Genomic DNA, 288358 nt, shown 5'->3' with positions numbered 1-288358 from the left:
TTCTATTTTTCAGGGTGGGTGGTATGCACAGATGTTGGTTTCATTGATATTTTTATGGTGAGATAACATATATTTAGAATTAACCAATTGGGCTGTGTTTAGATTATCACAGTTTGGTTGGCAACATCAAAGCATCATAATCAGGAATGAGTTGACCAAATGCCTTCTTCTCCCAATCAGGCCTACTCAGAGTGTTGATCTTGGCCATATCAATGTCACAGAGCTTCTTTATTCACTCTTGGTACCATATTGGTCAAAGGGACTGTTTTATCAATATTTTATAATACATGTATATATTAGTCATAGAGATGATCTTTCTGCTCTAGACACAGAAAATCATTGTAAAAGAATACTTCTTATCAATGTTCTTACCATTTTTCCCTTCTCTTCAATTTTTGTCTGTATTAATTTAAAACAAAAAACCCCCCAAAACTTCTCATTACAGATCTGAAGCTTATTTGCTTATTTGAAATCTCCTTAAAAGAACTGATTATTTTAATGCTTTACTTATTTGTTCCTTTGTAGATATCTTCTTCCTTTCTGTATACTAAACAGCTTTTCTGTAGTAATGGTTAAGATGTAAACACAATAAATAGTAGTGATTGGGACCTGAGTACAAATTTTAGACTGTATTTTTAAAGTTTTTATTTTCCCTTTTTGATACAGAGCCATCTGCTGGCAGGAGAGTTAACCTTGAAAATATTTAACAATGTCATAGGGTTGAAATGCACAAGGAAGTAACAATGATGGGGCTGTACCTCAAAAATGGTTTACACTTTTTACTCAGAGTGAGACTGCTAATAAAACCAAAAATGTTAATGTTAAAATGAACCAAGCAGTCAAGGGAAGGATTTTTTTTTAAGTAGAACTTTCTCAAAGACCAATGTTGATCAGAAACTGTCATTAAGAACTAAGAAGTAGGGGCTGGGGATATAGCTCAGTTGGTAGAGTGCTTGCCTTACAAGCACAAGGCCCCCAGTTCAATCCCCAGCACCGCAAAAAAAAAAAAAAAAAAAAAAAAAAAAAACATACACACACACACAAAGAAAAACTAAGAGGTAAAGGATGTAGTAGGGAAGACAGTAAGTCAATTCTGTAGGGTTCTTAAAAGGCAAGACTAAAAGGATTTCTGAGCATAGGTAGGTAGAAGACTGATCAAGACGAGAATAAGGAACTTTCCTCAGATGCCCCAGGCAAGAATGAGGAAAGGTTAACGGGAGATGGGGAGGTACTGGAGAGTTGATTGTTTTGATTTTATCTGGCTGAAAGGGAAAATGAGATAGCAGTCTAAGGCATGAAGTATACCAGAGATGATGTGAACCAGTCGAGCAAATAAGAAAGCAAGTTGCCGAAGGAAGTACACCAGGATTTAGGACCATAGTGAAAGCCCAGTTGAAGGTGGTGATCTTAACTTTCTGATGGAATTTATAGGCTCTGATTCGTGATTTTTCTCCAAAATTACTGTTTTCAGATACAGATATGGAAAAGTTAAAGAGTTGGGGTCAGCTACTTTAATAAATTAGTTTTCACGAGACAGAAGAGATAAGGCAGAGACAGTTCATGGTAATGACAAAATTATTCTTAGGATTATGGACCATGCAATATGTACAATGAACAGTATTAAAGGTAGGGTGAAGATACAGAAAGGGAGACTAAATTCTTACTGAAGGGTTCACTAAAGTCAGAGGCGTGTGAAGTAAGAGAAGTTGAAGAAGCAAGCCAGGAAGAGGAGAGATGGTGGTGAGAGTGATCGATGTCTAAGCCATTGATTTGGAATATCAATAATTCTGTGGATTTTGTTGATTGAAACATCCGTGGTGTGGCTGTGGAAGAGCTGAAAGTAGGAAAGGCCAAGAGAAAAAGAGTAAAGAATTGAAAGGCCAGACTACTGAAAGGAAACTGTAGATATAGAAAACATCTATGAGGAGAGCAATTGGGCAGGGAGAAGACAGTCAGGTGTGGGAAGTCATCCTTATTTAGCAAAATCAGACTAGGTTGAGCCATGGGATGCAGAGGCCAGGCTTCTAGGAACTAATAGCCACAGAGGTCTGTCCCAGATTGTCAGGAAGCATATGGCACTGTATGGGAGTGGTTCCCTGTCTCCTTCTGGAATATTCCCCCTAAGAGAATGGCTCCCCTAACTCCACCCTATCCTGTCCATCACAGAAGAAGCTCCTCCCGGTCTTGCCCCCTTTACCTGAATGTTATAAATAAAAGAGTGTTGGGTTACTCCATGTTGTTGTTAGAGGCCAGAGCTGGTATGGCCAGACCCATCGTGCCCCCTCTCATTTCAAAAGAGTGTTGGCTCTTGTGTATTTATTGAGTGGATAAGTTTATGAGTAATTGACTGATTTATTGCCAACATAATCCTCCAGCAGTTAACCCATTTCTCATCCACATGGGATGTGACTGAGAGACCCCCGCAGTCAGGTACCAAAGTTTTGATGAACAAAAGAGAATGTTCAAGTGATAGAGTGAGCTAATAAAGAGAAGTAACTCATAGAGGTCAAATGCACAAGCCTCTAAGAACCAGGATTCTTTTCTGTAAGAGACTGGGTGGATAATGATCTGGGAGATGTAAGAAGGAGAAGAAAGGATTCCAGTCTTGCCTCTAGATGGAAAAGGCTACACAATCTGAAAGAATCACAGCCAATACACCCTGGGCTGTTAGAGAATACCAGAGTTACAGTAAAGTAGGAGAAGGGAACACCTGGAGAAGAGCAGATTATGCTAATTATGGAGCAGTAGTTCTAGAGATCCACAACTGGAGAGGTGGGAGGTAGAGATGGAAAGGAGGGCAAGGATTTACCACCAACAGTCTGCTCAGTGTCCTCTTATTTCCTGAAGAACTTTTTTTTCAAACTGAAGAACTAAGCTGAGGCTGTTCTTTTATTAACTATTTGTTGTTACTGAAATAAGTTGATTTCTAAAATAAGAATGCATTGCTTTCTAAAAACTAGTGCATAATGACATGATAATTATTTTACAGATTTGTAATAATGAAAAGCAATTTAATTATGTGTACATATCCATGTAAGATACCATTAAAAATAATTGACAGTGGTAAAAGTGCACATTGTGGAATATGAAACAAATAGAAATAAAATCATGACAAGAAATGTAGTATAGTGGAATGAAGGCAAAGATGAAGCTGATTTACTGGCAATCATAAGTTCTTACATAAATACTGGACTTAAGTCCCAAATTCCTTGCTTTCTAGAAGGAAATATGATTGATGTATTTAAAACTCAGTGTCCATAAAGTTTAATTTTCCTAGTTGTTTAGGAAAAGTACAACTAGCACTGGAAATGAAAATATCTCTTTTGGGAATTCATTAAATGAAATTCTCATATCCCATCATTGGGGTTTTGTTAATATCACAAAAAATCCTCAACAATAAATGCATAGCCATAATATGAGAATTTATGAATATAAATCAAGTTGCTGGCAGCTTGTTTTTGAAATTTAAACTTTTAGATTGGTGTTTTCCAATTGTGAGCAAATAGGTTTGAGCTTTTCTCAAAGTAACTCTTTTGAAAGAAAATAAATAGTAAAGGAAAATTTAAAAACAAGGAAAATCCATTATTTTATACAATTAGTATGTGCTAATAATTACAATTTTAAAATGAATGTAGAGGGAAAGAGAAACCCACAACACAATAAGTTAGGCGATTTCTTATTTGGAATTTGAATTTTTAAAAATTTACTGTGACTTAAAACTAAGAAGTGTCTTCTTCAGATTGACTTGCAGTTTCATCAAAATCTTAGCAGGATTTTTTTGTATACACTTACAAGTAAATTCTAAAATTTTATATGAAAATGCAAAGTGTATTGATTAGCCAAATGGTTTTGAAAGAGAAGAAAGTGATCAGTTAACTCTAACAAAGAAGTCAAGGCATTTCAATAAGAAAGTTAACTGAGAGATAGGGGTTCAATTTCATTCGGCTACATATGGATTTCCAGTTTCCCCAGTACTATTTGTTGAAGAGGCTATCTTTTCTCCATCATATGTTTAAGGCACCTTTGTCTAGTATGAGATAACTGTATTTATGTGGGTTTGTCTCTGTGTCTTCTATTCTGTTCCATTGGTCTTCCTGTCTGTTTTGGTAGAAATACCATACTGTTTTTGTTACTATAGCTCTGTAGTATAATTTAAGGTCTGGAATTGTGATGCCACCTGCTTCACTTTTCTCACTAAGAATTGATTTGGGTATTCTGGGTCTTTTATTTTTTCCAAATGAATTTCATTACTGCTTTTCTATTTCTATGAAATAGGAATTTTAATAGGACTTGCATAAAATCTATATAGCACTTTTGGTAGTATGGCTATTTTGACAAAATAGTAATTCTGCCTATCCAAGAACATGGGAGATCTTTCCATCTTCTAAAGTCTTCTTCAATTTCTTTAATATTTTGTAGTTTTCATTGTAGAGGTCTTTCACCTCTTTTGTTAGATTGATTTCCAAGTTTTTATTTTATTTAAGGTTATTGTGAATGGGATAGTTTTCCTAATTTCTCTGTCAGCTGATTCATCATTGGTGTATAGGAAAGCAATTGATTTATGGGCATTAATTTTATATCCTGCTACTTTGTTGAATTTATTTATGAGTTCTATAAGTTTTCTGGTGGAGGTTTTTGTGTCTTCTAACTATAGGATCATGTCATTTGCAAATAGAGCTAGTTTGTGTTCTTATTTTCCTATTCATATTCCTTTAATTTATTTCTTTGCCTAATTTCTCTGGCTAGAATTTCATAGACTATTTTGAATAGAAGTGGTGAAAGAGGGCATCCCTGTCTTATTCAGTTTTTAGAGGGAATGCTTCCAATTTTTCTCCACTTACAATGATGTTGGCTTTGGGTTTAGCAAAGATAGCTTTTACAATGTTGAGGTATGTTCCTACCAACCCTAGTTTTTCTAGTGTTTTTAACATTTTTGTATGCTGTATTTTGTCAAATGCATTTTCTGCATCTATTTTAAAGTGTTTAAATTTTCTATGTCCTCCTGATTCAATTTGAACCTTGTATCCCTGGGATTAACCCCACTTGATCATAGTGCACTATCTTTTTAATATGTTTTTGTGTGCAATTTTTTTTGCGGTGCTGGGGCTTGAACCCAGGACCTTGTACATGCAAGGCAAGCACTCTACCAACTGAGCTCTATCTCCAGCCACTTTTGTATGTGATTTGCCAATATTTTATTAAGAACTTTTGCATCTATATTCATTAGGTATATTGGTCTGAAGTTTTCTTTATGTGTCTCTATCTGATTTTGTTATAAGGGTGATATTAGCTTTGTAGAATGAGTTTAGAAAGGTTTCCTCCTTTTCTATTTCATGGAATAATTTGAGGAGAATTGGTGTTAGTTCTTCTTTGAAGGGCTTATAAAACTCAGCTGAGAATCCATCTGGTCCTAGACTTTTCTTTGTTGGTAGCTTTCAATGACATCTTCAATTTCATTGCTTAAAATTGATGTGTTTAAATTTTCTATGTCCTCCTGATTCAATTTGGGTAGGTCATATGTCTTTAGAAATTTGCTGATGTCTTCAAGATTTTCTATTTTATTGGAGTATTGATTTTCAAAATAGTTTCTGATTATCACCTGTATTTTAGTAGTGTCATTTGTGATATTTCCTTTTTCATCATGAGTTTTAGTACTTTGAGTTCTCTCCCTCCCTCTCTCTCCCCCCTGCCCTTTGTTCACTTGGCTAAGGGTTTATCAACTTTATTTATTTTTTCAAAGAACCAACTTTTTATTTCCTTGATTTTTTTTTTAATTCAAATTTTGGCTCTGATTTTTATTATTTCCTGTCTTCTACAGCTTTTGGTGTTTGTTTGTTCTTTTTCTAGGGCCTTGAGATGTAATGTTAGGTTATTTATTTGGTGATTTTCTATTCTTATAATGAATGAGCTGAATGCACTGCCTTCATGGTATCTCAGAGATAATGATATGTCCTGTTGCTATTCTTATTTTATTTCACCCCTGATTTCTTCTGCTACTCATTGATCATTCAGTAGTTTATTATTTAGTCTCAAGGTGTTAGAGTATCTTCTATTTTTAACTTTATCATTGATTTCTAATTTTATTCCATTATGAGCTGATAGAATGCAAAGTATTATTTCTCTCTCTCTTTTTTTGTATTTGCTAAGAGTTTTTTTGTGACCTAACATATGGCCTATTTTAGAATATGATCCATGTGCTCCTGAGAAGAAAGTGTATTTAGTCATTGATGGATGAAATATTCTATATATGTCTATTAAATCTAAATTATTAATTATATATTTTGGTTCTCTAGTTTTTTATTTAGTTTTTGTTTGAAAGATCTATCCAGTGATGAGAGGTATGTTAAAGTCACCTAGTATTATTTTGTTATAGTCTATTTAGTTCTTGAAATTGAGAAGAATTTTTTTAATGTACATAGATACCCCCTGGTTTGAGACATAAATATTTACAATGGTTGTATCTTGTTGGTGTATAATTCCCTTAGGCATATGAAATGACCTTCTTTGTCCCTCTGATCAACTTTGGCTTGAAGTCTACTTTATCTGATATGAAGATAGAAACCACTGCTTATTTGCAAGATCCGTGTGAATGATATGTTTTTCCCCATCTTTTTACCTTCAGCCTATGGATGTCTTTGCCTAGGAGATGAGTCTCTTGGAGAGAACATATTATTGAGTCTGGTTTTTTTTTTTTTTTTGGTGGAGGAGGGCATGGGTACCAGGGATTGAACTCAGGGACACTTAACCGCTGAGCCACATCCCCAGTCCTATTTTGTATTTTATTTAGAGACAAGGTCTCACTGAGTTGCTTAGCACCTCACTTTTGCTGAGGCTGGCTTTGAACTCATGATCCTCCTGCCTCAGCCTCCTGAGCTGCTGGGATTATAGGCATGCACCCCAGCACCCAGCTTGCATCTTGTTTTTGAATCCAATCTGCCAATCTATGTTTTTTTTATTGATGAGTTTAGACCATTTACATTCAATATTATTATTGAGAAATGATCTTTATTCTCTGTCATGTTGATTTATTTCTAGTTTTTAATTTGAATTAGTTTTTCCTTTGATTGACTATTATTCTAGTGTAGTCTCTCCCTTTGCTGATTTTCAATTTTGTTTTTCATGAAACATTTTATTGAGTATGTTTGTAGAGCGGGATTTCTAGTTGTGAATTCTTCTAATTTTGTTTATTTATTTTCTTTTTTATTATTTTATTGTAAACAAATGGGATACATGTTGTTTCTCTGTTTGTACATGGTGTAAAGGCATACCATTTGTGTAATCATAAATTTACATAGAGTAATGCTGTTTGATTCATTTTGTTATTTTTTCCCTTCCCCCCCACCCCTCCCACCCCTCTTTTCCCTCTATACAGTCCTTCCTTCCTCCATTCTTGCCCCCCTCCCTAACCCTAACTCTAACCCTAACACTAACCCCTCCCACCCCCCATTATGTGTCATCATCCACTTATTAGTGATATCATTCGTCCTTTGTTTTTTTGAGATTGGCTTATCTCACTTAGCATGATATTCTCCAATTTCATCCATTTGCCTGCAAATGCCATAATTTTATCATTCTTTATGGCTGAGTAATATTCCATTGTATATATATACCACAGTATCTTTATCCATTCATCAATTGAAGGACTTCTAGGTTGGTTCCACAATCTGGCTTTGGTGAATTGAGCAGCTACGAACATTGATGTGGCTGTATCTCTGTAATATGCTGTTTTTAAGTCCTTTGGGTATAGACCAAGGAGTTGGATAGCTGGGTCAAATGGTGGTTCCATTCCAAGTTTTCTAAGGAATCTCCACACTGCTTTCCAGAGTGGCTGCACTAATTTGCAGCCCCACCAGCAATGTATGAGTGTACCTTTTTCCCCACATCCTCGCCAACACCTGTTGTTGCTTGTATTCTTGATAATCGCCATTCTAATTGGGGTGAGATGGAATCTTAGGGTGGTTTTGATTTGCATTTCTCTTATTACTAGAGATGTTGAACATTTTTCCATATGTTTGTTGATTGCTTGTAGATCTTCTTCTGTGAAGTGTCTATTCATTTCCTTAGCCCATTTGTCAATTGGATTATTTGCATTCTTGGTGTAGAGTTTTTTGAGTTCTTTATAGATTCTGGAGATTAGTGTTCTATCTGAAGTATGATTGGCAAAGATTTTCTCCCACTCTGTAGGCTCTTTCTTCGCATTGCTGATAGTTTCCTTTGCTGAGAGAAAGGTTTTTAGTTTGAATCTATCCCAGTTATTGATTCTTGCTTTTATTTCTTGTGCTATGGGAGTCCTGTTGAGGAAGTCTGGTCCTAAGCCAACAAGTTGAAGCTCTGGACCTACTTTTTCTTCTATAAGATGCACGGTCTCTGGTCTGATTCCAAGGTCCTTAATCCATTTTGAGTTTAGTTTAGTGCATGGTGGGAGATATGGGTTTAGTTTCATTGTGTTGCATATGGATTTCCAATTCTCCCAGCACCATTTGTTGAAGAGGCTATCTTTTCTCCATTGCATATTTTTGGCCCCTTTGTCTAGTATGAGAAAATTGTATTTATTTGGGTTTGTGTCCGTGTCCTCTATTCTGTACCATTTATCCACTTTTTTTTCTCCATTGCATATTTTTGGCCCCTTTGTCTAATTTTGTTTATTATGGAAGGTTTTTATTTCATTATCAATTCTGAAGCTTAATTTTGCTGGGTATAGTATTCTTGGTTGGCATACATTTTCTTTCAGAGCCTGGTACAGCCAAGATTCAGGTCGCTTTCCCTCTAAATGTGATAGGTAATTTTTCTATACCAGCCTTTAAAACTCAACTCTATTCTTATTCTGTATATTAGGCATTTTCATAATAATGTGCCCTAGGGTGGGTCTATTGTAATTTTGTATATGTGGGTCCTATAAACCTCCTGTGTTTGATTTTCCATTTCATTCTTAAGGTTTGGAAATTTTCTGAAATTATTTAAAGATAATGTATTTCTTTGGTTTGTCTCTCCAAGCCTTCATCTATCCTGATAAATCTTAAATTTGGTCTTTTCTTGTTATCTGATATTTCTTGGATGTTCTGTTCATGGTTTCTTAATATCTTTTCTCCATGGTCAACTTTATTTTCAAGATTATATATTTTGTCTTTGTTGCCTGAAACTCTATCTTCCAAGTGGTCTAGTCTGTTAGTGATATTTTCCATTGCATTTTTAATTTGGTTTATTGATTCCTTTATTTCAAGAATTTCCACTTGATTTTTTTTTCTGAATATCTATCTTTTTATTGAAGTGATCTTTTACATTCTATATTTTCTGTCTGATTTTACTCTTTACATCATCCTTTACCTCACAGATCAATTTAACTATGAACTTTCTAAACTCCTGCTCTGACATTTCTTCCACTGTGATGTCAGTGGATTCTGTTACTGAAGTATTTTGGTGTCTTTGGGGCAGTTTGTTTCCTTGATGTGCAAATATCAATGCGGAGACACAAGAGGTATGAAAAAATAGGTAATAGGACATCTCCAGAGGAAAAGAAAAACTTTCTAGCAAAAGACATTGGAGAAATGAAATTGACTGACTGCCTGGAAAATAATTTGAAAGAATGATTGTAGGGAAACTTAATGAGATATAAGAGATTACAAAGATAATTTTTTATAATTATATAAATGACTCATTATATGAATGAAAAATTTAGCAAAGAGATGGAGATCATGAAAAACAACCAAACAGAAATCTTGGAATTGAAGAACTCAATAAGAAAAATATAAATATATATGTATAGTGGACAGTCCAAACAACAGAGGTATCTGAGCAACTATTTCCAAACTTTGGTTGAGCCACATATTTTCTTTTTGTTTCTTTGTTTAACTATTCTCGTCAAGTTAGACATAAAGGTAATTGCTATGAACACCAAAATTTTCCAGTGTAATCATTGAACTTACAGACTTAATGAAACCTGGACCACATACATCATAATTATCAGCACCATTATAGGACACTAAGTACTTCTCTGTCCTTAGATCCTCACAGTCAAAACCTTTACTTTACCAAAGAAAAAAATGCTTTGGAAAATGAGTTGACTTGCACAGATGATACAAGGCAAAACTTCATTATGTTGATGGTTAAAATTCTAAGGTTTCACTCAAATACTACTACTATAAAATTGAACTTAAATCATCTGTTTGTATCAATAGAATATTTTTTCAGTAGGATTGTTGTTAAAATCAAAGAGCCAAAAATAATTTGAAAACTCTAACAGAAGATAAAAATGAGGCATTTAAAAGAATAGCAGTAGAAATAAGCCTTTTTAAACATATTTGTGTTTGGGGCATTAAAACCAGTTTCACTAGTAGAAAAAGTTGAAACATTAATTCATTGTAACTAACTCAAAAATATAAAAAAGAATTCAAGCCAGAAAAATATATAAACACTTAAAATACTACAAATTATTTCATTCACCTCTCTTTCCTCATATATTCATACATACTTAGAACTTTCATTTATGCAACAAATACTTATGGAATAGCTACTATTTGAAAATTCCAATCATTTAAGTTTGGCTGCCATACCCACTTACAGAGGATAAATATTTTATGGTTAAAGACATGCTGTAACTCTGCATCTGCATGAGATCTAAAGCTTAATCTGCATTAAACCTTCGTTTAGTGAATTTTCATTAGTTATTCCATCATATATATTTGTGGTTGGTAGAAAAATAAATGTAAATCATTATTAAACACATTCACTCACAGTTCTTTGGATGTTATGATGCTTATAGTTAGCATTTCTTTAGCTTTAGTTAGCTTTTCTTCTTATAGTTAGAATTTCTTTAGTGTTACTAGATTCAAGTTATACTTCATTATGAGCTATTAACAACTTCCACTTTAAAACTTGAGTTGAAAAAAATTCTTTAAGATGTCTAAATATTCAAATATTACCTGCATGTTAACTAAGATTTAGTTTAGAAAATATATTAGTGATGTTTTGAATAATAATGGACAAATAAATTTATTCTAAAATATTACTTGGGCTCATGCTTTGAATAAAGATTTTTTTTATATTAAAACAGTAAAGATTTTGGCCTTATAATACTATTTAACATCATTTTAAACCTCCACTTTTCCTTTCTATTTTAGGCTACAGTTGGAGAGAAGAAATTATAAAAACAGAAAGCTATTAAAGTTTAATTTTCTCATATTACTGGGAAAACATGAGGCTTAAAATTGCAATTTTGCATGTGTTATAGTCTATTTTCAGAATCTTGGAACTGTTTTTATTGGTTGTAGAGCCAAAAGATCTGTCATATTTACCTATGTGTTCATATAGATGTATATGCACATACACATACATATAAATTGTAGTGTTTTAACTAAATGACATTCACATTTTCCTATTTCACAATAACTCCAAATAGCTGGATAACTGACAAAATTTGTCATACTCCAATAGAATATAAAAATGAATATAAAATTTAATTTGTTTCTCTGCCATTTGAAATAAAATCAGTCATAAAATTATTTAAGCAGCTATGTTTTCTATGACTGTAAAAAGGAAGCAGACATCTCCTGAACCCTTGCCTGACGTACCCAATATTACATGTAATATTTTGAACAGAAGTTACAGAAATAAAATTCCTCATATTCTAGGTGTTAACCTTTCTTTTAGTGAAAGATCTTCTTGTTCCTAAAGGTCAGGCTTTATTGGATTAGTCTGTCTCTAGTGTGTACCCTTGCCATTTGTTCTGAAGTTTGGTGACTCATTCTAGTCATCTAACGTGGTGTTGGCAAATGGACACAATAACCCTTTTGAATTCATCAGACTTCTGTAGAGACTATTCTTTGTCTAATCTGTCATATTCTTGGAACCAAAGAAGATGCAGGTGTTTTCTGGGAACTGTGCCTTTAAGAGATTTATTTTTCCTAGAAACTGAACTTTCTTTCCAGTGAGTTTTCTCACATAATAAGAATCACAAGTCCTCTTTATATTTTTGGAACAAAAATTACATTTTCATGAGATAGCACTAATTAAAAATGTTTCATCTAAATTGAAGTAATAGCATATTTTTCTCATTCCTGACTACATATCTCATCAAATATCACAGCCTGGTTTCTCTTTCAAAATTTAAAACTTTTGTAGAAAGCCTATTTCAAGAAAATTAGCAGTGAAATTTTGGGGAGGATTTAGCAAAATAGCAGAAAGTTGATACCACGCTGCTTGGTGAGTTCCTGGTAAAACAAGATGAGCACGAATTAGAGATAAGAAACTAGAAAGCCTGTACATTTGCTCCATTTAATTATGCTAAATGAATCGTTAATTTATGTTTCTTCCATATATTCAGATAGTGTATTTAGATAGCGTATACTCATTCCTCACATACTCTTGGGTGGCTTCATCCAAGCTTAGGGTTTTAATCACAGTTTATAGACTGATGACTTTGAATATGTATCTGGAATATGAATTTCTCTCCTCGTTCCATATTCACCTATCAGTATCACCACCATGTAACAACTGTCCTAAGAAGAACTGTGTCATCCTTTTTCTCTCTTCCCCCTCGCACTTCATCTTCCTTTCTTCCTTCCCTCCTACAGTCTACTTTCTAAACCTCTCAAGTCTGTCAGCTTCTCTCTATTCCTTGATTTAAATCTCTGGCATTCCTGCTGGGATTGTTGCAACAGCTTCTTAACTGTATTCTTCACAGTCCTCTGACCCATTTCCAAAGGTAGACAGAGTGATTTTTATATTGTCTGCCTCCTGCTTCAAACTCTACCATGGCTCCTCATGACTCAATGCAAGGCTCCAGATTCCAACAAGGAAGAGCATTGCCTTCAACACTTGACATTCCAACTTCTTTTTTTCTCACACCATCCCATCTCTAGATTTTTTTCTGGCTATCTCCAACTCATGGGGTCTTGTTCATGCTTGAATCTCTCACTGAAATACTTTTCCACCTTTTCCTTAACCTCTTTCCTCCTCCATTTCTGACCTTGGACTCCTAACTCCTATTTTTCTTTCAGTTCTTAGCTCAGATATTATTTTCTCTAGAAAATGTCCTGGTTCCAAAGATTAAGGTGTATGGCTGACCTATATCCTTTGACACCACTTCATACTTAATCTCATCATAGAACATTATGTTCCTTTATAGGACTGTATTATAATTTTCTATACACTTGTTTGTGTTATACATTAGATAAAAAATGCATAGGAGTAAGGCTTGAGTCTTATTGTTACTTCTTTGGTAAATTCCTGGCATGTGACACATAATAAGTTTTAGTTACATAAATGAATGAAAGGCACAATTCAGAGATCAACATGATCTTTTAAAAATTTATAATCAATTAACAAGAATAGAACCCAAATTGTTTCATTTAAAGGATGGCATTCTAAACCTAGTAAAATAGGAATGCATTTAGTCAAGATAACAGACTGACTCTTTCTTCTTATGTAATCATAAAATATCAAAATTTAACAATTACTAATTGAGACTGTGGGGCAGGCGTTCCCTGAGTTAACTACAAGGGTAAAACTAGACCTTATTTATTTAGAGATTTGCAAGAATTGAGATGCTCTCATTTAGTGAATAAGAGAAGATAATTTGCCTTTGCCAGTTCTAAGTAGATAAGTGGGTGACAAATAGAAAGTGATTAGCATTAGAGGAGTTTAAGGAAAGAGCCCACTCCTCACTCTTTAAGTTTACACACATACCTAGATCTTAAGACTTTCACTTAAACCCTAACTAACATAAGCTCCATCTGTCATGTCTGGTTGCCTCTGATCTATAAATAGGAGGAAACCAGGATATACCTCATTACTTCCAACCAGTGACAGACGATGGACTGCTAAGGGCAGGAGCTGGGATGGTTAAATATATGGAGCCTGGCCTTGATGGGAAAAGGGCAAACCATATTTTAAAATTTCAAGCATTACAGTCTAATTCTTTCTCTGGTACTGGGGGAAATATTGGACAAATATCAGAATTTTTTTTTTTTTTTTTTAGCATTTCCAAAGAAACATTTTGCCCTCTCTACCCCAGTACAAGTTACAGGGTAAATATTTCTTAGATTGAAATGGAAATTTTCTTTCTTTCTTTAAGAGAGCTTTAAAGTTTGTCAACTTAATCCGTTTTTTTTTTTTTAATTAGAGTAAATACTTTGGACTTGTCTATGTTAAGAGTTCTCATGCAAGTGTGTTCTGATTGATTATGTTAACTGATGTTGAGTAACGGCTTTAACAACTCTTTTAAAGCCGTTTGTCTTTCTTTGCTCTTAGCATACTGCACAGATAGAGAAGGAAGAGAAAGGTTTTTATCTTATCTGCAGCCCTATTTTCCATCAGCAATTGAATACATAGCATACTCTTAAAGACAGTTCTTTTTAACCAGAATTTTCTTTCTTTGACCTTTATTTCACCAATAATGTTATCATTGTTTGTCATCAGGCTCCATATTGATGTCTGTATTTATGCAAATATGTCAATTGCAGTAAAGCTTGCCATTTTTATCTTTAATGCAATGCTTATGTCTAAGAATATTTAGGGGAAAATTCACTATTTTTAACTGAATTCAGTCTCTATCATATGCACAAAATTAGTTCACCTTTTTTTTTTTAGCTATACTTCTTATCAAAATCAATACTTTGAAAAAGATAGTAAATCCATGCATAAAATAGCTAACAATTATTCACCCTTTAACAGAATTTGGAACTAAGCATTTGGAGTTTAATTTCACACTATTTTCCTTGTTTGAGTTGTGTATGTTAATGAAATAAGGTTTTTAACAGTCTGTAACTAAAGAGTAAAGTTTCTATTTAAAAAATTCCCTGAGAAGTAAACATCTCAAATTAGTCTGTAGCATTCCAGAGGTTTTCCAGAATGGTGGTTTTCCTTTTTGTACACAAACACAATAGTAAAGAAGTCAGGGAATGTGACAAAAATTTTAACTGGGGTCACAGAGATAAATTCCTGAGGATTCCATAGCTAAGTCTGTAGAGATAAGCACTCTGAACATTTAGGAGGTCACTGAATGGTTCAAGTTTAAATTCTGGGCCTCCAACCCAAATAACTAAATTGCAGCAGTCACTATCCTCCTTTATGACTAATTGGTTGCAAAGTAAATGGCTCTCCCCGTGCAGTGAGACATCCTCTTAGAGTGGAATATAGGTCAGCACTACACTATTTTTAGGACTCCTTTTGGAAATCATGTGTCCTTAAAATCTACTTGTAAATTTTGCATATGTTAGAGAATCTGATAAGCCTGGAGAGTTCCAAGTTCATTTCTGGTCACTCAGACTACAGAACTATTGTGTTTGTGTACAAACACACTAACTCACTAACCCTCCACCATGGACTAAAGAATAAATTCCTTTGCATAATGGATGATGACGGTGGAGTTGATGAAGGAACTGGCAGCTTATTCTTGGTGTCCAGTAGACCTTTCACTTTGAATAATAGTGATCTAGTGACCTAAATCTTTTATAAATGGATTGTATAAATTACTTGGTGATTAGTGGCTCTTACTGCTTTTTTTCTTACTTTTCATTTTGAACAAAAGTTCTGAACATACTGAAAAGTTACAATAGGACAATGATCTTTTTAATTTTCGCCTAAGATTCCTTAGATTCTTAGCTTTTAATATATCTGTTCACTTCTTAGTTGTATTTCATACTAATATTTTTGCCAAATTGTTACTTTATATAACCAGGGTATAATTATAAAATTCAGAAATGTTTATATTAATGAATGACTTAGCTAATATATAGTACACATTCAGATCTTGGTAATTATCAGAAATTTATTGTTCTTTATGGCACTTTTTAAAGAAATGTAGGATATACATATTATGAATTTTTATATTTTCAAAGAAAAAATATTTATCCTACTTAAAATTTTAAAATGCAGATTATGTCATTGTGTTTAAAGATAGGTAATCTCACCTTCATGGTACCAATGAAATAAAATTAAAATTATTAGAGGAAAAAATGAATCAAATTGTCTGTGCAGTGTCAGGTACCTAGAACTATCTGAAATTCTAAAGATTTTAGAAATTTGTCACGGTTGAAGCAGATCAAGACCTAGGTTAACATTTGGCTAATAAATGTTACATCAGTTAGCAAGTCCTATAATACACGCCACCCTTAAACTTAATGACTTAAGACAATTATTTCTTTAGCTAGCAATTCTGTGAGTTAGCAATGTCAGTGGACCTGTTTTCCTGCTGATTTTCCCGGAGTCAGACATGCAGTTGCAACCTGCTGGTCAGGGTGGCCAGGGCTTAGTGGATCTAGGACAGTCACATTCAAATATCTGGTAATTGGTGCTGACTGTTGATTAGTGCCGGCCCTTAACTGGGAGAGAGATGAATGGGCCACATGATTCCATCAGAGCAGCCTAAACTTTTCACATGAGTATCTCAGGGTTCCCACAAGCTGTGAGAGAGGGAAAGCTCTGTGCTTTTTCAAGTCTTTTTCTGCATCACATTTGCTTATTGTCTCTTTGCCCAAGCTATATCAAACGTCCAAGTCCAAAGTCATTGTGGAATGTCTATTCAAGGGCATGAACAAGCACACAAGGAGGCATGAACAAATGGATATCGTTACTGCAACAGTCTACCCCAACAGTGCCAAATTTGACTAGAATGAAATAAATAAAAAGTCATGAAATAAGTATTATTTTATAATTCAATTTTATTTAAAATATCAAGCACTAAAGGATGCTATGGTCAAAATAGGCTGTAAGAACTATTAAAAGCTTATGGCTAAAATACATTTAAGAAAAATCTCAATGAAAGAACAGTATGTAATTTCTGACAGAGAATGGACAGAAACTGGATGCATGGGATAAATCTGTGGACAGAGGGCTAGGAGTGGGTAAATGAGAGATGTAACTAAAAAACTGCATAGACTGACAAAAAGCATGGCTTATTTGTGGGAGAGCAAAGGAACAAACTTAAGTAGAATCAATGGTTCATTGGGAATAAGATTAAATCGGTAATATCAGCATAAATTATGAATTAGGGTCTTTAAAGATCAGGCATAGTTTAGAGTTGTTGTAGTTCTAAGCCATCTACAGTATTTTAGGAAGAATCATTTAGTAACAAAAATAGATGAGGGCAGGGGCAAACTGTAAAAACCAGATATATACTTATCATAGTAATCCAGATGAACTAATTAGTAATGGAATTGCTAAATTGCATGTTAAGTGTATGTTTACCTTTTAAACAACCTTCCAAACTTTTCCAAATTGTACCATTTTGCATTCTCGCCAGCACCACATAAAGACTGAGAGAAATGCAGGAAATTAAATTAAATGAGAATAAGAAAAAGTAACAAATTTGAGACACTTTCTGTAGCAAATAATGGAGTTTTGAAACTACAGTTTTATATTCAACCTGTTTCCCCCACCAGCTCCCTTCCTCAAGTACATCATCGTCTGTCATATATTTGAAAAGAGTGAAAGTATTTCTGTATCTTTAGTACTTTAGAAGCAATTGCCTTGTCAGTTAGGTATTCTTTCTAAACATTCCACATTTCTTGCCTCTGAATACTCTGAGTCTTGTCAATATGAGTAAATCTGATGCCCAGAGTGGAGCAGTATTCTTCCCTGTGCCTGACCAGGGCACAGTACAGCCGTGATCTTGATATCATATGTATGTCAATGAGGTCGGTTTATATTTATCTTATAAAAACCATTAAATTATTGGTAACTTTACAATGATATTCAAAGTCAGGTTATCTTCCAAATCAATTTATCTTCAAATATGTGTATTTGCTCTAAATAAAATTTAAATTTAAAAAATGTATACTTATAAAAAGCTAAGATGCTCATTCTAGACAAGGGCAAAATTTTAAAACTCTTTAGGGATATTTTTAAATCTGTAAGAGAGACTTATTTTGATATCATCTATCATGCAGTCCTGTAATGTGTGTGTATGATCAAATATAATATTCAGTATGAATTATGTTCTTAAACTTGCATGATAAAAATGTACTGAATGTGATAATAGAAACAATTCTAAAACCTATATTTATGTTCTTAATCTTGAGGTTTAGAAAGCAAGGAATTTGGAGTCATGAGATATAAATGCCCTGGAAACCCAGGCATTTTCTGAACACTCATGCATATGACAATGTACTTACCAATAAACGGCAGCACAATTAGTCCTGTAATGGTAAACCGCAGCACAATTAATCCTGTAATGGCCATTTAACGACCTAGAAAACAGAGTGATGGCTTTCCAGCTCTTCATAAAAGACAAAGAACACAGGGCAGTTGAAGAGCAGGTGTAACTGAGGGACACCCCTCAGACAGGGAGACCACCTCCAGTCTCCCCCATCACACATCTATACAAGTTATAGTTAACATTGTAACTCCTCTAGCATTATAATTATCTTTTGAAATATTTGCTAAATACTGAACATAATCTCATGTCAATGGCCACGTAAGATCAAAGAATTATTGCTCTAGTAAATAAAATATACTCATTCTATGACCTTTATAGCAAAAAAATTTAACATAAACTTCATGTTTGTTTATATCATCACCAATATTAAAGTCTTGTTTAGAAGAACTATCTCACTATCTTTTCTATTTTGTTAAGTGTGAAAATCTGTAACAGCAAACTGAACCCAGAAGCCAGACTGTCCCTGACTTTCAATAGTTGGGCCCATTGCCTTTTGCCTTTATGATGGTGTGAAAATAATGTGTATTCAGTGTAAACTGTACTTCAAATTTTAAATTTCTTTTCTCCAGGCTAGTGATAGCAATACCCACTCACAATGCTGGGCAGCTGTAGTGAGCTGTGACTCCCAGTCAGCCACACAATTGCAAAGATCAACAATTGATACTCTACAGTGTGCTGTGTTGATGAGTTCCAGTGTTCAGTAGGTTCATGAGTTCAGTGTTCATTTTTGGCTTAGAATGTTTTCAACTTACAACAGGTTTATTGAGACAAACCCCACTTAAATTCAAGGTACTTCTGCACATAAAAATACAGCAAAAGTATGTACCTTTTACTAAGGAAGATGAAAACCTTTTATGACATGAAAATGAAACTGGCAATAGGTGACAAACTTTTTTTAAGTGGTACTCTAAATAAATAAGAGAAAACGTCTCAGGGCAATGTCTAAAGCACCTGAGATGAGAGGGAGAGAGGGCACCACTAGAGGGCGGTAGCCGCCTCACTTGCCATAATTAATTTCACTTAAGCATAACTTCCTTTACCTCAAGCTGTTTAATATTTCTTCCAGCAAATACTTGATCATTTTCTCCTCCTACAGTAAATATCTGTTCTGTGGTTTCAAGCTTTGAAATACCAGTAATTTAGAGGTATAATTATGAAGAGTGTGAGTTTGACATTTAGAATATGTTTTTATTATTTTGGTCAAATAACAGAAATAAGGTGAAATAAGGGATTTAGGAGTGATATCATTTCTCATACCAAGTACTATGCTGACAAGTAAAATTAAGTCTGTGGTCTGGCAAATGTTAGTTAAGTTTGCTTCTTCTCAAGGCACACTTTGCCCTTTATCCTCACAAACAGGCAGCTGCAGTGAGAGCCCCTTGACCCAAAATAGCTCTCCACCAGCCTGTCACTCCAATGAAATGCGTTAAGGCAGTGGTTCCCAGCCTTTTTCAGAGTGACGGTCCTTTACAAGCAAAATTTCACAGACTCCTGTGGGATAATTCTTGAACTCTTAAGAGCGAGAGATTAAAATGTGCATGTAACTTCGGTAACACCTTTTAATGAGTTAGTAATATATTAACCATACCAGTATATACTGAAAAAATAGCAGTACAAATATACAAAATAAATTAGTCAATAAGAAGGAGCTCAGCTCATTAGCTCCTACAGTAAACCCATGGTCTAACTCTTACTACAGCACAAGTGCTGTGTTCTACAAGGAAGAAATCACTGAATTTATGTATTATGCCAGCAAACCTCCACTTTTAAGATGGAAACATCTTATTTTCTTGTTAGAGCTTTTAAAATCTCATTGACTCTCAGATATGGAAATATACATGGATATATATGCATACATACACACATAATACATAACTTTATTTCTACATACAATTAAGAAAGGTCACAGTTCCTGGCATTCCTCAACTAGCACACCTGATATAAATTTATATATAGCTGCTTACACATGATCTTCCTATGCAGATTTTCCATGGTTAAAGTCTTTGAAATATCAACCTAAGTTTGATCTCCCAAAGACGTCAATTTCAAATACAATTTGTCTGTATGACCTGAACATCTTTCTTTGGTGTCCTACTAAGTATGTAATGTGCATTCTTAGCTCAAATTTCCTGCAAGTTTTGACATCATAGATGAAATATCTCCTGGCACTATTAAGAGAGTATCTGGCATCATGTAGCTCTGAAGAGAGCCAAGATTCCACAGCTCATGTGAGCTGACAGCAAAACTCTACCATGTAATTCTGAAAAAAGCCAAATCGCATCTTTCACAAAAGTAACTTACTGTACACTTGCTCCTTTTTTCTCACTGGCATTTATGAACCAAAGAACACAATTTTAAGTAAAATAATAACATGCTCATTCTATTATCAAGATAAGATTCAAACTATGGTAAAGAGCATATACAGTAGCAACCTGAAGAAAACTTCTCAAAAGACAGCATTCAATTCCTATTGGATTATAAAACAATCATATAATATGGGGGAGATCAACTGACTACACTTTTCTGTGCCTCAAAGTTATTTTACTATAAAATGGAAGTGATTATTCTTTTTCTTGCCAAAATTCTTACCCTTGATAAATATGCAAGAAAGATCTGTGGGCCACAGGATAATACAGAGAGATAGAGGTAAATTCTGTCAGCATTACCCACCTTTTTTTTAAGTACTAGGTCCTTGAACATCATAGCTCCACAACTTTTCACATGTGGTAGTAATAGACAATTCTGGGTCGATTTGCATTTGTGAACCCTTAGCATTAGAATTCTCTGGAATTTGGGATTTGTAGACTGAGAAATGCTAATCTGGGCCAATTTTCTGAGATCCAGAGAGAATAAGTGGTTTATGCAAAATTATCAGTTAAGTTAGGTCAGCTAAAGTACAAAACTAAAAATCTCAACTACATGTCTCTTCAAGGTTTGTCTAATACAATTTACACTATACAAAATTATAGATAAAAGTACCTTAAATCATTGAGAGAATATTGATCTGCTTATTCAGAGAACTACATTATTAGGTAAATTTATCAGCAAACTGCTGAGAACACTACAGTTTCTATCTGGAAACTCAGAAGGGTGCTCAGAAAACTTATAAATAGAATGGTTACAAATGACTTGATGTCAGTCTTAAGGCATAAATAATGTTTAACAGGTGTCAAACCAAGGCCTGATTCTGTTTGATGTTTTCACCGGTGACCTAGATAAGACACTGGCAACCTATAGAGCCAAAATCTCTTAAAAGAATTTTACTTTGTAGGAAGCCTTCTAATGTCGCCTGCCCATAACTCGCTGCTCTTCCCTTTTCCCATCATCAAGTTTCATTTCATTCCCATAGCTCAACTGGTGAACTATGGGAATGAGGAGTTGTGTTATTTAATTGCCACTATGCTGTCAGTCACTAATACACAGATCTTCTAAATATCTTAGAGACTATCAATTTTTAAAAATTAGTGTATTCAAAAGAATACTTTTTAGTAGGTGGAGATAAGCATTTCCGTGTTGCTTGCCAACTAGACTATTTCCTCCAATTGAGCAATAATTCCTTTATATTCATTAGCATTTTTTTATATTCTGGAAAGCTTGAAATCACAGCATTTCTTACTGCACCTGAACTAAACCTCTGAAACATTTTCTATATGATTCATCAAGCTTCCATTGGCAATTGATCAATAAGAATTGAACCACACAAGCAATGAAGCATGTCATTTCTGATTTATATGTTGTGAATATAAATGTATTTGGAGGTCTAATATTTGATAGTCTTTCAAAAACACTTCAGTGTACACACACACACACACACACACACACATATGGTTTGAATGTGAGGTAGCCTCCAAAACTCATGTGTGAGATATGCAAGAATGTTCAGAGATAAAATGATTAGATTATGATAGGCATAATTTAATGGCTTAATCTACTGATATGGATTAACTGGGTGATAACTGTAGGCAGTTGGGGTGTGGTTGGAGGAGACAGGTTACTAAAGGCATGCCTTTGGAGTACCTATTTTGTCCCTGGTGATCAGTCAAAGTAGATGTCCTGAGCTACTTTCTTCTGTCATGCTTTTCTTCCACGTTGTTCTTCCTCACCTCAGACCCAGAGCTATGGACTGAATCTCTGAAACTGTGAGCCAAAATAAACTTTCCTTCTCTAATTGTTCTTGTCAGATCTTTTGGTCACAGCAACAAAAAAAAGCTGACTAAAACATATATATATATATAAAATTCTTTTTCTGTTTTCTCCTTTCTGATGAAGCTTGAAAAAGAATATGTCAGCAGTTTCAGTTTTCTCAGAGATGGCTGGTCCTTCCATCAGGAATACTTAGATCTAAAAACTATTTTTGGAAATAACCAAAATGTGTGCAGTGATGTAGAAGTTTGAAAAGTCAAGTTTTAGCCATATGTAGTCTGTTCTTAATGAATAGGACACTCCTTTCATTTTTTTTAAATAAAAATGATGGCAATTGGAAAGAAAATTCCACAAGGGTTTACAAATGAGGTTACTTAGAAGCAGCCACAAGTATCTGACGGGTCAAGAAAGTAGACTGTCTCAGGCAGATTTGCTGTTAAAAATACTCAGTGATGTATTTTTATAGACAGGGGAGGGAAAATGTCCATAAATAGCTCTAGGAAGTTTGGCCAAGAACTTACATTGCCAGTAAAAATACTAAATAAACTATCATTAGAAATATTTCAAACTTAGTTAATACTTTTTAAAAGACAAAAATAAGAAGAAACTGTTTTATAGCAATATATAAGCTTATAGAATATTTTTCTATTTGCTATCTTCTACAATTTTCTCATTGCTTTTTTCATATCATATGACTTTTTATTTCATTTTCATTCATCATCAGTTTAAATGTGTTATTTCTTTTTGCTGCTGAGTGTGGATTTTTTGACCTCATACCAGAAACTATCCCTTCTAAATTTCAAATCATCACTAATAGTCAATTTCTTTTTAAGGAAAAACAATCTAAATGGCTATGCAGGGTTGGAAGGGGAAACCCCTTTCTGACAATACAAATTCATGTCAATACAGTGTCCTTCATCCTGTTATAAACTTCCTTGGGTGTTAAATGTAGGCATTCAACCGTGAATTATGACTTGGCTGCTGTGGACTCTAATCCTAACTCAGGTTTGTGAAGTTTCACAAAATTTTCCCTTGAGAACAGCCAATGCTGAGCTGGCACAATACCACAGAGCTCAGATCTCTGAAGAGCACTCTGCTCGAGTCCATATAAGGAGTATGGTACTTATTCATGGCAGCTGGAAAAGAATGCCCCGCTCTTCTGAAGGTGACAGCCACCATGGTGGAGAGATCGAGACTGCGTGGCCCCTCTCTGACAGCCTTCCCTCACACCAGTTTGAGAAGGAGAGCTGAAAAACTGTGAGGCTAGTCAGCAACATTTCAGAATGACGGTTTGATTCATGGTGTCTTCTAACTTATTAAGAATGACAAATATTTACTTGTAAAGCCAATTAATTGGACAATTACTTAGCTGATTATAAATTTAAAAATGAAAACTCTTCTTAAATCAGACTTATATATTTTAACTCCTTCCGCGGATGAAGTGAGAATTGATTTGCTTTTAACCTGTGCCAGGGTTAGGGGACAAGGCAGGGAGCAGGAAGGGACTAGGACTGGAGTGCAGAAGCAGAATCAGGGCTGCACTTGAATCATCTTTTCAGTCTTTTGGATTTGGTGAGGGCTATCTCTATATTTTCTTTAGGCACAGGCACTATTCTCCCCTGTCTTAAATACATACTTATCCCCTCAATGTAATTTTTATTATTTTTTTAAATATCATTTTTTAGCAGATTTTTTTTTTTTTTGTACTGGGAATTGACCCCAGGGGCACTTAACTACTGAGCCACATTCCCAGCTATTTTTATTTTTTATTTTGAGAGAAGATCTCACCAAGTTGCTGAGGCTGGCCTTGAATTTATAATCCTCCTGCCTCAGCCTCCTGAGCTGCTGAGATTATGGGTGTGTATCACTGCACCTGGCTTTTAATATCATTTTTTAATATGGTAAACTTGTGGGCTGGGGAGATAGCTCAGGGCTGGGGAGATAGCTTAGTTGGTAGAGTGCTTGCCTCGCAAGCACAAGGCCCTGGGTTCAATCCCCAGCACCGCAAAAAAAAAAAAAAAAAAAAAAAAAAAAAAAATGGTAAACTTGTGAGTTCTCTCTTACATTCCAATTTTTTTCTTTATGCCTGTACTCTGACAGGTCTTTACTAGTTACTACAGGAGGGATAATCTTAGCAATTTTAGAGAATACATTAAAACCATTTTCAGAATTCTTTCAACAGATGGGAGTTATTTCTTCTGATACTCTACCACTGAAATTCACAAAAGCTCAGTGAAAGCTCCCTTTTCCTGTTTTCCCGTCACTGCAGTACTAAATTCTCACTGAGAATCTCACTGTAAACAAGAGTTTGCAAAGATTTTCATACCATGTTTCCTGAAACCTCTGAGCCCCATAAACATCTCTAGGATTATGTAGAGGTATGTAGAATGACCACAAATGAATTTAATTTGTTTTCCCCATTTCTTCTGTAGCTTATCTTAGTAAGATTGAGGTTCAGGGACTTGGAAAATTAGCCTCAGTTTCAGATGGCTGCTTTATGACTCACTGACAATTATTTCAGGACACATTTGATAACTTAAAGTAGCTATGTTAGTCTTCAAAACAGAATAAGGAAAGGTTACTGCGGAGCTTTTGACAAAGCATATTCATCTTTTACAGATGAAAAGAGGAAAAAGAGTGAGACTTTTCAGTGTTGTTCATGGGCTTTGTGTTTGCCTTCAGCCAGTATATCAAAGGGTAATAAAGCCCTTCAGAATTTTAATTTCCAAAACATTGTCACACATAAACTCAAATGCACTACCAGTTGATTATAAAATGGTTCTATGGGGTGTGAATGTGGATGATTGCCTCACATGTAGATTGTGTCCAGCAAACAATACTGGGAACAGAACCAAGAAATGTCATTTCCCTCACGTGATACTTCCATAAAAAGTCTCCATCCCCAACCACTTTCCTCCATTCTGCCTTCTGAGTAATCCACCCACTCAAAATCTTTCCTGTTTACACTGCAAAAGAATGTTATTTTAAAAATCTTTAGCCCTTAGCAAACGTACCCAACATAGAGTCTTGCACATACGGGCATGCAATAAATGTCATTTTGAAAATCTTTTAAATGGATGTTCCTTTATGAATTTCACAAATCGTGAAATATAAACGATTCTCCACTATAGAAGTGCTACTATCCCGCTGAAGCCCAAGAGAAAGATTCAAATTCTTAAGGATTTTACCTTAATACACAGCCACAGAATCATTATCAATGCTTCAGAAAAGTTGGTCCTGATTTGGCAGAACTTTTGGTTTTTTGTAGCTTGTGAAATCCATCCTCCCTTTGACCTAGATTACTGAACTTTGTAAAAGACATCATTAGGCCTAAGCAGAAGTTTGCTTCTGGAACCTGAATAAAAAATAAACATTCAGTAACACAGTAGGTGATGACCCATGGTCATTTCCCTTATACAAACAAGCTGTGCTCAACTAAGAAGACCAGAAGGATCTTTAAATGATACAACCTACAAAAACCCATCTAGTTAGTTTGTTTTGCTTTGTTCCCTTTGTGGGAATTTTAGAAACCATCATTATTTTTTTATTTTATTTTTTGGCACTGGGGATTGAACCCAGGGATACTCTCCCACTCAAAAACATCCCTGGCCATTTTAAAAATTTTATTTTGAGACAGGGTCTTGTTGAATTGCTGAAGTTGGCCTCCAATTTGCAATCCTCCTACCTCCATCTCCTGAGTCACTGGGATTACAGGGGTGCAGGGTTGCACCACCATCTGGCCTATCTTTTTTTTTTAAGATTTCCTGTAGGTCTCCATAAATCAGAATTATTTTGGATGTCTCTTTAGATGCATTGCTTCGATGCATTTGATGCAATTGATGCATTACTTTGATTTAATCTTATCTTGACTGAGAAAACACTAGAAAGATATTCAAATAAATCTGCTGGTCTTTTTTTTTTTTTTTTTATCAGACATATTCCTAATTCTGCAAGATATCACTGGAATGGAGTCAGAGTGACTATGGAAAGTGCAAACTTTGCTTTTTCAGTTTTAGTCTTCACCATACTTACCACTCTGCCATCCCATTTGACAGTTATGCCATTGTCCTGCCATTACCTGTTAAAAAATTTCAGTCACTGTCAACTAGTCCTTTTAATCAACTAGTTATATTTTGCCTTTTTTTTTACCTTTGTGGCTACTGGGTCTTTCTGTTCTCTTCTTTATAGGCATTTCTCTTGACACTCACCAGCTCTCATTCAGAACAGTTCCTTTTTAAAAACAAATTTTTTTTTTCATTGTTGATGGACCTTTATTTTTATCTAGTATGCAGTGCTGAGAATCAAACTCAGTGTGTCACACATGCTATACAAGTGCTCTTCCACTGAGTCACAACCCCAGCAGAGCAGTTCCTTTTATCCATGTGCTTTATCATTCACCTTTTAAAATCTTTTGTCCTACAACTTCTCTCCCCTGGAATCATCCTAAATGTTTTTTGTCAAATTGCAATATATAAGAAAACAACCGTAACCGTAAGGGATAGTTAACAAAAAAATGTAAGTTATCATTACTGTACAATTGTTATAGTAATTAACATCAACTCAACTTTGTTCTTATTCTCTGACACACAGCATATCCAAGCCAGGGGGTGGAAGGTAAGGCCTGGGTACTCAGTTCCCAGCCCAGGCTACTGGCCTAAGAGGGGTCACTTGAGGAAAATCATCTCCAGTATCATACCAGAGAAGGTTCACTTAGTAACACAGATGAGCAGCTATGCAGAGCCAGGAGGGATTCAGCTGAAAGTCAGCTCAAAGAAATGGGGGGTGGGGGGGACAAATGCAAAGTAGAGCAGGACATGAAAACATGAGCCCAGGCTTCAACAGAATCAAAGTGAGGCTGATGAAGCAGGAAATGATGGCATAACTGTAAAGGACAGGCCAGCTTCCTCGGTTAACACCCCTCCACTCACAGTTCCCATGGAAGTATCTCACCACCACTCACTGGCTCTGGACCCTCCTCAGCTCAAAAAATTTTGTTTTTCCCCTACTTCTTTCTTTCTTTCCTTGCTTTTTATGTTGACCTGCCAAGTTATCTATCGCTTTTTCCTTCTTTCTTTCTTTTTCTTTTTTTGACTGGGTTGGTTGGTTGATTTTGTTTTGTTTCATTAACTTTCTAATTGCTTTACCCATTCTCCCAACTCTGCATGAGCAAAACTCCAAATCCAGTTTTGCAAATACATAGCTCTTCTTAGATGGAGAGGAGGGGGAAAGGCTAAGATGCCTGGTTTCCATATAGCACATGGAGATTCTGCTCACACTGTACTATAATACACCTATTCTCTAATAATTGTATTTCAAATTCTATATATTCATTTGTTTGGGCTGAAAATTCTTTGAGCAAGTAAGATACTCATTTTATTCTTCTTATTTTTTCTCTGTACTCTTTTCACGAGAGACATAATAATCATACAAAAATGCTTATTTGTAAGATTTATAAATATTTATATTATGAATGTGTCTTTCCAAATGTTTCGAAGAATTTTATTATATGTGCTGTTGAATATTTGGCAGGAAAAACTGTTGAAGACAGTGAAAAATTATGAGCTTCTTATGAAACTTAAAAAGTCAAGTGTTAAAGAATACATGAAGATGCTGGGATTGTGGCTCAGTGGTAGAGTGCTTGCCTAGCATGTGTGAGGCACTGGGTTCGCTTTTCAGCACCACATACAAATAAATAAATAAAGGTTCATCAATAACTAATAAAAATATTTTTTTAAAAGAATATATGAAGTGATGATTTAAAAAAAAAAAGAATTTTATTCCAACGCGCTTTGTGTAATATAATGTATTATTGGGCAGTCTATGCCATGTACTATAGTGCTCTTTACATGTAATGTCTCATTTCTTCACAATATGAACAGTAGTATGTATGAGGTAGGAATTGTTATTATTCATAACTTACTACTCAAGAATTGGTGGAGGCGCCTCTTACTCGGTGAGTTTTATCTGTTGGTCATCTGCAGTTCTATGCTCTCTGTCTGATCCATTGCCTCTTGGCATCATGACTACCTTCAGACCTCTTTTGAAGTCAAAGATCATCAACAAGAAGACCAAGAAGTTTATCTAGCACCATGCCAAAGGTAAGTACAACTGGTGGGAACCCAGAGGTATTGACAACAAAGTGGAGGAAGACAGAGAGCAGATCTTGATGCCATCATTGGTTATGGAAGCAAGAAAGCAAAGCACATGGCTGCGCGGTGACTTCTGGAAGTTCCTGGTTCACAATAGCAAGGAGCGGGAAGTGCTGCGTGCTGTGAATCGTACTTATACTGAGATTGCTCACAATGTTTCCTTCAAGAACCACAGAACCATGGTGGAAAGAGCAACCTAGCTGACCATTGATGTTACCAATCCCAAAGGAAGGCCTCACGGTGAGGAAAATGAATAGCAGCTCTTGTGAATGTTTTATTTATGCTTAAATAAAACCATAAAAACCAAAGAAAAAAAGAAGAAATCAGAAAGCACATAGTAATCACCTGCCCAAGGTCCCTCCAGGGAACAAGATATGGAAACAGCTTTCCAATATACACAGTTAAACACCTTAACCCATGTTGAAATGTCCCTACTCTGCTGCTGTTTCAATACAGAGGACACCTGAGTGGAGAAAGTATAATTCGAAGGCATTGATGCTAGGTATCATACTTTTAATAATTAGTTTTGTGTATCAACCTAACTGAGCCATAGATTTGGTCAAACATTATTTTTGGAATTTCTGTGAGGGTGTTTTGGATGAGATTAATACTTAAATTACTGAATTGAGTAGAGCAAATGGCCGTCCTTAATATGGATGGGCCCCACCCAATCAGTTGAAGGCCAGGACAGACCAAAAAGGCTGACCTTTCCCCTAGTAAGAGAATTCCTTTTCCTTCAGAGTGAAATATCAGCTCTGCCTGGATTACCAGCCTGCCAGCTTCTGGACTGGAATTACACCATCAGCTTTCCAGGTCCCAAGGCTTCAGAGGCAACCTGGAAGTGTACTATCACCTCCTTGCGTCTCCAGCTTTCCATCTTGCTCTGCAGCTCTTGAGACTTGCCAGCCTCCATAATCTTATAAGTCAACTCCTTATAAGAAATCTCTTTCTGTGTACATATATATCCCAGTGGTTCTGTTTCTCTGGAGAACCCTAATACCTCCTCTATGTATGCCATGGAGAACGGAAGTTCTTTCTTGACATCCTTCAGTTTTCTCATGAGGAGATTGAGGAGACTGCTACATTATCCCCTTAAAATGTACAGGCGTTATTTCCATTACTTTCTGCTATAACTTACTTTTCTGAGGCAAAGTCTTAGATGTTCATGTAAAAAATAATGAATTTTACTTTTCTAGTGATCAACTTAAATACTTAGTAGCTCAGCAATTAGCATTCATATCTCAGTTTTGTCATGTGATAAACACTCTAGAAACACAATTTTAATACTGATCTGCTGTAACCTATATAAGTCTACTAAAATGTGGAAATAATTTAGGATTTTTAGCTATCAGTTTAATAGTAGTCCATCTTAAATGACAAAGTTCTTATTTTCACTGTTGTCTGTATTCTTCCTCTGTAATACTTAATCTTTTTGTCTGTAGCTTGATTTTGTTTTCAGTCTCAAATGGAGATATTGCATTGTTTTTGCTCCTTAAGCAAGTCTCAACTATTCCCACATACTTGAAGTTTTCACTTGTGGGTTTGATTGCCACATGAGTTTTTGTACTTGATTTTCAACTTGGTAATCTTATACTTGGGAGGTATTCATTCATGTAGTTAATTGATCAAATATATAATCTCACATTGAAATAGCATCTCCAATTTCAGCAACTTGTGATTTAGTTCCTTAAAAAGTTAGGTGAAGATAATTATTTCCTCCTATTGGTAGGCAAGTTTTGACATGGAACTTGTTCTTTCATGATTAATGTTGTGAAGTCTAAATTAGATAAAAGTCTAGTTATTTCGTTTACTTTATGGCCTCTTAAAAATTGGCATTTGGTGCATGAATTCTAAATAAATGTCAATTACAAAATAGTACTTCTTAGGAATATAAAATAATGTTTATGGTTTCCTGAAGTTTTTATTCCTCTAATACAGTAATACTTATAAACTGGAGCCTCATTACCTCTGATTACTTTCAGCTTTGTCTTTTCTAAAATTAAACAATAGTCTTCAATTTTTAAACATTTAGATTTCCTCCTCTCTAAAACAAAAAAAGTTTGAAGCAAAAAGATTGCTTTAAAGTTAAAGAGGTTAAAACAGTTGAAGTTAGTCAATAGAATTGTTTTGGCATGGTAATGTCTGAAAAGATAAAACAAAAAAGTCCTTTTTATATGCTATGAAATAATAACTTTCTCTAAAGTTGGTTGGATCCACCATGGATTTGTGAGTTAAATCTTGTATTCATTGTCTGAACTTTCTAATAAAATTATAAACACATATGATTAAATAGTAATTAAATATATCTAGTCTTCTAAAGTGTAACTATTACAATTTAAAATATTCTGTTTACTGGCTATTTGTATTATTTCCTCAATTATTTGGTGTATCTCAATAAATTATAGTGGACTCTTATCCAGCCTTGCTAATTATTGTGTCCCACAAGCGAATCCAAATTTCATGATTTTCTGTTGATATTAGTCAATTACTTTAGTATTTCAGTCTATATGGGAGTTATTCAGAATTTGTTTTCAATATCAAGAATGTACTCTTGGGGCTGGGGAGATAGCTCAGTCGGTTAAGTGCTTGCGTTGCAAGCACAGGGCACTGGGTTCAATCCCCAGCACCACAAAAAAAAAAAAAAAAAAAAAGAATGTACTCTTTAGCATGCTCTTATTTCCTTTGTCACAGATTTTCAAAGATGTGATTTCTTTATTATTCACTCATATTCTTTCTCCCTTACTTCTCCCCCTGCCTCTGTCCCCTTAAAAAAAAAGAAAAGCCACATCCAAAACTTACCCTCTTCTTCAGAGCGTATGTTTTTCAAATGAGCATTTTCTTTATGGTGCAATTTGTTTACTTCAATTTGTGTAACTAAGTTGTTTTTCATTTGCAAGTCCGAAGTAATAACTGGAGGGAGACTGTATGGCAACATTTTAAAGCATATATGCATGTATGTGTGTGTTTGAAAGCATATATGCATGTATGCATGTATGTATGTATGTAGCCAAATAGGGAAGTAATTTAAATAAGTACCCTGCTTTATTAACCTAAAATTAGATCTCTTTTCAGGTCACAGAGTAAGAAATCAGGTATTAAAGGGAAACTAGCGCTTTGTGTTTATTAGGAACAGAATTTTGTGCTTGATATTTCTACATTCTTTTAAAAAATGTAGAACTAGAGGCCTCAACCCAGCCATGTTTACAGCTCAATTGGAGAAGTAGTTTGAAAAAATATTAGCATAGCTTGACTATAACCTGGGGTTTTCAAACAGTCCTCATGCCTTTAATCTTAAAACCTAGCCATTTTGACAGACAATTTGTAAGATAATAACCATCAGCAGCATGATAGTTTAAAGGGAAAGGGACAGAAAATTTTCCTCACTCTGGTTGTCTATTCTCTGACAAGATTAGGTGGGCCACTGGGAACCTTAGTAATCCTCTGCATTGAACCACAAGTCAGATTGCAAACCATAAGACTACTGACACATCTGAACTTTCCTCTTTAGGGAAAGAAGGATTTTATTTCCTTATTGTTAGTGATTCATGTGAAATTAGCCACTGTAATCTGGGTAGTAAATATTCTCATAATAGCTTTAGGAAAAAAGGATTAATAAAAAACTTAAAACTACAATTATTCTTCAGGGATGAAACATCTGAGGTGCAATAGAACACTTCTTAAACTGTCAAGTAGATTACATCGACAAAACATACAGGAGATGAAATATTATTTGCTGCTATTCCTTCTTACCATGTCAGGCACCAAGCAAAGTACTCCATATGGTGTCTTATATAAGCCTTGAAGGTAAGAATTAGTATTCTGATTTTAAAGACAGGAAAACTATCTTGGTGCAGTTAGTATGTGGTTGATCAGGGACTCACACCACGGTTTGATGGACTCTCAAGCCCATGTCTGTAACACTGCCTAGCACTGCCATATTACGGTAAATGTCCTCAATATCAGTTGCATAATGAAATGTAAATAACAGATACAAACCCTTTCAATTTTGAAATATATCTCATTTGCACGCATGTCTGGGAAAGTACTAGGAGTTGCAGGTGGGAAGAACTGAGTATTGAGACAGTATTAACTCAAGTACCAGACAAATTCCACTGACGTATCAGACATTTTAACAGTGGTTTGTTTTTCTTTTCTTGAGCAGCAATTTCTGTTAACTGGGAAGCCTCAATGCAAGTGGTAATTCAGTTCTTTCTATCTCATGACTTTGCCATCTTTAACATGTGTCTTTTATGGTTGTGCAAATAAATGGAAAAGCATAGTGATTTGTGAACAGGAGGTTTTTATGCACTAGGCCTAGTGGTGATACTTATATTTTCTGTTTATTTTTGACATGAAAATTGAGTCACATCATTTACCTAACTCCAATGGAGTCTGGAAAATTGTCTAGCCATGTACCATGGTCTGAATGTCTCATTGAAATTCGTATGTTGAAATTTAATTGCCAGTATGAGAGTATTAAGATATAGGGCCCTTGGGAAGTGATTAGATTTTGAGGGCAGAACTCTCATGAATGGAGTTAATGACCTTATTAAAACAGATGTGAGGGTAAGGGGATATTTATCTCTTTTGCCTCTTCTTCCATGCAAGAAGACCCAAGACCTCACCAGATACAGATCCTCTGGCTCCTTCTCTTGGACTTTTCCCACCTACAGCATTGTAAGAAACAGATTTTTTGTTGTTTAGAAATTATCTAGTCTAAGGAATTTTGTTACAGCAGCAGGAATGGACTAAGACACTACATGACCTAAAAAGGGGATGAAGTTTGGTGCTATGACTGATATTCAGGAAATACGAATTATAAACTGCAATTTGTCTGTGATAAAGAAAAATTGTTGGCTCGCCGTGCCACTAGACGGCCACCATGAAGTTCAACACCTTCGTGACCTCCGACGGAAGCAAGAACCGCAAACGCCACTTAAACTCGCCCTCGCAGATTTGCAGGAAGATCATGTGTTCCCCGCTTTCCAAGGAACTGCGGCAGAAGTACAATGTCTGCTCCATGCCCATTTGCAAGGACAACAAGGTCCAGGTGGTTTGAGGACCTTACAAAGGTCAGCAAATCGGCAAGTAATCCAGGTGCACAGGAAGAAATAACGTCATCTACATTGAGCGGTGCAGTGTGAGAAGGCCAACGGCCCAACCGTCCATGTGGGCATCCACCCAAGCAAGGTAGTTATCACCATGCTAAAATTCTTGAACGCAAAGCCAAGTCCCGGCAAGTTGGAAAACAGAAAGGCAAATACAAGGAAGAGCTCATTGAGAAGATGCAGGAGTGAGGGTAACCCTCGTGCAACCACAGTTCAACTGGAAATGTCTGGTGTGTGCTTCTCTGGAACTTTTCAAGGTCTCTGGAATGTTCCATTGCCCTCCTGTTTTGTTACGCTTCTGTGACTCTGTAAACTGCTTTTGTAATTTTGATTAATAATTTTTTGAATACAAATTGGAACTGTTTCCTAACTCAAGGATATTTGCATCACGTGATAAAGTAGATCCTTCTTAAAAAAAAAAAAAGAAAGAAAAAGAAAAGAAAAATCGTTGACAGCTTACATGGTTAAGCAACTTTAATCTTTAATTTCCTTATCTTATTTTTTTTTTCTAATATTCTCCTTTTCAGTCTTTACTTTCTGTATTCAAGCTACTGAGGGAACCCCACAAAAGTTGTTTCAAAATAACAAAATGTACAAGGACCATGTGTATGTGTGCATGTTTGTTTTTGAGTTTTTCAGAGTTTTCTGAATAGTATAAAGACTTGTTTTGTATTTTGATTACTGTGGGGTGTTTTTCTTTTTCACATGACTTGTAAATACACCAACTGCAAATATATCAAATTATTATTTTATATCAATGGAAAGATTCATGGGCCATTACTTCTGCTATGATAGAGTAAGAGGGATGAAATTTGTGTTCCATGTTAAATAACTAAAAACTGGGCACTGTATATGAAGTGATGCTTTGGCAGACATTGGGTAACTGGCAATGTAGCACTTTTTTCCCATGCTATAGTTTGGATCCAAAATGCACCTAGAAGACTTATGTACTCAAGGCTTGTTCTTCCCTTTGGAGTTATTATTAGAAGACAGTGAAATCTTTAAGAAGCGGGTCCTAGTGGAAAATCTTAGGTCCCAGTGGGACATACCCTCAAGGGGATTATGGGATGCCAGTTTTTCCCCACCACCACCTCTCTGCTTCCTGACTACCATGAGGTAAGCAGCTGGTTCCACCAAAGTGCTCCCACCATCAGGTACTGCCCCACCATTGGCCCAAAAGCAACTGGACCTACTGACCTTGGACTGAAACCTTTGAAACTGTGAGTCAAAATACACCTTTCTTCTTTTTAAGTTGTCTCAGGTATGTTGTTACAGAAATGGAAAGTTGACTAACACATTCCTGATAGAAGAAAAACAAGATGAGATCTATAATGATCCCAACTTAATACCTGAAGGCATTTCCCAAACTATAGCATAGGAAGATGAAATCAAAACCCAGAGATCTTAATGTGTTGAATAGACAGAGATCAGAGTTGTGGGAGGCCAAGGTGTTAACTTTGTAAAATAGCAGTCAACAACACAGAGGGACAGAGTACTCTAGAGATCTACCAGGCATTCTGAACTTTTTGGCTGAGTACTGATGTATGTATGTATGAGAGGAGACTACTGAATCATAACTTAGGAAAGAACCATCAGAAAACAGTAAGCTAAACAATTCCTGGGGTTTACACAAAGTTAAGAATAAATATGTTCCCACCAGTTAAAGTAGAAAAACTTTTTATTATATAGGCATTTGGCATAATCCTTAGAAAGATATCCCCTAATAGTGGAGATAAGTTAGACCTAGACTAAAGGCTTCTCTGATCAAATCCTAACAAAGTTAAAAGCAAGTCTGAAAGGATCAAACTAATTCCAAGTAATTTAACTGTTTCAAAAAAAATCTGTACTATTTAAAGGAATATAACAAATATAGCACCCACTTGAATAAAATTCAGAACGTTTGGCAATCAAACAAAAACTACTGTGGTATGCAAAGAAACAGGAAAATATGACCCATAACCAGGAGAACATTTAATCAATAGAAACAGGACTATAAATGATAAAGATGATGGAATTAGGAGAGAACATTATAAGATCCACTATAAATATGTTCTAAATACATACTCAGGAAGGTAAAGGAAAACATGATTATGATGCAAAGAGAAATGGAAAGAAAAAAACATCCAGACAGGATTTCAAGAGATGAGAAATACAATATCTGAAATAAAAGATACATTGGATATGAATAACAGCATATTAGATGCTGCAGAAAAGATAACTTGAAGGCACAGCTATAGAAATTACCCAAGATGAAAAAAATATTTTAAAAAACGAACAAAGCATCACATGAAAGATGGTATCATGGTTCTGACATAAATACAAGTAGAGTCCAAGAATGGGAGAAGCACAAAAAAACTATTTGTAGATTTTTTTTTTTTTTTTTTTTTTGTACCAGCTATTTGAACCCAGAGGCACTTAACCACTGAGCAACATCCCCAACCCCTTTTATTGTTTATTTTGAGACAGGGTTCCACTAAGTTGATTAGGGTCTCGGCAATTTGCTGAGGCTGGCTTTGAACTTGCATCCCTCCTGCCTCAGCTTCTTAAGTCACTGGGATTACAGGTGTGCACCACCTGTTCAGCTACAAATTCCAAATTTTAACAAAATATAAATTCATGGATCACAGGACATCAACAAACTCCAGGCAAAATAAGTATAATCCCATCCAAAGTACATCATATATGCATTCCTAAAAACTCGTGATAAAGACGAAAATCTTAAAGGCAGCCTGAGAAGGGGGATAAATACAGGGATACAAAGGTAAAGATAACCACAGACTTCTTATCAGCAAGAATGCAAGCCAGAGGATGTAGAACAGTCTTCAAAGTACTGAAGGGGAAAAATAAAACATGACAACCCAGCATTGATACTTGCTGAAATTTTCTTTAAAAAACTACAGTGAGATAAAGACATTTTCTGAAATAAAAGTCAAGAAAATCTTCATCAGTATATCTACCCTACAAAAAATAGTAAAGTTCATTGGGTAAAGGGAAAATGATAAAGAATAGCCCTCTCTACAGAAATGTTCAAAAATGGAAAATTATAAGACATTTTTTTTCCTACCATTTTAAAATTCATTGAAAGATAATGGAGGGCTGGGATTTAGCTCAGTGGTAGAGCACTCACCTAGCATTTTTGAAGGCCCATTCAATTCCCAGAACCACACACACAAAGACAGTTGATTGTTTAGAGATAAATAATGATGATGTATTAGAGGGTTTATAATATATGTAGAAGTAATTCATAGGACAAAAATAGCCCCAAGGAAGAGTAAGAATGGAAGAGTACAGTTGTTAGTTTCTTATATTATATGTGAAGTACTATTATGTTACTTGAATTAACACTGATACATTTTTAAAATGTATATTGAAGGTCCTTTCAGAAACAGTAACAAATAAAGAACTAAAGCTAATAAGCCAATAGGGGAGATAAAATAGAATACAAAAAGTAATGAATTCAGAAGAATAAAGGGAAAAAAAGAGTAGGACACAAATGCGACAAATAGAAGGCAAATAAGATGGTAGATGTAAACCCAATCCAGTAGTCTTAATTCTTGGTATTAAATGAAATGAAACATGAGACAATCAAAAAAACTGTAAGCCAGTTTACATAATCTCTAAACAACTCAAATGTGAATAGATATATATCTATCTATAGGTCATAATTTGTTATTGGTGTATATATACATGTATACATATATATAATGAAATACCTCAAGCTATAAAAAGAAACAAACTATTTTTTTGGGGGGGGGGTGCTGGGGATCAAACCCAGGGCCTTGGGCTTACAAGGCAAGCACTCTACCGACTGAGCTATCTCCCCAGCCCCAACAAACTATTTTTATATGCAAAAATATGAATGAATTTCAAAAATATAATGCTAAGGGATAGAGCTGGCCATACTGTGTGAAACACTATATACTCTAGGATTCCATTTATATGTATTTTTAGAAAAGGGAAAACTGTACCAACAGAAGGATCAGTAGTTGGGAGAAGGAAGTTTAGGGATAATGGAATTGCTCTAGGTCTTCACTGTGATGTTGGTTACACAGCTGTATACATTTGTCAAGACATTTAACTGTATATCTAAAATTACCCCTCAATAAGATTGACATTAAAATGAATTAATGGTTTGATAATCACATCTTTAAAAATAGCAAGTTGACATTATAAGTGAGCTAGTAAACACCCTTGAAATAAGACCCCAGTGTGGGGAGAAGAATAACTCATTGGAAGAATGTGAGGGGAAAAGATTAGTAGATGTGCTACAATGAAACCCATTGTTCTGTATAATTAGGTGCACTAATAAAACACACACACACACACACACACACACACACACACACACACAAAACAAAACAAAAAAACAATCCATAGACTAGCTCTGTGTTCCAGGAATTCCAGGACTGTGTATTAATAGGGACCTTAATCCCTCTGTATAGGAATTTGTTAAAATGACCCTGAGAGCTTTGGCTACTCTCTTATCTAAACAGAAAGAGTGACTTCATTACAGCTCGTGGCTAACTGATTTCATGTTGAAGGCACCAGGCAATATATGGCAAGCAAATACCCTCGTACTTGCTACCAGGCTCCACAGTGCAAACAAACAGGCTTCATTTAGCTAATTGAGGCCAAATGGTTTCGGTCTTAAGCAGGCACTGGATTAGGGACAGATGACAAATGCTTTTGAGATAGATGTGTGTAAACCATTTTAGAGCCTGAGGCAGAGCATATCATGCTACAAGTGGTGCCGTGTAAGGTGTAGCTGGGGAAAGAGCAAACTTTAAACTGAGGGACAAGTCAGAATCACTGCCAAACATAAAGTTAGAAGGAGCTGAAGATGAACCTTCTGTTCGTAAGGTTCCTTAAAGGGTTTGGAGGTTGGCTAGTTTTAAAATCCTTTTAAACAGGTAAATGCAGTTGACTTTTCATTTTATGGGCTTATTTACAATCACTTGCTTAATTATTGAATTCTTATTACCTTGTTATTGCTATGTTTTGAAATTTTAAATGAGAATAATCCATGAACAATATTAAAAGAAAAAAAATTAAAAGCCTGGACTGGGGCTGTAGCTCAGTGGTAGAGTGCTTGCTCAGCATGCATAAGGCCCTGGTTAGATCCCCAGTTCCGGAAAAATAAAAAAAGAAAAGAAAAAAGAAATCCTGATTGAGTACGGAAATGTATTAAAGAGAACTGAAGCATCTCTTCCTGATGCTCATGCCTACTCCCCACCAGAATCATGAGTAATATTAAAATCTCCAGATTTTGTATGTGTGTGGTCTTTATATTGTATCAGCTAAGATTTTTGAGGTTTCTTATATCAAGTTCTTATACATATTTATAACGTTAAGTATCACTAATTTTCCCTTAAAAACTTTTCCTCTTGCTTTTGTTTTGACTGCTGTATGCATCTTAGTAAATGGCACCCCATTAATTCATATGCTTATGGCAAAAATGTCGATAGCATTCCTGATCCCTCTTTTAAGAAAAGTATAAACAAAATTATACTCTATATTTGAGTCACTAGAAAATACTTTCAGATCAACTCCCAAAATGCCTGTCATTGCTCTATTTTTTACTTTATTTACTATTATTAAATCAGGAACATGTCTCTTTTAATTGGTCTACCTGGTTCCACTTCCACCCTTTAAAGTCTGTATATGTGAAGTGAGGTCCTGCCCCTGCTAAAAACCGTCCAGTGATTTTTTTGTACTGCAGTGAAAATCAAAGACTTTTTCATGGTCCCTGACATCAGCTTGTTTTGTCTACTTTTCTGGTCTCACATCCAAATTCTCCCACTAGTTTGTTTTACATCTTGTGTCTCCTTGCTATATAAAAATAAGTGCAATGTATTTACTTCTTTCGTGAAATTTTTTGTTTGAATTATGTACTGCTTTTTTTCAGGTTTTTAAAATAGGTTTTTTTGTTATTGTTGTTGTTAAAGTTAATATGTGCATTACAGGAAACAAAACACAAGCAAGTAACAGATCATCTAGTCACAAGCAGCTTAGTTGGATGTGTCCCTCCAGGTCGAGTGTATGCATACACAACATCCCATTTTGTGTGGCTGATATCATAGTGACCATCATGCTTTTGCACACATCATGAATATTCACCAATTAAAAAGGTACACAAGTTTTTTTTTTTTTTTTTTTTTTTGGTACCAGGGATTGAACTCAAGGGCAGTTAACCACTGAGCAACATCCCAAACCCTTTTTTTTTTTTTTTTAAACTTTGAGACAGGATTTCACTAGGTTGCTTACAGCCTTGCTAAATTGCTGAGGCTGGCTTTGAACCTGTGATCCTCCCCTTAAACTTCTGCGCTGCCTGGATTACAGGCATGCGCCACCATGCCCAGTGACACCAGCATTCTTGATAAACAAGAATACACTACACCAACTCAATCTATTAGAAAAAACTGTAATCCTTTCCTAGGAACAAAAATTTCGCTGAGGACAAAATCAGGCCTCTAGATAAACATATTGGCAGTGTTACAACAAAAATAATGCATTCCCTTAATACTCAATTTATGAGACAAAGTAACAGAATACACCAAACATGTTTCCAAGAGGGTTCATTAATAGATGTCTATGACCAAATATTAGTACCGCTTTTTATTCTATCTGGAATGCTTTTCTTCGGATATCTGTGTGGCTCATTCTTTTATAACACTCAGTAGTCAGCTTAAATATCACTTTCTCAGAAGTCTTATGTCTTGTAATATCACCCATCCTGTTACACCATTATTCTCTATCCCCTTACCCTCACTATCAGTCTTTATAGCATTTATCACCACTTGAAAATAATGTATGCTCATGTTTTATTGCCTGTGAGTCACACCAAAACATTAGTTCCCTTAGGGCATGGACTTCATTTGTCACCATGGTTGCATCCCTAAAGCAATGCCTGTCATACAGCAGGTTCTCAATAAATATTTTTTGAATGAATGAATGAACCTTCAGCATCTTTCACTATCTACTTTAATGAAGTGCTTCCTGCGTTTAGTTCCCTGTGTTCCTCCCAGGCCTATTCTGTTTACTAAACTCCAATAAACTGAAGATGTTCATTGTTTTGCTTTCTAAGAGGAGCAAAGAGAGTGCTAACCAAAAAGAACTGAATGAACTCCAGTACTGGTTTTAAAAATATTGCCAACAATCTAACACACTAGAATGAGTGATTAATTATGTGTTGAAAACTTTGTCTCATATTAGGTAATAAAAAAGCTAAAGAAACAATGTTAATATTTGTATACTTCAGAGAATATTTATCTCATCTATTCTTTCTGAATGAACAATATCATTACTGATCATCTCCCGAAGGAAGGTTAGGTCCATCTGTGTTAACCACACATTAGTTTGCTGCAGACAATTCCTGGCTTTCCCAAGTCTTCAGGGCTGCAGTGTTCTATATTAAGCTGGACCACTCCAATCCAGCTGGTTCTGGCACACTGACAAAACTGTGGACATCTTCAAAGGCCTTTTTAAAATTGCAGGGCTGAACTGTGTTCTCTCAGAGTTTATTTGTGTTCTTCATGATGCAGATGATGACCTTTTCTTAACTTCAGACAGCAGTGCTAAAAGATGGTTTCAATCTACTTACCTCTACAAGAACACACCATGGAACTAAGAAAGGTAAACTTGAATCACTTTTTACTTTCCTCAATTTAAGCCAAAGAGATACGAGTTTTAAAACACCCCCAAGGTATCCTGGCCCTCTCCCAGCGCATGTAATGATTTAATCCAGTACTTCATTTGATAAGGTGATACTTAGTAATCAAGTAAGACAGCCAGTTAAGGGAATATTTTTTTTTTCTGTGTTCATGGTTTCCAAGGAAATATGGACAATTTTAAAAGAATTTAGGAATTCAGTCTAAAATATCTATAAGACCGCATTAATAATAAATGTCTTGATTTGGATGTTACTTGTAAGTTTTATACAGTCAGGAGGTCCTCACTGAACAAGGGGGAAAAAACTCTCAAATATGCTGACTATTGAATCTACTAATTACATCTTGACCTACAATACATAATATTTTGAAATTCATGCATATGAAGGGGCTAGGACAACAAAAACGAACAGACCAAATGTGAGTTGCAAACTTCTGACTTGAGTTTAAAATATTATGAAATCTGTCTGAATTGGTATTGGCAATGGTACTAGAGGGGAAGCAAAGGTGACACTGTGAGAATCCATGGGGATTTCTCATAATAGGCTTAAAAGCCAACAAGAAAATACCAAACCATTTCTGGATATTATTGTTATATTTGGAGACTTGACAGTTGATCCATGTCAAATTTCATGTAATAATAAGACTTAGCAAGTTCTGTTGTACTTATTCAGACCTCTTATTTGGTGTGAGGCCAGCTTGGATGTCTGCCTCCATCCTCTCTCCTGATTGTGGCCTATGTAGACTTCTTAAACAGGAAAACGTCCTGGGATCTCCCTGAAATTGTAACAAAACCAGGGGCTTCCCCCTGAGCTAGGCATCCAACAGGCACTCCATGAATCCTATTCGCTTTCATTTTATGTGTTAAGTTGTCTTATTTTTGAAATGATGCTTCAATTTAAGTTTGGATGCTCTATCATGTGGTCTCATACTTGCTAGAAAGGGCTATGAAATAATAAAGTATAGAAAAACTTTTAACCCTGGCTATCTATTATCACACGATGGTTCACTTTGTAATTTTTCCACTTAAGGATGGTATGAAAGCAGTATCAATTCACTAGATACCGTACTTTGAATTTTGAATGTTGATCCTTTCACTCGCTGGCAACATTGTAGGATACGCTCCTACGATGCTGGGTAGCAGGAGTGAGTACAGTCAGCTATGCCACCACCAGTTGACCACCTGGGACCCTACTGCGCTGCTCAGCTATCACGTTCAATAGGTTAGGTACATTAAATGCATTTTCAACTTAAGATATTTTCAACTTACGATGAGTTTCTTGGGACCTAACCCAAGAACATCTACATATAACTTTCATCAAGAACTTAGGTATAACTTTCAAAGGAAATAGCATAAATAGTGAAGTGATAAAGTTATGGTGGAAAGATTCTTGGCAAAGTTATTTTGAATAATAGTAATAATTCCATCCTCACCCCTCCTCACGTTTGGCCAAATAAATAGCTACTTTCCACTAGATAACACTTTACCTCCTTTTCAGTAAAGTTCATTGTTCTAATCTCAAGGGATCTCACAGTTTCTAGAGTTCAAGCAGCGGGTGTCCCTTGGAATTCTTGAACAGGCCCCTAAAGGAGAAATCTGTCTGAAGAAAAAAAGAAAATCTATAATTCTTTATTTTTTTCTCATTTATCTAAGGATATATGGGAAAATTTGAAAATGGCTTCTCTATGTGAGTAAATATAGTTTCACTATATAATAATTGTATTGAATAATCATGATTGGACTCTTTTAAACAATTAAGGGAGGAGTAAATGGGCCTTTTTAAAATTGGTATAAAGTTTTAGTTACTCAAGATAAAGAAGTGGCAAAGATACAGAACACACTACACAGCATATCACATAGTGCTTATAGTCAACTATACAGTGTGGTATGCATTTTAAAAAGTTTAGAAGGGTAAATCTCAGATGTTAAGTGTTCTTATCATAACAACAAAAACCCAAAGGTCCTCAAGGAAACTTTTGGAAGTGACAGATATGTCTGTTACCCTGATTGTGGTTTTATAGGTGTATTCCTGAGTAAAGCAAAAAATTTATCAGTTTAAATGATGACTCAATATAAAGATTTTTTTCACTAAATCAATTTATATTTATTGAATGTAATGTGGCAGATACCCTTAAGATTTAGGAATACAAGAATAAGTCCTTGTCCTTGTGGAGAATACATTCTTGTGAGAGAATGATTTATCTTGACTCTCACTCAGAAAGGCTTAGTGACTCAACTACCTAAAGAATTTCCATGAATCTAATCAACCAAACTTGCTTTCTAGCAATCTATGATAAGTAGGAGTGAGATACCCATTAGTGTGCAGATATAGCACAAGTTAAGTGACTTGGTGACATGATACACGACCTATTAGTCTTAGCCTCTTAAAACAGAGTCCAGAAACAAAAGTGCCAAATGCCATGAAAACTGCAAATCTTTGTCACAAGAGAGAGAATTAAGGACCAAGAATATGAGATAGGTCTGTCTACAAAATGGATTATTACCAGGAAAGAAATTTTATTGTTATAACATATGGGCCTCTTTATAAAATATTTATGAAAGACCACTGGATTCTTAACTAATTTCAAAGTAAAAAGAAAAATATAAAATTTTGATGTAAACTATGTTAAAAATGATATTTGGGTCTGGGAGTTTAGCTATGCCATATAGCATATGCTTAGCATACATGAGGCCCTGGGTTCAATCTCCAATCCTCAATCCCTCCTCCCCCAAAAAGATATGTGAATCTGCTTCATGACAGAGAATATTGATATTCAGAGTATAAGCAGAAATTACAGATATTTGTGTGTTTTGGTGTATTACTATTAAAATTACACAGTGTTCCATCCTGATAATGCATGTCTGTAATCCAACTACTAAGGAGATTGAGGCAGGAGGATCACAAGTTGAAGACCAGCCTGGGCAACTTAGAGACTCTAACTCAAAATAGAATTTAAAAAGTGTTGGGGGTGCAGTTCAGTGTTAGACCACTTGGCTAGCATGCATGAGCCCCTGGGTGGAATCCACAGTAACACTAACACACACACACACACACACACACACACACACACACACACAAATAAAAAACAAATAAAATATGTAATGCTTTCCTTCAGTCCTGACTGACTTCTGGACTCTCCCTAACACTTCGTTCCATGTTACTACTTCCTTTTCTGGTTTTCTCTGTTCTTAGGAAGAACAGCAGAAATATCATCTATCTTCTTAAATCCAGTATAAAGTTAGATACCATTTTATTTTAAATGGTAGGTAACTGATAGATAGAAATTGCTTTGCTTTAACCCATAGACATAAAATCCAACATACTACAGTTAGAATCAGCTTGGAAGAATCTGATACTGAACAATTATTAAGAGAAGTGATGGTTCCCCCTTCCTTAGTATAAAAAGACAAAAGATTACTCTGTGAAAATATAAATGGTATAATATTTTCCTTGCATCTTGAAAATTTCTAAATTAGGTAAACTCTAACCACTAGCCAGGTAACCTTGGACAAATTACTTAATCTTTCTAAACTTCAGTATTCTTATCTGTGAATAAAAATTGTGGCTACTTCATAGGGTTCTTATGAGAATATGTATGCAAAACACTTGTGCACTGAACATGGTAGGTATACAATGAAAAGGTCATTATTATTATTCTTAAACCAGATATGCAGAAATATATGTAGTTAACACTGAAAAACACATTTGCTTATTAAATATTTAATGAATACCTACTATGTGCTTATCACTTGCTAAGTGCTAAGGATATATTAACTAACAAGCCTCATGGTGTTTATAGTCTAGAAGGCAAGAGTGACAGTAGATATTAATTACTCAAATTACTATATATTTAGTATCATAACTGGGCATATGAAGGAAAGGTACAGGTGCTATAAAAGGATAAACACAGTGTGTGGAGGCGAGTAATTTTCTCTGAAGAGTCAGAGAAGTCTGCCACAGAAAATTTACCTTTAAACTAATATCTAAAGTCAAGAAGACAGATTTATAGGGGTGGTACTGATGGAATATAGTGAAATCATTCAAATGTATAATAAAATCACACAAAATATCTCATTTCAACCGAAAATGGTTTTATTATTTAAAAATGATAGGCAAAAACTTTCTAAGTGCCCTTAGAGTTTGAAACTATTATTGTAGGATATTACCAGGTTGTTAGGATCAATATAAAAATTAAGAAAATTTTATTTAGTGGAATACATTAAAATGGATTAAACTATTACAAATTCAGATATCATGCTTAAAGAGTCAGAATTCTAAAAAATTATCCTTACCAAATTTCAGGCTTCTATGGCATACTTACATGAAAATGGATAAGGTTTTATTTGCTTTGGAGAGTTTTTTATTTGTTTGTATTTTTAGGCATCGTTGTGAAATGGAAAGAACACTGAACCTGACGTCAGAAGATCTGGGTTCTATTTCTGACGGCTGATCATTTGCTGGGGATCCATACCAAGGCATTTTGTAAAAGGGGTAGTGCTTACTTGAATAGCAGAAGCTTAGCTGAGGACCGCAGTTAGCTCAAGAGATGACGTCATGGATTGGGGTCAGAAGGATCCTCAAACATGACTTCTTTCACCTGAACATCTCTTTGCTCTTCTTTTATGGGCTTAATGACATTTTTTTTTTTTTTCATCTTATGACGATTGAAAGGAAAGAAAGAGAAAGAAAAGACAAGTTTTGGGTGATCATAATGGAACAAATAATTAATAAGAGCAAAAGTTAACTTTAGAGAAAGAGGCTATGATGGGAATTGAATATTTGCCACTCAAGTTACACTAGAGTCTTTTATCTTCTGAGCGATGCTTGCGGTTCTGCTGGCAGAAATAATCATACCCTGTAAGAGTCAACCAAACGTTCTCATTTTCTTAAAATTTAATTTCCTCTATCTTGCTCTTCTTCCTAAGCCACTGTCTTTTCTTATCCTGATCTTCCTTTTAGCTCCTGGTCCCTTCTTTGTTTTCCTTGTCTTCTTTTTTTGCTACTCCTTCCCTGTCATTCTACTTTCCTGTCTTGATTTCTTCATCCCACAAGAACACAACTGTTAATTGAAACCTTTCCTAAACAACCAAAGCACAAATGTGTCATAATAAGAAACCTCAAATATTATAATCAGTTGTTATAACAATGTAGTGGAATGGCAAATTTGCCAACAAATAACATTCAAAAGTCATTCGTCATGTCATTTAGTACTACTTACAAGATTTCTAGTTGTAAGAAAGCAGTATCCAACAACTGACATGTTGGTATTCACAATTTTCTTAAGGGAAAAGTTATATTTATTGAACATAAATATAAGCATTATATTTATGTTCAGTATATAGACCACTCTGAGGTAAATATATTCTGTTAATTTAGATTATATTGTCACTTTGTAAGTGGGCATTTCAAAGAAATTACTTGTCAGTCCATAATGATTGCAATTATAAAGAAAAGAAAACACATATAGGTAAACAAGTCTGAAGGATAAAGAAGATTGCTGAAGATTTTGTAGAATTAGCAAGGGAATTTTTTAAACTCGAAAACTAAAAAGTGAATTAATTTTGGAAAAACTACATATATGTAACATTACATTTGCATATAAGATAAACAAATGTCATTATTTCGGTGATGTTACTAGTACATAAACACTGCAGCAAGGAAGTGTCTCAGCATCCCCACCATTTTGCCACTACCTGGCCCAGTGGCCTTGGAGTGAACTGTCAGAGGAGGAAATGAATCAAAATGTGTTGGCAACTAATGGGATGTAGTGTGCTGTTTTCCATTATTATTCTTTGTGTTGGAATTGATTTTTTAAGAATTTGTGTTCATAGATAGTAACAGAATTTAGGACTAGCTGTCCCAAAATATGGACTTTGGCCTTTGAGGAAACTGCAGAAGCAGGAAGATCTCTCTGGCCATCTCCCACCCTTCCCCCACTGAAGTAGGTCATAAAAGAATTCCCTGGCCTTCCTACCAAGCAGGTCATAAGGCCATCCTGTGAGAGATGCCTTCTGTAACAGTAGAGGAAAGGAGGAAATGTGCTTATCTCTGAAGGCACTGGGACAACCTCCCTCACCCAAAAAAAAAAAAAAAAAAAACCTTGCTAAATTCCTCCCAACTTATTATCATTAGCTTATATTCCTTTTGTGCAGTCATAACCTCTCTGCACCTATCCACTTCACTGTTAAACTTTGCATAAAAATACACAGGTTTCCCTGGTTCTTGGTTCTTCATTTCTAAAGACTATGTCATATAAAACTCAGATAAGTTTGTATGTTTCCTTCTTGGTAAGCTGTCTTTTGTTGTGGGTCCCTCAGTCCTGACCCTAGCAATGGAGATATTACTAGTACATAAACACTATAGCAAGAAAGTGTCTCAGCATCCTCGCCATTTTGTCACTGTGTGGTCCACCTTGGAATAGACTTGAGGAGGAAACAAATCAAGATGTGTTGGCAATTAATGGAGTGTAGACAAGAAATCTTGTCTTTTCTATGACAGGATGGTTGATCAAGTCAAATTTTTATGGATTGGCTAGGGTTAGGTTGGAAAGGAAGTCACTTAGAACAAATGAAGTCTTGAAAAGTTTCACTGTTGACTAAAGTTTTTCATTTACTGCTCTGTTAAGGTAGCATGAGAGAGCTAATGAAACAAATTATCACAATCTGAGAACACTTCAAATTATTTTGATTTTTAATTTTTTGATAAACAAAAGCTAACATAGTAACAATAAATTGATAGCACATGCATACATAAAGAGAAAAAGAATCTGTTTTAATAATTGTATAGAGAAACAAATATTAATAGATTTATTAAACTTGCAAAAAAAAAAAAAATTGAAGACTTTTTTCACTGGTGTTCTATGGAAAAGTCCAAACAAGGTCTTTGATTCTTTGGGAACCTATCTCATAGGGATTGGGTTACAGGCCAGGCTTTCTTAAACTCTCTCTGAGGAAAGCTAGAGCCAGTTCTTTCTATGAAATCTGGAAAAATAGGGAAAAAAAATCTGTATTTGTGTTTTGCCAGTATTCAAATCTAAATGACCTGAGGGTGATAGGTGTAATACAAAGCTGCTTCCCCCTGCCCTTTTCATTGCATCACAACCCAGCTTGTCAGTCTGAAAGCTGCTCTCCCCGCCCTTTCCGGTGCAACCATTTTCCCCGCCTCCCAACTACTGCCAATCTGTGAACTTCTTAGCTAGCTGTTGGTTTCTCAGTCAGCTTGCAAGTATCCTTCTCCATTATTGGTCCCCTGTTAGCCCAGCGGGATTCTTAAAGATAGATTTGCCGCCATCTTTTCTCTTGCTTTTCTCTCCCCCTGACTTGCTTTCTTTCTCCTCCTCACTTTCCACTCTCTAGCGAGAGCCCTTTCTCTTTCCTTTCTCTTTTCCTCTCATTTTCTCTCTTACCCTGCAGGGAGACACTCTGTTGGCTTAATAAACTCCCTTATGTGATTTCCCGTGTCCAGCGTGGTTTTCGTGGGATCTCTTACAGTAGGTAGCATACCCATGAATCCATTTTTGCTTACTAGGTTGTGTCCTAAAGTTCAGCAAGGAACCTGGAAGTTTCCTCAAAATTCTCATGTAGATAAGCTACAAATAAAAAGTGAGTCTTCATTATAGAGTGTATTATTAATAGAAAGAAAGGGAAACTGGGAAGGTGGATAAGGGAGGGTTTCAAAAAGCTCTTGGTAGTGCTTTCCAACCCTGGCCTGGAGCATCCTAAGTCACTTTCATGGCGCACTCTACGAGGGAATGGTCTATCTCATTACCCCAAAAGAATGAGTCTTCTCCTGAACTTCTTTTTACTGTTTCTATTTTTACCAAGTAAACGTCTTACCTAAATTTTATTTTCCAGTTAAACTTTCCTGGAAGCAAAATGCCTTCTTTCACAAATATTCTTTAAATGTAAATTAACAGATTAACTTCTGGGATTTTCCTTAGATACATCTAACAACATTTTTTTTTTCTTTTTCTTTTTCTTTTTGGTACTGGGGATTGAACCCAGAGGTGCTTAACCCCAGAGCCACAACCCCATCCCTTTTAAAAAAATTTTATTAGAGACATGGTCTTGCTGAGTTGCTCAGTGCCTTGCCAAGTTGCTGAGACTGACTTTGAACTTGAGATCTTCCTGCCTCAGCCTCCCAAGCCACTGGGATTACAGGCGTGCACCACCAAACTTTCTAGTTAGTATGAATGAGTCCTGGAAAGTCTTCCTGTTTCACAGTTAATCTAATAAAAGTGAATCTCTGAATATACCCAGTTTTAACTGATGGAGCACTCACACAAAATTCTATTTTTCCTGAGAATTTCAATCTGAAAAAGCATTCTCTTTATGAACTCTTTAGCTACAACATAAATTAACTAAAACTCATATTCCTTGATTTAGCTTGAAAAGTAGTTTGTGACACCTTGTTATGTGTAATGGTCAGACATAATACATACTCTGCTTAAAACTCTGCATAAAAACTTATTTTAGCTTTTATCGATCATGGATAGATTTATCATTTTATCAATGATGAACTGACTTATTGAGGCTGGGTAATGGACACATCAGGAGTTTATTATAGTATTCTTTCTATCTTGTGTGAATCTGACAATTCCATAACAAAAATTAAAACCAAAAAAAAAAAAAAAACAAACAAAAATACATAACAGGAGATTTAAAATGCATCTTCAAAGTTCCCTAAAATTGAGGTAAGGTGATTTGTATTCTGCCTGGATTTTCAGTTGTATTTGTTTCCACAACAAGCAAAATTTTTATCTCGGGTTGCTTGGGCAATGCTATCAGGTGTCCACCAACCCTGCCTCCTGCTCCCTGTTGTTTCTTAGCCAGAGGCACTATATTTGGATCCTGTGTGTAACAGTTGATACTTTGGCTCAAGTTGTAATGAACCAACTCATTTCTTTTAAAGGAAGGATTGATAACTTGTTTACTTTTTCTGATCATATTGAAATATCTGTGAAAGAGGATTTGGATTTTTCTAGGGGGTGTTTCTGCCCTCTTAATAAAATAATTAGAAGTTCTCCAGCATGCCAAGTCTTTATCTCCACAAATGCCAAGGCAATCGTGTTCAAAACTTACGCATGTTCCTATCTTTGGGTCAGAAACACTTTAGGGTTACAGAGTCCAAATTCTGAAATGATAACACACTGATCTAATTGTCATTATATATATATTTATTTATATGTACATAAAATATAGATTTCATATATATAAAATATAGTTTATACATTGAGTTTATAATGCTAAATAACACAAATTTAAGAAATAATATCATTTATAAATAACATAAAATTATACTAAATATAGCAAGACTGTAAGGATTTGTGGAGGAATCTGACCAGATAGATATAAAGAAAACTAGAGATGTCATTAGTTCTTTTTCCCTAAAGGTTAAATCCTACTCAGATAGATCAGTTTCATACATTTCATTAACAAAGATATTCAAGCTGGGCATGATGATGCACACCTGAAATTCCAATATTCAGAAGGCTGAAGCAAGAGGATCAGAAGTTCAAGGCCGGCCTTGGCAACTTAGTGAGACTATCTCAAAAATAAAATTTAAAAAAGAGGTGGTGTGTAGCTCAATGTTAAAGTGTTTACAAAAATAAAAGGAGATGCGCAATTGATATTAATTTGGAAAATGTGGTATTTTAGCTGTTTTTCACAGTACAGCCAGAGCTCTATATCTTCAGGTTCCATATTCAAGGATACAACTAATCACATACTGAAAATATTATTAAAAATGGGCCTCTACAGTGAACACATACAGACTTTCTCCTTGTTGTTATTCCCTAGGTAATACAGTATAACAGCCACTTACATAGCATTTAAGTCATATTAGGTAATCTAGTATTCTGGAGATGACTTAAAGTACATGGGAGGAGGTATGTAGGTTATATGTGAGAGTTACATTTTATAAGAGGAATTTGAGCATCTACAGAGGTATCCATGAAAGGTACTAGAAGAAATCTTCAGATACTGAAATAATTGTATCATTTTTTTTTTTACTTTAACTGGGTTATTCAAAGCATTTGTTTTAAAAATTATCAAAATTATTTTTAATATTTAATAACTAACACTGCTCTATTTAGATTGATATAGCCATGACTGTATCAAGTGAATGGGTTAAATTTTTAAAATAACACAAATTACATATATTAAAATATCTAATAATTGGCTTTAACTAGACTGAATTTATGAATATATTATTTTTCAGGTTTAATTTAGATGTTTAATTTGTGTTGATAGAACAACTATATACTGTATATGTTGGGCTGAATATGATTTACATTAAAAGAAAATTCCAGAGATACAAATTTCCATAATATATGTTCTGTACAAACAGCCACATATTTTAGTTAAGTTCATGTCATATAGTAAAATTTGCTGTGTATAAAACTTGGCTCTGCCTATATGACCATCTGTATATCTAGGAGCAAGTTACATTAACTCTGTGCCTGCATTTCCTTACCTAAGAACAATAGTATCTCGCTGGTGGGGTTGTTGCAAGGATAAAATAAAACAGCAAGATTCAGGAGAGAATTTACCTATTCAGTATTTAAGTAATGACTATTCAGAATATCAGTTTGTTCCAAAGGTTCCTGTTGTTTGTATGTACCCATTTATATAAAAATGTATGTGTATATAACAATGTTATACATATTATATGTGCTGATAATGTGCTAATTTTCAGTATTATAAAAGTCAGATATTTTCATAGAAAATTAGAAACGAACAAAAAACAATTCAAAGAATAAAATTATACCAAGTTTCACTACTCAGAGACCACCGTAAATAACACTTTTATTCAGATTTTTTTCTGAGTTTTAAAATGTAAACTTTAATATATAATAAATATATAACCAAAAAGTGATAAAATTTGTTATTTATACAAAGCAAAAGTGCAGTTATTTGTTAATGCTTTTGAATTCTGAGAAGTGGTCATCTAACTTTGGGTAAAGTGTAGTTTAGAAAATATTGTGTCGTGGAATAATCAGATCATGAAAATATTTGAAGATTCCAGTTTCACATTGCATAGATTTTTTTTAAAAATAGTGCTTACTTTCTTCAGCAGTTAACCTTTCACAGTGGAAAGAAAGTGACTTTGAAGAATGTCACAGAATTAATTTTATGAAATTAAATATCAGTAGGTATGTGTATATTACACAGCTTACAGAATTTGATGTGATGTGTAAATTAGACATTATCAGTGGAATTAATTCTGGTTTTGGTATATGTTATTGATCCATATCCATTCCTTCATATTATTCCATATCTTAAAAACAAATATGTGCTTTAGTCAGATTTTTAACGAATTGATTCATCAGTCTTACCCTTGCATCCCTTACATTTTGGCTAGGAATGGCATGCCTTAATGTATTCCACTGTGACTACAATGTGAATACCTTCCAATCAAAATATTAATTTTCTTGCTTTTCCCAGAGTATGCAAACGGAATCTAAAAACATTCAGTAGAGGTATTATCTTTTGGATGGAGAAATTTTACTGTAAATAAATCATGTTAAGATTAGATTTCCCCAAGGATCTTTCCAATCCAACATGTTGCTTGTTAAGACCTTATTTGTACATTAGCCTTGTTGATAATTATGTCCTCATAACTACACCCTTGATGGAGAGATGCATGGAAAAGCATGAGATATTCTAAAGCCAGATTATCTATCTTAGAAAGACGATGTAATGGGTTAATAAGATTAAGTAAGGGGTTTGGAACAAAAATCATACTTAAAGAAATTAAGATTTTAAAAAACCAGTTAATTTAAAATTAGTTTTGAACTAATAAAATTTTATATTATGACTTCAGTGAATTCATGAAGTTAAAAATCTGTTGTTTTATTGTCATTATACATAATATATTCTCTAAAATATAAATATAGAAAATTAACAACCTCAAAATCTCATGTCCTAAAGATAATTACTATATGTACATACACTTAAAAATATATATATACACATAGATAAGTAAGATCTAGGATAAGAAATGTTTTATTTGTGGTTGAAAATAATCACATTTGTTACTAGCTCTTTTATTGTTTAGAAAGCTGATCATTTGGAAAAAAGATTTATTTCCAGATTTTAAGTGATGGTGAGTTATACCAAAATAATTTAACTAACTTAAAAACTCTTTAATTTTAAAAGTCCAAAAAGCAAAAATTCTAGTACTTAAAAAAAAATTTTACTTTTAACATCATTTACCAACAGAGTTTGGGGCCTAGCAGATTCTCACTAAATAAGAACGCACAGTATTTTGTGATGGATGCCAAGGTGTTGATGGTAGAGAGAGTCACTCATGAGGGTCAGCCAGTCCTGGGACAAAACAGTACACTCCAAGGGTTTAACTGAAAATCGCTTAGTATGGCTCAGTGCATGGTGGTGTGGGCAGGGCGTCCTCTCCAAAAATGACTACGCTGTATAAAATCTTAAGTGAGCACTGGTCCTGTGAACCAGCAGGCTAAATCTTCTTTTTCCCATTTTCTTTAACTCATTAGTAGAAACATGCAAAACATGATGGTGAGCATGTGAAAGCTGAGAGTCATGATCATTATCTCTTTTTGGTTTCCTATCCTGGTGCTTTGCAACACTTCATATCAGAGTAAATTTGGAAATGGGGAAAATGAATAAAAATTTCTATCCCAGCCTGCCTTTCACTCCAAGACTGAGAAGATTAATTCCTTGACTCAACCAACTAATTGAGAAGTTCTGCTCCAGGCCTGTTTCTTACTTTCTTGACTTTCTTCAAATAGTATCTTCAATACATCAAGCCTTTTCAGTTATTGATCCATGTGTTATTGCCAAAATCATTCACAAGTTCTCTGTCTCAACCACCCACCAGACTCTTCAAGGAATTTTACTTTCCCAGAGGAAATATCAGACTGGTGAAACCCTGATCTCATCATGAGGTATATTCTTTCCCTTCTGAAAGCTATCTAATACTTTTCTCAGCATCTTTCCTTTCTGCCTTTCTTATTCCACATTTGTCAATTGGATCTCTCTCTCTCTCTCTCTCTCTCTCTCTCTCTCTCTCTCTCTCTCTCTCTCTCTCTCTCTCTCTCTTTCTCTCTCTCTCTCTCTCTCTCTCTCCCTCTCTCTCTCTCTCTCTCTTTCTCTCGGCCAGGCATGGTGGCACATGCCTATAATCCCAACTGCTGGGGAAGCAGAGGCAGGAGGATCACAGGTTTAAAGCCAGTCCCAGCAATTTAGCAAGACCCTGTCTCAAAAGATAAGAAAAGGGTTGAGGTGTGGCTCAGTGGTTAGGCACAACCTTGGTACCAGAATTCAATGCAAGAAACAACAATAACAACAACAAAAACCAAACAGAAAACTTCCTCCTTTTAAAAATAAAGCTGAAGGAGTATCTAATGAAAATTGAAGGAACTTCAGTAGAGTAGAAGATAGAGACCAATAGGAGGGAGAAAAGGAGAAAAATGGGATATACGGGGGATAATATTGGTCAAATTGTATTGTTATATTGAATGCAAGTATGAATATGCAATAATTAATCCCACCATTTTGTACAATTATAATGCACCCTTAAACAATATGGAAGAAAAAACTTGCTCCTCTTTCTTCAATAGCAGTTATTAAAACCACCCCCAAAGTTGATACTTGATTCTCAAAGCAATTTAAACTTTGCCTTCATCCTTAATCACACATTCATTTAGTACATAGACTTCCTAGATCTGTCTTACCTAGTTCCCATCCTTTCCTTCCTTTCCATTCTGTCTGTTAAGCTTTAGAATGACACTGTGCATTCTGTGTCTCTCTAGATTGCTAAATGTCTCATTAAGTATTAGAATAGTTAATGCTTCCTTTAAATTCTAGATTTTGAACATTACATATTCATACCTATGAGTGCTTTATTTCTTTTGAGGATTAGGACTGAAAGATAAATTCACTTAATGTAGGAACTTTTTAAAGACTGGCAGTTTATTATATACAACTGCAAAAAGTCTTCATTGCCATGCCATCTCGTAATTAAAAGTTTCTGTTATTTTTGAAGTACTGCAAGAAGTTCTGAGTCATATATTGGATAATAAAATGGTAAAGCAATCATTTATACATTTAAGTAAATGCGATGTGGAATATTCTAAAAACTCTTCCTGCCAAATCAGTTCATCTTTTGATCTCTTTCTTTTCTTTTTTTGGGGATGGGGGCGGTAACCAGGGATTGAACTCAGGGGCACTTGACCACTGAGCCACAGCCCTAATTTGTATTTATTTAGAGTCAGGGTCTCACTGAGTTTCTTAGCTCCTTGGGAGCTCGTGATCCTCCTGCCTCAGCCTCCTGAGCTGCTGGGATTACAGGCGTGTGCCACCGTACCCAGCATTCTTTCTTTCTTTCTTTTTTTTTTTTCTACTCTAACTTTTCATGCATTGGTTCAAATTTTGAATTTTGACCTTTTCCCAGACTAGTGACATGAAGATGCTGGGGTGAAATGAAACTTTTAATATGGTTTCGCTTGTGGCCAGTGCATCATTGTTTAGCTCTAAAGTGTTAAAAAGGCCAAGGACAGTGGTTTGATTTCCCAATAGCTCAGCTCTTTTCTTGCTGATTTGTCCTTCAAACCGCAGCCAAATGTTTCATAAATGAGGGAGACAGAGAAAGGGAGTCAGAATGGCTCAGTGGCAAATCACTATAAAACAAGTTAAGACTCATGCTCTACTGTAAGGGGTTAAGGAATTTCATCCTTCTTCTTGTAAAAACAATTCAGTATTTATTTTATTTTCATCATTTGCTGCAAACTGTACCCTTATGATCCTCAACGGTCCCACTGTCCCCCTTCTTCAGACTTGCTGTTCTTCTAATTTGCTTTGGTTCCTGGACTTACCAGATGGTTAGGACTCAGTAATCCTTTTGTAAGTTCAAAAGATTACAAAGGAAAAATACATTTAATACACTTAATGTACCAAATAGAACAGCTTAGCAACCTAGTATACTATAGAGGATTGGTTGTGGACCCTTGTGATTGCTTGCTGACAGGGAGCTATCTGTCCACTGGTAAGCATCCAGCATCTTCACGTCACTAGTCTGGGAAAAGGTCAAAATTCAAAATTTGAATTATGTTTTTTACTGACTACGAATCACTTTGGCGCTACAGTAGAGCTGAACTCCCCAGAAGTCAGTGTAAAATCTTTGCTCAGTTCTCCTGACCCCAGTGGTCTTCCTGTAGTCTGGTTTTATACTCATCATTAAAAGGCAATCACACTTTAATTCAGTTATTACCTATTTACCATCAATTCTGAATCAGGGTGACATGACATTTTATGGTTGTTAGACAAAGGTCTCCTATATACCAGATTTGTATAATCTCTAGATTGATCAAGATTTTACATTTTGTCACCTGTGTTTTGAAGTACATACATTCAGTACATGTAGTAAACATACCACCTATAGTATACATATCACATATAGCATAATGTCTGTTTTCCACAGATTTCTAGATTCCATTCAATATTCTTTCACTTGCAAATCAGAAAACCAACTCAAACAATTACAAAAACGAAAAAGAAGGGATCAATTGACTCATTTATCAGAGAATGATATTTGTGCACCTGCTAGGGGTTCAGATCATTGTTGCCAAGTTTCTTGTCCCTTGCAGGTGCAACTCCTGGAGGGAGAAAATACCTGTCTTTTCGGTTTCATACACTGAAAGGACTGAAATGAGTGAACCCAAAGAAGGACTTAATAAGAGCAGCTCAGGTTACATGCCCACCCTTTAATTCAGTTGTAAAAGGGCGATACTGTGATGGTCAGTCTAGGCAGAAAGATGTCACTTCATAGAAAGGACCATGTTTGTTTGGTTTTTTTTGTATTTTTTTTTTTTTTGAGAATAGAAAAAATATTAAAGCATTAAATTGTACAAATTATAAATCTGTTCCAAAATATACTTACATTAAATAAAATACACATTTCAGTAAGATCTACAGTGAATGACTGTGTTCTGGGAAGCTTCACATCTGGGCAGCACCAGCATTTGCAGGAGAAGCTAAGACAATGTGCAGTGGTTTCTTACTGCCAACCTGCGAGTTACACTGGACACCCATTTGCTGGGGAAGGGGAAGCAAGCACTAGCCTCAACGCTGAGCCGGTAACAACTTCCCAGGAGTTTCACTGACAGCTTAGACAGCACAGTTTCAGAAAAGTGAACATGTTAAGGGAAGCAGACAACTCTTTAGAGGCCCAAATACGTTTCCTGCTGTATTTATGCTGCATTCCCCGCCTACAGTGGGCGATCAGGGGGATGGTCTTCTTCAGGACAAGGTCACAGGACTGGGACAATCCTGTGGGACTGAGGGAGTGTGAGGATAGGGAGGAGGACTACCTAGTGCTGCTTCACATTAGAGACAAACTGTGACATACAGTTCATGGGCCTGCAATCTTCTCCTCTTATCATCTGGCATAACGCTTGATGTAGTCGTCCACTTATTTCAAAAGTCCTCCTTGTCCCGCAAATGATATTCTGCAGCTTCAATAGTCAGTGGATCATCAAAATTCAAAAGGTCAGTAAATAAAGAATTTAATCCTCAAACAACATCCTTTAAGGTTCTTGTAGGAGCCCAGCCAGTGCCATCAATTGAATTTCTCTCAGTAGACTTAGACTTGTTTCCCCTGTCTCTGTGATGTTGGGGTGCCAGATCCTCTCAAGCATTTCACTTTGGGAGGTACCATGTTGTATGCGTCAGGAACTTCAGTTTCAAACTGAAATTTTCCACCCTGGTAGTAACCCTCATCTGGGATTACAGTTAGCTGAAAGCAATGAAGCTTGTTTGAATCAGGAAAATGCACTTTACAAGTACAAGGTAAATTAGCTTCAAGTTCCGCAACCTCTTTGACAAGCAACTTGTTTCCCACAGAGACCTTCCGAGTGGAGTCAGATGTGGTGGGTGACGTCCAGGACCCTTTGTGACCATCATCCTGCCTCAGCTTGCTTGCCGGCGATAGCATTAAGGCCACCTTTACCCTGGACACCCCAAGACAGGCGAGGCGGCCCAGCGCCCAACACCATGCCCGACTGGGTGGTGGCGGGCAGGACCATGTTTTTATAAGAGGGAACAGTGGGAAAGGAAGTTGTGGCCATGAACATCGCACACATCCTTTATAATATACAGCTCTTGTTCTTAATTTACACTTTTACTTAGACAACAATGCACATTGTAATCTTATCTGGATATAAAAGAGGTGATTTAAAAGGCCTGAGCAAGTATTTCATTATGATTACATTATTGCTTTGTAGTAGTTTCAGTCGTTTGTTTTTGTGTACTTCTAGGGGGTTCATAGTTCAACAGTGGGTGTAGGATTTATTCCCCAGTCCCTGTTGGCTTACAGTAGTGCTTCTCAAACTTGTTTGCTAATGTCTTCTGAAAGCCATGAAAAGTGAATTATACAACCAGGGGCTTAGGGAGACAAAAAAGCATTATATTTATTTGGAAGATTGTCATGTTTTATCTAAACATTCATTCATATTCCTTCTCTAGTCTTTAAGCTGGATGCTTACTAAGTTTACCAAGAGGCAGTGTGCACAAAGAGAACATGGTTTATGAATGGAGACTATTTGCTCTATTCTATCACTAGCTATGATTAATTTTAAATTGGTAAATTTCAGACTGGGGTTGTGGCTTAGTGATGGAGCACTTTCCTAGCACGTGTGAGACACTGGGTTTGATTCCTCAGCACTGTATATAAATAATAAATAAACAAAATAAAGGTATTGGGTCTATCTGCAACTAAAAATATTAAAAAATAAATTGGTAAATTTATTTTATTTATTTATTTGTTCTTTTTAGATATGAATGACAGTAGAGAGTAGAGTGTATTTTAATATATTATAAAGTATACATGAAGTATGCTTTATTATAATTAGGATCCCATTCTTGTGGTTGTACATGATGTGGAGTTTCACTGGTGGTGTATTCATATATGAACATAGGAAAGTTATGTCTGATTCATTCTACCGTCTTTTCTATTCCCATCTTCACCCCCTTTCCTTCATTTCCCTTTGTCTAATCCAATAAACTTCTATTCCCCCTCACCACCTTATTGTGTGCTAGCATCTGCATATCAGAGAGAACATTTGGTCTTTGGAATTTTGGGATTGGCTTATTTCAATTAGCATGATAGTGTACAAATTCATCCATTAACCAGCAAAAGTCATAGGGTCATTCTTTTTTATGACTGAGTAATATTCCATTGTGTATATATACCACATTTTCTTTATCCATTCAGCTCTTGAAGGGCACCTAGGTTGGTTCCATAGCTTAGCTATTGTGAATTGAGCTGCTAAAAACACTGATGTGACTGCATCTAAATGGATAAATTTCTTTCTTTCTTTTTTTTTTTTTTGGTACTTGGGATTGAACTCAGGGGTACTCAACCACTGAGCCACATCCCCAGCCCTATTTCATATTTAATTTAGAGACAGGGTCTCACTAAGTTGCTTATCACCTCACTTTTGCTGAGGCTGGCTTTGAACTTGAGATCCTCCTGCCACAGCCTCTGGAGCTGCTGGGATTACAGGCATGCACCAATGTGCCTGGCTAAACTGATACATTTTCTTAATCTCCAAATTTCTGTTTCTTATGAGAAAAATATGTACTTGATATTTTTCTAAGAATAAAATAAGATGATGTACATAAAGTACCCAGAACATCCATAATGAATATTTAAAGTTCTCTAGTTTTCTTCTTTGATTCATAATCAACTGATTTGTAAAGTTCTGTTATATGTGTGTTTGTGTGTGTGTGTGTGTGTGTGTGTGTGTATACATATATATGTATATCTGTCCATATCTGGGGTTTGCATCAGAGTATTTAAGCAAGCATAAATGGAAAATATTAGGGTAAAAATTTGCAGTTATACTGAACATGAACAGACTTTTTTCTTAACATTTCTCCTACAACACATTATAAGGACTACTTACATAGCATTTACACTATATTAGGTAAGTAATGTATAAATGATTTAAAGTACATGGGAGGATTGTGTGGGTTATATGCAAATACAGTGACATTTTATATGAGGGACTTGAACATCCAAGGATATTGGTATCCGAGTGGAGTCCTGGAATCAATCCCTTTGGATACTGAGAGACAACTGTGTATTATCTCTCCTCATCTTGATAATCTTACAAGGTTATTTATAACTATAATGTCCTTTAAGAGGAAGAAACTGAGATAAGTTTCTACTATCTGGGATGCATGATTATCATGTAATCACCATATTCAATAAATTAGGGATACAGGAATATTTTTAGAGAAATAGATTTAAGTGTTACAGTTTAATAATTACTTGGAGCTGGGAGAGGGAGTGAGTTAAAAAGACTCATTCTGGGGTCCATATACAAATCTGGATGGCACTCAGGAAATCGCAACTTTCACAAGCTGACCATGTCATGTTAATGCAGCTGGTCCTTTACAGGACACTTGTGTCAGTTTATGCCAGATCCCTTAATTTGGTTCATTGACTACCCTAGGCTTTAGAAAAGGGGAGAAGGAGGCGGTTCAGCGACAGGCTTGTAATAAGGACTGAACTTTAATTTGCATAGGTAACACTCTGCTCACTCTCAGCTCTTCTTCATCATCTCGAGACGATTATTTTTTTATGATAGTGCCATAGATTTCTCTGCAATTCTTGATGCCTTTAATGAATTTTCCTTGACCTAGGCTCAATTTAACTATATCAGCAGCACACAGATGAGGAGATGCAGAGATGGAACTCTTACAAGGTAACGCTAGCCATGGCCCTGTGGAACTGTCATGAATTGTAATCACTTGCAACCTTGATTTTCTTATCTAGAAATAGTAATGACATTCCTCTTATAAAATCATTATAAGACTTACCACACTGCCTAGCACATGGTATTTGTAAATGGCAGCTTTTATTTTTAAATTTATTTTTGCATGAAATGTCAGACATGATAACGTATTAAAACAGTGAAGTCATTCTCATACTAGCAAAAATTTCCCCACAAAATAGTCTTTTGGAGAATGTAATGAATGCTATGGAACAATGTTCAATGAAAATATGATGTGAGTCATGTATATAATATTAAATATTATGGTATTCACATTTTAAAAAGGCAAACTTGATTTTAATAATATGTTTTACTTAATTAAATATAAAATATAATTTTAGCATGTAATCAACATGAAAATTATTAGGATTTTTTTCATACTGTTTTTGAAACCCAGCATATCTTAAACTTCCAACATATTAAGATATGGGCACTATTATGGTTTGGATCTGGAATGTCCCCCAAAGTCTCATGTGTTGAAGGTTTGGTCACCAGTGCAGCAGTGTTCACAGAAGGGGATTTTGGGAAGTGATTGGATGGTGAGGGCGCTGACTTCATCAATACTGATAGTTGAACTGACGACTGGGTGGTGGTGGAAATGGTAGGTAGGTAGAACCTGATTGGAAGAAGTGGTGACTGGGGCATTGCTTTTCTGGACTATATCTTGTTCCTGTTCCCCTAATTCCCCTTTCCCAGCAGCCAGGAGCTGAGCAGTTTTCCTATCTCACTCCCTTTGGTCATGATGTTTTGCCTCACACACCTCAGGTTCAAAGCAATGGAGTCAGTTGACCATGAATGGAAACGTCTGAAGCTGTGAGCCAAAATAAGTCCTCCACGGAGTTGTTTTTCTTAGGTATTTCTTAGGTATTTATCATAGTGACAAAAGTGACAAACACAGGGTACAAATTTCCAAAATTGTGTTTAATAGAAATGTATTCTGCCTGTTTTAAATTTCAAATTAATTAAAATTACATACAACAAAAAATTTCAGAGCCTCAGTCCCAGTATCTCACATTTCAACTGTTCAGTACACACATGAGGACTAGTAGCTACTGTTTTGGAGTGAATAGATTTGGACTTTTCTCTAAAATTCTGTTTGTACTTGTAGGGGTTCAAGGACTTCATGAAGTTTATTTTTGTTTTATATGCCCCTTGACTAAGAATTGTTCTTTCACACTTTAAAAACCGATTCACCGTGTAAAATAGTCTACAGATTGCTTTTCATGTGTTCACTGAACAATATTCACGTTTTCTTATGAATAAATTCCTGGGGCTAAATCAAGCAACATTATAGAAGCAGGAGTGGGCTATTAATTTGACTTCGAACAATAAGCTACATCACTCTTTGGCCACTGCTATAACTGTGATGTGATGACGGATTCAACCTCTACATATTAAGGCTATTTTCAATTCCTGACAAGTAAACTTAAGTGTCTGCAGTTCTCAGAGTATATAAGGTCAAAAAAACAGGCAATAGTCGCTGAACTTGCATAGACAGGGATTTATCCAAAACCCCTTTCTATTTTTAGCCAGAGTAACTGCTGGCCATTTCGTTTCTGGAGATAGAAATGTACCCGACTACAAAACAGACACGCGGAAGGCTAAACCTTTGCCAGGTACTACGTGGAATCCCCCTAGTTACTCCCACCCAAACTCCAGAGAAATTCTTCTGTTGCAGCTTCAGCCGGCCCCAGCAAGCCCGTGCGCACTGCTCTGCCACAGCCCTCTCCGCCCGCTGCACCAAGACTCAGGCGCGCCTCGGGGGCGTGGTCCGGCGCGGAGGGGCGGGGCCGGACCAGGGGCGGGGTCGGGGAGGGCAAGGGCGGAAGTTCCCCGCAGGCCTTGGGTTGGAAGCGCGCACCCCGAGTCACTTGTCAGCGCTCTTCTGAGGCGGAGGCATCGCCGTGCCGGTCCCGGGGTGAGTGGCCTGGGTGGTGCGTGAGCGTATCCGATTCCTCACAAGGAGGAAGGAAAAAGCTGCTGCCGCGCGCCACACGCAAGGAGGGAAGCCTGTTTGAGAGGAGGAAGGGGCGCGCTTCGCACGCGGGTGGCTCCTCAGGTGCTTTCTGGGCGCGGAGCGGCAGAGGTGGGAGAGCCTCAGGGAGAGAGGAGGGCGGGTGAAAGGGCAGTGGGTTAGGAGGCGTAAAGCTGGAGGGCGAGCCCTGGAAGTCCTCGCAGCTTGGCTAGCCGGGGCAAGAGCACCGGAGACAGGGGCGCGGGAGCGGGCGCCCGGGGGCTCCAGGGTCGGACTCCCTGCGTCGCTGGGCACCGCCTTGACATCCACCGGCTTCACTCACGTCCTGAGCGGACCTCTCAGGAGTGTCGGGAGGCAGCGAGACCAAACGGGAAAGGGTCTTTTATTTTTTGTTTGTTTGCTCTCAGGCTACTGAGAAGCATTTATTTCCCCCTTACGTATTCACAATAGCCTAACCTGTTTGGGGGAAACTTCCGTGCGTCCAGAAATAAAACTGGCTTAAAAAACAAATTTGTCATGAACACCACATTTATTAATACTTGGCATATTTTGTGGGGGCTTTTGTAAGACTGTGCCTTCGGTGCGTTTGACAATAAGTGGAAAAAGGAAGGGCGTATAGAACCGGTAAGAACTTGGAAAGAAAATTCGTGGCTGCGCAGGGCTGGGCAGGTTTAGGGTGTGATCGCCAGATCCTATCCCAAGTCCGCCTTCCTGACCGAGAGGACGTCTGAACCCGCCTGCCACGGAAACAGCCTGCTTGGGAGCCTTATTTGGCAAACAGGGCTAGGCGTGAACCTCAGCTGGAAAACTGTCCTGTGGACTGCTTTCATCCTGTGCCCGTAGCGTTAGTTCTTCAGCTCTACCTCTATTATCAATAGTGGAAAAAAAGAACCTCAACATGTTTCTCTTTAATTTCAGGTTCCTCTTTTCACTCAGTAGTCAATCACGAGTTCTCCTCTGTCCCCCAACCCCAATTCACCAAAGAAGTTGGGACACAAAGTGTGGAAGTACCAAACTTCTCTCCTTAGTACCAAGCAAAGACATTGTTTAGAAAGAAAATCCAAAACTATACAGAAATTCCAACATTTTCTACGTGCTTGAAAGCAGAATAGGCTATTTCCTGTCTGCTTGGCATTCTAGGAAGGGTTTGGGCACTAATAACCGCATGGAGGAGACAGGGAAAAGGCCAATAAAAATATTGCCAATGCTTAGGGATCAGAATATTTTAAGCAAATGAATTCCAAGTGAAGCTAGCAGGAGAATTTAGAAAGGAAATGACACTGGTTTTGTTGTATGGCTATGACCTTGCCAGTGCTAGAAATTTTAGTAACAAATGGGAGAAGTCAGGAAGGCAGTCCCCAAGTAAGAGAGAAAGTACTTATACATGGGTTGATATATGCATGAAATACATTGTCTTGTAGAGAAGACTCAGACTGAGGAAGTTGAGCCTAACTTTCACATTTTCCTCTGTCACAAGTTAAAGATTAAAAAAAGGAGGACAGAGTGCCTGTAAAATAACAGTTGGATTTATGTATATCTGATTTGTATTGTGTGCCAACATCAAGATTTTATCACTATTTTAGGAGAATCTCTGAGTGGGAAAGGAATTAAATTATGCGTAATTTCTTATTAACTCCTACCTATTCCTTTTTCACCTATGTGTAAAAGCTTGACTTCTGCTGTGGCCTTTTGAGTCTTTTTTAGTGGTCTGCGCATATACTTCAGTACTGAAACAGCATGTTTTTGCCTGGTGGTTTAGTGCACTACCATGCCAGTGGAAATTCTCATTTATTTTCTAGGTAGATGCAGGGCACATTATCTCTGAATTAATTTTTCTTTAGGAATCAGGCCTATTTTAAAGTATTGCCTCATTTCCCTTTTGGAGAAGAAGAAATCTGTTTACATATACAGTGGTTTAAATATCTACATCTGACTATACTATGAATTTGGTGTGATGGGATAGAAATTTTGAAAGGATTAAAAAATGGAAGAATTATTTTAAGAAAGATCATAGAAGGTGATGATTTGACTTAACAGCTCAGAGTTTCTAAAGAAGTGTGTATCTTAGTTTAAAAATGTCTAAATTAAAAAAAATTATACCTCTGTTATATTTTTTAAAAAGGGACTTTTAAAAATTTTTTATTAGTTGTTGGTGAATCTTTAATTTATTTATTTGTATGCAGTGCTGAGAATTGAACCCAGTGCCTTACATATACTAGGCAAGTGCTCTACCACTGAGCCACAATCCCAGCCCTAAGAGTGGGACTTATGCTTCTTTGTATTACATTAAAAATAATCTTCATTCCCCCTGGTGTCTACCACTACTGTAACAACCAATAGGAAACTCCAAATCAGACTTTTTGAACACATTAAAGTATTGCCATAAAGTCATTATGAACACACTTAAAGCAAATCAGAAGGCACTGTTCTCTAAAACTCAGATCCAATATCATGCATTAGAGTTAACCTTGTACTTCTATGTTTAATCAGAATCTTACTGGGTAGTAAATGCTTACTTTCTGCTTTGCCTGAGGAGGTATGTGTATTAAAAAAAAAGGTTCTGACTAAAATATCAGCTGTCCTATCATTGCCTATCTGAAGGAAAAGTAAATATTACTTTAAGTATGGAAAGTATCATGCCTCTATAAGAGGAAATATAAGTTGTAGTTCATAATTGGAGAGAATAGTTTTGTGCTGTGAAAAGACAACTTCTTATTTTAAATTATTCTCTATTTAAAATACATGATTTGCAGTCTCCTGGTTGAAGTTCTTTCATATGTTAGGATAACTTAGATTTTTAGGTCAGTGAAATTGAAGGACTCTTGCCAAACACAGGCAAAAGAATGTACAAGGTGGAGGGAATGGGTAAAATTAATTCTGAAGTAAAATCTTGTTCTGGGCTGGAGGTGTAGCTTAGTGGTAGTGTGCTTGCTTACCATGCCTAAGGCCCTGGATTGGATGTGCACGCATGTGCAGCACACACAAGTGCACACACACACACACACACACACAACAGAACTCTTGTTTTTATATACATTAATAAAGTGTTGTAAAATACATTGAATTAAAGTTTGTGTACAAGAAGTCAGAAAACTGGATTGTAGCAAGTTATAAAACTGATCAAGTGTCTAGAAATATATTCTGGTATGGAATTTTTAGACTATAGAAATCAACATGAATGTAAATGTACATTAACTAACTAATAGATTGCTTTTTTTTTTTTTGGTACTGGGATTGAACCCAGGGGCACTTAACCACTGAGCCACATCCCCACCCCTTTTTAATATTTTATTTAGAGTCATAGTCTTGCTAAATTTTTAAGGCTCTGAACTCATGATCCCTCTGCTTTGGCCTCCTGAACCACTGGGATTATAGGCATGCACCATGATGCCTGGGAAGAATCTTTTTTTTAAAGACTGAAATTAATAAAGAACTTAATAGATTTATCCTATATATTTCTTCACCTCCTCTCAACAATATTGAACATAATTTAGTTGACTTTTTATTAAAATACATTTAGATATGTAATAGCACTTTGAATAAATACTTTTGTTAACCATCTAATTTTCTTTCACAGTTTCTTTCATTTTCTGGCCTTGGACTTTGAGTCATTAGAACCATGAGCAACTACAGTGTGTCCTTGGTTGGCCCAGCTCCTTGGGGTTTCCGGCTGCAAGGTGGCAAGGATTTCAACATGCCCCTGACAATCTCTAGTGTAAGCAAACTTTACAGATTTTATTACAGTTGTTCATTCAGTGCTTAGTCCTGGAAACCTCAGGGCTGAGTTGTTGAATTCTCCATTGACCTATACTGTACTTATTATAATTGTTTGTGGGATTTGTTCTCTGAAGATTTAGTTATCTAATAAAGGCTGCTGGTGGGAAGGAGACTTAGCAAGGATAATTGATTTGGATTTAGCTTATTTTCAGCTTTCCCCATATTAGCAAAATAAAATGGAAAAACATTTTACTATGGAGCAGACTCTAAATTTTTGAACTGCATTAATTTGGGGAATTCCCTGGGCCTTAGTTTCCTCCTGTGTAACTTTATAAAGTTACCCTATGGCATTTAGTGGTCCTTTCCCATCTCCAAAAATTTTTAATAAAAACTATTGATCAAGATTGAATAAAATGACTATTTTTGATATTATTTTCTTAGCTCATTTTCTGGTGGAAGTGATAATCGGCAATAAAATGGCCCCAAACTACTTACCTTTGAAAAGAAAAGACTTGAATCTCCAACTAGTCAGCCTATGGATAATTGAGATTTGACTTTTGACCTCATTATAAATTTAGTTGAATATATGCTGTGCTTTTATTTTAAGAATACATTTTCATGATGATTATGATACCGATGAAGGGAATAATTACAGCTTCCATTTATTGAGGCTTGACTGTGTAAGGCACTGTTTCACTCATCATCAGTAATTATTATTATTAAGGAAACTTGTAAAACTTTCTTGAGGCTATTTTTTGTGTATTCAGATAAAATGAATTTCATTTTTTAAATTTATTTTTAACTGATACATATAAATATTAAAATGTCCATATTAATAGGGTACTGTGTAATGTTTTGATACATGTATATATTATATAATATTTAAATTAGGTGAAACATATTTATCTCCTCAAACATCATTTCTTGATGAAAACTTTCAAAATCCTCTCTTCTGATACATGTGAATTTCTGCTTTTCTTTTACTCAAATAGTAGCTATGCACAGTTTCATATGTTACATTTTTCTTAATAATTTACCATGGAGAACTTTCCTTATTAATATGTAAGGAGGCTCTTTTGGAAGTAAGATTTACTTAATCATAATGCTTGAATGAAGGGCATTCATATTTCCAATATTGATATTAGAGTAGACAGTGCTGTAGTGAATACCATGTAATATGTACATATATATGTATTTATAGATCATTTTGATAAGTTATGTCAGTTTGCACCCTTGTACCATGCATGAAAATACTGTTCAGTGTTCCTTCTGTTCCAGCTCTAATTTTCCCAAGAAACTTTGAGGTTCTTGTAAAGTTCTATAAATATATCATGTTTGTAACACCTGTATATCCCTGTTAAAATACTGCAAATCCCCTTTTGTGATAAAATTTCCATTGTTTATTGGCTGTGGCTGTTCAGATAGTTATCTTTAATTTGTCATTACTTTCTTTCTTGAATCTACCTGGATTTTATAAGAAAATATAAATCCAGTCTGCAGTTTTTTCATTTTTTTTTTAACTGCAGTGCTAGGGGTGGAAGCCAGGGCCTCACACAGTGGGCAAGTGCCCTCTACCACTGAGCTAAGTCCCCAGCTACAACCTGCAAGTTTTAAGACTTGTGGATGAGTGAAATTTTCAATTTAAAGTATCCATGTGAAAATGTGAGTTGTGATTTATTCCTGTCTGAGTGAGGCATTGTTTTTCTTCTATTGAAGATCTGTTATGAGGACAGAATATTGTCTGGTTTTGTTTTGTTAACATTATTTTGTATTACTAGTTTTCCATTTTAGTTTATTGAAGTGTTATTGTTATTGTCAGTTTAAAATACTTTACTTTTTCCTGGAAAAAAAATGTCCAGAAACAAATTGACACTTGAATGAAACAAGATTCATCATTACTTTGTTGTTTGGTAATAGGTATATAAATGGTATATGTAAATTATGTGGTAACCATGCCTTTAAAAGTTTTTGTGCTTCAGTTCCCTGGCAGACACTTTGAGTTGTTCGCTCCATGTTGTGATGCTGATACAACGGAACATTGTGTACATACACATACGTGCCCTCCCCTGGCACAGAGAAATGCCTTCCTTGGGTAGACAGAGTGCTAATTAAAGGATTTTGAACATACTGATTAAAAGAGACTATGGTAACAAAGCTGCTGAGTTATTTCTGTTCTCTTACAAAAGTCTTTGCCATCCACTGTGACCTTTTTGGGCCTTGTGCAGTGGGGCATGCAATTCATTCTGGATTGGAGAGGATCGGAAAGGGAGGGGGAGGAGAGAAGGGAATGTTGGCTCAACCCTGCTGCTGGGCTGTTGGCCTTTCATTATAGTTATTTTTAACCCCTTGTGTGGTTTAGTTTAAACATGCCTAGTAACATGCCTAGTAACATTGCCTGATGAAGATTTGTGCCTAGTAACTAATTTATATTGTGGTAAGATTATTAATGTTATAAATTTTTTACTTACTCTCATCATAATTAGTGTTCTGATTATACTTATTCAGCTTTATTATGTAAAAGTACTGGGATGTTTTTCAGTGATCATCGGGTCTCTAATTAATGGTATCAAGAAGCAGTTAAAACTGAAAGCATGCCTTAAAACATGTAATTTAATGATTCTCTTATTTTAATGATGCATATGAAATTCTTAGGGTTTGGCACACTGTATTCTCTCAATTGTTACCTTTCATAATAATATAAAATTAAAAGGAAAATTATTTAGCAACTTATAACTTTAAATCCCCCATAGTTATATATTTTTAAATTTACAGTCCACTGAGATTAAGAAAGGAAAACATAAAAAGTCAGAGTTTGTGCTTAGTTAGGAATATGTATCCTTTATTTTTAGGGTTCAAAAGTATGTAATTTTTTCTTTGTTTAGATAATATTATGTTGAACTCTGCAGGGCCATTTACATTCTTTTTAACATTGGAGTATCAAGTTGTGTTTTGAGATAAATAAGCCACTGGCAGTGACTTAAACTGTCTGTTTTCTTGAGATTTTGTTGTACCAGCATGTGAATTTGTTGAATATGACTTGTTTCATGAAGAATACAAACTATTAAATTTGAACACTTTAGTCAAATTTGTTTATCCATCTGTTTTGTATGAATTTTGTATGCTATTTTGTGGTTAGATTTTCAAGATTAGATTGGCAGTTCCTGCTAACTTTTTAAAAAGATCCTCAGATTGCTATAACTGTATGATCACATGTCATTGTCTTCAGTTTTCCATCCTTAAAATGGAGTGCTGGCTACAGGAGTTTGCAGGCTGTCTTTTTATGACCCTGTATTTATGGGAATTGCCCTGAAGCCATGGAATGTGGGGATGGGTTTCATTGTAGCAGTGTGGGTTTGTTGGTCTTTGCCAGTATATTTTATAAGAAGAAATAGGAGATTTGTTGCACAATTCAAGCCTATATTTGGTAAGTTGATGTTCCTCATGATGGAGGAACAAGAATAATAATATATTTTTGAGTAACATCTTTCATGTTCAACATCCTAAAGTTGAATACTCCGATGTTTTCTTTTCTTTCTTTCTTTCTTTCTTTTCTTTTTTTTTGCGGTGCTAGGGATTGAACTGGGCCCTTGTACTTGCAAGGCAAGCACTCTACCAGCTGAGCTATATCCCCAGCCCCCGTTTTATTTTCTGATGTCTAACTTTAGAACTTTTTTCTTCACCATCAGTATTTGAATTTCCTGAAGATGGTCTCCCAATTCTCCCTAAATTCATTTTAGACATTTCTTTGTCAGATAAGAATGAAGTCACACTTTCTAATACTCAAATAATAATGACTTTAATTCCAAGGAGTTAAGGGATAAGCTTAGACAAAATTTTTGTTGGATTTGAAAAACAAAAGGAATTTACCATTTCTTGATGTATTGAGCCTAGAACAGAGAAAGACAGATTGGTGAAACATTTTGCTGTGATTATTTTATTCAATAGTTATAGGAATACTTCCTAGAAGTCATTCAAGAAGATACAAAGGCCTGAGGAATGCAAAGTTTGGATAGTAAAGAAATAAGCACAATATAGTACTAGAGAGTGTCCTAAGACCTATCACAATACAATATATAATGAAATGACAAAGATACTGATAAGTGTTTTTCAGTTTTAGTGGTTATAACTCTTGTAGTTGTAGGGATTGACTTCCTTCGGCAGAAATTAATTGAACTGATCCTCTAAGGATGGAACTTGAACACCTCAAGTCAGCATTTCCCCTTTAGTTTTTAGTGCATAGTGAATATGAGAACTTTTCTTGCCATTGCCTGATTCCTAGTGAAGCTGTGAATGTAGTTGAGTGATTCCCCAGACTTGCCAGCTGCAGAGTTTCCCTCCTGAAGGAGGATAGAAAGACTTTGAGTCTTTCCAAGCTGAAATGGGAGAACTATCCTACCTTGAATAAATGGGCCCATTGTTAATTTAAACTGTTGAGTATTTTCTTTTACATTCCCTCCCAACTACCCTGTCACTATGCCAAGTTAGAAAGTTAATTTAGTTTATGTAACAACATAATGTATATTTCACATGTATATTCACTCTCTGCTTTTAAAATATTAATTGCCTTTTATGTGGGGCTCAGATACCTGTTTTTTCCCTTACGGAAGTTTTGTATCTTTTGTAGTCACAAATGTCAAAAATCTCTAGATAATTCTGAATATATTTTCCTGATCTATTATTAGTCTGTAATCAGTATATTTTATTCCAAATCAGAGGTTTTAGGGAAGAAGTGACTTGCTTGTTTGACTTTATACAAATTAGGCATTCGGGGAAGTTAATTTTTGAGAGGACTTTTACTAGGCAGGACTTTTTTATCTGATGGAGGAAACAATATTGTGGAGTTTGGGTAAAATAATAATGGCACTTTAGACCTAAATAAAGAAGGTTTTCATATAACCTGTTTACCTATGCATAAGTATAGTTTCACCTGTTTAAATTGAGACTATTGATTGAAGTCTGTGGACTGATTTTCAGTTATTTTTGAGAGCTTTTGAGGCAAAGAGCTTGTCTTTATGATGGTGGTTATTCAGGGTGCACGTGAATATACACTTACCTGGTTTTTATTGTCCACAACCTCCTGTTTACAGTAGTTCTTACACAGATTCCCATATCTTCAGGACCAGTCATGTTCTTTTCCTCCAATCACAACTTCATGGAGGAGAAATCTGATATGACTTAGTTAATCTAGAAGCAAATATTGCTTTGTCCCAAAAGAGATTTTTTTTGTGTGTGTTTTAAGGGATTGTTATGTTTCAGTTTAGGCAGGTGGGACTCTAGGCCTTCATTTCAGTTACTGAGTTGCAAAAATAATGACTACGTATATAAAAATTGAAAAAATGAGACACTGTCAATGTTTATGCATTTGTAAATAAATGACATAATGGAGATGAAAGAGTTGAGTTACTAAAGAGCAGTGACTGTGGTATCCACTGATTCTTTAGGTATTCTAGGTGCTGAACAACTGCTTAACCCTATGGCGAGGGCGGTTTGGTTATGTAGTATTTAAACTGAATTTCTCCAATCTTACATTCTCTTGCTTACATCTTCCCTCACTTTTCTTTCCTGTTGAAAAATGTGTAGTCAACTACCTTATTATTAAATCTTAGATTTCTTTCATAGCTGATGTTTTGTCACTCATTTTGTGTGATAATTACTGGAGCAAAGTTCATCAGCTTTGTTGACATTTAGTAGTCTGGAAGGGCAAAGCATACTTGTAGCCAATGTCCCTGATAGGCTTAAATGAAAGAGAGTCACATGAACTTTTAAAGTTAACAGGAGAGATGAAAATGTTAGATGTCAGGAGAAAAGCAAGAGGCAATTTTTGAAAGGTTACAATGAAAACAGTCAAATTTGGTACTTAAAAACCTTGCTTAATTCTTCATCCCATTCTGCTTACAAGGTTAATTTATGTGTTTCTTTAGGTAAGACTTTTATATAGTTCAAAACTCAGGAGATATAGTAGGGCATAGAGAGAAGAGCTTCTTGTTGCTCTGTCATCCATTTCTTTCAGTTTTAGCAGTTTCTTGTGTGTACTTCCAGAGATAATCTATGTAAATATATTAATAGGTATATATCCTCATTCCATTCTCAATACAAATACTAATATCCTTTAAAAATATTTATTTTTTTGGCATTTTTCTTTTTTTCTCTTAACCCAAAGCAGTAAATATATCTTCATTATTTTTTAACAGATATATTGTGTTGGATTTGTCATAATTTGCCTAATCAATTCCTACTGATGAACAACTAGGTTCTTTCTAGACTTTTGTCTTCATGGATACTGCAGTATAATACTTGTGCATATGTGCACACAAGTCTGTGAATAAATTCCTTGAAATGGAATCGCTGAGTCAGTGTTGGGTACCTTTGTAGTTTTGATTGATATTGTCAAATATCTCTATAGAAATACTCCTTTCCACAATAGCACAACCTGTGCTGGCATGAGTTTCAGCAGACTTTGATCTTCTCTAATCAGATGGGCCAATTTCCACCCATCTTCCTTTTACGGTGTTTAATTACAAGTATTATACCAAGGAGCCTTCGCGTTTCAAAGTGGTTCATTGTTTTCCATTTTTCAAAAGAATTATGAAATAAAAACATACCCTTCTTTAAATGATGCCACTAATTTCCTAGGGGTGCTAATTTTTCTAATCCCTTCATCTAGAGTTTTATTAATGGCTATCTTTTTCATTTGTTTCCTATTCTAAACAGATTTTCTCTTTGAGTTAGCATATTACTCCCAATGATATGACAAAGATTTTTTTTGTGTGTAGGAATAGTTTTTGGCATATAACTGTCATAGACTGTTTGAAAAATTAAGCAAAACACATTTAATAGATTCGGCCTTGTTTCCTTTGGAGTTTATCCAGTAGCCTAATAAACTATATCATTTTTAATCCCATTCTTCCCCAACTCCCTTTATATGATATGACTAGGAGTCTGACCATTATGGGGTGTTCGAGACAGTTGTGGGACACAGTAAATTCACTCTTATGAGACCATGTTTTTATTATCACCATTTATTAGCTAGTAGAGCTCGACTGAAGTCACCTAGGTTTATAGAGTGTTCCATAGCCCAGTGAGTCAGGCAGTGTGTACTAATGTGCAGCACAATATTACTTCATTTTAGCCAAGTCTAAGCAGCAGAGTGTATGTGCTGGTAACCATGGTGACAAAAAGAGTAAAGATACAAGGGATGTTTGTATTTTATGTGGTAATGATGGGGGAAGAAGGAATTTCCCTTTTGTAAGTTTTTAAAAGTGATGAGAGGAGTTTGGAACTAGATGGAATTTGTACCATTTCTCTGAATTGTTAAGTGTTTTACCCCCAAGGTACAAAGTTTGATTTAATAAGAGCCACCATGCTTCTTGATAATTATCCTAGGTAAATTTTGTTTTTATCAAAAGAGGAAGTAGTTATTTTAATGACATTAACAGTTGAAAACCATTCACCATTGACTGGATACAGGATGTTAAGTGTTGTGGTTGATTTCCATTGGGGATATGTGCTAGTCAGCTTTCTGTCACTGTAATATATACCTGAGACGTTACTTTTGGAGAAATGGTTTATTTTGGCTTGTAGTTTCCAGAGGTTTCAACCCATGATCAGACAGAAGTGTTGGTTTTAGGCCTGTAGTTGGGGGCTGGTACATCATGGTGAGAGCACACAGAATTGCAGAACCATTTTCCTCATGACCTGGGTGCAATAGAGAGGAGAAAAGGCAGAGTCAGGGTCCTGATACCCCTTCAAGGGCATACCCCTAGAGACTAAAGATATCCCACTAGGCCCAATCTCTTAATGTTTCTTCCTCCTTCAGTAGTGCCAAGCTGGGGAAAAAGTTTTTAACACATGGGCCTTTGGGGGACATAAAAGATCCAAACTATAGCAGGATCCAATTAAAAACCCACTATTTTTTAAATACATGTTTTAGTTATTGATGGACCTTTATTTTATTTATTTATATGTAGTGCTGAGAATTGAACCCACTGCCTCACACATGCTAGGCAAGTGCTCTACCACTGAGCCACAACCCCAAAGCCCACTATTTTTAAAACTATTTCTGAGATATTAATTTCTAGATGTGATACAATTTAAAAAAAAAAATTAGCAGGTGGAGATTACAGATATGTTCCACAAGTATTTTCTTCTTGGAAAAAGCTAGTGAAGCTAAATATCCTTAGAGATATTCTGGAGAATGAAGTCTCTAAAAATGCCAGCAGTGTTACATAGTAATTTTCATGATTTGGGCCATTAACTTGAAGTATCTCTATACTACTGTCTTTCAGATATCCTACAAACTGTTCTTTTGATCTTTTTATGCTAGGCATTTCTATTTTGTTTACATATAACTCTATCCATTTTAGAAGATTATAGTTATTTAATGCCCAATTTCTCAGAGTGATACTTTGATATTTTATCAGGTATGTTTCCAAAATCATGAATGGACTTATTTCCTCTTAGAGTGGTTCCTTACTCAGACTGGCATCTTGCCCAGGCAAGAATTTTAGAATCTTATGTTTAATACATTACTGCCCTATTTAAAAACTATGAGGATTTCTCATTATCTGTTAAGTTGTTGCTTAACTCCTCTGCCTGGTATCCAGACTGCATACAAATGGACCCATTTAATGCAAACAACTTTATGATCCATATGCTACCTTAGAATACTCAAATCCTTGGTCTCGTTTGCATACTAGTTTTGTTTCTTCTTGTCATCCCTAAAGCCCTACCTATTTTTCAAGATACATTCATATGCCAGGTGCGTTTTCAAATGTTTGACCATTCCAGCTCACTTTAGTCTTCTTTCTTTATGATAGTAATAATAATAATAACTAATATAATAGTAGAAATAATAGTAGTAATAGTAAAAAATCTGATAGCATTTATTGAACCCTTGTTGTCTAGGTTCTGTTCCAGATGTTTTATATAAGCCTGATTATTTAATCCTTATAACAGCCCCATGGGGAAGTATGGTTCTGGATCTGTGATTTATAGATGAAGAAACTGAGGTGCAGAGGGTTAAATAATAACTGGTTAACCTCAGGATTTGAAACCCTTCAAACTGTGTGTTTTGAATGGTTTTAACCATTGTACTCTATTTCCTTGAATAGATGGCAGCCTTTACTTGGGACAGCCAAAGGTAAATGTGTGTGTGTGTGTGTGTGTGTGTGTGTGTCCCACACATTGTTTCTTAAAGAATAGATGCTATAGAATCAAAGACTTCAATGTTTTGGGAATAACTGAGATCCAGAAGAAAAATTTATGACTGGTTTCTAGACTAATTATCCAAATTGTAAATGAGATGTTTAATATCTTGATTCTAGGACTTTTCCCTCGACTTTGAATTTAGAATCTTCAGGGATTCAGAATTATATATTTAAATATGGTTTCTAATTATTTCTTGTATACCTGTTAGGTTCCATTTTGTATATGACGTTTGGGAATCATAATTAGCTTTTCTTTTTAGTTTTTATTATGGAGCTGGTGATACTTAAATCATTTCAGCAAAAGGTTAGAGCTAAATTACTTGGAATCTGAACTGCCATTGACTATTGTGACAGATCTTGTTTTCTCTAATCAGTGGTCTCAATTTTCCAGAGTTTAGCTGCCATGGATCAAGTCTTTTTGGAAGTAAATGGCATTATTAATAATACAAAACATTAGACTTTAGTTATGTTTATGATATCCTAAACACCCTGTGACAAAAGATATGGAAGACTTTGGAATTGGCATGCTACTTAAAATATTTGACTACTTTAAAATGTGACATTGAATGCTAAATTTACCAAAGAATTCTGGAAGAATCCTTGGCATACCAGGTTTTGTTATATACCTCATGATTAAACTAAAGTGGGTACATTAACTATAAAAAATAGTCTAAGCCCAGAGAGATCAATTCAAAGTTTTAGTCTATTAGGTTTTGAAGTAGTATACTTAAGCACATCTAAATAAGATATATACTTTGTTAAATCATGAGCCTTTCTCACCAGTTAGAAAACCTACTCTGGGTCTTTATTTTATTCAGATTACATTAGAATTCCAGCACAATTTCAATAATTACTGACTAATAATCATAATAATAGACAAATGGGAAGCTAGGTTTTAATTATAATCATTCCTCTTAGATTTGTTCATATATATGATGATAGAATTAACTGATGAAATATTTTGGTTTTCCTTGGTTTTAATCTTGGTCAGGGTTTTTCTAGGAAATGCCCCAGAGGTTACATTATATAATTGCTACCTGTCCTCCAAGATATAGTCAGAATTTGTTTTCTGTGTATTTGGCCCGGCGGTTCTTCTTCTCTTCTTTAGTGTCATGCACAGCAAACATGCAAGTTTGCACATTACAATCCTTCAAAAAACTGAACAAGTTCTATTTCCCTTTGCTTCTTGTGGTGATCTATAGGCAGCCATTTCTTCAAATACTTGTCTTATGATGATTTCCTCATTGCATCCTTAGCATTTATTTGCCTTTAAATATAGTTCAATTTTTAAATATCTCTGCATGTTAGGTCCCAGAACTGAACCCAACACATAAGACCAATGCAGAAATATTGTTATATAAGTTATATAAATTATATATAACATGTTATATATACATGTTATATTTACATGTATATATATATACATGTATATAAGAAAACTGCAGCTGTATAGTGAGGAGTTTAGAAGCTGCTCTGAGCAGTATCCTTGACAGAACTTTCACTGTTTTTTTAATACTATTCGAAAATTTTATGGTATATTTGTCTTTTGTTAAAAAAGAGAGAGAAAACTAAACCTAACCTATCCTTTGTGTGTGCTCAGACACCGACTTGTTCAGACATACATGGAGCCTAAGAGTGGTGGGTGTGTTTGTGTGTGCATTTTCACAAAGGATCAAGGAGACTCAGGGTAAGAAATTAAAGAAAAAGATACTGAGGTATATTCAAGTATTGTTGCATATTATATTTTAGGAGAGGTGGGAAAATTGGTACAGCGGATTATGTCCCCTTGGTATGACTTTCTGATACTGTCCTTCTCTTAAATGGCTCATGTCAGAGCTCTGAGGAGAAGGTATTAACATATACTGGCTGATCTTTTGTTATGTATTAGGTCATGTATATAGCAAATAGTATTTCTTTCCTTATTTTTTGCTTTGTTTCCTCTTTCTATTGAACCTAGGGCCTGCACATGCTGGGAAAATGCTCTATCACTGACTGAGCTACATCCCTAGCTAGAGGGTGGTTTTTTATTTGCTGACATAAGAGCACATGGGACACAACATAGAAATGTGAAGGAACTTGGAAGTAGATGTACAGTTGGTCTTCCATAGCTGTGGGTTCTGCATTTGTGGATTTAACCATTTGAAAAAATTGCATTTGTACTGAACATGTACAGACTTTTTTCCTATGTCATTATACCCCAAACAATATGTCAACTATTTACATTGCATTTATTAGATACTAGAAGTGCTCTAGAAATGACTTAAAATATAGAGGAGGATAGGTGTAGACCAGCCACTAGGCTACTATATTATATGAAGGACTTTGAGCCTTTGCTAATTTTGTTGTCTATGAAGAGTCCTAGAACCAATCCCCCATGGATACCCAGGGACGATGGTATTTGTAATCAGATCTAGAAAAGGAAATGACATTCTTGTTGATCCTATAGCCTGTATCAAGGTAGCAGGGAACATGTAGACAAACATAGAATTCATCAAGAAGACACAAAAGTAACAGTGCTATACAGAATTCCTTTATCTTTGCCTAGGGATGGAGCCATTTATTCAATCAATATCTTTATTGCGTGTTGACCATGTGACTGGTGCTGTTCTAGGCACTGAAAATACAGAGAAAAGCAAAAGAAGGTTATGAACCTTATATTCTTGTAAGGGGGGGGACTGATAATTCTCAAGTGAATAGGTAAAGCAGTATAATTAAAAGGTGATTTGCTGGAGTGTAATTGGGGGAAGGGAATGGGTGTCTGGGTGTACAAGTTTTACTTCAGATTGGGCAGTCCAGACAGGCCATTCTGACTAAGGAGGCAGCATTAGCTGAAGAATAAGAACCAATGATGGGAAAGGACAGGGGAACCACATTGCAGTCAAAGAGAACAGCAAGTGCAAAGGCCTTTACATAGAAGAAGCTTAACATGCTCAAGAACTAGAAAGGAGACTAGAGTGGTGGGAATGTAGTGAGAAAGCGGGAAAGTGAAGTGAGAGGGGGAAAGGGAGGCATGTCCAGTGCCACAGTGAGAGAGATGGAGGTTCCTGGTAATGAACAGGATAACCTTGGGGTGAGAGTAGGACAACTCCAGAGGATTTGAGATGGATTCTGATTCCTCTGGATTGGAGCTAAACCAGAGATAGTAGGTTGCTATTACTTTGATCTTACATGTCTATAGGCTGGTGTGTTTTAGATTTATTATTATTATTATTATTATTATTATTATTATTATTATTATTTGTATGGGGGATTGAACCCAGGGTTTTGCGCTTGCTAGGCAAGCACTGTAACATAGAGCTACATCTCAGCCTAGGCCAGTGTGTTTTATAAATTGCTTTTAATAAAAATTCCATGGAAAAAATATAAAATTTTTTTTTAGCAAAGGAGTAATAGTATAGCTTTCCAAAATAACTATTATTTATGTTATTTATAGGTATAACACATCCATGATAATTTTTTCATTGTTATTTGCACACTGATTACATGTTTTTTTTTTTGTTTTTTGCGGTGCTGGGGATTGAACCCAGGGCCTTGTGCTTGCAAGGCAAGCACTCTACCAGCTGAGCTATCTCCCCAGCCCTGATTACATGTTTTCTATTTTGTATTCTTTTAAATTTTTATTTTAAGAAGCCGCTTGTTTCCCAGATGGCTTCTGTTTTCATTTCCTTGTGATGTTATGACCTTTTCTACTTTAATAAAGAAATGTTGCATACACATTCAAGAGTTGTTTACAGATTACGCTGGTAGCACATTTGTTAGAGTCTGTTTCAGAGACAAAGTGTGTGTTAGGATGCTTATCCTAGGTCAGATCTGTTGAGCTGAAAAATATTTTAAAATCTGTCTGTTTTTAAAAAGAATGTTTGACTTTACTGGTTAATACACCTAATGCCAAGAGTTTTTGTGTTTATTTCTAGTGGAGGGTGGTAATAAGATTTAGTAGATTTTTCTTTTCTGAACTTTCCGGGAGATCATTTTATTGGGGTTAATATCTAATAGAAGAAGGCTGATTGATAGTTGATAATGTCAGTAAATTCAGATTGTTATTTCTTAAACACATTGTAATGGACAAAAGTATCATCAATATCATATAGCTAATATAGTTCCAGAGTAGTAAATTATTATGTCTATGTTAAGGAGTACTAAATGATGTAACATCATCTATTATATTTAAAATCAGCTTTTTATAAATTCAGGAAAATGATAAGTTTGTATATTTACAAAACAGTTCTTTACAAACCTACTTATCTGTATTACATTAAGTATAAAATAAGACAGTATATATGAAAACATTACTTTTGTTACAGATATCTTAATGATTTCGTCTGAATCTTTAAAGTAATATAATAGTAACTAATTTCTTGCCTTAAACAAAAAACTTCAGGTACCTGTGATTTTATTTTATATATTTTATTTTTTTTTGGTACTGGGAATTGAACTAGGGGCACTCTACCACTGTGTTACATCCCCAGTCTTTTTCAATTTTTAATTTTGAGACAGGCTGTTGCTAAGTTGCCCCAGCTGGCCTTGAACCTGTGATCCTCTTATCTCTGCCTCCCTAGTTACTGGGAGTGAGCACCAGCATGCCTGTCCCCTGTGATTTTATAATGACTTGTGGAGGTTTGGCCACGTCCAGCATGGATGAGGGAAGGGATAACTGTTGGAGGACGTCACTAGCTATACATCGATTACTAATAAACTTATCTCATCAATAAACAGAAGAGCCAATATCATTTCAAATGGAAAGGAGGTGTGGCGAATCGGGCCATACCAGCTCTGGCCTCCAACAAGATGGAGGACCCCACCTTCACCTTTCTTTATAGTCACATAAGTAAAGGGGCTCAGGCTGGGAGGGGCTTCTTTGAGGAACAGGATGGGGTAGAGTTAGGGAAGCCATTTGCTTAGGAAATTAGCACATCCTGAGAAGGTGAGTCACTCTGAACAGGGCCTCTTACTCCCCGGCCTATAACAGTCTCCCATGACTGTCAGTCAGTTCCTGGGAGTCGGACCTCAGTATCCCATGGCTCAGCCAAACCTGATTCTGCTAGACATGGATGTCTCCCCACAATGACTAATGGTCAAAGGTCTATAAATATTTTATTATAAAGCTAACATATGAGTATTACAATTTTTACTGATTTTTTTCATGATCTTTAAGGATTTTAATTTTTTCCCAACATTACACTTCAGGATTATATTTTTCTTGTACTGTATTCTATATGCTGTTGAGTGTAGTTATTTAGGTGCCAGCTCTGGAGCAGAATATGTGTGTGTGTGACACCTGACTCTGTGCAGCTATAAATTATTTAGCTGTACCCCAGATTCTTTACCTATCACATAGGGATACAAATAGTATTTATATTATTAGATTTTTGAGAGAAATAAATAAATTAACATATGTAAAGTTCTTAGGACAGTACCTGACATGAGGTAAGTACTCAATTAAGGAAAGTTGCATCATATAATATTTACTAGTTATTTTGATATTTTTAAATCCTTCACTTTTTAAATTATAACATCTTTAAAATTCAATTCTGGTTTTCTCTTTTTTAAGGATATATTAGAAGTGCCCTTCTCAAAACACATACACACGCGTACACACATGTATGCACACGCGCACAGGTGTGCGTGCCTCCCCTGCAGTTTCAAGTGAACTACTTCGTGTAGTATTGTTTTTATAGTACATGCATAATAAATATTTGTTGAATGAGTGGTCCATTTCCTTCTTCCAGCTGTCATGGTCTTGGCAGAAACAAAGAGCTTTGAAAGAAGAGTTGGTACCATTACTACCTCAGATTAGACATTCTTTCCACAGTGATTGCTATTCACTATAGTTTTGGTTTTTTATTCTTTTAAAGTAGCATGATACACTGTATTGCTGGTGAGAGGCAGTTGCTCCGGGAATTGGTTTTCTCCTCTAGAGAAGGATAAATTTGATAAGAGAATATATATATGTGAACTGTAGACTGAACAAGCTAAGCAACATGTCTGCTATTTGTACTGTTGCTTTCCAGGAGTGTTTGCAGTATCAGTAGCCTTTATATATAAGTCTTCATGCTCCTCAGCCCCACTAAACTGGACAGGGGATGTATGCCTGACCCAAAGTAGCCATTTATAGACAGATCCGTATTTGATTCCACCAGTTTAAAAACTCTATGAATTTTGTGAAGTATGAAGTTTAATAAGTCTGAACTTCAGTTATACATGTGAATATAAATCCTTTTTGCTCATTGATTTATTTACTCATTCTACAAATATTTATTGAACATTTGTGATATGCTAGATATTGTCCTGAACTGGAGATACAGCATGAATAAAAGTCTGTGCCCTCTCAGTTCATATTTTTCAAGTGTTTGGAACATTACCTTGTAAAGAGTCTGTGCAATATAAATGTAAGTTATTTTTATTGTTATGGATGGTATGCTTACTAATGTTTTAAGTTAAAAGTATAGTTCAGATGATTTTAGGTGTTTAGTCCAAGCCTCCACACATTCTTTCCCTACTTGTCCATCTCTTCAAAAGTTTGTGCATGTTATTGTTTTGTGTCTGTTGGATGGCAATGGGGTGAGAAGGGGAGGATGGTAGAAAGGAGGTTTTGGATTTCAGAGACCTATGTAAGATTACTATTAGTAGTTATCCAAGCTTTTCTGGCCATTATTGCCTTTGGCACGTTTTGGGTGGCCTTTGACTATAGCTGCTCTGAGTAGAGCCAGCTCTGCTCCATCCTGGAATCCAGGGAATAGTTTTAAAGGTTTTCAACACATGGCCAGTAAAAGGTAATTTAAGTTAATGTAAATTAGTGAATTTTGGCATGAAATCTAGTTTAGAGATATAACTCTGTAACCTTACTGGATATTTTTGATTTGTGTGTTTAAGTATTTTTAAAGCATTAAAAGTGGCCTATAACCTTTCATTTTTTGGAAATGGCCTCTCTGTCTTTTCCTTGATTTTTTAAAAAATTGAAATTTGGAGGAAAAGAACTAGGCTGTGGCTTTAGATTTTCATTTTAAAGTGGTTTCAAAGCATAGTCAGAAATTGGTGAAATATAATTAAACTTTTTAAAAATTAAAAAAAATTAACTTGAGATTATATATTTATAAAATTTTATATTAATACAGTCTTTCAGGAATGTTAGGGTTTGGATAAGTTTCCCCAAATATCCATATGTTAAGGACTTGTTCCTGACCCCATTTCACTATTTGGAGATATTGGAACCTTTAAGAGGGGAGCCTAATTGGAGGTCTTTAGGTCATTGAGAGTGCCCCTAAAGAGAATAATGGGACCTCTACCTCTTCCTTTCTTGGCTCCCTGGCCATAGGCAAGTGGTTTTGCTGTGGTACACATTTACCCCATGGTATGCTGCCATTCCACAGGCCCAAAAACAATGGGCCAATTGACTATGGGCTAAAACCTCTAAAAACACTATAAATTGATTATTTCAAGTATTCATTATAGTAACAGAAAGTGAATACAATATTTATAAAATTTTGTTTTAGTATAGTCTTTCATGAAACTCTAAAAATCAATGAAAAGTGATGAATCAAGGAAATCTATTTCTACTTATGACCTCATTTCATTTATAGTATATGTAACAAAATATTTAATTTTGTGATTACTAATTTTTATGTATATTTATATCATTTTTGATAGGAAGTCAGGCACATAAGTTAAGGAAGCTACTGTGATCAGTAGAATGTGGTTTAATGTTTTATTACAAATATACAGGTCATGGTGAAAGTCAGGCTTGATTGAAGTGTTAGGCTTTGAGCAGGAACATTAGACCACTTACTGAAATGTATAGGATTAGTGATTTGTAAAGAGAATATTGTCTTTTATTTTGGAAAACTCAGAAATACTCCTTTCCATTTCACAGAAATACACTTTCATTTAACATTTTCCTTACTCAATTTCTTTCCTCTTTTTGGTTAGTCAAAATGATCTGTTATGGGAATTTTATAAGTAGTTCTTTGTTGAATTGTTTTCAAGACAAACCATGTTGAGAAACTAGCCATCTTTATATATTGTTGTCCTATTAAGATATAATTAATATGCAAATATTGATAAAATATTCTAATATTTTGTGATATTTTTCACATTACAACCTATTTATCTCCTTTCATCCTACTGTCATCATTTTATGGATTTGTTTTTGCTTTGATTCTGAGTTTTTAATCTTAGCTGAAATCTACTGGCAAAAGTTGATGTAAGTCTAATTTTCAAACTCCTGCATTCCCTCCTCCCCCACCCCCGCTGTGCTGGGGATTGAAACCAGGGCCTCATGCATGCTATAGACAAGTGCTCTACCATTGAGCTGTATTTTTAGCCCCTTTCACTACATTTTGATTTATTTTGCTCCTGGAAAAATATCAGTAGATTAAGTGGGAAAAGGAAAAGTTAAGGGTTTAGAGGAGGCTAGGATCGATGCTCACTGAATAGAGGTTCACTAAATCAGCAACTGTCTTTTTATTTAATTCCTTCTTAAAAATGTGTTAAATTCCATTTCTTGTATTTCCCATGATCATTTTTTAAGTAATTGTGGGCTACAGAGGAGGAATGGAGATAGATAGATAGATAGATAGATAGATAATTTACTTATTTATTTTTTATTGTAACATTGTGATTCCTGATCATGAATAATTTATACATCTCTGTTTTCTGTGTTTTCATGTTATTGTCTCTCCCCTTCACCCCACAGTAAGATACAGGAAACATTACTTTGAATTATCCACCTCTTCTCTTGAAACCTATCATTAAGATCTTGCTTTGGGAACTAAGTGAGTTAGGAAAATGGAAAAACTCTAGATGTTATAAACAGGAAATTTGGAGAAAATGGATTGGTGAAATAGGTTTTGATAGAGGAAAAATGCCAAAAACTGTATTGATAGAGCAGTCCAGAGATAAGCAGTAGCAGGGAACCACTGCCATTCTTAGAACCAAGAGAAATAATAAGATGTGATATTACCAGAGTCTGGATGCTGGGACTCCTGGAAGGAGTGAAAATTGCAGGGAGGGCACCAGTCCATAGCTGGGACCATGGAGCCAGAGCCATTGGAGAGCACACCCATACGGAACATGCAGAACGGGAAAGAAATACTGAGGTTATTCTTCTACCCTTCAGGCCTCTGCCCTTGTGTCTAATAAATCCAAAATCAGGAAAGCAAAGGATCCTGGGGAGTGTTACTCCCTGCTACACAGAGAGGACAAAGGCAGGGAATAGATCTGAGAGCAAAGGGGCATATGAGCAGCACAGGGATTATGAAAAATGCTGACTTTTCCTCTGTGGAAAGTGCATTTGTATTTTAAGACACTCCTCTTCCTCCTTAACTCAGGAATAATTATTATATATATGGTTGCAGTTTTCCTGACCCTTTGTATTTAAAAGTAGTATTAAACTTAATTGTGTTTGCTGTATTTATTTCTACTAGTCTCTTTGCATTTTTATTGTTTTTATATTTCTGACTATGCAAATTTTCACTTGTTGATATCTTTTCATTTAAAAAAAAATATTTTTAGGGAGCTGAGGTTGTGGCTCAGTGGTAGAGCGCTTGCCTAGCTTGTGTAGGCACTGGGTTCGATCCTCAGCTCCACGTGTAAATAAATGAATAGAATAAAGGTCTATTAATATCTAAAAAAAGATTTCCTTTGAAATATTCAAATATTCAGTCCTTTTTCTAGGTTTTCAACATTTTTAAATCAGATTCATCCAAAATTAGTTTCGGTGTGTGGTTGATACATTATTTTATTGCTGGTTAAAACAGTCAATATCTTCACTTTGTCTCTTTAAATTGCCTGGTCTATACTGGATTTATTTAAATTTGGCATTGACCTGTTATAGTATTCCAAATAATATTTGAGGTGTCCTTTCTAATTTCAAAGGTATTATACCTTCTGTTTTAAAAATAAAAAGTCTAGGGTATCATGTTGTAATTTGGGTTAACATTAAGATCTTTTGATATTAACTAGCAAATAGCTATGCATTCAATGTTGTGTGTGTCTCTATTAGTTACTTTTTATGTGCCGGTCTTCAAAGACATGTTGGAATTTTCATTTTTTATTTACTTAGTCTTGGGAGAGTATAAAGTGACTATGTTGTGTAGTGAATGTTTAATAATGAGTTTTGGACTTGGTCTTTTAAAATCAGTTGCCATAATCATACTGTTCTGTTAATGTATGGTATGGAGTATTATCTAAATTTAGCAGACCAAGAAGTAAAAGCCAAAGTGTCAAGAGATAGGAGGGATAGATTATTTAAATTATTAACTCCTTATTTTTGGCTTGATGAATTTATTGACTTGTTTGGAACATTTTTGGGAATTCTCAAATTATCTAAATACAGAAAGCATCACATTTTATTAATTTCTAACACATAGTGTTTTATTATGACAATTTCAGTGTAGTGGCAGAATGGTTAACTTAGCATTTTTTAAAACTTGGGTTGTGTGAGGAGCAAATGGAGACGGTATGAATTTTTAAATGCATTATTTATGAGAAAAGCTAGTCCCTTGTATTTAGTTTCATATTAAGAGACCTGTTATCAATTCCTTTGTGTTCACAATTTTAAATTTTGGTATTAAAACAAATTTGAAAACTTTAATGTGGAAACTTTCAACACATATAAAAATAGAATAATATGAAGAACCCACTGTAAATTGCTGATATTTGACAATTTTATTTTTTCTCTACTCATTGATTCCTTCCCTTTGAGATTATTATGAGAGCAAATTCTAGCTGTCAAGTGAACATAATCTCAGTACCATTAGCACACCTGAAAAGTTAACAATATTTTCCTACCATCACAGACAGTATTCTCATTTCCCTGATTTGTCATACATAACTATAAGCCTGTATGTGTTTATACAGTTCTTTTTTTAAACTGTTTGAATCAGGATTCAGATAAGGTTAGTATTCTGGGATTGGCTTATAAATTTCTTAAATGCATGCTAATCTATAAATTCCTGTTCCATAACTCTTTTTTTTTGACGCTGATAAATATTTTTTTAAAAACAATTCTTTTCATCCGTGTATATAGAGGGTAATAATGTCTGTCTCAATCTACTGTCATTTCACCTCCCCCACACCCCCACTCTCCTCTGTACGATCCAAAGTTCCTTCATTCTTCCCCACTCATCCTCCACTATGGATCAGCATCTGCTTATCAGAGAAAACATTTGGCCTTTGATTTCATAGCTCTTTCTTTCTTATAATTTTTATGTTTAAAAAACTGGGTCATATTTTATATAAAATATTTTTGATGGGGTATCTTTATTAGAGAAAAGTAGAGATGATATAACATTAGTGTTTCACAGATTTGTTATTTGTTTCCCGTGTTCATGACTTACCATGTTTCTAAAACCAAAATTTATGCTTTTTAATCATTCACATTTACAGAATCAGGGATTTGATGTTTATCTTAAGTATATAACTATGAAGATAAAACTCTCATCCGTGTACTAAAATAATCTTAAATACCACACATTAGGAAATATTGCTTTAATAGTCTTGCCTCTTCCTTTCACTCACCTCTTTGTGTTGAAATCTGATCAGTTACCCCAGGAGGGACCAATTTGAAACCTTAGATACATTTCCTGCATGTCTTCAGAAAGAAGGTACATTCTGTGCAAAGTATGGCCTTACCAGCACACTGTTGGGAGATGTGTTTCCAATCTAAGATCATGGTCCAGCCAGGTCAGCATTTTTATTTATCAGGTTCAAATTCCATTACATGTGACATGTCATTTTACAACAGGAATAACAGTAGGAACCTGCTTCTGGATTATCATTGAACTCTGAAATTTATTAATGATAAATGGAGTTAAGTGATGACTGAAAACATTTTTCATTCTGTGGATTTAGTTTTTAGGGAAAGTTAAAATTGAAGATAATAAAATTGAAAGAAAGTAATGATTTAAAAAATTCCCCTAAAATATGTGAAGAAGGCATTTCAATGAAATAATTTTTTTTGATATGGGAAATTTGGAGGGAAATTGAATTTCTTAATTTACTTTGTATAGGTTGTTATTTTTAACTATACGTATTGGATTATCCTTTTTTAACCTTGTAAATAACTTTAAAAAGCCATCATGTTATTCTACAAGGAATTAACATCCTCATTTTACAAACTAGGAAGCTGAGGAATGCTGGAAAAATCTTGTGACTTGTCCATGGATGTAAAACAGCCAGTCAGAGGATACACTGGGAATCATGTAGAGATTTGCCATAGTAATAGGGCACTGGATTTGAAGTCCCATGTTGTAAACCTAATGCTGTTTCCTTGCTAAACTTTGTAAGTTTGGACAGTTATTTGAAATCTCTAACCTTTACTTATTCTTGTTGTGTATTGGATTTATTTGCTACAGACCTTTCTTGAAACTTAAATTAGATAATGGATTAATGAAAGCTATAAAAACTTTCTAAAAGTTTACTAAGTAAATTCTTTGAGTCATATTAATGCTGTTTTGTCCATCTTAGTAATCTTTTACTAAATGCTTGAAATAAGAATAAATTACCTTTTAAAAAAGTCTTCATGAAAGTCTGTCATAAAACAATAAGTGGAAGGCATTCCTCTGTGTTTTTGAACACAATGTAGTTTTTATGTAGTTCCTTTTTTTGAGAAATAAGTGTGCATTTTGTTCGTCTGTGAACTTTGATAGACTCCGGGGATACAAAAATCTTTAAGATATATTTCATTTCCTTAAAGAGATCACACTTATGTTGGGGAGTCAAACTTTTAAAAGTTCTAAAGCAGAGCATGGAAATGCTAAAATAAAGGATAAAAGAGGGCCGTGAGATTTGGGTAAAAAGTTGTAATTGTTTGATGTTAGCTGTAAAACAAGGTCTGTATTCCTAATAGTTATCTAGACATGGGGAATCCTCATATAGGGTATCTGGATTATAAATTGTCATGGTGGCTTTGTTGAAACCTTTCGTGATTAGTCATATGACTAGATAAAAGGGAGTTTAGTTACAAGCTAAATGGATATCCCTCCACTCTGTGTGTGTGTGTGTGTGTGTGTGTGTGTGTGTGTGTGTTTGCATATGCTATTAAGAGGGGGAGTATAATGCAGAAGGAAAGGGAAGGAGAAAGAGATGCTAATGTTTTGAGAACAGAGTCAGGGGTCAAAGGCATGCCTAATTGTTACTTGATGGGTACTACTGGGAATAATCTTTATAAAGATGGAAGAAAGTACAGATCTCTACTTTTATCCATTTGACTGTAGCCAAATTCTTTCCAGTTTGTCCTTTCCTGCTATTGTCCAAACTTTCACCATTTCTTCATGTTAGCACTCTAGGATTCTGATGGTAACATATATTCCCTTATTATATTGTTATGCTAGAGCTATGTCATTAAGCAATATGATATTACTGTCCATAAATAAAAGCTTGTTTATATACTACATGGCCTATGTAATTAGGAAATTATGTGGTTGAAGTAAGCGAACCGCAGAGTTCTATGTAGTTTATAAATAAGCCTTATACTTATGGAACATCACTCCCAGTGGCTCTTCTAATTTCTAAAAACATAAAATCCTGTGACATCAGTGTGGAAAAGGACAGTAGACCAAGAATTAGGGCTAAAGAAGGATAAGTGGTCCTAAGACCCTTCTCAGAGACAGGTGTGCAGAACTGGGGGATCTGTATGTTTCTTTGAGATCCCTTAAATTCATCTGTTAGAGCAATCTTGTATGTCTAAATTCTGCCACCAGGAAAACTTGTTATAGTTCTTAGCCTCCAACCACTTCATTCATATTTGTAGGTTATTGCTTATTATTATCTAGCTTAGCACTAGCATTCCTTTCCTGAAAACAGTTCTTCCTTTTTTTTTTTTTTTAATTTGGAAACTTAACCAAATAATAAAATATTATAAGATAAGATTATTTTAACTTTCGATCAGTTGGGCAAGGTTTTATTTGTACCTCCAGATAAAAACAGCTTACCTATTTATGGAGTTAAGGCTCCAGGAGATGAACCTTTGTATGTAGGATATATTGATGTATTGGACCATGAGTAGTAAACTCTGTGTACTGAAATGTTGAAATGGCATATTTATCCTTCAAGTGCATTTCATGTCCTTCTCTCCTTACTAGAAGTACTCTAATTTTGGGGGGTTGGGAGTAACAGTGTGTTAGCTTAGGAGATTTTCCTTTGCAGACTCTGCAATGTGATCTAATTGGTATTCAGTGGGGAGTATTATGGTGATCCCTATTCCCTTTTGGTTTCTTTCTTCCTATCTGGAAATTGTACATGATGCTTGGAATTTCTTGCTACTATATATGACCATAAAAATGTAGGTAAAATCTTAAGTACATGGATGGCTGAGGAGAAAGAACGGAGGAACCTGGGACTTGTAATGCCATTGTGGTGATGCCCCAGACTGCCCACCTTTGCATGCCTCTTTCTGTGAAGAAACTCTTTTAAAAAGACGATATAAGAATTTGTTTTGTGCAAATTACTATAACCCTATTTTGTTGCAAAAGAAAGATTTTTTTAATTTTATCTCATACCCAAACCTTTGTTACTAAAAGTTGTTAGCAACTCCCTCCCCAAACTAGACAGGTATAGATTTTGTCAGTGAACCTCATTAGCCCAGTGAAGAACTAACCAGCTGGAATGAAGAAGTTTTGATAAAAAAGAAGAAAATTTCATTGTAATTTGAGCATACTATATCATTAAGAGCGAACTGACTCAAAACTACCATCCTCCTAAAGAAATAGTAAGTTGGAGAAAACTTTGGATACAGATATGTTCTTGCAGTTTAGCTTCTGTGTATTGTTTAAAACCTTTGTGCCTCTTGCTGCCTGGGCATTCTGTAAAAGATAAAAGGCATATTGCATTGTATTAACACAATTGCTGTTTCTCCTTTCTGATGTTGACTTGCCTTTTCTCCCTTTAAAATATTCATTGTGTTTTTTGATCATATGCAACAAATGTTCAGAAATTGCTTTATTGACTTTTTATGACATGGAGTCATTCCTACAGTGGTGATGGGAATGTTGACGCTTTTTGGAGAGTACTTGTGCATGGACCATCTGTGTTTTTTAAGAAACTTGAGAAGTTGTAGTGGAGTCCCTGGACCTTGGCTCACCTCTTTCAGAATTACCTTGAGCTCTTAATGAAAATACAAAAATAACTGTGCCTCATTGAATTAGTATATCTGGGGTAGAAAGTGGGAATCTATATACTTAACAAGCAGCGATTTAAAGTTAAAATATTTGAAAAATATCATTTTAGAGCCTCCCCAAATTCTTCAACCTTTGAGAACAAGGCCCTTGAGGTGTGTGTGTGTGTGTGTGTGTGTGCGTGTGTGTGTGTGTGTGTGTTGTGGTGCTGGCTGAGTTACCAGGTTCCTTTTGGTGAGTACATCCTTCTTGGTGTTACTGACAGTGTTGTATTCTAGCTCGCTGAATGGTGCTTCTGTATGTGAAATCATCTGTTAGATTGATTGTACATGAGTGTTTGGTGTTTGAGGAAAGTACTTGGAGTAATTGATACTACTCCTGAAAGGAAGCAATTTGGTTTTCTCCAAATGGCCAGGGAATTGTTTTTCATTTAGTGATGCTTTTCTGACTTGTAGAATTCATATTCAGGTTTTCCAGAAATTCTTATTACTTCATTTTATTGGGAAAAGTCTTTTTTTTTTCTTTTATAGGTGTTAACATTTTAGTCATTCTATCCCAAAACTCCTATAAATGGAAATATAATTTTTATATTAAAAAATGTATGCCATACTTAAAGTAACTTGTTTCTACTTTGATTAGTTTTTAAAAGTATAGTGGTACTTCTTTTCCTTGTCTTTGCCTTTAAATGCACACCAAAGTAGCTATGAAACAAACATTGTTATGTTGGATGTAAGATTTTACTTCCAAATAAAATTCATAAACACACACCATTATACGAACCTGAATCTATACATATTTAAAACAGAACACCCGCACATTTTGAAGTGTCCTAACTTTTGAGTCAGTTCTTCAACAGTGCCAGTTGCAATTTTGCTTGTAGGTGTTTTTGAGGGCTTCTAGTTGAGCATATGGTTGCATTCCTTCTCACCACCTCTTTGTTTATTGGGCTGTTTTTTCATCATAAAATGCTTTACTCTTTACTAAAGCAAATGCTATAAAGGATCTGCCTTAAGGGCAATTACTTTCCCATGAGTAAGGTGAAGTAAGAGAATTAAGGAAGTGAAGTAAACAGAGTACAGTTCATTTCCTTTTTTGGAAAGTAATTTTGCATCCTTTTATGGAAAGCAGTTTTGCAGGAAGAGTCAATTTGTCACCACCCATTAAGAGTCAGGCATTTCAGAATATGACCTTTTTGGAATGGTCATAAAGGTGTGTTTTGAAATGTGAGTTGCCCTGGAAGATTTGACAATCCTTCACTATTAGGCATATGTGCTCTCTTTAGTCATGTGGTAATATATAATGGTTGGTTGAGACAAGTAGTTATCCTCACAACTGTAAACCAGGCCTTTGTCAGTCCAGGACACTTTGTCCCTGGTTTTGGAACTTTACAGGCCCTGAGCATGTCTAACTGAACCTCATAGGTTACATAACTTGCAGTTCCTGTGAATGCACATGCATATCTGTAATGAACTCTTGGAATAGACACTTGTGTATGGAAGCAAAGTTGCATATATATCATGCAGTCATTCTAGAGTTTATCAGGTAGTTAAAATTTGTCCTAATTAGGTACAGAATATTCAGAATAATAAATAGTATCTTGTAATATCTCATTTTAAAACATGCATATACACACATACATAAAATATTAAAAATTAGAGCTTAATCATTTATAAAATATATAAAGGATAAGGTAAATTTTCTCAGCCTCTTTGTTTCCCTCCTTCCTAGATGTATTTCCAGGGTTTTACTTTTCATTTCTATTTCCTTATGTGTACCACCCTCCCTGATAAATATACATTGTTCTGTGACTTTTCTTTTTTTTGTTAATATATACTGTGGGTATATTTACAGGTCAGTATATATAGGCATTTATCATATTGATATAACATAGTTTGTGATATCATGTTTTTTAGTATCCCAATTTTTTTTAATAATTACTAACTTTATTTTGGCCCAATGCATATTTCTTCCCACATTTCCAACACATCTTTATGTGACTATAAAGAAAAAAAATCAGATGAAAAGTATGGATAATTCTATTGAGTGTTATAACTCTCATGCAAATTTCAGTTAAAATTAACAATTAGAAAAAGACCTAAACATTTATGTCAATAAAAGCCAAAATATTACAAACTGAGTATTTTTCTGTATACTTGATTCTGAATAAAATAGTATTCAATGATCTTAGATTGCATTTAAAATATTTTAACCTTTGACATATGTAAATATACTTTCCATTAATTTTTTCTCAAAATGAAAATAAAAACAATGTTTCATAAGTAAACTAACTAGAATTACATTCTCACATATTATATATTATTCATAACTAGTGAAAAATTCTGACCATATTCTTCCATATAACAATAGATTCAGAATTGGTTGGGTGACCCAAAAGAATTGATGATCAAAAGTAATTTATTTTGGATATTGTATATACTATATTTTAAAAACTCTTTTTAGTTTGATATTTATAATCTTATTTTAGGTGAGTTGATTTAAAAATAAGTCAGCATTTCTGATAATTGTGCAAATGCTAAATGGCAGCAGAAGGATTAAACAAAAATTTTGGCTGGTTTGCCAATCACATAATCCATATGTGAAAAATTGCAAGATGTTCCCAGGAGTGATGAGTCAGGGGGTTAAATGATACTTTATACTACCATTTTTATAAATAGCAATGTTGCTGTGTTAAGTAATCCAATACACTAATTTGGGTTCACTCAGAATGTCGGAGTGGATTCTTAATATACCCCATGACTGGTTCTTTTTATGTATGTGAGTGTGAATTTTATACTCTAATATAAGTGATTGTATACCATTGTTTTTTGTATAACTTTGTCAGAAAAATTCTTTATGCTTTGTTGTAAAGCAACACATCTGTTCCAAGTGGGAATTTTTACGTGCTAGTATAAACTTTGCTTGTAACCTTTGACATATTGATTTAGGGATGTGGTCACTTTTCCACTGTGGAAACGGTGCAGTGTACATCAACTTATTCAGAACAATCCAGAAACCAATTCTGACTGCTGAGGGGATTGATTTAACTGGCATGCTAGTATTTGCACTTGAGAAAGAAATTCAACCCTCTTCCAATTTCTTGAGGTATTCAGGTGTTGGATTAAATCATTTGCTTGTAGACCATCTTAACTCTGACTTCATCCTTATCTGATATTTTAGAGTTAACATCATATTACAGAACCTTTTACTATTTCCTGTTCATATTTAAATTCTGGAGCAGTTTCCCTTTTTTTTGGAATGAGAACAAGTTGGACGTTGAATAATCTTTGGAATGTGTCTTCACTGCCTGGTTAACTTGCTGAATACATTGCTGGCATATTATATAGCTGCTCTTTCATGACTTGGAAGTTTTTAATAACAAGTAAGATTTACAAGCCTCAGAACTGTGTCAACTGTGCTTTGTTTTTTTATAGCATTGATAAAGATGAATGTCCATTTTATTATCTTGTTTTCTTGAAATTAGAGATATTTTGTGCCACAATTAGAGGGGAACAAAAAAAGAATACTACTTTTATAAAACTGAAATCTTTAACCTACTTTTAAAACATCTTTTTAATTTGTTTTTTAATATTTGAATTAGTAATTCATAGTTGTATACACTTTGGGGAACCGTGTGATATGTTGATATATGTAAACAACATGGCATGAGGAATTCAATCTAACATACTCATTTCCTTTTTTTTTAAGTGAGAAATAGGAAATTTGCTCAGTTATTGTTCAATAGTCAATTCCTTAAAAAACAAAACAAAACTATTCACTCTGCTGTGTAATGAATCTGAAAACTTCTGATATTTGGCAGTTACTCTTTTCCCCTATTTCACATTGGTAAAGAATGATAGAAAAGACTAACGAATTTTTGAAGCAGTATCTTCTTTCTGTGTTTTCTAACTTGAAAGATGCTCCACATCTTTATTACAACACAATGTGTTGGAATTAACAGATTTTATGTTGAATTATGCTGATTTTTAAAAATGAACTAATTTATTGAAATGAATTTATTAGGGTCTTCAACATGTAATGCACTTTTAGAAATTGAGGTGTAATTCACATGATTAATGAAATTAATCATTTTAAAGTTGTATTTCAGTAATTTAGTGTTGCACAACCATCTCTATCTAGTTCCAAAACATTCTTATCACCCCAGGAGGAAATCCTGTACCCATTAAGCAGTTGCTCCTCATTTCCCCCTCCCTTGGGGCCCTGGCAACCACCCATCCGTTTTCTCTTTCTGTGAGTTTATCTATTGTTTATCTATTGTTTATATATGGAATCATATAGTGTCTAACTTTTTTTTTTAAATTGTAGTTGTAGATGGACAGAATATCTTTATTTTATTTGTTTATTGTTATGTGGTGCTGAGGATTGAACCCAGTGCCTCACACATGCTAGGCAAGCACTCCACTGCTGAGCTACAGCCCCAGCCCAGTGTATAACTTTTTAGATCTAGTTTCCTTCACTGACTATAATGATTTTGAGGTATTATTACCTCATTCTTTATGTGGAATAATAGTCATTGTGTGGATGTAACACATTTATCCCTTCCTCAACTGGGTGTTTCCAGTTTTTGGTTATTGAGAATGTGGCTACTGTGGACATTTGAGTACAAGATTTTGTGTGGACATATGGTTTCATTGCTGTTGTGTATATACCTAGGAAAGGAATTACTGGGTCATAAGGTAATTCTGTGTTTAACTGTTTGAGGAGCTGGGACACTATTTTCTAAAGTAGCTGTACCATTTTATTTTCCACCAACCGTGAATGAGTAGGCTCCACTCTGTCTACACACTTGGCTACTGTTGTGGTTTTATTTGCATTTCCCTGCTAGCTAATGCTGTGGAGCATCTTTTTATGTGCTTATTGGACGTTTGCATATCTTCTTTGGAGAAATGTCTATTTAGACTTTTTGTCCTTTTTAAAATTGCTTATTTGCTACCTGTGGATTTTTATTTGTAGTGTGTCTTCTCCCCTTTTCACTTAATATTACATGAACTAAATATATAGATCATATACTTAGTGATATGGAAAAAGATCTAATTCCATGATGTTTTAATCACTGAATAATATTTAATTTGTAGATTGTTGTGTAATTTCCTCCCTTCCTTCTTTATTCTTCCTCTCTCTTTTTCTTCCTCTCTCCCTTTCTCTTTCTTCTTCTCAGGACTACTTTACTACTGAACTATATACCCCAACCTTTAATTTTCTATTTTGAGGTGGTTACTCAGGCTGGCCTCCCATGTGTCATCCTCCTACCTTTAGCCCCCTCAGTAGCTGGCATTCAGACTGTGCTCTGTAATTTTTAAAACTTCATACCGTAAAGATGATCAGTTACTATTATAAAAGTTGTTCTAAATATCCTCTACTTTTATTTGTTAATTTCCTTAAGACAATATCTAGATAAATGATTTCTAGGTTCAAAAATTTATGTATTTTTAAGTGTTTGGATAAGTTTTGCCATATTGCCCTTGAAGAATAGGTACTCCAAGGCTGGGACATATGAGAAAGTCAGAAAAACTTTCAAAAGCATACATTTATCATAGAATATTGTGATCTGCCTTTTCATTGTACACATTAGATATTGGTTATATGCTATTCTTTACTCTTGACTGTTTTCTGTGTACTTTTATTTCTTGAGGTTGAAAATAATTTTTCTCCCCCTCTAATACATGTTCTATATGTATTGTTATGTCTCATGGCTGCATTTCTTTGTGCTTTTTCTGCATGTATACTGTAAAATTCCTACACATTTATAAGGCTTAAATTAATGTGGCCCTTCTTAATGAAATATTCTGAATTTCAGCCTCTAAGTTCAAGTTTACCTTGGTAGCTTGTGCAACATTTTATATATTCATAATTGAATTTCTGCTGTGCCTAGCATGTAATAGTGCTTCTCTGTAATAGTTTAATTTTACCTGTATTAAACCAGGTTTCCTGTTAATATATATTCAACTGTATGTCTTTCATATTAATACTGTGTTCAACTTGAAAGTTTATTAATATGATTATACCTCTAACTACTGGGATTATTTAAAGGTCCTACTTGTTTTTATGAACATAGGTGAAATCAGTGCACATATTAGAATATTTTTTGTTTTGGCATTTTATAATGTCAGCACAACTATATAAGTGTAGTCTTGTTTTATTTTTTAAAATTACCCAGTAAAGGATTTTGTTAAATGTTAGCTTTAATTTTTTCATAATATTTCCCAGTAATTTCAGTAACCTGTAAATGTGTTGCAATTAAGGTTATTTCATAAGTTGATCTTAGCATTTCCTTGTTAGAGCATGATAAAAATTAAAATGGAACTTAGTTGATAAAAATATCATAGTGATTTGTCGATCTATCCTAGGCTTGCAGATTTTTTTAATCAAACAGTGAAAACAATTTCCATATAAGTGACTTGTCCAGGAAGTCTTAAAATATTGGAGTCTTTTGAATGCTAAATTGAAATTAAGTGAATATATTATTGACTTTGCAGGTAAAAATAAAAATGATTATTCTCTTGCCAGTACTTAAATTCTTTTGGAAGTCCTATTAAATTGATGAATCTATGAGAGGATTATTATAAGCTTTACTTCAATGAAATCCAGAGAAATGCTATTCTTGCAGTTTGAACAGCACCTGGATACAGCAAGTTAGATTGTTTTGGGATTGCTTTGACCAGTCGACTGATATCTAGAAAATATCTGGGCTGATGACTTACTAGGTGCACATTGAACCTAAAAAAGGAGAAGCCAACTGACAGTTCACTGCCAATGTCAGTTTCCATTTGACTTAATCCTGAAAACTAGAGCATAAAAAGATAGCAGGCTTTATTTTTTTTATTTTTATTTTTTGTATTAAGAAGCTTTAGAGTCTTCTGTTTATTTATTTATTTTAAATTTATTTTTATTGTACACAAATGGGATACATACTGTTTCTCTGTACATGAAGTAGAGACATACCATTTGTGTAGTCATACTTTTACATAGGATAATAGTGTTTAATTCATTCTGTTATTTTTTTCTCCCCCCCACCCCTCCCACCCCTCTTTTCCCTCTATACAGTTCCTCTGTCCTCCATTCTTACCTCCTTCCCACTCACCACTATGTGTCATCATCCACTGATCAGGGAGATCATTCGTCCTTTGGATTTTTGAGATTGGCTTATCTCACTTAACATGATATTCTCCAGTTTCATCCATTTGCCTGCAAATGCCATAATTTTATTATTCTTTATGGCTGAGTAATATTCCATTGTGATTATATATATATATATCAATCACAGTTTCTTTATCCATTCATCAATTGAGGGGCATCTAGGTTGGTTCCACAACCTGGCTATTTTGAATTGAGCAGCTATGAACATTGATGTGACTGCATCTCTGTAGTACGCTGATTTTAAGTCCTTCGGGTATAAGCCAAGGAGTGAGATAGCTGGGTCAAATGGTGGTTCCATTCCAAGTTTTCTAAGGAATCTCCACACTGCTTTCCAGAGTGGTTGTACTAATTTGCAGCTCCACCGGCAATGTATGAGTGTACCTTTTTCCCCACATCCTCTCCAACACCTATTGTTACTTGTATTCTTGATAATCACCATTCTAATTGGGGTGATGGAATCTTAGGGTGGTTTTGATTTGCATTTCTCTTACTACTAGAGATGTTGAACATTTTTTCATATATCTTTTGATTGCTTATAGATCTTCTGTGACGTGTCTGTTCATTTCCTTAGCTCATTTGTTGATTGGGTTATTTGTATTCTTGGTGTAGAGTTTTTTGAGTTCTTTATAGATTCTGGAAATTAGTGCTCTATTTGAAGTATGACATAAGTGATGAATCTTTGGAAAGAGAAATTAGGAAAACTACCCCACTCACAATAGCCTCGAAAAAAATGAAATACTTGGGAATCAATCTAACAAAAGAGGTGAAAGACCTCTACAATGAGAACTACAGAACACTAAAGAAAGAAATTAAAGAAAACCTTAGAAGATGGAAAGATCTCCCACGTTCTTGAATAGGCAGAATTAATATTGTCAAAATGGCCATACTACCAAAAGTGCTATACAGATTCAATGCAATTCCAATTAAAATCCCAATGATGTACCTTACAGAAATAGAGCAAGCAATCATGAAATTCATATGGAAGAATAAGAAATCTAGAATAACTAAAGCAATCCTTTGCAGGAAAAGTGAAGCAGGGGGTATCACAATATCAGAACTTCAACTATGCTACAAAGCAATAGTAACAAAAACGGCATGGTATTGGTACCCAAATAGACAGGTAGATCAGTGGTACAGAATAGAGGATACGGACACAAACCCAAATAAATACAATTTTCTCATACTAGACAAAGGTGCCAAAAATATGCAATGGAGAAAAGATAGCCTCTTCAACAAATGGTGCTGGGGAAATTGGAAATTCATATGCAGCAGAATGAAACTAAACCCCTATCTCTCACCATGCACAAAACTCAACTCAGAATGGATCAAGGACCTTGGAATCAGACCAGAGACCCTGCATATTGTAGAAGAAAAAGTAGGTCCAAATCTTCAACATGTCGGCTTAGGATAAGACTTCCTCAAGAGGACTCTATAGCACAAGAAATAAAAGCAAGAATCAATAACTGGGATAGAGTCAAACTAAAAAGCTTTCTCTCAGCAAAGGAAACTATCAGCAATGTGAAGAAAGAACCTGCAGAATGGGAGAAAATCTTTGCCACTCATACTTCAGATAGCAGGCTTTTAATGTAGTTCCAGGAAATCAGTTTTCAAAAGTAATTTCTCTTGTTATATTCAGTTCCTCTGTAAATTTTCATTGATTGTAGCAAATAAAAAGGACTTAATTGAATTCTCCTGATTTCAGAAGATTTATGCCAAGGAGGTGCGACATTATCAAGCTCATACCAGATGAGTCAATTGTTATTATAGAATTACTTAAAACTATATTTGGGTGCAGATTTCTTTATCTGAAGGCTGCTTCATGTAGGAATCTTTGTAATATGTATTATTTAACTTAAGAAAGGCATTATAAATGGATTAAATTAAATTAACACTTTTCCTTGGATGTTTTTGTGTTTTTAATGATGTTGCTTAGCATTATGAGGCCATTGCCTTAACCAGAATATTTTATTGTTGATAAAATTTTCTTGGTACTTTAAAGTTGGAAAGATAATTGATTTTTAAAGATTTGAAAATAATAAGATACTTCTTACCGGTATCGTAATAGAGGTAAAGTGTTAGAGGAAGGACTTATACCTGTTGGCTTCTATAAAATTATATACATAAAAGATGGTCATGACAGAAATATGGTTATCAATTTTAATAAAGAGGTAAATGGACTGTGCACATTTGTTAAGATTTCTTTTTAAGGCTACCTTGATATTGCTGTTGGATAAATGGGGAAAACATCTTAGGGAATTTTTCTGAAGTTCAGGCTTAAAGCCTGTTTGTAGTGTGGTTTGTCTTATCTGCATATCATCAAAACTGATTTATTATAGAGATCATGAAACAGCTTCACTTAATAAAATAGAAATCTGTTTTGTGTTAGCTATGTGTGTTATTGCGACGCACAATAACAGTGATGTCTAGTGGGCCATCCTGCTGTTCAGTCAAAGATGATTGTGGAGCGGTGTTAACTACCAGCATTTCTCTTAAACTGCCAGGTTGAGTGTGGAGCTACATGCTGTACAGCATGTGACTGAGGAGACTTCGGACTCAGAGAGAGGAGCTGTAGAACCTGCTTCTGAGGAAAGGTTTGCCACTTTCTCTGTGGCCTGAGAGGAAAAACTGTATTGTTATATCTGTTATTGGAAAAGCTTTTCTGGGGAACTGAAAGAGCTACTTTCTACTACTCAGCTAGATCTAGTTGTTTGGCCAACAATCCAAATGAGGAAATGCATGCGGTTTAGAAAACAGACTGGATCGGATTATATCTGCGGAGAAACACTAGTATGACATTTATTCCTAACTCAGATTTATGATTAAATTTAAAATTTTGGCACCTCCTAGAGTGAATTAAAAAAAAAATTTAACCCATAGCTAAAAAATGAAAAAGTGACTATTTTTAACAGAAATGTTTTTGTGTTTCCTTTTATTTCATTGATTTAAAATATATTTTGCTATTGTAATGACATATTTCCACTCATGACCTTCACATATGTGGATCTTCTTTTTGCTATTCTTTATACCTAATACTTGAATGTTCCTCTTAACTCTCAGACTGTGTAACTTATTCTCAAAATTTGTTATATTTTTTAAAAAAGCACATTCATGAGAATTGTTTAAGTACTGCAGTTTTATTAAGTATTGGATTAGTTTTTTTTTCTGTACTACACAGAGGATGCATTTTTCAGTTCACTACCATCTTGCCCATTTCCCATTGCCTCCTGTGTTTAATGAATATTACGAAATGAATGGATGTATCCATCCATTTTAAGAAAAGGAAGGAGAAACTAAAGTGGAAGGAAGGTCTCTGAATACTACATAAAGTTCTGAAATTTCTTTACCTGTTAACATCTTTTTGGAAGTAGGTTCACAAATTCACCATGTATAACAAAGCTATTAATTTTTTTTTTTTGGGGTCCCCTCTGAGGGGCCGGGGATCCAAACCAGGGTCCTTGCACATGCTAGGCGAGCGCTCTCTAACATGAGCTATTTCTTCAGCTATGCTATTAAATTTTTGATCAAAGCTGTTCCACTGAATTATTTAACTTCATAATAACCATTGTCTGAAATTTTAATCTCATTTAGCAGACAGCTAAAACAAGTTTGTAGAAAAACTATTACTACTATAAATTTAGCAACTTTAGATTATATCATGAAATTTTTTAGGATTGGGCATTGTGGTCTACTTTAGTATGTAAAAGGAGTTCTCATATGAATAAGTTTAATTCTTTAAAAATAATTTGAGGTAAGAAGAGTTAGACCATGTGGCCACCAGATATGTTGATGCTTTTCTGGAAAAAGTTAAGTCTTCTCTAAAAATAAAGACTTTTTGTGTGTGTGTTATGCTGGGGATTGAACCCAGGGCCTTATGCATGTAAGGCAAGTACTTAGCCGCTGAACTATACCCTGGGCTCAAGACATTTCTAATGGTTAAAAAGATTATATATATATATAAATATATATTATATATATAATATATATATTATAAATATATACACACACAGTATATGTGTATATATATAAATGTATATATGCATGTATATGTAATTGTAGTGACCATAGGTCTTTATTCATTTATAAGAAATAGAAAAACAAAATGGAGGGAAAAAGTAATTATTCATATCTTCACTGTTCCTTTCTTGGGAGTAAGCTTAAAGTTTTATTTATTGAGTAAGTAATATGTTTATTAAACAAAACCTGTGTAACAAACATATATATTAAATAATCTGTCTGCTACTTTTGTCCTCATCTTCCCAGTTCCAAATGAGTAACCTCTGATTTCTGTGTCCTATGTCCCATTCTCTAGTAGCTGTGGCTAGTAACCTTTGAGTATCCTTTTTGAAATGTTAACATAAGGAGGCACATGTAAACTTATGTTTATTTCCCACCTTTCTAAAATGAATGACAGTATATTTTACACACTATTCTACCTATACCTTGCTTTTTTGAAAAATTTACAATTTGTGCTATACATAGATCTCTTAAAAGCTTCCTTATTTTTTGTACAAGCAAATAATTTCATTGTTTAGATGTTGTGTAATGTTATTATCAACTATTATAGATAGTGTGACATACTGTCAAGTTCTATTCTAATGCTTGTTTTGAAAGCTTGAAATATTTTCCAGCATGATTTATATAATAGGGAACAATTTGAGCATAATATGAATTTTGCATTTGGCTGTGTGTGGTTTAGTCAGAAACAAACTCTAGATGAATGTAGAAAACCATCCAACTGAACTGAGGCACAGAGGAATACACAAAACACTCACCTCAAATATATAATCAATTCATGGAATGTGCTGTGTCCCTCCATTCACATGGTATTACAACTTTCCATCTGGTTGCCCTTGTTTTTTAAAATGTCTGAATTCTTTTTAGCTCTTCCAAATTTCTTGATAGGGCACAGAAAGTGGTCTTTGATATTCTAACATGAATGCTGTTTTTGGATTTATTGATAGCATAAATTCATAAATCGAGTGAGAATTTTGATTTTTTTCATTTTAGAAAATTTATAACAGTTTGCCAGCAACTTTATGTCTGTTGACTCTAATAATAAAAGCTTAGGATTTGCATTTTACTGTTTCCACCTGATTTTAAACATCTCCTCTTCCATCACATCACAGCTCCCAAACTATGACCCACTCCCACAAGCAGACTCCTGGTCTTTTTTCAAGGTGAAGTTGCAGAATGTTGTGCCTCTTATCCTGTGGTTTTTATTGTCTAATTTTACATGGTGCAGTGATTTTCAGGAATGCATATTTTGCATCAATAGCAGAACTGATTGTACATGATTTCACCCATATGTGGAGATGTTTGCAGAATAAATTCCCAGAGGTAGAATTGCTATATCAGAGTATATATTCAAATTTGTTATTTTAATATATATTCCCAATAATGTATCAGAATGCTTATTTCCCCAAATCTTGGCAACTGCATGTTATCACATTTATATTTGAGCTCTCTGAATAGGTGAAAAGTGATATCTTAGTATTTAGATATTTTTCATATGTGCTAACAATCATATATATTCTCCTTGTAGGAAAAACTCTTAATACAAAAACTTCATATGTGGTAAAGAACCTAGAAGTAATATTACTTTGGCACTGGTGACTATTTGTACCCTTATAACTCAGAGTATAATTTTTTTCTGGATAAATACTTTGCCTGTTGGCACAAGCATCCTCTTTTATAGCATCAAACTTATAAAAGTATTTGGAAAGGTGTGAACTTTATTAACATCTGTGAATTCTTCCATTAATTTTCAGCCAAAGGGACATGGGTATGTGCTATTAACATTTTAATAGGTCTTCCAAAAGTAGGGGATCAGTATTCATAATATCCCATCTCAGGAAATTTTGCCTAATATTCTTTTTTACACTGGGTAATTGAAGGCTGAGTAAAGAGGGAAAGAAGAACACCGAAGCAGCTCAAAAAAGGACAGAACAGATGTTTGGAAAAATAAAATATAGCAACTAAAATGGTTTAAAATTTTTTTTTAAAAAAATTACTTTTAGCTTTTTTATTTACTTCTACTAATTCTTAAGATACAAAGTATAACAAAGACACTTTAGAAGTTGCCCTTGTTTTTTAAAATGTCCGAATTCTTTTTAACTCTTCCAAATTTCTTGATAGGGCACAGAAAGTGGTCTTTGATATTCTAACATGAATGCTGTTTTTGGATTTTTTGATAGCATAAATTCATAAATCGAGTGAGAATTTTGATTTTTTTCATTTTAGAAAATTTATAACAGTTTGCCAGCAACTTTATGTCTGTTGACTCTAATAATAAAAGCTTAGGATTTGCATTTTACTGTTTTAAAAGTTAATTTTTCTGATAATTCATTTTTTATTGTATTTACCTAAAATATTGGTCTGAGATAATTTAAATATCCTATGTAGAAATAATTTACAGCTGGGCACGTTGGCACATGCCTGTAATTCCAGCAGCTCAGGAGGCTGAGGCAGGAGGATCTCAAGTTCAAAACCAGCCTCAGCAAATTAGTGAGGCCCTAAGCAACTCAGTGAGACCCTGTCTCTAAAATAAAATGCAAAAAAGAACTAGGACTGTGGCTCAGTGTTTAAGTGTCCCTGGGTTCAGTCCCCAGTACCAAAAAGAAAAAGAAAGAATTGACAAAATCCAAGTTGTCAGAATTTGTCTTACCAGATCTTTTCTCCTGTTTCTTCCATTTATTGTGTCATCAGTCTAATACATATTTTAATCTTTTGAAGCTATATTTATTATTTATTTTAATAATATAAATTCAGTTGTTTTAAACTCTAACTAGGTTGAAACTCACATTTTATTTCATAACACTTGCTACAAAAAGGCAAAAATGTTTTCAATCTGGCTGAAGTGCCTGTGATGTATAATGAGAATCAGAACTTCATGGCTGTACTACTTTCATGGAGTAAGACCATTTACAATATGTAACTAAAATTATTTAATGGTGTTCTCATGTCTAGTTGTTTATTCAACAATAATTTATTGAGTATATACTCTGTTTCTCATTTTTAGATTCATATGTCTCCTGTTCAATACCCATGACTTGTGGTTGTCTAACTTCTATTTAGACATATCCTAGAATAGGAATCTCATTACTTTGCAGAGGTCCATTTTATTTCTGGAATGTTCTGAATGTTCCAGACTCTTAACTATTCTGTCCACACTCTTAACTCTGTTGAGAATTGAAATCTTTCTTTTTGAAATTTGCATTCATAAACCCTGTTTCTTGCTAGTGGATTATTAGATTCTGGGATCCTCCATCACCTTTCTAAACCTCTTATGAAGAGTCTGTGATCTGTATTTTACAAAAGTGCCCTAAGACATTTTAAAGAGATAGGGAGAAAAACGAGAATTAAAGTGTTTTTCCTACTCTCATACCACTCAGTGCAACACTTCTGACACTAGTTATGTGGAATTATTTCTCCACACACCAGACAGTTTTCCAAGGAGTGTAGCTGGTTGTCCTCCAGTTCAATTCAGTTCTGTTATTGTATACTTGGAGATAGCATAAGATGCTGCAGCAGATTTAGGGCTCAGTTCTACAAGACTGACCCTACATCAGATGCCAGTTGCAGGTAGTGGGTTGTCATCTGTTTCTGACTGACTGGCTGTAAATCCAGGGTTCTCCAGATCCCCTCTTCAGGTTGGATTGGTTACTAGAGTGACTCACAGAATTCAGGGAAACACTACTAATACTTATTCCTTTATTTTAAAGGACATTACAAAGGAAACAGATGAATAGTCAGATGGAAAAAATGTGTAGGGCAAGGCACATGAGAAGGAACACAGTTTCTCTGACCTCTCTGGGTGTGTCACCCTCTAGGTACCTCCATGTCTTCAGTTCTCTGGAATCTCTTCACTCAGTCCTTTGGGTTTTTATGGAGGCGTCATTATACAGGAATGACTGATTATGTGTTTGGCCATTGGTGGTCAACTGAAGCTTCAGCCCCTCTCCCTTCCTCCAGAGCTTGAGGATTTGTGCTGAAAGTCCTAACCCTTTAATCATGCCTTGGTGTGTACAGTGATCATCTCCTACCCAGAAACTGTTTAGGGGCTACTGAGCTTTCAGCCATCTCTAGCATACAAAAGATACTCTTATCTCTTCAGATATTTCAAGGATTTTAGGAGCTATATGCCAGAAAAGAGGAATGAAGAACAAATATATATTGCATAATAGCACAGAGTTTGATCAGCCCCGTGTGGCCCAGTGTGGAAATCACTACTTTGTAAAACACTGTAAAACACAGTAATTCTAGTTCATCATTATCTTGTACGCTCAGTCTTTCCCACACCATCTGTTTTTGAAGTAATTCCTAGTATGATATAATTTCTGGAATTTTTTTTTCACTGTTCTCATTGTGGTTACTTCTCTGGCAGCAAATTGAACATAATTTTCTTGATGTCTCAGCCGAATAACTGACAAAGTACCTAGACTGGATAATTATAGATAACAAAATTTTCCTCACAGTTCTGGAGGCTGGGAAGTCTGAGATCAAGACCCTTGCAGATTCTGTCTGGTGAGGACTTACTTTCTGCTTCAAAGATGGCACCTTCTAGCTAAACCCACACATAGTGGAAAGGCAGAGGGGCTAACAGACTCCCTCAGGCTTCTTATAAAGAAAGGAACTAACCCCCATTCATGAGGTTTGGAGCCTTTATGATCTAATCACCCCTAAAGACCCATCTCCTAATACTACTTTGGGAGGTTAAGTTTCAACATAGGAATGGGGGAAGAGAAGGAACAGAAGCTTTCACCTCATAGCATGCCACACTAACCCTCAAAATCTTTGTCCTTACATGTAGAATACATTCATTATATCTCAGTAGCCTCCAATGTCTTAACTTGTTCCAAATTAAAAGTCCAAAATCTCATCTAAATGAAATATGATTGAGACTCAAGATATAATTCATCTGAGGCAAATTGCTTTCTAATTGTGGACCGTCGAAGTCAAACAAGTCATGTGCTTCCAAAATGGGATAGACATACACAGGATAGACATTCACATTCTGAAAGGGAAAAATAGGAACAAAGGAATAACTAGTCTCGAACAAGTCTAAAGTACAAAAGGGCAAACACCACTAAATCTTAAGGCATAAGAATCAGTCATCTTTTGTCCTCAGATGCTGCTTTTTGGACATACTGGGTATATTGGGTTTGGTACTTGTAACTTGCCCAGGAGGGATTTACGTGCTTGTGGTTCCACCAGAATGTAGCCCCAATCCTCTTGGCTCCACCAGACATTGCTCTAGTGGGAACTCTTGGAACAGATCCCCTATAGATAGGGAAGGACTTTTATACAGTCCCTCTTTCTACCAGCATTCTGTTCATGGTCACTTAGATGATCTCCAGTAAGACTGAACCTGTCTCTACAGCAGTGGTCTTCTGAGTCTTTACCACAACCACCCTTAATGCTTTCATTCACAGCAGGGCAAGGGTCTTCAAATATGTACCTCCAAATTCTTCCAGCCTCTGGCTATTACCCAGTTCCAAAACTGCTTCTACATTTTAGGTATTTATTAAGACAGCACCCCACTTCTTAGTACTGTCTTTGTGTTAGTCTGTTCTGACTGCTGTAACAAAATACTTTAGCCTGGGTAATTTTCAAACAACAGACATTTATTGCTCATGGTCTGAAGGTTGGGAAGCCTTAGATCAGGGCACTAGCATATTCAGTGTCTAGTGAGAGCCCATTCCTCATAGGTGGTGCTTTGTTGCTGTGTCCGCCCAGGGTAAAAGGACAAAGTAGCCTTCTGGAACCTCTTTAAAAGGCCACTAGTCTCATTGGTGAGGGTGGAGCCCTCGTGACGTAATCACCTACTGAAGAGCCCAATCCTAAATCGCACTTTGGAGGTTAGGCTTCCACATATGAATTTGCAGAAGAGCATGAACACTTAGACCATAGTTGTTGATATGTTGCTGACACACACAGTACAGTGAAACTAACACTTTCCCTAACATGAATAGTGCTGCTGTTATTTTTTTTTTTAAGTGCAGCTTAAGGTTCTATTACTAATTTTAAAAATCACTGTCACACTATGACTAATAAGAATAACATAACCTTCTCAAGCTTCCCTGATTTTATTTTTGTGAACTCCTTGTCAAACCTTTCAAATTATACTGAATTTGATTTTTTTCTTTGATTTTGTTTTGAACCTACTGTGTTACAAATTTATCTCTGTGAATTTTGTATTATCTTCAAGTTAATGAAGAACTTCTGGGTCTTTTCCACTGTTCAGCATATTCTCTTTTCTGCCCTGTTTTTTGATAGCTACAAGCTGATAGGCACACCTCCTAAGTCTACAAAACATTGCTGAAAACAAATATTAAATCAGCTCCAGGAAATGGAACTTGTATTATTGATTTCTTACTGTGGTGTTTTTAATGTGAGAATTAGAAGTGGAAATTTCATATATTTCAAATCCATAAATATAGTTTTAGATTTTTGAATGAAGAAAATATACTAAAAACTCCCTTTGAATTAGGTTTGGGTTATATTCGCTAGTTTTTTTTGTTTTTGTTTTTTGTTGCTCTAAAGAGGAAAGATTTTGTTTGCAATTGACTTTGGTGTAATATAATGTGTAGTATATCTTTTTTCTCTTTCGATTCTTTCAATCAAAATAAAACAACACAAGAACAATGTTTGTTTATTTTTTAAAAATTTTACTCTCGAAACTTCTGTAATGTCTCAGAGACAACATAGTGAAAATTTATGTTATTATTTCATGGTTTTGTGCCAGAACCAGTTTTAGTCCATGAAATGTCCCACTGTTTTAAAAAAACATTTTACAAGGACATGTTGATCTCTAATTTAGTATTGAACAGTGTAGAGAACTCATGGATTAGATAAGAGGCTTTTACTCCTGGAATAAGAGTTTTCCAACTCACATAATATTTTGATATTACATTCTTTTTTCCACTGTACTTGGAAGTTGAGAAAATGACTTGTAAAAACTGCCATCAAAGAATTATAACTAAGCTAACCAGGAAGTTGCTACATAGATTTTTTTGGATATGTTTGCTTCACATTTATCTTTTTTGATTGATGTTTTCTTATATTGAAGACATATTAAGGCTTGGTGTTAAACTGTGAGAGAGAAGGGCATAACTTTCTAGAAACATAAATTTCCACTTTCTATTTATTTAATTCTTGCATCTTGCATATGGAAATATAAAGTATAAATAGAGAAAGTAGAAGAGTGTCTACCATAGTGCCTGGTATGAAGTGATTACTCAGTCAGAGGTAGATAGACACTTATACATTTCATCTGTTAATTATGCATACTTTTAACAGTTAAAAAAGCACAACTCTATGTTACCCACACCCTGTCCTACCACAAATGTACACTTATACATACAAATACCTTGTGTGGTGGTATGTGAAATATATACATTTACTGTTTGCTAAAAGAATGGAGCTCCACATCAGACTATTCTAACTCAGGCTTTTAAGATTACAGCAAATATTGGTCTCCCAACATTTAATAAAGATCAACAGGGAGTAGTAGTGATATTTTAGATGTATAAAAGGAAAGCTTGATATAGATCCTAGATTTACCTGCAATCTGTTAGTAAATTTTTTTTGTCTAACAGTAATGACTTTAATCATATCCTTATATTTGAGTGACTGTTGGCTGTTACTCAGGACAGAGGTGATTTGATTCATCAAAGAGCTATTGTAGTGATTGAGAAACAGGATGAAATAGCACACAGTGCTTTACAGGCCTGCTGTACCAGGACAACCAAAATCTTAGCCTCCACCACTGTCTCCCTCCCCATGCCTATGTAGACTTTGCACAATCAGGAGCAGTGACACAGCTGAATAGCCTTTCCCTGACTGCTATCAGCACCCTACCCCCTGCCAAGTCCACTGTTACCCAGACCTCAAGAACACAGGGTATACCACTGTATCCAAACAAGACTCATTCAGCATTACTCCAAATTATTTCACTCTTAGTTTTAAGAAAAGCAAAAGAAATAAGAGAGTGGGATTCACCTAAGAACTCTTCCTTTCCATTTCTATTGGAAATTTTCTATTGCTATTTGTGTGTGTGTGTTTTTTCTTTGATTTCTATAGAAGGAATAAAACATATAGAATAAATCAGTGCTTTGTGACCAAAGTGCTAGAAGCAGCCTAATATTTGATAAAAAGCAACTATGCCGACTGGTTAATTGGTAGGTGAGGAGGAGCTGGGATTGTAAGGAAAGTTTTAGGAGATCCATAAGGTGTAGTGATGATAGTTTTTACTTAAAGAAAGCTTCAAGGAAAAGAAGTTCAACAGAGTAAAAAACTTGCCTGCTTAGCAACTTGGGAGGCTGAGGCAGGAGGATTTCACATTTGAGGCCAGCCTGAGTAACTTGGTGAGATTCTGTCTCAAAACAAAATAAATAGAGCTGGGAGACATATAACTTAGAGGTTGAGTACCTCTGGGTTCAATCCTCAGTATGCCAAACAAAACAAAACAAAACAAAAAAAAGAAAACAAAACAAACTGACTGCTGCTTGGATCAAATTTTGATGAACTATGGCCTTTAAAGATATATGAGGAAATCTGAGGCCATGCTTTGGGGGCAGAAATATCTGAAGTCTTCCCCATTTTCTCTAAGAAATAGGAGATCAGGTGTGGGGGTCATCTCTGCCATATCCTGTGTGGAAAAGAAAAGGGTTAACTGCCAGAGGAGGATATTGGTGATTTTTCTGTCTGTTACCCCAAAAAACTATCTACTCAATAAACATACAGGAGCCAATACTCTTTTCAAATGAGAATGGGCATGATGGATCTGGCCATACCAGCTCTATGCTCTTACAATAACTCACCCAACTGTCTTTTATTTATAACATTCAGGTAAAGGGGGCCAGGACCGGGAGGAGCTTCTTCTGTGATGAACAGGATAGGGTAGAGTTAGGGAAGCCGTTCTCTTAGGGGGAATATTCCAGAAGGAGACTGGGAACCACTCCCACGCAGCACCACATGCTTCCTGTCAGTTCCTAGAAGGCAGGCCTCTGCATCCCATGGCTCAACCTAGTCTGATTCTGCTAAATAAGGATGGCTTCCCACAATCAGGCTTCCAAAAGAAGCCACATATGATCAGCTAGACACTGACCCATCCTGGCAAGTGGCACTATTGGTAGAGGAAAGCTAAAGGAGCCAGGAGGCTTTGCACCTGCCTCCAAGAATGATCTATAAGGAATCTCAACTGACTCTTTAAGAGTAGATAGGAACAAGGTCAGTTTTGATCAACTTGGTCTTAAAACACCTGGCAGGAGAGTATAACCTAAAAGCACAGTCCAACATGAACTTTAAAAGGAAAACCAATTTTTTTTTTAATGTAACTTAAGATGTACACTTGTGTCAGCCCTACCAAAAGTAAGTAAAGCTGGAGGCTATAAAGGAAAGGTTCTTGTGTGAGAGTGCTTAATAATCATGATTACAAGTTGCAAATTTTTCCTGAGTTAATTTGAGTCTTATTTCATAGACCTACAAATCTTCCTAATTTCCTACATTGATGAACTTGATCGGTTTTTCACTGATAAGATATGAGTTACTGTCCTCATGGTTTTCAGAGACTGACTGAAATATTGTTTTTGTGCTAATTATTTTAAAAAAGTAAGGCTTTGCTGTCTTTATTGTTATCTTCGCATGATCCCTGCCCTGTGTATGCCTCGTCTAGTCACCTGCCTCTGTGACCTCTGGATCACTCTGATGCTGAATGCCCTTAACTGTCCACGCCCCACCTGATAGAGAACAAAAACTTTGGGTTACATCCCCCAACTTCATCCCCTTTCTGCAGGAAGCAGTTTGGAGATGTCAGTTTCCCGTTTTTCCATAGAAATGGAATGTAGAAATTGACAGTGGGGAAATGTAACAGTGGTCCACTTTATGCTTTGAATGTAACCCTTGCAGCTCTACCACTACAACTTATTTTTAAAATAAACATGTTTCTTTTTCTTCCTGTCAGGGGAAACAGGATTACCTTTCTTCCCCATCCTAGGTAGAGGTATCTGTCCCTCAGTATACACCCACCATAGGAACAAAGTAATCCATACTTTGGGGAAGGTCCCAGAAGATCTCAGAAATGACTATCTCCCAAGTTAAAAAATAAATTACAACTCTAGATGAGAGAATACATGGAATGTAGCCTTTGAGTCACCTCTTGAAAAGCCCCCTGTTCTTTCTGATGGAACACAGAATCACAGCCTTTGGGACAGAAGTCCCCTATGTTTCCTGTGTTTCTCCTTTGGTAGCAAAGCAACAAACCTCTTTTTTCCTTTTTCTCAAAAAGAGAGAGAGAGATCAGGTATTAATAGATAGAGCACTAAAGGGAACAGAAGTTGGCATGGATTTCTCAAAAACAGTATGGCACCTGGGAGTGATAGCTACCTAATATAAGCATCAGTTGTAAGGAATGTCTTGTACACTTAGATTTTTTGCAAGTTTATTGCCATATACCTTGCCCTTTATTGTATGACTTGATAGCTTCATTATCCTTGGCTTCTAGTTTCCTTGTCACTTTCTCCCTGTGTGTAGACAACTTCAACTGCATTCTGTTCTATGGAAAAGGTATTATTTTTATATCATCCTGTTTTTCATATATTTTTTAAAATTCTAGAGTACATGTTTCTCTCCTACTTTTGTTTTTGCAAATTCCAATCCATGTTTCAGTACTCATAGCAGTTGTCATAATCTCTGAGATAACTTCATGCCACCAAGGTATATTACTTGTTCCAGTCTTAGTGTTTTTGGTAACTTTTATGTGTTTTATCATTATTCCATAGTAGCCCAGAGTATCATTTCTTTTTGCTTGTTCCTCTGTCCAGAACACTGTAGTTATCGTGTGGTTCTGCTCTTTACTTTGTTCTGGTTTCTATTCAGACTCCAAAGGAAGTCATCCCTGGCCTACCCAGTTTAAAAATACAATCTCTTGGCCCTTTCTGTACCCTTTCTCTACCTTGTTTTTTGGTAACATTTCTTATTTCCTGATATTTTTTCCTGATATCTTTATACTTACTTGTTTTTGTTTTCCTTTTCTCCTGGTTGAATTTAAGTTCCTTGAGAGCCAGGACTTAATTTTGTTATCACACTGCCTACAGCAGCCTAACACATATTAGTCACTTAGCAAGTATTTGTTAATGCTAGAAGGAATGAATATTTGCTTCCCCCACTAGTCATCAGATTCTGATAAATGTCTGTTGAAGAATGAATCCATCATTTAATATTAATGCCAGTGGGCTTATCTTCGACCAGTGAAAAGAAGATTCTTGTCCTTGAAATGAATTCATCCTAAAGAAAAAATGAAGTCTGAAAAAGTAGAAAAGAGATTTTCTCCTCCCCTAGTAAGCTTTGAAACTCCAACTTTTTGGGGTTCTAATATTGATGTGGGTTTAGGATCCTGCTGAAAGAGACAACGGGAAACAATGTGTAAGATCTATGTAAATATATGCACAGTGTGTATTTTTTTAAATGTTTGTTTAATAATATTCTAGACTTTTTTTGGTCTGTCTTCCACATATTTGGATTAGTTCCCCAGTCTCTGCATTCTTAGCGATTTCTGAAGCTTCGTTTAGCTTTACTGTGCTATTTATATTTTTCCTGGATTTTTTTTTTATTGATGTATCAAACCTCAGATCTTTTAGTAACCTTCATTTTGACTTCTGGGTGTTCAAATTTATCTGATTCTTACTCATCTGTAATTTTAATTCTTTTGTTGTTTTAATCGGTTTCACAATGGTCTTATCTTGCCCACCTTAGACCCAGAACTGGTTTCAACCATTTCATACTAGTTCCAGGAATTCTCTCAAATAGTTCAATATTTTTAAATAGGAAATATTGTAACATATATGAAGCAATTAGAGAATAATAAAAATTTTAGTGCCCAAGTGGAAAATGGATACTAGTGGTAGTGACTGTTTAGATACATGAAAAATTGTAAAGTCTGTGGAAATATTTATTGTATCTTAAGACTGAAAGGAACCCTAGAAACATTGGATCCAACCATCTTGCACAGTTGAGCAGATGAGGCCAGAGATATAAATGACTTGCCAAGGTCAAAGGATTTATTTGTGCTTAAGTGTGTGGGCTGTCAGGCACTTTCATACACAATTTGTGGAATTTTGAATGGCCACAAATATTCTGACTGGCACTCTAGTGCTATAGAGCAAAAATTCAAATGTATATACCTGTTTAGAAACAATTCCTAAAGAAACCAGATAAGTGTGCCAAAATAAAAGTATAATATTTATCACTTTATATGTAATATAGGAGGAAAACTGAAATAGAAAATGACTCTTATTACTAAATAATAGCTCATCATTAAATAACTGATTTTCAAAGTGGTAGTTTCTCAAACATTTATTATGTATTGTTTTTAAATCAATTCTTAATAGATCTAAAGAGAAATAGAAAAGTTATTTTGTAGAAGGAGCATGCTCAAAGTGTGGTTTGCAGGCCTGCAACTCTGTTGAGTAAACATTTTTCCCCCACTTTTTTTTATTGGTGCATTATGGTCATACATAATATAATTTGGCCAATATCACTCCCCAGCTCCTCCCCCTTTTCTTCCCTCCTCAAACCTCTTAGTTGTTGGATAAACTTTGAAACAAGGTAAATATAGAAATGGAGAGTAAGTATCCAGAAACTTTTAAGTAGTTTGACAGAATACTTTTTTATCTGTTGTAGTTGGGTAATAAATTTTCTGGGCATGTGTTTTGTATAGGTTACTTATATTTTATTTTCCTAATAATTCATTAAAGTTACAGAAGAATTACCAGATGAGAGATTGGAGGAAAAATTAGTCTTTCATCACAGACAGTTCAGGGATCCTTGCTTTATGCAACATATGAATGTTGCTTTTCACACATATGGTAAGTTGAAGTAGTATAAAACAGTAGGTAAAGGAAAAGGTCATGCCTGTTCTTATATCTCTTTTCAGAATTGAAGATAGTACCTTATTGGAATGGGCTCTTTCTAACTGTTTATTTATGCTGTGAAGATTATAGTTTTCAAAACATGAATTTCTGTGTTTTTAAGCTATACTTATCTGCTATTAGTCTGTGAAATCATGATTACTTTAAAAAAATATTCATTCTGCTTTGAGAGTTCATAAGTTTTCTTGATACTAATGGAACTTTTGTTTTGAAACATCTTTAGTCCGTGGTTTTGAAGGACCTGAATTTTCCCCTCTCTGGTAGAAATATGCTGGTACTGGTGGTTAGGAACCATACTTTGAAAACCTCTGTTCTAAGTTTAAATGAAATCATAAGTTCTTAAACTTTTTTTGGCATAGATGCTTTTGAGAGTTTGAGGAAGGTTATCTCACTCAGTGGAAAATACATGTGGGTTTACATGGAATTATATACAAATTCAGAGGATTCATCTCATATTTGAGCAGAACCTAGTGGGGAGGGAGGGTTGAAATGTGTGATTATTAGTGTTAATCTGTTTTCAGGTAAACTAGAGTTGACTTATTTGTTTTTAAACTTTATAATTTCCTGTTACTTCTTTTATTATTAATAATTTATTATTATTATTGCCATTTCCCTATGGACTTACTAGTCCATAGAGTAGACTATATAGAAACACATGAATTATCTATATGTAACAAATTTGTTTGATTTTGAGATGTTGGTGTATACATTCTTTTACAAACCATCATACATTTTACATTTTTGGGAGAATAATATCCACGTATTAACATATTTAATCTTGAGTATAGACAAATGAATTAGATATAAAATGAAAGTGTTAAGTGGCATCTTAATAGTGAATTTAATCTTAATAGTGAATAGTGTTTAAGAGACATGTTTGTATTTTATTAGGACTTGGTAGAGTAGAATTTGATGGCATTTAATAAATTATGGGAAATACAGCCTCTTAAAAAACAATATTAACAGAAACCCTGTGTTTGAACTAGATAGTTCAGTGGCTACAAAAGAAAAGAGGCTTAATCACCCTCTTCTGTTGGTTTTGTAAAGCATATGACACATACTTTGAGGTATTTTCCTCATTGCCACCATATAAGGTATGTTCTCTAACTTTTGGGTAAAACTGATTACAGTTTGACTCATAAACCATAAAATAAGAGTCCACAGTTAAAGTGCTCACATGAGTCAGAACTTTATACATTTACTCACAAGAAGACTCAGTGATTGCTTGTCTTCCTACTATTCTAACCTACAAACAGCTAAATCATTTATTTCATAGAGAAAGTTATTAAATCCAGAGTAAGTACCAAGTATACTTACATTAGACATCTATATAGTAGTCTCTTTTCTGTTGCTATAATACTTGAGGCTGGATAGTTTATAAAGAAAAGAGGTTGAATTAGCTCATAGGTTTGGAGGCTGAAAAATCTAAAATTGGGCAATCCCTTTGGATTGGCGTCTGGTGAGGGGTCCTCTTGACTGGATCCTCCTATGGCTAATAGCATAAAGGTGTGAGTATATGTGAAAAAGAGAGATCATGTCTTATGGGAGGAACCCAGAGAGTATGGGCAGCCAGTCTGCTCTTTTATAACAATCCACTTTTGTGGAAATTAGCTGATATCTCACAATAAATATATTAATTCCTTCCAAGGGCAGCATACCCAAAGACCTAGTAACTTCCCACATGACCCCACCTCTAAAAGGTTCCACAACTTCCTAAAATTGCTACACTGAGTAGTAAATTTCCAGTATATGAATCTTTGGGGAACAAACCATATCCATAGCAACATTCAAAACCCATAGCAACATTCAAATCAGATTGACATTTTAAATGTATTTTAGTAGCATTTGTAGATTGGTTAATGTGCCGACACTGTATAAAGACAAATAGTGCAGGACAGAATGACATTAAATACTCAAGTAATATTGTAGGTAAATTAACAAGCATTTAAGCATTGGTGTGAGAGTAAACAAATTAGGATTTGAGAAAGCTTTAATGGATATATGTGTATGTATATATATTATATATACTTTTTTTCAACAACTTAATGAATTTTCTTTACTTCTGTTCACTTTACTAGCCCCAGTTTTTAATAAAAACCTCTCAGATTTTATTTATTTTTGATATTTGGTGGTGATAGAGTAGCACCTATCATTTTGCAGAAAAACAAATTCTGTGTAAGTTCTTTTACAGGCACAGTACTTAAACATTCTTATGTGTTTTTTTGGGGTGATGGTCATGCAACAGATCACATTTATGATACCCCAGGAAGCATGTGGGAGACAGGTACCTAGAAACTCTTCAACCATAGGCTCATATGTCTGAATTCAAATTTTTTATTCTATAGATGGTACTGGAAAATAGATTATTAAACAAAATTAAAGATTGCTCTTTATTTAAAATTATTTAAAAATAACATTTTTCTTAGTGCTTTCTCTACTTCAATAAAATTGTTTATCAGGTTGATATAATTTTTTAAGCAAATTTCTCCAAATTTTGTAACAGAACTGTTACAAAAGCAATAGCTTTTGTTTTCCCATGGTTTGGTTCCCATGGTTTTTTGACATGGGAAATTTCTGTTAGTGTTTTTTTTCTGTAGCTATCATATTTATTGTTCCTTTTTTACATTCACTAAGTCTGATGACATTCCTGCCATACCCACAGTGTTGGGGTCATGTGTTTCCAAGCATTCCATATTTGTTGAAAATATGCAGAGGTTGAAAACTTGTACTTTGGTAGTAGATTATAATATAGGTACATGTCTCCTACTTGTTACCCATAGTACATTAAAGGATAATTACCAAAGTGAATTTCTTTTGAATTAGTATAAATTGCTTTTAGTAAACATCTGACAATTAAAATGATGTTATATCTATTTTAGAACTGATTTCTTTGAAACGGACTTGAGCTTACCTATTTTCAACAAATTATTTCTCTTGTTGCTACCTGTTTTCTCAGTTTTGAAACTGCTAGCTTATTTCTAAGATAAGGCAAATAGAGGTTTCTGTGTGCATGTTGAACATTTCCTATAATTGAAAGAATAAATTTTATTTATTGTTTATTCTAAGACATTCTTGGAGTCACTGCATTTGCTAAATATTTCACCTCTTTATGGGAAAGCTTAGCAGCTGTACTAGATGATCTTTTAAAAGAGGAATCTTAGGGGTTAAACTTATTTAAAATGGCATCTGTTGTAATGGGTTATGCTTTTTTAAAATGGAAAGCTCCATTGGTTTGTTTCTGTGATGGCGATGTTCCCAGGAGGTAATAACCATGGGGAAAGGTTGGTGTAACAGAATATTTAAAAGTTAAGAAATGCTTCTGGAATCACATATTTGTATGGAGGCTAATAAACATTTTGAGAAATTGTTATAAATTTTATTTGGGAGTAATAAATTAGTAACAAAAATTAATGATACACATAAGTACATCCTCTTCCTTCTAATTCTCTAAGCCTAAACTTTCCCCTCATTCAACAACAGAGATGAGCTTGCTGTAGAAAAATGGCTCTAAATCATGCTAATTATAGCCATGTATGATATTTTATAAATACAAATAAAAATGTAAAATTTTTTCTATTATTAGTGACTGATATTCTCTTCCACTAAATATTATTTTGTGCTTGTGTATATGGATGTACCCCAGAGACAAGGCCTGGATTTGACCTTTTAACACCTGGGCTGGTCTCATGCTCCTTTCTTCCCTCTGGTCTTGATTCTTTTTTCTACCTTCCATACCACCTCCTTTGTTCTCCTGTGTGCCTCATGTTTTCTTTCCTTCCTGGCCTTTCCTGATCTCCAACTCAAGGTTTTTTCACCAAGATCCCCTTATTGATTCTTATCCTTTGGTCACTTAGTACAGTGGCAATTCTTCCCATTCTGGGAAGTAGCAACATAAGGTCACCATCCTGTGGTAGTGGAATTTGGAAAACCACACTTGGATTGTGGTGAACAATGATGCTGTGAGTTAAGACTCTGAATCTGTGGTAGGTTCATCTCTGTTGTTAGATGAGGGCAAAGTTTAGGCTTAGAGAAGCAGAAGAAAGAGGATGAATGAAGGAGGGGATTTTGTCATCCTTTAAGAATGGAAGGGAAAAGCCAGAAGCAGTTCTGACTGCTCTGTATAAAAAGCTGTCCTTCTTTGCCCTGTAGGTCCTCAAAGTGGGCTTCTAACCCTCATGAATTTGTGGCCTAATAAACAAATAATGGTGAACATTTGCTGTGTATTTTGTGGTATATGCTAGGGTTTTATTTAATCAGCTCAGCAGCTCTATGAGGCATATGGAATTGCAGTCCCCATTTTCAGAGAGATATCTGAGGCTTAGGGAGTTCAAGGAACTTTAGGGTATAAAACTGGCAAATGGCAGAAAAATGAATATGAACTCATGTTTTCCTGACTTCAAAGCCAATGCTCAGTAACACAGCAAGTCATTTAACCAGTTTGAAGCTCCATTTCCCCCCCTGTAAAACACTAAAATAGCCTCATAGTCGTGATAAATGACAAAGCACCTCACCCCTAGTCCTTGACTTATTGTTGGTGCTCAGGGAATAGTACTATTTGCTTTTTCCAAGTTGTTTCTTTCTACAGCAGTAAAAGATGTGTGAGGGGAACTACTGTCCTAAAACGACTGAAGAAAATTTACTCTTGGATATTTCTGTGAAAGTAAGGTGTGGGAAGCTTAAGGCACTAGTACTTTTTTACCCTCACACACTCTCCTGCTCCCCCCCACCCTCTTTCCCCTGTTTACTAAAGACTGGACTTCCTTTTAAAGAGAAAACTTCCTGTAATTCATAATTACTGATAAAAGGGTTGAAATGTGGCTATCCCCAAAGGGGAGTTTTACTCCAAGTACTGTGATTCTTTTCTAAGTTAATGGGGAGGCTCAACGAAGATATCAGTTTCTCAATGCACATACGTTTGTCCTGGATTACCATCATTGAGTTCACGGAATGGAAATCAGAGGCAGTTGCAGCTTGTGCACCATGTTTGCTTGCAACTTGAGAGAAATTTTTAAAAAATATATATACATATTTTTTAGTTGTAGGTGGATACAATACCTTTATTTTATTTTTATGTGGTTCTGAGAATCGAACCCAGGCCTCACGCATGCTAGGCAAGCGTTCTACCACTGAGCCACAACCCAAGGTAGCCTTTCCAAAGCTACCTTGAACAGGGAGAAGGAATAACAGTTTGAACATCCATAGATAGGAGGAAAGATAGCAATGTTCATAGGAGCTGTTGATCAATATTTGATATTGGAATAGCAATTAAGATTTTATATTGGAATAGCAAATTAAGGGAACCATTTATAGCCCAAAGAATCTAAGTAATTCAGTAACTCTGTAAGTTTATAGTTTTTATGCTTCATCACATAACCAGGACCAGGCTGCCATCTCCATCAAGGCTACATGTCTCAGTGTAACAGCACAGACCATGGTACAGGAGACAGGTGGGTTCCTGGGCAAGAGTTTCCAGAATATTAGAAGTAGGGAATAATGTGTTGGGACCAAGACCAGAGACATGGGCTGGGGATTTCGCTCAGTTTCAAAATGCTTGCCTACCTGGGTTCTGTCCCCTGTGCTGCCCAGAATCCTCCACCGTCCCCACCCTTCCAAAACAAAAAACAAACAAACAAAAAAAAAAACAAAACTAGAGGTGAGGAGGGCCCAGAACGTGTGTGCATGGGGTGGGGTGGATATTGGAGATTTCAGATGACAGGGATAGTCCTCGCAGGATTAAAGTGAGAAAGGTACAGAGGAAAGTGGAGAGAAAGTGAAGGAGGGAAATACTCTATGAGCTCTGTGTGGGACTCCCAACCTCAGGCAAAGAAGAGTAATGCTTTTTAAAGAAGCATCTAGCTACAATTAAGTCCATGGAAAATTGGACAGCAGTACAGAAAAATGCATTTAAAGATCAAAGGAGAAGTATTTCTTGTGGTTAGTTTGATTTATACTAATCTTGACCCAGGAGCCTCTTAAGACTGCTTTCTTCCTACATATTGTGCATTTGCAGAATCCACACACTTATGTCTATCATATTAACATGTACAAGATATATTGATAACAGAAAGCTAGTACTACTTCAGACTGACATAAGTTACTCAGACTTGCAAGATCAGTAAAAGATGAGCTAGGTGAACAGTAACTGACCTTGGAGTCTTTCCTTGGCTGCTCACAATTCATAATGCTGCATTCTACCAATTAAAGAAAAGAAACATTTGTCTTCTGCAGAGTGAACGACTTGAGGAAGTCGTTCTGGGGATAAATGAAACTTATGGGGAGTGTTCAGTGAGCTATGTGCTCCCTTTTCACAAGTTGTAAATTTATTTCAATGCATTGGGCATTTCCCACTACATGCAACATTACTTCAGGCTCTTTGTGCCCTTAAATTTAATTCATGTGAGTAGGAATCCTTGCTAGAGAATAATGAAGATGGTTGGAGATGAGAAAAGTTGTCAGTGTTGAAAACCAAAGATGATTAATATCATTATGCTCAAAAAACTGTAAACTAAAAGTTTAAGTGGCAGTTTAAATCTATAAAAGATTGTTCAGATGGCAGTGGTGTTTGTTTCCATTTCTATTAATTGTTTGAGTTATATTCTTCCTAATTCTTATTAGATAAAGTTACCAAGGGAAATCGTGGAATCTCTTTAGAAGTCCTAGAAACCACATATTATCAACTGTCCAAAATAGGTTTGCTTTGTTCTGTGTAACAAAATAAGGTTTGACTTTTGACTGTACTTAGGTTATTTCTGCTTGGTTAAGATTCTAGTGTTCAGATTAGAGCCTAATTTTTTTCCTTGTCCAGTGAATTAAGAATTAAGAGTATTTCTATGAGAATTTAGTGTATTAAACTGATGGACTTTCTTATTGATATCTTTTTTTTTTAAGGGATGAGATCCACTATGTTGCCCAGGCTGGCCTTAACCTCCTCGGCTCAAGTGATCATCCTGCCACTGCTTCCTGGGTTGCTGAGCTGGGCCTACAGGAGTGCACAGCTGCACCCACCTGATTTTTTTTTTTTACTAATAAAAATTTTTTCTAAAATATTCAGTATAATACGAATCAATATAATAGTCAAGGCTCTTTGAGAAGAACAAACTATAAGCACAATCATTGACCTTAATGGAGCTTATTTTGAAATTGGAAACAGGTTGATGACAGAGTATAGGTGGCTTGTATTTCAGGCTTTCACTTTATTCTATGTGGTATGAAGTAAAAGACATTTGAAATTTTTCTACCCACATTTTAGAAATAGCACATTGATATGAATAGAACTTCCTAATGTTTTTGGTAGTGGGGCATTTGTATCAGTCTGTTTGCTGTTGCCGGTAACAATTTAACAAACTCAGGTGAATTATAAAGAAAAGAGGTCTATTTTGGTTCACATTATGGAGGTCCAAGGTTGAGGGTCCACACCTGGTGATGACCTTGCGCACAATCAATTGCTGCAGGACCTTTGTAATCACCTCCCAGAGGCCCTCCCCAAACACCATATTTGGGTTCATTTTCTACCCAATTAACACCTCACAGTTGGGACTAGATATCAACTCATAAGTCCTTGGGAGACACTCTCAAACCATATCTAAACCTTTATCAGCCACCATTTTGAAAATGCAAGATAGAGGAAAGGGAGAAGAATTTGTAGAGTTTGAAGTTAGAGAAGGTCTTTAGAAAACTCTCATGATGCCAGATGTGGTGGTGCACCCCTGCAATCTAAGCTACTTAGGAGGCTGAGGCAGAAGGATCACAAGTTCTGAGCCAGCCTGTGCAACTTAGTATAGACCCTGTTTCTAAATAAAACATTAAAAGGAATGGGGGTATAGCCCAGTGTTAGAATGCTCCTGAGTTCAGTCCTAAGTACAGGGAGGAAAAATAGAAAGAAGAAAAGGAAAACTCTGATGGTAGGCAAGTAGGTATAGGAAAGATGATCAGGGTAGACTAGAAAAGAGGAATGGCAGGCTAAATAGAATTTACTACTTTCCCTAGATGTGGGATCCCAGAGGCAGTTATATAGGATTTCTATGTTCCATGGTCACAGAATAAAAATAATCTTAGAAAAATAGATGATTCATAGAAGTCAGTTTTTAACATCTTTAGATGATAGGATCTCAGACACTAGTAGGCTGCTGGAGCAAAGGAGATTGAAAAGTTTATCTGGTTATGGCATTGTTTTTGATGTGATTATTTTCTTCTACATTGTTTATTACCTTTCTATTACCCTCACACTGGGAATATTAAATGTTTCTGTTGGGTACATTTAGATCAAATGCCTATAGGCTTTAGTGTTTCTATTTTAAGTCTTCTTCATGTGATGATGGTGAGGTTAATATATCTACAGTTGTTTCTGGGGTATGTGTGTGTGTGTGGTGTATGTATGCTCTTGCCCTTCCTGATCCACATAAAATCCAAGATGACTTCTTATGTGAATTATTTTGTTTTACTTTCCCTCTTTATCAGGACTCCAGATTTTAATTTATTTCCTCATTTTAGGAGGAAATAGATATTGTTTTGTCTCACCAGCAAAGTCTTCCAGACTTGACTCTTACTTTATAACTTCTTCTTCGGAGTTCAGACACAGACTTTTAAAACCGTCAGGGACCTTCAAAGGCCTTTGAGATCATCTAGGACAGCTCTCATATTTCTCAGAATAGTAATCTGACGTTAAGGTAATGATAACAGTCAACATTTATTGAGCTATTATCTCATGAAATCATTATAACCATCCTGTAATTTAAGTGAAGTGACCTTCCTGGAGTCACATAGAAAGTGGTAGCGTAGCTGACTTTTTAGGACTTTTTTCTTTAAAAATATATTTCACAATTTAAATAATTTAATTCTGTGCAGTAGAGAAAGGTAGTCTTTTCTATTAAATTAAATATTTAAATATTTAAATGAATAAAAATACTAATTATAACACTTTACATATTTAATATAGTAAAATCAGGTAAGTCATCTAGTAAAATTCATGTATTTATGAAGGTGTGCAGTGTGGTACCTGTCTCCATGGTCAAGCAATCAATACTGTTTTTTTTGATTTTTAGATCTAAATGCTTATTCTTGTGTACTGGGATTGATCTATCTTAATGATGATGATCTTATTTATTTATTTATGGTACTGGGGTGGGTTGAACCTGGGGATGCTTTATCCCTGAGCTACATCCCAGTCCTTTTTATTTTTTATTTTGATAAGTTGCTAAGTTACTAAGTTGCTAAGTTGCTAAGTTACCAGGGTCTTGCTAAGTTTTTAAGCCTGGTTTCAAACTTTGGATTCTCCTGCGTCAGCCTCCATAGTTGCTGGGTTTAGAGGCATGCGCCAGTGCACCCAGCTTGATCATTATTTTAAGAAAAGAATTATACAGTTAATGGTAACAAACCTACCTGAGCATTATGTTTTGTACTTATTACTTTGCCTCCAGATTATTAAATTATTAAATTGTTCTTAAGTACCTAGCTCTTGTTCAGTGAACTGAGTTTGTTTTGTGTTGTTTTTATTAGAAAATAATTTCACTATGTTTCTTAAAATCATTAGAGGTTATTCTAGTCGTGGTAAAATATATGTACTATAAATGTTAACTCCTTTAATCATTTTTAAGTGTACAGTTGAGTTGCATTAACTGAACATATTCACAGTGTTGTGCAGTCATCATCACTATCCATTTCTAGAACACTTTCATCATCCCAAACAGAAACCTTATTTCATATAATAGAGGAATACTGATTATTTCCTTTCCTGAGCCTAATCTCACCCATCTTTTACATTCTGTAATCTGTTTGTACTATTGAACACAGTTTGTCATTTGAATTAGAATAGTTTCTTTTGATTGTATTTGTTTCATATTTCTAGATATCTATAAAAATCACGTCATTTTTCCTTTTACATTTGCTGCTTTGGAGAAATGAAATATATGCACATGAAGTTTGAAAGGAGATCAAGCTAAATGATGTAAATACATAGAAAATTTTATTGAGCAAGGGAAAAAAGATTGGGGGTTAAAAAACTGTGAAACCCAAAAATGTCTGAAAGTCTCAGATACGAGTTTTCTCCCATTCCTGCTAAATGCCTAGAGCAGGAAGCACACCCAGTATAAAAGATATTTGGGCCTGTGATCTAAAAGAATTCAGTCCCCAAACACTGGAAATGAACTGGACTTAACAGGAAGGACTGTTCAATAGACCTTCCCTGTGTTACTGTCCGTGCTCAAGCAAAATACAGCTGTTTAATGAGTTTAAAAAAATTAGTTCTAAAAGAGTATAAAAAGTTCATTCAGATTATATACTTTTCTTCTGCTAAAATGTGAAGTTTCCTTGACTACTTCTCTTCCTCATTCATAAAATCACATATTACTGTTGCATAATAAAGAAATAGAGAAATTACCAGAAACCTTTCTCAGAAAATTATTTCATTTTTTATAGAGTAAGAATTTAAGAAAACATAAAAATCATTGGGTTTTTACATGATAAGCAGTATAATTTTGTGTTATTTTAAAAGTATGTTAATATGTTTGGTATAAGCAAAATATAATTTTTAATCTAACTTTATTGTTCTTTGTTTTTTAAAGATTGATTCTCATAATGAAATCTGTTTATCGCAGCTAAAAGATGGTGGCAAGGCCTCCCAGGCAAATGTAAGAATAGGTGATGTGGTCCTCAGCATTGATGGAATAAGCGCCCATGGAATGACTCATCTGGAGGCCCAGAACAAGATTAAGGGTTGTACAGGCTCTTTGAATATGACTCTGCAAGGTAAACTAGTTTCTGTTTGGTTCTGAGAGAGAAAAAGATAATCAAGAATTTGTGTGTGTGTGTGTGTCTGACTCATGTTGTTAACTAAGAAGCAGTTTCTGTTACCATTGTTTCAGGTAGATAAATAAAAAATGTAGTAACTCTTCAGTATGAGAATTGCTGAAAGCTATGGATTATTTCACATAAAGGCATGTACTTACATATTCATAAAAATTGTGTGTGTAGTTTATAGTTTCAGAGAATTCACATATTTTCTGAAATTTCTTAAGTGGAGTGAGGGCTAAGAGTTTTTATTATAGCAAAAAAATTCTTTATCTTGATATTCTGAACAGTATATTAGAGGGTATTCTTAGAAGTGCCACACACTTACTGCACCACGGGAGCTCTTTAGAGGGTGTTTTACAGTGCAACTTTTCTTAGTTTATCCTTTTCCCATTTTTTTCTTCCTGAATACAATTTTTCTTTTTCTTTTTTTGTTTTGTACTGAGAATTGAACTCAGAAATGCTGTATTGCTGAGATACATCCCACCCTTTTTAATCTTTTTTTTAAATTTAGTTTTTCCTCACATTTTTATTGGTACATTATAATTGTACATGCTGATATCAGGGCTTTGTTGTTACATATTCATACCTGCACACAATACACAATACAATTTGGTAGATATCACTTCTCAGTATTTTCCCCTGCTTTAAATTTTTTATTTTGAGACAGTTCCTTATGGCCTTGCTAAGTTGCTGAGGGTGGCCTCAAACTTTTAATCCTCCTTCCTCAGCCTCCTTAGTTGCTGGGATTACAGGTATACAACACCCTACACAAAAATAATTTTTTTTTTTTTTTTTTTTTTTTTTTTGCAGTACTGAGGATCAAACTCAGGGCCTTGTGCTTGCGAGGCAAGCACTCTACCTGCTGAGCTATCTCCCCAGCCCCCAAAATAATTTTTATATACTTATTTGAAGGTTGGACTTTTAAAATGTATTATTTTTTACATTGTTTTGGAATCAATTATAAAATAGTCATCTTATTGATTATATTAGGTATTAGAACATCCCAACATTAGGCCTGCATTGAAATCATCTGTAGTCTGTGTTAAAATTACTGATTCCTACGCTGAATCAGAATTTCTGAAGGTAAGCACCAGGAATTACATTTACATTCCATTTGATGATAATGGATTATAAAGTTAGAATCATTGCAATGTCTTTGGCTAAGTTTAAAGGAAGAGAGTAAGAGAATGGAGAGAGGGTGATTGACTAGTAATTCAGAATCTTACATTTATAAGAAAGGAAGCTTTGTCATGGTTGGAGAGGGTTTTAAACAAGTCTTGTTTTTGTTGATACAGAAGATGTACTATATTTATTCTGTTAAATTTGGAAAACACCATCAATACCTTCCCCCAACATCTTACAGTCTTCCACAAATTACCATGCATATCGTGAACCATTAAAAGGGTGATGCTTTCCCATTATATTTGGTTATGGATTTTTTTTTGTTTGTTTTTTGGAGCCTTTCGTGGGACTAGAGTTCTGTGGAATGCACTTTGGAAATGCTTTCTTTTCTGTTCTTTGCTACTGCTATCCTAGGTGTCCTAGGGATTACTATTTAAAGGATTTATACAGAGGTAATTATATTTGCTTGTCTGGATGAGTGCCAATTTAAAATTGAATAGGAAATTTTTTTATATTTTAACTTTGACTTCGATCTACTTTGATGTATTGTGACTTTCTAACCAGTTCTTTCTTTGTGGTCCTTTTTTTTGTGTTTTGTTTTGTTATTTTGGAAGAAATTTATTCCAGTCAAATTGCTGAATTGATGGCTATGTGTATTTTAAATTTTGCGGAGTATCAGCTATGCATTTTAATAATGAAAAAGTAACCAATGAGAAAAATACTGTATTGTTAAAATTGTTTCATTATCATCCTTCTGTTCTATATATTGAGATGGGTGACATAAAAGTTGTTGTTACTAATTAAATGAAGGTGTTCATTTTATTTATAGGCATTTGTACCAAGTGTGAATCTTGAAAGGGAACCAAGAACATAAGAAACTTAACTTATCTGAGTTGCCTCAAAAATAAAACAAATACAAATGATGATGGGCTGTTTCTCACATTCTAAAATTGCAAGTGTTTATAATGGTATAAGCTATTTTCCTGGGCTGTGTATCATTTTTTTCATATTAGTCTGCTTGTTTTCACATTGTGCTTCTTATTTTATAACCCAGGACCTAGTATCTTATTTTCTATTGAAAACACTCTTGGCCTCATAAGAATAGATGAAAACCAGATGTTACCCTGTTTTTATGCATTTCCAACTTAAGCAGTCTGCTACTGACTCTAATAAAGATTCTTTTAAGCTGCTTAAGTACAAAATCTAACAAATCAACTTACAAAACCAACTTGTTACAAACATTTGGTAATTGTACCTAGTCTTATCTTCATTTTTCTAAATATAGATATTTAGGGACCTGAATAGGGAGAATTTTAAAGTCCTGTACTCATTGTAATTCTCTTCATGTTTTTGAACATTTCATGTAAAGTAAAATCAGCATTTTTCAATGTTATATTTAGAAAAATTCATGGTATATCATTGACAATATTAACTGAAGAAAGTTTTGCTTTTTAAGGAAAAAATACAACTTTAAAGAGTTATATGTGATTCCTTTCTATACCAAGGCCGTACTTTCCTTAAATTCTTTCCATTTCTTATAGCAAATATTTCTGAATTTGAGCAGCATCTTTAAATGCCCTCCAGTTACTCTTTTATTCCACCTCTCACCAATCAGACTGCTCCAAATTCTCCTTCCAAGCTGAATTACCTAGTATAGTACTTTCTCTGTGCAACTCATTACTTTATAAATATAATTTTCCTCATGAATATGTAGTGTCTCCATGACAGACTTGTCTGACTCTGGTTTCCCTAAAGTTGGAACCAGAGATGGGTGTTCCTCTGCAAGTGATATATTAAGCATCTCCTTTCAAATGTTGCTTGTGAGGGAGTGAGTGAAGAAGGACTGGGGAGCAGAGGAAACTGAGATGAACAAAGATGTGACATTTGACAAATCAAATTTCCTCTTTTGATCCTCCAGGAAACTTGGGAACAAAACTGCATCATAGAGTTTTTCTTGCTTTGAAGCAAAGGAACTGGGTTATGTACCCCTCCCTTGCCTTGTGTTGTTAGTTCTTGACTACCAGTTGTCCTGGAAAAGCGAGAGGGTGGGCGGGCAGGGAGCACCGCGGGAATGCTCGCTCGCTCGCTGGCTTATGAATGCAAGGCAGCCTGCACTGCAGTAGGCCATGGTTTCTGTTGCTTCTACAGAAGTTTGTGGTATGGACCTTTAGCAGCAAAGCAAGAATCACAAGGGCATGAGGATGCCAAATCCACAGAAAGGTTCCGAGGATCCAGGCTGAGCACGATTCTATCCAGACCTAAATACTGTACTCAGAAGATGATGTTCTTTGCCTGGGTATTATGGTGCATGTATCTTTTCCCAGAAACTTGGAAGCTGAAGCAGAAGAATTGCAAGTTCAAGGTCAACCTTGACAACTTAATGAGACCCTGTCTCATGATTTAAAAAATGAAAGGGGCTGAGGGTATAGTTCAGTGATAAAGTATCAATGCTATCAGGTTCAATCCCAGTACCACAAAAAATAAAATATAAAATTATGTTCTCTGTAACCTAATCCTACTCAGGTCACTCTCTCTACGTCACTGCTAATCCTTGTCAAATATTCTCCATTCCATTTAGGATGTTTCTTAGCATCTCTCACATGCCCTTATGGCCTTTTGTGAAATTTGCTTCATCTGCAATGCCTACCACCTGTTCACTGCCCTTATGTGCCTTCATATCCAAAAAAACCTTTATTTACCCTTGTCTTCTGCCTATAGTCTTTCCTACTGCTGCAGCTCACTCATGTTTTACCTCAGAACTTATATGAAACAGTTTATGCCATTCATTTCAATATTTAATTATACAATAAGTATAATCAGGAATAACAAGACTGATTCTTTGAGTCATGTATCAATAAACATAACTGGTTAATAGTCATACCCACTGCTATGTATATTATTAACTAATTACTTAATTAGTCTTGTTTCTTCAAATAGGCTCCTTGAAAGCCTATGATTTTGCACATTTTTATTTAGCAACATCTTGGATAGTTTTGTGTTTTTGATATCTTCTGAATAATTATTTTTATATCACCAGCATTATTTGCCAATCATGGAATTATTTATTTCACAATTATTTATTGAACTTTCAGTATGTTCCTGGTATTATTATAGGTGCTAGGAACATAAGACTGAACAAAAAAGACAAAAATCCCTGCCATCTTAATACTGAAATTTTGTGGGCAGACAAGGCAATACACAGTAAAGGAGAATGTGTTATATATAATGTGGTATGTATTACTGGGAAACATAAAGCATGTAAGGGAGACAAGGAGTACAGTGGTAAAGAATGGAGTGGTAAAGAATGCCACAGTGAGATTGTTGGTTATCTGGGACCTGAGTGTGCCAGACAGAGCAACAAAGCCAGTGCAGTGGCCCTTTGGAGCAGAGTGAGTGGATAGAGACTGGTAAAAGGTGAGGTCAGACAGGTAGCATGAAAAGGGTAGAGGTGGAATAGAATGTGTCATTGCAAGGTTTCAACATAAGTCTGTCAGAAAACTTTGGAAAGTTACAACTTCTTGGCCAGAGTTAAAACAAGATTTGGGAGAAAATTGACTTCATCATTAGAAATGGAGGCCAGAAGAAGGAGCCGACCAACCCCATCCCGTTTATTAGCAAATGCACTACCTTTTTCATCTAAAACTATAGAAACACTCGATGATAACTGGGTGTGGTGGTGTGCACCTGTAGTCTCAGCTACTCAGGAGACTGAGGCAAGAGGATCACAAATTTGAGGTCAGCCTCAGCAACCAAGCAAGCTCTGTCTCAAAATAAAAAGGGCTGGGGAATGTAGCTCAGTGGTAGAGCATCCCTAGATTTAATCAATATCCAGTACCTAAATAAATAAATAGAAAGAAAGAAAGAAAGGAAGAAAAGAAAGAAAGAAAGAAAAGGAACACCTGATTATTAAAACTATTAGCAAATTCTATTCTTGGCCCAAGAATTCAAGAGAGAAAACCCTTTGTTTTTAAAATGAAAATTACCAACCATTTTGTTTTATGAATTTTTTTATTAAATATTTTTATTATATATCCATTTTTCTTTAAAAAGTATATTTTCAAAAGAATTTGATTTCATTTTTAGTGTCAAACCTCAATATCCTAAAATAGGATTTAGGTAAGAAAAAAAAATTTTTAAATTTGCTAGTTTTATAACTATTATTTATATCTAGTCCAATTTGGGTACATATGTCCTTCTGAGATATGCTAAAAATAAGACTTATTCACTATATACTGAGTGTCTAATGTAAATAGAGCTATGGGAGACTTTAATTTGTATTTTATCCTTGTGAAGGGTTAGAATTTCCCCTCCTGCAACTGGAACTGATTCTACAAGAACTAAAACTGGACTATTTGAAAAATTCTATTAAAATTATTTTCCTCTTGGAGAAATTGGGCAAATAGCAGTGTGCTTATTTTTAAATATCAAATCCATTTTGTCTATGATTTTTGACTTAAGTCAAAATGGATCATTTTAAAAATTACATTATTTCAACTAATAAAAGAATATTATATTCAAAAGCTTTGATGTATAATAGCTGTTAAATATACTAGAATTGGCTTCTGTGAATAGATTTTTAACTACTTCATTTATTTAATAATCCTCGGCATAAAACAGATAAACTTGCTGCTAACTTACTGTATGACTTGGGGAAACCACTAAACTTCTTGGCCTTAATTTCTTGTCTATAAAATGAGTGATTTCTAAATTCCCTTTTTGCAGTAAAAATCCTGATTCTTGTTCTGGTTTTTCAACTGTAAATGAATAAGTTCCTTAGAACTTTCTGGTAGATCAAACCAACTTAGTTTGCTTATTTGGCTGAGAGAATCAGGAAATTAGACTTTTTTCATTGGTGATATCTTAAACTGTGCCAGGTTAGCACAGTGATTTGTACACTACTCTGCTGACTTTAAGGTGAAAGGTAGGTCAGATAGATGTTCAAATAGCATTAATCATCAGAAAATACCATGTACTCTTATCCTTATTTTATATCTTATATTCTGTTGGAATCACAGAGAACATACATACAGCTTTTCAAATCTTTCATATTTTACATTATTCATAGCATATCTGTGGATTCTTTTTTTGTTTTGTTTTTATTTTTGTTCTTCAGACTTCATTTAGTCTGAAACTTGTTATAATTGGAAATAAAAGATCTAGAAGGGTTGAGTTTTGAAAAATATTGATGTACTTACTTTCTGCGTCCTCATTCTTCATTGTTCAAACAACAAAAAATTGTCAGAAATCCAATAATTACTGCTAATGAATGACAGATTGGAATAATTTAATAGGCACATTGAGTTACAAGAAAAAAGAAAAGTAGCCATTGTACCAGACTGAAGCTATTAGCCGTCTTTTGTTTCATTCTAATGGATTGCTTAATGTCCTATTACTGTTAGCTTTATGGGTTCAACTGTTTTACTTTCAGTAATAGCATAGAGGCAGGATTTAGAATTATTTTTTTTAAATTCTGAAGTTTTCACTTTCTGGCTTATTTCAGTTCATATGAATTAAAAGACATTTTTTTTTTTTTTTTGGTACTGGGGATTGCACTCAGGGGCACTCAACCACTGAACCACAACCCCAGCTAGCCCTATTTTGTATTTATATAGAGATAGGGTCTCACTGAGTTGGTTAGTGCCTCACAGTTGCTGAGGCTGGCTTTGGACTTGAGATCATTCTGCCTCAGCTTCCATGCACCACCATGCCTGTCCATGTACACCATCCTTTTAAAGTTACTTTTTTCCTCTTTGGTATTTCACATGCTTTTCTAATGTCTGTTCTGTGATTTGGATTTTACTTTGTTTTGCTGCTTGTTGATTTTGGTTTTGGTTTGGTTTCTAATTCTTAGGTGGAGGGTGGCTGCCTTTCAAGAAGTACTGAGTCTGATTGTCTCCCCCACTTCCCACATTATTGAAATTAAAAGTGCTGCTTAGGAGAGGGGACAAGGACAAGCATTGTGCATGACTTTCATATATGTCATTTAATCCTTCTATCAATCCACTGAGGAAGGAGTTAGCATACCCATTTTTCAGATAAGTACATAATAGTTTATAGGGAGTTTATGTGATTTGCCTAACAAAGCAGGTATTTCAAAGTCTGTGCCTTCTTTCCTTTCTGTGCTGTAGCAAAGGCCTTAGTGACGAGATTCCTGTTGTCTATAAGACAGGCTAAGTAGCACCATAGGCATAACTGATTCCTCTACTTGTAGGCACCAGCATTTCCGTTAAAAAATTCCGTTTTAGTTTTACTCACATTATCAGTATTTTACAATAACAATTATGTTGAATTATTTTGGTGTTCTTAAAAAGACCTAAATGTTAGAATGAAAGGAAAAGGGGGGAAAAGGGTTAAATAGGTTTGTGGGTTATTAGACAGGAACGAATGTTCACTTGATTATTGACTTGTGTTTATGTTGGCCCATTCTAAATCAGAATGTAACTTATTTTTTCTTTCCTAAGTTTATAAGCCTGTTGACTATATTCTCTAGTTTATATTAAAGTTTGAAGATCCCCCCCCCCACCTCCCGCCTTTCGGTAGTAGTTCTGTTTTTTGTTTTTTGTTTGTTTTTGTAGTACTGGGGCTTAAAAATCACACATGCAGGCAAGCACTCTACCACTGAGCTACAGCCCTAATTCAAAGACTTAGTTCTTTAAGTAGACTTCTTTGTATCCTTTGAGTACCTAAGGATTCAAGAATTTTAAAAATGTATGTCTTTAAGGACTGTTTGCACATGGACACTGAAAAAGATAGTAATTGTCAACAAAAGTTTGTGGATGAAAAGTGTTTATATGTTACTTTTTTCTTCAATAGGGATAAAGACAATTGAAATAGATTTGAAGAATCAAGGTAGTTTATCTTTCTTGAATAGACTGTGGTAGTTTGACAGTAAGCAGATGTGGTGAACATGGGTTACTCAAGGTATATTTTGCATTTTGAAAATGCTATACTTTGAACTCTACATCTTGAAAATGTAGTTATTTTTTTAGAATGTAAAAGCCTTATGTTATGAAGGAAAAATGTATTTCAAATCTATAAGCCTTAGGGGGGAAAAATTCTAGGAAATGATAGTTTTAAAGGCCTGTTTAATTTCAACTATTATAAAGTTTTCCTGCATTATACCTAAAGTAGTCCTTGTGAGAGAAAATTTTAACATGTAGAATTCTTTGTAGGGGGAATTTTAAAAGGGTATGAAATAGAGATATAGAATAAAGTGAATGGTAAGAACTTTGGCTTTGAAATTAGGCAAATTTAGTGCACATCCTGGATACATCACTTCTTAGCTGTGTGCCCTTAGGCAAGTTATATAACTGAGTTTCTGTTCTTCATTTATTAATGGGCATAGTCTTACCTGCCTTATCAGGCCATTGTAGTAAATGAAATAGCATTGTAAAGAACCTAAAACATGATACAGAGAAAGTTTCTTCCTTTCTTCTCTCCTCAATTGATAAGTATTAAAATGGTATCTATCATATAATAAAATTACTTCTGGGAGATAATATTTGTTTTATTTCTTAGCAACAAAAGTGGGTGTGACTGGAGGAAAATAGGGAGAAAGTGAGAAAGGGAAGTCAGGTTGTTATCCAAAGAAGAAAGATGCAAGTGCTAGAAGAAAGGATTCTTGAGTCCAGTAAGTGGGTTTTGGTCATAAAATTGTAATTAAAGCTTTTTTAAACACCGTAATGGATACAAACATTATGCTTACTGCTAACTACTGCGTTGGTTCAGAATTATTGTCTTAAGCAGTAATTTATGGCCTGTCTGGCAGGGAAATAATATTGCAAGAGAAACCAGTACACACCTAAGTTTTGTTTATTCTGCTAACTCCTCTTGTTCTCATTAGAGGAATGGTACAGTTGTAATTCTTTTACTGTTGGTTAAGTCAGAAAGACAGACATCCTCTCATCCAAATTCATGAATAATTCCTTTAAGGTAATTTTCTGAGTAACATTAAAGTCCAGTAACATTTCTAACTTTCAAACTATGTTTTTATTATACTCTCAGAATACCTTTCTTTCATCAACACTGTCATTATTTACTGAGGTATAGTTAAAATCTCATAATATTCCTCAAAAAAATTATATATTTTCTGAAGAGTTACCTTATGACTAGTAGTTTAGGGGGAGATAAAGAGTGATTTATAATCTTTGCCTTTGGGGAATTTATAATCTCTTCATTAAGATAAGAGACAGAATGTGTCACAGGGGTTGAAGGAGGGCAGAATCCATTCAAATGGGAAGGTTGCCTATAGCTGCTAAAACATGGGCCAGGCTTTGAAGGTTGAAGAGAATCCTACAGAGGGAGGGAAGCAGAGGGTGGGGATTTTAATCCCACAAGTTATATGAATGAATGTGTTACTCCAACTGGAAATAGATACAAATGAAAGGAAAGAGGAATTAGAACACTGCTTTGCAGGGTCTAAGGTATTCAAAGTTTTGATCTTTTGTGACTTGGATAATATTTAGTGAGACAACCTGGAAGAAGGTAGAGAGACCAGAGGCAGAGAAACTATGTAGGCAAGAATTGCATTTACCTGAGTGAGGACTTAAAGTAAAAACAGAGGAGAAATGAGAAAATTAAAACTTATGAACAATAATTCTAAAAGCTGCAATCATGGTCTGGATATGAGGAATTGGGAGAATCAGATCTGTCTCAGAATTTTAGCTTCCTTGGGCCCAGGCTAGGTGTTCTGCTCCTTTCACCTTCCTCTGCTCTTTTGCTCACTGTGGTCTGGTTTCTACTCCATCATGTTACTAAAACTGCTTCTCACTTGAATGTCTCACAGATCCCTCTAACCAGAATGGTCAAAAAGAACTCCACTCCTTGTCTCACAAATTTACATCTCCTGCTCCTGCACTTACCTTGGCAAAAGGCCCAGCCACCCCATTACCCAGATCAAAAAGATTCATTCCTTGCCTGAACCTCCCACATTCAACTATAATCACCTGATAATTAGCCTTTGTATATGTCTCAAAATAGATTACCTTGAATAGATAGAATAAACTAGCTTAGCATCACAGTGTGGTGGTGGAGAGAGGCCCGGCTCCTAGTCTCAATACTGATATCTTACACAAGATTCGTTTGTTGGTAAATACAAATAAATGCTTGCTGTCCTTGCTATGCTAATTACTAGACAGAAAGGAATTTCTTATACCTGATCTTGGGGAATTCATGGGTGAGGTACTGGTTTCTAACCTTATATAAGGACCTTCCTTTTTTGTATAAAGCATTCATGGACAACACTTCTCTTTCCATATTAAGATGATAATTGCATTTTTAAAACTGCAAATTTTATAATTTTTTATTGCAGTTTAAATGAAGATGTAAGTTTTCTATAGTTATGCCCAAGAATCTATAAACATATACATGATTTAAGCAGAATTTTTTGATGGATCACTTGCGAGAAGAAAATGGTATGCTAATTACCTCCAGATGCTTCAGCATGTGTCAGATTGGGAACCACTGGCCAAAATATTTCCAACCTCTGAACGTAGACAGACAGGAAAGTAGAGGAGATAGAGCAAAAGGGTGGGAAGAAAGATGCAGACAGAAAGACACAGACCACAGGACAATTGAGGATGTAGAATAACTTGGATCTCCTGGCAGCAACTGATTATTGGAAAGGAGGAAGATTCCACAACTTTAGATTCCACCAAATTAACCTAATCTGTATTAATGTTTTCAAATGAAACAGAGGTTTAAAATGAGAAGTAAACAATATCTGTTCCACATGAAAAGGGAAATCTAAATAAGATGTAGCATGCTTACAAAGTGTAAGATCACACTCAGCTCTTCAAGAACAGAAACTACATGTTTATTACATCTCTATGCATATTTATTATCTTGAGTTGTAGAAAATGTCATTTATTAAAGTAATTTTTTTCTTCTTTTGCCTGATAAGTTTAGAAATCACGCATGAAAAGATATTAGTGAGATAAAGAGTAGCAGTCTGTAATTAATGGCAGCAGTGTCCTTAGAGTTCCAAATAAACATTTTTGTACATAGTTTAAAAGCTTTCAAAAGGATTGAAATTCAGGTCATTCCCAACTGTTTCCCAGTGGCTGCTGTAGCTATTATTGTCTCAAAGACTGAAATAGCTTAGGCTTTATGTGAGTTGAAAAGTAAATGAGAGTGATTGACTGTGTAAACACATATGTGGCAGACTATTTATAATGTTAAACTTTTTGTTTAATGTACTTAACATTTTCAAAATCAAAAATCGGCCATATAAATAGGTTTCTAAATGTTGCTAGCCCCTCCTAATAATTTTCTTTTACTCATCATGATCTCTGCTAAGTCTTTGAAATTGAAATACCTATGAAAAAGTCTTTATTTTCGTGTGCATGCATGGTATGAATTTTAATTTCCCAGTACAGAGTTCATTCTTTCATTACAATAAAAACCCATAGTTGATAGTCTTGAATTAATATACCTCTCTCTCACTCCTCTGCCTTTATCTTGGCTGTTTTGCTCAAGTTTGTAACATTGTTTTCCTGTGTAATTCATCCTATTACAGTGAATGTGAGGGACTTTCCAGAGTCTTTTGTTTTACTGGAATTATGTTATATAGACTTAGGCTTTGAAAGAATGATTACTGTCCCAATGTTTGTTTTATTGTGAGAATATTTTGATTACCGAATTATTCTCAAAATTAAGAATATTTTTATTTTTGAAAGATAAGCTAGTTAACTGCCTCTTTCAAAGTAGAATTTAAATTTCCTTAACTTACTAAAAAATAGAATAGTATCTCTTTTCTAGATTTCAAAGCTTCTGTAATGTTTGTGTAGATTTTATTTTCTAATGAGAAGCCTTTGTTACAGTGTGTTGTTTGTCTCCAAGACACAAAGTGAATTATGTGTGTTCCTCTGGTGGAACTTTTCTGTGATGTTGTTATGTTTGCATGTAATTTCTCTTGTGTTATATTTGCAGTTTAAATTATTTTAGAATTATGCAGGAAAATTTTCCTTTTTATTCATTTGAAAAGGCTTATATTTATTGTAACAAGATTCTTGTTTTCAAGAACTTACCTATTAGTTTTTCTTCTGAAATATGAAAAAAGTGTTAAGGTTGTTAGGGGAAGCAATTTCAATATTTTGTCTTAGTACACCATAGGAATTTAGTAAGTAAGCATACTAAAGAAAAAGAAACTTCCTCTTTAAATTCTTCTTCTTACAAGTCACTGAGCTAGCATCTTGATATCTTCCAGCCACTTAATCTTAATGGCAGCGTCTTGTGGCAGGTATCATCAACCTACTTTATAAGAATTTAACTAAATACTCTATAGTCACACAGCTTATAAGTAATAAACTAGAATTCAATCTCTGGTCTGTTTCCTTCTTAATGTATGTTTTTCTATGTCATCACATCTGTCTCTTTAAAACATAGAAGTTATGAGATATTTGTTACTGCATAGTCACAATAAATGCTTCCTGTCTAAAAGTTTATTTTGTTCTTCCAAATACACTAAACAGTTTTGCCATTAAATGTATTTAATGGGAGCAGAGAAAAAATCAACTATGGAAACGTTTATTTGATATTCCAGTCATTTCAATTCCATGAGCAATACTAGCAAGGAGACATGTGTTCTTAAAAAAAAGTTTTGCTTGATTAGAAGCTCAGAAAATATTCCAGTAGCAGTAGTACTTCCTTCATTCCCCTAGCACTCCGACATATATATTGTCTTAATGAGTTGAAGCAGCTTTAATACTGTCTTCATATGTGAAACAGTTTTTTAGTTGAATGAAAGTGTGTGACTAAGTTTGAATCTAAGAAGTCTGTTCTTTGTACTGACAGCACTTCACAGTTTTTGAAGTACCACCAGCCATCTTCCAGTAGAGCCCTAGTCCACCAACTCCATTTGTCTCTATTTATATTTGAAAAAAAATTTTTGGCCTGTGACAACTCTGTCACAGTAGTGACACTGGAATTGGAATTATGCAGTGGAGGAGGAAAGAAAGAACAGACAGGCATTAGCCTATGATCTTAACCTTCCCACCCTGCATGCCTGTTGTCCTTGTTCTGCTCTGTTGCTTTCTCCATCTGTTTTGTGGTTCACTTTCAGTGTTCTTTTAGCTCTCTCATCAGTATTTATGCTGGGAATGGGAAATTCTGGATATGGTAGTAAATTGGTTTATAGAAAATACCATAGCTGTTAAGAAACCAACTTGTTTCCCATTTTCTCTAACCTCTCCTCCCACTTTGAGTTGCTCATTTTCCTGAATTTCTTTCTTTCTTTGGAGCCACAAACTCCCTTCACTTGATTCTAAGGTGCTAAAATGTCCTCCTCCATCTGTATAATTATCTAGAATTTGAATAAACCAGATACAATTGAAATGCAGAAATTGGAAAAGTATTTATGTAACTTCACTGGAAATAGAGACCTTAAAAACACTGAGTGCTGCCCCTTCTGTGTGGGTTTAGGTGAATGATGATGTCAGAAAGGAGCAGAGAAGCATTGTTCTGTTGTCTCATGTTTGAGGTTCTGAAAAGAAAGAATTTATTAGACTAGGGACAGTGATAAAGTTTACTGGGATCCTTAAGAAGACAGATACCTAGTTCAGAGAAATTCTGTGATTAAAATACAAGCCAAGATTAACTTAATACAATTATTACTTGGTTTCCCCAGAAATTAAATGAGATAGACTGGAGGTTGGGATTAAGCATAAATTAGGAAAAGAAGCTTGGGAGGGTTATAAGGATCAGAGTATTGGGCTGGGGATGTAGCTCAGGTGGTAGAGTGTTTGCCTTGCAAGCACAAGGCCCTGGGTTCAATCCCCAGCACCGCAAAAAACCACAAAAACAAAACAAACAAAAAAAAACAACCAAACACACAAAACACCAACCAAACACACAAAAAAAAAACGCAGTATTATGGAATGAATGACAAGATGAAAAAGTGAGTTCTTGTGACTTACACTTTGTGTATAAGTGTCATATCAATCATACCTTCATATATTCCTTTGTAGTGTAAAAAAATGCATATGCTTTAGGCAGCAGCTGAACTTGACGACATGAGAGGAATGGAATAACAAGGGAAGATTAGGATCAGAGTCCGTGAAGTATACACCCTCTTTCTTTCCTCAATCTATTTGTCTTCTTCAGCATTTATTCAATTAAAGTGGTATGCTTGTCCTTTGCTAGTATCAGGGAATAGATAGATAAATAAATGTATCTCTTCATTCAAGCAGTTCATAATGGGAAGAAACCGATGTCAAACTGACAGTTTTTATAGTACATATCAGTGATTTTAAGAAAGTGGATTATCCACAGGTGGTAACCAGAGCAGAGGAAGGACTTTGAAGGAATCAAAGATGTCCCAGTAGGTAATGCATGAGTTGGAGCTTGAATATATAGGGGCTTGAGAAGTGATGATAGTAGGAGGAAAGAGAGTGTTTTCTACAGAGCTGATAGTGTAAGCAAAGCTGTGCTCAGTTCTGAGGACTATTAATATAATTCATTATGACTGAAATGCTGTTTTTGAGGGGATGGGTGGAGTGGGAGATGAGTAGAGGGTTGGGAGGGTTCAGATTTTAAAAGATTTTGGCTAACATAAGTAAAATTTTGAATTTTATTTCTTAGTTAATGGGAAACTGTTGAGTTTTTTTTTTAAATAATACGATAATAAGAGATTAATAATGATAATTGTATCATTAAGCTTTTCAAGAACTGTATGAGATTATAGATGATGTTATTATTTTCTTATTAAAGATGAGGAAAGGGAAGGGACCAATACCTAACTAATTGCCTGAAGTCTAACAGCCAGGATTAAAAGCACAGGTTGGAGAGGGAAAAGAGGGGTTAGGAACCTGTTTCACAAGTGTAGGCGGGAACGCTGAAGGCCTGGGCTGGGAGAGACTTGGGGTGGAGGAGCGAATGTTCTTCTGATGGAGGGAGCTGAAAGTTCCAACTGGTTGGGTAACTTTCTGTTGAGCCAACTGTGCAGATCCAGGTCCTTTTGCCTCCTTTCTGTAGCTTATCTCTCATTTAAAACTCTGTTCCATTCCTTTTGTTTAGGTTTTTTTTCCCCCTTGTCTCTCCTCCTAACAGTGATACTTACTTACTCATTTAACAAATATTCGTCAGGTTTTTATTGGTATGGGTCTACGTTAATTGCTTTGTAGTTACAGAAAGGGAAAAAAAAAGGGTTCCTGCTTTCAGGAGCGTTTTGATGTTGTATGACTGGTAGGGTAAGTACAAAACCTGTACACAGATCAGTGTGCAAGAGGTCATCAGAATGATAGAATCTTCTGGGAGAGACATGTGTTATTTGCCTGTATAATTCATCTCCCCTTTGTATTTTGAAAAATATTTGAGATAAAACTGGGCTTGTGAGGTCTCCACCTCTGTGGTTCTCAAAGGTAATAGTTGGCCTCTGATACCATTAATATCCTCTCTTTATGAGTATAGAATACTTCATATCCCTAATATACACCCCTCCCCAATTTCCCAACATTTTTGACCTTTGGAGGGGGCAAAAACTCATCCATGTAGAACTTCATTCTCATCTGCCAGTGGACTTATGTTCCTTAAGGGCAAAAGGTTATTGATCTTATTTCAGTGGTATGTTGACATTATCCTACAGTTACAGATGCTGTGTGCTAGAATATTTGTTGAACTAAGCATTGCATCCAAGGGTGAAATTGTCCTAAATGTGCCTTTATTGAGAATTAGGAAATCAAAGAAAAGAAATGAATGAAACTAATGAGCATAAGCTTGAGAGTGAAGGTAGTCGCTGATGAACAAGGAGAATTCTGTGGGGCAGGCCCTTGTGCCTTTTCCCTCTTAAGGAGCCAGAACTTAACATACTCATTTTTAGAAGACGGTTATATACCCAGCCCCTTGTTTAGTCCCAGTATCAGTTGAGGAGTGAGACATTCTTTCTCCTCTCTACTGCTACTGTTTATTGTCACAGCAGGTCTTCCATACCTTCTCTGCCCACCTGTAGGGGCCCATGGAGCATACAGCTTCAGTCTTCTAGATCAGCTAGAAGCTGATTGGTTTTCACTTGACTTTCACCTAGTCACATACCAATGGGTGGAGTGAACTTTCCCTTAGGAGGGTCAGTCTCCAAGTTCTACTTTGTCACCTCTGTCTTTGGGTGTGGCAGGTGCCCTGGTCAGGGGAAAGGCCTGCTGTTCTCTCTCTCTTCTAGTTCATGAATGTGAACCCTCTTCACATTCATCCTTACAGCATTTCCAGGTCTGTACTCAACATAGCTGGATATGTTCATTTTGAAAACTCTTTGTAGGAGTAGAAGTAAATTACAAGTGGCAGGCATTTTTTTCTCTCTCTTCCTGTTTCTTTCTTTCTTTTTTAAACCTAGGCTTTCTATAAATGAATGGAATAAGGAGAATGGAAATTTAAAATAAAAGGCCTCTCTCTTTGCTCCAATGTAAATCAAAAGCCCTGCATTTGGGAACTTACGGGAGCTTGAATTTACTAAAGGGTTAACATTGTACTTTTTGTCTACTAGTGTTTAGTAGGCTATGACCCAGCGGAGAAGAAAATTTCATGAAACATCTTATGTTTAATGTGAGAGGAGGTTTAGGTTCCTGCCTGGTCCGTTGATTCATGGACTGCTTGAGTGGGCTCACAAGTCTCTGGGTTAGAAGAAATCTTTGTGCTTTAATGTACTGCCATACTGACGCAGTATTTCATTTGTTGGGATGTGAGTCTTTTTCTTTATTAGTGTAAATTTTTGTAAAGCCAACTATTGCCAGTCATCTCTAATCCTTTTATTATTTGGTAGGCTAGCAGTGAACGGTTCTTTGTATACTATAAGGTGTCTTTGTAAATCAACCTTTGGCATAAATTAGTAAAATAAATGAAAATCATTAAAAGAGAATTTTATTTTGTCTTTCCTAAAGCAAAGCTTATACAATTGCTAATATAAAAAAATATTCCTGGGGTGCCAAGTATATTTTTTGTAACTTATTTCACAATGAAGAGAATAATATGTAACATTTTCCTCTCTGAGAAAATATAAATGCAGACTCCATTTGCACACAATAACTGCTCCTGGTAGATGTTCATTCATTAATAGTAATCACTAGTATATAGTGCATAATTATACCTCAAGAGGCTTCACATGTACTGTTTCATCAAATCTTGTCAACACCCTTTTTTGGGTAGTAGATTAGTTTCTTATAACTGCCATATAAATTTCCACAAGTGGAGAGATCTGAAACAGCAGTAACATTTCTGTCCTTTGGTTTTGGTGGGTATTTTTTCTTTCCTTTTTTTTTTTCCCCCTTTCTTTTTTGTAATGGGGATTGAACCCCAGAGGTGCTTTACCACTGAGTTACATCCCTAGATCTTTTTATTTTTTATTTTGAGACACAGTATCACTTAGTTGCTGAGGCTGAGCTTTGATCCTCCTGCTGCAGGCTTCCTGAGTTCCTGAGATTACAGGCACGTACCACTCTGTGCCTGGCTCTCTCTTAGTTTTAGAAGCCAGAAGTTTGAAATCAAGTTGCTGGCAGGGCTGTTTTTCCTCTGGGAGAATCCTTCCTTACTTCTTCCAGTGACTATTGGCACTCCTTTTTTTTTTTTAATGTTATCTTTTAATGTTTCGAATTGACCAAAGCTTTTATATCATATGTGATACGATGTTTTGACATACATATACATTGTGGGATAGTGAGATCAAGCTAATTAATATACACATTATTTCACACATTTTTTTTTTGTGGTGTGAACATTTAAAATTTACTTTCTTAGCAGTTTTTGAGAGACATCATTAACCACAATCACCATGCTCTACAATTGATTGCTATGTTTCTTTATTATTTTCAAGATATGATACCTTGTTATCAACTATAATCACCGTGTTATACAATAGGTCTTTGAACTTATTGTCCCTAACTGCAATTTTATATCCTTGGACCAATGTCTCCTAACCCTCTCCACTGCCCTGCCCATGCCCCTGCCAACCATTTTTCTGCTTTGTATTCCATTGAGTTCAGTGTTTTTAGATTCCACATTTAAGTGAGAACATGTGATAGTTATCTTCATTCTCAGTCTTTTTACCCCCATTTTACAGGGAGACATTGAGTAAGTGATGAATCTGGCATCAGCCCTGCATTATGACTAGAAGGTGTGCCTCTCCACTACCACACGTGATGCTTGCTAATTTGTTCTACTCTTACTTGTAGATGTTCTGTTTGGGGCACATCCAATATTATTTCTATATGATATCTAGTTCCTTATTTAATTAAGGATACATTTTTAACTTGTCAGCTTTTGCTTCTGGTAGAATGACTTCTGTTTGGGGAAGTACATGCATAAGATTTATTGATGAATTTCTTAATAACAAAGACAGGTGTCACCTTGCCATGTTAACTCCAGCAGAAGAAAGGTAGCTCACTACTTAAACAACATAGACTTGTTTTTCTGGTTTAGTGAGACTAATCAGAAACATCAGACTTGTAATCCTGACTTCATCACTTACTGGCTGTGAGCAAGTTGTTTCAGTTCTTCAAACTTTAGTTTATTTACCCATAAGATAGGAAATCCCTCTTTTGTGTTAGTTGGGTTTAAAAAAGTAAAGCTTGAGCATTTGATGAGTAGTTGGCTAAATTAAGCATGTGAATATTTTTAAAACTATAATTCTAATGTCTGTGAATTTCTTTAGGCTCATTTAAATGCCTCTAAACTAGCAATAAAGGTTACACTTTCTAAACAGTTCTTTACACATGATGGAGCTTACTGTTTAAAATTTTTAAATTGTAATAACATCAGCATCTTTCCTGAACCATGTACATATGGTATCTTTTTAGCAGCCCCAATAAGATTTGCCTATTTGTGATATTTCCCTTAACACATATTGGTTTTATTGTTTGTGTATGTTCTTACTCAAAAGGGCAGAAAAGACTATTCCTCTTACCCAGTGCCTGACACATACCAAAAAGGGAAAATTACAAGAAAGAATGTAATCAGGTCACATCATTGAGCTGTTACACTTTGGCATTTTGTGAATGATAGCGCCTTCTTAAGAAGATATTATTGTTAAGGTTGGAAGTCATTTTTTCTTTTTTAAAAGCACTGTGTTCCAATTTTGAGTAATATTTTCTCACAGGAACATAACCATCTTTCTTTTTATTGCCATTTTTAGTAGATGTTTGTTGAGAATGATGTCTGTAGAGAATGTCACATTCTGGATAAAATGAAGTGACCTCATCTAGTTGTTAGTACTTATTCTTTTTGTTTTCAATTCTGTAAGCCATTTGATCATGATGGTCAGGTATATTTTTTCTCTATTTTTTTAATTAAAGGACTGACTTTGTTTTCAATATACTCTATCATCCTACTAAATTACTGATAACAGCATATCAAAAAAACATTTCTTAGAAAAACATTTTTTGGAATATGTCTTATTTCTTGGCATCTTATAACAACTTAGTCTTAATTAATCTGTCTTAAATGGAACTATTGATCATACAAAGCAAAATCCTGTGAAGTCGAAAGCTCATTTAAGTAGTATTTATGCATATTAGCGTTCTACTTTTGTATAGGTGATACAAATGATGGATCCAAAATTGTTTTGACATTAGTATTTGTAAACTTGCTTCAGGAAGAATGTATTGTCATAGAATTGAATGTAGTGATGAACTTTTAAAATATTCTGACCCAATTGATGTCACTATCATTGCTGTTCCTATTAATTGCCTCCTGGAGTAGAAAAATGTTTTGTTTCCTGCCACAGGCCATTTAAATATCACCTCCTCCACCATCTGTATACTCATAGCTATGCTTCTGCTCCAAGCAGAATACAGCATAGTTTTAAACTGGAAGTAGTGATGGAAAAGAAGATAAACTTTACCTGGAGAAGTGTGTATGTTTCTCTCTGTACATTGACTTTTAATAATTGATATCAAACAAAAGCTTTTGGCCAATCTTTGGAATTTACTTTGAAGAGATTTCAGGCAGGTTCTCTTTAATTTCACTCTACTCTTTAGGGAAGAACATTAATGTGATACAATTGTTTATCTGATATGAAGTATACACTGAAGTTGCTATCATCAGTAGAACATGTTTTTAAAACAGATGTAGGTGTTTCTGATTTACAACAGCCCATCTGTAGTTTGAGGCAATTTTAAATTTAAAGCTAAATTTAATCCATAGTGAGAGACAAAAAAAAAAAAAAAAAAATCAAGGAAATTTAACTATTTTAATTGGGGGGGTGTAACACCATTTTTACTTACATTCAACTTTAGCAATCATTTTGGTCATTCCTTTTTCTAGCCTACCTATTCAGTGGATTTAAAGTATTGGAAACTTGTGGGTTATAATCTGGTTATGTGAATTAGCATTTATTTGTTAATGATCTTAGAATTTAAGGGGGAAAAAAGCATTTTCTCAAGTTTGTGGTAAAACTCCAGTTATTCCAGAAACCTTAGGGCACAGATAATTCTGAAAAATTGAATTTGCTAGATAAATTGACACCAAGTACCTTAAGTTTAAAAATGTTTACTGTAAGATTTTCAAAAAATCTTACAAAAATTATTTTTGAGTTTTAGTTTCCTGTTACTGCTATAACGATTTTTCTCAAACTTAGTGATGGGAAAACATCCCTCACATTTTATTATTTTATAGTCTTGAGGATCAGAAGTCTAAAATGAATTTCACTGAGCTAAAATTATGGGATTAGCAGGACTGTCTTCCTTCCAGGGGTTTATATGGAAGAACCTACTCTCTTACTTTTCTGTTTTGTACACACTGCATACATTCCTTGGATTACATGTTTTTCTGTTTTCAAAGTGGCATTGGCAAAGTTGTCTATCTTGAATGGCATCATTTAATACTGTCTCCCTGTCTTGTATATTAAGGACCCTCGTAATTACATTGTGCCCACTAGATAATCCAGGACAGTCTCCCCAGATTAGGCATCTTAACTCCATCTGGTACCCTAATCCCCTTTGCTACACTAACATATGCATAAAATTCTGAGCTTTAGGAATATCTTTAGAAGGTCATTATTTGTCTGCCACACTTTGCCTTCTTAAAGTTAAATTATGCATCCTGAATTGACTATATTATGTAGATTACATGAGATAGGAGATCTGACAGATTCTTTTTTTTTTTTTTTTTTTTTAATCACCATCTATTGTCCAGAGTGAAATTGAGTTCCTTCCACTTCCTTCAGGTTGTTTGGTTGTCCTGCATGTGGCCTGCTAGTATATTATGTAGGCACTGCATTTATACAACACAATAGAGATTTTCAAGGGCTATTATTAGGACATCCCTTCTCACTCCTGGGAAGTGCAATGCTATTAAGTAATAGTTTGGTTATTTACTCTATCATCAAATAAAAGATCTGTGTCTATTCTTATGTATCATCACTTCTTTCACACCATTATTATAGCTGATATGTCTCATTATTGAGGGCACCAGTGTTTTGACACTTATAATGTTCATGGGATTCTGCACTTTTTTCTTCTTTTTTAAAATGAAGAAGTGGAAACTTGGGTAACATGTACAGAGTTACTCATCAGTAGCTGATAAAGGATTTGAACCCAGGTTGCTTAATCCAGGAAAGCCCATGTATACCCTTCAACTGAATCCCCATCCAACATTCAATCCAAAGACCTTACTTTTTAAATCCGTTTGTCATGACATCTTATAAAGAGATCTTTGCAGCTAGAAGAAAAATCCTTATTTTGTACAAAAACTTATTTGCTGGCAGGAAGGTAAGAATAAGATGGAATGATACTTTCACTTTGCCTTACCCAGTTAGAGACTACTATAGGAAATTGGATGGATATTACCTACGTTTTAGTAGATTGAGTAGATATAGCTCATATGCATCTAAATTTTAGTTGAGGAGGAGATAAGGAATTGGAGGGGACTGTTCTCGTGACATTTTTCTAAGGGAAGATAAGAAAGGAAATAAAAGGGTGAACCAAAAGACATCAGATATAAAATGCCTGTTTACTCCCTGGGAGTGACTCACATGATTCTGCTTTAAAAACATGTTAGGAATTCATCTAATCTTCAGGGCACACCCTTTTCCCTCTAAGCCTAGTACAGTTCACAGATAAATTGGTCTTTCTTGGTTCACCACTTTTATTCTGCATTTACCATGCCAGTGGTGACTTGTGTCCTGTGGCTGACCAGACTTCCTATTTTGTCTGTTTCTTCCTTAAATAAATAAGTATCTAACAAATGTTTTACCTAATCCCAAGCTTTCCATTGCCTTAGCAATGTTTCTTTGAGTTGAGAAAGCTATGCAAGTTCCAAGTACCTACATAATGATAGTTATCTTGTCCTTTCATATGCTCCTCTAAGAATTTTTAATTTCCTTCCTAATATCTTCTGTTATCCATTCATCATATAGTAGCATATTGTTTAATCTCCAGTGTTGGAGTAGTTTCTGTTTTTTACTCTTTCATTAATTTGTACTTCAATCCATTATGATCTGATAGAATACAAGGTAGTGTCTCTATCTTCTTGTATTTGCTGACATTAGCTTTGTGGCATAATATATGGTCTATTTTAGAGAAGGATCCATGTGCTGCTGAGAAGAAAGTGTATTCGCTCTTGGTTGGATGGTATATTCTACAAATGTCTGTTAAGTCTAAATTATTGATTGTGTTATTGAGATCTATGGTTTCTTTGATCAATTTTTGTTTGGAAGATCTGTCCAGTGGTGAAAGAGGCATGTTAAAATCACCTAGTATTATTGTGTTATGGTCTATTTGGTTTCTAAAATTGAGAAGGATTTGTTTAACATACATGGATGAGCCACTGTTTGGGGCATAGATGTTTATGATTGTTATATCTTGCTGATTTATGCTTCCCTTAAGCAGTATGAAATGTCCTTCTTTATCCCTTCTAACTAACATTGGCTTGAAGTCCACATTATCTGAAATGAGGATGGATACTCCAGCTTTTTTGCTGAGCCCATGTGCATGTATGTTTTTCCCCATCCTTTCACCTTTAGTCTATGGGTATCTCTTTCTATGAGGTGAGTCTCTTGCAGGCAACATATTGTTGGATCTTTCTTTTTAATCCAATCTGCCAGTCTATGTCTTTGATTGATGAATTCAGGCCATTAACATTCAGGGTTATTATTGAGATATGATTTGTATTCCCAGTCATTTGGTTCATATTTAAAATTTTTGACACATCTTGGTTCCTCCTTTATTTGACAGTTCCTTAGGATAATTCCTCCCTTTGCTGATTTGCTTCTTTGTTTTTTATCTCTTCCTCCTGAAATATTTTGCTGAGAATGTTCTGTAATGCTGGCTTTCTTTTTGTAAATTCTTTTAGCTTTTGTTTATCGTGGAATGATCTTATTTCATCGTCAAATTTGAAGGTAAGTTTTGCTGGGTATAAGATTCTTGGTTGGCATCCATTTTCTTTCAGAGCTTGAAAATGTTGTTCCAGGCCCTTCTAGCTTTTAGGGTCTAGATTGAAAAATCTGCTGATATCCGTATTGGCTTCCCCCTGAATGTAATTTGGTTCTTTTCTCTCACAGCCTTTAAAATTCTGTCTTTATTTTGTATGTTAGGTATTTTCATTATAATGTGCCTTGGTGTGGGTCTGTTGTAATTTTGTGTATTTGGAGTCCTATAAGCCTCTTGGACTTGATTTTCCATTTCATTCTTCAGATTTGGGAAATTTTCTGATATTATTTCTTCAAATAGATTGTTCATTCCTTTGGTTTGTTTCTCTAAGCCTTCCTCAATCCCAATATTTCTCAATTTTGGCCTTTTCATGATATCCCATAGTTCTTGGAGATTCTGTTCATGATTTCTCACCATCTTCTCTGTTTGTTCAACTTTGTTTCGAGGTTAAATATTTGTCTTCAATATCTGAAGTTCTGTCTTCCAGCTGTTCTATCCTATTGGTTATGCTTTCTATGGAGTTCTTAATTTGGTTTATTGTTTCCTTCATTTCAAGGATTTCTGTTTGGTTTTTTTTCAATATCTCTAACTCTTTATTGAAATGATCTTTTGCTTCTGAATTTGCTCTGTTAACTGTCGATTGGTGCGATCGTTCAATGCCTGCATTTGCTCTTTCATCTCATCGTTTGCTTCCCTAATCATTTTAATTATGTACATTCTGAACTCCCTTTCTGTCATTTCTTCTGCCATGCTGTCGGTGGATTTTATTGATGTAACATCTAGATTTGTTTGGGGCATTTTCTTCCCTTGTTTTCTCATATTGTTCAGGGATCAGTGGGTCATTAAGATATTGCAGATTTCCTCTATCAACTTATAATGTCCCTGAAGATTGCTAGTATATCCCCTCTTATCCTTCAGTAGCCTGAAGTCTTGGAGGAGGTTGATAATGCAGAGCTCCACGAAGAAGCTGCCTCTCTAGGTGTGGTAACCCTCAGGTGGCGTATATTCCCTGCTAGTGGGCGGAGGTGCCTCCACTTGTTGACCAATGGTCATCCAATGGGGAAGTAGACTGTGGGCTGAGGCAAGGCCTGTTTGTGCCTATGTCTCTGGCTTTACCGTCCCTGTGGGAAAACCTCCCCCGGCTGGGAAGAGTCACTCGGTGGGGACGTCTCGCTAGTCAGTTGCCCTCCTAGAGGTTCCCCTCAATCTACAACTACCTCCTGGGCTGGGCTGTCTTCTTCTGCAACGATCCCAGGACCTACGTCCTGGGCCTGGAGCCTCACCCTTCGCAGGCGAGTCTCCTTAGGCTGCCTCTCCCAGAGAATCTGCCCGCAGCCCTGGAAACTTTGCTCCGCCCCTAGGCGTGTCTCTGTGCGGCTCTTCCAGCAAGAAGCCACCTAGCTCCTGGGACCCTGCTCTGCACCAATCGCCTGGCTATGCAGCCCCTTCCCTGAGCCACCACCTGGAGCCCCGTACAATAGCTCCGAGACACAGAGACCCGCCACACACCTCCTCCTCCGGACAGCCGCCCGGTTTCCGACGCAGTCACTAGGAATCCAAACAACTCACCTCGGGTCTCCTCCTCCCGCCAACCACCTGTAGCCCTAGGCAGTCACTCCATGTCCAAGTGACCCGCCCTGTTCCTCCTCCTCCTCCTTGGGTAGCCCCCCAGGTGTTCAGGAACAGTGGCTCCGAGACCAGGTGACTCACCACGCTCCTCCTCCAGGCATGCCACCGGTGTTCAGGAGCGGTTGCTTTTAGTCCAATCAGCTCACCACTCGCCTCCTCCTCTGGCAACCGCCTGTGGTTCTGATGCAGTCACTCCCAGGCTAAGCGTCCCACCGCTCTCCTCCTCCAGGCAGGCCACCAGTGTTCTGGAGCAGCTGCTCCGAGTTCAAACAGCTCGTCACGCAGCTCCTCCTTTGGCAACCGCCCGCAGCTCTGATGCAGGCCACTCCCAGGTCAAGCAACATGCCGCGCTCCTCCTCCTCCTCCGGGCAACCTCCCGGCACTCAGGAGCGCTCGCTCTGGGTTCAAACAGTTTACCACGCAGCTCCTCTTCTGGCAACCGCCTGTGGTTCTGATGCAGTCACTCCTAGACCCAAGCGACCTGCCGGGCCTCTCCTCCTCCTCCGGGCAACCCCCCGGTGTTCGGAAGCGGTCACTCTTGGTCCAAACAGCTCGCCACGCAGCTCCTCCCCAGGCAGCCACCCGGAGCCCCAGTGGCTGCTCGAGTCCAAGCGCTATGCTGAGCCGCCTCCTCTACGATGATCCCAGTTGTCGTGTTTACCGCTCCAGCGGGGGGAGGGGCGTCTCGCCAGGCAACTCCACTTCACAAATTCCCTGCGTACCGGGGCTACCGCCCCATCCGGGACGCCTCCCCAACAGGAGAGACTCACCCGGCAGCTTTGAGTTGGTCCCAAGTCTCTCACTATCTCCTCTTTTGAATCTTGCGTCCTGGAGCAGCGTGAAATGCAGCCGCCCTCTAGTCCGCCATCTTGGCCCGCCTCATGTGCTCCTTTAATGAGTTACTCTTCTTAGTTTCTTACATTCTTGGTTCCCATAAGAAATTATTTGCAGAAAACATCAGTTTTGTGTGTATTCTCTTGCCCTAAAATTTAGGACATTATATGCAGTATGAAAAGTTAATTGACCTTCATTTGCATGCCAGCACTCTGGAGCAACATAATGTCCGCAAGCTTCATATTCTTATAAACAGTGAGAAGGAGCTGTACAGAGTACATGATTAGTTGCTGAATGACCTCCATGCTCTTTTTTTTCTCTATCTTAATACATGTATTTTTATTCTCCTGTTCCTGAGTGCCTATTTGTATGCGTTCTCAGAAAAGGCCTTTGATGGACATGACATCTTCAGGACACATTCCTTTCTTAGGATGAAGAATGGACACATCCTTTGACCTACCAATTTCATTTCTAGAGCTCTATCTCATAGATATTCTCACACATGTATGAAATAACACATGCTTAAAGTAAATCTAAAGCATTAAGAGTAATTAAATGTTCATCAATAGGAGACTGTACATATATTTTGGTTCACTTGTATAATGGACTGTATGAGTCTTATTTTTTAAATGAGCAGGTTTTTATTACTATTATAGAAAGATCCTCAAGATGACCTGAAATTTTAAAAAATCTAATAAAGCAAAGACATCTTTGCTGTCAGTATACATAGTTATAGGTAGATATCAGAGTGCTCTTTGGATAAGTATTGTCTGTGTTCTGTTGACGTTGTTTCTCTTGGTCTCTTTTTTCACTGCTGGTAGAGCATATTACCCTCTGGTATTATTTCGTTTCTTTTTAGACCTCTTTTATCTTATCACCTGTTACTTATTGGTGTTGTATAGAGCCTCTAAATCCCTGTGGAGTGCCTCTCTCTTTTTGGCTTAGTGAACTGTACATTGACCCACAGTCATATTTATTTGCTCCTATTGTAAGAAGTTTACTTATTCTTTATTATTAAAGTAGGGATTTTCCACAACTACTTTACTCATTCATTCTTAAATATTTGTTAAGCATCCCTGGTGCAGGTACTTTAGAACTTCTAGGAAAACTGAGTTCAGAAAATTGTAGCATGGCATGTTAAGAAATCTTGGAGGCCTGGTAAGGTCTTGTACACATCACATTCTTGTATCTTTTGTAATGCTTCAGTAAAATGACAGTTGGTACCAGTATCTCATATTTGTTAATGATTTGCAGAATATAAAACTTTTATTTGATATGCTCCCTTGAGGGTCGGTGGTATAGTATCCAGGATACACACATATTAATTGTATGGGAATTTTATAATAGTGTAATATTATATAATTAATAATACAGTGAAATTTCCATCTGTATACATTACTGCACAAAGTATTCATCAGACATCACAATTTGACATAGGCTTTGAAAACTTGACTTTCCATAAATGTCTAGTTAGAACTCTAAAATTTGGAATTCTAAAATTCTAATTTTGAAATTCTTTAGTGTCTATCAGAAATTCTTTGTAGTTGAGGGACAAAAGGGACTAGTTCTGATATTTGCAAATAATGATGTTTTTATTTCTCTTACTAAAAATAATCAATCGCGGTAATTTGGTCTCTTCTTTTGGTCCAAAGTGTATAACTGCTCTTGGAAATAGACTCTACCTGGGATTTAGGTCCTGCGGGAATAAAATTAATTAGTAAGAACTAAAAGAACAGGAAAATATGAACAAACAGAATAAAGCTTGAATTTAGCCTGCCATTTGAAAATTCAAATGTGAAGTACAAAAGCCCAAGGAAAGTTTAAAAATTTTTGAAGATGAGGTAAGAGGATTGTACTATCACATGTCAAAATATAAAGCTAAGGATACCGTGAAGCAATATGTGGCTACAGAGTCATTTAATGCTTACGTTAGAAAAGATAATTTTCAACTCAGTTTTCTAACTAGTCTGGCTCTACCTCAATTAAATCTACAATTTTATTCAGTGGAGCTATTTATTAACATCTTTAAAGCTTATTGTGTACCTGTTCTATGTCACTAATACTACCAAGTACTTAGGACAGGAAAAGTATAGGTCTGAAAACTATTAGATTTATTCAGTGCATAGTCTCCCCATTCCACACTCCATTTAAATTACTTGTGCAAACCCCAAGAATTGAATCCCAATTAGATAAGTTGTATTTCATGTATGTATAATATGTCAAATACACTCTACTGTCATGTATACCTAAAAAAGCCAAGAAAAAAAAAGTGATAAACATCTTGAGGGAGCATCTGTCAGCTCATGTCTGATTTTGAAAAGAAACCCATGAAGCAGAAGCCTGTTTACTATGAGTTTTCCTGTATGCATTAACAGATGTTTGTTTTAGTTTTAATACCCTTTGTGACCATACTGTTCTTTCAGGTCTGTTGTTATATATTCAAGTAGAATGAATCAGTACTTATTGATAAGATTCAAGTTAATTTCCCTTTTTTTCTCAATATATTCATCCAACCATCAAAAAAATTACTTTTGCAGAAGTTGGACCCTAATGAATTTAAAAATGTACAGTATATGAAAAGGTATCCTTTAGTTTCCCCAAAATCAAGACCTTGAAACTTTACTGAGCTTAAAAACTTGAAGCAGATTACTAGATTCCATCCCCAGAGATTTTGATTCTAGAATCAAGTCTGTCTGCTATACAGCCCAATATTTAATCACTGTCACATAATATTTGTTCATTTTGTCTCCTTGAAATAACTGTTAAGACCCTTGAAAGGATTAATTTTTTTAATGGTACATATTAATTATCCAGAATAGTGAGTTTCATTGTTCATACATGCATACAGCATAATTTGTTCAGTTTCACTTCCCAATATTTCCCCTCACCCTTCCCTTCTCCTGGTCCCACTGTTCTCCAGAGGATTCATTTCTTACCCAGCTATGTGATGTTTTTTACAATAACCATGACAAGAGTCTTGAAACACAGATGATGCTAAAATATACATAGACATGGGAATTCAATCAGGTCAACATAATGGTTGCCTAAGCAGCCACTTTGCCCAGTATATGACTCTTAAAGGAAAAAGTGATAAAAACTGAGGTCAGCTCAGGAAGAAAAGTCTTCTGGGTACAGCTGAGCCTAAATTGTTCTCTAGGAGGAAATAGAGTGGAAGAAGCTTCCTTCCTTTCTTCTTTAGGAAATACGTTATTCATCTCTGCAGAAGAACTGACTGACATTCTTCCCTATGAACTGATTATTTCTTTGTGTGTTAAATAGGCAGAGATTTAATAAACAAAGTTTGTTTAATAAATAAATTGTTTAATAAATAAAGTTTGTGAGAACAGAAATTTTGACTCTGTCTAAAGATTTTGAAATTTAATCTCTATTCTCAGTAGGTACCTAATGCCTCACAAGCAGTTCTGCAACTGAGATGACCTGTGGATATGTACACATTTTATTACTTCAGTTCTAAAACAGACACTTTGATGACTTTTTAAATGTATCATTGCAGTTAACTATTTTCAGAGTCTGAGGAACTTAATCTCCTAGAATATGTTATATATTGCATTTACTGACAACTGTTCCTTGACAGGTAATATATACTTAATTTAAAAATATCCATAAGTTGTCATGTCAAGTGCTGAAAGATTTGTTTAAAAGAAATGTGGCAACATTCTTGTGGTTGGAAAAAATGAGGGGAAATGAAAGTATTGGTTAAAGCTGTTTTTAAATCTTGTATTATGAAATGGATTTAGGGTCTTTTTAACATAAAAATGAAGTAGATGAAATTCTGACTCATCTTGTTGGTTATATTTAAGAGTCCTGAAGAGAGATATTAGAGTTAACTTCTGATTATGCATTATGTGAACTATTGAATACAAATAGATATAAAAATCTCTTAAATATAGCAAAGTCCCAGTATAGGTTAAAACTGAATTTTAGTAAGTACTTTTTATATGAACATAAAGCCAGAATAAGATATTTTCCATAAGAGAGAATATAAGAAAAAGCAGTGAAGGAAAAGATCTTTTTCTCTTATATTTTGCCTCATAAAGTAGTAGTTAGTTGAAATTGACTAAGAAAGAGTGATCTAGTTTCATATGGTGGCAGTAGAAAAACACAGGGTTATACCAGACACGCGTGTACAGTGATTATAAGAAAGCTGAAAGGGCAGCCAAGATGGGTGACTGGAGTATTCTAGTCTGATTTGTGCTGCTGATACAGGAGGGAGGTAACTAGAGATGTAGTAAAGGTGTGTGTGTTAGTGATGTTTTCGTGAGTTTTTTTTTTGCTTTATTTTTATTGAGTTCAATTTTCCTGAGTAGAAACACTCTGGTTTGAAGCATTTTTAATAAAGAATGCTCAACCTATAATACATAAAGGGGGAAAAAATCCACAATTATTCCTAGTGTGCTTAAGTGTATCAAATGTTATTTCATTATAGCATTGTGTGTAGTAGAATTGAATATTAGTGTGAAAAATCCATTTGCTTGAGCTTATAACTTTTTCATTTGAAGCTTTCATTTCAGCCACTACTGAAATACCAGAGTGGTAAGATTGTTAATAATGAATTTGCTCATGAAACTTCCACACAGTGTTTGTAATGTTAAATAGATACATATTATAAATACATTGACATGATATACAAACTCCCCAGTTGCAAGCTGTAGGAATAGTGTGTGATAATTTACATGTATTTAATCCAGGAATAACCTGGAAAGGTAGGTGGTATTTACCTCTTTAAACAGATGAGGAAACTCAAGAAATTATATGGACTAACTGTTGACAAGATGGTGTTGAGACCTAAGTCTTGTGAAGCTCCAAATAAAATGTTTGCTTTATTTTCTTGACATTTAGCTGCTTCCTTGTAATGAAGTATAATGATCAGGTAGATGCTTGGGAATTATTGTACTTACTTTTCAAACAAGAAAATTGAGGCACAGAAAAGGCTAGCATTCAAGTGTAGTAGAAAGGGAAACAAATAGTGCTCAGCCTATTCTTTGAGAACTTCAGTTTTCCTGTCTCTAAACATGAGAATCCAGCTTTATCAAGCTCTTTCCTGAGTATCCTAGGGTGGTAGTACCAGGAGGCCAGTGGAAAACATTCTGAATTTCCCGCCTGTGCTTGTACTTCAACCACAGAAGCTATGCTTTTACTTGTTTTATACATTGGACCTTAAAATATTTCAAGTGTAACCAAGGATTATAAGATCACCCTAATTTGGGAATAAAATTTGGGCTTTTGGGTGTGGTTTTGCTTTACTTTAATTTTGGACAATGAGCTTAGAAGTAAATCAGCTCTCTTTTCATTTTTTCTGTGAAATGAGCTGAGGTTTCCTGATAGTAGTAAAAATTTTAGCAAGTTATATAAGTAAATGTTGATCTTGGTGTTTTTAATAAAACCATTCATTGGGTCACCTCTGCAAATAGTTATGATAACTAGTTATGTGGTTGTTACTTTGTCTAGAGCATTTCAGCTCTAGACATGTGGTATATTGAGTCTGTGTAGATTTTCCTGCTCATTATTTTTGGCAAACTGAAGAAAATAAATTTATAGGATGAGGATTTTGATTGGGCTAGTGGGAAATTGTGATAGTTTGATATAGAACAATATTTTATTTGCTGTTATGAAACCTAAAAAACTAAAGAAAGATCTATTATGATTTGATATTGATACTATGGAAAGTCAGTCCAGATGACCTGTCAAGAATTCTTTGTTCTCAAACCATCACTGAGCATATTGTCAAGTTTCAGAAACCAGCCTAGTTCTCTTAGTGTCTAACTTGATCAAACATGGACTACAGCAGATACTTAGGTTACAGCAAATATTTTTGATGGTTCTGAAATGGAAAGTTGTAATTATCTCATCCAGACTGTTTCAGTCAGCTTTTTCGCTGCTGTGATCAAAAGACCCAACCAGAACAACATTAGAGGAGGAAAGGTTTATTTGAGGGCTCACAGTTTCAGAGGTCTGAGTCCATTGACAGCTGGCTCCATTCCTCAGGGCTTGAGGTAAGGCTGAACAACGTGATGGAAGAGTGTGGTGGAGGGAAGTAGCTCACATGATGATCAAAAAGCAGAGAAACTCCACTCTCCAGATACAAATATATAACCCATATCTACATCCCAGTGAACCACTTCCTCTAGCCACAGCCCACCTACCTCCAGTCACCACTCAATTAATCCCATCAGGGATCAATTTACTGATTAGGTTAAGGCTATAACTCAATTATTTGTCCTCCAAACTTTCTTGCATTGTCTCACATGTAAGTTTTTGGGAACACCACATCTAAACCATAATACAGACCTATAGTCTAATCCTGTTTTTACCCAGCTGCTCTTTCTCTACAAATGTTCCTCTAAACAACTGGCTTCTTACGCCATGCTCATCAATACCCTAGCACATTTAATTGTGGTTCTCTTTCTTCAAACTCACATGAGGCACATAATTCACCAAGAGCAGGAGTCATGCTGCATCTTATTTTCATAGAAACACCAAAGCATAAGCATATGACAGTGTTTGCTTTGGGGGTAGTTTCCCTAGAAAACAAGGAGATCAGTGAGATGGCAAATTGCAAATTTATGTGACAGCCAACTGAAAACAGACCACGGGTGAAAGCAACAAGCTCTTAGATGTTGTGCGTGTCAAAACGGGAACAAAGATTTTAATGCAAGTTTAATTTTCTTCAAATATGGATCCCATTATTATTGAGGTATGCAGCTCACTTGCAGCCTTGGGTGTGGTCCATGAACACAGCTGCTACTTTGATCTTTAATTACTATATTTTGTTGCCATGTATGAATGGGCCTTTAGGTTATAACTAGTGATGCCAATGAAAAAAAGGGATGTTTGATATATAGAAACATGTGTTTTGGGCAGAGTGCAGTGATGCATGCCTATAATCCCAGCTACTTGGGGGGCTGAGGCAGGAGGATCACAAAACTTGTCTCAAAATAAAAAATAAAACAATTTAAAAAAAGGGTTGAGGATATATAGCTCAGTGGTAGAGTGCCTTTGAGTTCAATCCTCAGTCCCGCCTCCCCCAGAAAAAAAGAAACATGTGCTTTTGGCTTTTGCTATTTGGGTCATCGTAACTTTTTGTTCATGAAACCATGATAGTTTGAAGCACTTTCATAGAAAAACTTAATATGCTAAATTTATTCATGGGGATTGGGATCAAAGCTTATCTTCTGGCCAGTCTTATCTATATAGACTCCATTACAGTCTCTCTGCTTGTTGCAGAGGTTGTCCATGGCCCACAGTCCCCTAAAGGTTGCCTCTGAGAGCAGCTGCACATAATTGCATGCCATGGTTAGCCTCAGTGCCACCTTGTACCTAGGATTCAGTGAAGGATCTGAGGGGAATACAAAAAAGAAAAATCATGGAATTCACCTTAGATGTTCAGCTTTTAACTACTTTCTCCTCTAACATTATAGAAACTAATTTAGCCATCACCATACTCTAGATTGCTGCTAGTGGCAACTGTTTAGACCACAGTGGATTTCAGTTTCACTCTGAGGTCTTTGAGATGATTTTTATATTTTACAGATGATTTGGAATGGAGTTATCCTATTTTCCATGTCTGCCCATTATTATGGTGGACAAGAATTAACATTTTTTGAAATAAGACTGATGATGTGGCTTTTAGAAAACTATATTAGTATTTTAGTGTTAATGTTAGACTTCTTTCACAGAAGCCTAGATCCTGGAAGAAAATTGTAACTGCTGGTTGTGTTCGGGTTTTCAGTTCATGGAGAGTGATAAATATCATAGCTGACACTGTGAGAGTATCTATTTATATGGTAAGAACTATTCCAAGCCTATTACATTTGTTCATTTAGTTTTCACATTAACCCATAAGGTAGGTAGATGATATTATTCCCTTCTTAGGAAGAGAACAGAGAGGGTTTAAGTAACTTGTCCTAGGTTGAACAACTAGTAAATGGAGGAACTAGAATTAGAATCTGGGCAATCAAATCTGGTCATCTTTAGGGACTGTTAACTGCTTACCCGTCAACCAGGCTGACTTTAAAAAAAAAATTTTTACCCATGGTTTTTAAAGCCAGTGTTAGTGTCGGGTTTATTCCCCAGTCTGTTCTAGTTTTTCTCACATCGTCATAAATAACATATTATTGAAAGAAAATAATTGGGAAATATAGACAGGTTTTTAGAATGAAAAAGAGATGGTATATGATCCAGTCTCTGCAGAGGTGGAGGTTTAATGTCTCTGTGAGCTTGAGGCAACTTTGTGGGCCAGTTCATCTATGGTTCCTCTACACAAGAACCCTGAGGCAGCAACACAGCTTCTATGCAGGTATCACCATTGAACAGCCTCCAGTTAATTACCTACAGCACAGAGAAGTTTCCTTGAGTTAGAAATTCACTGTCATTATTCAGCAAGAACATTTTATAAAAACTACTGAAAGATTTAAAAATCAGTACAGGTAAGAAAATAATCATCCTGAATAAGGAAGTTTAACCCCAGAGTTACATAAACACATTCTTTTTTTACATTCACTTTTAACGTTTTTTTTTTAAACACTTATTTTTTATTTTTTGTTTTCTTTAGATACACATGACAGTAGAGTATATTTTGACATATTATACATACGTGGATTATAACTTATTCTAATTAGGTTCCCATTCTTGTGGTTGTACATCATGTGGCTTTTCACTGGTTATGTATTCATATATGACCATAGGGAAGTTATGTCTGATTCATTCTACCGTCTTTTCTATTCCCATCCCCTCTCCTTTTCCCTCATTCCCCTTTGTCTAATCCAAAGAACTTCTATTCCTCACCCCCTCACCCCCATTTTGTGTCAGCATCCACATATCAAAGAGAACATTTGCCTTTGTATTTTGGGGATTGGCTTATTTCACTTAGCATTATATCTCCAGTTCTATCCATTTACCAGCAAGTGCCATAATTTCATTCCTCTTTATGACTGAGTATATTTCTTTGTGTATATATACCACATTTTCTTTATTCATTCATCTGTTGAAGGGTACCTAGGTTGGTTAGCTATTGTGAATTGAGCTGCTATGAACATTGATGTGGCTGTGTCAATCTAATATGCTGATTTTAAGTCCTTTGGGTATATACCAAGGAGTGGGATAACTGAGTAAAATGGTGGTTCCATTCTAAGTTTCCTGAGAAATCTCCATACTGCTTTCCACAGTGGTTGCACCCATTTGCATTCCCACCAGTAATGTATGAGTGAACCTTTCCCCCAACATCCTCACCAATAGTTATTGTTGCTTGTATTTTTGATAATTGCTATTCTGTCAAGGTTTATTTTGAGAAAATATCACAGCATAGAACATAGTATTTTCTTTTTTTCTGTGCACTAAGTTGTCTTGTGAGGTCTCAGATACTTCCATGAATTTCATAGAGAGGAAATTAATGAGATTCTCACACTCTTAGAGGTCTTTTAGGAGATCATTAGAGCACATGTTAGGAAAAATATCAGATTAGAGTTGGTGTTTCTCCCATGAAAGAATGTTGTACATTTTAGATTATTGACCATAAGAGTTAACCATCATTATTTGGCTTCTCTATGTTTTCATTCGTTGTTAGACAGGGGAACTCTGCATTATCTAGTTCAGTTTTGGAGTTTTTGTTTATTTGTTCATTTTGTTTTGGTACAGGGAATTGAACCCACGGCATTTTACTACTGAGCTACATCCCTAGCCCTTTTTATTTTTATTTTGATACTGGGTCTCACTAAATTGTTAGGGCCTTGCTGAGTTGCTGAGGCTGGTCTTGAACTTATGATCTTCCTGCCTCATCCTCCCAAGTTGCTAGGATTACAAGCGTTTGAACACCATGCCCAGCTCTGGTTCAGTTTCATATGCAAATTCTTGTGAATGAGAGACATGTCCTGGCCAGAACCCTGTGTTAATTAGTATTATTGTTACTAGATCTGTTAATTTTGTGCCTTTGAGGATATTATTGCATACAATGTCATTTTTCAAAAGTTAAACTAGTTTTACTGTTGTTTTACAAATGGGCTGTTTCAGTACAATTTAGTGAGCATTTGTGTGTGACCACTGTTAGCCAGCCTTCCTGTTTATTAAATTATATGTAGCCCTCCACATCTTTCTGAGCTCTCTGACTTGAGTCCAGATTAGTGTTTATCACACTGAGGTTACACATTCAGTTTATAGGATCAGGACCAGCATCCCAACTCCCCTACCCAGTTTCTTTTTGTTTTGTAAATGTATTGAATTGGAACAATATATTTTTGTGGGTCTATATAAAAATATTCTATATAAAAATAGTATTTTATTGGTTCATATTTGTACTAGGTAGAGCATGACATAAATGTATTTCTGACTGTACATTGTGATAAAAAATTTTAAAGTAGTTTTCTAGGGCATTGATATTCAATTTGTGGGCTCTGGACCACTGCCAGTATGATGTTTGTTCCTGGTCTGCGATGAGATAAGTACTAAATTGAGAATAAGCATTAAAAACTTTGGTAGCAGTTTGACATTGCCAGTTTTTAAAAATAGCTTTTGGTAGAGGATTTGTCCATTGAACAAGTGTAGGTCAGTTAGCGTTTTGAACTTCGATGGTCAGTCACATGTTACAAGTAATGTGATACTAAGCATTCTTTTAGGTCACTTCCTAATAGATTCAAACTGTGGGGAGAAAGTACATTAATTCTCAGAGGATAAAGAAAATTTGGTGAATTAGGCATCATGTTTACTAATTTTCTATACTTTCAGATTTTCTGTCTAATGTAGAAAAGATTAGAGTGGACAATGTAGTTTTTTGTTTGTATGATTCCTTTGTAAAAAGAAAAGATACTAATACTTTGTTAATATTAAAAAGCTTTGGAATTTTATTTTATCCTAAATTTTATAAAATCCTTTAAATTATCAATCAGACATACAAACAATGCTCACTTCTTTTATAAATAATACAATTTCTAAGAAAAATAAGTTTCTTAATAAGTAAAAGAAACCCTTGAATGAGTTTTGGTTTTTTTCCTCTATAATGGGATAAATGTGCAATAAATCACAAATAATAGAACTTCTGAAAATAAACACTTGAAAATTTAGCTGACTTTAAAATTTCTTTTATTGGATTTACATATTATTATCACTTTTGAACTAATTTAAGATTCAATAATGAGGGCAACAGTCTACTTATTAACCGACGAATGTGAACATAAGGGCTCATCTAGAAATGTTTAAACAAGTCTAGACCTAGCCTATCCATGGCTAGACTAGCCACTTTTGATCATTAACCTTTAAGTTCTTTGAGTAAATACATTGAGTTTTTTAAAAAATCTAAACTTTTCAAAAACATTTTTAATGTTAAAAACTCGGGAAAACTAAGTTTAGAGTATGAATGAAAAATTTTCATTTCCTGTGTTCTCCACAAGAGATGGCAGACTGACTTTGTATTCCTAATAAGGCTGGGTTGAATGATGGAATTTTATTGAAATACCTAAAAATACCCTCTGTACAAAAAACAAAAAACTTATAATAAAGTGTATTTGGCCAAGACAAGAATAGAAAAAGAGAGAGAAAGATGCCTGGAAAAAGTGACTGGCAAAATTCTGCCTCCAGTATTAGTGTAGTGCAGTGTGTATGCAAATGTGAATCACAAAGAACATATCTCATACTTTGAAAAGATCAAGAACAATTAGGTATTTTGTTAATTTCTATATGTATTTTGTTTATTATGATGTATTTTAAATTGGCAATTTTAATCATTTTCCTTTTTAGTTAATAAGTAAGTATGTATAGGCTAATTTATTGTTCAGCACTGAGATTTAGGTTAACTTTCTTCCAGTAAAGTACTGTGCTAGAAGAGATACTTTTCTATTTCACTCATAAAGGAAGAAAATCCTTACAAATGTCTTATGTACCTTAATTGTTCTGTCCACCTACTGTCTCCAACTTTATCCCTTGCTGTTCCCCAGTTGAGATTCCTGGAACCATTCTAGTCCCAATGCCACATTCCTGCCTTAAGGACTTTACAGTGCCATGGTTCAGACATGAGATGTCCCCCACCAGCTCCTGTGTTAAATCAGGAACACTCTAAGGTAAAATGATTAAAATATGAGAACTGTAAGTTAATTAGTCCATCCTAGTTTGAATGGACTAATTGGGTAGTAACTCTGTAGACAGGGTATGGCTGGAGGAGGTGGGTCATGAGGTATATGCCTTATAAGGGTTCATCTTCCCTGTAACCCCTTCCTCTTTCATGCTCTGCCTTCTAGTTACCATGAGATGAACAGTTTTCCTCTGCCATGGCCTTCTGCCATAATGTTATGCTTCATCTGGGGCCCAGAGCAATGGAGCTAGCTGCCTGTGGACTAAACCTCTGACATGAGCAGAAATAAACTTCCTCCTTTTAGTTGTTCTTTTCAGGTATTTTGATCACAGTGATGAAAAACTGACTAATAACACTTACTTTTTAGTCTTCTTAGAAATCTCTATCTACTTCAAGTTTATATTCACATTTCACCTTGCTATTAGAAGGCTTCTCTGACTCTTTTATGTTAAATAGTATATCCTAGCTGGACATGGTGGCACACACCTATAATCCTAGTTGCTCAGGAGGCTGAGGCAGGAGGTTCTTGAGTTCAAAGTCAGTCTCAGCAACCTAATGAGGTCCTAAGCAACTCAGTGAGACCCTGTCTCTAAATATAACAGGGCTGGATGTGACCTAGTGGTTAATCGCCCCAGGGTTCAATCCCTGATACCAAAAACAAAACAAAAGTGTGTTTTGTCCCCTGCCTTGTTTTATTATGTTCTTATTAACTTTCCATTGCTATGACAAAATACCTGAGATAAACAACTTACAAGGAGGGAAAGTTTATTTTGGCCCATGGTTTCACAGGTTTCAATGCACGATGATGATCTGTCGCTGTTGCTTTTGAGCATGTAGTAAGGACATGGAGAAGCTGCTCACCTCAAGACAGCCATGAAGTAAAAAGAGAAGAGGGACTGGAATCCAAATATCTTCTTCAAGGACACACCCTCGTTGCCTGACATCCTTCTACTAGGCTCTACCTTTTAAAAGTTATATCATCTCCCAATATTGCCATCAGCTGGGTACTAAGCCTTGAACACATGAGCCTTTGGGGGGATATTTCAGATCCAAACCATAACATACTCCATAGCACTTATCACCACATGATTTTTTTCTGCCTCTTACATAGTGCTGGAGATTAAATCTGGGGCCTTGTGCATGCTAGGCAAGCGCTCTACCCCATCTACATTCCTAGCCCACCGTGTGTTTTTGTTTGCTTCTCCCAAGTAAGCACTTTCAAAGGAGAAATTTTATGTTTTATTTTATTTTTTTTAATTCATTTTGTGTTTTATTTTTTACTGTTTTTTTTCCCTATCTGATTACTAGAAAAGGAAGATACATTAAGTGGAAGTTCTTACTTATCAGTGATACCCAAAGGAAGGTATAAAACTAGTAGATTTTCAAAGAACACAATTCTGTTGTACTTCACTTGTCAATTCTAAAGTTATTATAGTCTGTGGCTAGTAAGAAATAAAGTGTAGAATTGGATGGGGAAAGAGGGGATTATACTTGGCAGCCTCTTCTCTTTCATATAATGCATGGTATAAGCCTGGCATGGTGTGTGCCTATAATTCTATGTATTTGGGAGGCTAAGGCAGGAGGATCACAAGTTTGAGCCCAGCCTTTGCAATTTATCAGACCATGTCTCAAAATAAAAAATAAAAATGGCTGGGAATATAACTGAGTAGAGAGTAGCCCTGGATTCAATCCCAGTACAGAGAGAGGAAGAGGGAGGAAAGGAGATGGGAAAGAGAAGAGAGAGATGAAAGAGAAAACATGGTCAATCCTTTTTACTTATAGAATATTTTAATTACATTACTAATAGTCTCATTTATAGTACATGGAAGCAGAAGATGAGAGGCATTTAGTAATCTCTTAGCAATAAATTGAGGTGCTGAGTAGCAGAGTTAAAAATAGGGCTTAAAATGTTATCTTAATCCAGTAACATCTGCCCTTCAGTAAACTTTGGAATCAGCACAGTGTGGTGTGAATTTCATTTGAATGGGTGGTTAGGAAGTATGGATGTTTCATTCATTGCAAGTAGTGTAAAAGTTTGAAGTAAAGGAGACTAGAGGAACTGAAAAGTGGTATCTTATAATACAGAAGGAATAATAGAAATTTAACTCTTTATTTCTATACTTATGGACGCCTGAATATATTGGGGTTTTCATTGTGCAGGAATGGTTGTGAGGCTTAGAGACCAAAGGAACTCTGGTCATGTAGGTTTACTTTCTCAGTTTGTTATAATCTAAATTATAAAATGATCTAAACCATTGGCAAACTATGGCTTACAGGCCAAATCCTGCCTACCACCTGTTTTATGAATGAAGTTTTATTGGAACACCGCCATCTCATTCATTTAGGTTTTGTCTGCAACTTCTTTCTTTTCACAGTGGCAGAACTGAGTAGTTGAATTAGAGATCACGTGGCTCACAAAGCCTAAAGTATTTACTGTCTGTTCATTTCCAGTAAATTTTGTCATTTCTTTACATGGGACATATAACTTACGTTCTTTAGATAAAACCCTTTATTGAAATGCATATTCATGATAATGGAATTTTGTTGATAGTAAAACTGAATTATTCTGACCTTTGAAATTCTTTTTACTTAAACTTGAGCATGTCTATCATATTATTTTTCACATTCTTTTTTGACACAAAAGTTTTTAAATACCAGTTAGGAAAATGCAGTTTTTCCCCTCAAGTTATTTTGAGTGTGGACATGAGGCACAATGGACAGATGGAATTTTTTTCCCCTTATAAAATATTATTGTGGAAATAAATGTACAGTAAAAAAATAAATTTCTTTCCCCTGAAATCAAGTAAATGTTGTGAATTTTTGCACAAAATTTAAAGATAATTTTAAGAAAGATTTACAGAAATAAGTGATAGAATATAGAAAAATACTTATTCTTAATATAATAGTATTTTTTTGATAAATATACCTAAAGACAACAGTTGATTAATCTTTTATGGAATATTCTAGAAGATTTAGGCTTTGGCCAAACCCACTTATGTGGAATATCACCAGATCACTTTGAGGCATGCTTCAGTTAATTTTTAAAAATTCCCCCCCTTCATAGTGAGTAGAACAATATTGTAGTTGATTCTCATTCTTCCATGAAACTATTCTCTATAATTTTGGATTCTGGTTATCTTTGGAGAGTACTTGTATCCATATACATGAAGTGCTTTTTCTACAAAATAACCAAGTATTTAGGCATTAGCTATTTAAACTTTAAGTAACTAGTACCAGTGATACCACTTACATTCTCTAATGTTACTATCATTGTTTTCATAGCATGTATATCATACACAACTATCTTATTTATTGACATTGTTTGCTTCCTATGTTAGAATGTAGATTCTAGTCAGGGATTTTCTTTGACTTGTTTACTGCTGTATTTCCAATTCCTGGAATAGTGCTTAAAGGTCAATAAATATTTGATGGACAGATGAAAAGATGATCTCAAGTGGGAGATGTCAAGTAACATAAAACTGTCACCAAAACTGGTTACTTAAGTTGCTCAGTATTCTCTTTGCATTTCCAAAGAGCATGGATTGAACTTCAGTCATAGAAAATAAAATATATACCATGAGTGGAAGAAATATATTAAGGACCTAGAATTGTTTGCTATGAGATTGATATATTAGGGAGAAAGGTGGATATTGGTGTTAAACTTACTAGTGATCAAAGTTATTTAACACTTCCAGGTTTTTCCTTTTGAAACCACATATATAACCATATTATATATAAAGATCTTTAATTCACTGTTGAGCTCCTAGTAGGATCCCAGTAAATGATACTGTATGACTGACTCTGATGCTGTCATTATTTTTAACAATAGAAGATATTTATTTAACCTTTTAGAATTTAACCTAAAACTCACCCTCCCCATCCTTTCCTCCTTAAAAATGGTGTACCCTTTTGGATCAGCAAAGCTCAGTAGAACTAACTTCCTTCCTCATATTTCCCCTTGTTTCTTTCCATCTATCCAACAGCTCCTCCTTAGCTTGATTTATAACTGGTTGATGAAAATTTCTTTTCAAACCATCATCATCTGATTTGGTCACCTGAAAAGGATCATTACAACAGAAGCACTCATCCTTATGTAAAGAAATACTTACCAAGTGGTAACTGCTTGTTGTGAATGTCAGAGCCACACCTGATTTAAAGTGTATCACAAGCACAGGGTACTCAAATGGGAGAGAGCAGTTCCCCTCCTGTCCTCTTCCCTTCTTTCTCTCACTCTTCAAAATGTCTTTCCAATTTTGGATTATTTCTTTCTCTCATTAAAGGGAAAAATCTCTATTAGTTCGCATAGTAAGATAGAGAAGAACAAAAAGGCAGAACAAAAGTGAGAGTGTATGTGTACATGGGTGTGTGGCAAGTGCATCCTTCGATAAGCTAAAAGCTGTTCTAGTGTACTGATGCATAGCTATTTTTGTTCTTTCATTTTTAGGAAATATAATATTTACATATTTTAAGTCATTTTGGAAACAAAACACTGAAATGTTGTCACAAGTGATCTAAATGTTTAGGGTTTGAGATTTGGGGATAGGAGACTGAATGAAAGTGCAATAAAGTGGAGAAATTGTTTAAAGAGACATCCCTCTGCACTGTAGAGTTCTTACTTTTTTTCCCCCTGGAGCTCTTTGTTATTGCAAATTGACAACTTTGCAATTAAAGTGATTAATGATGTACCCTAGTGTTATGGGTCCTAAGGTCAGTGGGTCCAAAGATGGCCATGCTGTGGGAAAGTTATATAGAGCTCATCTCATAGAAGATGAACCAAACACCCTCCTCTTTTCTGTATGACTGAGTTTAATATATTAGATGTGGTTGAAGGAGTCGCCAAGACAGTGAGCAGTGTGAATAATTTTATCAGCCTGGTTCTATTACCTAATTCCTCATTCTTTTTTTTTTCTAATTCCTCATTCTTAAACACTAATATAAAAATTCATTCATGGCTATTTTATTAACTAAAAAACATGTTATTTTGTAAAGCGGTGTTAGAAAAATGCGTGCATTGGTTAAAAGCATAATTTAAGTATAGCATCATTTTTTGGGTGTTTCTAAGATGCAGTTTTGCTTGATTCTTTTAATCTAATTCATGATAGAGATAGTGCTAATATATGACCTTTTTCCTATTCATTATTTCTAACTAGGACATCACAATTCTAATTTTTAATAAATCTGTCATAAATTAGAACTCCTTTCAACAGTTCAACTAGAAGCTCTGAAACTGGTTGTAATGAATCAGGGATTTTATTTTGGATACTGTTTTTATAAGAACCAATCAACTTTCAATAGATTGTTTGAGCCACACTGACGGCTTTGTTCTTTGAATTCCACAAGCCAAGGGTGGGACTGAGCTAAGGCACTCATATCTCACCATCCTGGCCTACTCCTGCACAGTGGCTTCACACCAAGGAGAGAGAGAACAATAAGCAAATTGTTGAGCCATGGCACTAAGCCATTGCCAGCTCTCGGGTGGTTTGAAACTCACACACTACATAAAAGTGACTTGTGATGACTACTGTGGTTCAAAGGGGTGATATATTATCCCATTATGAATGAAGAGAAAAATGTAGGAATAATTTTTTATAATCACTCCTCAGTTTTCAACCATTCATTTATTTACATATCTTTGAAAAATAGTCCTTTTCATGGAATCTGTGACATTTCTAAAAAAGCACTTTCTTGATAATATGTGTCTGAAGAAAAAAAGATAATTATAACTGATTTAATTTTGAAAAATGCTTTACTTCTTCGCATGTGAGGACTTTCCTCCCTGGGCACTATTGAAAATTGATACACTGCAGGTTGATGAAAGAAATAGAATTTTCTTCTTAAACTTGGGTTAAATTATACTCATAGTCTTTGAGTACCTTATTAAACATAAAGTTCAAGAAAGCAGTAGTTTCATTAAAAAATATAATTTGTATAACAAAAAATTTTGAGAATTTTAAGGACTAATATTTTTTTCCTTTAAATTTAACCACTGCGGGAGACTCATAAACATTTCAGGACTATACAGAGACTTGCTCCTTGGTTATATATTTATTTAAAATAGTGTTTCCCAGAGGGCCACCCCTCCCAACTCAAATCTTGAGAAATGTTTCTTAAATAATGCGTTCTTCAAATGTTATGGACAACAATCCATAGTCTGCTCTTCTTTCAGGCATTTAGAGGCTCAGAGAAGCTTAGCTGCTAAGATACTGTGGTAACTTTAACTCTGTGTTTTCCAGATATCTTTGGTAACAGAACATGTTTGTGTGTTTTTTGTTTTTTTTTAAAAGTAATTTTCCATGAAATATGCTTTGAGAAATAGTTTCCCCAAATATAATAAGTAGTACATGTATATTGTATAAGATACCATTTAGTGAGACTCTCTTCTACAATGTTTGTGTGTGTTCATCCATTTTTTTCTATATACTCATACTATATGTGCTTGGTGTCATATAAAGGAAGCATTTTATCATGCAATGTAGAATTAAAGAATGATTTTAATTGTTGCATGTTTCATTGTGTGGTTGTATTACAGTTAGCCATTTTCTTGTTATGTATTTAATAGTTTCTAATTTTACACTATTACAAATTAGGCTGTAGAACTCAGATATCTTGATTCATAAAGTGTTTTTTGTACTGCAGATTATTTCCTTATGATAGATACCATAAAGCTGATTATTGTGTTACAAGATATGAGTTTTCTTTAGGACTTTTAGTAAATAAATACAAAAGTTTTTTTCAAAAGAATTACATAGATCTCCCAGTAACATATAGAAGTATTCTCACAAGTACTTTAAATTAATATTTTTAAAAAATCTTTAAAAGATAAAGATTTAAGGAAATCTGAGGAAAAGGGCAGTACATCATTTTATTCTGTTCTTTGACAAATAGTAACCTTTGCTTTTTAAAACAATTATCTTTCTTAATATGTTTTGTAGGTTTCATTTGTCATGTATTCTAAATTTCCCGAACCACAATAGTTTTAGTTTCAAAAAAATGTGTAATTGTACTCAAGTGTAAAATTTTGTAGCCTACTGATCTTTTAAAATGTAATTACTACATTATAGATTTTAGTATGTATTTTTTATGTGAATGACAACCTCTATTTACCCCCGAAAAGTACAGTAACACGCTAAGAGAAAGACAATTTTAACTGAAGAGTTCAAAATTTTGCTGACATTGTAAACTTCTATAAATATCATACAGAAGTCCAACAGCCCCCTGATTGGCAGGTAATGAAGTAAGGAACCTTTTCAGAATTTAATGATTCTGTGACTCATTGGTGGTTAGTTTTTAAAACAAGAAACTAATTTTTATTACATCTGGTGTTGACAACTTATTTGACATTTAATTACATGCCCCCTCTAAAAAGGATGTTTGTGTAATGGATTTGGTCCTGGGATTTTGAGGGCATGTTGCCCTGTCTTTCCTGACTGTTTTAATTTAAGTCATTGCACTTGTGAGACTTATCAGATTGGGCACATATTCAAACTGCAGATTTAAATATTTTGTGTGCATTCAATATTTCAACTGTATGTTTATGGAACTTTTATATAGTAAATTATGTTAGGATTCATTCTATGTGTTCTCAACAAAATATGTTGATTGGAGTCCAAATATAATGAGACAAACCATTCTGGGGCATTATCCTTACTTTCGCTCTTTAAATTAGAGCTAACAGCTCTAAAAAACAAAGAAGTTTATTTTCATAGACATAGAACATAGGCATTTTATCTTAAGTTTAGAGATCTAGCAACTGTTAAATATCATTTTTTTTCACCAATTGTTTTTATGTTTCTAGAAATGCTCCATGTACTTTAAAGTGTTCAAGTAAAAAAAAAAAATACTGGCTTCTATGCTTTGGCAAACTTTCAGTAATGTCTTGGGTGGTTTTGATAAGTAAACCCTTTGCAATTACATCTTATTGTGAAATTTCAATGAAAGGAAGATTCCACTGTTCTGTACTTGAACTTGTTTCCTTTGCTTGTATAATAACCCTTTCAGCTAAGAGAAATTGTCTTAGTACCCATGGAAAGTTGTGCAACTGCACAGGGTACAACCTATTGCTATAACTGAATGTTAGCATCCATTGTGGCTTTTCATTAGGTTAGCCATTGTTCAATCAGTGCCTGCCTTTGCGAACCAAATTAGTTGTTGGAAAATTCAGTTGCTGCTAATGTGTTGATCAGAGTTCACTGCTAGGTTATGCTCATGGAGACCCAATATCCTGTCCTAGTGTCTTTTAATTGTGATCTGTTGTCTTTATAAGTAAAACAATCCCTTGGTTTATAGAATAAAATTCTTATCACTTAATATTTACCTATTCTTACATTTATTAATTCTGCACCTTATGTCTTATCCTCAGACTGATGTGATATGAGAGGAGTCTCATTGCTTCTGGCATACTAACTGTAACATGCACCTTAGAATTGAGGAAAGTATCCCAGATTTTCCCTTTGTGTTAGTATCATTGAATACAGCCAGTGCATAGTAATATGTAACAACAGAGGGCTTCCAAAGCAATTTATATGAACTTGAATTTCTCATTTGAAACGTAAAGACAATAATACTTTTTACTTTCATTATCGTCATGATTGTGTAATTGCTCCAAATCAGTTTGTTACTGTTCAGTGCACACTAATCAAAATGTATATAGTGCCAGAAACATATGTTAAAAATAAAGTTACACCAGGAGTATTATAAATACTCAAGTTATACGCATGGATTTTTGTCTGCCTTTCCTTTCTGGCTTCTACACTCATTACTGATGACTGGGCCAGGGACTGTGCTAAGTTATACATACAAATGGCACATGCTTATTGCCTTTACTAAAAGTATAGTCTAATGGAAGAAATTACTGTTTGGTTTTAAGAATAGCAAATACTTTAACTTGCACAAGCACTTATGGATATAAATACAAAATACTCATTCAGTGATTCAGTTCAACCAGAATATATTCAGTAGTTTCACAGACCCAATACCCTGTGTATGTGTTCATGGATATTAGGAGAAAAGGCAAATACCGCTGGAGATTGAGATTCAGGTTAGATGTCAGGAATCTCTCAAGGATTAGAAAGTTATGTTTATACTGTACATTGCCTTTTTTTTTTTATTGTACACAAATGCGATACATGTTGTTTCTCTGCCTGTACATGGCGTAAAGGCATACCATTTGTGTAATCATAAATTTACATAGGGTAATGTTGTTTGATTTATTCTGCCATTTTTTTCCCTTCTCCCCCACCCCTCTCACCTCTCCCCTCCCTCTATACAGTCCTTCCTTCCTCCATTCCTGCCCCCCTCCCTAAACCCAACTCCAACCCCAACACTAACCCCTCCCACGCCCCATTATGTGTCATCATCCACTTATTAGTGATATCTGTACATTGCCCTTTAAGGGAGGGAATAGCCTCGATTTAAAGATTAAAGAAGGTGTGTGTTAGCAAATAAGACTGGTGTTTGCCTCTCCTCATTTGAGTTTGTAGTGAACCAGAGCCTACAATGTATACTTTGCAAGTAAGGATATTGGCTCTTGCAGCATTTGACTTAACGTGCTATTTAGGAGGTTGTGAATCAAAATTAGGAATTATGAAATATAAATTCTGATGATTTAGCATATCCAAGTATATTACGATAAAAATTACACTAATAAGAAATTATAGGTTTGCAAAAATTAATGTTTTTTTTTTCTTCTTTTTCCCCCAGAGCATCTGCAACACCTAAACCTGAGCCAGTTTCTGTTCCAAAGGTAAGTTTCTAATCTAGCATCACTAGGTTACCCATGATTGTTCCTCCTGAGCCACTGTAATTTCTGTTTTTGTCTCAGGCCATACGGACATTTAATTTATAGTATTAATGCAATTTTCCTCATTTTCTCCCTTAAAAATGAAGAAATGCTGAGCATAGTGGCACATGTCTATAATCTCAGCAACTTAGGAGCCTGAGGCAGGAGGATCACAAGTTCAAAAGCCAGCTTCAGCAAATTAACAAGACACTAAACAATTAGTGAGACCCTTTCTCAAAACAAAAAAGGCTGGTATAATGGCCCAGTGGTAAAGTGCCCCTGTATTAATCCCTGGTACCAAAATAATAAAAAATTAAAATAAAAAGAGGAAATGGAAATCAGCACATGCAGAATTATCATTATAATGGTACCTTTATTATAAAACATTTATTTCTAAGGCCAGTAAGTTCTTAATAATTTATACCCAAATTTCTTTTATATTTACTTTTAATTTTTCTATCTGTATTCATTTATTTGCTAAGAAAAATAAGTGGTTACTCAAAATGTATATCATAAGAATCTTTAATAACATCCAAGAATTACATTTCACAATATTCTTGGATTAGGTTATTGGAAAGTAACCCTTTTTTTCCTCTTATACATTCTCAAATTGTCCCAAACCATTATTCATATACATTTGATTTATGATTTTGAGGTTTCTCCCTCATTTTTTTGCCTTTTCATTATATTACCTATTACATTGATTTACATAGGCTTTAAGCTACTTATTTTTCTCAATTAGTTTCTTGTAAGATTAATTTAGATTAGCTTTTTTCTTAAATCAAGCATATAGAATTGTCATTATATGTTTTCTTAACATTTTGACTATTTTTTCTTTTGAGATGGTAGAATAAATAGAGATTCATTCTTGATTGTTATAGAGGCTTAATCTGATTTTTTAAAAACATCAGTAAATGTGCTTTGGGATAAAGATTGACAATTTCTGGTAATCTTAGGAAGATTGATCTTTCTTGTGAGTTATTTTTTTCTTTGGCTGCTGGCAATGAGGAAATATTTTCCTTTTGAAACTATTAAATGTTTATTTTGGAAAAGGGAAAGAATTTTATTCTATCTCTGAATCATATCTTAAAACATTCAGAGAGAGAAGAACGTGAATTACAGGAGAAAGAAAAGACTTTGTTTTGTTCATTTGTTTAAGTTTTTTTCATAGTCTTTATTCAAGAGAATTAGAATGTGTATATTTCTGAGTTAGATGAAAATTATCTTATCCCCCCCTTTTTAAATGGAAGAGTTTGAAATGCACTGCTTCTGCATGAATCAAGTAGTTGAACTGTGGAAAGAAATTAAACATGTTTGAAAGAGTGAATTATAATTGAGGCTCTGGTTATTTTAAAATAAAACATCTCAGCAATGTTTATTATGGGGTATTTTAAAACTTCTCCTTTGCAATATAGCTAAATTGATGCTTAGATGGCCTTTATGCTTTTTGAGGTTTTCCTGCTCTGTTTACTAAATATTTTGGAATTCCTTTCATTTTTATAAATAAAAATATGCTTAGTATATGCCTCTGTGTTATGCATGTTGGGACCAGTTAGTATGCATGTTATGCTATATAAAATCATTGTTTTTACTGGAAATGTGTGACATTTGAGCTGCTAACATGATTGTGTTTGTCTTTTTAAAAGTCAGCTATGCAGTCATTTCAGTGAATATGTTTGCATGTGTTTGGTGTTTTGTGTATGTTTATTTTTATTTCACATAGGGAGAATCAAAAGAAGTAGTTAAACCTGTGCCCATTACATCTCCTGCTGTGTCCAAAGTCACTTCCACAACCAACATGGCCTACAATAAGGCACCACGGCCCTTTGGTTCTGTGTCTTCACCAAAAGTCACATCCATTCCATCACCATCATCTGCCTTCACCCCAGCTCATGCAACCACTTCATCACATGCTTCCCCTCCACCTGTGACTGCTGTCACTCCTCCCCCATTCTCCGCATCTGGACTGCATGTTAATGCCAATCTTAGTGCTGACCAGTGTTCATCTGCACTGAATGCTGGTAAAACTGCAGTTAATATCCCACGGCAGCCCACAGTCACCAGCGTGTGTTCCGAGACTGCTCACGAGCTAGCAGAGGGACAGAGAAAGGATCCCAGGGTGACATTAAGCAGCAAAATGGGTAGGTGGCCAAGGGTGCTTTCTGTTCCTATCAGAATCTTCTTTTAGGTAATTTCCAAGAAACTCTGAATCTTCTTCCCCTCCATTCAGCTGTTATTTGAAGGAAGATGGAGTTGTTTGCTTCATTAACATGTGGCCTTATATTACATATACACAATATTTTCTGCAGAGCAATTATAGGTTAATCAAAACCTAATTATACATTTTGATGTGTTATGAACCGTGTAATATGCTGTGTATCTCTTCTTCCAACATCTGGCACAACATTGTGCAGCTGGCACTTATAATGCAAGACAAATCTTGAATCTTTTTCCTCAAATTTCCATCCTTTTATTGTTCACCAAAAGCTTAAACAGTGTGATTATAATTGATCTCACTCCCCATGAAATAGTCTAGAAGACAGAAAACAAATCAACTTCGGACTCATGTCTATATGAAGCAACACATGACCATATTCTTTAAAAGCAAATAGTAATGCCAAAACACAAGGGATGTTTAGGTACTGTTAGAAACATTATATAGATTTTTCTAAAATGAATGAATTTAAACCAGTGGGCACCAAATATATAATGTTAGCCAAAGTTTTTGAAAATTTGTTCCTTCCTTACAGGTTTTCCTTGAGGATGCATTTTTAAAAAGTCAAAGTTATTAACTCTTTTGAAGCCACAGTTGTAATTTCAGCAACCATCATTTATAATCATTTTATTTATTTATTTAAGGATTTAATAAAGGTACCTTAAGGTAAAGCCATTTACACAAAATCATTTTGATTTATTTATTTGACAAAAATGTATGTTAAAAGGAAAATGAAGGGAAATAATCTGCACACATGATGGTTTTTGCCCATGTCAGTTCCCAAGAAATATAATTAAAATGATTATGTGGATAGATCTTTGTTGAATATAATCCCTTCTGAGAATGTTAATTCACATAATGAAGAGGCAATGCTTTCTGCAGCACTGCTGCCATGGTAACTTTGGGAATTTGAACAAGGAAGTGGCAAGGTTCCAGGTGCTGCTGAGAGTGCAGGAGCTCTGCAGGAATAGCTACTGGCTGTACAGATGGCTTTGTGGTTGTGGGTGGCTCAGAAGTTTGATTTCTTCTTTAAAAGCAAACAGTAATGAAAAATAAGAAGGGATCTGTAGGTAGCATAAGAGACATTATAAAGATTTTTGTAAAATAAATGGATTTAAACCCATGGACATTAAATATGTAATGTTCAGCAGAAGATATTGTAAATTCGTGCCTTATTTTTCCTTTTTTTGGAGTACACTTAAAATGTCATAAGTATTAACTCATTTGAGTCCCATAGTTAAAATATTACCCATCTGTTTTCAGCAAACTGTATGTTGAGGAAAACTAGTGTTTTTCAAAGAATGTCATTTCTTCTTTCCTGTGAGGAAGAGGAACAGTACATGGTATTGAGGTTTGGTTTGTAATTTTGTTTGGTTGTAATTTTTTTTTCTGTATGTCTACAGTTTAAGATAATAGGTTTTGGAATAATCAGAGCAGATAATCTGAAAAGAAAGATGCTGCCTGTCAATGGTAGCCCATCAACAAACTGAAACAGAAGTTAACTGTTTTATTAAATTCCAAGATCAGTAGAAAAAGAAGGCCCACCTGAAGTCAGTGTATTCACCAAAGTCTTTTCTCCTAACACATCTTGAAACTTATAAGAAAATCTTTTAAATAGAAAATTGTAGAAGTAAAAAGCAGATTGGAGGGTAAAGGAAAGTATTAGATTAAACCAAGCTTAAATTTTGTGCTTAAATAAATTAACACAACTTTGGGAGTTAAATTTGAAATCATTTAAAACTTCTTATTTTGAGCTGAAACAAGGCAGCGATGTAGTTTCAGGGCCTTGTGGTAGCTTCTTAATCATTCAACAAGTATTTATTAAGCACATACTTGGTGTTCAGCATTGTGCAAAATTTAGGAGAAAATGGATTAGTACATGTTTTGCATCATTAACAAGCAAGTTAGTGCTTTGCCTTGCAAACTGGATGTTTTTAAAAATAGCTTGATCTCAAATGTTGTCCATATGTTAGGACAAGGAAAACTTGATTATTCTGAAAACAAAAGTATGGTATCTGTGAAATTCAAAGACAAATCTGTAATGCTCCTTCACTCACTATGTTTAGAGAAATAAAAAATAAATCACATCTTTTCCTAGTTATTGATTTATCATCTTGGAGAGTAGATATTTGGGGATATTGTCAAGTACTTTTAGTGCATAGGTGTCAAAGTTTTACTCCTCTATATCCCAGGTATTTATAATGTTGGCAGAAATGAAATTCTTATAATATTGAGAATCGTTGCTTTTTATTAATTATTATTTTAGATATAACATATACCCATGACCAAATATTTAAAGTTCAGAAGGATATAGAGTTAAATGCCTGAATTGTCCTTTTCCTTAAGGTATCATGAAGACTGATTTTTGAAAGTGATGTAAAGTGGCTAGCTAGTTTGCCAGTTTGATAGACACCCCTCTCAAATTTGTATGGGATTGATAAACATTAGACACAAAAAAGAGCATCATTACTAAAAATAATTAGCTAATTATCCTAATATTATGAATCTAGAAATTATATTATTTATAGAATATTTCTTAATAATATACTATTTAAGCTTTTCTATTTGTTCTTATAAGTAATAATGATTAAGGCCCCTCAAAAAGTTTAAATCTTTCTTCTACATGTCCACATTATTGGTCTTGGCCTTCTGTTTTTCTCTACTACTCTCCTTATTCTGAAAAGCAGAATGGGACTTTTATTTTCCAAAGCAGAACAAAGCTGTTTTCTGTCAGGTAGTTAACTACTTTACCTTTTCTGTTTTCATTTGTCCTTGCATTATAATGTGCCACTGCTTTCTGAAGGTAAGTCTCTCTGGTATCCTATATTAATTTCAATGTTTTTGGACTGCAGTTTCTTCTAACAGTTCTTTATATGGTGTTTTGAAGAACTTGGTCTTGGAATATACAAAAAATAATGACACAGTAGTAATATTTTAAAATGCTTTTATTTTTGCAGAAAACACACGTGACAAAGTTAGTATCCACATTAACTGAGAGGAAATATGGTGATTTATATATGAGTAAACAGCATGAATGCAAATTTAAATTTTGCAAAATTAAATTTTGCAAAAGAGCAATAATTTAGAATAACCACATATAGTGTTTTGAATAAGTTTGGTTTGCATTGCTATGTTGTGGTGAATTGCTTTTATAGTAATAAATAGTAGTGTTTAAGTTACATCATTAAATATATGTGGGGTTTGCTGTGTAATGGCTGGAAAGAGATAGTGCTTGGGGGAATGTAATTTGTATCAAGCAAAACTTTTAGAAGATAAAGATAATGAATAGAAACCGTAAACATTGTATTATTAATAAACAGCATATGTAAAAATGAGTTAATATAAAAAATTAGTGTTTCTTAGATTAATCTTTTAATTTTTCTAGAGTTTTGATTCTTTGTTTCTAGAAGATGTTGCTCTCTCTATGTGCAGTTGTATGTGTGAAAGATAGACAGTTAATACACTATGGAAACCAGTTAAGAGAGATCATTACCAGGTTATTAAATGTCACAAAGAATTAGCATAGGCATTGGGAATCACTGGTATAGACTCTCAAACCTTGTTTTTGTGTTCTTTTCATATTGACATTAAACTGGTTAGTAGTTAATATTAGCTTTAAAGCTAAGGAAAAATCACATGAGATAAGAACTTACAATAGTTTTGCACTAATCAAGTTATGATTATTCTGACAGGTGTTGAAATTCTTTATCCACACTATAAATTAAATTGGAAATATGGGATATCTAACTTGGTCTTGGCATTCTATAACTTTTGAGTTATAAGAGCAATTCTTTCTAAGCAGTTGTGGTTTCACTGATTGTATAGTTTCATGTTATTTATATATAGGAATATTGCACACCAATGTGTGATTAAAACATCCTGAAAACCTAATTTATTGTCTTTTTAAAGTTAACTTCTTATAAACAACACCTTTGGCTAGTTCCTGGATTCCAGTATAACAAACAATTGATTTGAAAAAGGGGGGAAATGGGACTTGAAAAAATAAACTTAAGCATATAGATTAAATACAGTTTAAAAATTCAAGATCCAGATTCATTAATTTGTTAGGTATTACTATGCATTGTATATTAGGTATTCTATGCATTGTTCTGTGCCTCTGAATATATTATGTGATCTCATTCTCATGTGAACTAAATGTTGAGAGAGCACATAATTTTTTCAAGTCATGTGTCTTGTAAATGATATAGCTGAGATTTGAGCTTTAGTCTTTAAAGCCAAATTTTGATGTGCCTTCCACTATCACCTGCTTGTGACTTGAACTTCTTTTTGTTAGTTTGAGGTAGTATTTGTTTTTTAATGACTATAGAGTTGGATCAGAAGCTTTATGAATGAATTCATGTGCATAAACTACTTTCATTTGAAAGTACCTTTTTTGAGTAGTAGGGCCATCTATCCCAACAACAATCAGTGTCTGATTAGTTTTCAAAGTGCTTCAAATATGTTAAACATGAACCTTTACATGAAGTCTGAAGGGGGCCAAGTGAGGTGTCGCACACCTGTAATCCCATGGCTCAGGAGGCTGAGGCAGGAGGATTCCAAATTCAAAGCCAGCTCAGCAATTTAGCAAGACTGTCTCAAAATAAAAAATAAAAGGACTGGGGATGTGGCTCAGTAGTTAAGTACCCCTGGACTCAATCTCTGGGACCACCAAAAACAAAAACAAAAAACAAAAAACAAAAAAAACCCCACAAATATCTAAGGACAGAAAGTTTGCAGTTCATTTCACAATTGAGGGACACAGATTTCTGTAGATTATGATTTTCCCAGAGCACAGGGAAGTGGGCAACACAGCCAGACCAGGTTATCTGGCTGTTGTGGAGATGTGTTTGCCACTGCTCTGTGCTATTCCATTTGAGCACATTTAAAAATATATTATAGAAATACTTGTTTGATATTCAAATTAGCATCTTTGGATTAAAATCAGTTCACCCTTCATTTGGTGCCATTTACCACACCACAGAACCCCTCCCCCTGCAACTTCATGTTGACATAAAACATTATCCCTCAACTTAAAGTACTTAAATATATATATCTAAAATTGGTCTCTGTTTAGAAAGATTACTTTGCAAAACTATTTTAAACTATTGTTTAAAATAGCAAGAGAGAGAAGAAAATGCTTTACGTTGTGGCTGGGGAAGAGTCCACAAAGGCAAACTGTTGAGATCAACTTATTAGCATGACCCACCCTCACTGAGTAGAACTCAATTGTGTGTGACTTTATGAAACTGGATTTCTAAACATTAAAGCTGATGGGCAGTTTTTCCTCACTATGTCTATAATGATTTTTTATTTATTCTGACTAAATTTAATTGGAAGGTGGAAGAACACTAAAATTGTTCTTTGATAAACGTCGTTTACGTCTTGTTCTCTCTCCATAAAGGAATGGCAATGTATTTGTTTTTAATATTTCTACCCTTAATAGACTATGTGAATGAATTGCTTTTTTTTTTTTTTTTTTTTTGGTATTGGGGATTGAACTCAGGGGCACTTGACCACTGAGCCACATCCCCAGCCCTATTTATTTTGTATTTTATTTAAAGACAGAGTCTCACTGAGTTGCTTAGCGGCTCCCTATTACTGAGGCTGACTTTGAACTTGCTATCCTCCTGCCCAGCCTTCCAAGCTGCTGGGATTACAGGTGTGTGCCACTGCACCCATTAAATAAATTGTTCTGATCTTCTCTCTCTTTAGGTATTATTAACCCATTTCCTTTAGCATAGCAAATCAGATTCACTTTCTGGGAAGTAACTTATGTCACTGATAATACAGAACTGTGGAGTTCCCACACCAATTCTAAAGTTACTGGAACTTGCTTATGATTGAGCGGGGTGAGAAGGAGAGACAGGGAAAAGTATGAAAACTGAGAGAGAGAGCCCCTTATTCATGATCCTACATTTTTAAAATATTTTTTAGTTGTCAGTGGACCTTTATTTTATTTATATGCGGTGCTGAGATTCAAATCCAGGGCATCCCGCATGCTAGGCAAACACTCTTCCATTGAGCTACAACCCCAGCTCATGATCCTACATTTCCATCAGACATTTTACATTTAAGAAAAAAAATAGGGCTAGGGAGATAGTTCAGTCAGTAGAGTGCTTGCCTTGCAAGCCACAAGGCCCTGGGTTCAATCCCCAGCACCGCAAAAAAAAAAAAAAAAGAAAAAAATATTTTCTAGTAGTATAGCATTCTCTGGCAGTGTATGATCAGGATAATGTGTGTAAAGAGATTATGCTGGCTATTAATATTATACTTCTCTGATAAGAGACTGAAAGATTTTTCTCTTTGCTGATTCTAAAGTGATTGTAAACTGAACTATTTCTGCATGTTCTATCAAATTATTTTATTCTCTGCCTTTTGTTATAGCCACCATTTGTAATGAATTTTATAAAAACCTGGACATTTTTTATAGAGGATCATTCTTGGTATTAAGTAACATGAGACTTGAACTAGCATTGATACTTGCAATGATTTTCAGTATTTAGGGGATAAAACAGGTAGGACTGTTTGTGCTAGTAATAGTAATGTAACAAAAATTCTGTCTAACATTTGTGCATTTTTGTCTATATTTGCATGATTATTTTGATGCATGATATTTAGATAACATCTTCACCTAAATTCATTGCTTTGAATTTTGCTATTTCATTTTTTTTCTCTTATTTCCTTTTTTTCTTTATCTCTGCTTGTGTCCATCATCCTGGAATATCAATTTCTTCCTCTATCACATCTTTCTTGTGTGTATTATTCCTCTTCAGTAATCCTGGCACTATGTAAGTACTTAAATAATGGCTCATTTCTTCATGTGTCTCTGTAACTTTTCATCTTGCTCTCAACTTAACACCACCAGCAAATCTTGTTATATAATCTCATTACAAGAACTCTTAAAAATCTTAAGGAGCATAAGAAGCAAGCTTTTCATGCCGAGAACTTCTTATGAATCAGTGGATGTTTTGGAACACCCCACACTTTGGCGATGGACAAATTTAGTAAGCTAACTAACTCGAGGGGGATGGATGGGTAAGTGTTATGGGACAGCATACACTGGAGTTAGAGATGTAGTTATTATATTTTTTTTTAAAATTTGAATTAACTTGCTAATTTTGAATGTTCATATTTTAAAATGAATTACTTGCTCTTGAGAATTAGGTTTATATTCTATCTCAATTGTATTTTTAAAAATAATTAAAATTATTCTCTTCTTTAATCATAGTCATCAGAGTCAGAGTCTCAGAACCAGAAAGTGCTAAGTAAATGTTTAGAAACTTCCTGTCACTAACATGAGACTTTAGCCATGGTAAATGACAGAGTCTAAAGTGCACTATACTTTTTGCAAGTGTGTTGTGCTAAGTACAACTTAAATTGTTTCATTTAATTATTCTTAGTGTCTCAGCTTGAAAACATTGTTTTGTATTTTTATAGACAAAAACCTAACAAAAGATTTTAAAAACAGTCATACTTGAAATTAGCACTATTTAGGAGTAAACTACATTCACTAAGTATAAAGTAGTTTAAAACTATAATATTTAGAAACCGAATATAAACTATTTCAAGTACTTACATAAGATAAAGAGTTATTTTATATGTGCTCAAGATAGTGTGTTTATGGAATAATTTCTGCCTATTTCCTAGTTTCTGATTTTTTTTCTATTTTAAAAAGGACTAGATTTTATGGAATATTAGTAAAGATCTTTCAGATACCTTACTTCAGGGATCATGAAATCTTACCATAAGTTATGTCTTTCCCTTTCATCCATAAATGTTATTGATTCTGTTCTTTTTATATGCTGATGTCCCATAGTCTTAGAAGACTCATTGTGATTGTTTTTCTGATTATCATAAAAGAACATATGATGATGATCATTACTGTGGGCTAGAAACTGTAGAAAGATGTACATTATCTATCATATTTATTCCTCAGAATAAACTTTAAGATTTAATTCAGATGTCTCACATAGAAAAAGAGACTCAGAGAAGTGAAGTGACTTGCAGGAACACACTTTGTGGAGGATTTAGTGCTTGCAACTTGATCTGATTCTAAAGCCAAAGTTATTGACTTTAATTATGTCATGTTCTTCATGTGGGAAAAACTCCAGTGTACTTGGACAGTTTTGATAGTGTTACTGTTATAAAACGACAGCAGTCGCATGACATGCTGATTGCACTGTGATGTTCGTTCCAGCAGTGAGTTAAACCTGACAGATCTTGCCACCCACATCTGGTCACATTGAGAGCACTTTCTCTACACAAATCTTTGGCCAGTAGTCTGCTAAGCAAGACTCATTACTTTTTCTCTTCTGAAATTTTAAATTTAAATTTCTGGACTCCAACAGTTTGTGTTTGTGCTGTTTTGAAGAAATAGAAACAAGGAGTGTTTATTATGTTCAATAGATCTTAAAGTATTAAAATAAGGTACATTGTAAATTCTTCAGTGTTTTTGCTATGCTAATAGAAAACTGAATGTTCTTAGCAAACCCAGAGTTCTCGAACTCTGTAGTTTATACCTGTCTTTGATACATACTATTACATTGAATCCTCAGAACAACACTACTTTGTATGTAATATTCTTGCTTTATCAGTGAAAAACACTGATACTCAGTGACATTGATTTGTCCAAAAATCATATATCTGAAAAGTGATAGAACCAAAATTTCAATCCTTTTCTTTTGATAAATATCTCAGTGGTTTCTAATATCCCACAACCATCATCAGTATACTGATCCTGCACAAATTTTATTTAGGATAAGGACATCTGTACACATAAATGAGAAAAACAATTCTGAACCTTTTCAAAATTGTTTTCAAAATTGCTCGTTTAATCTGTTCTAAGTGAAGAAGTGATCTTTTAATTTTATTAACTCCAACACATTCTAGTATTGGTTAACTGTGGTTAAATCATAGTTTATACCTTTTTCTTATATGGCATAAGTTGAATGGTAGAAGTAATTTTCAGTTGTTTGATTTTGACTACTGTAGACTATTCATTTTCTAGTTTTCTTTTCTCTTATTATTTTCCTTTCCTTTTCTTCATGTTGGAAAACTTTCTTCTGCTGCCTTCTTCTGTCATTTAAAAGGAAAACCCCACCTAAACGGTAATGTTTCTGTTGAATACTTTCTTACAGTGTTAGTTTATATGAACATTTTAAGTGCATTTTTTAAAAACTATTAAAGAAAATCTAAGCCTATTTTAGAAAGGTACTTTTTTTTTTTTAAAATTGAGACTGAGACAGTATTGCATAAACAAACTATATAAAAGAAACATTGAGGATCAAATATTTAAATTATAAATAATTCCCTAGAGGAGATTTTATCCTCTTAATATAATTTAAGGTTTTTAATTTTTTAAAAATCTTTTCCCCAGCCCACCAAGAAAACACATTGTGGAGCGTAATACAGAGTTTTATCACATACCCACTCACAGTGATGCCAGCAAGAAGAGACTGATTGAGGATACTGAAGACTGGCGTCCAAGGACTGGAACAACTCAGTCTCGTTCTTTCCGAATCCTTGCCCAGATCACTGGGACTGAACATTGTAAGTGATCTTCTAGGGATCCTAATGGATTATATTCTTTGCCCCGGAGAATAGTACTTAGATGTATTTGGCAGTTATTGGAAAACAACCCTTGGATTGTATACTTTTAATAGTTTATGCAAATATGGGTACTGCAAATGAGATGTCAGTCTGGGAGAGTTACATAGAGAAGAGGCGGTGTATTGAATAGTTATAATCAATAGCATATGATGTAGAATTTTTCTTAGTAGCTCTGTGAAACTTGAATGTTTGATATTGATTGACACAGGTAATTGCTTAAGAGATTTTGAAGTAAAAAAAAGGCAAACTAATATTGCATATTATTATATTTCAGTGAAAGAATCTGAAACTGATAATACAAAGAAGGCAAAGTAAGTTCTATATCTTTTATATATTGAATGCTTTTCTTTCATGAATGGTCTTAATTTGGTTTTTCAAATTTTCAAGTGTAATAAATGGTATGGCACTTTGTCTTTGCAAATAGAAGCTAAGCATTTAACTGTGGTGTCTTTAGTGTGGCCTAAATGTACAACTTAACAGATTTTCAAAGTAGTATATATTGTCTGGATTTTGTCTAAGGCATATTCTTTTTAGTACTGAGGTAAGAAATGGGCTTAAGATTTTAATTGGGAGTGCTTTGCTAATGGTATATATCTCTCTGAATGAGTTCATGTGTTGTCTTGAGTCACTTTATTTTGGGCATAAAAATTGATGTTTCTAGGAGGGCTCTGTAGATTAATTTCTGTATTTCTAAAGATGCTCTCCCTTTAAAATCTTTGCTATTTAACATAACAGCTATGTGAAATTAAGCTTTTATAAGGCATGTTTTCTGCATGATGGAATTAGTGTAGAATCTTTTCCTTTCTCTTTTTTATGACTCTTCTATCACTCTTTTTTTTTTTTTTTTTCTTTTTCTTATTTCCACAGGGAAAAGATACCCCTTCACGTCTTTAGTCCCAAATACACAAAATTACGTGACTGGCACCATGAAGTTTCAGCACGTGCTCTTAACGTACAGTGATTTATGAGTTTTGTCCCCCAAGCAGCCAGCATATACCTTTTCATTCACTTTTTCTTTTTCAACTTGATAGCAAAATCTGTATTAAATTTGCTTTATGAAAAAATAGAACCTTTTCTATACTTCCTAACAATTTTCTGTTGTCATGGAAATAAGGAAGATGAACATGTTTTATGCTATTTGGTAGCTCACAAATGTAAAATCAAAGAAAAAAAATGAAGACACTAGAGCTAATCAAAGGATTTTCATCTGTTTCCTTTGTTTCTATGGTAGTAACTTGTCCTAAGTTGGGTTTGTTTGGTTGGTTGAAGCAGAGGCATATGAATAAATAATGGGTCCTTGTCTAATTTGGAAAATACTTCCTTTAAAATATGATTACTTTTCCTGAGATTACTTTTAAGTTTATTATTATGGAATGGTCAAAGTTGGTTTATAAATTATTCTAAGTACACAAATATGAGGAGACAAGATTAAACATAGAGGACTTTGTTAGATAAGAGTCCATTGTAGATTAAGGTATCTTTTAAAACAGGTATTCTTCAGTGTGGTTGTATAAAGAAGAGCTCCTAAACATGGAAAGAAGATTCTACCCCTGTTTACAATGGGGAAATACAGTGTTCTTTTGGTTCGGTTAGATTCAAAATCCTGTTTTCTACCAAGAAATTATATCTAAGCTGGTGGATGTTCTTATGGTATAGAAATTTCTAGGTGTTAGCTATTAAAATATAGATAGATAGATTTGCATCATTTTTAAGTCAGAGGAAATAAAAAAAAAATAGCAATGTGAATGATTCTGAGATACCAGAGAAATATTTTACTTAGTGTTGTAAACTACTGTGTATTACTGTTATCCTTAGGAAGCAATGTTTTGGGCAATATGTGGAAGCTAAAAATCTGACCAGGAGTGCTTTCTGCCTTGTAATATAATGTATTATATAGTAGTTCTAAATGCAGTAATGAATGCGTTTGAAGTTTGGAAAATTACTGTAATAAAGTTGCCTTTAACTTAGCTTTGTACTTGTTCTGTTTCCTTGAGGCTAGTAACCTTGCTGTTCAGGACCTGTTACATATCACAGGGGTAAAATCACTAATTATCTTGACATTACTTTTGGAAAATGTTTTTAATTTTGTGACATTACTAAGTGTAAAACATGGCAAAGGCCCATGTTTGTTTTCTCCTGAGTTGTTACATTACTTAATGTAACATCTTACGTAAATAACATATATGATCATTTAAACTATGATACAACATAGAATTAATGTTTGTGAATGATTACTGAAACTTCTTGCCTGCATCAAAGATTCATTTTCCAGGAGTTCTACACTTGAGTGTCACCATAGTAGGATAACTGCCTGATAACTCAGAAAAACTAACATTAATTTTAGTTAGTGATTGGTTGCTATTTAAAACTTGGCCTGGTAAGTGTATTTAAAAAGTAATTCTAGCATTTATTGTTGCTCATCCGCTATATATGAAGATGTAAGGTATTTTAACTTTATTGCATCAGTTATTCTTCAGACACTAAGCGGTTTTGCCTACTTGGGCTTTTATGATCCTGACATCAATTCCAGTTATTACTCTGTCTCTGGCCTTTGTAATAAAATCTACTTTCTTATACCAGGCCTTTTTCTACCTAATAATTCTTTTCTCAAAAAATAATGTTTGAAAGAAGATTGAATTAAAGTCACATAAAAATAAATGATGTGAGAGAATTAACACAGAATTTTCCACCAAGAACCAGGTTTCTAAAATAACTACAGAGTTGATAGAACTACTAGAAAGAATTTAGTAAATAAAAAAAATTTTTCCTAATACAAGAGAACATATATAGAACTTTGTAACTTGAAATAGGTACTATTGAAAATGAGAATTTAATACCATCTCTAATTAAAATGTTTCATGTGTCATCACAAGAACAGACTTAGATTAATGAAATGATTCATATTTGAGTAGAAGGATAAATGTTCAACCAGGATCACAAAGGACATTTCATTTGACCATGTCAGAATTTAAATTCCTGAGCTCAGTGAATCTTCTGGGACATCTTATATTCCTAACTTAAAAGCTAGCCAAAAATTATAAAAGCTTCTTACAAAAATGTTGTTGTAAGTCTAACGACCTAATTTGCGACTTATTTTTGTTGTATCTCTTATACAGGCTTTATCCTAGGCCTTTTTTAAAAGTAAAGTTGAGAAGTTACTCTTAAAGAATTTTGAACATTTTTTTCTTAACAGTGTTGTTGTACCAGTCAGAAGATGAAATGTGTCTTTTTTACCACCTCAAAAAAAAATACATTATAGAAACAGAAACACTTATTTTGTACATGATTATGCTATTTAGGGAGACTCACATATAGAAACATTTTAGAGCTTGTTGAATAGAAGTTATGATATTAGGATACAAAATAGGATTTCCATTTACTATTCAGTATTATTAAAAAAATACAAAATGATATGGTTTCCTCCTAATAATTTTACAATTATTGTCTTTCTGATGTGTATTTTAAATCATATGAATCACAAATATTCATTCATTCATTGTTGGTATTCATTCTTCCAAGTTAGTGATTACTAAATACTTAAATGCCAGGCCCTACTCTATGTATTACAGATACAGTAGTGAATAATAGATAAATATACAAGTAAGATGAGCAAAGGCAATTTTGTTAGCAAGATAAGGAAATAGGCTAATATGAAAGAAATTTGGCTTAGGAGGGCAGGATTACTTTAGATTATGTGGAGATCGGAGCAGATGACCTTAATGCTGTGACTCTTCAGAGTGGAGAAGTCAGCTGCGTGATGATTTGAGGACTGTGTTCCAGGCTCAGGAGACAGTGTGGAAAAGAGTGTGGCAAGTACTCAGATTAGAAAGTCAGTGTGGTCTGAAACATACAGGAGAGAAGTATGATCTAAAAGCATCATTCTTAAGAATATGGACAAATAACTTATATTTCCATGACTATCACAGCATTTCAAGTGGGAAATTATCCTGTCATTTCTCACTACTTTCAAGTAGAATTAGAAAGGAGGTTTATCAGCTTTCTAAATGAAGTGCACATCTAATTAGTGCCAGTTCTGATTTCTGATTGTCTTATTGAGATGCAGTGAAGACCTAAAAAGAGAAGGCATAAAGGTACTACATGTTTGTAATATTAGTAGGGAACAGAAGGAGTGTCCTGTAAGCATGCATAAAGCTACACAAAAATAAAACTTGGACATCTAAAATTCTGATATCTCATATATTCTTCATAACTTAGTGATGAATTTGACATTTTAGTTCTATGAAAACCTAGCAAGAATGATTTGGACTCATTCCTTTTGTTTCTTCCATTAAAAAAAATTCCTTAAACTAAGTAAATATTTCCTGATCATTCATTCCAACACTTAAAATAGGAAAGCAATGCTTAAAATATTATTATAATTTGCATGTGCCTATTTAAATTTTCCATATGTAGCATTTTAGAATCATACCTATTAACTCTTTAATCAGCCACATAATAATTTTTGTTTGAACAATCTGCTGTTTTCTAAATTTACATTCTTATAAGTGTTCCTCCAGTTATCCCCTTGGGGAGATGCAGCTGCTGAGTAGCCTTTGGAAATGTTTTGGTAATATGCAGATACCCCAAAGTCAGGAGGATACTGCTAGGGAGCTAAGTACACTAAATGACTTACAATGTACTGAATAGCCCTCGTGAACAAGAAATCATCCAGCACCAAATTCCACTATTGTACTACTAAGATAACTGGGCTGAGTAAAAATGTCTTCTCTCTCAAGGTTTTCTTTTTTTGTTTGTTTGTTTGTTTTTTTTGTTTTTATTATTCTCACAACTTCAGCCACGCATGCTTACCTACCATGCATTCTCTCCACCACCACAAGACAAATAATCTCACTTTTGAACTAACATACTCTCTTTTGACACCTCTTTTCTGATTTATAGTATGGATATTTGTTGACATATCCTAACTTTCTGACTAACGTATGAGTTTGTCAAAGACAAAAGTCTTCAAACTATGTAAATTGGAAGAAACAATAAGTATTTTATTTCTTCCTGGATACCACTGTAACTTTGTAAGTAAAGGTCTGTATATACAATGAAGTGAGTTATCTTGAAGGTAGGTGTTAGGATCACATAATTCATCTCTGTCAGTCTTTTCTTTTATTAGGAATATATTGTATAATAGAACTCTGTTACAAGAGTTTAAACAATAGAAATTAATTTTTCTCATAGCTCTGGAGACTGGAAGTCCCAGATCAAGGTACCAGCAGGGTTAGTTTCAACTGAAGCCTCTCTTCCTGGTTTGGAGATGGCCATTTTCTCACTGTGTGCTCATCTGGCCTTTCCTCTGGATTAGTTCACTGGATTGAATAGTATAAAACAAGTGGCAGGTAAGGATATGTAGACATCTTTATTCTCTTATTCTTGTCTGAGGACACAGTCACACTGAATTTGGGTCCCACCATTATGATCTCATTTAACCTTAATCACCACTTCAAGGAACCTATATCCAAATTTACTCACACTAAGGATTAAATTAATTGGGGGGTGTGACATACACCAATTGCTTTTCTGTACTTAAACTGATTTGACAGATTAGCATTTAAGAAAAAGTTATTCTTAAGTAGAACCACTTTGTTGGACCGAATCAAAAGCATTGTTGTTACCTTTCTTGTGGCACTTGCTTTTACACTTTGAATGATACGTATTTGTCTCCATGTCCTGTGTCCCCAGCTAGAGTACAAGCCCTTTAAATGCAAGCATTTTAGTATCCTCTGCCATGTTTGCTACTAACAATTACTGATAGTATGTAATTGCCTATTTTTTCAGTCCTCCACTTGTTGAACTCAAAGAATATTTGTTACAGCATGGTATACAATATTTTAATTGCAGATTCAATATAATGTCAAATTTTCATTAAAATGTCAAGGTATTAATATCTACATTGAAATGTCAAACCATATTTAAGTTGCTTGAAACAAGAATTGTGCTTTCGGTAACCTGACTGCCAAAAGTCAACACTTTCTCCCTGGAATTAACCATTTACTAAATAGCTGCAGAAGGATTTTTATCCATTAAATGAAGATTTGTTTCTTTCTTTTTTTATTTTATTTTTTTAAATTTTTTTGGTGCTGGGGATTGAACCTGGGGCCTTGTACTTGCAAGGCAAGCACTCTACCAACTGAGCTATCTCCCCAGTCCAAGGATTTGTTTCTTAATCCTTCTCCTTTGGCTTTTTGGAGACTCCTGGGAGGAGAAAATAAGAAATCTTAGAAACAAGATTATGAGATGCTTAGTTAATGCTCTAATTGGAAAAACAGCAGAAATAAATTTTTCATTTCTAAGCAAATGTTTGAAGTCAAGAATTTATTCTACGACATTTAAAAGAAGCAGAGCTGTGGGGGGATGCAGCTCACTGGTAGAGCACATGACTAGTATGCATGTGGTCCTGGGTTTAATCCCTGGCACTACAAATACAAATAAATAAATAAAGTAACATCATCTTGTTAATAACATATTAATAATAGAAATAATGATAGTAATAAGTCTTCTACTAGAGAAGAGTCATTTGGGAGGCTATAAAATTTCACTTAAAAATAATTATTTTAGGTTGGGGCTGTAGCTCACTGGCGGAGTGCTTGCCTCCCATGTGCAAGGCTTTGGGTTTGCTCCTCAGCACCACATAAAAAATAAAATAAAAATAAAAAGACATTATATCCATCTATAACTAAGAAATATTAAAAAATAATTATCTTTAAAAACATGTATACTTAAAAGATTTTGTCAAACAGTACAATTAATTTTAAATTAAAAGATGTTTTTTCTTGATCTTATTTTTTCAGTTTCTAATCTATGGAAGTATTAATTTAATATGCAGTTTAAATTTTTTAATATTTCAATGGTCTGTATAAAATATAGAGTAGCATTTTAGTTTAGCAAAACTTTATCTAAAATCATTGTGATCAGAACATACTTTATCAGCCTTTCTTTTATTCCTTTGCTAAAGAATAATGGATTCTAATTTTTCATGTATTATACTTAATAATAATAAATGATATGACTTCCCAGTTTTCAAAGTATTAAAATACTAAGAAAAGACTGCTTCTTTCTTTGGCAAAAAATCAATTCAAACTCAGGCCACCAGTTACACTGCACAAAACTCAAACAATTATGGTAGAGAAATACACTTACAGACTGTCCAATAGCACTAAATAATTGCCACATGGTTTGTAACTGATGGGAATCAGAATGGAATTTTGGCACTGTAAGAGTAAATCTTAAGTTACTTTTAAACAAAAACCTTTCAGTTTTGTATATTCATTGGCAATTTAGCAAGAGAAATGACATAAATATTTCCAAACGTACTGTTTTATGAGTTTTTTAAAATTTCAATTTGTTCATAGATATTCATATAACCCCTTTTATATCTTTTATGCAGATGAAGAAACACAATTTGCTCACTGATCCCATGTCTTCATTATTTTTGTGTTTCAAAACATGTTAAGTCACTTGTTAAATATCCTTACAAAGACACATGTCAGTTGCATAGTTATTTCTCAAAACTACTATTCTTCATGTGCTATACAATGAAAGTGGGAATCATTCCCTGATCTGATATTTTCAAATATTTTTGTGAGGTAAGAATTAACTATCACACTTGTCCCCAAAAGATAAAACACCAACACCTCCACAACACAGCCTAATTTTTAAAAATGTATTTTTTTTAAAAAATGGCTCCTGAGAACCTGATACCATCATAGACATTTCCATAAAATATATTGGCCAGCATAGAAAAAATATCACAGGTTAAATAAAAATGAATATACAATCAAATAATTTTTGTTAGTTACAAAATATGGAACATTTGTACTTGATCTGCCATCATTTTCTGGATTATACTGTTTTATTCAAGTTTTTATGGATTGGTGACAGTGCAATATAAACATCGCCATCTATTGAACATAAGTCATTATTACACTTCAGTTCTTATGAGAATAGTACTTTCAAGTTTTTGAGGCAAGGAACATAGTTCCTAACTATTCTGTGCATTTTCACATCCAAATAAATTGTTTAATTCTTTAATTCTGGAAGTGCTTGTATGCTTTACTAAATTAAACTTGGATTATTACCATGTATCATGATCTTTTATTCATAAAAATCATAAAATCATAAAAATTCATAAAAATCAATATTTGCAGTATTCATTGTTGACTTTCAGTAGTCCAAAATATACACCCAGTTTTTTAGAAGCATAATTTTATTAGACTAGTAACCCTTCTGTTATGATGCTGTTTGAATTAATTCTGTTTTCATCTTTAGAGAGATTAAATAACTCAATAAAGTTATTTGATTAAACCAGAAAATAAAAGGAATTTATCTATACTAAAACTCAATATTAAGGATAACTCCTGCAGTTTAATTTTTTAACAAAAAAAATCACAATTTGAAAAAATTAAGAGCATTGATAATGGTAATCTTCACCTTTGTAGGAGTCCTAACTTTCTGTCTTTTCCTGCTGTTCAATTTTAAATATTCCAGCCATAGTGAAGATTTCAGAAGACTAAGTTCTACTTTTGTGTAACTCGTGGTTGTTTATTATATGTTTTTATAAAAGAAATTGAACTACTATATTACTTGTTATGATACAAAACAAATGGCAGATAAGGATATTTAAATATCTTAATTTTCCTTTTCTTAAAGAACTCTATCTTAAAAGTACATTCATCTTTGTTGGGTATGATGGCACAACTTTGACTTAATGAGATCCTTTCTCAAAATAAAAAATAAGAAGGACTGGGGTTGTAGCTTAGTGATAAAGCACCCCTAGTTTCAATCCCTAGTATTCCCTCCAAAGAAAGTATATGTATCTTAAAATGAATCTTAATTATACATGTATTCTCTTTTATATTTCTCTGTTTTTGTATCTATTAAAAGTTATTTGTTGAGTGCTACTTCTTGTATAACTTTGTGACAGATGTTCCTCTCATTGATACACCTACTTAATTACTGTTGAAAAGTCTGAATTCACTTCTTTGACCATGATATGTTAAAGCTAGGATCATATGGTAGAAGTTTTGAAGTAGCGCTGCACACATAGTTTATCTTTACACACACTTTATTTTTTATCTCAATAACCAGGTAATTCAAAATAAGAAAATTTTGAGTATGAATTTCTGAAAAATTTGAGTGACTTCAAGAAGCTGTACATCATCATTGGTTAGATAATGGGTGATTCCTAGGTTTTAATACAGAGATGCAACGCTTTTAAACACACTTGGTAGATTCAGACTTACCCTTAGAATAAATCAGTGGTATCAAATATTTATTAAAATAAGTGAAGTTCTTAGCAGGGAGATTGGAGCACCACCACATGATGTTAAGAAAATGTACAGCCACCATCAAAAGAAAAATTCTTCAAATACAAAAGATTAAACAACCAAGACAACATTGATTCAGGAAATTTAAAAGATAGAAAACAGAAGAGGTATTGTCAGTGGTAATGGTGAAATCAGTGATCATTATTGAAAGACACAAGCAATCAAAATAACCCAAACTCAAGAGGCAAATACTGAAAAAATTTTGCATCTGGAAATTGGGAATTGATGTCCTGATAGAAAGTGATTCTGAATGATTCTCTCTAGTTCTTTTATTCAGTGATTTACAGCCCAGAATACTTAGCAAATCACCAATACTGTGGGTTTTTGTTGTTGTTGTTGTTGTTTAATCCTGGAGAATGGGGGAAAAAAATGAATGTGAAGAGACAATTATAGTACTGCTATTCAAAAAGGAAACAGGTTAATTTCTAAACCATAAACTGGTTTGAACTTGAGGTCAGTTGAAAAAAAAAATCTAGAAGGCATTCTTAAAAGCATGGCTAGTGAGTGCTGAGAAAAGGTAGGCAGAATTGCCAAGACCCGGAATAAGTTCTCAAGAAGCAGATCACATTCAACTTAGCATATTTTGGATGATTGAGGGAAATATTACTTTTAACAGGTCACCAAAGAAAAAGGCTCTTAAGATCTTTGTGACATTAATAATGCAATGAGGTCAATGATTATTAAGTTTTTAGATTCTCAACAAATCAAAGGAGTTTAACCAAAGGATATTATTGTTGAAGATCTATTAGTGACTTGGATGCAGATCACTACATCCTGCTGCCTAAATTTGCAGATGAGGCAGGAAGATGTACCCATACATGCACTATAACCAGATCATCCTTCAAAAATATTTTGGGAGTGTAGGAAAATGGACCAAATTTAGTAAAAAAGAAAAATGAAATTTAGTATAATTATGTGTAGTTTGGATCAAAACATTTTGCTCTTCTGCGATAAGTAGGGAAGGAAAGATAAGGTTAGCAGAGTCATTTATATGATATTGATATTGATATTAACTGATAACGTTTGCTGGTTCCTTAACCTAACCCATAGTCATCTTTCCCCATTCTTCCTTAGTCTCAGACTGTGTAGATTAGCAGTGGTCCCTGCTCATGTTTTGTTTGGTTGGCCCTTTTGTATCTATGGGTTCCTCATTGATGGATTCAATCAACCAAAGATAATTTTTTAAAAAAGTCATCTGTAGTGTGTATGTATAAACTTTTCTTTGTCATTATTCCCTAAACAATACAGCATGACAACTATTTACAAAGCATTTACATTGTATTAGGTATTATAAAGAATCTAGAGGTGATTTGAAATACATGGAAGTTATATGCAAATACTATTGCTTTATATATGAGACTTGAGAATCCTCAGATTTTGGTATTTGGAGGATACCCAGGGCTGCCTGTGTTGATTGTATGTAATAAACACAATAGATGCTTGCTTTTTGTTCCCCTCACTGTTCTAGGTGCCAGTTTACAGAGGAGTCATGATGCTCTCATGAACTCAGTCTAGAAGACATAAAATGAAAAAAACTATTAAATTTTAGTTGATGTATTTTATAAAAAACAGGGCAACTTGATGAATGTAATGAGGGGAGGATGATTCAACACTAGTTAGAGAAAAAAGATATTTAAACTGAAATGATCTGAAGGAGTCAGTCATGAGGGAGATAGTTCTTCACACAGAGGGAACAGCAAGTGCCAGAGTCACGAGACAGGCATCAGCTTGGTGTGCTTAAGGACCTTAAAGATGGCTTTTATGAATAGAGCATGACACACAGGAGACAGAGTGATAAAAGATTAAGTGAAGAAGTAACCAGAGACCAGATCCTTTATTGTCTCATAGGTTGTGTTGAGGAATTTAGAATCTTCTCCCAATTAAATGAGAAGCCCGAAACAGGATTATGATCACCAGAGTAGCATCTGATGTTTCTAAAAGATTACTCCTGTATACTTTGGAAATTTAGTTTTAAGGGAGAAATAGTAGAAGCAGGAGACTGTTAATGAGTATTCCCATAGTTAAGGTAAGAAATGACTGTGTCTTAAGCCATGGAGTTACCAATGGAGATGAAGACCATTAAATACATATGTATCTTAAAGAAGAACTTTTAAGTTTTGGATTAGAAGGTACACAAAGTAGTAAAGAAATAAGAGTCTAGGAGATGATGGTCAACCCAAAGAATTGGCACCGCTGGTTGTGGCAGGTAAACAGAGATGGAAAGCAGGACAGGATTCATCTTTAAGGTCTGTTCCAGGAAAGTGGGCACTAGAATGCAAACTCCATGAGGGGAGGAAGTTAAAGTGAGCCTAGAAGGTGTGAGGATGCCTGGCATAAAGTGGGAATTCAGACAAATTTTTGTTGAATGAATGAATGCAATACAGTGAGTGATTGAGTGGGAGCATTTAGGACATCTGATCCACCATGTTTATCTAGAGAGTATTGTTCTCTAATGCTGGCAGGACACTCGAGGTATTGTGGTAACTTTCTCAAAAGACAAGGCTTCTCCTTGGACTCTAAATTTTTATAATAGTATTATATTAAAACTTCAAAATAGCTAACTTTTCCCTCATGTGAAAGAAGCTATTTCTAGCTAGTAGAAAGCTCTGAAAATGCTGATAGGAATAATCCAATGAAGAACCTGATAACATAGTTAAAGGAGTTAAGGTTAATAGTGAATAAGTGTCCTGAAGTTACTAGAGTCAGACTTTTATTGGGAGGTTGTTCCAAGTGAGTTTTAAGTTGTTATTATATGTTAAAATCTTCATATTATATTTTTATACATACAGTATGAAATGGACTCGTCTTTCCACCACATAGAACATCATCTCTGTGAAGATCAAGCAGTAATATAGTTAACTCTAGAATTCATAAAATATTAAGACTGGAGACTTAATAATGGTAACTCCTTTAGGTAAGAGTTAAGATAGGAGAAAATGGAATATATCAACAAAGAGAAAACTCTTCCCATAATATGAGCGTCTTAGTTCAGGCTGTCATAACAATGATACCATAGGCTGAGTGGTTTAAAGACTAAATATTTGCTTCTTAGTTTGGAAGCAGGGAAGTCCAAGATCAAGTCTCTGGTAGATACAGTTTCTATTGAGGACTTAGTATTCGTAGACTGTCTTCTTCCTAGGAGTGTATAATGCTGAGGGGGCAGAGAGCTCTCTGAGATCTCTTTTGTAAGAGCACTCATCTGGGGATGTAGTTTAGTGGTAGAGCACCTGCCTAGCAATGCTTGAGGCCCTCAGTTATGTCCCAAGTTCTACAAAATAAAAACCTCTAATCCCATTCACGAGGAATCTGCCCACATGATTCAATCACCCACTTTCTAATACCATCACATAGGGATTTAGGACTTCAACATATGAGTTTTGGAAGGACATAAACTTTAGTATATAGTAGCTAATAGTAAGTTCCTTCAGCAATATCCAATTTTGCTTTCCTGTCTTTTCCGTAGTGGGTCACTCATAGGAAAAAAATTTTTTGGTCTGGGACTATAACTCAATTGTAGAGTGTGGGGATTTCTCAGCCATGTCCTGCGTGGATGAGAAAAGGGTTAACTGCTGGAGGATGATGTTGGCTATAAGTCAATCAGTTACCCATAAACTTATCTAATCAATAAACACACAAGAGCCAATAGTCTTTTTAAATGAGAGGGGGGTGTGATGGGTTGGGCCATACCAGATCTGACCTCTCAAAACATGAAGTAACCCAACTCTCTTTTATTTATAGTCACACAGGTAAAGGGACCCAGAATGGGATGGGTTTCCTCTTTGATGAACAGGATAGGGTGGAGTTAGGGGATCCAGTTAGCTCATGGAAACTATCATATAACCAGGCAAGGAACCACTCCCACAGTGCCACATACTCCCTGGCAATCTGGGACGGACCATGTCTGCCAGTTTCAAGAAGTCAGTCCTCTGTGTCCTGAGGATCAACCTCCTCTGATTCTGCTGGATAAGAATGGCTTCCCATAGTAGAGCATTTCCTGTTATGGAGGACCTGGATTCAATCTTTGCAAAGCTGGAAAAGAAAAGAGCAACTGATTGAATCTTTTTTCTTTTCTTTCCCAAAATAAGCCTTGTTTTGGGTGGGGTTTTCATGTCAGCTAACTTATTTCATACCCCTCTTTTAGCCCCTAACACAGTCTCCTTGCAGTACCACAGACAAAGCACAGAAGTTGATGAAATCAGTTAATAAATTTAGCTGTGATTTAGAGTGCCAGAACTTTACACTTGAGTTTTAGTTGATTTTATTTTCCAGAAGGAAAATCATAGTTACAAGTGAACACACTCACCATATTTATTATAAGGAAGCTCGTAGAAGACACTCATTTTTCCAGATGACTAGCAGTTTCCTTGGCTAAAGTAAATAACTATCCTGTGTCACTGAACCCCAAAAGGGCAGACTCCAGCTATGACCCTGATATATTTTCAGTTTCTGCTTTAGCAATATTGCTGTGTGAAATTTTGCTTTATGGAAGAGTGAAAATACCAAGGACAATTTATTCTTGTTCCCTTCTTTACCTGCTATAGAATACACATTTTAGGTTTGTGAATTTTTTCCTTTTATTAAAAACTTGTCAGGTGGGGATAGAATGAGTCATTCTGATATTTTTATTATATTTAGGTAGATAATAGAAGACATTTAAAATTTTAATTGGACACCTGAAGTTTTTATTCTGCCAAAGAAAGTTTGTACATTCTTTCTCAGATGGTTTTTTTTTAAAGTTTGTCTTCGTTGGGAATTTATTCCAGTATAATTTGCATATAATTCCATTAAAACCTGGATGAGGCAAATTAAGGTGTAGAAATTTTATTATTGATAAAAAGCTTTCATATTCTGCAGCCTAGTTTCTGTTCAATTTACTTAAGCTATTTTTTAAAAATTTATTTAAATTTATCTCTTAATTTTTTACAGACTGCATTTTGATTCTTTGGACACAAATGGGGTACATCACTTTATTTCTATGGGTTGTACATGATGTAGATTCATACCATTTGTGTAATCATACGTGTACATAGGGTAATGATGTCTGCCTCATTCCACCATTTTTATACCCCCTCCCTTCATTTCCTTCTACATAATCTAAAGTTCCCCCATTCTTCTCTCACTCCGCAGCCCCCACCCCCATTATATATCATTCTCCACTTATCAGGGAAAACATTCGGCCTTTAATTTTTTGGGATTGCCTTATTTCACTTAGCATGATATTCTCCAATTTCATCCATTTGTTTGCAAATGCCATAATATTATCCTTCTTTATGGCTAAATAATATTCCATTGTGTTTATATATACCACAGTTTCTTTATCCATTCATCTGTTGAAGGGTATCTAGGTTGGTTCCACAATTTAGCTATTGTGAACTGAGCTGCTATAAACATTGATGTGTCTGTGTTACTGTAATATGTTGATTTTAAGTCCTTTGGGTATAAACCAAGGAGTGGGATAACTGGGTCAAAAGGTGGGTCCATTCCAAGTTTTCTGAGGATTTTCCACACTGCTTTCCAGAGTGACTGCACCAATTTGCAACTCCATCAGCAATGTAAAAGAATGCCTTTTTCCCCACATCCACGCCAACATCTGTTATTGTTTGTGTTCTTGGTAATAGCCATTCTGATTGGAGTAAGATGAAACCTTATAGTTGTTTTAATTTGCATTTCTCTAATTACTAGAGATATTGAACACTTTTTCATATATTTATTAATCGCCTATATGTCGTCTTCTGTAAAGTGTCTGTCCAGTTCCTTGGCCCATTTATTGATTGGGTTCTTTGTATTTTTGGTGTAAAGTTTTGTAAGTTCTTTATAAATTTTGGAGATTAGTGCTGTATCTGAAGTGCATATGGAAAAGATTTTCTCCCACTCTGTAGGCTCTCTCTTCAGATTCTCGATTGTATCCTTTGCTGAGAAAAAGCTTTTCAGTTTGAGTCTGTCCCATTTGTTGATTCTTGCTTTGATTTCTTGTGCTTTGGGATTCTTGTTGAGGAAGTCTGATCCTAAGCCAAAATGATGAAGATTCCGACCTACTTTGTCTTCTATTAGGTGCAGGGTCTCTAGTCTTAATTCCTAGGCCTTTGATCCATTTTGAGTTCAGTTTTGTGCAGGGTGAGAGATAAAGGTTTAATTTCATTTTACTGCATATGGATTTCCAGGTTTGGCAGCACCATTTGTTGAACAGGCTGTTTTTTATTTTTTATTTATTTACTTATTTTTTATTGTAAACAAATGGGATACAACTTGTTTCTCTGTTTGTACATGAAGTAGAGGCATACCATTTGTGTAATCATACATTTACATAGGGTAATGGTGTTTGATTCATTCTGTTATTTTTTTCTCCCCCCCACCCCTCCCATCTCTCTTTTCCCTCTATACAGTCCCTCCTTCCTCCATTCTTGCCTCCCTCCCACCCCCACTTAGGTATCATTTTCTTATCAGTGAGATCATTCGTCCTTTGGTTTCTTGAAGATTGACTTATCTCACTTAACATATTCTCTAATTTCATCCATTTACCTGCAAATGCCATAATTTTATTCTTTATGGCTGAGTAATATTCTATTGTATATATATACCACAGTTTCTTTATCCATTCATTAATTGAGGGGCATCTAGGTTGGTTCCACAATCTGGCTATTGTGAATTGAGCAGCTATGAACACTGATGTGGCTGCATCACTGTAGTATGCTGATTTTCAGTCCTTTGGGTATAGGCCAAGGAGTGAGATAGCTGGGTCAAATGGTGGTTCCATTCCAAGTTTTCTAAGGAAACTCCACACTGCTTTCCAGAGTGGCTGCACTACTTTGCAACCCCACCAGCAATGTATGAGTGTACCTTTTTCCCCACATCCTCACCAATACCTATTGTTGCTTGTGTTCTTGATAATTGCCATTCTAATTGGGGTGAGATGCAATCTTAGGGTAGTTTTGATTTGCATTTCTATTATTACTAGAGATGCTGAACATTTTTTCATATATCTGTTGATTGCTTGTAGGTCTTCTTCTGTGAAGTGTCTGTTCATTTCCTTAGCCCATTTGTTGATTGGGTTATTTGTATTCTTGGTGTAGAGTTTTTTGAGTTCTTTATATATTCTGGAGATTAGTGCTGTATCTGAAGTATGAGTGGCAAAGATTTTCTCCCATTCTTTAGGATCTCTCTTCACATTGCTGATAGTTTCCTTTGCTGAGAGAAAGCTTTTTAGTTTGAATCTATCCCAGTTATTAATTCTTGCTTTTATTTCTTATGCTATGGGAGTCCTGTTAAGGAAGTCTGATCCTAAGCCAACATGTTGAAGATTTGGACCTAATTTTTCTTCTATAAGATGCAGGGCCTCTGCTCTGATTCCAAGGTCCTTGATCCATTTTGAGTTGATTTTTGTGCAGGGTGAGAGATAGGGGTGTAGTTTCATTCTGTTGCATATGGATTTCCAGTTTTCCCGGCACCATTTGTTGAAGAGGCTATTTTTTCTCCATTGCGTATTTTTGGCCCCTTTGTCTAGTATGAGAAAACTGTATTTATTAGGGTTTGTGTTCGTATCCTCTATTCTGTACGATTGATCTACCTATTTATTTTGGTACCAATACCATGCTGTTTTTGTTACTATTGCTTTGTAGTACAGTTGAAGTTCTGGTATTGTGATACCCCTTGCTTCACTCTTCCTGCTAAGGATTGCTTTAGCTATTCAGGGTTTCTTATTCTTCCAGATGAATTTCATGTTTGCTTGCTCTTTTTCTGTAAGGTACGTCATTGGGATTTTAATTCGAATTGCATTGAATCTGTATAGCACTTTAGGTAGTATGGCCATTTTGACAATATTAATTCTGCCTATCCAAGAACATGGAAGATCTTTCCATCTTCTAAGGTTTCTTTAATTTCTTTCTTTAATGTTCTTTAGTTCTCATTGTAGAGGTCTTTCACTTCTTTTGTTAGATTGATTCCCAAGTATTTTTTTTTTTTTTGAGGCTGTTGTGAAAGGGGTAGTTTTCCTAACTTCTCTTTCTGAGGATTCATCACTTATGTATAAAAATGCATTAGATTTATGAGCATTGATCTCATATCCTGCTACTTTACTGAATTCACTTATGAGTTCTAAAAGTTTTCTGGTGGAATTTCTCGGTTCCTCTAAATATATAATCATGTCATCAGCAAATAGGGATAGTTCAAGTTCTTCTTTTCCTATGTGTCCCTTTAATTTCTTTGGTCTAATTGCTCTGGCTAGAGTTTCAAGGACGATGTTGAATAGAAGTGGTGAAAGAGGGCATCCCTGTCTTGTTCCAGTTTTTAGAGGAAATGCTTTCAGTTTTTCTCCATTAGGAATGATATTGGCCATAGGCTTTGCATAGATAGCCTTTACGATGTTGAGGTATGTTCCTAGTATTCTTATTTTTTCTAGTGTTGTAAGCATGAAGGGGTGCTGTATTTTTATCAAACGCTTTCTCAGCATCTATTGAAATAATCATATGATTCTTAACTTTAAGCCTGTTGATGTGATGAATTACGTTTATTGATTTCCGGATGTTGAACCAACCTTGCATCCCTGGGATAAACCCCACTTCATCATGATACACTATCTTTTTAATATATTTTTGTATGCCATTTGCCAGTCACTGAAGCTATTCTTGCCATGGTTGCCAGTAATGTGGCTCTACCATACACTGAATTAATCACTTTAGTAAATTACTGGGGGCAATTCTAGTACCTATATTATAAGTTTATTCGAAGGATTTTATGTGCCTTCTACATACTGAATGATAGGAATATATTTTCTTTCATCATTCAAGTTTATTTCTATGTATGTTAAACTAAAATGAAATTAATAAATTATTACTAGTGAATAAGAGACTGAATTATGAAAAAAACTTTGTTTAGGACATTGAAAAATTAATCTAATATGAATGGAGTTTAGTGAACAAAGGGAAGATTTGGGTAAAACATAACTTAAGAATTAGTTCCTCAAGTCATTCTGATATTTGGGATTTATACAGCATGTTAAGGATTTTGGATATATATATCTTAACTGCATTGGGAATCCATTGCAAGGTTTTAATGAAAAGAGTGATATGATAAAACACGTTTTGCTTTTTTCTTAAGGCACTATAGCTACACTAAGCCATACCAGATAGCACAGGAGCTGGATAGGGCAGGATTTGGCAAGAGGGAAAGCAAGAGACCAACAGCACAATTCTTAAACTACAAGTATAAGTGAGTGCTTTGAATAGTTTAGATGAGAGAGAGTGGTGGCAATGATATGAAATAGGCAGGTGGACTCAAATTAAAATTTTGAGTTGGAATGATTGGGACATGATGATGAATAACTTTAGGGGGAAAGAAAGATATTAGAGGTGAAAGGTTTCTTATCAGGTTTTTAGTAATAGTAAGTATGTCAATTGAAAGATCATATTTCAGGAAAGGACTTAGAAGTTTCTTGAGAAAAGAGTTCACTTACATGCTCTAAGACATCTACTAAAATAATTTAAGAAGGAAATCGAAAATATGGGGTGCTTCTTATAAGAAAGAGGTAAACTAGAGTTATAAATCTGGGCCACTAGTAATTAGATGATGTTTAAGATAAAAGAGTGTAATTGTTTGCTATCAGTGATAGCAGAATACAGAGAAAGCAGGTCAAGGACAGAAAACTCTGAGAATAAGGAATAGTCCGCAACATATTGCTTAAAAAGGCAAGCATATAGATCATGGCACAGAAGAGAAGAAAAAAAGGAGTGGTCACTTAGGACCGGTACTGAGACAGCAACATGAGGAACACACACAAAAGACAAACACCGGATGGATCCAGTGTGAGTAGCAAATGATTCCAGGGGATGAGAGGAAGGAGAAAGGGAATTGTTTAATGGATATGGTGTTTCAGACTTACAAGATGAAAATGTTTTGGAGTTCTCTTTCACAATAATGTGAACGTATTTAATACTCCTGAGCTATACAATTAAAATGGTTAAGATAGTAAATATTATGTCGTGTGGTTTTTACCACAATAAAAAAATGATAAAAACAAATTGTCAATCATATTTAGCTACAAAGAGGCCATTAGTGTCCTGTGCAAGAATATGGCTATATAGAGTTTTAGGGGGACTGAGGCAGTTGAGATGGTTGAAGTGTGACAGCTGGGTATACTATTATTTTCAGAGTTTAACTGTTTATGGGAATAGGCAAATAGAAAGCAAAGGTAGATTATTGTTGTTTTAAGAGAAATTATAGCATTTTTGGATAGGGATAGGGAACATCAGTGCTGGAGAAAGAGGTCACTTGAGGCATGTGTTAGACAGCTTTTTGTCACAGTGACCAAAATACCTGACAAAAACAATTTAGAGAAGAAATATTTATTTTGGCTCAGAATTTCAGAGGATTCAGTTCATGTTCAGCTAACTCCATTGATTTGGGCCTGAGGTGAGACAGAACATGGCACAATATGCCTGAGTGCATTGCAAAGGAAAACTTCTCAACTCATGGCAGCCAGGAAACAGAAAGAGAGAGGAAGATAAATGCTTCTAGAGCCTGTCCTTAGTGACCTACTTCCTCCAACTAGATCCTACCTCTCAGTAGTCTATTCAGCTATCAGTGAATTGATTAATCCATCAAATGGATCAATCCACTGATAAGGTCAGAGCCCTTATGATCCAACATCGCCTGAAAGCCCCGCCTCTGAACCTTGCTGCATTAGGAACCATGCTTTCAAAATTAGACTTTGGAAGACATCCCAGGTCCAAACCATAATGATACACTTGAGAAAAAGGGAGAAGTTGGAGTATACAGCATAAGGATGTTATTATTTAACAATTGTTAGGACTAGGGGTTAGAAAAAATTCCTTTCATTTGGTCCTGGAGGATGATAATAATGGTAAGTTAGTAAAATGAACAACCTCATGGCTGATTTGCCTGGACAGATTGTTAATATGGTTCCACGTTTAAAAGCAGATAGTGCAGACAAAGACACAACACACAAATAACTTCTCATTCATTTCTCCTGAGACATTTTTCCTAAGAAAAGCAGGCCAAAAGACTGCAAGTCCAATTCTGTAGACATGTCTGAGAAGTAGAAAGTCTTCGTACCTCTCCCTGGTGAGAAATGAAAACTCACTTAAGCAATAGACAAAGCAGAAGTTTGGCTGCTGCAGATGTGCTATTAATCAGAGCTTTTTCTAACCCTAAAAGGAATAAATATTAGGAAATGTCAGAATGAGAATAGATGTTGATGTCTGTTCCATATTAAGTAAAGTAGTTTGAGATTTTTTTGTAAGTCTAGTGTTTTTAGAGACTGGCTAAATAACCAATAGGTAATCAGTTTGCATAGCACATGGGAAACCTCCCAAGTACATTTGTTTGAAAACTTGGAAATCTGGCTTTAAAAGTATTTTGTGAAATATACGAACTTTATTCTCAGGTAGCACTCAAGTTTTTCCAATCTCATAGTTCATGGAAGTATTGCAAGACTCACTTTTTCAGCTTTCTTTTTTTAAAACTTCTCCTCTCCTCATTATTGGTCAATATATAGATTTTGACAATTCTTTATATTTTCTTTTTCTAAAATGTCAATGATTTTTTTATTTTCTAAGGGACATTGTTATTCAGGTATTTTGGGATTTCTAGTCATTTCTTTGGTTGATCATATGTTCCCCCTTACTTAGACAATAATACTGGGTTGGTCTATAGTCTGACACTCTAGAAGGTATAAATATGTTTTAAGAAAATATACAAAATGAGTTCTATATTTGAAGACAATAAATTTCACTTATGCATTTAGTAAATATTTGTTTTCTTTATGGTGAGCATTGTGTTACATTTCATTTATATCCATAAATATCATGGCCCTTGACTTCAGGGAACTTCCGGTCTACTGAGGGAGTCTGAATTTAAACAAATAGCCACACAAATTGCATGATAACAAATTCTACCAGGAAAGGAACAGAGTACCATGAAAGTATATGACAGGGACAAACAGTGATTTGGGGCATCGAAGAGGCACTTCATTAAAAAAGCAGCATTTAAACTAAGCCAGAAAGATGCCTATGAATTAGCCCAGTGAAGATGTGATAGAGACAGTGATTTTAAAAATGAAAAGTAATAGACTGTGCAAAGGACTTGCGGTAGGCAGAAGTGTGGCCTATTTCAAGAAGAGATGGAAGACCAGATGCGCTGGAGCAAGGGAGAGGGAAAGAAAGAACTCTGTGAGATAACTGAGGAACAGGTAGCCCAAGAGCATAGTTATCCTTATAGCAGTACTAGAAAGTCGCTAAGCAACAGGTGTGACAAGATTTATATTTTTAATGCTAACTCTAATAACTGTGTTGGGAAGTTGTTCTCTAGAACAAGCTCAGTAACATTTTTTTTTTTTCTGTCAAGTTCCAGATAGTAAATGCATTAAATTTTGTAAGTCATGAAATGTGCAGTACTTACTCAACTCTCTGTGTAGCTTGAAAGTAGTCATAGAATTGTAAATAGAAGAGTGTGGCAGTTTTATTTATGGATGCTGAAATATGAGTTTCTTATGTTGCTCATGTTGGAAATAATATGAAGTATTCTTTTTATTTTTTAACCATTTTAAAATATGAAAAACATTTTTAACTCCTAAGCCATACAGAGACAGATGGTAGGTCATTTTTGGCCTTTAGTCCATTGTTTGCTGAGTCATTTTGTAGATATTTCTTACTTCTTTAACTTTTTCCATCTGTCTCAAAAATGATATTTCATTTCCACCATAACGTTTTTCTTGAGTTTACATTTTTCAACACTAGTAAAGGTTTGACCTATTATAAATGAAAAAAGAGAATATAAGTTTTCCTTTTCTATTTCTTTATCTTAGTGTTAGCTTTCCAGTGTAAAAATCAGCTTATTGTGACAGACCCATTCTATTTCTTAATCCTTAGGCTTAAAAAATTAGTAATTTTGTATTTTTTCCTATTTAATTTCCCCCAAAAATATTAGATTTGGTGCTTTCTTCCTTTGAATTTTTCACCTCTTCTTTAGCTAGTTATAGTTCTAAATTTTAATTCTGGCATTCTAAAGAAAAATTGGTACAGGTGTCAGAAAGACAAAAAAAAAAAGGTACCACAATTTCATATGATCATCTGCTCTGTGACTGAATACAGTGCTTTGTTAACATCAAGACAAACAACATCCCTGTAATTTCAGGTCTGCAAAAGCAGCATTCTGACTTGTAAGGACACACTTCAGGCAACTGTGCCACAAGAGGTAGAGTGTTATGTAATGGAAATAGTACAGGCAGAGCTGACAAATTTCATCTGACCATCACTATGTGAATAGCATACTTAATTCATTTCTTGGAGCCTAAGTTTTCTTAAAAGTAGTCTTACTCAGCAAATAAGAATTACCATCCACTTTTTCCCCTTTAAGCCTCTTTTATCAAGTGAAAGTTGCTATGCTAAAGGCTTTGAAGGGAGAACAGCTCATACTTTGTGTTGTAGGAGGTGTTGGAATTAGTTTTAATCTCTTGCAGATAATGAAGTTTAAAAAAATAGCAATATTCCTAGGATTGAACATTATAAGATACATTTAAGAAATATTACAGATGACAAATGCCTCCTGTACTGTTCATTAATGTTTCCTTTGCCTTGTCTATTTACTTCTGAAATCTTAGGTTTGACAGTTCTCTGGAAGACCTACTCAAGAGTGAACCTCACCCACCTGCAATTCCTCAGGTGTTAAATATTGGTAGACAAGTAGCCACACTTCCTAAAGTAGCAACTACATGTCCTAGGTAGAGTCTTCCTTCTAGGCATGTCTAAATTTCAATGCTGGTGGTGAACCTAAATACTAAAACTGTTTGACTGAAAAAGAAAAGGTGATTATTGATTGCAGAACTAACATTGCTAACATGTAGACAAGAACACTTGACACTCGACCTCAGAACACTGCTTCACCCTGATTTTATATTCTGCATATATATTTTGATTTGGTTTTAACTTCTAATATATAATCTGGAAATGTGTGTCTTCTGTCTCTTTACTTTGTGATTTGCAAAGTCAACTTTTTAAGTTTACCATAGGTCTACTCTTCCGAATGTGAGGTTTTAACTCTAAAAGAGAGAAAGAAAGAGAGGTTATAATATGTTCCCCAAAACCTCTCAGACATATTCTAAGTATATTTATGTAAATAATGGTGCTTATAAGATACCATCAGACTCTACTGAATAGACCCTTTTATATTATTATTTGTGATACAATATGATGACATAAATTCATAAGTTTCCTTTTTTTCTGGGAAAGGATAATTTGACTGATATGTTTTTCTATGACTTTTTAATTGCCTAAGTTTTTAGTTCTTATTATTCACACTATTTTCCCCAAATAGTAACCCTTGCCTCAAAGATGCAAAGTGATTCAGAAACTCAAAAGTTGAATCACTTGACTGAGCACAGTGGTGCACATCTGTAACCTCAGCTACTCTGCAGGCTGAGACAGGAAGATCACAAATTCAAGGCTAGCCTGGGCAACTTAGCGAGACTCTGACTCAAAATAAAAAATGAAAAGGACTGAGGATGTAGCTCACTGGTAGAGTGTTCCTGAGTTCATCAAAAAAAGTTAATTAACTAAAAATTTCATCACTTGGTAACTTTATTCTTCACCTTAACATTCATATTCCCCACTCTGCCATCAGTAGCTTCTTTCGTTTCTCTCTCTCCAGCCCTTATTCTTCCTTTTCTAGCCATACATGACATTTAATGAATACTTGCAAAAAATTATACATGAATAATTCTGTATAATTTTTTGGAAAATAGCTTGTTTCTTTAATTTTTCCTTCCCATGGTTTGTAAAGTTATACGGAACTAAGAACAACAGCTTTGTCAAATTTTTCTGTTAGGGAGAAAAGACTTATATCTACCCTTTCAGTCTCAGACATGCGAGCTTTCATTAACCTGCATTAAGTTTGGCATGTGCATGATTACTTTGTGTTGGAGGTAACCACTGTCACAAACTTCTAAAAAAAGTGTTCGCAGTATAGTGATGTTCTTCATTAACAAATTATACTCATAAAGAAAGAAAAGAGACAAGTTTCACACTGTGTAATTTAAACTTCTTAATTGTGATTTCGATTAACAGTTTTGAAAACATTGCAATCCTAATGCTGAGTGTTAATTCCTGCCCAGGTATATAACCTTTTCTGAGACCAAGGGAAAATATTATTTTAAGTGATAAAGGAACTGAAGATGAAATTTTATACCATTGTTTAAAAATCTTTTCAGAGCTAACTGAAAATAGAAATATGAAACTCTGCAGAAAAGGTGATATTTTGATCAAGTTCACTGTAACTATTGTTTATTTTTGCAAAGGTGCCTGCCTTCCTTAAAGAATTCTGCACCTATGGGCCATGATGGCACATGCCTGTAATCCCAGTGGCTTAGGAGGCTGAGACAGGAGGATCATGAGTTCAACACCAACCTCAAAAACTTAGTGAAGCACTTAGCAACTCAACAAGACCCTGTCTTTAATGAAATATAAATAAAAGAGCTGGGGGTGTGGTTAAGCGCCCCTGGGTTCAATCCCCAATTATTTCTTGTTTGTGAATTTATATATTGCTGCTTCTGAGCAGGCAGACAGTTGTAACTGATTTTCCTGAAAACAGAAGTCTTTTTAAAATGCTATTGGTGTACATCATCTGTAAGGTAATACTCCTGACATAGGGATTTGTTGGGAAAATCCACTTACCTTTCTCTCTGCTTATGGAAATTCAACTTTATGTTTAGGTTTATTTTTTACTTAGTTGTTGCAGAGCAGTCGTCAAATGTGTGTTAGATGATTTTAATTTTAAATAAAACTAGAGACAGGGAACATTCAAGAGTGTTCCTATGTCAAAAAACAGTTTAATGTAGGATTGTGCCTCAGATTTTAATGTCTTAGAGAAATCATGGCCATAGTTAATAAGCAACCTAAGCTCCTATTACACCTATAGGCATTATGCACTTTTATAATATCTAAATATTAATGTAGAGCAGTTACTGTATTGTATTTATTCTGCTACCTTTTCTCACTTTCCTTTTATGTTCCTCTCTTCTTTCCTTACTTACCATTTTAAGCAGCTCCACAAGAAATGTAGAAGGTTCTTTGGAAGGTTCTGGAAACTTTTCTACCTTCTCTTCTCCTGCTAGATACAGTGCTGCAGTTCTGAGCAGTGCAGCTGCTACCGTGTCTGCTGTCATTGCTGCAAAAACCAGGTAGAACAAACTGCATGTGCAGTGTCTGTCTGATGTGGCCTCCACACTCTGTACCCACTGACAAGTCACTTCAGAGGAAGCATGTTCATTTGGAACAGCCACAGCTCTGCTCTGAGCTCTTCATTGTACAGCAGATATTTTATCTGAGTTGTGGGTAAAGCCCATGGTGTTTATTACCATTATTTGAAAAAATCATCTTTTTATCTCTTTGCATTGCTACTGTTTATGTATGGTATTTCGTACTTGTCATGTACATGTTGACTTTAGGGTTTTTACAATTTTCAGTTTTTATGTTTGAAACAATCAAATGTTATATAAGGTTTTATTGATGGTATCATCTCCCATAACTGTTTGGGGCCAAACAAAAGCCTAACAACTCTTTGAAGCACCCCTTCCTCCCCTCACCCCCCAAAATTAAAATTGTTTTGTAGGATTTTGTTTTGTTCTATTTTTATATAATTTCTACAGTCTTCATAGTTTAAATGCTTTCTAGAAGATTGTCTTGCCAGGCATGGTGGCACACAGCAACTCGGGAGGCTGAGGCAGAAGGATTGCAAGTTCAAGACCAGCCTCAGTAATTTAACAAGGTCCTAAGCAACTTAGTGAGACTCTGTCTCAAAATAAAAAATAAAAAATAAAAAGGGGATAAAAAGAGCTCAGGGATTAAGCACCCTTGTGTTCAATCCCAGGTACCAAAAAAAATTTTTTTAAATAATAAAAAATAAAAGATTGTCATGCTCAATTTTGGTGAAAATGTAATTTATTTTATATTAATGAGTAAGAGCATACAGTAAATTAATGACCCTTCTTTTATGCTTTCCCTCTTTCTCCTCCACCCACTCACTCTCAAAGGAAATGTTTCAGATCATAGACCTTAAAAATCACTTTCTGTTCTTGGTAGTGCAGTTTTTGACTTAAAAATCTTTCTAAATGCTTGCCAGGCTCTCCAGTCCTGAAAAGTATTGCTCTCTGCTGGAGGCACTTTGCATCAGCCCTGTTTTCCAGCCTCTAGCTTTCTCCCATCTCCAGTCCTGCAGGAGATTGGCTGGCTCTGTCCATGTTAAGAAAACAAGGTACTGTCGGAGTGGATGTGGCAAGTGGTGGTTTGTTTGTAAGGACACTACTTTCCCCAGCACTTAACCACCACATTAACAGACCAGATTAGAAAATCCCAGAGTTGATTTGTACTCAAATTTGAATTAACTGTAATTTCAATGTAGTGCTAATGCACAGGTTTATTATTTTATATGTCTATTAACTCATCTTTTAATCCTTTGTGACATCTTTCATTAGTACACTTGATATTTGGTATGAAATTAGGAGTAATTAATTATGCCAGTACTTATATTATGGTAGAAGCCTGTCTTTTATTGCATAGACATAGCTATCCAGAATAATCAAATGTTTAATGAGGCATACCTTTTGAAAAAAATTAAAAATAATAATAATTGACTTTAATTGACTGCTATCTTTTACTTCTTAAACATGAAGGTTTTCCTTGAAAAAGCAATGTAATTTTCACTGTATCTGGGAAATGCTGTGTAAGTCAGCATTCCATCTCTATGACAAAGTATCTGAGATAAACACTTATGAAGAAAAGTTTATTTTGATTCATGGTCTCAGATGTTCCTATCCATGGTGGGCTGGCTTCATTGCATTGGGGCCTGTGGTGAGGCAGAACATCATGGTGGGGTATGTGTGGCAGTGGAAACTGCTCACCTAATGGCAGCAGGAAAACTGAGAGGGAGAAGTGGTGGGGGAGGCTCCCAGTGAAGAAACTTCCTTCTATCAGCCCCTCCCCACCACATGTTCTGCCACCTTCCAAAATGTTCTCAAACTGTAACTACTTATTTGTTGTAATAGTTAAGCAAATATAAGAAAAGAATGTAAACTCAAGATAAATCAGATTGCTGACACTGAAAGTTAACTTTTATTCCTTTTTATTTATTTTCTTGTTAGCTCAGTTTTGAAAAGAATCCTTTGCTTTCTTTATTAGTATATTTTTCTCCATTTTCAGTTTTGGAAACAAAAACTGTAATATACTTTGGAAGTCATATTAATTTATTATTTCATTTCAGTTCTTGATTTTTTGGTAGACTAGTGAAAATGACCACATTTAATTCTTAGCAACTATGGTATTAGCCAAAAGTATTTATGAATTTGTACTGATTTTCTTAATTGCATCTCATAAAAAGAATTTTACTTTTGCTTAGAAGTTTGTTATACCTTAAATAATTTAAATTTTGAAAAAATATATTTGAATCATGACTTCAGAAATAAGATAGCAATCTAAGTAACAGTGCCATACTATATTAACAAACTAGTTACTAAGTTTAGGCTATTTTGCTGCCAGTGATTACTAACATTTTCTCCCTAAATAAAATAGTACTGCCAATGTCCTTAATATTCTTTCATCTATAGTACATGATACTTAGTGTTTATGTGTTTTTTTTAAATAGCAGCCAGGAGTTAAAAATTAGAAAAAAGACATGGTAAACTTTAAGAGACTGGTATCATATATTTAGATATGTGATGAGTGATAGTCTAATATTAATAAAAATAAAAATTCATCCATTACTTCATTAAATGTTTTATATAATTGGGGATCTGTTTCCCCAAAAGAAATTCAACTTCTCATTAATTGTAAATTTAAACATGAACTTTCTTGCTTATAACTTCTACTTTTATGGATTCTTTATAATCTGCTTCAAGCCCTTTATAGCTAAAGAATATAGTTTAAGATTTAAATGTCTCAGGCCTGTTGGGAGAGAATGTATACAAGCCTTTGTACAAAAGATATAACCAAAATCAAAATATTTTTTAGCTTATGTGATTACTTATTCCTTGGGAATTTTAGGAAATATTATGTTATTTAAAATCGAGTTGAGGAAGCAAAATTGTATCTGGGATCAAGATCCTACACTCAAAAATATCCACAAACTACATTTAGAAGCAGAAATGTTTGCTGAGGAGTGTACTTATCACTAATCTTGTTACCACTGAACTAGACAGATATAACGGGATGTAGATATAATAATCCCTCATTTTTGGAGTGTAGACTATACTGGGCATTGTGCTGATACGCACTTGATTTTATTATTTAGTATTTCATTCAATTACAATAACCCTGGAATAAAGGTAGTTTTCGTTGTTGGGTTTTTTTTTTTTTTTTTTTTTGCAGTGCTGGGGATTGAATCCAGGACCTTGGGCTTGCAAGGCAGGCACTCTACCAACTGAGCCATAACCCCAGCCCTTAAAGGTAGTATTTTAATAATGTTTTACAGATGAGGAAATTTACTAGTTTTAAGTAATGTGCCCAAAGTCACAATAAAGTCTCTAACTTTGGGTGTTTATAAAGTAAGGGAGAAGACAAGATACATAAGGAAGTTACTGTTAATAATAATTTTAAAAACATCTTTTTTTATTTTAATTCATTTTTATTGTAAACAAATGGGATACATGTTGTTTCTGTTTGTACATGGAGTAACAGCATACCATTTACATAATCATACATTTACATAGGGTAATGATGTTTGATTCATTCTGTTATTTTTTCCTTCCCACCCCTCTTTTCCTTCTATACAGTCCCTCCTTCCTGCATTCTTGCACCCCTCCCACCCCCCATTATGTGTCATCATCTGCTTATCAGCGAGATCATTCATTCTTTGGTTTTTTGAGATTGGCTTATCTCACTTAGCATGATAGTCTCCAATTTCATCCATTTGCCTGCAAATGCCATAATTACATTATTCTTTATAGCTGAGTAATATTCCATTGTGTATATATACCACAGTTTCTTTATCCATTCATCAACTGAAGGACATCTAGGTTGGTTCCACAGTCTGGCTATTGTGAATTGAGCAGCTATGAACATTGATCTTTTGATCTTGGGTTGTGGTTCAGTGGTAGAGCGCTTGCCTAGCACGTGTGAGGCACTAGGTTCGAGCCTAGCATGTGTGAGGCACTAGGTTCGAGCCTCAGCATTGCATAAAAATAAATAAATAAAATATTGTGTCCATCTATAACTTAAAAATATTTTTAAAAAATCTTTTATAAATCAGTGTAAAATTATATGTCTTATGGTTAATAAATGCCATGAATTTAAAGGAGTGTGGTCTGGGAATGTAGATATGTGTTAGAGCATTTGCCTACCTCTAGAAACTTGAGTAGTTAAATAATACATTAATTGCTTAATATGGAGTGCAATGCAAAATGGGTGTTATTGTTCTATTAATCCTAAGTAGGATTTCTATGAATTCAGAGAGGGAAGGGAGAAGTACCTATTGTGTATAATGCCTAGAAAACATGTAATATTTTGGGCAGAGAATGGGAATGGCCAGAATACAGTTTGACAGAGGGATAGTTGTGATTAGGCAGGTCTATTGTGACTTTGCCTTGAAGGCTTTGAATGCCAAACTGAGCTGAAACTTAGCCCTTCACCTTCTTAATGGTTATATCTATTCTACGGCATTTCCATCCTCTGTTCAAGTACCTTCTGGTGACAGGGCTTTCGTGAAAGGTACCCTAAGGAACAAATGTTTTCCTTTGGATGATTTTACATATTAAGAAGTATTTCCTTTTATTGAACCAAGTCTATTCAACTGTAGATTTGACTCATTGGGGTTAGGCAAAAAGAAGCTAGCCATACAGAGTGAATCCACATGTCAGATATGAGGATCGTGCTCATGCTTCTCTTGAGTTTTTTTCATAACCTCGGCCAGTATTACCAGTTCTCACAACCAGAATTCTTTAGGCTTGGTATTGTATTTCTATAATCCTGGTTACTCTCTTCTAAGGCAGTTTATCTGGCAGCTGTCCTGGAATTAAATTCTAATTTCTTCAGATAACTGAACATAAAAACTGTTATTTTTCAGTTTGTTACTTTTGTTTTATTTATAATTTCTAGTATTGCTTGGTCATAAATTTTTTCCTTAGAACTGACTTTAATTTTTTGTCAAATCCAAATGAATAATTTAATCCTAGAATAAAAATTACTTCTGTTGTATGTTTCAGAAATATTTTAGTTGTGGTCTGGAGATGTAGCTATGTGGTAGAGTGTTTGCCTAGCAAGTGCAAGGCCCTGGTCAATTCCCAGCACCACACACACACACACACATGAAATTATTTAGTTATAATAAATAAAAATATTAAAAATAAGTCTTACTTTTATTATTTGTATACATTAATTATCATTTTCATGTGTTAATCCCACATTCTGTGCCTTAGAGATGGCTAAATACTTTATAATTATTCCATTTAAACCTCAGGGAAATCTTTTTTAATGATTTTATTGGTGTATTATAATTATACATAATAGTGAAATTTATTGTGACTTATTTATGCATGCAAATAGCATGATTTGATCACTCTTATTCCAAAGTACCTTCCCTTTTCCTCCTCTCTCTCCCCTGATCTCCTTCCTGTACTCTACTGGTCTTCTTTTCTTTTCTTTTTCTTTTTTTTTTTTTTAATTAGCACACTGTAATTAAACATAAAAGTTGGATTCATTGTGGTAAAATTGTACTTGAGCAGCAAAGTGTCTTGCAAATCTAGCCAGCAAAGTACTATCCTTATTTTAATGTTGGTAACTGAGGCTTGGAGAAGAAAAGTAATTTATCACAAAGCTTTTTAAAGGTGTCATTTTAACCACTCATCAATAATGTTTATGCTTCTTTCCATTAATGGTTTTTATGTTGCTTTTACTGATAATTGTGTTCAACATTACTTTTAAGTATACAATTTTATACTTTTTATGTATGATAAAAATCAAAATGCTAGGTGCAGTGGTTCATAACTGTAATCTCAGCAACTCAGGAAGCTGAAGCAGGAGGATCACAAATTCATGGCCAGCCTGGGCAGCTTAGCAAGATCTTGCCTCAAAATTTGAAAAAAAACATGAAACGACTGGGGATGTAGCTCAATGTGGTAGAATGTCACTGGGTTCAATCCCTAGTACAAAAAAAAAAAAAAAAGTACTATAAGTCTTTCATTATATTGTCTATTTTAACAGCAATCTTGTTTGAGTTTCTCATTAAACTGATAGGAAATAGCAAAAGATGATGACTCTGTTACACTTGAATTTGAGAGCACAAATAAGGAGTGAGGGTGGTAGGATATGAGCTCGATGGGATTATGTTGTGGATGTGTACAAATATGGCATAATGAATCCCACTATTATGTATATTTATAATGCACCATTAAAAAAGAATGAGGTACATTTCAAGAAAGTTAAAGTATCGTTAATACAATTTTTCAAAATTTTTTTAATGTCAGAGGTGCCCCTGGACTACCCCAGGTTTCATGTTTCTCTAGAAGGACCTATACAATTAAACGTGTAGTTAGACTCATGACTAAAATTTATTACAGCAAAAGAATACAAAATCAACAAAGGAAAAAGGTGTATGGGACATGCCTGTAAGAAATAAAGCTCAAGTTTCCAGAAGTCTTCTCCCAGTGGAGTCTCATGGGACAAGCTTAGTTCCTCCAGCAAGGAGTTGTGGCAAACTGTGCCAAGTGGTGTCTACCAGAGAAGCTGGTCAGACTCTAAGTACCCAAGGTTTTTAATAGTGGCTTGTTACCTACACATCAAAATTCTAAACTCTCAGGAGGAAAGTAGCTAAATGGTATAGACTATTTTTTTTTTATTAAAAAAAAAATGCTGAGGCACAGTGAGCCACTTTTATCTTTGAGAGAATTTTATTTTGCTGTTGGGGCCAGTTTACCAGTCAAGTTCCTACATGCCTAAGGATAGGCAACTGCAAGATTCAAAAGGAATTTGGGCAAATTAGGTGCCAAAATTTGGTAATATAGTACACATAATTGAATTTGAAAATTCTTTTTATTTAAGTAATCTTTTCTTAAACAGTATAATTTGAGAGTGTTTATTTTGCTAAAGACATTAGATAGTACCTCATCTTTATCAGCCTCTTCTTCCAGCAGTCAGTTTTCAGTTATTGAAGGAAGTGTGTTTCTGTGCATAGATTTATTTAAGCTACCAGTACTGAAAAGTTTAGCTGTAGGAAGTATTGTTTTGTTATTATTATTATTATACTTCATTTTAGAAAAATAACCACTGCCATATTCTGTCATTCCAAAGCCTATATTTTGTAGTTTGGCCCACCTCAAATTGCTACTTCCTTTGGAGATGTTGTGTAAAATTGTAAATAACAAATGATAATAAAAGTCATATGATCTTCTAAACCAAACCAGAACCAGCACAGGTAAAGCCTCTTCTTAAGCAAATAACTCTGGTTGAGAGAAAATAATGGTAGGGTAATCTTTCTTTCTTAGTGTTAGGTAGGAATCCAGAACATAAGGTTAGGCAGGGTTTGTTGCCTCTTGTTTGTTACTATGTACATGGCACAACATCTGGCATTAGAGTAGGTGTTTAAATTTTACTGAATGAGTGAGGGTGCAAGTGAAAAGAGTCACTGGTGAGGCATCAAGGAAACTTAGTTCATAAAATATCAGAAGAATGTGCAAAAAAGGAGGCATGGATGCCATTTCATAGTGTTTATGAGGGGCTCTCCAGTAATGAATTGTTTTAATCTAAGTGGTTCTTCTGAAATGTCAAGATAGAAATTAGGAGGAAAATTTTTCTTATCATTTAAAGAGATTGGTTCTGTGTTTTTCAATAGCCCACTTTCTCATGGCAAACCTTCTAAAGACAATTCCCAAAGTATAAAACAAAAACCACTTCTTTTTCTTTACTTTTTTTTGTTTTGAAGAGAAGCAATCCCTGTCATGATTTTAGAATATTTTAAATTGATTAATATTTTGATTTCCTTAAACATTCAATAGATTTGGAAAAGCAAGGGTCATTGCTCAGTTAGATTGCTATGATCTCACCAAAACTGTTTCCTGCTTTCCTTTACAGTAACTCTCAGGAGCCTTCTCAGCAATTGGCTTCCCCAGCAGCTTCAGCTCGGAGCATGCCTGAGACTCTGGAAAGCCCAGGCTCCAGCAGGCCAGGGGTGGCCAGCCTCACAACTGCTGCTGCCTTCAAGCCTGTAGGATCTACCAGTGCCATCAAATCACCAAACTGGCAACGGACAAACCAAGCAGGTATTTCAGAGAAATTTCTTCCTCCTTGCTTTCCTAAGTGAGTGTAATTAATGAAAATTTGTGCTGGGATTATGTTAGAATTTATTAGTGAACCCTGTTTTCAACCATATCAGCTTCAGACAGGACAATAAAGAACAACTGTAGCTATTTGCTCTGTGAAGTGTCTCATAAATATTTTCTGTTGTTAGCTTGATACACTTGCCCTTTTTGCTGTTCATAATTCTAGAATTGGGCTTTTCCTTTTTCTCAGATTACTCAGGAAACATGTTTTGAATTGTAAATTTGGAGAATTATTTCATAACCAGTTATATTACTTGAAAATATAGCATTTTTGTTTTTATTATATATACAAGTAACAGAAGCATCAAGAGTCATGAAACAATTATTGAAGAAAGAATCTTTTACTTCTTGTTTGAATAATTATGAAGCAGAAGGGGAAGAAGGACATAATACTAGAAAGATAATATTTGAATGGTAGGATGGAACATCTTGGGCACAACCTGGAATGCTGAATTCTCATTCACTTTTACAGATGATAGCTTTAAGTAAAGTCATTTAATCTCTATGCTCTAAGTTTTCTTATGTACAAAATAAGGGGATCTAAAGTACTTCCTGTTTCTCACAAGATGAACAAAGTTTATGATTATGTAAGTGAAGTGCCTCTGTTAACAGGAAGTTGCAGCTCTACTTAAATGTTGCTAATCTCAAATCCAGCTTCATCTTTTTTCACTCTCCAGGTTTGTTTGCTACCTAGCCATTGGTCATTTGCCATCCTCTCTCTACTGAACTCCATATCCTCAAACACTTTGTTCTATTTGCTGTCCCCTCGTGGTACCTTAAATGCCACATGTCTGAAATTATTATTTTCCGTCCCAGGGAATGGCACATCTACTCAGTCACCAAAACTAGAATATAAACTTTAGCACCCACCCCACCCTATAGTCTCATAATAACTAATATCAAATGATTCTACTTTTTAATATTTCTCAATTTTTCTCGGTCCTCTATCATAAAAACCTTGCCTTGGTTCAGGTCCTTGTCATTGTGTTATTATTTATAGTTTATTTCATGGTGGCATTTGCTACATGTTGCTAATTTTACAAAGCTAGAAGTACAGTTATCCCTCAGTGTCCAAGTTGTCCCTCAGTGTCCACGGAGAATTGGTTCCCTGACCCCTTAGAGATACCAAGATCTGCAGATGCTCAAGTGCCTTATTTGAAATGACTTGTATTCACATATAACCTTACATTCTCCTGTATACTTAAATCATCTCTAACTTAATGACTAGGGGATAAAAAAGAAATACCTGTTTAGAAAACACACAATTATTTCTTTCAAATATTTCCAGTCTGCTCTTGGTTGAACCCACCAGTGTGGAACTGCAGATATGGAGAGCTGAATATATTGGTATTGGGGGAAGAAGGGGAGGATAAGCCATTACATATGATCTAGACTGTCTTAAAGAAAAGATGATTTTATTACATTTAAAAACATAAAATGTGCTGGGCACGGAGGGGCATGCCTGTAATCCCAGTGGCTTGGGAGGCTGAGGAAGGAGGATCACAAGTTCAAAGCCAGCCTCAGCAATGTGAGGAGCTAAGCAACTTAGTGAGACCCTGTCTCTATATATAAAATACAAAATAAGGCTGTGAATGTGGTTCAGTGGTTGAGTGCCCCTGAGTTCAATCCCTGGTATCAAAATAAAAACACAGAATGTTCAGATGACTATCATTTACCTCTGAAATTTCTGAACTATTGAGATAGGAAGATCTGTTGGGGAGAAAATGCTGGCAAAGTTCAGCCACTTAGGTCCACTCTATGTATGATGTTGGAGATTCACTATAATTTTTGTATGTGCATTTAATGTAGAAAGTAACCTTTAGAAATAATCCTTTGGTGTGTGTGGTATTTGAAAACTAACAGAATAATGTTTTGTAAAATAGCAAGGAAAAGACCAAATATCTGAGGTTGAAACTGAAGGGAGAGCAGAAAGTGTACCAGAGGACAAAAGTATATGTGCTGCTTTTGTAATGAAATTATGACATTTGCTGGTAAGTGGATGAAAATGGAGAATATCGTACTAAGTGAAATATGCCAAACTCAGAAATTCAAAGGTCGAATGTTTTCTCTAATATGCAGAAGCTAGAGGAAAATAAAGGAAAAGGAGAGAGAAGGACAGGATAACAAAGATAAAAGAAAGATCAGTAATGTAGAAGGAGGTCAAGAGGCAGAGTGGAGGGACAGGTAAGGGGAGGAAATGCAGGATGACTTCTTAGAAAATTGTTATGTGCATGTGTAAATGTACATCAGGTAACCTCACCTTTATGTATAGGTAAAAAGAACCAATGAAATGTAAATTAATAGACCAGTAAAAGGAAGTCTGGTAGAGCAAAGGAAGGAAAATGGGAGAGGGGAGGAGAGACAAGAGGGAAAACAGGGAGAGAAAAGCTGGGATTATCATGAACTGAAATCAAATTCAGTTAAATTTCATTTTAAAAAGTATATGTACTGCTTTTGGAAGTTCAGAAATTTATGATCAAAATAACTACTCTGCCTCGTAAAAATAAATTGATATGAAATTCCTGGCGAGTACAGTACAACAAAATTACCACAAGAGGGCGACAGAATCCTTTCTTCTCTAAATCTAATTTAATTTGTTTTAATAATGAAAGCAAACAACTGTAATCATGATTCACATGGTTAGTATTTGGAACATTTTGCTTTTTTCCAAAAAACATAAACAAATTTGAGCAAAATTATAACAGTATAAAACATTACATATTATATAATATTATATAACAATTTTATAAAAAGAAAACATGTTTCCCATTGTGAAGTCATAGTTGAATTACATCATAACCCTTAGATCAAGTCAGAAAGTGTTTCTTGAGCTTCTTCTGTTTATCTTGTTCTAGGTGCTGGAAATAGGTTCTTAATAAGTTGTTATGTTAATTATTTACATTATTTTGTAAAAATTTTTAAGGACACAAAATTCCCAACCTCTCAAATTCTCTTATTCCACCCACCCAAAAGTATACCATATTTTAAAAATAAACAACACCTCAAAATCGATTCTTACTTAGTCTTTGCTAGTTTCAAGAACTTCCTAATACAAGTTTTAAAGTTCTTTGATTTAGAGAATGATGTTGTCTCCTTATGGGATCTTTTGTGCACCTCACAGTTCACCTGTGTAAACAGTGCCAAGAAAAGAGTTGTAAAGGCTAAAAAAGTGAGTGACTGGTCTAGGGTAGGGCCAAATAAAGCAAGTAGGCAAGTGGCAGTTTTCTTTCATATGGAGAATGACAGACTTCTTTTTCTTTCTAATTCATGGCTATGCTCTAGTGTCAATGAAAAAGGGAAAAAAGAGATTTGATTCTTTTCACTTTCCACCCCTGGGAGATTACCAAAAACTATTACCATTGAATCATTTCAAGATAATTTCTACAAACTGGGCCCAGTGGCACATGCGTGTATCCTAGGGATTCAGAAGACTGAGGCAGGAGGATCACTAGTTCAAGGCCAACCTCAGCAACTTAACCAGGCCCTTTCTCAAAATAAAAAATAAAAAGAACTGGGAATGAAACTCAGAAGTAGAGTATCCTTGGGCTCAATCCCCAGTACCAAAAGAAACATTTTTAAATTCCTCCAGATGGATGGGAGGAAGGGGGAAAAAATTACTAAATTGTAGTCTGTGATCCACTTGGTTCATTCTGAAATCAGTTTAATGGATTGTTACCAGCATTCATTTTTATTTTTGCTTTTTATTGATACAAATATTTATACATCTTCTTGGGATGTGCTGTGATGATTCAATACATGTGTACAGCATGTAATGATGAAATCAGGGTAATAAACACTTCCATCTCGTCAAACACTAACGATTTTTATGTGTTGGAAATTTTGTACTCTCCTGTGTAGCCAGCATTTTAAAAAAATAAAATAGCATGAAATAGAAAATATCAGAGTATTTTAATGTATTATTTTTAACATTATGAATAAGGTGTTTTATGGAAATGAGGTTCTAGTATATTTACATAAATATGTGAATCCACACATGCACACACATGTACAGATATGTTTTGGGTCAAAAGGTAAAGCATTTTTCTTACTTTATAATTTAAAAAATAGTTTAAAGTTACTGGTTTTAAGAAGTATTTTAGTCATACTTTTGTTTATTGAGTGATAACATGTATTTTTGAAAACAATGAGAAAAAAAAAGACTGTTGAAAGGCCTGATTAAAATGTTAAGACCTACCAGTGTATTTTTTTTTATTGTAAACAAATGGGATACATGTTGTTTCTCTGTTTGTACATGGTGTAAAGGCATACCATTTGTGTAATCATACATTTACATAGGGTAATGCTGTTTGATTCATTCTGTTATTTTTCCCTTCCCCCCACCCCTCCCACCCCTCTTTTCCCTCTATACAGTCCTTCCTTCCTCCATTCTTGCCCCCCCTCCCTAACCCTAACTCTAACCCTAACACTAACCCCTCCCACCCCCCATTATGTGTCATCATTCACTTATTAGCGATATCATTCGTCCTTTGGTTTTTTTGAGATTGGCTTATCTCACTTAGCATGATATTCTCCAGTTTCATCCATTTGGCTGCAAATGCCATAATTTTATCATTCTTTATGGCTGAGTAATATTCCATTGTATATATATATACCACAGTTTCTTTATCCATTCATCAATTGAAGGACATCTAGGTTGGTTCCACAATCTGGCTATTGTGAATTGAGCAGCTATGAACATTGATGTGGCTGTATCTCTGTAATATGCTGATTTTAAGTCCTTTGGGTATAGGCCAAGGAGTGGGATAGCTGGGTCAAATGGTGATTCCATTCCAAGTTTTCTAAGGAATCTCCACACTGCTTTCCAGAGTGGCTGCACTAATTTGCAGCCCCACCAGCAATGTATGAGTGTACCTTTCTCCCCACATCCTCGCCAACACCTGTTGTTGCTTGTATTCTTGATAATCACCTTTCTAATTGGGGTGAGATGGAATCTTAGGGTGGTTTTGATTTGCATTTCTCTTATTACTAGAGATGTTGAACATTTTTCCATATGTTTGTTGATTGCTTGTAGATCTTCTTCTGTGAAGTGTCTATTCATTTCCTTAGCCCATTTGTCGATTGGATTATTTGCATTCTTGGTGTAGAGTTTTTTGAGTTCTTTATAGATTCTGGAGATTAGTGCTCTATCTGAAGTATGATTGGCAAAGATTTTCTCCCACTCTGTAGGCTCTTTCTTCGCATTGCTGATAGTTTCCTTTGCTGAGAGAAAGCTTTTTAGTTTGAATCTATCCCAGTTATTAATTCTTGCTTTTATTTCTTGTGCTATGGGAGTCCTGTTGAGGAAGTCTGGTCCTAAGCCGACATGTTGAAGCTCTGGACCTACTTTTTCTTCTATAAGATGCAAGGTCTCTGGTCTGATTCCGAGGTCCTTAATCCATTTTGAGTTTAGTTTTGTGCATGGTGAGAGATATGGGTTTAGTTTCATTCTGTTGCATAAAACTCAACAAATAAACAACCTCAATGCCCTAGAAAAAGAAGAACAGACCAACACCAAAAGTAGTAGAAGACAGGAAATAGTTAAACTCAGAGCTGAAATCAACGAAATTGAAACAAAAGAAACAATAGAAAAAATTGACAAAATAAATAGTTGATTCTTTGAAAAAATAAACAAAATTGATAAACCTTTAGCCACACTAAGAGAAGACGAGAGAAAACCCAAATCACTAAAATTCGGAATGAACAAGGAAATATCACAACAGACACGACTGAAATACAAAACATAATTAGAAGCTATTTTGAAAATCTATACTCCAACAAAATAGAAAATTTCGAAGACATCAACAGGTTTCTAGAGACATATGAATTGCCTAAACTGAACGAGGAGGACATACACAATTTAAATAGACCAATTTCAAGTAATGAAATAGAAGAAGTCATCAAAAGCCTACCAACAAAGAAAAGTCCAGGACCAGATGGGTTCTCAGCCAAGTTCTACAAAACCTTTAAAGAAGAGCTCATTCCAATACTTCTCAAAGTATTCCATAAAATAGAAGAGGAGGGAACCCTCCCAAACTCGTTCTATGAAGCCAATATTACCCTGATACCTAAACCAGACAGAGACACATCAAGGAAAGAAAATTTCAGACCAATATCCTTAATGAACATCGACGCAAAAATTCTAAACAAAATTTTAGCAAATTGTATACAAAAACATATTAAAAAGATAGTGCACCATGATCAAGTGGGTTTTATCCCAGGGATGCAAGGTTGGTTCAACATCAGGAAATCAATAAATGTAATTCACCATATCAATAAACTTAAAGTCAAGAATCACATGATTATTTCAATAGATGCAGAGAAAGCATTTGATAAAATACAGCACCCCTTCATGCTCAAAACACTAGAAAAAATTGGGATAGTGGGAACATTCCTTAACATTGTAAAGGCCATCTATGCTAAACCCATGGCTAATATCATTCTAAATGGTGAAAAACTGAAAGCATTCCCCCTAAAAACTGGAACAAGGCAGGGATGCCCTCTTTCACCACTTCTTTTCAATATTGTCCTTGAAACTCTAGCCAGAGCAATTAGACAGACCAAAGAAATTAAAGGGATACGAATAGGAAAAGAAGAACTCAAACTATCCCTATTTGCTGATGATATGATTGTATACTTAGAGGAACCAGGAAATTCCACCAGAAAACTTTTAGATCTCTTTAGTGAATTCAGTAAAGTAGCGGGATATAAGATCAATGCACATAAATCTAAGGCATTTTTATACATAAGCGATGAATCTTCAGAAAGAGAAATTAGGAAAACTACCCCATTCACAATAGCTTCAAAAAAAATAAATCAATTTGTGGGAATCAATCTCACAAAAGAGGTGAAAGACCTCTACAATGAGAACTACAGAACACTAAAGAAAGAAATTAAAGAAAACCTTAGAAGATGGAAAGATCTCCCGTGTTCTTGGATAGGAAGAATTAATATTGTCAAAATGGCCATACTACCAAAAGTGCTATACAGATTCAATGCAACTCCAATTAAAATTCCAATGATGTACCTTACAGAAATAGAGCAAGCAATTATGAAATTCATCTGGAAGAATAAAAAACCCAGAATAGCTAAAGCAATCCTTGGCAGAAAGAGTGAAGCAGGGGGTATCGCAATACCAGATCTTCAACTCTACTACAAAGCAATAGTAACAAAAACGGCATGGTATTGGTACCAAAATAGAAAGGTGGATCAATGGTACAGAATAGAGGACACGGATACAAACCCAAATAAATACAATTTTCTCATACTAGACAAAGGGGCCAAAAATATGCAATGGAGAAAAGATAGCCTCTTCAACAAATGGTGCTGGGAGAATTGGAAATCCATATGCAACAGAATGAAACTACCAGTGTATTGTGAGCCTGTCATGGTTTCTGTTATATCCACTAAAATTCTGACTTTCAATCTTAGATCATTTCACTTGTGGTGTTACATAGCCTGTGTTATGCAGAAATCTTTCAAAAATACTGTAATGCTAAACCAGTTGATAAGTAAAAATTAGGTGTGTATGTAACAGTATTACAGTTTAGATTGAATGATCTGCTTTTTCTCAGGAGTATAGTTTAACATACACCACACACACACACACAGGTTAATATTTTAGGATGCCAAGCGTTCAAAAGTTCATTCTGGATGAAAATACTAAGATAGAAAAGAAGTAAGAATCCAAGCTTGAACTTCTTGCCAGCTAGGAAACTCCTGCCTCTGCCCTGTGTCTTTGGCAACACTACTAACGTGAACAAGGTTGTAATAGTCCCTTTAGAAACATTGATTTGAAACTAGAAAAATATACCAAAGGTGAGATTTTTCTTGTTACTTTTCAGAATTGAGCATTTGTACTTTTGTAAACTTAAATTTCAATTCATTTTATTTGTTTCTATTAAATTTTTATGTATGAAAGCTTCATATCATATATAGTTAATAAGTGATTCGATATGTATTTTCAAAACCTTTGTAAATTTAGTGGTAAAAGTTTAAAAATATGTTCCTGTGGTTTTGTAGGTGAACTAACTTGCTATGTAATGCTTTTCCTAGATCCTGTGTAACCTATGGATACCAGATTAGGTAAATTTAGACCACTGGATGCAAATATGTTTAAAATATTACCAATATAGTCAAATGTTTTTGACAAATCCATTCTTAAAGTCACAAAGAGCCATTATGTGTCGGAATACATTAATTTACTAATTTTAATTTAATCATACACAAAATGAAAATATTCTGCTTTGCTAGAAAATAAGTAGTGCCTTGAGAGATCAGGCCCATTGTTCACTGAACCTAGTTTTCTGACTGATGGTGGCTCTACAGAATGAGAATGTGTGCCCTATAGATTATGAATTTTAAAAGGCTAGAGTGTTTTAGCCTGCAGTTTCTTTATCTAGTAAAATATGGATCTAAGAAAAGTCTCCTATAGCATTGTTGTGAAGACCAGTAGAATACCATATTGAAGTGCCTAGGTACATAGAGAATACTTGAGAGTTTACATGTCCCCTGTATTCCTTTCCCAAAGCATTAATAATTTTCACTGTTGCCATCCAGCAAAACAATTGTCATGTGACTTCCTGCTTGACAACATTTGGAGCTCTTTGCTGCCCAGGTGAACTATTTGGCTTCGTAATAGGGCTCAATGTCACCTGCAACCTTGTGCCAGCCTTTTCTAGCCTTGTTTTTGTAAGATTGTTCCTCATGTTCCCTATAGTCCAGTCACGATAGACTTTTGAGTTCATACCATTGCAGGTTTTTTTTTTTTTTTTTTTGGTAATGCTTTCCTTTCCATCCCTGACAAACTTCTGTTCACCCTTGAAGACCATTTGGTACCTTCTTTATGAAGTTTCTTGAATCTTTTAACTAGGTGACCTGTTCTTTCTCTATGTTCCTATAAAACTTTGGTGATGTCTTTATCATAACATTCATTTTATTTTAATTATTTACAAATATGTATCTTTTACCACTGTTCTTACATCCCTTGAAGAACAGGGACCAAGTCTTACTAATTTTAGCCCCTGAACAATCCCTGGCAGTTTGTGGACCTTCTAAATGTCATTGAGAGAGTGAGTGGATAGATCAGTTTTTCTTATTTTGAAAATCTTCATTTAATTTGAAGGGTACAGCTTTAGTTTGCCAAAGTATTCTTCTGTTCTCTTACTAGACTTGAAATTCCCGTTAACAGTCATTGAGTAAAGATGGAAGCACTGTCTGCCAACCAGCTATTAAAAATACCAAATTGCTCAAGGAAGAGACTCCAGTCTCGTGAAGCATTAAACTCACATAAGAATTAAAGTTTGTGAGCATAAGCAGTACCATAATTAGTATTATATTACTTCTATCCAGTAGTTTTTTAAATTTTTTAAAATTCTGGAGCCCTGTAATAAGAAAAAAAAACTTACATATTTTTTTCCCTCAAAGAATGTGGAAATTATGGCACATAAGGAACCAAGCAATGGAGTACAGAGGGAATCTTAGAGAAATAGGCTCACCTGTTTCATCAAGGTGGACAAATTAAGTTTGGATGCAAAGCACAAGTAATAACATAGAAAATAAAATTGCAAAGAAGAGTTAAATCAGATTACAGAACCCAGGTCAGAGACATGAAGATCAGATCAATGGAAAGAAGAAAGGGAGATTTGAGTAAAGTTTTAGTATACAATCTTGAGGTAGAATATATATTTATTTATAGTGAAATCTTATTTTATTCAGGAATGTGATTTTAATGTTTGTGCCTAAAACATAATCACACATAGTCAACCACCTTAAACATTTTTAGAAAGAAGCTAAGTTAAAGATGAAATAATACATACAAAACTCTTGAGAGAACTTGGCTTCTTGAAGGAAAAGCATGTAGTTCATGATTGTCTAGTGGCAAGAGGGAGAATTGGGTTAATGTGGGGCCTGATCAGAAAGAGTTTTGACCGTAAGAGAATGGACTTGATGCTGAGAGGAAGTTATTAAAAGATTTGTAAACTAGAGGTAGTGGGAAATCAGATTTGTATTATTAAAAGATCATTATAGTTGTCATGTATTTAAGAGACATTATGATTTCACTGTAGAAATTAAGACTGAAGTCTTGAATGCCATGCAAGAAGTGTTTGAAGTGATCTAGTATAGAGATGGTGATAATAAATATTTCTGGGCAGTGGCAATAGGCATGGCCAGAATTCTATGGGGACCATAACTGCTGAGTACTTAGAATATGTCCTGACTGGAATGCAAGTTTTAACCACTGTTTCCAAGGGAACTTGATTCCCAGTGGGGTGCTTAAGAACATTTCTTTTAAAACACTGATATAGGATTTTATTCAGCCTCGAGAAGCCATACAGTCAACTCCTGTGTATAGGGTGTCTCCTGCATGGATTCAGACAACCTGAGATGGAAAATATTTGAAGAAAAATTGCATTTGTACTGAACACATACAGGTAGTTTTTTTGTTATTATTCCCTAAACTATACCATATAACAACTATTTTTATGGCTTTTACATTGTATTAGTTATTTTAAGTAATGTAGAGATGACTTAAAGTACACAGGAGGATATGCTTAAGTTATATGCAAATGCTACTGCCTATTTGAGTATCTGCAGATTTTGGTATCTTATAGGGGTACTAGAACCAATCCCCAATGTATTCCAAAGGAGGACTCTACTTGGTTTTCAGCAATCCAGACCATGACAGAGAAAATTGGTTGAATATATATTTGGATTTTTTTATGTAATAAGTCACATTGCAACATATAAATTTGGATTGATTGCATTTTGTACTATACTTGAGAAAAAAGTTAAAGTTTACTTTTATAACATATCTACATTATTTATGCAGCTTTTCCTCATGTGTGTATTTCCCCGAAATAACATTTTATTCTTTTTCAGTTTCACAATATTTGAGAGGATATTTAATGATGCTTAATAAATATATTAACACTATATCTATAATAAATAACTTACAATTTCTTGGCCAAAAATCATTGAATTATGTAGTCATAATATCCAATTATCATTTTCTATAGAAATAGTACTGCTTTATTTTATAGAGCCATTTAGAATAAAACACTTGCTATGTTTTCTTCCCAGTAGTTAGTGCTATCTAGCTGTGCTGAAAATGTTGTTGGCTGTTTTCATTAGCAGTTCTTACGGCATGTTAGAATAATACCACTGTCATGCTTTCTCTAATTGTATATACACACAGCTCCCAGTTGAGTCCTGTTTATTCTTTGTCCCCTGATGTTGGCAAGAAATTAGTGGCCTTTTTTGTTATACTTTTATGCATCCATGGAGGCAGGAATTTTGCCGAGGGAAATAAAGGCATTTAGCTGATATTATGGTGATATCCCCCATACACAATAGTATTGTATCACTTAATATTCAACTTTCTTGACCTCTGATACTCCGTGTTGAACAAATATGAGTTTTCCTACTTTATTCTAAGGCATCATTCCCTTTATATTAAGCAGGTGTTATGTACATAGGTTTTTTTTATTAATGAACTGCTTTTTTATGAAACAGAAAGATGATTTAATATGTAGTAAAGGCAGGGACTCTTTTTTTTTTTTCCACATTTTTATTAGTGCATTATAGTTGTATATAATGGTGGGATTTGTTGTTAATAGTTATACATGCACAAAATATACAATATAATTTGACCAATATCATTCTCCAGTATTTCCCTATCCCTCCCTTTCTTCCTCTGTCTGGTCTCTTTCCTCTATTGTTCTCCCTTCAGTTTTTTTTTTTTTTTTTAATTTATTTTTTTACGTTTACATAGGGTAATGATGTTTCTTTTTTTTCCCTTCCCCCCCACCCCTCCCACCCTTTTCCCTTTATACAGTCCTTCTTTCCTTCATTCTTACCGCTCTCCTTAGCCTAAGGCAGGGACTCTTAACGGATATAAAACTTTTTTTAAATGTAAGTTGTGTTTCAAATAAATGATATAAGCTATAAATAATAAAGATTGTGATCAGTTTCAGGTCTTTGGGGGACAAAGGAAATTTCTTGGTCAAATGAGAAAGGAAAAAAGGCATGATTTCAATTTCAAAATAAATACCAAGTTGACTTTAGGTCCCGCTGCACTCTGACTAGAGGAACCATTCACCAACCCTATTTGGGGGTTTGGAACTTATGAACACAGCAGGTATCCCAGAGGGGAATAAACTATCTCATTTACCTGTGAAATGCTGAGTATCCTTTACTGGTAGTAATAATTGTTTTTGTAGTATTTTGAATTTTTAAAATTATCTTTATTCAGAGTACACATTAAGTAATATCATTACAACTAAAATACATATCATCTTACCAATGTGGAAACAGTTTGAGAGAAGTCAGAGGAATTGTACAGAATCCTATAGGGAGATGACCCTAGTTATTTTGACTCTGAATAGTATATTTTCCTATTTTCAAGATAATCATGTTCTTAGGTATATTAAAGGGATCTAGATCTCTTTAGTAGCAGGGATGAAATAGAAAGGATTCCTTCCTTGGGTAGATAGGATAAACTAGGTACCTGGCAACTGCTAAGATTTGTTTCAAGTAACAGTAACATGTTCTTTGCACCCTAAATTTCATTCTTGAAATTCAGATGGTTTAGCTAAGATTAAGATTAAGATTGACCCTTAATCATACCATGCCTCTGCTGTGTGCTGCATTTTAGCAATAAAGACAAGCTTATTTACTTCATTATGGACAGAGCTTTGGAGAGATCTGATATGTTCTTTGTTTTCTTTTTTCAGGGAAGTTTTAGATATATTTGTGAGATTTGATTTGATTAGATCAAAACTGAATGATGTGCATCTCAGTTATAAGTGGATATAAATTCTATCTTTTATTTGAAGTCTAAAGGAGATAGGGGTGAGAAAGGAAATTACTGTTTCTACAACCACCCCAAATTTCATTGTAGGCTTCGTGCTACACTAATAAATCGAGATAACTAGATTTGCTTAGCTAAGATGGATAGATTTACTGGTTCCATCTTAAAATTTTTATATGAATAAGTAAAATCCTACCAGTCACATGTATTTCATCTCTACTAATAATCTTTTATTGCCATCTGCTCCCCTGCATTTTGATATCTTTGTATAGTCCACTTGCCATGAAGGCCTGAGTGTAGCCATCCATTTTTAAAACTGATGTGTGAAGTATCTAAATATCTTGTATCTTCTTGTAAAATGAGTAGATTGTTTTTTAAAATTATGATTCTTAGGAAAAATGAAAAGTAACAATCATTAACCACCTGCTTGCTTTCTTCTAAATGTTCTTTTATTGGGATTTATTTCATTGTTGAAGACTTCAAGTACACATCTGTCAAAGCTCTTCTTTCTATTTTTCTTTCATCCTGACATTAACAAATTAAACCTTTTATAAAAGAAGAAGATATATATATTTGTCCATACATGCTTTTCTAAAGAATTACTACATCTTACAAATTGCATATGCTTTAAATCGGGTGTTGAGTTGGGAAAATATGGTCCTTGTTCACATCTGTCCCACCATCTGTTTTTGTAAATAAAGTTTTATTGAAGCACAGCCATGCTTATTTCTTTACACATTGTCTGTGGCTACTTTCATGTTGCAGTGACAGAATTGAATACTTGCAAGAGTCTGAAAGTCCCATAAAGTCTAAAATGTTTACTCTCTGGCTCTTTACAGAAAGTACATTAACTCCAGGTTTAAACCATATGAATAGAAAAATTTTGTGATTGATAATTCTGCACAGTAGATGAAAGCCCTATTGTGGGGGGCCTGTGAACACCCATTTCAGTACTAATCTTAGGACACTGTGCACATTTGCTTGTTTATATCATCCTTCAAAAGATAAACCATTTGGAGGCAGGTGTCATTCCCTGAATGCATCTTTCATACCAGAAGAATTCCTGGATCTAAACATTGAATGTATTCTCTAAGTACTTCATGATCATGGATTCTTTCTTAACTATGATCTTATGTCAAAGCATAGTAATAACTGACATTTATGAAGTATTTCTTAAAATTCAAGGAACCATAAGTAAACATTTTACTTATATTGCCTCATTTTACCTTCTCATATTGTGAAGTAGTTATTATTGCTGTTTTACATGTGAGGATACATAAGATCCAGAATGATGACATTTCTGATGTCCCATCTAGAAAACAATAAACTGTGAACCCAAGTATGTCTTAGCATTATGTCATTATGTTAGATATATTGCTTTCTCCAGCCTTAAAGAGCTGAGCAACAGTCTGCACTTTTAAAAAATGTGAAAATCAAACATACTTTTGAATAGTGATAATAAAGTTTCTTTTATTTCAGAGATCTAAGACTTTAAATGAGAGTTAGATCTTAACAGAATTAGTAATAGTGATAAAAATGTGAGAACATTTCTGATTTTAAAATTTTACAGTTACATGTATTCATCATTAGAGACATTGTGAATATTGTTTGACATGGGGAAAACTCCCTAATTTTTTTCCTTTCTACTTTGATTTTTTTTCCCTACATGATGTAGATTCTATTTGTACGAGTAATTTAAGCCATAGATACCACCTTCTTTTATCTCTGGGTTTAGACTGCTTTTTCATTATATGAGATTCAAATTAATAGAAAAATGATAAAAGCCAAACCCATTTTGGTTTCCTTACTTAGGAAACATGATATGCCAGAACTCTAGACTTAAGGTGAGTATGACATAATTTTAATGCATGTTCCTACAAGTTTTTTTTATCCAATATGAGCAAAATTCAACAGATTTAATATTTTAAATACTTTTAGCTTTTACAGAACCTATAAAACTTTATCAGTATCCTCTTTAGTATCCCTAAGGTAATGAATTATGACTCAGTTCTGTTTTTGTTTCTTAAAATATTTTCTTTGTCCCCCACTTTGTTCTTTATTCCTTTTTAATTTTTAATAACATAAAGCACATTGGCCTCACACAATTAAAGTATGGACTTGTCTTTCCATTTTGAAATTACAAGTTGCAATGATATTGAGATTATTCAGAAAATTCTGTGTATATTGTGATAGATATTTTTTTTACTTTAATTGAACGATGACAAAACCAGATATGTTAATATTTTATGTCTTTGTAAGGTACATTCTGGGTTTATTTTACTTGTAACTCTGACCAAATTGAAATCTTCTACATAAGGTCAGTATGGGAAAAAAGACAAGTCTGTGTGTACTGAATTTTGATGTGTGGTGTAAGAAATTAAAAAGAGAACTGACCCTAATCCAAGTCCCCATGTTCACTTTAATTAAGACACTCTAGATCTAGTTTAATCTGTGTTCTTAAAGTTGAAAGACTGGTTGCTAATGGAAGAAACTAACCTCCTGAAGTTGCGGAAATACTTGATACTTAGCCTTGGGTGCACCTGTTCCAGTTCTTTATGGCATACATACCAGCATTCTCTGCTGCTTAGAAAAATGATAATAGCTTAATCTGTCCAATTTTGCTTTTAATCGTTGAGTTAAAAAAAATCCTTGATTCCATTTAATAAAAATTGCATAAACCTCTTCATAATTCTCTCTGATCTTAGATCTTGGCTTAACTTTTTCCATTTCTGTTGGATATGATTTCATGCCTGGATTACAAAGAGTAGACTGCTGTTTATTCATCCAAAGCAAGGAGCTTGACAGACAAAATGCACAGATCCTGTGCTTGTCTTGGCCACCATCTGTCTGGCATGGTTGGGGAAAGGACACAGGAGAAAGCACTGACTGTGCACAATAATATGCAAGCTTGCTGCTATCACTGCTGCCCAATTTAGTATGTGTAAAATTTCTGCCATACCTTTGAGGACATATTCTGAGACACTGAATTATGATACTTTATCTCCCCAAGAGTGCCAGAACGTCACTTTGATGTAGCCCAGTTATTTATACAAGTATAGCATTAGCCTCCCTGTTTTCAACAGGAACACCCCTTGCACTTGAGCCAGTTGTTTTTCACACTGTAAACTCATGGGTGACTTCTGCCTTGTGAACATTTGTCTTTTTTCTTTTACTGTGGGGACATTTGTATTCATAGATATTTTCAATACAAGCCTTAACTTCTAACAATGAGACTGAAATATTACAGGATTTTTAAATAAGGAATCAGAAATACTTTACAGTTATCCCTAGATTGAATCCCATAATTTTCTTTGTTGCTTTATCTTAATCCAGTTATAGTGGTTGAAGTTTTATAGCTCTGTGGAGTTTTTACAGCAAAATGGATTTAGTGCTTTTTTCCTGTTTGTAGCAAAAGTATTAAATCTGCGGTTGTGTTTCTCTTATAGAGTGTTTTTTTAATATAAACCAAGTCTTTTAAGTATTTTTCAAAACATGGATATCCAGTCTTATATGTTTTATTTCAAGAACTTTGTATCCATAAATTATATTGATTAAAAAATATAGGCAGCCAGATTTAGGGAAATAAAGAACTCTGTGTAGGAAATTTAATTTGTCATTTACAGAATACATGAAGGGCTGAAAGGTGATAATCTAAGCTATTAAGGACACTAGTGTAAATCAAAAATAATGCTTTCACTTGAAATGGAACCACCATTTGACCCAGCTATCCCACTCCTTGGTTTATACCCAAAAGTCTTAAAATCAGAGTACTACAGTGATGCACTCACATCAGTGTTTATAGCAGCTCAATTCACAATAGCTAAACTATGGAACCAACCCAGATGCCCTTCAGCAGATGAATGGATAAATAAAATGTGGTACATATACACAATGGAATATTACTGAACCTTAAAGAAGAATGAAATTATGGCATTTGCAGGTAAAAGGAAAGAACTAGAGAATATCATGCTGAGTGGATGCTGATTCATAGTGGAGGGTGGGTACGGAAGAATGAAGGAACTTTGGATTATGTAGAGGGTAGTGAGGGGCGGGGTGAGGCAGTGGGGATGGGAAGAATGGTAAAATGAGACAGACATTATTACCCTCTATACATGTATAATTACACTACTGGTGTGACTTAGCATCATGTACAACCAGAGGAATGAGAAGTTATGCTCCATTTGTGTACAATGTGTGAAAATGCATTCAGCTATCATGTATAACCAATTAGAACAAATAAACAAATTTTAAAAAATAATGCTTTCATACATTATTCCTAAATTTGTCCTTGTAGGCTCAGTAGGGAAAATAAAATAGCAGAAGTTAATGATCTCAGTTATCACTTGCCCACCTCTGAACTGTCCTGGAAGTTAGTATTTCTAGGTTTAGATCAAATTTGAGGAGATCTGCCTTCACATAATGTATGAAGGCAGTCACTAGCAAAGCCAGACCTTGGCAACAATTAATACATGACAAATATTAGATGAATGAATGTTACAGGGTTGTAGGCTTCGGAGTCAAACACATGGTTCTGGGTTCAGGATTCCCCATTCTCCTCCCTTTATTGGCTTCTATGATATATTCTGCTGGCTTTTATCCTACCTTTGTCTATCCCTAAAATGTTTATTATTTACTTTCTACCTAAGGAACTTTTCTTCCTTCATGCTGCACTTTTCATAAACTCTCTCACTCCCATGACTCAAATGTCTTAGTATGCTAGTGACCCCTGAATCAGTTTTTCTAACTTTGATGTTTCTACTGAGTTCACATATTCAACAAACTGTCTGGGCTGAAATGAATCACAGGTACCTCCAACTAGAAAAGGGGTGGGTGTTATACCCCCTGAGGGAAAAGACCAGTCATACTCTTGTCCTCTTCTGTGCATTCACATGTAGCACAGTGCCTGCCACTGTGTAGGATTTCAGTGTATGCTTGGTAAATGACTGAATATCTCTATAAGTAAACAGTAGTTTTCTGGCTCCTAGTGCTTATACCATACGTTAGTTAGCTTTGGTTTTAAAGCGTAAAGGTTTATTTTGTCTCACAGTTTTGGAGATTTCAATCCATGATCAATTGGCCTCCATTACATTTCAGCCTGTGTGTGGCAAGGTGATTCATCGTTGCAGGAATGCATGGTGAGGAAACCCAATCACCTTGTCACCAAGAATGAAAGAGAGGAAGAGCTGGGATCCTACAGTCCCCTCAAGGGCATGCCCCAATGAGTGTGGGTGCCCCACGAGGCCCCACTTTTGAAAGGTTCCACCACCTTCTACTAGCACCTTGGGCTGGGGACACCAAGCTGTTTAACACATGTACCTTTGAGGGACATTTCAGATCCAAACTGTAGCATCTCCTATAACATAATTGACTATATTGATCTGTAACCTTCTTTAAGCTCATGAGGGCAGAAATTGTATCTGTCTTGTTCATGGTGGTAAAGCCCAGCACATTGCTTGATTCGTAGTAGTCGTTCAGAAAACATTCACTTAATTTCATTGTTCGACACATCCTTGGGCAAGTCATTTGTCCTTTGTGAGCCTTATGTTCTTGAGCTGTAAAGTAATGACACCTTATAGTGTCATTCTAAAAATGAAACAGTTTAGTTGTCCTCTATTTCCTTTAACTCTAACATAGAAAAAGTTCAAATATATATAAATACCTATATACACATACATGCATATGTGTGTATACATATAGAAACTTGGTTTCTTCTGCATGTATGTTGCAAGGGATGTGGAGATAGAATTATAGATTTGAAGAAATTTAAGAGACAAGTGTAACATGTGGACCTTATTTGGATCCTATTTAATACTGCAGTGGGAGATATATGGTAAGCAGAGTAAAGCCACCACCCACAAAACTGTACATGTTCTAGTACACAAAACCTGTGAATATGTTGTGTTATGTGGCATAGGAGAATTGAGGATGCAGATAGAGGTAAGATTGCTCATCAGTTGACCTTAAGTTAAGGGAATTATCCTGGTGGAACTCAGTGTTTATCATAAGGGTCTTCAGAGGTGGAATGGGGAAGAATGTTGACAGGACCAGAGCAGCACAATGTGCAAAAGTCTTTATCTGCTATTGCTGTCTTTGAAGTTGGTGAACCTGGCCATAAACCAGAGTATTTGGGCAGCCTATAGAAGCCAGGAAGTGAATTTCCCTAAATCCTTCAGCAGAAAAAAAACATCTCTGCCAATACTGTGATTTTGATCCAGCAATATCTATGTAAGAGAACTATAAGAAAAAAAGACTGTGTTGTTTTTAAGCTAAAATGTTTTGGTCATTTGTTACAGTATCAATAGGAAACTATCATGATATAATCAGAAAAAAATTAAAATTGGTCATTTGATATTAAGGCATAATTTTAAATGTGAAAAGGGCATTATAATGTTTTAGAAGAGTATTTTAGAGGTCATACTGTAATATTATGGATTAAATGATGTGTCTTGAATTTACTTCAAAATAATCTAAAGATGAGAAATAAGACAGAACAAACATGATCAATTATAAAGTCATAATGGTCAAAACTTGATTCTTTGCCTTTATTAAATTTTACTGGTTTTCAAAATAATGAATTGGTTCCTTGACATCCTCTAGAGATGATCAGTGTGGGGTTTTTTAAATTCTAGAATCATTATGAACTCAGAAGTTGAACATACTGGATTATTTCAGTCCCTTATAACTATTTTTTTTTTGTTTTCTGCAACTATAACTATTTGTTATTTTTTTAAATTTATTTTTATTGTAAACAAATGGCATACATCTTGTTTCTCTGTGTACATGAAGTAGAGGCATACCATTTGTGTAATAATACATTTACATAGGGTAATGGTGTTTAATTCATTCTGTTATTCTTTTCCTCCCCCCACCCCTCCTACCCCTCTTTTCCCACTACACAGTCCCTCCTTCCTCCATTCTTGCCTCCCTCCCACCCCCCATTATGTGTCACCATCCGCTTATCAGCAAGATCATTTGTCCTTTGGTTTTTTGGGATTGGCTTATCACCCTTAGCATGATATTCTCCAATTTCATCCATTCGCCTGCAGATGCCATAATTTTATTATTCTGTATGGCTGAGTAATATTCCATTGTATATATGTACCACAGTTTCTTTATCCATTCATCAATTGAAGGGCATCTAGGTTGGTTCCACGATCTGGCTATTGTGACTTGAGCACTTGCGAACATTGATGTGGCTGCATCACTGTAGTTTGCTGATTTTAAGTCCTTTGGGTATGGGCCAAGGAGTGGGATAGCTGGGTCAAATGGTGGTTCCATTCCAAGTTTTCTAAGGAAACTCCACACTGCTTTCCAGAGTGGCTGCACTAATTTGCAACCCCACCAGCAATGTATGAGTGTACCTTTTTCCCTACATCCTCGCCAACACCTATTGTTGCTTGTGTTCTTGATAATCACCATTCTAATTGGGGTGAGATGGAATCTTAAGGTAGTTTTGATTTGCATTTATTTTATTACTAGAGATGTTGAACATTTTTTCATATATCTGTTGATTGCTTGTAGATCTTCTGTGAAGTGTCTGTTCATTTCCTTAGCCCATTTGTTGATTGGGTTGTTTGTATTCTTGGTGTAGAGTTTTTTGAGTTCTTTATGTATTCTGGAAATTAGTGCTCTATCTGAAGTATGTGTGGCAAAGATTTTCTCCCACTCTGTAGGCTCTTTCTTCGCATTGCTGATAGTTTCCTTTGCTGAGAGAAAGCTTTTTAGTTTGAATCTATCCCAGTTATTAATTCTTGCTTTTATTTCTTGTGCTATGGGAGTCCTGTTGAGAAAGTCTGGTCCTAAGCCGACATGTTGAAGATCTGGACCTATTTTTCATCTATAAGATGCAGGGCCTCTGCTCTGATTCCAAGGTCCTTGATCCATTTTGAGTTGATTTTTGTGCAGGGTGAGAGATAGGGGTTTAGTTTCATCCTGCTGCATATGAATTTCCAGTTTTCCCAGCACCATTTGTTGAAGAGGCTATCTTTTCTCCATTGCATATTTTTGGTACCTTTGTCTAATATGAGGAAACTGTATTTATTTGGATTTGTCTCTGTGTCCTCTATTCTGCTACCATGATGTTACTTGTCTATTTTGGTACCAACACCATGCCGTTTTTGCTACTAATTGCTTTGTAGTATAGTTGAAGTTCTGGTATTGTGCTACCCTTGCTTCACTCTTCCTGCTAAGGATTGCTTTAGCTATTCAGGGTTTCTTATTCTTCCAGATGAATTCATGATTGCTTGCTCTATTTCTGTAAGGTATGTCATTGGGATTTTAATTCGAATTGCATTGAATCTGTATAGCACTTTTGGTAGTGTGGCTATTTTGACAATATTAATTCTGCCTATCCAAGAACATGGAAGATCTTCCATCTTCTAAGTTTTCTTTTAATTTCTTTCTTTTAGCGTCTGTAGTTCTCATTGTAGAGGCCTCATAGCTATTAATAAATGCTCAAACTGCCCCATCTGCTTCTTCCAATCCTTTTGATACAACTCCTATAGTGTTGCCTGCTTTCTAATTTGAAAAGATATTCCATACTATCTCTGTTTATTTTTGGGCCCCATCCTAGAATCAGCAATTTCTCTAGAATTTTGTTCTCTTTAGTATAGAAAGAATAATTTTGGTGCTAGAATCATTCCTTCTCTAAGCAAACATTTATTGGCAATAAGCCAGGAACTGTTCTAGGTGTTAGGGGCAGAGCAATGAACAAAGCAGACAACATGCCTGGCCTCAAGGTCTGGAGAGACAGCTGATTAACAATAAAAAGAATACAAAGTACATCAGATGGTGATGAGTGCAATGGCAAAAGATAAAGCAGTGAAGGAGTACAGGGTCTGCTGACTTGGCAGGGGGTGGGTGCTGTTTTGTGTAGGGCAGTCCACAAAACAACAGTGACAATATGGAAATATTGAGGAAATGAAATTTACAGAGGCTCTGCATTAAAAGCATACTGGTCATTTTAGAAGAATAGTAAGGCCACCATGTCTGTTATATAGTGGACAAGGGATCGGTGGCAAGAGAGCAGGTCAAAGAAGTAGCTGGGATCAACTCTCTAAGATCTTCAGTTTTAGTGCTAGGTTAGAATGGAGCTATTGGAAGGGTTGGAGCAGAGGATTAGTATGATATAACTTCATTTTTTCTGACTTCTGTGTTGGTGACAAGGGTGGAAGCAAGGAGATCTGTAGGCAGTCACTGTTGTATTCCAAGCAAAAGATATTGGTGATTAGAACAGGATGTACTGGGGAGGAGGCTCACATGATGGTTGTCAGGTTATATGTTTTTTGTATGTAAGAACAATTCATCTTCAATACCAAGCTTGCCCTCCGACGAAGTGATATGTTCGTATATAAACATTACATCCAGTAAGAGTAAGCTGACTTAGAAGACAATTACCAATATCTGTTGTAACTAATGTTTGCTCTTTGAAATCATTATTCCCCAAGTGATTTGTTATGTGTCCAAGTAAAGTCTGACAAATGTATTATTTTTTTCACCTAGTATATGTCAGTAATAATAATTTTTAATTGTTTATCGAATAATTATATTTAAACCAAAGATATCAACTAATTAGTGTCTTGTCTATTCATGTACAGTTTGACCAGGTCGTAATACATGCATCATAACTTCACTGCTATTTTAAATGTATTGTTTAGAGTTAACAGTCATTTAGGAACAGGAATCAAAGCACAGATACCAAATAACTCACCTTCTTCTTAATATAGTTAGAAAATGTCCCAAGAATTCACACATTGTATTACCAGGAATTCTATGTAATCTTAATCTGTTTTCTCATGGAAACGTTTTATAAAATATATAGCAAGTGCCTTTACACTTATGTGGAATATTAGTGCAGAAATTATTTGAATAAACTTGATAATCACCTTATTAGGAACTTGAAATGATTAGAAAAGAAAATTAGGCCTCAGAATAAGACCATTTAAAACTTCCATTGAATAATTTGCTAAATAATGCAAACCTGAATCATCTAGCACACATGGTGGCACAGGCCTGTACTCCTAGAGACTTGGGAGGCCAAGGTGGGAGGATTACAAGTTCAAGGTCAGTCTCAGCAATTTGGCAAGACTCCACCTCAAAATAAAAAATAATAGGACTGAGGGTGTAGCTCAGTAAGCACCCTTGGGTTCAATTTCTAGTACCAAAATAATTAAATTAAAAACCTGAATTATCTGCTTTGGAAAAAATGCAAGTAAGATCTTTCAAGATTAAAGAATTTTCAGTTTATTTTGCCAAATGAAATACCTTAAAGAGGACTGGGATTGTGGCTTAGTGGTGGAGTGCTTGCCTAGCATGCATGAGGTACTGGGTTTGATCCTTAGCACCACATACAAAACATAAATGTAGTTAAAAAAAAAAAAAAAAAAAGCTGAAATTCTATTTGTTTTTTAAAGAAATACCATAAAGATTTGGTGAATAACAGAAAGTAAGTGTTCTGTCAAATTAATGAATATTATGTAGTTCGATTTTTTAAAAATTCTTTGTCTCCAATTAATAATCTATAGTTCAAAAGAGATGGTTTTTCTTTGTAGTAAATTAAACTTATATGTGGTAAGCCAGGGATTTGTTGACTTTTTAAAAATTCTGATGTTAAACATGACAAATACTTTTAAAACTAGCAACTCAACATATTGTGCATTGAGTATATTTTACTTGATTAACTTGACAAATTTCTTTAACATGTACTGAGAAAGGTTTCTAGTACACTGCTAGGTTTCTCCCTCAGTTAATTGTGTTGAATTCATTTAGCAATAATTTTTGTAACCTTCGTTTTGGCTGTCATTGGGTCAAAAAACAAAAGGAAAGATTAGATGTGAATATATGCCCTTCATAACCTTAGAAGACTCATAAACACAATTTTAAAATTAATGAAGTGAGACTGTCACCAGTACTGTTGACTTGGAGGTAGCTAGTGGGTTTAATTTCTACATGACTTTTGTGGTGCTGAAATATATTTGGCACAAAAGAAATTAATTTCCAAACAGGGTCACAGTAGGGTAGGATTTACCCACAAAAGAAGTCAAATGTAATGAAAGTTGCTCCAGATTAAGGTTGAGAAGGAAATCTAGAGTCAAGAGCTCACTTCCTCCTAGTGTTCTCATTGTAACACTTACTGACTCATTATTCAGTTTGAGTAAGTCACAGACTTTTTGTGACTTAGATTCCTAAATTATGATGTGGAGCTGATTCAGTGTTCCTATTTAATGGTCTTACAAGAACTTCAAAGAAAAGTATCTTTTTACTACAAATAAGTAGATGGTCAACACTGAACTATCTGTAAAGAGTTCTGTTTTTTTCCTATATAAAAATAGATGATTTTTACAATGGGTTTCATACATGAAGCATTTTGGTCACTGTGGTACCTATGGAACACTGGTTTGCTGTGTGTAGGAGTGCAGTTGTCTACAAAATGATAATGGAAGCAGAGCTCATTTGGCAGTGTTTCTCCTCTCCTGAGACCTCCCCTTCTTACACCTCCCTCTCCGTGTGAGCAGAGGCCAGGGAGTTGGCACTTGACAGCTCAGAGCTCATTCCAGTGCTAGAGTAGTGAGAAATTCAGACTAAAGAAATGAAACATCACTTTATTCATATGGGAAATAACTATGCTTTGGAAATGTTCAGTACTCAATAATTAAGAGGGCTTGTATTGCTTTGTGTGCGGGCCAATGTGCAAGCAACACAGCAACAACGGAGGTGTGAGAATTTCTTTTATATCCAAAGTGGTTAAAATGGGGCAGTAACAGAAGCAAGGCTTTTCTTCCCCCAAAAGGAAAGCAGTAGAAGAAGAGCCGTTTTATGTATTTAAGATATGGTCACATGTTTCACGTGTAAGAATGACTGCTCATGTTAAGTGAGTTAGTTCCCCATATACCTTCTGCTTGAGGCATGGGGCCAGATGGGTATGTCCCATTTTACATTGACTGATGGAGAATTACTACACTCTTTTATTGCCAAAAATGTCTTAGTGGCTCAGCACTTTAAGGCGTATGCATAGATAATGTGGTAATATAAAGGCACATGCAGATGAAAGGGTTTGACTTGTCTTTGAGGTCTGATTTCAGATTTTCCAGTGGGTAACTTTCCCTTTATTGAAAATCCTGAAAATCCTGAACCTAATCCACGTTTTTGAAATACCTTTTTCTTTAGTTTAAAAGCAAAAAACAAAAAGGTGATTTGGGGGACTAAGGTTGTGGCTCAGTGGTAGAGCACTTGCCTCCCATGTGTGAAGCATTGGGTTCGATTTTCAGAATCACATATAAATAAATAAAATAAAGATCAATTGACAACTAAAAAATATTTTAAAAAGTGATTTGGAAACTTCCTTTCCATTTAATTGATTAATAATTTTTCATCCCTATTTGTAAGGCAGTCTCTAGTAATAGAAAGGAGTATGTAGTTTATACCTATTTCTAAGATCGAATAATTGAGGAAGGATAAATATTAATAGGATATTAATAAATAGTAAGTAAATTATACATGTGGTACACTTCTAGCCATGATGCTTAGAAGAGACTTTGGAGAAGAAAATGGTACTCATATGAGCCTTGCAGAATAGAAAACTTAAGTAGCAGTGGAGAAAGGGACATTCATTGACTGGGAGATTGTAGAGGCAGGATCTGGTTTGGTGTTCTCAAGAAACAGTGAGTAAAATATAGCATAGACTAGAAACCCAGACTACCCAGTAACAGGATTGCCTTGTCTTGCTGTTATGAACTTGGACAGGTTTCTTAACCCCTCTTTACCTCAGATTCCTTATAAACTAAAAAAAGTGGCACTAATCATACTGAAATTGCAGGAAATTTTTGGAAAAAATGTGAGAATAGTGCCTTTAAATAGTATTTGCACAAGTATTTGTGTAGGGAAGGATAAAAAACTGTTGTTAGGAAGATCGGAGTGGGTTCAGTGAGTGATGGATTGCATACAGTTTGCAGGCAGGAGTCACAGTTTTATGAGCAAGACAATATAATAAGAATCATGTTTTTGAAAAAAATGTAGCATAACAGGTTGAAGAAGAGATTGGCAGCAGACATAATGATTTGGAGACTTGTAATAATCCTGACTTGAGGAATTCAAGACCAGAACTCAAATGATAGAGCATGGGTTTGGATTAGAAATGAGGAACCAACTGGGAGCATGTGCTGTGAAACATTGCTAGGGCCCAGAATGAAGCACCAGGGAAATTGGAGGCAGAGTGCTATGCTCACCTAAGTGGAAGAATGCAAAATATAGAAATTCTTAGGGAAGACTGGTAGTGTATGCAGAAAGAATAAATCCACTTTACATGTCTTAAAGACAGTAACTGTGTTTGGCATTGAAAATGTCCTTGAAAATGTAAGCCTAGATTAGAAACTAAAGAGCCAAAGATGTAGTCACACCATGAGAGTAAATGAGGTAAGAAGGAGAAAGCTGTACAAAGTGAATATTGCAGTAATTCTCTTTTCCAGTTCTTGTGAAGAAAGTGAGAACCTGAGAGAATGGAAACATGTTCCTGGTCCCAGTAGACTTAACTTGAAACATGGAGAGTGGTGGAGGTCCCTGGCCTGTAAAAGTGCCATTTGACAGATGGAGTCCCAGCCCAGCACTGCAGATGTGCTAAGTGTTCACAAATGCTGTGCTTCTGCATCTGTAATTGCACATCATAGCAAAACAGGCTTTATTCTGGTGAAAGAGAGGTAGCTACACAATTATCTTAATCTTACCCTTTCCAGTATAGATACTGTCAACTTGTGTTGATATATATGTAAATATGTCCATCTATAAATACATACTGTTGTTCATTTTAATGACTTTTGTGTATTTTGTTGATCATTTAAAATGATTTAATGTGTGTCTTTTCTTTTACATTATATTTTAATGGCCTGTGGGTAAGGAGAAGGCCTTCTGCTGGTTTCATTTGCTTGCAGTTTTCACATGTATTCACTTATGTGCCAATCCCAGTTCATTCATTCATTCATTCATCTCAGACATTCTTGCAACTGCAAGAGTGACAAATTAGACAGTTCTTGGGAGCAAATTATCTAACTGGGGAAGAAGAGACACACATGTATGCAGTAGAAGCAGTAACAAAAGACATTCACAGAAAATTATGGGAACATAAAAGAGAAACTGTCCCGACCCGCGGGACATCAACGCAGGACGGCAAACCTAAGAGAGAAGGAATGAAGGGACAAGAGACACAGGGAGTGACAGCAAGACAGGAATTCTGATCAAGCTGCAAATTTTTATTGTTCTCAAGGATATTTATGCTGAGGGAATGAGGGGTATGATGAGACACAGGCTGGTTGGCTGTGTTTTTCTTTTGGGCTCCTGATAAGGTGCAAGTTCATGCCGGCGGAAGGTGAAATCCCGGAAGAGAAGCGGGGGCGGGCCATAGGCAGAACTATCAGCCGGGAGTGGGGAGGGGGCGCGCGCTCCGGGAATCCTCAGCCTTCAGCTGCAGGGTGTTTGTGCAGGGGAGGCAACCGCAAAATGCTCCCTGGGCTACTGCTTATCGTAAAGGTCAGAACGTCCTCAGAATGAGAACTTCTTGGTCCCTGACAAGAAACATTGCATCTAGATGGTATGGAAGGGGCCATGGATAGAGAGGGTTTCTCAGAAGTTGACTTCTGGCTCAATCTTAAACAGTAAGCAGTGGTTACTCTGCAAAATAGGAAGGAAACGAAAAAAATGACATAACTGAGAGTAAACCCAGTCTGTGCGTAGATAGCCCCATTCACAAGAAAAAGTGAGGCAGTTTGGTGTTGAAGCATTAAGTGAGAGGCAGTGTGGGGAAAGATGGGGTTGTGGAGCAGGAAAAAACCACTGGAGGGATTTGCATGGAGTGCTTAGAGGCTTGAACTTATTGACCACGAACAAATCTTGAAAGGCTCTGCACAGAGTTGTTGTTGGTTAAGATTTCAGTCTTAAGTGGCAGTTAGGAGGGTGAATTTAAGGAAGACCAAGACATTTTGGCAGATAATCCAGAAGATATTGAGAACCTGAAACCAGGACACTGTTGTAGAAATGGAGAAGAGGGGGCAAAATCAAGAACTGTGTGTGGTATACAATCAGCAAGACTTGTTATCACCAAAGATGAGGAGGGAAGGAACAAAGATGATTCTAGGTAGCCACCTTATATGATTGGGTAACTGATTGTATAATCTATTTAGTACAGATTGAAAGAGGGGAAATAGTTTGTTTTTATCTTCAGCCGCATTGAAGTTTTTAATATGCCCATGATAACTTGGAATTCAGTCTAGTTAATGGCTAGTAGAGATTTCTACATGTCTAGAAATATATCAGCTTTGTTATTGACCTAGCCACAGCTCCTCTTGGAAGCAGAGCAAGCATCCAATGCATACATTTGTCATAACTCTTCCACTGTGTTATAATCCTGTTTTTCTTTTATACTCATCTGTGCAATCAGAACCCAGTGTTTGGGTCATAACTTTATCATAAATATGAGAGTGAGTGGGTGAGTAGGTGAGTAAATAGACAATTTAAAAATCATTTGATTCTCAGGAGAAGTTTTTATTTGACCAATTCTCATTCTGATTCATCTGTGTTTTTAACTCCCAGCACCTTCCACTGGAAGAATCTCAAACAGTGGGACTCCTTCAGGAGCAGGGGCACCAGCCAACTCCGCTGCAGGGCAGCCCCAGCCAAGTGACCAAGATACTTTAGTGCAGAGAGCTGAGCACATTCCTGCAGGGAAAAGAACTCCAATGTGTGCCCACTGTAATCAGGTCATCAGGTTGGTTATTTAGTTTTCGAAATTTTCTCCAAAGTACTTGATACCAATATTGTTTTTTTTTAAAAATGTTCTATAATATTTGCAATTTTATTAGTAAAAATATTCTTGCCATAATTCTGTATAATAGTGTTGAAGCAGATAAATGTAAATGTATGTTATGACCTATTTTAATTAAAAGTAATTCTGCGCTTGGTAAAAATAAAAATAAAAATACCAATCGTTCAGTTATTAATTCCTGTCAGAACTAAGGAAAAATAGTGATTAATTTGGGCCTTTCAGATAATAACAGGATTTTAAGACTTGAAGTGATCCTGAAGATCATTTATCTCAACTTTAATTTATAAATTATAAAAGTGAGGACTTTCATTTAGATGAAAAATAACTAGTAGCACAAAGAACTTTAAGCCCCAGAGAAAAGATTAGATTTTCAAATACCTAAGCATTGAAAGATATAATTACCTTCAGATTTGTTCATAAATGCTCTAAATGTTAGATTAGGATATAACTGCTTCTTTAAAATATGTTTTGCCCAAATCTATTTTACTGTCTTAAACTGCCAAGAAGGGAAAAATGTACAGAGATCTTAAGTGAGTGTACTATTCTGGAACTTATTAAATCTCTTAGCACTTTTAATAGGTGGCTTTTAAAATTTTGTGAGGTGTAGGCATAATGACTGATTTGCTCATCTAAAGGACCTTGTTGACAGTAACAAATAATTGTTTGAAATTATCGCTCATTCTCTGTTCTTTTGTAAATCATCCTGTTTTAAAACAGTAGAAACAATGGCTTCCCTGAAGTTGAGTAAAGTTGGCTTTCTTATATATTCCCCTCCTCTGGTACATAAATATTGCTTAGTGTAATATTAAAATGGAACACAGGAAGCCTCAGCACTTGAAGAACTCTTGTCATTAACCAATTATTAATTAAATAATGTGACAAGAATATAGCACACAGTACAAGATTAAAATAAAATAACATTTTTATTTTAAGTATAGTCAGGGTTCATTGTGACACTTGAAATAGAAAAGCAGTCACCAAAAAAACAAATTCATATATAATCTCACCTCCCAAGATAACCATTATCAATACTTTAGTTCATACTTTTAAAACATAAAGTCAGATAGCACCTTACAGAAATGGAATCATAATATGGTGTTTTATAAATTGATACTTTTCATTTAATTTGTATCATTCAGAGTGAAAATCTGCTTAATAAGAATTAGCCAGTTAGTAGTGGTAGTAGTGATAATATGTATGAGGAGGAGGGACAAATAAGTATAGGTTTCCAAAGTTTATTGTAGGGGATGCACCCTAATGGCGGCTATCCTCGTGACAACCTCTTCCTCATACGTGGCACTGCCTGATCCACCAACAGTTTACCCGGACTTCTTTGTACTGCCACTTTCCCCCGAAACTGAAAAATGTGTTCTTACCCAGCAACTCCCTGATTGGCCTGCTCATCTCCACCCCCTACTGTCTGGGATTGGTTAGCGGCAGTTCCGTGATCAGCTCATGCTTGCCATTTAGTCCTATGGGACTCTCTCCCTCGTGGATTCCCCGTGCCTTGCTGACCTTTAAGCTGATTGGTTCCCACCTAGCCCCCACCCTACATAAAAACTGTGTAACTCCCTCAATAAACGAGTTCCTGCTGTGCTTTGTGCGCTGACAGACCTCCCGGTTCTGGTGGGTTTCCATTGCCGCCGACACTCATCATCCTGCTTGGCCCGTATTCTCCTCAGGTGGGCCCTGAGGAGATACATCAGACCTTGTTGCTCGACAGGGAGCAACAGTTTATCACAGCGTCCACATACAGAAAACACTCAGTAGCTTAACTTCACAGACTATACACAACTCTAGGCCAATTCCTAGTTCAAGTGAATTTGGTTAGAGTGTCAATTTGGTTACTCATTTTCCTAAAAGGTCTTCAATAGAGTTCCTGTCTTGTGGAGAAAAAACTAATATGAAATCTAATATGGTGCTGCTTTATTCCAATAAAAGAAACAATGTAATGTTTTTAATTATTACCATTTGTTGTATATTTGGTTTAATATTAACAAAATATAAAGGTAAACTCTGATTTATTACATAGTTATAAGTTTTTATAGTACTTTGGTTACCTAGACTGGTGTTTAGAGATACTACATTCTTAGAAAAAAAAAAAAACTTTATGGAAGTAGAAATTACTGCAGTTATTTATGTGCTGTTGTAAACAAGTACTAGATTTGTTAACAAAATGTTAAACCATCAGTTGCTGATTCATGTTTTCTGATTATTAAATTCTGTGACATTCTACTATCACGACTACTAGTGCTTCTGAAAAACTTAGTAGGGAGAAAATATGAAGATAAAAGTAGAAATTACATGCACCACCCCTACCTGCCTTTTTTTCAAACCTGCAACCTGGCCTGCGCAGACATTCTGCCACACAAACTAAATATATATTATACTAATAAAATGAATGGCCATCACTTGTTGCTCCTTCATCTGTTAAATTTTATATTCTGTATTGTCCAGCACTTCTTATCACTTAAGCATTAAAGCTTCATTTACTGAGGAAGTTAATAGGGAATGTGGATTAGTTCATGTCAAGATCATGTAACAATAATTAACATAACACATTTGCCTGGTGTTCAAGTGCTAAAGCAGCTTGAATAGACTGTGATCAGTTCAGAGACCTGGTCAAACCATAATTCTAGTTCCCAGCCTCAGTGTCAATATTACTTACCAAAGCAAAGAGGCATTAGATCAAGTGACATTCTCTTGGACACCTGTTTTTAAAATGAGCTGCAGTTGCAAGCTTAATATTTCAACACAGAATATTATACCCTAGCAAAATCACTGAGAAGTGAAAGGTTTTAGAATTTATATTGTTAGTTTTCCATCATATATTTTATATTTATTTAATTCATATTGTTTTTATATTTACTTTTTAAAATATTTCTTATTTTTAAAAACATCTTTATGTAAAGGCAAACTAAGGAAACTTTTGTGTTTTATGGCTCTTTTTTTTTGAGAGTTGATTATTTTGGGGAAATGCTAAAAACCTGAATGTTAATATGAACCAGTAACCTTTATAGAACATATTCAGTTTAAAGTATTAGATAATCTTATTTGGATCAACTGTTTTTGATTTAATTGAATTTTTGAAAAGTTTGTGGATGTTTTACCTAAGCTATATGGAGGCATTACCTTGACTAGTTACAAATGGATAGGCAGTTTTATTTTAGAAACTTTTACTGAAGCTTTAAGTTTGCTATGGAACATTTCCAGTCCAATTACGATAGAAGTCCCATTTCTTCAATTCTTATGCTTGTGAATAGATTGACTGTTAGAGGACTGGTGTAATTGGGAGCATAGGAAATCAGACTAATGTATACAAAACTGGGTTTTAGTTTTCCCAGTGGAATGGGCTTATGAACATTCTAGCTTATTTCTTGAGTGTTATATCTAGTGGCATTAAAATCCATTGGCTATTTGTATTATGTGGAGTTAACTGAACCAATTATGTTTAACTTCTTAGCATCTTTGTGAAAGAAGTAAAGAATTTATGGTACTTGAATTTCTTCCTTGATATGCAATGCTTTAAGAAATAGCCACATTACTATGGCTCTGTCTTTTCCTGCAGTGCAGCACCAGAACAATCAAATTCAGACAACCTGTTCTTCATCTCAGGGAAGGAAAGAATTTTAACATTGATGCTTTTTTTTCCCCTTGCTTGGTGATATTCAAACTTTTCTCAAAGGAGAGCCATCTCATGTTACCCCAAAGAGAAGTAAGCAGAATCCTTTGCCCATTTCATCATCCTTTCAATCTCTAAGTACTCCCTTATTTATGGCTCTTAATTATTGTCCCTTCTGATTAAGGTTTTATTTTATAATAAAAATGTTTCCTGGCTTAATGTGTTAGCCCTTGAATTTAAAGAAACAACTAAAGATGCTCACCACGATTTCACTATTTACTGAAACATTGAAAGGAACATAAATATTTTGCATCTCTATGATATAATATTACGCTACCATTGAAATCCTTAATGTCTACTTTGTTCTTAGAATATTCCAAATGTTGTGTTAGGAATCTTACCTAAATTTTCATTAACAATTGAGTGAAACAGTTGATAGTTTAGCCCATTTCACAGATGAAAAGTTTGATGCAAGGAGAAGTTAGATATTTGCCCAAAGTTGTACAGATAGTAAATGGTAGTACTTGAATTTGAGTATAGATCTAATTTTAATTTTTATTCATGTTTTAAACTGCCAGAAAAATGTTTAGAGTGCTTGTCTGGCATGTGTGAGGCCCTGGGTTCAATACTTAGCACCACTTATAAATAAATAAAATAAAAGATCCATTGACAGCCAAAAAAAAAGAAGAAAGAAAGAAAGAAAAAGAAAAAAGAAATGGACAGGGAAATAATACTGGAAAATACAAAAAAAAAAAAAAAAGAAATAAAATATAGACAAAGGTACATATTTAAGCCTGATAATAAAAAACAGCTACTCTTTATTGAGTATGATCAGTATCATGACAAGAATTTGATCAGGTTCTGGGATTGTGGCTTAGTGGTAGAGCACTTGCCTGGCATGTGTGAGGCACTGAGTTCAATCCTCAGCACCACATAAAAATAGACAAATAAATAAAAATAAAGGCATTGTGTCCATCTACAACTAAAAAAAATTTTAAAAAAGAGTTTGATCAGTATTATCCTACTGTATCCTCAAATAACTCCATCATGTTTATATTATGCTTATGAGTACTTTTTAGATGGGAAACTGAGGTTTAGATTAATTTGGCCAAAGTCACAAAGGTGATTAGTGATGCACCAGGATTGAAACCCAATCTCTTTGATCCTGAAATACAGTAACGAATTAATTCAATATTTAGTGTCCTACTGGGTCTAGGCATTGTTTTATCCCCTTAGAATATAATAATAAACAACACATACAGCCCTACTGCTTTAGAAAAAAACAAAAGGCATTATACCCAAAAGTCATCCCTGGTTGACTTGATATGGTGTCTATTTCCAAAAGGAAATATGCCATTTTGAACTTTCAAAGTTATTGCACAAGTGTATGTATGTGTTTGTGTTATGAATATATATATATATATACACATACAGTCATATATATTACTGTATTAAATCAGAAAAAAATACTGTAAGAAAACCTGCCATTACTTAGGAATGTGGCAGGGTACTTTATTCATTATGTTGAAATGTATAAATGACAGAGAAATACTTAATAAGTAGGTGGAACAGTTAAATATTCTTACCTTCCCCCTAAAATGACTTTGTGTCACCTACACACATTCTTATACTCACAGTAGTGACCCAAGGCTACTCTTCAGTTTCTCAGTCACACAGGATTGTGGTCATTCGACAAGCAGCATTCCACCTTAGGTACCACTGAGAGATAAGCAGAAGACATCTTCCCTAAAAACGCTTGCTATCACAAACAGAATTTTGTTGCTGTTATGAACTGAATTTTGTTTCCCCAAAATTTATTTATTAAAGTCCTAACTCAGTGCCTTAGAGTGTGATTATACTCAGAAGACATTTGGTCTTTGAAGAGATAAAATTAGATCACCACATTGGGCCTTAATCCAGTATGACTGGTGACATTATAAATGGAGATGAAGACACTGACACACTGAGGGAAAATCATGTGAAGACAGAGGAGATGGCCACCTGTACACCCAAGGAGAGAAGCCTTAAAAGGAACCAACTCTGCCAACCTTTTGATTTTGGATTTCTGGCCTCCATTACCATAAGAAAAATAAACTCTTGATGTTTAAGCCACCTGATCTGTTAAGGCAGCCTTAGCAAATTAATAGTTACACTCTAGTAAATAAAAAAAGCAAATAAACAATTAAATTAATATGGTATGTCTAATGGAGATTCATCTAGGATTGTACTGGTACAAAGTAAAGCAAGGATTATCTAACTTCAACAAACCAATTAATTTGAAAGGAAAAGCAAGTAATAAAATTCAGTATCTACTTATCAATACTTTTATACAAAAAAAGTCCATTGTAAACTTTTGTTCAAATTGCCATGTTGGCACTACAGTATATAAAGATTAAAATGTATTCTCTGTCCTTATATATTTTATCATTTGATAGAGAAGCTAAGACCCTGGCCCAAATGACCACAATGTAAACTTTGTGAGAGGTACATAATACTCCTAAAGTAACATAAGTTATATACACATATATCCATATACCCTTATAACTATAATAAGGAGTTCTGAATCATGGTACCTAGGGAAAGTCATGAGATAGCTATGGGATTTTTAACTGCCACAGTTGAAAGTTGAAAAGTTAATCTTAATTTAAAACCATTTATGGGAAACCACATTGACTATTTCTGTATCTACATATATGATTCTTTAATATCATGGTCTCTCAATCTCTGACATCCTCTACTTTAGTGATTAGCCACCACTCTAGTACTCATGTCCTACATTTTGTCTTTACCAGTAATTACAATTCCTCCATAATCTCATTTCCACACATCCTACTGCTTATATTTCCACCACCAGTCTGATGGTCCTTAGACTCACTGCTTATAAATGTTTCTACTCCAGTTCCAAAGACCTTTGACACTCTTTTCCCCTTCCCCACCTAGAAACTCTAATCTATAGCTTCTAATTCCATACTTCCCTTTTTACCAAGCCAATTCCATAGTCAATTCTAATCCCTCCCTGCCATACATTCTCAATTCCTTTGTCCACCTTTGACTTTGTCATTCACTTAACCGAACTCCTAGCCTGAATAAAATCAGCTCCTGATCCACTGTGCCTACATCTGAACTGAAATTTCTGGAAGGAAACCCATAACCACACAAACCAGTCTCACTTTAAATTCTCGACTATTAATCTCAGGTATATTATTAATGGTAACAAAAGTCTACTGTGTTTCTCTAGTATGTTTACTTTCCCACTTTCCACAAAAGCCATTTCATATCTTCTCCTTTTTCTTTTAAAACCTCTACTACTTCCTTTCCCATTCTATCAGCTAATGACCTTGATTTTTCTTTCATTATATTCTTTCATGTAGAAAAGAGAACAGAAAAAAAGACATTTAACATAGAGAAAACAAGTAACAAAATGGCTCTCATAAATCCTTCCTTATCAGTAATCACATTAACTATAAGTAGATTAAACACTAATTAAAATACAGAGTATGTCAGTGTAGATAAAGTTGAATAAGTATATGCTGTCTGCAAGAGACGTAGTTTAAACTAAAAGACTCAAATAGATTATAAATAAAAGAATAGAAAAAGATTTATCATTGCAAACAGTAACCAAAAAGTGTAGTAACCATACTGATATCAGATAAAACGCATTAAAACAGGAAGTGTTCTTAGAGACAAGAACATTTTATAATTATAAAAAGTTTAATCCGTCAAAAAGTTATAATGATTACAAATATACATTCCCCAAACAACAGAGCCCCAAAATAAGCCAAAATTAGCAGAATAGAAGCCAGACATGATGGTACATGCTTTAATTGTAGATGCACACAATACCTTTATTTTATGTACTTCTTTATTTTTACATGATCCTGAGCATTGAATCCAGTGTCTCACACATGTGAGACAAGCACTCCACCACTGAGCCACAACCCTGGCCACTGGCGCATTCTTCTAATCCCAACTACTTTGGAGACTGAGGCAGGAGGATCGCAGGTTCAAAGCAAGCCTGGGTAACTTAGTGATACACTATCTAAAAATAAAAAATAAAAAGTGGGGGCTGCAGTTGTGGCTCAGTGGTAGCACACTTGCTTAGCATGTGTGAAGCACTGGGTTCAATCCTCAGCACCACATAAAAAATAAATAAAATGAAGGTATTGTGTCCATCTACAACTAAAAAAAAAATTTTTTTTTAAAGTGCCGGGGTATATGTAGCACAATGACCCCTGAGTTCAATTTCCAGTACCACCCCCCCCAAAAAAAACTAATACACTTAGGGATTTATAGCTGTATAATCCTTTTTCTTATATACAGTAATCTAATGTTATGAGGTGCCTCCACTCAGGGGGGAAATTTTTCTGGCATATACATCAGTAGGTGAATATCTTGAAGATTATATGGTTAAACTAGAATTCTGCCTGTCACCCCTTCTCTTTCAGTCTTCCTCTTCCTGGTAAGGAGCATCTCTTTTCTCTTAATTGCTCAAACTTTTTATAACCTATATCAGCAAATCCATTTGGCTCTAACTTCTAAATATATCCAGAATCTGAACAATTGTCATTGTTTCTACCACTACCCTGATCCAAGCCACTATCATCTCTCACCTGAGCTAATAGTTATTTTCTCACGTTTCTGCCTTTGCCCCCACCCCACTGATTTCTCGTTGCTTGAAAAATCTTGATAAAACAAATCGGATCATGTCACTCTTTGACTCAAAACCCTATTTGCTTTCACTTGTAAGAAAAGAATCCTGACAATTGCCTAAAAGCTCTACACAAGTAACCCTACCCAGCCCCACCTCATTTTCTCTCTGACCTTATTATTTGCCAATTCCCCTCTTGTTTCCTGTACTCCATACACACAGGCCTTCCTGCTGTATCTCAAACACCTCAGGGGCCTGGGATGTAACTCCATGGCAGAGCCTTTTCCAGCATGTGCCAAACCCTGGTTTCAATTCCCAGTACCTTGAAAAAATAAATTAAAAAAATGAAACACCTCAGGCTCCTTTTACTTGTTCTTTCCTTGGCCTGGATTCTCTTTCTTAGGCATTTCAGTGGTTCACCTTCTCCTTAAGGTCTTTACTCAAAATTCAGTGAGTCCCTACCACCTTTTTAAATTCTCCCACTGCACCCCTATTCCCAATACAGTCTCCCTCTCTCCTTCTCTGTTGTGTTTTTGTCCTCAACTCTCAATATCTAACATGCCATATATTTTATTTTCTTTATTGTCTTTCTCCTCCACACTAGGATGGAAGTTTCATGCAAGCAGGTCTTTCCCCTACCATATTCCTTGTTCTTGGAACAATGCCTAGCACATTCTGCATTTAGTAAATTTTTGTTCAATTGACGAACGACCTTTTTTAGTAGGTTGTATGTTAATATTGCTAAATTGAAACTGTATCCCATTCGTCAAATCATAGTTCTCTTGCTTTTCTAATTTTATAATTATCTCAACATAAAGAATTGACTCTCCAGTATACTTTTTAAAAATTATCAGTTAAAATTACCTTCTTTAGAACTTGTTCTCTTTATTTACTATTGTGTTTAAGCTCATTATACCTATGAGTTTATTCTTGAGGAGCAATTTATTTATGCCTTTAAAATATAAAACGATAGCAGGCCTCACAACTCTTTTAATGTATTATTTTATTTTATTTTAACTATTTTTAGTCATAGATAGATACAATATCTTGGTTTTATTCATTTATTTATATGTGGTACTGAGAATCGAACCTAGTGCCTCACCCATGCTAGGCAAGCACTCTACCACTGAGGTACAGCCCCAACCCTAATGTGTTATTTTAAAGGGCTACAAATGAAAGATGATGTTCAATGAAAGTGGAACTTTTGTCAACATTTATTGTTACTTCTGTTCTTGATAATTGCCATTCTGACTAGAGTGAGATGAAATTTCAGTGTAGTTTTAATTTGCATTTCTCTAATTGCTAGAGATGGTGAACATTTTTTCATATATTTGTTGATCTGTCATATTCTTCTGTTAAATTTCTGTGCAGTTCCTTTGCCCATTTATTGATTAGGTTATCTGGGTTTTTTTGGTGTTAAGTTTTTTGAGTTCTTTGTATATCCTGGAGCTTATTGCTTTACCTGAGGTACAGGTTGCAAAGATTTTCTTCCATTCTGTAGGCTCTGTCTTCACATTCTTGATTGTTTCCTTTGCTGTGAAGAAGCTTTTTAGTTTGATAAGATCCCATTTGTTGATTCTTGATTTTACTTATTGTGCTTTAGGAGATAAAGAAATCAGTTCCTAAGCTGACATGATGAAGATTTGGACTTACTTTTTCTTCTATTAGGCACGGGGTCTCTGGTCTAATACCTAGGTCCTTGATTCACTTTGAGTTCAGTTTTGGAACACAAGTTTTTAAATGTGGCTTTGGTAGATTTTTGTTTAACTTCTTTTGATGCAGTGAAATCAGTTGTTAATCCGCAGTGGTTAGACTTTGGAAGATTCTGGCTGTATAGTTCATCATTCACATGATCTTAGGAAAGCTGACTAACTTCTCTGATGTTTTCTTCATCTATATTATAGAATTAATTTCTGTCACTAAGGCTATTGTGAGAATTAAATAGCAAAGGGAAGCAAAACGTATTTGTTTTTGAAGCTAAATCCCTTTTACCTTGCGCCTGTTGCAATTTGCAGTTCCTTTCACCTTTCTGTTTGTAAGTTTTTCTTTTTCTCTCAGTTCTTGTTTGGCATTCTTCCTCACCTTCCCTCCCCACTCTTTTTGGCATAAGTCACAGAAGATAAATAGGGTAAAGTTTCGTACCATAGCTCTTCACTCAATCAGTCCCATGCCTTAACTCTCTCTCCGCCTTTCCCTCGTCCGTCAACATGTATTAGTTAGGGATCAGGGTGTGGAGTACTGTAAGAGGTAGCTGAATATTTAATTCCAATTTGCAATATCCAAGCCTGTCCTTCAAGTTCACAAATGGAAACCCAATCCTACCTGGAACAAGAAGAACTTCTTTAGTGTTAATCCTGTGTTAATGAATTTGTTAAATTAGTCTTTGCTGACACAGAGGACACTTTCTTATACATAAGAGATGTTATTGTTTAATCTATGTATCACTTCAAGGGCATGCATGGGAAAGATGCTCTTTGAGTACAACCAAGGAGTATCAGGCTAGTGTTTGTCCTGAATGTGCTTATGTAAGGAAGGAGATGTGGCAAGAACAAGGGTCATTTTCAGTTAATGTTTTAAAGGAACAAAGAAAATTTCTTTACTGTCTGGAATTCCTTTTACTATTCATATTCAAAGGGAACTAATAAAATAGTTTATAGTTATTCTTTTAATAGACTATAATTTTAAATGTTTATTAATAGAACTACATGTCAAATTTTTTTAAAGACTTTTTGGGAATACGTGAAAATAAGATGGCCTTCTGAATTACCTAAGAAAGCAAAAAAATGAAAATCATGAATTGGACCATTAAAAATGAAGCTAGCGTTGAGACTGGGCATTATATACAATAATAACCTACAGAGTTGCCTGTGGTTTAGGATACTAATTTGGCTTTAAGCCTTCTAGAGGTCTATCAAAAAAGAAAGATCATTTTGCAACCTATTTCACAATAAAATAAAAACTTTTGCTAGGAGAAGCAAAACTTTCTTCTTGTGAAAATCTGATAGGAATTTTTTAAGGAGTTCATGTGAGAAGGACTCTGTGATCTAAGAACACTCTCAACAACAGCTTACAGGAAAAGCAAAGGTGACTTCCTTAGAACTTTTTCCTCTAACACCTGTCAGTATAGGCTGATGTATCACACCAAGTACTGTTCATAAGAGGAATGATTCTGTGGAGCATGTAAAGTCCAAGTGCTTTGATTCATAGAACCCACTTCTCTCCTGGTCTGACTTGGTCTCAACATTTATTTTAGAAAATCTGGAAAATGGTCAGTGAACTGTTTTGTTTTTTTGTTTTATAGCACTGGGGATTGAACTCAGGGTCTCGCTCATGCTCAGCATGTGCTCTATCACTGAGCTACATCCCCAGCCACTTAGTTAAATAACTTGTGTGCAGTGCAGCCTGTTATCCTAGCAACTCGGGAGGCTGAGGCAAGAAAATCTTGAGGGCTGACCTCAGCAACCTAGCAAGACTCTCAGTGACTTAGTGGTGAGACCCTATCTCAAAATAAAAAATAATAATAATAAAGGACTAAGGATATAGCTTAGGGGTAATGTACCCTTGGGTTCAATCCCCAGTACCAAAATAATAAAAATAATAATTGTTGTCCTTTTTCTCAGATGAATTTCATCAAATATTTGGTAGAACTGATAGACATGTTTCAAGAACACAGTTTTTCTTTTTATTCCAAGTGCATACCATCACTTAGGTTTTGGTAGAATGCAGAGTTGAGATTGAACTGACTTCTTTTGAATACTGAGGAGCCAGATAAAGATACTGGCCTCAAGGAGCCATTTAGCCTATGGATGAGCTAAAGATGTGCCTTAATTAAAAAAAAAAAAATTCAGCCTGGTAGCATAAGTTATTTTGGGTCTGAATATTCATGCAGATTGTAGTGTAAGACCCCCAAATTCTACCATGTCTTATGGTCTCAAAAAATTCAGCCTGGAAGATATTTTTAAATGTATATACCAGATACCTACCTGGTGAAAAAGCTCAGAGCGCTCGTAAAACTTTATCCAATTCTAAGCCACATAACTTCCTGATTTATCTTTGAAGGTAAACTACTTGCCAAATATATACTAAGAAAACCAAATGAGGGAACTTGTCGAATAGGACTGTTTATAAACCAGGTTAAAATGATGACCTACTGAAAGTAATATATTTATTTATAGAAAAAAATGATCTGATCTGTAGCCCTTTTTGTTCTGGCAGAAATTAGTTAACAAAGGCATTCTCTGTTAAAACAAAACTATAGCACCCTAAAGTTTTTAAAATAATAATAATGTACTCCAGAAGTAAGAGTTTCTTGTGCTACCTTATTCAAAATAGCACTATATCATTAAAGAGAAACAAGTTATGAAAAAGTGGGTCACGAAAATACCCTCTTACATGACACAGAAAAAAAAAACTTTTAATCTTTCCTCAAGAACCTTTCTACTTTGCAGACTCTTACAGAATTGAATACTAGTTCTTAAGAAACATCAATTTGTTCCCCCAAAGAATTGACCAATTGGATATTGTTATTGTTTGACCCTTATGTCATTGTCAGAAATTTTAAAATGCTGCAGCTTTGAGATACTCATGGCTGTGACTTTTCCTATTAAAAATCTGCCTAGAAGTCTGTGTTGGGTGCTTACTAAAAATTACCTGTGCTCACTTCATGATGGTGTTGGATGGTAATGAGATTAAAAGCAGACTATCAGTTGACCTAGAGCAATAAACTAGAAATTAGGAAGTTCAGCTTCTGGTCTTGACTCAATCAGTGATTTTGATATTTGTCATATCTTTTGAACATTCCGTATCTCAGCCACTCCATCTGTTAAACTGAGTTTGTAATAACTGCCCTGGTCAATCTCACAGGAATGTTGCATGGACAAATTAGATAAGTGTAAAGTGCCTTGGAGGTAAAGCCACTCTATGAATAAAGATTAGTGTGATGTAGCTACTGAAAAGTGTGTTGCAGAGACTAGAATGGTTCATCTCTGCAGGCTTCATGACTAGATAAGGCTTCATAATGGATTCCTGTCAAGCAAACTAAGCCCATCTTATCAGTTCATGACTGTATAGTATTTAATGGGGAAAAACATCTCTTTACAAACATTTGTTACCATGATACAAATGTGCATTAAAAATTTGTCATGTTTAGGGAGGTAGGGAGGGGAGGGTTGCTAAATAATGGGTGTAAAATTTCAGCTACATAAGATGAATAAGAGCTACTGTACAACATTGTGGCTATGGTTAGCAATACAGTGTTGAATACTTAAGAATCTGTAGAGAGTGAATCTCATGTTAAATGTTCTTAAGAATCACAATAAAACAAAAATATTTTAAAATCAGTCTTAATTTGAATTAGATAAAACCTTTCCACCAGTATGGTGGCACACACTTGTAACCCCAGCTGCTCAGGAGGCTGAGGCAGAAATATCACAAGTTCGAGGCCAACTTAGTGAGAACTTTTCTCAAAATAAAAAATAAAAAGGACTGAGAATCTGAGGATTTAGCTCAATGGTAGACACCCCCAACCCCACGCCCCAGATTCCACAGAAACAAAAACTTTCCAAGTGGCTTCAAACAACCCGTAATGTACAGTTTATTGTAATTTTGGAGGGTAAGAATTTGATGTGTTTAATAATGTTAATCTGTATTTATATGATACATGTGATACAGTGTGTAAGAGATGTTCCCTAGAATATTTTCTTTTCTCGGGTAATAAATATTACTGTTTTTAAGACTCTGGCATTACCAAGTTGAGATTTTTTTCTTTTATTTTCTAGAAATGTCAAACTCTCATCTTTGCAAAAACCATGTTGTTTTTCTGATTGCTTTGTAGTCTGTCCCAGTTAGTGTCCTCATTCTCAATTCCAATTGTGATGCAGACAGATTGACTCTTTTGCAGTTTATTAAAACATACCTTGGAATCCCATGCAGATAGTAAAAGGAGGGAAGGCTGACTTTTCTCGAAGGATCCTTAAGTGCTCTTACTCCTCTCCCCTTTTCTATTCCCATAAATGCGCAGAGAGTTCCTATGTAGATTTACAGCACCCCTGAGTTCAGTCCTTGAAAGGGAAAATAAGCAAGTATTTGATTGGACATTGCATAAAAGAGGTCCTATCCAGACTAACTTTAAAAACTTTAATCCTTGAGCCAAGTTGATCACTTTTCTTCTGGCAGGGGACCATTCCTAGTGGCACTGGGGAAATCTTGGCACCCAGAAGAATTTAACTGCGCTCACTGCAAAAATACAATGGCCTACATTGGATTCGTAGAGGAGAAGGGAGCGCTGTATTGTGAGCTGTGCTATGAGAAATTCTTTGCTCCTGAATGTGGTCGATGCCAAAGGAAGATCCTTGGAGTAAGTATTAGAAACTGCTCTTTTATTCTTAGTGAGTTTTAAAGCAGTAAACAAAATAGCTTTTTGTTGTAAAACTCTTCCATTGTTTTTACTTTTTTATTTTCTTCTTGCTTTATCAACCCTCCTTGGTTTCATCACTATTTATTATTGTAAAGCAAAACTAAATAGACCTCTGTAGAAGTATATTGGACTCATGGGGTTAGGTTGTCTTTGGTTTTGTCTTACTGAGTGCTGGCTTGTCTGGTGAAAGTCTAGCCACTGTAGGGGAAAAATAATTTACTGTGGGTGTGCTACCTCAACAGGACCCTGTTTGCTCAGGAATGAAGAGGTCGCACAGGACCACACACATCAGAGTTCTCAGAACTGACACCTTCACTGTTTTAAATTAAATTCCATAGCTTTTATAAGAGCAGCATTTCCCCACTTGTCAGGGTTCATGCATAGGACACTGACCTCATGAAATATATAAAACGTGAGTTTTATAATTGATATATTTTTCTTGAATGTATATCATGTTTAAAAATGTAACTTCAGTTTTACAAGAGTGTATGTGATAGAAAAATAATTTCAAATCATGGACTTTTTTTTTTTCCTTAAGAAAGTAATTTAGGAATAAATACATAATGAATAATGATGGATAAACGAGTATCCTATTCTGGAATATCTAATTTGTAGTTGCAAAGTAAGGGTCAGGAATTTCTTGAGAGTGACCAGAAGTTGGAATTTGATTTTAGAAGTCAAGGTACCGGGCTTGACATAAAAGGAAATGACTTTACTGGTTGGAAATGACTTTACTGAATTCCAACTAATACGCTTAATATAAAAATATAGTAATGAAACTAATTCACAGTAAGTTAAAGTTAGTATGAATTATGAGTACACCTTTAAGTGTGCCTAAAACTATGAAGACACTTTAAATTATAAATATACTGCCTGAAATATTACTGTTATTAATTTGTACAGTATGTTAGGGACCAATGAGTAGAATGATTCAGACTGTATCTTCCCAAATGTTAACAAATAATTGGTAGGATATACATTAATACCATTTTAGTGTATAAATGTGTTCTATGAATTTGAGAATAGTGAATAAAATAAAAATAAAATAAGTCAAATAACAAAAACAATTCTAGGAATTAGAAAGAATACATTCACATGTAATTATCCTTCAAAAAATTATTTTAATGACCTCTTTTCTCAATCAAAAGAAATAATTTTTTGCAAAACCAACTCCTCCAAACCAGTTTTACTAATTAATCTGGCCCAAATTGTTAGTACTTGGTATGTTTAACCATAAGGCCACTGTCAACCAGAATCTATGCATTATGGTTCAAATCATAGACACTTTGTTTGATTAAGTACATAGCATAGTCACATCGATTTTCAAAAAGCTGAACACGTGTTAAACTGATTGGATTATACTGATTACATTATTGCTTCAATAATACACCAAAATATAGGATGTGTTTTAGTTTTTAGATTCTTCTCCCACTCTGACATCTTCAAGATACTACTGTGAAACTTTTGTAAATTAACATTTCCTGACACTCTTTGAGAGAAAGCAGAACATAATATCAAAACACTTATATGAAATACTTCCCTTAGTCACCATATGTATTACTTATAAGTTGTGGTAATCAGTCTTTAAATAAGTAGTGCATAGGTTTCAATGATGTGTGAGTCTGTCCTTAAATATCTCCTGTTGCTTTAATGGAAAGCTCAAGACAAAGTGAAGTGTGTGTCTACTTTGGGTTCCCTCTACCTGGTTGTACAGGTACAGCTGTTTGAATAAGCATTGGTGTGCTCATTGTGATGTCTCTTTAAATCCAGTTACCTTTCTGTAACAGGAAGTCATCAATGCTTTGAAGCAAACTTGGCATGTTTCCTGTTTTTTGTGTGTGGCCTGTGGAAAACCCATTCGTAATAATGTTTTTCACTTGGAGGATGGGGAACCCTATTGTGAGACCGGTAAGATCAAGAGCCATTAGTTGCTTGAGTTTTGAATAAACTCAAAGGTTAAGGTAAAACATTAACCCTTATTTTACTATGAAGTGAAAAGAAAATATTAGGCTAACTAGTTTTCCTTATTGTTTTTGGAGAAATTTAACATTACACTAAATATGTAGCAAAAAAAACTACTAAAACTTTTTATGTGACTTTGTCAAAATAGACATTACAAACTTCATTATGAGAATTAAGAATGTAAGCAGTACTAAGGCTGGGGATGTGGCTCAGTGATAAAAAGCATTTGCCTGGCATGTGTGAGGCACCAGATTCAATCCCTAGCACCACAAAAAAGAAAAGAAAGTAAACAGTACTTAGTAAAAAAAAAAAAAAAAAAATACTTTATTTGAATCTCTAATAATTCTTGGATACAAATTCTACCAAATCATATAGCCTAAAGCTACCTGTTATAATAGTCTAATAGTGAATTTTGAGTGGTTATAAACATGAGAAAAATGTTTAGCTTTAGAATATATGTTACTGATTTGCTTTTTAAGACAGTTGTCTTGAAAATAAACTTGAAATCCTGTGTTACTTTTACTGATGGGAGGATAATCCCTGTTTGGACTGCTCCTTTGCTAGAATTATTTTAATAAACTAGGCTCTAAAGTCCTATTTACTCCATTTGTCTTATTACCTGAACTCTGAATGCATTCTTTTCCTTTGCAGTGTCTATAAGTGAACTTCCCTAACACTTATTAATATTACCCTTGGTTAGATATTGCTACCACAATACATATTTCAAAATACAAAATAATTTTCTGTGATCCATACCAACACTTACTATCACTACATTCCCACTATTGAGACGTTTTTAAATTTTTTTTTAGTGTACATGGGCACAATACCCCAGCCCCCTACTATTGAGTTTTACTTTTATTTTACCTTGAAATCCAAAGTGTGGTGTTTAGAAGGGAATATTCTAGAGTGGTCAGGATTAATATCACTCTACCCTTCCTTGCCCACTCAGTATTCTTTTTACTTTTACCTTTTCCTTAGCTCCTTAATTTAGAACCATTTGGATCGTCCATCAGGAACCCCCAGAAATTCCAGTAAAATACCCTGTGGGCCATTTCGGTAGAGGTTGGCTACAGGCTGCCCACCCTGTCCAACAAGAATATTTCACATTTTATAATTGCACTTAATTTTCTGTTTTTTATGCTTTTTGTTCAGGTTGGTTGGTATGCTTGTTTTAGACACTTGGCAAGACATTCGGATTGACAGATTGTTCCTCTGTAGTCAAAACAGATAAAACTATCTACCCTTAATATCATGTTTAATGTATTCCAAGAAGCCATATTTTAAAAACCCAAAGAATTGCTTATAGAAAGGGAAAAATATTATTGAGGATCTATTTAAATGTTGCTTCAAGTTGGACTGCCTTTGTTCTTTTTCTTTAACCTCTCAAATCATTTTTAACATAGTTCCCCATCCAATAAATGACCCCACTATCCATTATTCAAAAACCTAGGGATGACTTTGGATTCTGACCTTTTCCTTGTTCTTCTCACATCCAATCTAGTGAGTAAATCTTAGCAGATCCCCCAACCCCAGCAGGACATTGTACTTGTTTCTCTCCATCTCAGGTGTCACCACTAATAACCCAACTTGTTCTCGTCCTTTGTTTGAAATTGTAATCACCATCTAAAGGATGTATCTCTTGATCCCCAAACCCCAAATAGCAGAGAAACTGCAGTAATTTTTTAAAAATGTAAATCAGATTGCATTTAAAACCCTTTAGTGACGTCCATGTAAAATTATAGTCCTTGCTACGGCCTTCTTTGCCAACCTCATCTACCACCTTATACTCTCTGTCACTAGATTTGGGCCATACCTGACCCCTCTACTATTTCTGAGAATGCTCAGATTCTTCCTGCATCAGTGCTTTTGTACTTACTGTTTCTTCTAACTGGAATGTACTTGCCCAGGTTTTCAGTGGTGATAGTGCCTCAGTTTTCAAGTCTTTTTTTTTTCATAACTACTGCCTCCCCTGAGAAGCCTTTCCTAAACCTCCTATATAATGTAATATACCCCCTACACTAATTATTCTGTATCATGACACATTTTCTTTCCTTGAGGGCACTTTTCATGATCTGAAAACATTTTGTTTTGTTATCATTTATCTTTCAAATTCAAAAAAGGATGACATTCTGTTCCCAATGAGAACATAGAAGTCGCATGAGGAGAGAGCCCCAACCGTCTTCTCCACCACTCTACCTCTGCGCTACCTAGAACAATGCCTATAGATATGTGCTGAGCATGGGTGCCAAAGTGTATTGAAGATCACTCAGAAAAGTGAATCTAGCTGCAGGTCTTAGCCTACTTCCCCTACGCTCAGGTTGAATTGACTATTGTCAGAGGCCAAAAGGTGAACCATGAGGCAACATGGTGGTGTGAGTAGCTGCATAAAAGGAAATAAAAGTACCGATAACATTCTAATTTGAGAAAGAGCTTATCAAAATGGTTTCTTCAGAAAGAAATCCTGTTAGTATTTTATAATTAATCTGTGCCAGGTAAATGGTGGTGTCTGGCTGAGGATCTTCAACATGAAGTCATAAAATTGAAAGAAAGATGTAATGAAAGAAATGGTGCTAGTATTGTGATACAGTCTAGCTAGAAGCTTAGTCATGGCCTTTGTTCATAGAAGTTTTCTATAACTTACTTCCCTTACCAAATCAGATACCCTATAAATATATATACCCTATAAATATATATATAAATATATATTATTCAGAATTTATATTCATTAGTCTCACTGTTGCTAGTTATTAGAAGTTCTCTTGAATCTAAAAAAAAAATTAGTTGTAGATGGACACAATACCTTTATTTTGTTTGTTTATTTTTGTATGTGATGCTGAGGATCGAGTGCCTCACATGTGGTAGGCAAGCACTCAACCACTGAGCCACAACCCCAGCCCCTCTTGTATTTTTTTGAAACAGTGAAGGCTATTGATAATTTCTTAGAATTATATTCTTCCTTTTATGTATTTGGGCATTTAAATAGCTGGAGGGGATTGAGAAGTGTGATATTCAGAAATAGAAGAAAGAATGCTAAATTGTTTTAATGTTTACCAAGAGAAACCTGAAAAGTGCTAAACGTGTATTTCAAGCCAAATATTATGCCATCTCCTGAAATTTTTCTATTTACTAGTCTCAAATTTTTGTACTTACTAGTATCTTTAACTTCAAGATCTCATTTAACCTCAGTTTTGTTGCTGTTTTCCATGAACTATCAATCTAAAGCTTCATCACATTTAAATGATGTCTCTCCCTCACCCCAATACAGATTATTATGCCCTTTTTGGTACTATATGCCGTGGATGCGAATTTCCCATAGAAGCTGGTGACATGTTCCTGGAAGCTCTGGGCTATACCTGGCATGACACTTGCTTTGTATGCTCAGTAAGTAAACTCTAAGCTCCTAATTAAAGTGGTATGGTACAGTCAGTTCTAGCCTAAGCACTTAAAGGAAATAATAGCTCTGGTATTGTTCAGTCCTTCAAACCTAAAGAAAAAAAAATATTTTTACAATGATTTTTAAAAGTTGTTTATTAATTAAAATTTGGGGACATCTTGAAGTTATTTGGTATAGAGTAGATCTTTACCTTTAGAGGAAATACTATTTTTAATATATTTTGCCCATAAGGAGAAGCTATGTATTTCTTAAAACAGTAAGAGTCTGTTTTTTCTTAAACTTTATTTTATTGGATATTTTTAGTAGGTTCTAGAAACATTCGGTACTCCTTAAAATAGAAATAAACAATTATAAAAATCTATTGAATTAACACTGGTAATAAACTATGTGCTAATTCATTTCCTTCCTTAGCAATTGCTTATGAACATTCTTTTTGAGACTATAATAAACATTCAATAAAATATTTATCAATTTCATTGATATTTTAATATTTTTGGTTTTATTTTTAATTATTTGGCTACATAGAGCTTAACATCCACCTAAAATATATATTTTTTGTATTTAGAAAGTAAATGTTCAATAAAGGTGCTCTCTTCCAATGTTTGGTTATTTTATTAGATTTAATATAGCTAATAGTGTCCAGTACTCATTGTTATGAAGGGAAAAAAGTAATGTCAATTAAATTCAGATGATTTCTCCAAACATTGCCTTTGAACTCTTTCTTGTTTACCTCATTCATCTGTTTGACTTCATGAAGTCTATAAAATAACAATTTCTAGAAGATTTGTCTTGTATTCTCTGGTGGAGCTGCTCATGAGCATTGTAATTAACCGAGGCAGGAGGAGAGGCAAGATGGCATAAATGTGGATAAATGATGATGTAATCAGCCATCAAGCAGATATTGACTAGGGTTTTCACTATGAGAAACAAAAAATTTATTAATTTGGACTGGGAATATAGCTTAGTGGTAGAGCTCTTGTCTAGCAATGTGTGAGTTCCTAAATTCAATCCCCAGTATTGCAAACAAAAATGTTTTAAAAATTATTTCATGAACTGGTGATTTCACTAAAGAAATGAAATTAAAGGAGTGAATTTTAAGAAAATCTCAATTATATGTGTTTTGGAGGAGAGACTAAAGTTGGGCTCAGGCATGTTTGGGAAAGCAAATGAGTTGTGTTTTCTGTTTGAATGCTTTAGTTCTCTTTCAGCAGGAAACAGATTTAAATCATTGATTAGAATTAATTTGAGGAGAGAAAATATATTTAATGTGACCTCTTTACATGTTAATTTTTTTTATTAGAACAAGTACTTCCCGTTCAATAAAAAAAGTAATGATCAGTGATTTAAATAAATTAGAATACATTCCAAGAAAAAAGTCATTCTTCAATGCCTTTCAAAGATTACATGAAATGTCATAGTAATCACGAAATGTCAGAGTGTCTAACACAACCATCTGAAGTGCTTTGTCATATTATCCCATTGGGGGAAAAAGTCACTTCCCCATTCTCTGGCATGCTTAATTAAAATAATGATAGTCTTTCAACCAATACTTCTTTTTCAGGTCTGTTGTGAAAGTTTGGAAGGTCAGACGTTTTTCTCCAAGAAGGACAAGCCTCTTTGCAAGAAACATGCACATTCTGTGAATTTTTGAAAGTCAGCAGTTCAGGGAAAGAAGAAATTCGAAGAGAAAGAGGAGAATTGAAATTACCAATTAATTTTTAGATTTAATATTTATTTGGAGTTTTGAAAAATAATAGTGGCCCTGAAGGGATAAATTCCAGCATTAAAAACTAATTCTATGAGGAAATATTTGGCTTCATAAAGTAAAGAGATGGTTTGGCATTTGTTATTACTTTTTCTGCCCATAAAATAACCTTTATAAAAATCAGTTTCCTGGTTGACTATTAAATTCATCTTTGAGTAAATTAGCAAAGAATTACATTTTAGATTAATAACTACAATCTCTATGCTGAAATAATTATACTTTCTTTCCTTGTTTCATAGTTAAGATAGTATAAGGCAATGAAATTGCCTAAAATTTTATTAATAAGAGAATCTTTTTTTAAAACTACTGTTTATCTTTAAAACAGTGCATGAGAGTTTAAACAGAACTTTATCAGTAGGAGATATCAGTTTAAGAAAAACAGTGTACTTTTTGTTTGTTTGTTTGTTTGTTCTTAAACAGTAGGAAAGCCAGTGATATTTTTGATCAAAACGTATCAAACCATTCTTCTCTTACCCCCTTCCAAAAAGCTGCCATATCACTTATAAAATCTCAAATACTTGCCTTTTATTAAAATGTGACTATTTCTACTCATTGTGTATGCTTCATCACCCATATTAGCCAAACCCGGAAGTTTCCCTTCCCTCAGTGAGATAAAGAGCATAAAAAACTTTGGGCTCTAACAGTTTGCTTTCTTTAAAGAGAAAACATAGGAAAGACTGTGGTTAGGAATTATGGCAACTGAGAAGATTGCACCTAAAAAAGCAAACTGCTCCCTTTTCAGAGTTGTGCCACCGACTGAAGTTTTGAGAGCCGTTTTTGCAGAAGTTTTTGTTTTGTTTTGTTTTGTTTCATTGAATTATAAATTAGAATTGGTTTGGGATTATAATAAGCTCTAGATTTTGTGTGTGTGTGTGTGGTTTTTCTCTCATAAGAAATGAACTACTTCCAAATGTGATCACAAAGTTTGGAAAGCTTTTATTCACAGAGATTTGGTAGCATAGGAGGGTGAGGTGATTAATTACTCAGATTGGCCTCTTATTTGTTTTCCCCATTTGGGTGAAGAATTATGTAGACACCACATGGAAACAGAGAAACAATTGTGAAACTGTGGGTCCCAGTTGATATTTGCCCAGTGAGAAAACAGATTATGGCATTCGATAGTTTTTCTCTCTGTTTTTTCTTTGTTTCTAGAATGGGTGAAAGCCTATGATCCCACTGAGTTATAATTTAAATCTGTTTGAGGCAAGGTGCTTTTAAAGTCCAGACAAAGTCCCCAAGTCCTTCCTGCCCCATCACTCACTAAGGCCTTCACTTCTATTGTGTGTATGTTTGTTATAGTGGAGGTTTTAGGCTACACTATTTGTTTAACCTCCCTAAGAACTTTCAAGGCATCTGTCCTGAAAGCTGCTAATTTATGGTCTAGCAGATTTATATTATATGCAGATAATAATTAACTGGGGATAAAAGAATAGGAGGGGGTGACACAAGTGGCAAACTGAATACTTCCCCAATAGCTCCGCCAGACTACCTCCTCACCCTGCATCTTGTAGGGAGGGGGAAAGCTTCTGAGATGAAGTGCTGGAGTTGAATTGTGCATTAGATTTCATTGCTGCTGAAGTCACCTTTGTGTGACTTGCTGGCTAATGTGCATCCTTACATATCTTAACATTCAGTCTTTTTGCTTTATACAATACAAAGTTGGTGGTTTTGATTTGATGGAGGTTTTTTGTTGTTTAGTTTTGCCTTTATAGATTGTTTGCCAAGATAGTATTTTATAAGTGAAAGGCATTGCAGTAGTTTTCTTCAAAGAATTGTATTTGACCTGGATTTCTTACAAAGCTATCTTTGAGGGTATCTTTAGACTTTCTGCATATTCTTCATGGAGCATAATGTTTCCTTTCTCCAAATTTTAATCCCTAGAAAGGTAGTGTTGCTTCCTAAATATCATTTTATTTTTGTGCTCTGTCTGTGGTGTCACAGAACTTTTTATCTGTTCCTAAAACAGTTAATTCTGTGAAATAAATATTGCCCATAACCCAGAAGAATCTCTGTGTTTTACAGTGGGGAACACTGTGTTTAATTCACCAGCATCAATTTTCTAATAACTGGCTGAGCACTTTATTCTTCCAGTGAGCTCTCTTGAGTATTTATTTTTCTGACTATAAATATTCTGTGTCAGTAGCATCTTTATTATTACTTCTTTCCTGTAGAACATTGACTTTTCATCTCCCTAGATGTATATTTAAATTGATATACTTGGTAAAACACAGATGAAAATCATAGTACATGACTCAAAATCTCCTCTACTTTAATCTCCCACTTTAAAAATTTTAGTGATGGGTTTAGATTCTCCAGACTCGGAAGGGATGAATATTGCCCACCAAAGTAGCAATCTAAAAATGATCCCCTCTGCTTTAGGGTATAGTAACATGGGTATTCCTATTGATTAAGGTTACATTTAGAGTTTTGTTTGGGTTTGTTTGTTTGTTTTCCAAGTTGTGCTAGGGATCAAACCCAGGGTCTTGCGCATGCTAAGTCAGCACTCTGCCTCTGAAATACATCCCCAGCCCTTTTTGTTTTTATTCTGAGACGGGGTTCTCATTCAGACTGGCCTCAAACTTGAGGTCTTCAGGCCTCAGCCTCCCAAGTAGCTGGAATTACAGGTGTGCACCACCATAGCTGACAATTTAGAGTTTAAAATTAAAACCTATTCATAACAGTTTAAATCTCCAAAATATTAGTGTAACCTTATGTTTAAAATTATTCACAAAACATAAAATTTTTAAGGAGTGCTATATTAGAAGCAGTTTCATAGGAAATCCTTTCTTCCCCTTGTTGAGTGTGAATCCAAAGACATACTGATATTTTGTGACATTTGGAGTTAGTCAGCCCCATTGAAGGGAAGGGGAATCATATTGAGTAGTTTTACACAAATCTTAACCTGGCCTCAATTTGTCTCCCTCACCCCCAAATGTTGAAAGGTATCTGATTTGAATTCTTAATGTATAATTTGCCTTATCTATAATAATCTCTATCTTCTGTTTAAGTTTTTAAGTTTGTATATACCTGCTGTTTTGCTTTTGGATACATTTTCTAATTAAAAAATCACATGAGAAATATAATCGTTATAGTAATACCTTTATGTGCACATACTCGATAAATAAATGCCTGCAATGTTATAGACAAGCTCTCCTTGTTTTTGTTTTTGCATAGTAAGTGATTCTATTAAGATATCAGGTGGGAAAAAATCATGTTCTATATGCACAGGATAGGATGAAATGTAATAATTACCTTAAGAATTCCTCTTTTATTTGCCAATCAAAATATCCCAGAAACAGAACTTTGGAAAGTGCTGTCACATTTATTCTGCTTTTATCCATTTTTATAGTTTGCATATAGAAAGTACACAATAAATGTTTGTAAATTTGTAGATAAGTCTGTCTTTTTTAAAAAAAAAAAAAAAAGTTTATTACTGGGCTGGGAGTGTGGCTGGCTCACTGATAGCATGCTTGCCTGGCATGCACAAGGCCCTGGGTTGAATCCCCAGCACCATAAATAAATCTAAAAATTTTTAATGTTTATTGCTGAAATTATTTATTGGAATAACAACATACAAGCATTATATTGTTATAGATTGTAATCAAACAACGTAAATTCTCATCTACATTTTCACATTGTGCATTAACCAGGGTTCATTACTTTGTGTGTCACATCCAGATCTCATTAGCTAACTGTGCACAAGTAGGCAAGCTCACTACGTCCTCCTCTGTTTATTGGCTTGAGTAAGATTTTTTTTCCAACTGTATAAAGTTAAGAGGAATGTTTCTGTTGCAAGCTGTGTATTGGAAATAAGAGAGAAATTCAAGTCTATTTGCTCACAGTATATTAAACTCCAGAAGCCAAACTTTTAAGGGCATCAAGTCTGCATCTGACATTTTAATAGCTGCTGTTTGGTTTCTATCAATCACGTCATTGCACATTAAAATGCACCAACAAAATAAGAGATCTGTCATTCCTTCGTTAAGAAACAGTAATCCAGTACAAGATTTATAGGCTTACGACTCAACTGTGTGTTCACAATAAATCCCCATTCAGTGTTCAAACCAGAGCAAGCCTCCCTGTCGTTCAGTGTTTTCTTGTCAAAATGTCCTCAATATAAGATTATCAAAGGTTTTCTTACAGAACTACATATAAAATCCTTTTGCCAGCAAAAGCTTAATTTAGGTTGGCGGCTTCCCTTTTTGAGTTACCCAGACAAGATCTTGGTTATATCAGAAACACATAGGTACTGCTGTATTATTAGCAGGCCTGGTGTTAATTAGGGAGAATTACCAGAAATAGTTTGCCTCGTGGAAATTTATTACAGAATCACACTTGACTGATGGCAGAATAGGAGTTGCTGAGAGAGAGCAGCTCCCACTCATAACCACTAATTAATAGGGTGCCAAAATTCCACAGAGAAGGTTTCATCCCAAGTGTGGGAGCCTCACAGGGAAAATGGTTCCTGTGCAGTATTTAAATTTTAACAGAGGAAAGTAGCTGGACACATGGCTACCTAACGGGAGTCTCAGATAGATGGGTCTTAGGCTACGAATGAGAAGATTTAACTCAGTAAGCACCAAGCCCAAAAGTTGCCTGTGTGTTTGTCATAAGGAGATATATATATATATATCTATATATATATATAGATATATATATATATAAATATATTAATGTGAAGCATCTGATTCCCAAACTTCATTTTATGAAGAGAATTCAGAATGATCCATTTTATCTGGTATGATATAGTACTCTTGGTTCCCTCACTTAAAAGCTGAGTTGGTGGCAAGATTACATCAATGATTAATAGGAAAGGTGTGGCCTGTACACCTTGAACATGGAGTTGGAGAGAGCGAGGTGCACTTAGTGATCTGCACTAATGGCAGAGCACTGGAGAGCCACTAGATGAACACTTGCCAAGAAGGTGGGTTTTTTTTCTCCCTGTCTGTAACTGCATGTAATCACACACAATAGAGCTTGGAGCGGTTGTTGAACGTGGAAGAATAAAACATTTTCATGTCAGGAAACCACTGATCACTGACCTCAGGGAGAAAAATAAAACAATTTAGAATTCACAGAGTATAATTTCTCAATTATAGCAAATATCGTTCCCAAAGAAGACTTCTCTGCCAGGCCTATGAATCAGTTGGCCCAGTCTTTTATGCATCCATGTTTCAAAGGACGGTTTCTGTCTTCCAATCCAAAGTTTCCTAATTGAGTTTCAGATTAGTTTTTCATCTTCATATTCTAAACTGTCACCTACTTCAAATATAACGGGGTTTGTTTTCTCTTGTTTTTTCCTTTTTTGTTTCATTTGCTTGTAAAGCCCATGGCTGGTGCTATTATTATAATTTATTCAATTCTATTGTTCCTTTGGTTAAAGTATTTTTTGGTGCACATTAAATAACAGAATGGTAGTTTTCATTGCATATTCCTATATCCATAAAATATAATTTGACAAATTTTATTCCCCAATACCTGCCTCACCCCTGTTCCTTCCCCCTGACCCTCTTGCTCTTTCCTAATGGTCTCCCTTCTACTTTCATGGCATCCTGTTTTGGGTTTGGGTTTAGTTTTTGTTTTCCTGGTTTTTTTTTCCCCCTCTAGTTTTACATATGGAGAAAACTTTTTCAAGTCTGACTTATTTTGCTCAAAATATGATCTCCAGTCCCATGTGTTTTTCTGCAAATGACATAATTTCATTCACTCATGGCTGAATAAAACCCCATTGTGTATGTATACCACATTTTCTTTATTCATTCATCTATTGACAGACACCTATGCTGATTCTATAACTTGGCTCTTGTGAATTGTACTGTCATAAAAATGGGTATGCCTGTATCTCTAAAACATGCTGACCTCAATTCTTGGGGATAAATACTGGGGAGTGGTATAATTAGAGCATATGGTAGGTCATTCTATTTTTAGATTTCTAAAGAACCTCCATACTTATTTCCCTAGCGGTTGTAGAGGCTATATCTTTAGGTGTGTCCTTTAATTTTTGACCTTAGTGTATCAGTAAAATGCCCAACCATTCTCTTAGAAAATGAGAAAGTAAATGTAACTCCATTACTCTGTTATTCATTTTGCATAAATAAAAGTTGGCTTACATGTGACCCAATATTGATATCTGGCCCCAAAAACTTTCTCTTTCCCTATTTGCTTGAGAATCCTGACAATTTAATGGCCTCCATAGTTGACTGAAACCAAGAGCAAAAGAACCCATGGAACTTTTCAAGTATGAACTTTGAAATATAAATTAAATTAGTCTGGTTTCCTCACCTGAAACTTATCTTCATTCTGCTCTCCTAAATTATTATGCTACTGCTGAATATTGAAAATGCTTTGAATAAAAATGAACTTAACAAGCAGATTGAGAGGCACTGAAGAGATCCCAGTACTTCCGCCCCCCCCCAAAAAAGATACAAATCAATAGGAATCTATTATAGTTTGCTTATTCCTAAATCTGGGAAGTACTTGATGCTCTTTAACAATATCAACATAGATTATAATAGCATAAATTAGGGCTAGGAAAAAGAAGTGGTCAATCAGAGTCCAGTCAGTACAGAAATCACATAATAACTTAGGAGAAGTTTAGTATAGGACAGCTGAATATGAAAATATAAAGAAAACTCTAAAAGGTAACCTAAAGCTGAGAGGAAAGACACAGCAAAGACAACCTCAGAAGCAGGTCTCCTCCCCATGGCTAGGGGTGAGACCTTGGAGAAAGTGGTTATCAGCCCACTGAATGCCAGCTTGCTGAAGCCAGATCTTGCTCTCAGTAGCTGAGCACAAGGAAACAGCTCTGAACTGCAGGCAAGCCAGAGCTCATGGCCAGGTGCACAGAAGAAGTGGGGATGCTGCTCTGAGTGCTGGTCTAGAATATACAGCACTCGTGGCAAGAGGGCCACAGCAAGGTGCTGATCAAACCCAGGCTAGGGACGCAAAATTTCTGAGGGACTGTGCACTTTGCATACACAGCTGGGGGAAAAAACCACCAGATGACTCCAAACACATGCAGCATGATGGACCACACAGAACAGCAAAATGCAGCACCTGCAACCAGAAAAAGAAGCCCCTCCTATAATATTCTTTTGTCTCCCTCATCTGACAAAACACCACCATTGACCACTGTGAAAGAGAAATTCTTGTGTCCAGTCTAGACTGGCACAGTGACACACGCCTATAATCCCAGGGACCCAGGAGGTTGAGGCAAGAGGATCAAAAGTTCCAAGCCAGCCTCAGCAACTTAGCCAGGCCCTAAGCAACTTGGCAAGGCTCTGTCTCTAAATAAAATATAAAAAGGGGTGGGGATGTGGCTCAGTGGTTAAGTGCCTGTGGGTTCAACCCCCAGTACCAAAAAAAAGAGTCTAGTCTGATATCAAAGAGCAGGTACTGAAGGGTGAACGGTGAATTGGGAATGGAAAAATCAATAAATTAATAATTGACACACTTGGATACAAATTAAAACTTTAGATTCTTGACTAAATAAAATCCCCATTATGCAGAACATCACCATATATTCTTGGTGAGTTTAAAAGTCAAGAAATTATTTGTTTTTTATTTCAAAAGTCCTTTTATAATATACTTTCAGTATACAACATAAACATAATGTTGTACTGATTGTGTTTTCCAAGGTTTGCCCATTCATCATCCATTATAACTGTATAGTTCTAAATATTTAAGAGACTCAGCTGGATATATACTAGGATATAACCAAAGTCATTCTTTTAATGAGTTAATTTTCTTGAATACTTGTGCTACAGGTAAAGTGAGTAAAATATTCTTAGTTGAAACTTTATGTTATTTAATTGGGATTTCATAGGAGATGGGGCACATTCAGGGTGGTATGGTGTAGACTTAATTAGAATTTCAGTTTACAGAAGTCATTCTGTGTAAACCTCCACCCCTATCAATAGGAAACTTAATCACTTTCATATTCAGCAAGGAGATTGACAAGTTTACAATACACTAAAACATAAAAGGATCAAGCCAATCAGATCTATAATAACAACTTGCATTTGTTAGTCTTTGTAATTTGTGTGGTACATTATCTGTCACACTGGGGTACACAAGCACACTGCAGACTCACAACTGGAGAAACTGATCGTGGATTTTTAATTCACATCTTAGACATGAGAAAATGGAAACTCAGAGATGTGATTTTCTAAAAACAGCTCTAACCTGGCAAATGTGACACTTAGACTTTTTGATAGACTAGAGATAAAATATATTATTTTCTCCATATTCCCTTTGAATTCCTCTTATTAATAAGGGATAATTCCAATATATTCAGTTAGTAAAGGATGGTGTTAGGAATAGTTTTGGTAGAATATGTGGAACCTAAGGACTGCATCTCTGGCGTGTGCAGTTGCCTGCCACACAGATGTCAATATTTGGGTGGTTTGCAATTGGGCCATCTGTTCTTTGAGGGTATTTGTGATGTGATAGTCTTCTCTGCAATGTGCCATTTGCTGTTCTTTGTGTTTTCACTCCATTTCACAGTCTATACGCTGTGGGTATATATATTAAAAAAAAAAAAAAACAGGAATAATGAGAGAAAGTTGGTTTGAAGTGTGGGTAACACTAAATGTGATTATTAAACTAATTAGAAAACTGTAGGAAATGCAATTAAAATTACTTCCACACACTCAGCTCCCAAGACCTAGTTACAAGATGTTGGAAAATCAGAGTGGTTTGACACGCAGTAATGCTACCTTTTCAGTGTGATGAATTTAGATCCCAGCTGTGAGTCTGAAGACTGAAAGGTGGAACAAGGTAAGACCTCAGTAAGAGTGGAGAGAAACCACATAGATGTCTAATTATACAGACGACACTGCCGAAGATTCCTGGTTTTATGCAATTGAAATAAAATCTCTTTGTTATTTAGTAATGGCAGGCACCACTGCTAAGTCCACTGAAGCATAGCTGGAAAATCCAACTGCCCTCACATCTGTTTTGCGTGACCTTTCAATCATCGACAAATACTTGTGCCACTAGGAGTGAAAGCCTGGGGAGGATATGGCTGTGTGACTTTCTAAGCTATCGCTATGGAAAACATATTGAAACAAAATTCACGCATGCCATGGACCATGCCCAGAAATTACAGACTTGTCTGGGTGGTGTTAAGGATTTGACCTGCTGAGAGTGCTCACACCTGCTTCTTACATTCAAGCTTCTAATCCTTCGTTCAGAAAAGGAGACAAATGAAATATGTGAATGGACTGATGTGACTGAAATCTTAAAGAGTGTAGGCCCTTAACCTGGTTTGAACAAAAGTGACAGAATAAAGTCCATTTTTGATGTCCATTACATCTATTATACTATCAGACTTCTGAAGCCTGTGTGATTTGACTCTCCTTTGAGATCTAGGACTTAAGCTAGAGTGACTGCTTGAGTTCCAAGCGGTAACGAGGTGTTCTGAAAAGGGTTGTTTATTCCAAATTTTTTAAAGAAAAAGAAAACCACTCAAGAATCTCTTGAGATGGGGCGATCCAAGATGGCGGACTAGAGGGGGGCTGCATCCCCAGTCGCTCCAGAACCCAGGAGTTAAGAAGGGGAGGCATTGAGAGACTTGGACCAAAATAGAGCCACGGGTGAGTCCGCCCACTGGGTAAAGCTCAGCCTGGGTGGCAGGCCCAGATAGAGGTGGCTTATTGGAGCAGGGCAGGGCAGCTAGAGTCTTCCACAGGCAGCCCTGTGCACTCTGGTGCTGGGCCCCTCCCACACAGCCAGCTTTTCCAGGTTCTTGGAGCAGGCCCCCTACTGAGAACCTTTCTGATCAGAAAAAGCTCCAAGTCCCGGAGCCAGCGCAGCATACTCTGGCCCACAAGCGGCTTCAGGGACCAGGACAGGGCAGCCAGAGACCTCCCCAAGCAGCCTGGACCCCTGCGGTGGGAGGCGCCTTTCAAGGCTAGCTTCTTGGAAAAGACCACCCAGTGAGAGACTTTCTACATAGAGCTAGCCACAAGTCCCCAAGCCAACGGAGAGCTTCGATCCACAAGCAGCCTCTGGGATCAGGGCAGGGCAGCCAGAGACTTCTCCAGGTGGCTCTGCCCACTCCGGCCGCAGGCTCTTTCCATGGGGCGATCCAAGATGGCAACCTAGAGGGTGACTACATCTCCAGTCGCTCCAGAACCCAGGAGTCAAGAAGGGGAGGCATTGAGAGACTTGGACAAAAATAGAGTCACGGGGTGAGTCTCCCCCACTGGGCGAAACTTGGCCTGGGCGCCAGGCACAGATAGGGGTGGCTTATCAGAGCAGGGCAGGGCAGCTAGAGTCTTCCCAAGGTAGCCTTCCACACTCCGGCGGTGGGCTCCCCCCACACAGCCAGCTGCACGGTGCAGGCCCCCAGTGAGAGCCTTTCCGCACAGAGCCAGCTCCAAGCCCTGGAACCAGTAGGGGCTAGGGGCAGCTTTCTTCGGAAGCACTGCATTATCAAGTTCCTCCAAGACTTCAGGCTACTGAAGGCTGGGAGGCGATACACTGGAAATCTACCGGGACACTATAAGCCAATAGAGGAAATCTGCAATATCTCAGATTCCCACTGAGAGCTGACCAATATGAGAAAACAAGGGAAGAAAATGTCCCAAACAAACCTAGATACTACATCAATAAAACCCAATGACAGCACAGCAGAAGAAATGTCAGAAAGGGAGTTCAGAATGTACATAATTAAAACAATCAGAGAAGCAAATGAGGAGATGAAAGAGCAAATGCAGGCATTAAATGATCGCACCAATCAACAGTTAAAAGACCAAATACGGGAAGCAAGAGATCATTTCAATAAAGAGTTAGAGATACTGAAAAAAAAAAACAAACTGAAATACTTGAAATGAAGGAAACAATAACCAAGTTAAAAACTCCATAGAAAGCATAACCAATAGGATAGAACACCTGGAAGACAGAACCTCAGACATTGAAGACAAATTATTAAATCTTGAAAACAAAGTTGGACAAACAGAGAAGATGGTAAGAAATCATGAACAGAATCTACAAGAATTATGGGATATCATGAAAAGGCCAAATTTAAGAATTATTGGGATTGAGGAAGGCTTAGAGAAACAAACCAAAGGAATGAACAATCTATTCAATGAAATAATATCAGAAAATTTCCCAAATCTGAAGAATGAAATGGAAAACCAAGTACAAGAGGCTTATAGAACTCCAAATATACAAAATTACAACAGACCCACACCAAAGCACATTATTATGAAGATACCTAACATACAAAACAAAGACAGAATTTTAAAGGCCGTGAGAGAAAAGAATCAAATTACATTCAGAGGGAAACCAATAAGAATATCAGCAGATTTTTCAATTCAGACCCTAAAAGCTAGAAGGGCCTGGAACAACATTTACCAAACCCTGAAAGAAAATGGATGCCAACCAAGAATCTTATACCCAGCAAAACTTACCTTCAAATTTGACGATGAAATAAGATCCTTCCGTGATAAACAAAAGCTAAAGGAATTTACAAAAAGAAAGCCAGCATTACAGAACATTCTCAGCAAAATATTCCATGAGGAAGAGATGAAAAACAACGATGCAAATCAGCAACAGGAGGCGCTAGCCTACAGGAATAGCCAAATAAAGGAGAAACCAAATCATGTCAAAAAACAAATATGAGTCAAATGACTGGGAATACAAATCATATCACAATAATAACCCTGAATGTTACTGGCCTGAACTCATCAATCAAAAGACATAGACTGGCAGATTGGATTAAAAAGAAAAATCCAACAATATGCTGCCTGCAAGAGACTCATCTCATAGAAAGAGACACCCATAGACTAAAGGTGAAAGGATGGGGAAAAACATACCATGCACACGGACACAGCAAAAAAGCTGGAGTATCCATCCTCATCTCAGATAATGTGGACTTCAAGCCAAAACTAGTCAGAAGGGATAAAGAAGGACATTACATGCTGCTTAAGGGAAGCATAAATCAGCAAGACATAACAATCATAAATATCTTATGCCCCAAACATTGGCTCATCCACGTACATCAAACAAATCCTTCTCAATTCCAGAAATCAAATAGACCACAACACAATAATACTAGGCGATTTTAACACACCTCTCTCACCACTGGATAGATCGTCCAAACAAAAATTGAATAAAGAAACCATAGATCTCAATAACACAATCAACAATTTAGACTTAACGGACATATATAGAATATACCATCCAACAAAGAACGGATACACTTTCTTCTCAGCAGCACATGGATCCTTCTCTAAAATAGACCATATTTTATGCCACAAAGCTACTGTTAGCAAATACAAGAAGATAGAGATACTACCTTGTACTCTATCAGATCATAATGGATTGAAATTAGAAATAAATGACAGAATAAAAAACAGAAACTTCTCCAATACCTGGAGATTAAATAATACATATTATATGATGAATGGATAACAGAAGACATCAGGAGGGAAATAAAAAAATTCTTAGAAGTAAACGAGAACAAAGAGACATCATATCAAAATCTCTGGGACACTATGAAAGCAGTACTTAGAGGAAGATTTATTTCATGGGGCGCATTCAAAAAAAGAAGTAGAAATCAACAAATAAACAACTTAACACTACAGCTCAAAGCCCTAGAAAAAGAAGAGCAGACCAATACCAAAAGTAGTAGAAGACAGGAAATAGTTAAAATCAGAGCCAAAATCAACGAAATCGAAACAAAAGAAACAATTGGAAAAATTAACAAAATAAACAGTTGGTTCTTTGAAAAAATAAACAAAATTGATAAACCCTTAGCCACACTAACAAAGAGAAAGAGGGAGAAAACTCAAATTACTAAAATTCGGAATGAACAAGGAAACATCACAACAGACACGACTGAAATACAAACATAATTAGAAGCTATTTCGAAAATCTATACTCCAACAAAACAGAAAACCTCGAAGACATCAACAAATTTCTAGAGACATATGAATTACCTAAACTGAACGAGGAGGACATACACAACTTAAATAAACCAATTTCAAGCAATGAAATAGAAGAGGTCATCAAAAGCCTACCAACAAAGAAAAGTCCGGGACCAGATGGGTTCTCAGCCGAGTTCTACAAAACCTTTAAAGAAGAGCTCATTCCAATACTCCTCAAACTATTCCATGAAATAGAAGAGGAGGGAACCCTCCCAAACTCGTTCTATGAAGCCAATATCACCCTGATACCTAAACCAGACAGAGACACATTGAGGAAAGAAAATTTCAGACCAATATCCTTAATGAACATCGACGCAAAAATTCTCAACAAAATTTTAGCAAATCGCATACAAAAATATATTAAAAATATAGTGCACCACGATCAAGTGGGTTTTATCCCAGGGATGCAAGGTTGGTTCAACATTCGGAAATCAATAAATGTCATTCACTATATCAACAGACCTAATGTTAAGAATCACATGATTATTTCAATAGATGCAGAAAAAGCATTCGATAAAATACAGCATCCCTTCATGCTCAAAACACTAGAAAAAATTGGGGTAGTAGGAACATTCCTTAACATTATAAAGGCAATCTACGCTAAGCCTATGGCCAATATCATTCTAAATGGTGAAAAACTGAAAGCGTTCCCCCTAAAAACTGGAACAAGGCAGGGATGCCCTCTTTCACCACTTCTATTCAACATCGTCCTTGAGACTCTAGCCAGAGCAATTAGACAAACCAAAGAAATTAAAGGGATACGAATTGGAAAAGAAGAACTCAAACTATCCCTGTTTGCTGACGACATGATTATATATTTAGAGGAACCTGGAAATTCCACCAGAAAACTTTTAGAACTCATAAGTGAATTCAGTAAAGTAGCAGGTACAAGATCAATGCTCATAAATCCAATGCATTTTTGTACATAAGTGATGAATCTTCAGAAAGAGAAATTAGGAAAACTACCCCATTCACAATAGTATCGAAAAAAATAAAATACTTGGGAATCAATCTCACAAAAGAGGTGAAAGACCTCTAAAATGAGAACTACAGAACACTAAAGAAAGAAATTAAAGAAAACCTTAGAAGATGGAAAGATCTCCCATGTTCCTGGATAGGCAGAATTAATATTGTCAAAATGGCCATACTACCTAAAGTGCTATACAGATTCAATGCAATTCCAATTAAAATCCCAATGATGTACCTTGCAGAAATAGAGCAAGCAATTATGAAATTCATCTGGAAGAATAAAAAACCTAGAATAGCTAAAGCAATCCTAAGTAGCAAGAACGAAGCAGGGGGTATTGCAATACCAGATCTTCAACTCTACTACAAAGCAATAGTAACAAAAACGGCATGGTATTGGTACCAAAATAGAGAGGTAGATCAATGGTACAGAATAGAGGACATGGACACAAACCCAAATAAATACAATTTTCTCATACTAGACAAAGGTTCCAACAATATGCAATGGAGAAAGATAGCCTCTTCAACAAATGGTGCTGGGAAAACTGGAAAACCATATGCAACAGAATGAAATTAAACCCCTATCTCTCACCCTACACAAAACTCAACTCAAAATGGATCAAGGACCTCGGAATCAGACCAGAGACCCTGCATCTTATAGAAGAAAAAGTAGGTCCAAATCTTCAACTTGTTAGCTTAGGATCAGACTTCCTTAACAGGACTCCCATAGCACAAGAAATAAAAGCAAGAATCAACAACTGGGATAGATTCTAACTAAAAAGCTTTCTCTCAGCGAAGGAAACTATCAGCAATGTGAAGAGAGAGCCTACAGAGTGGGAGAATATCTTTGCCAACCATACTTCAGATAGAGCGCTAATTTCCAGAATCTATAAAGAACTCAAAAAACTCTACACCAAGAATACAAATAATCCAATCAACAAATGGGCTAAGGAAATGGACACTTCACAGAAGAAGATGTACAAGCAATCAACAGATATATGAAAATATGTTCAACATCCCTAGTAATAAGGGAAATGCAAATCAAAACTACCCTAAGATTTCATCTCACCCCAATTAGAAAGGCGATTATCAAGAACACAAGCAACAATAGGTGTTGGCGAGGATGTGGTGAAAAAGGAACACTCATACATTGCTGGTGGGGTTGCAAATTAGTGCAGCCACTCTGGAAAGCAGTATGGAGATTCCTCAGAAAGCTTGGAATGGAAACACCATTTGACCCAGCTATCCTACTCCTTGGCCTATACCCAAAGGACTTAAAATCAGCATACTACAGAGATACAGTCACATCAATGTTCATAGCTGCTCAGTTCACAATAGCCAGATTGTGGAACCAACCTAGATGTCCTTCAATTGATGAATGGATAAAGAAACTGTGGTATATATATACAATGGAATATTACTCTGCAATGAAGAATGATAAAATTATGTTATTTGCAGGCAAATGGATGAAATTGGAGAATATCATGCTAAGTGAGATAAGCCAATCTCAAAAAACTAAAGGACGAATGATCTCGCTGATAAGCGGATGGGGACATATATTGGAGGGTGGGAGGGGTTAGTATTAGGTTTAGGGTTAGGTTTAGGGTTAGGGATAAGGAGTGTGGTAAGAATGAAGGAAAGAAGGACTGTATAGAGGGAAAAGAGGGGTGGGAGGGGTGGGGGGGAAGGGAAAAAAAATAATGAATCAAAGATCATTGCCCTATATAAACGTATGATTACACAAATGGTATGCCTTGACTCCATGTACAAATAGAGAAACAACATGTATCCCATTTGTATACAATAATAATAAAAAATAAAAAAAAGAATCTCTTGAAAAGACTGTAATAAAACATACTCTCATACTAATAAATTTCACCCTCACTCCAATATGGCGGGGAGCCACTGGAATAATATCAAGAACTACAGTTGTCTCAAAACCAACCAAAACTATTGTCAAGGTGGACTCATTAACCAATAATAACTGAATGTAGTAATTATATGTAAATATACGTGCCAAGTGCTTGAAGAGGGAAGACCTTGTTTATGAAGAATAGAAACATTGGCATTTGAGAGGCTATTGAATTTTGATTACACCAGCTTCAACTGATGAAGACTAATAATATAAATTATCTCCAAACCAGTAGTGTTCCTTTTTTAAGAGGATTATTCAACATTTATATAGTGTGGGAAACTGAGCACTTTTTTGTGAGGAAGGAAGAAGTACAGAATAAATGAACTCAGAGGTGAACCTCTTAAAATGCCCTGAGCCACTTAGCACTGCCCTAAACTCAGCAGAGCAGCCCTTATCCAGGAGTTGTCTGCTGTTTTCTGGAATCTCCCTTGGGAGTTTCAATTCCTGCCTCTAAACTGCTTATCAAAGTCTCCCATCAGACCCAATGGTGTTCTTTCTGCAAGAATCTTGTGTTAGCTTTTAGAAAATTAAGGTTTATTTTGACTCATGGTTCCAGAGGTTCAGCCCCTAGTCAGCAGCTTCAAGACAGAAACATCATGGTGGAAGGGTATTGTGGAGGAAAGCTCATGGCAGCCTGGAAGTAAAACGGGAGAGAGGAAGAGGCCAGGGACAGGGACAGATATAGATCCCAAGGCCATGCCCCCAGTGGGAAAGTATTCCCAGTCATGTCCCACCTGCCTTACAGTTTTAAACCTCCTCCCAGTTAGTCCATTCAAATTATTAATCCATCCAATTGATTAATCCACTGGTAAGGTGAGAGTCCCTGTAATCCAATCATTTTCACCCTTGATCATTGCTGCATTGTCTAACACATGAGACGCTGGGGAACATTCCAGATCCAAATGATAACAGCCACTCTAGTACATTACATTTCTACCTCCCCACATTTCTAGTGATGTTTTAGAGTCCCTCACAGACCGGTATCCTGGGCAATTGTACACTAGGTCAACTTTAACTGGCATTCCCTCATTTATGAAATTTCTGACCTTGGAAAAGCTACAGAACTTGATTGAGCCTGCATTTTCTCACTAATGTGTCCCTAGGTCTTCTGAGAGGGTAGAGCTCCTGTGTTTTGGAGAATTGTTATGACACTTAAATGAGATACTAGACCTACCTGAGCTCCAAACAACCTACCCATTCCTCTTTTCTAGGAGACAGCAGAAGTACTACTCATAAAACAAATTCAAATTGCTACTCTTTTGTTCAGGAAATGAGACATACCATGGAATATGTGAATGGGCAGCTGTCCTTTAAATTTTAAATGATACTACATAAATTTGAGGATTACCATCAGCTATCTCAGAGACTCATAATGAATATTTAAGCTAAGTGAGTCGTCTTTGCATGAAAAATAAAAGTTGTAAAGTAACTGTTGTAACTGTGTTTTGAAATACTGTTGGTCAGGAACCCCTTTATTTCAACAATACCTATTCTATATAATACAATTAAGGGTGAACATCTTGAGTGTTTCCTATCTTCACATTTTACCTCAATGTTTCTCAAGCTTTAGGGTACATCAGAATCTTCTGGAGGGCATCTTAACACGATTGGCCCACTCTCAGAGTTTTGGTGTAGTAGTTCTGGAGCAGGATGAAAATGTGCATCTCTGACAAGTTCCCAGGTGAAACTGATCCTGCCAGTCTGGGGCCCACTCATGAGAAGCACCTGTCTCTAACCACTGCTTCTCACCTTAAGGTGTGAACAGATGTCCTGAGGTCTTGATCGAGGATATGCCTGGGCCTCACCTCCAGAGACCCCTACTCCAGTAGTGGTGGAGCAGGGCCAATTGTTTGCATTTATAGCAAACTCCTGGCTGATGCTGAAGCATCTAATCCACAGAGCACATCTTCCAAAAGGATTCTCTGGTTTACACATCATGAAACAAAACAGTGAGAGGACTTCCTTATAGCTTATAGGTAGAGGCTAACACATTCTCTCCTCATCTTATGTCTAAAAATCAGAGAATCATGCTTAGATTTCTGAAACGTAGATTCATAGAAAAAAATCTGATCTGCTCCAGGAATTATGTAAGTTTTTTTTTTCACCAGTTTTTTCAGGATTTTATCCAGTGCTGGTGAAGAGTGGAGCAGATTCACCAGATTTGGCACCAGGTATTGACGGAGCCAGAGCACTAAATGCCAGCAATGGATGTGAGCCCCACCATGAGTTTGGAATTAGGTTAAATCTCAAATGGTAGGGTTTTGTTTTGTTTTTCTTTTTCACCATTCAGGATTAGTAGTGTTAATTTCCTTAACCTTGAACAATAAACTTCATGGCCCAATACATTTGCCTTTCTGAAACTGAGAGCATGCCCTGAGCCAGGCATCACGGATTCTGTGGGTCACTAACTAGTTCTCTGACCCTGGAACAGGCACTTAACGAATTTGGACCATACCTTTATTTTAGTGATTCTTTCCTGAAAACATCCTCTTCAGAACACAACACGTAAAGCAGGCAAGAGGTAAGCCCTGGGCACTTCAATGTCTTAATTTTTTAGCCAAAGTTATTTCTAACTTGCAAAACTACCAAAGGAACTGCGGATCCCATGGGCTCTCAGGGACAAGATTTGTAACTCGCTTAGCTGGAAGGCCTCCGAAATTTCTTCCAGTCTAACATGAACCTGCCAGTGGGGGGATCCTAGACATGTGCCGTTTCCAGCAAGTCCATGCAAATTCCACACAGGACTCTGGCTTCACCTGAAGAATAGTTGTTTGGGTTTTTGTTTTAAATCACAGTCCATTCCTTCAGTGCTTTCCCTCCTTAAAACTAACAAGCTGATTTTTTCCCCTTGTAAACTACTGAAAACTGCCTCCCTCTGGGAGGGGGAGGTAAGAGGAAAGGTTGTCTGCAGCCACGTGTGGAGGTCTGGAGTTGCTTTGTTTTCTTAG

At 35.2% G+C, this 288358-nt stretch overlaps 1 protein-coding gene, 1 non-coding gene and 2 pseudogenes across 2 annotated transcripts; 3 read left to right on the top strand and 1 right to left on the bottom strand.

The window, feature by feature from the left end:
• Nucleotides 1–33328: 33328 nt before the first annotated feature.
• LOC124994975 (60S ribosomal protein L26-like 1) lies at nt 33329–33743 on the top strand (annotated as a pseudogene).
• Nucleotides 33744–57633: 23890 nt separating this feature from the next.
• On the bottom strand, nt 57634–58188 carry LOC124994021 (NEDD8-conjugating enzyme UBE2F-like; annotated as a pseudogene).
• Nucleotides 58189–62828: 4640 nt separating this feature from the next.
• On the top strand, nt 62829–272734 carry Pdlim5 (PDZ and LIM domain 5). Its single transcript, XM_047565652.1, is given in 18 exon segments — nt 62829–62951; nt 66586–66723; nt 125720–125869; nt 173620–173664; nt 175751–175805; nt 175808–175841; nt 185005–185022; nt 185292–185464; nt 185799–185835; nt 208472–208591; nt 210908–211045; nt 211987–212118; nt 218922–219109; nt 247554–247728; nt 262230–262410; nt 264258–264378; nt 267701–267816; nt 269391–272734. Coding segments are annotated over 17 exon segments (1869 nt in total). The 5' UTR covers nt 62829–62951; nt 66586–66627; the 3' UTR covers nt 269481–272734.
• Trnaa-ugc (transfer RNA alanine (anticodon UGC)) lies at nt 139750–139823 on the top strand. The gene has a single exon. It is a non-coding gene; the product is annotated as a tRNA-Ala (tRNA).
• Nucleotides 272735–288358: the final 15624 nt, after the last annotated feature.

This window comes from Sciurus carolinensis, chromosome 10 (assembly GCF_902686445.1).
Source record: "Sciurus carolinensis chromosome 10, mSciCar1.2, whole genome shotgun sequence".
NCBI classification, from domain to species: Eukaryota; Metazoa; Chordata; class Mammalia; order Rodentia; family Sciuridae; genus Sciurus; species Sciurus carolinensis.
This window is presented reverse-complemented; position numbering and strand designations above follow the sequence as displayed.